The sequence below is a fragment of the Pan paniscus genome, chromosome 9 (genome assembly GCF_029289425.2).
Source record: "Pan paniscus chromosome 9, NHGRI_mPanPan1-v2.0_pri, whole genome shotgun sequence".
Classification (NCBI taxonomy): Eukaryota; Metazoa; Chordata; class Mammalia; order Primates; family Hominidae; genus Pan; species Pan paniscus.
The window spans coordinates 78,239,184-78,507,030 of record NC_073258.2 but is presented as its reverse complement, the minus strand read 5'-3'; the positions used below and the strand labels follow the sequence as shown (position 1 = coordinate 78,507,030).

Here is a 267,847-nt window from a genome sequence, read left to right as displayed (position 1 = left end):
GGATCAGCCGAGTTGGATGATCTGGGTCCTGCTGGCTGGTCCACTTGTCTTGAGTTGTCAGTTTCAGCCAACTGTGGTGGATCCAATGCACAACACCTGCAACTTTAACAATAGTGGGAGTGGGTAAGATTTCAGTATAGGGCCCATCTCATATGGGTCCTAGAGAAGTTGGAGTCCACTTTTTAACCCAAACAGAATCTCCTGGTTTAAAGGGGTGTTCTGGGTCTGTTAGACTTATAGGCATTCTTTTCTGTACCCAGCCATGGATCTCTTGCGTGGCTATTCCTAAAGCCTGCATTTATTATGTTTTGTTTTCTTTCTTTCTTTCTTTCTTTCTTTCTTTCTTTCTTTCTTTCTTTTCTTTCTTTCTTTCTTTCTTTCTTTCTTTTTGAGACAGAGTCTCGCTCTGTCACCCAGGCTGGAGTGCAGTGGTGCGATCTTGGCTCACTGCAGGCTCCGCCTCCCGGGTTCATGCCATTCTCCTGCCTCAGCCTCCTGAGTAGCTGGGACTACAGGTGCCTGCCACCACGCCTGGCTAATTTTTTTGTATTTTTAGTAGAGATGGGGTTTCACTGTGTTAGCCAGGATGGTCTCGATCTCCTGATCTCGTGATCCACCCGCCTCGGCCTCCTAAAGTGCTGGGATTACAGGCGTGAGCCACCACACCCAGCCACATTTGTTTTCTTAAAGTTAATTCCCCTAGTTCTCAGAGGTTTCCTTTAATTTGACTTAGGATTGGGGGAGGCTGACTGAATAAAATCTCATAGGTTGAATACTGAGTTTGTTTGGTGGGGGTGCACCTGACGTGGAAGAGGACTATAGGCAAAACCTGATTTCATTTCAGATGAGTCTTTTGGCAATATTTCTTCAGTAGCTGCTTGAGTGTCTGGTTCATGCATTTTACTTTTCCTGAACTTTGTGGCCAATAGGCTGTATGTAACTTCCATTTTATTTTTAACAGTTTTGTTAAATCTTGCATTATTTCAGCTACAAATGCCAACTTATTGCCCGACTCTAAAGTTAAAGGCAGTCTAAACCTGTGGATAATATCTCTTAACAGTACTTTAGTCACTTCTCATGCTTTTTCTGTTTTGATGGGGAAAGCTTCAACCCACCCTGAAAAGGTGCAAACAAACACTGGCATGTACTGATAGCCTCCAGCATGGGGCAGTTCGGTAAAGTCTATAAGTAAGTTTTCACCAGTAGTAGCTGAACTGAAACCGGGAGTAACTCCGGTCTGGGTTCGTCAGTACCCAGTTCCCCAAAAGGCTGTACAGGCTGTCTGCAAACATTTAGAACGGCTCTATAAATATGGGATCTTAATCCGATGCCAGTCCCCCGGAATACTCCACTTTTGCCAGTATGAAAGCCGCTGCTGGGACCAAGGTCTGATGAGTAGATACCGGTGCAAGATTTGCATGCCGTAAACCGGGCCATGGTGACCATCCATCCCGTGGCACCAAACCCATATACTTTAATGGTACTTATTCCAACAAGTGCCACTAGGTTTACAGTCTTAGACTTAAAGGACGCTTTCTTTTATATTCGCTTAGCACGAGTTAGCCCATATTTGCATTTCAATGGGACAAGGAAGCTATGCAACTCATCTGGACTAGGCTTCCACAAGGGTTCAAAAACTCTCCTACAATCTTTGGGGAAACACTGGCTTCAGACCTCAAGGCCTATACCCCGCCAAATGATAACTGTGCTTGTTACGGTACACGGGCGACCTTCTTTTGGCGGCCCCAACCCAAGAGGACTATTATCAGAGAACTCAGGACCTCCTCCATCTCCTGTGGAAAGCAGGTTACAAAGTATCTAAAAAGAAAGCCTAAATTTGCCATAAAGAGGTTAAATATCTAGGTTTCATAGTGAGTCACAGGGAATGCTGGCTTGGCTATGAGTGAAAGCAAGACGTTTGTGCACTACCAATCCCAACCACCCAATGTCAAATAAGAGAATTTTTAGGGGCAGCAGGATTTTGCCCCATCTGGATTCCAAATTTTTCCTTGATGGCTAAGCCGTTACATGAAGCCACAAAAGGAGGACAAAAAAAAAACCCTCCTTTGGGAGACTAATAAGAAAATGCATTCCAACAAATCAAGGAAGCTTTAACTTAGGCCCTAGCCTTAGGACTACCAGATATAACTAAGCCTTTCTATATGTTCATGAACGAAAAGGAATGGCTATAGGAGTTCTGACTCAAGTTGTAAGGTCATAACATCACCCAGTAACATACTTATCCAAGCAATTGGATTCTGTGATGCTAGGATGGCCTCCCTGTGTTAAGGCATTAGCCGCCACCACCTTGCTAAACACAAGAGGCTAGCAAATTGACTCTAAGACAGCAGTTAACCATTCGGGAGCCACACTCAGTCATAACTCTGATGGACTGACTCCCAGTTCCTGTGTACCTAATTGGGGTGACGAGCCACTCTCACCATCTCCAGTTTCCTTAGTTGGGGTGGCGAGCCATTCTCGCCACCTCCAGTTTCCTTTTCCTAACCAACTTAGTGAGCCACTCTTGCTTCCTGTGTTGATTGGGGTGAGAGTTTCATCCAAATTGACAGCCACTCTCATCGCCCCCAGTCCCTCTGGGTCGGACTATTAGGCATACCCTGGGAGGTGATCAGGCTCCCTTTCCGTCCTTACAGGATGGGTCCTGCCTTGGGCCCCAAAACCTTACCATGATTCCTGAAGTGCACTGTTTCTAGAATCATCCTGTAGCTCCTCTCAGGTTCTGTTGCGCTGCTGGGTAGGGGTGCTGGGTCACGGAGAGCTGATTTCCCCTCTGGGCTGAAGTTCTCCCGGCGGCACCTGGGGTCACAGGTCTCCCTTGGCCCAGGGCTCCAGCCCCCTATAGGCAAAGGAGACAGTAAGCCTGTCATCTCCACTCCTGGCTGGCTCGCCAAGAAATGTTGCAGGAAACTGAGGAATGGCGAGACCAATATGAGAGTACAGGAAGATATTTATTTTTAGGTACACACTGGCTGAGTGGATTTATATCCAAAAACCTGAGCATTAAACAAAGACAGAGCAGGGTTTTTATAAGTGGACTTACAAAAGTAAAACAAAAGCAGTTAATCATATAGTGCATAACTTGTGGCCTTGCATAGCTGGTGGCCTTGGAGCTGCGTCAAAAGAAAATCAAGAACTGGCTAAATACAGACATTTGTAAAACATAATCATGCTTAAGAAGCCAGAGAAAGGAGTAACAGTAAAGGAATTTGTCTTTCTCTTTTTTTTTTTCCTTCAACCTTGTTCTGGAGGGGAGGGATGTCTGCAGCCCATTCCTTTGGCCTTGGCTTCTCAAACAGCATTATCTTATAACTGTCCTTGAAGTGAGCTTGCTAGGCCGAGGAAAACTTGTTCTTTTGTTTTTAACCCTTGCCTTGCCTGTTACTTTTCTTGGAGTGAATGAATGCATATTTATTTTTAAATTTCTGCCTCAATCTCAGCACTTTGGGAGGCTAAGGTGGGTGGATCACGAAGTCAGGAGATTGAGACCAGCCTGGCCAACATGGTGAAACTCTGTCTCTACTAAAAATACATAAGTTAGCCAGGCGTGGTGGCACGCTCTTGTAGTCCCAGCTACTTGGGGGGCTGAGGCAGGAGAATTGCTTGAACCTGGGAGGTGGAGGTTGCAGTGAGCCGAGATTGTGCCACTACACTCCAGCCTGGCAACAGAGCAAGACTCCGCCTCAAAAAAAAAAGAAAAGAAAATGGTTAAAATGGAAATTGTTATGTTTATTTTACCACAGTTTTTTTTTTTTTAAAAAGAAATGAGCTATCAAGCAAAGCAAAGACATGGATAAATGTTGAATGTATATCAGTAAGTCAAAGAAGCAAGTCTGATGGCTTTTTACTATATAATTCTTTTTTTTTTTTTTTTTTTTTGAGATGGAGTCTGGCTCTGTTGCCAGGCTGGAGTGCAGTGGCGTGATCTCGGCTCACTGCAACCTCCATCTCCTGGGTTCAAGCGGTTCTCCTGCCTCAGCCTCCCGAGTAGCTGGGACTACAGGGGCCTGCCACCATGCCTGGCTAACTTTTGTATTTTTAGCAGAGACGGCGTTTCACCACGTTGGCCAGTATTGTCTTGATCTCTTGACCTCGTGATCCACCCACCTCAGCCTCCCAAAGTGCTAGGATTGCAGGTGTGAGCCACCGTGCCTGGCCATGATTCTACTTATATACATTATGAAAGGTAAAACTACAGAGATGAAAAACAAGTTGGTAGGAATTCAGTAAGGAGGATTGAATAGGTAAATCACAGGATATTTTAGGAAGGTGACATTATTTTGTGTAATACCATAATGGTAGTGACATGATACATGACACCTTGCATTTGTCAAAACCCTTAGAACCTAAAGTATGCAAATTAAAAAAAATCATTTAGGAGCTCAGATAGATGATCCCAAGATGAAATAAAGAATGTGACAAAATAATCTAACTGTATTATGAACAAAACTCAATGAAGGAAATGGGAGAAAATTGCTGACCTAAGTAACTTTAGAAATGGGTGGATCCTGTAAAACTCAATGCAAAAGGAGTACAGACTAGGGAGCAATATGGCCAAGTAGAGGCCTCCAGAAATTGTCCTCCCTGCAGGAACACCAAATCGAACAACTATTCACACAAAAAACACCTTCATTACAACCAAAAGTCAGGTGAGTAATCATAGTACCTGGTTTTAACATCACATTAAGGAAAGAGGCACTGAAGAGGGCAGGAAAAATAGTCTCAAATTGTCTACAGCACCCCTCTCTGATCGCCTAGCTGTGGCTGCATAGCACAGAGAGAGAATCTGTGCACTTGTGGGAGGGAGAGTGCAGTGATTATGGGACTTTGCATTAGAGCTCAGTGCTGCCCTGTCACAGCGGAAAGCAACACAAGGCAGAACTCAGCTGGAGGCCAAGGAGGGAGCATTTGCATCAGCCCTAGCCAGAGGCATATTACCCATCCCAGTGGTCAGAACTTGACCTCTGGCAAGCCACCACCATTTGGTAAAGGGCTCTGGGGTCCTAAATAAACTTGAAAGGCAGTCTAGGCCCTAAGGATTGCAATTGCTGGGCAAGTCCTGGTGCTGCGCTGGGCTTGGAGCCAGGGTACTCGTACTCAGGTACATGTGACATGTACATGGAGCCAGGGAGGCCAAGGCAGTGCTTGCATCATCCCTCTCCCAACCTCAGGCAGTGCAGTTCACAGCTCTGGGAGAGACTCCTCCCCTCTACCTGAGGAGAGAAGGGAGAGTAAAGAGGACTTTGTCTTGCAACTTGGATACCTGCTCAGCCACAGTAGGATAGGGCACCAGACAGAGTCCTGAGGACCCCATTCCAGGGTCTAGCCATCACATGACATTTCAAGACACACCCTGGGCCAGAAGGGAACCAACTGCCTTAAAGGGAAGGAATAATCAGCAGTGGTAACCAGGCATTATTCCTCCTGGGCCTTGGGTAAAACTCAGAGCTGTGTTACCTTTAGATGTGACCCAGCACATTCCTAGCTGTGGTGGCTACTTGAAGAAAGAAGACGGAGGAGTAAAGGGCATTTTGTCTTATAGCTTGGGTACCAGCTCAGCCACAGTGGGATAGAGCACCAAGCAGGCTCTTGGTGTCCCCAATTCCAGGTCTTGGCTCATGGATGGCATTTCTGGACCTGCCCTGGTCCAGAGGGGAGTCCTTTTCCCTGAAGGGTGAGTCCCGGGCCTCACAGCATTCACCACAAGCTGATTGAAGAGCCCTTGGACCTTGAGTGAACATTGGTGGTAGCCTGGCAGTACTTGCCACGGGCTCAGGGCAGCGGTAGCCATGAAGAGAGACTCCTGTTTGTGGAAAGGGGAGGGAAGAGGGGGAAGGACTTTGTTTTGTGGCTTGGATGCCAGCTCAGCAGCAGTAGATAAGATTTCTAAGGTTCTTGGCTCCAGACTCTGGCTCCCAGTGGCATCTTTGGACACACCCAGGGCCAGGGGGACCTTACCACCCTAAAAGGAAGGACACAAGCCTGCTGTATTTGCCACCTGCTGATTGTAGATCTCTTGGGTCTTGAGTGAACCTAAGTGGTAGTCAAGCAACGGTCACTGTGGACCTTGGGTGAAACCCAGTGCTATGTTTGTTTCAGGTCTGACCCAGGACAGTCCCAGTGGTGGTGACCACAGGGGAACTTATGTCACCCCTCTCCCAGCTCCAGGAAGTTCAGTACAGAGAGAGAGAGAGACTTCATTTGTGGGGGAAAGTAAAGGATGAGAAAAAGAGTCTCTGCCTGGTAATCCAGGGAATTCTCCTAAATCTTACCCAAGACCACTAAGGCACTACCTCTGAGTCTGCAAGAGCCACAACATTACTGGGCTTGGGGTTTCCCCTACTGCAGATACGGCTGCAGTGATAAAAAACTTAAATCACAGCATCCAAGTCCCTTCGAATGGCTGGAAATCCTTCCCAAGAAGGACAGGTACAAATGTTATGCCCAGACCGTTAGTTCCCCAAAGAAGACCACCAGAGTCCAGAGTCAAAGCCAAGCGGCAAGGATCTTCACTACAAGTTCGAACCTGGTCCCTCCATTCCACGGCATACAAGAGGGCCCTGAACAATGCGAGTGTTTGCTTTTTATAGCCTGAAAGTTACAGGGGAACAAAGGAATTCTTTTGGTTCCCGCTCTTTCAGTAAAACTTTGAACGGCTGTCTCCTTATCGGAGACTTTCCTGGTGGTGTTTGTACTGGGCTCAGGAAGTTTGAGAGATATATGGCGATATGTGGTGGGATGGGAGGATGGGATGTGTTTGTACTGGGCTTGTTTGTTTTGAGCCCGGGGCTGAGGAATGTGCCCGGCTCCTTTCATTCCCCCCCTTTCTTTTCAGGTATTTTTAGAGCCAATCTTGGGTCTTATAAGTCTGATTCTGTTTCAGCGTTTACAGGTTGGTATTGGGCTCTGAGGACCAAGAGTTGTACAGTGTCAAACCTTTCTCTAACGAACCGCAAAATTCTGTTAACAACACAAGGTCCTACGGTAAGCAGAAATAGTAGACTCAGCAGGGGTCCAAGGAAGGGGGCTAACAGAGAAAACATAGATGAGTTCCACCATTGGTCTGCAGCTGAAGCAAACTGCCGTGTTCTTACTTCTGTGCTTAACTTGCGTAACTGTTGGACCCGGTCTTCCACAAGCCCTGATTCATTTATGTAGAAACAACAGTCTTCTTTTAGAAACATACATGTACCCCCTTTTTCAGCAGTGAGTAGGTCTAAGGCCCTCCGGTTCTGCAAGGTTGCCTGTGCTAGGGACGTGAGCTGCCGCTGGAGGGAGGCAAGGGACTCAGCTGACTCCTCCATAGCAACGGCAAATTGTTGGTACAGCTTGTTACTTTCTATGAGGGTGTGACCTAGGGCTCCCCCAGCCAGTCCGGCCGCCATGAAGGATGCGGTGAGGGAGATTCCTGCAATGAGGGGGAGAAATATGGCTCGTGCAGGTCTCAGTCTAGGGTCTGGGTGAATAACAGCACTAGTCCAGTTACCGGTATACCCTAGGAACTCGCCGGCAGTAAGTAGAGTTAACCGGGGAACTAATGTGACAGGAAGACACAGTAGGTTGGTAACAGAGGGGCTTGATAGGTTTTTAGATAATGTTCCATTACACCAGAAGAATATGCCTGACGGAGCCCTTAAGGTGATATTAGGGGGCGTTGCAGTGATGCTGCAGAGGCTGGAATTAGTTCCTGAGAAACAGTAGGGAAACTTTTCTTGACTGGGGTTTAGGTATAGTGGCACGTTAGGGATAGGGGCATATGAGAGGTTTCGGTGGTTGTTAGCTTGGGCAGAGGTGGAGGATCCCCATGGCAGGGGGACAGCGGTTAGCGGTGGACACCCTAGAGTGGCACACAGAAAGCAGCCAGACAGGCTGTGAAGTCCTGTAAGGTTAGCAAGTTCTAATCCTTCTTGCAATAATTTTAACCAGGAAAAAGGACGTAAATCTTGTGTCAGGCGGTTTTCTTGTCGCTGGATATTTCCATGGACCAGGGGCCATACCTGCACTAGACCCCGCCACAGACAGAGGTGACTGCTAGGCCATGTGGAGGCAGAGGAGTAGTATACAGCCCCGTGTTGAGACGTGGTCCAGCGGGAGTTCCAGGGGTCTCTAACTATCCATGTATATGAAAGGTCTCTATCTCGTCTGTGATGGAAGGGCCGTCTGGGATCTATCTGTTCTTTTCCACCCCACCATTGGTATTTATGGATGTTACAATAGTTATAAGGGCAGCCGGCACTTTGGTGCCACCAATAGTGCTTACAATTGTATTTAGTCTGATCATACTCGAAGCATATTATTGGTGCCACTGGTTTGGCTATTGGGAAATCGGTAAAATTTAGTAAAATTGGGCTATTGCACCCTGAGGAGGGGCAATCTGCACTGGCCACTAATTTCCCGGGCTTATGAGGTTGCCCAGGGTGGGTTTGGTTTTCATAAAGCCAGAATCTCCAGACAAAGGGATTAGGAGCTGGCTTTATGTTTTCCCCAGCGGCCACTAGGGCGACTAATGTTAGAGTTAGACTACCTAACTGCATGTTTGCAGTGAGCTATGCTGCCGGCGCAGGGTGAGTTTTAAGGGGTTGTTCTTAGCTCTGTCCATAGTCCACGTGTCCGGTGCTTCAGCCGCCACCGTGATTGGCCCCAGAAGGTCGGAGGTTGGGTCCACTGGCTTGACGTGGGGGTAGTGGATCCACGACGCAATGCCTTCTACCTTCAGGGCGGTGGGTGTGGTCAGGAGTACTTGGAGTGGTCCTTTCCACCTGGGCTCTAGGGTCTCTTGTCGGTGTCACTTAACCAGGACCCAGTCTCCCGGCTGGTACGGATGGGGTGTCGGTGGGGGACTGGTCTCATATAGCTCTTTCAGCTTGGGCCAGATTTCTTGGTGAATTTTCTGTAAGGCTTGTAGGAAAAATAAGAATTCAGAGACATTTTCTGTTTCAGACTTAAGCAGATCATCTTTTAAGCTAGGAACCAGGGGTGGAGGTCTGCCATACATGATTTCGTAAGGGGTAAGGCCCAGTTTGTAAGGGGTATTACAGGCCCGGAACAGAGCATAGGGGAGAAGGACTACCCAATTAGCGCCAGTCTCTATAGTCAATTTAGTTAAGGTCTCTTTTAAGGTCTGATTCATCCTTTCTACCTGTCCTGAACTCTGGGGCCTGTAAGCGCAATGTAGTTTCCAATTTGCCCCAAGGATGGAAGCCAAATCCTGACTTACCTTAGCGACGAAAGCGGGCCCATTATCTGACCCTATCTGGACGGGGAAGCCATACCTGGGAAGGATATCTTCCAGAATTTTCTTTGCTACGACCTGAGCAGTTTCTCTTTTGGTTGGGAATGCTTCAGTCCACCCTGAAAAAGTATCTACAAAGACAAGTAAGTACCAGTACCCGTACTTTCCTGGCTTTATTTCAGTAAAATCTACTTCCCAGTAGATACCGGGCCTGGTTCCCCTGAGCCTGGTTCCTGTTGCAGCTTGAGATTGGGGGTATGCGTTGTTAAGCTGGCAGACTTTGCAACTTGTCACGATACTGCTGGCCGTCTCAGCTATATGTCTGATTTTGAGCTTGGAGCGTCTGATCAGGTCTATCATCCGCCGGGCCCCCAGGTGGGGGTGGTTCGGTGGATGTGTTCTAACACCTGTTGTCCTAATTTTTCTGGTAGGATGGTTTGGTCATTAGTATCAGTCCACCACCCATTCTGGATTTGTTTCAGGGGAAGTTTGTCAATCCACTGGAGATCTTGTTCTGAATATTCAGGGAAATATGGCAAGTCCCGGGGGCCCGGGTCAGGGAGCTGGAGTGCAAGGAGTTGGCTGGGAGCCTTCGCCACATTCCTTGCAGTTTGGTCTGCCAGAAAGTTGCCTTGAGCAGTTGGAGTAGTTAGTTTCTGATGCCCTGGGCAATGTACAATGGCTAATTTTTCTGGCCTCCATAGGGCTGTTAGCAGGGCTAGGATCTCTTGCTTGTTTTTTATCTCTTTTCCTTCAGCCGTCAGTAACCCTCGCTCCCTGTAAATGGCCCCATGTATATGCGCCGTTGCAAAAGCATATCGGCTGTCTGTATATACTGTCAGCTTTTTCCCCGCCCCTAAGGTAAGAGCTTGGGTGAGCGCTATCAGTTCGGCCTTCTGGGCCGATGTCCCTGGGGGCAGGGGTTCCGCCCAGATTACCTCAGTCTCTGAAGTTACTGCCGCTCCAGCGTACCTCTGGCCTTGATGCATGAAGCTGCTCCCATCAGTGAACCAGACGAGGTCGGCGTCAGGAAGTGGGCGGTCCTGCAGGTCTTCTCGAACTCCGTGCACCTGAGCTAGTATCTTGGTGCAGTCATGGAGTGGGGCGTCCAGGTCCGGGATGGGCAGCAGCGAGGCAGGGTTTAAGGTCGTTGGGGGCAGGAAAATTATCCTGAGAGGATTTAGTAGTAGTCCTTGGTAGTGGGTGAGCCAGGCGTTACTCATCCATCGATTAGGTGGATGTTTGAGTACACCTTCGATGGCATGTGGAGTAACGACCCGCAATTCTTGCCCCATGACAAGTTTATCAGCATCTTGCACCATCAGAGCTGTGGCCGCAATCATTCGGAGACAAGGGGGCCACCCGGCAGCCACTGGGTCTAACTTCTTTGACAGGTAGGCAACTGGCCTCTGCCAGGGGCCTAAGTTCTGAGTTATTACCGCCTTGGCGACACCCTTATTCTCATCCACATATAAGTGGAAGGGCTTGGTAACATCAGGTAGTCCCAGTGCAGGTGCGGAGAGTAGGGCAGTTTTAATCTGTTGGAAGGCCAACTCGGCTTCGTCTGTCCAATTAAATGGCTGTTGCCCCCGTGTTGCCTGATACAAGGGTTTAGCCAGTTCTGCGAACCCAGGTATCCATAGTCTGCAAAATCCCGCCGACCCCAGGAATTCTCTCACTTGTCGGGTGGATTGTGGCCTGGGGATCTGCAGAACAGTTTGTTTCCAGGCGTCTGTTAGCCAGCGCTGCCCTCCCTTAAGCAGGTACCCTAGATATGTTACCTCTGGCTTACAGATTTGAGCTTTCTTTGCCGAGGCTCGGTAGCCTAGATTCCCCAGAGCTTGTAAGAGAGCCTTGGTCCCTTGGATGCAAGCTTCTTGGGTCTCAGCAGCAATTAGGAGGTCATCAACATACTGTAGTAAAATTATTTCAGGGTGTTTACGTCGGTACTCACCCAGGTCTTCATGGAGGGCCTCATCGAACAGGGTAGGAGAGTTTTTGAATCCCTGCGGCAGCCTGGTCCATGTCAGTTGGCCACTTATGCCCCTATCAGGGTCATTCCACTTGAAGGCGAAGAGCTTTTGGCTCTGAGGGGCTAAAGGCAAACTGAAGAAAGCATCTTTCAAATCTAAAACAGTGTACCATTGATGTTTAGGGTTTAAGGTACTTAGGAGGGTATACGGGTTAGGCACAGTTGGGTGTATGTCCACAACCCTCTTGTTGATTTCTCTTAAGTCTTGTACAGGTCTGTATTCTCCACTATTAGGTTTTCGTACCGGCAACAATGGAGTATTCCAGGGTGAGTGACATGGGCGAAGGACCCCTTGGTCAAGGAGCCAGCGGATATGCGGGGCAATCCCTTTCTTGGCCTTTAGGGGCATCGGGTATTGGCGTACCCGCACGGGGTCTGTCCCAGGCTTAAGTTCAATAAATAAGGCAGGACGGTGTTTTGCTAGACCTAAGCCCCCCGTTTCCGCCCAAGCTTCTGGATATTGCTGGAGCCAGGTTGCTATGTCCTGGTCAGGGGCCGCTTTCTCCTGGTGGAGCCGGTACTCATCTTCTAGGTTTATAGTCAGGACGGACACGGGTCGATTGTGGGAGTTGGTCACGACGGGCCCCTCAGGGAGGAAATGGATCTGTGCTCCCATTTTAGTTAGCAGGTCTCTCCCCAGTAGGGGACAGGGGCTCTCAGGGATGACCAGGAAAGAATGGGTTACATTCTTGGCTCCGAGGTTTACTGTTCTTTGTGTTGTCCATGGGTATTTCTTAACTCCTGTGGCCCCTTGTACCCACGAGGACTTGGAGGATAATTTCCCATTAGTTTTAACTAAGACCGAGTGCTGTGCTCCCGTATCGACCAAGAACTGGACTGGGGACCCCTCCACTTGCAAAGTTACCCTAGGTTCGGGGAGGGGGTCCGAACCCCGTCTTCCCTAGTCTTCGTCTTGAGTGACTAGTACGGGTGTAGACCTAGGGGGTCCCTGTCCTCATTGTTTCTTTTTGGGGCAGTCTCTTACCCAGTGGCCAGCCCCCTTACAGTAGGCACATTGGTCTTTGCTCAGATTATCATGCCGGGGGGGCCGCCTAGGTTGGGTGTACTCTGGCTGTAGATGCTGTTTCTGTACCACTGCTGCCAGGACCTTGGTCATTTTTTCAGTGGCCTTAAATTGCTTTTCCTCTGGAGTATCTCTGTTATTGTAAACCCGCTGGGCTATCTGAAGGAGGTCCTGAATCCGCTTTCCCTCCAAGTCTTCTAATTTCTGGAGTTTTCTCTTAATATCTGGGGCTGCCTGATTTACGAAAGACATTACAACAGCTGCCTGACTTCCTGGAGCCTCTGGATCTATGGGGGTGTACTGTCTAAAAGCTTCCGTTAATCTTTCTAAGTAGGTAGCTGGGCTCTCTGTCTTTCCCTGCAGAATAGAATATACTTTAGCCAAATTAGTGGGCTTGCGAGCAGCTGCCCGGAGACCTGCCATTAGAGTCTGGTGATAAAGGTGTAGCCGTTCCCTACCTTCTGCCGTGTTGTAGTCCCACACCGGCCTGGTCAGAGGAAAGCTTGCGTTTATGAGGTCGGGGTTGGCAGTCGGTTGACCGTCGTCCCCCGGGACCAGCTTTCTAGCTTCTATCTGTATTCTCTCTCGCTCTTCTGTGGTGAACAAGATTCAGAGGAGCTGCTGACAATCATCCCAAGTGGGCTGGTGGGTGAACATGACACTATCCAGTAAAGCCAGTAAATCTTTGGGGTTGTCTGAAAACCGAGTGCTCTGAGTCTTCCAGTTATACAGATCACTGGTGGAGAATGGCCAGTACTGGAGCCTGGGGATTCCTGTGTCATCTGGGGGTCCTATTTCCTGAAGGGGTAAAGCCACTGTGGAGTCAGGCGGCTGAGTGGGGCTAGTCCGCGAAGTGCGCCCTCGCGTCCGCCCCGCTGGCCCTTCAAAGTTACTTTCCCTTTCAGCAGGCCCATGTGTGCCGGCCGCCTCCCATCTGCCTGCTCCCTCCCACAGCTCAGCCAGGGGGGCTGGGGCCTGGGGCCCGGAGGGGTACGGAGGGGGTTCTGTGAACAGTGGGTCCCCGCTGTCAGGTAGAACAGGATGGGGGGGGCAGTTGGTTGCTTGGATTTTAGTGGTCGAGCAACCAGTGCCTTACAGGGTTCCGAGGCTAATTGGAAAGGGGACAGCCAAGGAGGTGGGTTCTCAACAAGGTCCTGCCATATGAGGATATATGGGATTTGATCTAAGTGGCCCGCACGCCCAGGTAGGAAAATCTTGGACTTTACCCTAGTGATGACAGCAAGTCGGAAGGTCCCTTCGGGTGGCCACCCCACATCAAAGGCAGGCCATTCGGAGCGACACAGAGTAATTAGCTTTCCTTTCCTGATTTCTATACCAAGATCATGGCCCCTTGCTCTAACTTCTTTGAAATTATTCATAAGGAGAGATAGAGGAGTGCTCTGGGTATTACCCATCCTGTAATAATTTGTAGTCTCTTCTTGTAAAGGAATGTGGGTTAGAATCCCTGTAAAGGAAATCTGATCTGACTTATTAATGATATCTAATCACAGGCGCACTTTGGCAGCCCTGGTCAGAGTTAGCTGCCTGGATCACGATCGCGCTGGGGCAGCCCAGATCAGAGATAGCTGCTGCCCGCCAAACCGGGGCAGTTCAGACTGCAAGCGCACACCGGAAGCCCGGGTCAGAGTCAGCTGCCTGGATCGCGATTGTGCTGGGGCAGCCCAGATCAGAGATAGCTGCTGCCCGCCAAACCGGGGCAGTTCAGGTTGCAAGCGCGCACCGGAAGCCCGGGTCAGAGTCAGCTGCCTGGATCGCGATCGCGCTGGGGCAGCCCAGATCAGAGATAGCTGCTGCCCGCCAAACCGGGGCAGTTCAGGTTGCAAGCGTGCACCGGAAGCCCGGGTCAGAGTCAGCTGCCTGGATCGCGATCGCGCTGGGGCAGCCCAGATCAGAGATAGCTGCTGCCCGCCAAACCGGGGCAGTTCAGGTTGCAAGCGTGCACCGGAAGCCCGGGTCAGAGTCAGCTGCCTGGATCGCGATCGCGCTGGGGCAGCCCAGATCAGAGATAGCTGCTGCCCGCCAAACCGGGGCAGTTCAGATTGCAATTTAGATCAGATGAGAGCCAGGGGACGTCTCCCACCGGTCTCCGCTGGCCGTCCTATAGCGCGTCCGCCAGGACTGTGCCAGCTCCAGTTTCAGACCTCGCGAGTCACAGATTCAGATTCAGAACAGACACAGACAGACAAACAGAGACAAGCCAGCTCACCTATCAGTAGATCGATCCTAGCAGATCCGTTGACCAGGGGTCTGGTGGGCCTGGGGAATCCCGGACGAGCCCCCAGATGTTATGCCCAGACTGTTAGTTCCCCAAAGAAGACCACCAGAGTCCAGAGTCAAAGCCAAGCGGCAAGGATCTTTACTACAAGTTCGAACCTGGTCCCTCCATTCCACAGCATACAAGAGGGCCCCCCTGTACAATGCGAGTGTTTGCTTTTTATAGCCTGAAAGTTACAGGGGAACAAAGGAATTCTTTTGGTTCCCGCTCTTTCAGTAAAACTTTGAACGGCTGTCTCCTTATCGGAGCCTTTCCTGGTGGTGTTTGTACTGGGCTCAGGAAGTTTGAGAGATATATGACGATATGTGGTGGGATGGGAGGATGGGATGTGTTTGTACTGGGCTTGTTTGTTTTGAGCCCGGGGCTGAGGAATGTGCCCGGCTCCTTTCACAAACAAGCCCAGACTGTGAAGACTACAATAAATACCTAATTCTTCAATGCCCAGACACCGATGAACATCCACAAGCATCAAGACCATCCTGGAAAACATGACCTCACCGAATGAACTAAATAAAGCACCAGCCACCAGTCCCAGCTGTCTCTTAGCAAAACTGATTAAGCAGAAGAAAGAATTAGTGAGTTTCAAGACAGGCTATTTGAAAATACACAGCCAGAGGAGACAAAAAAGAATTAAGAAGAAGGAAGCATGACTGCAAGATCTAGAAAATAGCCTCAAAGGGGGAAATCTAAGAGTTATTGGCCTTATAGATCTGGGTAGAAAGTTTATATAAAGAGATAACAGATAGTTTTCCAAACCTAGAAAAGGATATCAATATTTAAGTACAAGAAGGTTGTAGAACACCAAGCAGATTTAGCCCAAATAAAAGTACCTTGAGACACTTAATAACCAAACTCCCAAAGGTCAAGGGTAAAGAAAGGACCCTAAAAGCAGCAAGGGGAAAAGAAACAAATTACATACAATGGAGCTCTAATATGCCCAGGAGCAGACTTTTCAGTGGAAATCTTAAAGGCCAGGAGAGAGTGGTGTGACAAATTTACAGTGCTGAAGGAAAAAAACTTTAATACTAAAATAGTATATCCAGTGAAAATATCCTTCAAACATAAAGGAGAAACAATGAATTCCCCAGAAAAACAAAAGCTGAGGGAGTTCATCAACACTAGACCTGTCCTACCAGAAATGCAAACGAGAGTTCTTCAATCTGAAAGAAAAGAATGCTAATAAGCAATAAGAAGTCATCTGAAGATATAAAACTCACTGGTAATAGTAAGTACACAGAAAAGCACAGAATATTATAACACTGTTATTTTGGTATGTAAACTGCTCGTATCTTCAGTAGAAAGACTAAAAGACAAACCTGTCAGTGTTACAGCTTTTTAAGAATTTGTCCAGCAGGCTTTCTTGTTTTCACTGGAAGCCTCCCTCGCAAAAAATGAACCTGTCAAAAATAAGAAGTACAACAACTTTCCAAGATACAGACAATATAATAAGATATAAATAGAAGAAGCAAAAAGGTAAAAAGCAAGCAGATGAAGTTAAAATGTAGAGTTTTTATAAGTTTTCTTATTGCATGTTTGTTCATTTGTTTATGCAACCAGTGTTAAGTTGTCATCAGCTTAAAATAATGGGTTGTAAGATATTATCTGCAAGCCGTATGGTAACCTCAAATCGAAAAACATACAACAGATACATGAAAAATAAAAAGCAAGAATTTAAAACATACCACCAGAGAAAATCACCTTCACTCCAAGGAAGACAGGAAGAAAGGAAAGAAGGAGGTGAAGACTACAAAACAACCAGAAAACAAATAAAAGGCAGTAATAAGTTCTTATCAATAATAACATTGAATATAAACGGACTAAACTTCAATCAAAAGACACAGAGTGGCTGACTGGATTAAAAAAACAAGACCCAATGATCTACTGCCTGCAAGAAATATACTTCTCCTATGAAGACACATAAACACTGAAAATAAATGGATGGAAAAAGAAAGGGCAGGAGTAGCTATATTTTTATAAGACAAAATAGATTTCAGGACAAAACCTATTTTAAAAAGACAAAGAATATTATTGTAAAATGATAAAGGGGTCAATTTAGCAAGAAGATAATAACAGTTATAAAAATATATGCACTCAACACAGGAGCACCCAGACATATAAAGCACATATTATTAGAGCTAAAGAGAGAGAGAGACCCCAAGGCAATAATAGCTGGAGCCTTCTACACCACATTTGCAACATTGGACAGATCATCCAGACAGAAAATCAAAAAAGAAACATCAGACTTCGTTTGCACTATAGACCAAATGGACCTAATAGATATTTACAGAACATTTCATCCAACAGCTACAGAATAAGCATTCTTCTCCTCAGCACTTACATCACTTTTGAGGATAGACTATATGTTAGACCACAAAATAAGACTTTAAAAATTGAAAAAAAAAGCCAGACGTGGTGGCTCACGCCTGTATTCCCAGCACTCTGGGAGGCCGAGGCGGGCAGATCACCTGAAGTTGGGAATTCGAGACCAGCCTGACCAACATGGAGAAACCCTGACTCTACTAAAAATACAAATAAAATGAGCTGGGTGTGTAGGCGCATGCCAGTAATCCCAGCTACTTGGAAGGCTGAGTCAGGATAAGCGCTTGAACCCAGGAGACGGAGGTTGTTGTGAGCCGAGATCACGCCATTGCACTCCAGCCTGGACAACAAGAGTGAAACTCCATCTCAAAAAAAAAAAAAAAAAAAAAGAAAAAGAAAAAATTGAAAAATAATTGAAAAAAAAGAAATTATATCAGGTATCTTCTCTCACTACAATGGAATACAGCCAAAAATCAATAATAAAAGGATTTTTGAAAACTATACAAACATATGGAAATTAAACAATATGCTCCTGAGTGATCATGGGTCAATGAAGAAATTAAAAAAGAATTTTTAAAATGTCTTGCAACAAATGAAAATGGAAACACAACATGCCAAAACCTATGGGATACAACAAAAGCAGTATGAAGAGGAAAGTTTATAACAATAAGCACCTACATTAAAAAAAAAATCAAACAAACAACCTAATGATGCATCTTAAAGACCTAGAAGGCCAGCTTGGTGGCTCACACCTGTGGCCCGCACTTTGGGAGGTTGAAGTGGGCAGATTGCTTGAGCCCAGGAGTTCAAGACCAGCCTGGGCAACATGGCAAAACCCCATCTATATAGAAAATACAAAAGAGAGAGAGAGGGAAAGAGAGAGAGAGAGAGAGAGAGAGCTAGAAAAGCAAGAGTAAATCAAACCCAAAATTAGAAGAAGAAAAGAAATGATAAAGATCAGAGCAGAAATAAATGCATTTGAAATGAAGAAAACAATACAAAAGATCAACAAAATGAAAAGCTGCTTTTTTTTTTTTTTTGAGACTGAGTCTTGCACTGTTGCCCAGGCTGGAGTGTAGTGGTGCGATCTCGGCTCATTGCAACCTCTGCCTCTTGGGTTCAAGCAATTCTCCTACCTCAGCCTCCCGAGTAGCTAAGATTACAGGCACCTGCCACCACGCCTGGCTAATTTTTCTTTTTTTCTTTTGTACTTTTAGTAGACACAGGGTTTCACCATATTGGTCAGGCTGGTTTTGAACTCCTGACCTCGTAATCCACCCACCTTGGCCTCCCAAAGTGCTGGGATTACAGGCATGAGCCACTGCGCCCAGCCAAAAAGTTGCATTTTTGAAATGGTAAACAAAAGTGACAAACCTTTAGCCAGACTAAGAAAAAAAGAAGTTCCAAATGAATAAAATCAGAGATGAAAAGGAAGACATTACAACTGATACCACAGAAATTCAAACTTCGTTATAGACTACTATGAACAACTGTATGCCAATAAATTGGAAAAACCTAGAAGAAATGGATAAATTCCTAGACACCTACAACTTACCAAGATCGAACCATGAAGAAATACAAATCCTGAATAGACCAGTAACAAATAATGGGATTAAAGGTGTAATAAAAGTCTCCCAGCAAAGTAATGCTCAGAGCCCAATGGCTTCACTGCTGAATTCTACCAAACATTTAAAGAAAAACTAATAACAATCCAACTTAAGTTATTCCAAAAAATAGAGGAGGCGGGAATACTTTTCCAAACTCATTCTATAAGACAAGTATTACCCTGATACCAAAACCACACAAAGACACATCAAAAAAAGAAAACTACAGGCCAGTATCTCTGGTGAACATTGATGCAAAAATCTTAACAAAATATTGGCAAACTGAATTCAACAACACGTTAATAAGATCATTTATCATGACCAAGTGGAATTCATCCCAGGGATACAAAGATGGTTCAACTTAATCAATGTAATACATCATATCAACGGAATGAGGGACAAAAATCATGTGATCATTTCAATTGCTGCCAAAAAAGCATTTGATAAAATTCAACATCCTTTCATGATAAAAATCCTCAGCAAACTGGGTATAGAAGGAACATGCCTCAACACAATAAAAGCTATATATGACAGACTCACAGCTGGTATCACACTGAATGGGGAAAAACTGAAAGCATTTTCTCTAAGTTCTGGAACAAGACAAGGAAGTCCCCTTTCACCACTGTTATTCAACATAGTACTGAGCAATCAGACTAGAGAAAGAAATAAAAAGCATCCAAATTGAAAAGAAAGAAGTCAAATTGTCCTTGTTTGCAAATGATAAGAGCTTATATTTGGAAAAACCTAAAGACTCCACCATAAAACTACTAGAACTGACAAACAAATTCAGTAAAGTTGCAGAACACAAAATCAACATACAAAAATCAGTAGCATTTCTATATTCCAACAGTGAACAATCTGAAAAAGAAATAAAGTAATCTTATTTATAATAGCTACAAATAAAATATCAAGGAATAAACTTAGCCAAATAAGTGAAATATCTCTACAATGAAAACTATGAAACACTGATACAAGAATTGAAGAGGACACCCAAAAAGTGAAAAGATATTCCCTGTTCATGAATTAGAAGAATCAATATTATTAAAATGTCTATATTACTCTAAGCACTCTACAGATTCAGTGCAATCCCTATCAAAATATAAGTGACATTCTTCACAGAAATGTAATCCTAAAATATATATGGAACTGCAAAAGACCCAGAATAGCTAAATCCATCCTGAGCAAAAAGTACAAAACTGGAGGCATCACATTACCTGACTTCAAATTATACTACAGAGCGATAGTAACCAAAACAGTATGGTGCTGGCATAAAACCAGACACATAGACCAGTGAAACAGAATAGAGAACTCATAAACAAATCCATATAACTACAGTGAACATTTTTGACAAAGATGCCAACAACATACCTTGGGGAAAGGACAGTCTCTTCAATTAATGATGGTGGGAAAACTGGATATCCATATGCAAAAGAATGAAACTGGACTCCTATCTCTCACCATATACAAAAATAAAATTGAAGTGGATTAAAGACTTAAATCTAAGACCTGAAACTATGAAACTACTAAAATAGAACATTGGGGAAACTTTCCAGGGGTATTTTGTGGGTCTGTCATATATGTCTTTTATTTGTAGCTATTGGGTAAGGATTTCTTGAGTAATAGCTCATAAACACAGGCTACCAAACAAAAATGGACAAATGGGATCACATCAAGTTAAAAAGCTTCTACACAGCAAAGGAAACAATCAACAGAGTGAAGAGGAAACCCACAGAATGAAAGAAGATATTTGCAAACTATCCATCTGACACGATATGAATAACCAGAATATATAAGGAGCTCAAACAACTCAAAGGGAAAGATATAATAATCTGATTTAAAAATGGATAAAAGATCTGAATAGACATTTCTCAAAAGAAAACATACAAATGGGAAACAGGTATTTAAAAAGGTGAAATGCAAATGAAAACTACAATGAGATATCATCTCACCCTAGTTAAAATTGATTTTATCCAAAAGATAGTCAATAACAAACACTGGCACAGATGTGGAGAAAGGGGAACCCTCATACACTGTTGATGGGAGTACATATTAGTATAACCCCTATGGAGAACAGTATAGAATTTCCTCAAAAAACTAAACATGGAGCTACCATATGATCCAAGAATCCCATTGCTAGGTATATACTCAAAGGAAATCAGTATGTTGAAGACATATCTGCACTCCCTTGTTTACTGCAGCACTATTCACAATAGCCAAGATTTGGAAGCAACCTCAATGTCCATCAACAGATGAATGGATAAAGAAAATGTAGTATATATACACAATGGAGTACTATTCACCCATAAAAGAGAATGAGATCCTGTCATTTGCAACAACATGGATGGAACTGGAGGACATTATATTAAGTGAAATAAGCCAGGCACAGAAAGACAAACTTCTCATGTTCTTACTCATTTGTGGGAGCTAAAAGTTAAAACCATTGAACTCACAGAGAGTGTAGAGTGATGGTTACCAGAGACTGAGAAGGCCAGTGGGTGAGAAATGGGGATGGGTAACATATATAAAAATATAGTTAGATACAATGAATAAGATCTAGTGTTTGATAGCACAACAGGGTGACTGCAGTCAGCAATAATTTGTTGTATATTTTAGAATAACTGAGGGAGTACAGTTGGAATGTTTGTAACACAAAGAAAGGATGAATGCTTGAGGTGATGGATACCAATTTATCCTGATGTGGTTACTACACATTGTATGCCTGTATCAAAATATCCCATACACTCCATAAATGTATACACTTACTATGTACCCATAAAAATTAAAAATTAAAAAAAATTCTCTAGCTTTATCTTACACCAGCTAACATATATAACATTAATAATTAACATCCCAGGAATAATCCAGTACTGAAGTCCCAATGCTCCACCAAGTGAACCTTGCCCTCCCATGAAAGAACACTTTAAGAAGCTACTGACTTACTCACCATTGCTCTAGTGCAGTACTACCACCCTTGGCCCTGGGCAGACAGGGCCCTGTCACCCTCCATCCCGCTGTGGAGTACCCACCTTGAAATTTTAAGTTTCTCTCTTTTGACTGGGACAGGCTGGGACTAGTAGTGTTCTCCAGGTGGGGTGCTCTAAACTCAGTTTCTCCCCTTCAAGTGCTCTCTAACCTTCTTCCTAGTGCATGGGGTCAAACAGATGTCCTGAGGAGCTGCAGAACGTGTGCCTATGGGGTGGTCTCAGAGCCCAGTGGCCAGGCCACATTTCCAAAAGGACAGCCTGTGGGGCAGATCACTCCTGCTGGCCAGCACAATATTATTTTACTGGCTCATGTGAAGTTGGACCATTAGGATGGTGCCGATGCAGATTTCGGTTGACTGTCACAAGCAGACACTGAGCTGCTATACCTTAGCACTTTGTTGATCTTCCCCCTCACATATCTTGGAATTTCTGCTCCTTCTCTACTACTGACCTTTTGGCTTGGGCTGCATGTGTGGGCCTGTCCACTGACTCTTGCCTGTGTACACTGTGACACCTCCTATCCAGAGCACTCTTGTGCAGATGGGCCACTCATCTATTCTGCCTGCTGATGAAAGGGAAGGGTTCCACTGATACTGAGGAAGATTACATTCAAGGAAATGCAATGATAACACCCTAATGAGTTCAAGAGAAGACATAGTTGGAAGGTGAGTGATGTGGTTGTGCCATAAAATCTGAAATGATAGGCTGGGCATGGTGGCTCATGCCTGTAATCCCAGAACTTTGGGAGGCCCAGGCGGGGGGATCACCTGAGGTCAGGAGTTCGAGACACGCCTGACCAACATGGAGAAACCTTGTCTCTACTAAAAATACTAAAAATTAGCCAGGTGTGGTGGTGCATGCCTGTAATCCCAGCTACTCGGGAGGTTGAGGCAGGAGAATTGCTTGAACCTGGGAGGCAGAGGTTGCAGTGAGCCGAGATCGCACCATCGCACTCCAGCCTGGGCAACAAGAGTGAAACTCTGTCTCAAAAAAAAAAAAAAAATCTGAAATGATAATTTAACATTACCAGAAAAGTAGTTATCATTTCCATTCAGACTCTGGATAAGACGTGCATTTGTGTTAGTCATCAATGAAGCATGATAACAATCTTTATAACAGAGCCACTGGAGCCACGTGCTTATGGTGGATGATTCAGTGTCATGAGTTAAAGGTTTTGAGGATCAGCAGAAGCCAAAAGGTCTATATTGCTTCAATACAAACAGGTTCCAAGCAGTCATGGCATTGTGAGTAATAACAGCATTGCTACCTTCTTCAGGAGTAGGAGCCATGAAACCAGCAAGGAATGGTGCATTTGAAAATAAAGAACATAAAAAGATAGTTCTCAAACCAGAACAGAAAGACACGGCACCTGGACACTACAAAGAATCTTCATGCGCACTGACTTGACAACAAATACCTGAATACCTCTTCTATACTCATTCTAAATCTTCATCAGTAAATCACCATAGCTCACATGAACTCATGAGTTTTGCAATACATTTTAAAACATATTGTTAATATTAACATTCCCCCCACCCGTACACACACCCACACACACTGGCCCAGGGCCTTGCACACTCCAGGGAAATAGTTTTCTGTGGAAGATGGTGGCAGCAAGTTTGCACCCCCCTCCACCCCACCACCCCTTGGGGCATTTGGCATTGTCTGTAGACAGTTTTGATTGTCACAGCAGGTGGGAGCGGGCATTGCTACTGGCATCTAGCAAGCAGAGGCCAGGGATCCTATGAAACATCCTGCAGTGCACAGGACAGCACCCAGGACAAAGAATTGATTTGGTCCCAAATGCTATTAGTGCCAAGATGAAGAAACTCTGTTAGGGCATCCCTGTTCTAGTAAACTTATTCTTAGGCTTATCTGTTCCCCTACAGCAGTGTTTTTCAAAAGGAGCCACAGACCACTGCCTCAGACTCACATGGATGTCATTTAAAATGCCTACTTGCTGGGCACAGTGGCTCACACCTGTAATCCACTTTGGGAGGCCGAGGTGGGCGGATCATGAGGTCAGGAGATCGAGACCACAGTGAAACCCCATCTCTACTGAAAATACAAAAAAAAAAAAAAAAATTAGCCAGGCGCGGTTGTGGGCGCCTACATGTAGTCCCAGCTACTCGGGAGGCTGGGGCAGGAGAATGGCATGAACCTGGGAGGCGGAGCTTGCGGTGAGCCGAGATTGCGCCACTGCACTCCAGCCTGGGCGACAGAGCGAGACTCTGTCTCAAAAAAATAAAAAAATAAAAAAAAATTTAAAAATAAAATAAATAACATGCCTACTTACAGATCCTTACTCAGATCTCTGTGGATGGGGTCCTGGAATAAGCGTCCAGTGATTCTTGAAACCGTGAGAGCTGGTGCTCTGGAAATGGCCTTGGCCACCCATCTAGATTCCTTTACCCGGGTGTTTGTTCATTCTCTCAACGAATATGAATTGGGTGCCTAGTCTGTGCCAGGCACTGTGCAAGGCACTAGGGACAGATGAAGTCTCTGTCTTCAGGTGCTTAAGTTGGGGCAGGGAGCCAGAAAATAATAAACATATAATATGAGATGAGTGGTAGAGGTGCTGCAAATTAAAACTACACAGGTCAAAGTGGATAGAAAGGGACTGGGGATGGATTTGTGTGTTTGTGCTACTTTGTGAGAGTATCTAGGGGAGCCTTTCAGGCAGAGGAACAGCAAAAGGGAGGAGGCCAGTGGGCAGAGCAGGGTGAAGGAGAGGCATGGTGTTGGGAACTGAGGCCAGAGAGGGAGCTGCGTATCAGGTCACCCAGGGTCGGCCGGGTGGAAAGTCCAGGGGTAAGAGATAAGCAGAATTGGAGGATACAGACTCTGATAGGATCTTGGAATGCTGTGAGTAATGGGGAAACTGCTGGGGGTGGTGGGGGGAACTCAGTGATATGGGTTTTGCATTGCAACACCCACAACAGCACAAATGTTTAAGTGGAGGAACGTCTGGCCACATTTGTCAAATGCCTACAATTTGCCAGGAATTTACACACGTGTTCTAATTTGAACTTGCAACAATATTATGAGATGTGTTACTGTCCCTGTTTTATAGAAGGAAATTTCAGACCCAGAAAAATTAACCTGACAAAGGTTATATACGACAAGTTATTAGAAGGAGGGCCGGGCGCGGTGGCTCATGCCTGTAATCCCAGTACTTTGGGAGGCCGAGGTGGGTGGATCACAAGGTCAGGAGTTCGAGACCAGCCTGACCAACATAGTGAAACCCCGTCTCTACTAAAAATACAAAAATTAGCTGGACATGGTGACATATGCTTGTAATCCCAGCTACTCGGGAGGCTGAGGCAGGAGAATCGCTTGAACCCGGGAGGTGTAGGTTGCAGTGAGCTGAGATCGCGCCACTGCACTCCAGCCTGGGTGACAAAGCGAGACTCCGTGTCAAAAAAAAAAGGAGAGGGTCTTATTATTTGATCCTTAGAGGACTTTATTATTTGATCCTCAGTTCTTATTTATTTTCTTGTGTTGCTGTAATTGATTCCTTCTTAGTGTTAAATTTGAAGAAAGAAAATGATGTTACCGGTAGGAAGGCACTGGAAAGATGGCAAAACAGCAGGTGTGGATAGAGTTTCATGTGCGGGGCTGTCCTCGCTGTTGGTTACTTACACACTTGGTCTGGCCCAAAATGCCACAAGATGGCAGCATCTTAAACTCATTTGTTTGGTGGCCATTCATGCTCCACAGTCGACTTTTTCAGTATGAAGATACTGAATAAAAAATAGCGTTTTGGGAGGCCAAGACAGGAGGATTGCTTAAGCTCAGGAGTTCAAGACTAGCCTGGGCAACATGACAAAACCCCATCTCTACAAAAAATATAAAAACTGGCCAGGTGTGGTGGTGCGTGCCTGTAGTCCCAGCTACTTTGGAGGCTGTGGTTGTAGTGAGCTAAGCTCATGCCATTGCACTCTAGCCTGGGTGACAGAGCTAGACTCTGTCTAAAAAAAAGACGGTTACAGCCCGTATTTAGAAGTGGAGCCATTATAACAAGAAATATGTATCTGGAAATAGAGTGAAAGCCCCTAAGTTCACAGAAATATTTTACCCATTCACAAGCATTAGGCATTTGCCTCCATCCAAGTAAGCAAGATTTTAAAAAATCATTTTCAATGCCATGTGAGAGTTATGCAAAATAGTAGAATGCAATAATTTCAAGTTTCCATTTGGGGCAGCAGACAGACCTGTGTAAAAATTCTAGCTCTGACATTTAGCTACATGATGTTGGGCAAATGAAAATCATTTCAAACTTATTTCTTCATTTGTATAATTCCTACCCCTTAAGTTAACTGTGAATATTAAATAGCACACATAGAGCTCTAGGTGAAGTGCTTGACACCACTCAATGTGTAGTAGCCATTATATAATAATTATTTATTGTTGTTTTTCTCTAGCTTCCTAATGCCAGAATGGTAGGAAACCTTAGAGATTATCTAGCCCAATGCCTCTCCATCTTGGATGCACTTTGGAATCACTTGGGGAGCTGAAAAAGTCTGCTGCCCAGGGTCCCAGCCCGAGGCTCTGGTCTGGGGTGCAGCACAGGCATTAGAAGACAGTCTCCTCTGTCACCCCAGGCTGGAGTGCAGTAGCAAGATCATGGCTCATTGCAGCCTCGACTTCCTGGGCTCAAGCCATCCTCCCACCTCAGCCTCCCCAATAGCTGGGACTACAGCTATGCACCACCATACCCAGTTGAGTTTTGTATTTTTTGTAGAAATGGGGTTTTGCCATGTTGCCCAGGCTGTGAACTGAGCTCAAGCAATCCACATGCCTTGGCTTCCCAGAGTGCTGGGATTACAGGCGTGAGCGACCACGCCTGGCCCATTTGGATTTCTTAAAGCTCTCTCGATGATTCTACTGCCAGGCAAGGTTTCAGAGCCCCGACACCGGGCAGTGGTCGACTTGTGGTTTGGTAAGAGAATTTACCGACAACAGTATAGGTTTTGAAAAAAGGAAAGTTTATTAGAAAGGAAGAATGTTGCAAAAGGGTGCAGCAGGGTGCGTCAGTGAGAGGACTGAGAGCGCTGCCCTCCATGGGTTTTTCCTTTGGGGTATTTATGGTTGTCAAATGAGTTTTGGCATTCCAGAGATGTATAGAAATTTTACTTATAAGTTTTTTGGGGGGAAGGAAATCTGAAACCAGAACCCTGCTTTAGATAATAGGAAAGTCCTTTTGGTGCTGTCTTGGCTCACTGCAACCTCTGCCTCTTGGGTTCAAGCAATTCTTGTGCCTCAGCCTCCCAATTAGCTGGGTCTGCAGGCACCCACCACCAAGCCTGGCTAATTTTTTTTTTTTTTTTGTATTTTTTTTAGTAGAGACGGGGTTTCACCATGTTGGCCAGGCTGGTCTCAAACTCTGACCTCAGGTGATCTGCCTGCCTCAGCCTCCCAAAGTGCTGGGATTACAAGTGTGAGCCACCATGCCCCGCAGGGAAGTCTAATTACTTCTAATTTTCTCCCAGATAAGGAGTTTTGCCTCTGTATGGCCTCTTTGATGGTCACCAGGTGGTCTTTCTTCCCTTCTAAATTCCTCAGATTAGGAGTTTTAGTCTCTAGGACCTGTTCAGTGGTCACCAGGTGATTTTCACTCTCCTCATTTTCCCCCAACCAATATTTTGGTCAAATCTTTGACCCTTTAATTCCCCCGTGCTCATGTCTACCTACTGCCTGTTGGTGTTACCCGCATCTGTGTGAAGAGACCACCAAACAGGCTTTGTGTGAGCAATAAAGCTTTTTAATCACCTGAGTGCAAGTGAGCTGAATCCGAAAAAGGAGTCAGCAAAAGGGGAGAGATAGGGGTGGGGCAGTTTCACAGGATTTAGGTAGGTAGTGGAAAATTACAGTTAAAGGGGGTTGTTCTCTTGTGGGCAGGGGCAGGGGTCACAAGGTGCTTGGTGGGGAGTTCCTGAGATTCATTGCCCAGGAGAAGGATGTCACAAGATCAGTTAGGATGGGGCAGGAATAAATCACAGTGGTGGAGTGTCATCAGTTAAGGCAGGAACTGGCTATTTTCACTTCTTTTGTGGTTCTTCAGTTGCTTCAGGCCATCTGGATGTATACGTGCAGGTCACAGGAGATATGATGGCTTAGCTTGGGTTCAGAGGCCTGACATTCCTGTCTTCTTATATTAATAAGAAAAACAAAACAAAATGGTGGTGAAGTGTTGGGGCGGCGAAAATTTTGGGGGGTGATATGGAGAGATAATGGCAATGTTTCTCAGGGCTGCTTTGAGTGAGATTGGGGCAGCGTGGGAACCTAGAGTGGGAAAGATTAAACTGAAGAAAGATTTTGGGGTAAGGGGTGATATTGTGGGGTTGTTGGAGCATTTGTCATATAGAATGATTGGTGATGGCCTGGATGCAGTTTTGTATGAATTGAGAAACTAAACAGAAGACACAAGTCCAAATAAGAGAAGGAGAAAAACAGGTATTAAAGGACTAAGAACTGGGAGGACCCAGGACATCCAATTAGAGAGTACCCAAGGGGATTTAGTGTAATTATTTTCTTGGTTGGCGAGTTTTTGGGCTCTATCCTTGAGTTTTTCTTTTTTATGTTGTCATATACCAGGCCAGATTGATTTAGGTAAAAACAACACTCTTCATTTAAAAATATACAGAGTCCTCCTTTTTTAGCAGTAAGTCGAGGCCTATTCCTGTCTTCTTATATTAATAATAAGAAAAACAAAACAAAATAGTAGTGAAGTGTTGGTGTCACAAGGGGAACAGGAAGCTGTTTGCTAGCTGCTTCTTTAGGTACCTTATCAGCATAAGCATTGTCCTGAGTGATGGGATCTGATGCCCTTTGATACCCCTTGCAGTGAATGACCCCAGCTTCCTTGGAAGTAGAGCAGCTTTAAGAAGAGTTTATTTATTAAGGAGGCATTAATAATGGAGGACCCTTGTGTAGTGAGGAAACCTCTTTCTGCCCATATAACAGCATGGTGGTGAAGGATGTGGAAGGCATACCTGGAATCTGTATAGATATTGACACGTAGTCCCTTTGCAAGAATGACAGCTCAAGTTAAGGCAATGAGTTCAGCTTGTTGAGAGGTAGTGGAAGCAGGCAGGGCCATAGACTCAATGATAGATGTGGAAGACACTATAGCATAGCCTGCCTTTACTGGTGATTGGTGATTGGGCCTGGAGGAACTACCATCAATAAACCAAGTGTGGTCTAGGTGGGGGACAGGAAAGAGGGAAATATGGGGAAATGGAGAGAATGCCATGTGGATTAGAGAGATACAGTCATGGGATTCAGATGTAGTATCAGGAATAAGATGAGAGGCTGGATTGAAGTCTGGCCCAGGAACAATGGTAATTGTGGGAGATTCAACAAATAGTGAGTACAGCTGAAGGAGCCGGAGGGGCGGTATAGGCATCAAACGTGAGGAGGAAAATAGATTTTGAAAGTTATGGGAACTGTAGAGAGTAAGTGGAACATAGCTTGTGATTTTGAGGGTCTCTAAAAGTATTAGAGCAGCAGCAGCCGCCGCATGCAAACATGAGGGCCAGCCTAAAACAGTAAGGTCAAGTTGTTTGGACAAAAAGGCTACAGGGCTCAGTCCTGGTCCGTGTGTAAGAATTCTGACTGCACAGCCCTGCACTTCAGCTGTGTGTAATGAAAAAAGTTGGGATGAGTCAGGGAGAGCTAGTGTGGGAGCAGTCTCTAGAGCTGTTTTCAAGGAATGGAAAGAGGAGTGGGGAAAGGATTTAGGATCTATGGGGTCAGCTAGGTTTCCGTTTGTGAGTTTATATAATGGTTTTGTTAGGATGGCAAAACCAGGTATCCAAAGGCGAAAGTATCCAACCACGCCCAGGAAGGAAAGGAGTTGTTGCTTTGTAGAAGGGGTTGGGGTTTGAGAGATTAGCTGGACATGATCGGCAGGGAGAGCACATGTGTTTTCATGAAGAATTATGCTGAAGTAGGTAACGGGTGGAGAAGAAATTTGAGCTTTGGAGGGGGATACCCAATATCTCTTGGAGAATAAATGTTGAAGGAGCTGGAGTGTGTCTTGTTGAGAAGATTCAAAGGAGGGGCTACAAAGTAGAAGGTCATCAATATATTGAATAAGGTGAGAAGCACACAGGTGGAAATAAAGTAAATCATGAGAAAGAGCTTGGCTGAAGTAATGAGGGCTGTCCCTGAAGCCTTGCAGCAGTACAGCCCAAGTAAGTTGCTGAGACTGATGGGTGTCAGGGTTAGTCCAAGTGAAAGCGAAGAGAGGCTGGGATGAAGGGTGTAAAGGAATGGTAAAGAAAGCATCTTGGAGATCCAGAACAGAATAATGGGTTGTGGAGGGAGGTATTGAGGATAGGAGAGTATATGGGCTTGGCACTATAGGATAGATGGGAAGGATGATTTGATTAATAAGGTAAAGATCCTGAACCAACCTGTAAGACTTGTCCGGTTTTTGGACAGGTAGGATAGGGGAGTTGTAACCCTTTTAAAGCGTGCCATGGGATGGGATATTGGCATTGAGTGGGGTAAGGGTGATTAGGTTTTAATGGGATGATAAGGTATGCATGATTGGTCACCAAGGAGGGAGTAGAGGTATCCCATAATTATGGATTAAGGTAGGGAGATACAAGGGGAGGATGTAAAAGAGGCCTTGAGTTGGATAAAAGTGCAGCAATGAGATGTGGCTGTAGCCCAGGAATAGTCAGGGAAGTAGCTAATTTGGTTAAAATGACTCGGCCTAATAAGGGAACTGGGCAGGTGGGGATAACTAGAAAAGAGTGCATAAAAGAATGTTGTCCAAGTTGGCACCAGAGTGGGGGAGTTTTAGGAGGTTTAGAAGCCTGGCCGTCAATACCCACAACAGTTATGGAGGCAAGGGAAACAGGCCCTTGAAAAGAAGGTAATGTGGAGTGGGTAGCCTCCATATCGATTAAGAAAGGGATGGACTTACCCTCCACTGTAGCAGTTACCTGAAGTGTCTGTGATGGTCCAGGAGGCTTGCGAGGCGATTGGGCAGTGTCAGTCTTCAGCTGATAAGCCGAGAAGATCTGGGAAGGAGTCAGTCAGAGAGCCTTGGGCCAGAGTTCCAGGGGCTCTAGGAATGGCGGCTGGGCGAGTTGGACAGTCTGATTTCCAGTGGGGTCCTGCACAGATGGGACGTGGCTTAGGAGGAATCCCAGGCTGTGGGCATTCCTTGGCCCACTGGCCAGATTTCCAGCACTTGGGCAAGATCCTGGGGGAGAAAGTCCAGGAGGAATGCCTGACTGCTACGGTTTAGGTGTTTTGAAGTTCTTATGTGCTGGAGATGTGGCTGGGGTTTCTCTCATAGTGGAGGCAAGTAATTGCAATTCAGAAATACACTGCCGCTCGGCTGCCTCTTCTCTATTATTGTACACCTTGAAGGCAAGGTTAATTAAGTCCTGTTATGGGGTTTGAGGGCCGGAATCTAATTTTTGGAGCTTTTTCTAATGTCAGGAGTGGATTGGATAATAAAATGCATATTAAGAATAAGACGGCCTTCTGGCCCCTCTGGATCTAGGGTGGTAAAGTGTCTAAGGGTTGTTGCCAAACAGGCCATGGACTGGGCTGGGTTTTTATATTTGATGAAAAAGAGCCTAAACGCTAACTGATTTGGGAGAGGTCGGATAAAGAAAAAGGAGCATTAACCTTGACTATGCCTTCAGCTCCAGCCACCTCTGTAAGAGGAAATTGTTGGGCAGGTGGGGGAGGGCCAGTCATGGAACGAAACTGTAAGCCGGACCGGGTGTGAGGAGGGGAGGTGATAGAAGGATTATAGGGTGGAGGAGCAGAGGCTGAGGAAGAATTGGGATCTGGCTTGGCCTGGCGAGGAGCAGCCTGGGGAATGGGGAAAGGTCAGATGGGTCTGTAGAAAAGGAGGATTCAAAGGGCTCAGAGCTTGGGGTGGAGCCTGAAGGAACAGACAGGAGAGAAAGAAGAAAGATTTGGGACAAGTCACATTGGGAGCAGAGACTAGGGAGGGACCAATGTGTAAAGAATGCTTAGACGTCAGGCACCTCAGACCATTTGCCCAATTTTCGACAAAAATTATCTAGGTCTTGTAGGATAGACAAATCGAAAGTGCCATTCTCTGGCCACTTGGAACTATTTTCGAGTTTGTATTGGGGCCAAGTGGTATTACAGAAGAAAATAAGATGTTTAGGTTTTAGGTCAGGTGTTAGTTGAAGGGGTTTTAGGTTTTTAAGAACACAGGCTAAGGGAGAAGAAGGGGGAATGGAGGGCAGAAAGTTGCCCATAGTGAAGGAGGTAAATCTAAAGAGAAAGGTAGAGACACAGGGTGGAGGGCGGGGGTGAGCAGCCCTGGGCTGTAATGTGGGTGAGCAGCCAAAGAAGGCATCCCCACAGTTGACTTACCACCAAGGAAATGTGGGTAAATGACCAAGGCAGGCATCCCTGCAGTGATCAGACACCAATGGAATGTGGGTGAATGATCAAGGCAGGCATCCCTGCAGTGATCAGACACCAAGGGAAGACTGTCTTCCTAAATTTGTGACCAACGTTGGAGTTTTTGAGTTCACGGATAAAATGTGTCTCCTTTGTCTCTACTAGAGAGGAAAAAGAGCTGGAATTGGAAGCACAGGGAGACTGAAGGGTAGTGAGAGAGGCTGGAGAAGAGAGTGAAGAGACCACTTACCTGATTTGAAATTGGTGAGATGTTCCTTGGGCTGATTTCAGGACCCAAGGTCGTAGGTGGATCTCCTCAAGGAGTGAGGGCGAGGACAGGGGACCAGTCTCCTGAAGGAATCCCCCTGTCCCAGGTCTTCAGCACCAAATGTTACATGCGTCCGTGTGAAGAGACCACCAAACAGGCTTTGTGTGAGCAATAAAGCTTTTTAATCACCTGGGCATAGGTGGGCGAATCCGAAAAAGGAGTCAGCAAAGGGAGAGAGATGGGGTGGGACAGTTTTATAGGATTTGGGTAGGTAGTGGAAAATTACAGTTAAAGGGGGTTGTTCTCTTGTGGGCAGGGGTGGGGGTCACAAGAGCTTGGTGGGGAGCTCCTGAGATTCATTGCCCCGGAGAAGGAATGTCACAAGGTCAATTGGTCAGTTAGGGTGGGGCAGGAACAAATCACAGTGGTGGAATGTCATCAGTTAAGGCAGGAACTGGCTATTTTCACTTCTTTTGTGGTTCTTCAGTTGCTTCAGGCCATCTGGATATATATGTGCAGGTTGCAGGGGATATGATCACTTAGCTTGGGCTCAGGCCTGACAATTGGGGTCTCAAGAAAGGGAAAACACCACAGTGAAGAGGAGTGTGGAGTCTGGTTACTTCCTGCTGAAAGGGGGCATTGAAGGGATAGGTTGCATTTTTTCCTTTCTTGCTCTGTCATGAAGGGAATGAAGGGTCACGAAAAACTCATTCAGGACAGGGAAAACCGGATTCCATCAAGAGGCCCCATGCAAATGGAAGTTGCTGTTACAGGTTGGTATTGGGATTGCATAGCCATCTGTAGGTGGAATCTTTGCAATCTGGAAGATATAAATTTAATAAGTATGTTAAAAAAAAAGCAGGGATCAGATATTAAAAGAAGAATGACAAGGAACAAAGGTCCAAGGAATGGGAGAAGCCAAGTGATTTTTGGAAACCAATTAGTAAAAGTTTTGGTCCAGTCTTGGTTACTTTGGGAAAGTGTGTGTAGTCATTTGGCTTGTTTGAAAATTTCTTGGACATCAGTTTCCACTTCTCCAGACGCATTAATGTAGGTGCAACAGGTTTTGTTGATGACAGCAAAGACTCCTCCCTCTTCAGCTAGGAGGTAATCCAGAGCACATCTTTTACCAAAAATCAGAGGAACCAGATACCTGCTTTGGAAAGTAGGGAAGTCTAATTACATCTAATTTTCCCCAGATAAGGAGTTTTGCCTCTGGATGGCCTGTTTGATGGTCACCAGGTGCTATTTGTTCCCACTAAATTCTAAATTCTCAGGTAAGGAGCTTTTTCTCTGGGGCCTGTTCAATGGTCACCAGGTGATTTTCAGTCTCCTCATGTACTAAGTAGCCAGGGTAGAGAATTATTCTCCAGACCAATACCCTCACTGTACAGATGGGAAAGACAAGCCTGGAGAAAATGAAAGTGATTTGCCTGGTGACATGAAATCAAGAACTCAAACTGAGGTCTGCTGACTCCTAGTCATGGGTTCTCTCAGCACTCGACACTGCCTTGGCCTCACTTCATGTGCTTCCACAAAGGCTCAGCCCATACCAGGTCCACCCCGGTGTCTAATCCACAGCAATGCCAACAACAATGTGAGTGTTTATTATTGTGCTACTTTACATATATTATCTCTAATCCAAACAACATGCTTTCAAGAAAGGTGAGCATATCCCCATTGTAAGAGGAGGAAGCTGCTGCTCAGAGACTTTAAGAGAGTAGCTAAAGTCACAGCTAGTGAAGACAGTTCAGAATTTGATGCAGTCTTTTGGACTCCAAAGCCTGCGCTGTTTAGCTACACTCACCTCCATCTGTTCCTGCTCCATCTTACCTTCCCCAGGTTATTTCTTCATCAAGAGCTAGCTCTAATTCTACTCCCTCCCCAAAAGCCCTTCCACCCCAGACCACAGGGATCCCTTCATTGACTCAACTTTCATGGCAATAATCACCTGCATTAGCTGTTTGGCAAAGTCTAACTCACATTGTAATTTATTTTCTCATGTATATTACTTGCTTCCTTATCTCTGAGGCTGAGAAAGAGAAGATGCTTCCTCTGTGTTTCTGTCCTTGCCCTGTAGCTGTGTTGAGTTGTGTTGATATTGCAAGAGCATAACATTTAGTCTGTTATGAGATTCTGCCCTTAGAAATACCTAGGGAAGGGATGCCTGTAGGCCCAAGCAGAGTTGAAAATTCAAAATGAAAAAGAACAGCGTTCTCTTCGGGTTCAGATTTGTAGTAATATTTATTCTCTTTTCCATAAGTAAGCCTCTAGGTGGCAGTCGAAAGCCTAGTTGTGAGAGCGTGAGTGTCTCATAAATGAAGTCACAAAATCTCAGGCTGGAAGGAGTTTTTCTCATCTAACTACCAATTCAAAGCTAGAATTCCCTCCCTGACATAACAACAACTATGGCAATATTTCTTCCATCTCAGGGGCTGGTGATGAGAAACTCGCTTTTTTCGAAGCACTTTTTCCATGTGTGGTCAGTTTATTAGAATATCGTTCTTGATTTTATGTGAAAACTGCTTCCTTGTAGCTTCTACCTACTCCAGAAAGAAACTAAGTGCATCTGGGCCTAGGGATGTGAGAACAGCAGAATCTGAAGATCTGGAGAGCGTTTGACTGGCTCAGAGAAGCCTCCTTTTCACTTCTATTCTTCCCAAGGGCTTCTCCCCAAGAGCCTGGACTTCGTTTAGCCAAACCCACTTTCTCTGATCAAAATAACAAAGAGGCCAGGGCAGGCGGTTCATGCCTGTAATTCCAGCACTTTGGGAGGTTGAGGTGGGCTGATCATTTGAGCCCAGGGATTCAAGACCAGCCTGGGCAAAATGGTGAGACCCTGCCTCTAAAAAAAATTTAAAAATTAGTTGGACATGGTGGCACATGCCTGTAGTCCCAGCTACTCAGGTGGCTGAGGTGGGACGATGGCTTGAGCCCAGGAGGCAGAGGTTGCAGTGAGCCATGATTGTGCCACTGCACTTCAGCCTGAGCAACAGAGCAAGACCTCATCTCAAAAAAATAAAAATAAAATAACAAAGAGAGATTAATACTGCACTTCCTGGTCTCAAATGTATTCTTTAGAAATATATAGGACAAGGCCAGGTGTGGTGACTCACGCCTAGCACTTTAAGAGGCCAAAGCAGGTGGATCCCTTGAGCCCAGGAGTTTGAGACCAGCCTGGACAATGTGGCAAAACCCCATCTCTACAAAAAATACAAGAACTGGCCGGGTGCAGTGGTGCGTGCCCAGTTACTCAGGAGGCTGAGGTGGGAGGATGGCTTGAACCTGGGAGGCAGAGGTTGGAGTGAACCGCGATTGCAGCCTGGGCAACAAAGTGAGAGAAAGAAAGAGAGAGAAAGAAAGAGAAAGAAAGAGAGAGAGAGAGAGAGAGGAAGGAAGGAAGGAAGGGGAAGGGGAAGGGAAGGGAAGGAGGGAGGGAAGGAGGAAGGGAAGGGAAGGAAGGGAGAGAGAAAGAGAGGAAGGAAGGAAGGAACAAAGGAACGAAGGAAGGAAGGGAGGGAAGGAAACAAATATATACACTGACTATGTACCCACAAAAATAAAAAATTAAAAAATTAAAAGATGAAAAAATGTATATATAGAACAAACAAGTGTCTCTTCTTCTAGGGATCTAAAGACAGAGATTGAGTCATCCATCCATCCATCCATTTGTCCATCCATCAAACATATCTTTACTTGGAGCCTACTATGTTTCAGGCACTGAGTCTGCTAGTGGGCAGTCAATAAGTGATAAATCCCTAATAACCTGATGACTAACTCAGTCACAGGTAGGTCCAATTTTACATGGTACTTTTTTTTTTTCTTTTTTTGAGACAGAGTCTTGCTCTGTTGCCCAGGCTGGAGTGCAGTGTCAAGATCTCAGCTCACTGTAGCCTCCGCCTCCCGGGTTCAAGCGATTCTCCTGCCTCAGCCTCCTGAGTAGCTGGGATTACAGGTGTGCGCCATCACGCCCGGCTAATTTTTGTATTTTTAGTAGAGACAGGGTTTCACCATGTTGGTCAGGCTGGTCTCGAACTCCTGACCTCGTGATCCGCCCACCTCAGCCTCCCAAAATGCTGGGATTACAGGCATGAGCCATTGCACTCTACATGGTACATTTTTGAGAAGAGATTGGAGAGACAAGGGAACTAGCATTTACTAAAGAGTTGCCTATTAGGCAAGGTGCTAGGTGCTTGCTTTACATGCCTTGTACTGTTTAAGACTATCTAATGAGATAGGTTATCTCCATCTCCACTTTACAAAGGAGGAAGCTGAGGATTAGAGAGCTTAATAACTGGACCAAGGACCAACAGCCAGGAAGTGATGGAGCTGGAGTCTGGATACAGAGGTCCCCAACTGCAAAACCACCACACTGTGAGCCTTGCATGGGGCTCTCTAGGACAGCAGAAGGGACAACATGGTCCCCTCCTGTCCTGTGTCTGATATAAATATTGCTTTTTTTTTTTTTTTTTTTTTTTTTGAGATGGAGTCTTGCTCTGTCGCTCAGGCTGGCGGAGTGCAGGGGTGCAATCTCGGCTCGCTCAACCTCCACCTCCCAGGTTCAAGTGATTCTCCAGCCTCAGCCTCCTGAGTAGCTGGAATTATAGGTGCCCGCCACCATGCCTGGCTAATTTTGTATTTTTAGTAGAGACGGGGTTTCACCATGTTGGCCAGGCTGGTCTCAAACTGCTGACCTCAGGTGATCCCCCCACCTCGGCCTCCCAAAGTGCTGGGATTACAGGCATGAGCCACTGCGCCTGGTGACATATTGCTTTAAGTTAGGTTTTCTTTTCACACTTTCACACCCAAATCCCTCATTTTCAGCTTTTTAAAAAACTTATATTTTTAGAGTGATTTACTTGTGGTTTCTCATAAAAGTCAAATTTCCCATCAATACTTTCTGTTATAAACTTGGACACGGGACAGAGCACATGAAAATCAATATTTCATATGTAATCATGTGTAATTTGGGTATTCATTAGTTTGTTTTTAGTTTTTGTTTGTTTGTTTTGTTTTTGTTTTTGTTTTTGTTTGAGACAGAGTCTTGCTCTGTCACCCAGACTGGAATGCAGTGGGACGATCTTGGCTCACTGCAACCTCCACCTCCCGGGTTCAAGTGATTCTCATACTTAGCCTCCCAAGTAGCTAGGACTACAGGCACATGCCACCATGCCCAGCTAATTATTATTATTTTTTTTTTTCAGTAGAAACAGGGTTTTGCCATGTTGGCCAGGCTGGTCTCGAACTCCTGACCTCAAGTGATCCTCCTGCCTCAGCCTCCCAAAGTGCTGGGATTACAGGCATGAGCCACCACGCCTGGCCATAGTTTGTCTTTACTTGATTATATTTATTTTAATTGATCAGTTGCTATGTTAAGAATATCAAAGAAAATTTTCAAGAAAATAAAAAAGATTACCCCAAGTCTCATATTCTAATACAACTATTTTCATTCTAATTCATACTCATAGTACATATTTTTCTTTTGTAAATTCTATCGTAAATAAACGTAGGCTATTATTTTGATTATTTTCACTCAACATTATTTAAGGATCATTTACTCATGTTTCTATGTAGCCCTCTTTTTTTTTTTTTTTTTTTTTTTTTTTTTTTTTTTTTTTTTAGAGAGGGTCTTACTGTCACTCAGGCTGGAATACAGTGGTGTGATCATAACTCGCTGCAGCCTCGACCTCCTGGGCTCAAGCAATCCTCCCGTCTCAGCCTCCCGAGTAGCTGGGACCACAGGTATGTGCCATCACATCTGGCTAATTTTAAAATTTTTTGTAGAGGCAAGATCTCACTATGTTGCTCAGGCTGTTCTTGAACTCCTGAGCTCAAGTGATCCTCCTGCCTCCCAAAGTGCTAGGATTACAGGCTTGAACCACCATGCCCAGCCCTATGTAGCCTTTTTTTTTTTCAGACAGGGTCTTGGTTTGTGGCCCAGTCTGGAGTAGAGTAACGTGGTGTGGCCTCAGCTCACTGCAACCTCCGTGTCCTGGGCTCAAGTGATCCTCCCACCTTAGCCTCCCAAGTAGCTGGGACAACAGAACCATGCTCAGCTAATTTTTCTATTTTCTTTCTTTCTTTTCTTTTTTTTTTTTTTTTTGAGATGGAGTTTCACTCTTGTTGCCCAGGCTGGTGTGCAATGGCTCAATCTCAGCTCACCACAACCTCCGCCTCCCGGGTTCAAGTGATTCTCCTGCTTCAGCCTCCTGAGTAGCTGCCACGCCTAATTTTGTATTTTTAGTAGAGACGGAGTTTCTCCATGTTGGTCAGGCTGGTCTCGCCTGATCTCGGGTGATCCGCCCACCTTGGCCTCCCGAAGTGCTGGGATCACAGGCATGAGCCATCGCACCCAGCCTAATTTTTCTATTTTTAGTAGATACAAGGTTTATCCATGTTGCCAACGCTGGTGTCAAACTCCTGGGCCCAAGCTATCTGCCCGCCTCTATGTAGCCTTCCTAAGGATCACATTTAACAGCTGACCAATAGTCTATCAATTTACATATTTTAAGGCCTTTAGAGATGAAGTTCAAGGATTACTGGAAAAAAAAATGCTTTCTCCCTTTTTAATTCATGATTTAAGCAATCTGCTGAAGCACAGCTTTAATTCTTTTTGCAGTATCCATTCAATGTGTTACAACACCAAGAGGATAGAAAACTATTTTTCTAATAAGTAGGACAGTGTCTTTTTGGTTTTGGAGGTTTTTGTCAGAATTGGATTTGCAGTATTAGTATCTCAAGATAGGGGCCATGAGTCGAATCGGTTCTTATTTCTTCTCAAATCCTCAGTGCTCTGATCATGGCTCCTGCCTGCTGAAGCCCTCAGTTGCAGTTTCTGAAAACCTAGTTAGGCTTCAGTTAGTCAGTTATTCATCAGGGCTTTGCTTGGTGGACAAAGGTTCTTCCTGGTTTTGTTCTTTCAGTGCCTACTTTTTTTTTTTTTTTTTTTTTTTTGAGATGGAGTCTCACTCTATCGCCCAGGCTAGAGTGCAGTACAACCTCTGCCTCCCAGGTTCAAATGATTTTCCTGCCACAGCCTTCTGAGTAGCTGGGATTACAGGTGCATGTCATCACGCCCGGCTAATTTTTGTATTTTTAGTAGAGACGGGGTTTCACCATGTTGGCCAGGCTGGTCTTGAACTCCTGACCTCCAGTGATCTGCCTGCCTTGGCCTCCCAAAGTGTGGGGATTACAGGCGTGAACCACTGTGCCTGGCCAATGCCTACTATTTCTGGCAGTGAGTCAAGCAGTGGAGACCACGGTTTTGTGTTTTTTTGCTGTTGTTTTTGTCATTGCTGTTTTGTGCAATCTTAAATGTGTTTCTTCTTTCTTTTTGAGATGGAGTTTCGCTGTTGTTGCCAAGACTGGAGTTCAATGGTGCGACCTCGGCTCACTGCAACCTCCGCCTCCCAGGTTCAAGTGATTCTCCTGCCACAGCCTCCCGAGTAGCTGGGATTACAGGCATGCACCACCACGCCCGGGTAATTTTTTGTATTTTTAGTACAAAAATAGAGACCGTGCCCGGCTTAAATGTGTTTCTTTCTGCAATCTCCTCTTCTACAGCTTAAAGGCTGCCAGAGGCAGCAGGAGAGAGAAACTGGGATGTGACCAAGGTTAGAGGTTTTTTCCCCCAGTCAGTACTGTAAGGTCATGCTTATCTCTAAGGCTTGTACTTAAAAGAGTATTTCAGGCCGGGCACGGTGGCTCACGTTTGTAATCCCAGCACTTTGGGAGGCCAAGATGGGCGGATCACCTGAGGGCAGGAGCTCGAGACCAGCCTGGCCAAAATGGTGAAATCCCATCTCTACTAAAAATACAAAAATTAGCCAGGTGTTGTGGCGGGCACCTGTAATCCCAGCTACTCAGGAGGCTGAGGCACGAGAATCGCTTGAACCTGGGAGGTAGAGGTTGCAGTTAGCCGAGATTGTGCCTGGACAACAAGAGCGAGACTGCATCTCAAACAAAAAAAAAGAAAGACAGCATTTCTTGACCTGTGGTCGGGGAGCTACTATGGGCCACTCTTCTGACGGTCAGCAGAGGCCTACGAGGCCTCCTGAAGGGCTGGGCCTCTCCAGTTCTTGATCTGCAAATCCATTTTCTCTTTGTTTTAGCTAAGAGGTGGGATAGGAGAGAAGACAAAACATGGGGTATGTTCATGCAGAAGTGATTCATCAAAGTAGAAGAAATATTAAGAAATTTCCAACAAATCATAGAATGTTCTCATTCATCTTAAAATAAGCAGGATTCATCTCTGGGATGATTCATGCTGAGCACTGCAGCCAAATGGAACTGCTGTGGGCAGTAGATATTTATGGATTTAACATTCAAGGTTTCTACCATTCCTGAGTAAACGGTGGTCATGTTCATTTTTCTGAGACCTAAATCTGAATCCTGCACACTAGGACATGGACATGAAAAGGCAGGCTGGTGGGCTCTGCTCTTTAACATGTGAGGATGCAATGAGAGGTCAGCGGCCTGCAACCCAGAAGTCCCTCACCAGAACCTGACCCTGCCAACACCCTGATCTCAGACTTCCCAGCTTCCAGAACTGGGAGAAATCAATTTCTAGTGTTACTTAAAAAAAGCAAGTCACATAGTTAGTTGCTAAGTTAGCCCAGCTAATGGTCCATCCTTTACAGCACGTGTAGCTTGGTAGCTATATACTCAGCATCATGTGTGCACTTTATGAGAAAAATTTCTTGATATAGTGGTACATAGGAACATTTAGGGTTCTAAAAGTACTTGGATATATCCTTCAAAGTCTATCATTCTTCAATTCTACTCTGTTATTTCCTGCTTCCATGCCTTTGGATTTACTCTTATATCTGCCCAGCCTCCCCCCATATCCAACTATTAAAATTATGTTTAAGAAGCATGTCACCTCTCTCAATTAAGTTTTTCTTAATTATTTTTCACTAGCATAATCTCTCCCTGCTTAGGACCTCCTTAGAATTTTGTTTGTATCTTCTTTATGGCTTTTGTTTTATCCAATCTTGTATTAGGGTTCACTGGAGAAACAGAACCGACAGAATATATTTAGCTACATAAGAGGGGATTTATTATGGGAATTGACTCACGCAATTATAGAGGCTGAGAAGGCCCATGATATGCTGTCTTCGAGCTGAAGAACCAGGAGAGCAGGTGGTTAATTCAGTCTGAGTTTGAAGGCCTGAGAACCAGGGAAGCTGATGGTGTTACTCTAAGTCCAAGGCCAAAGGCTGAGAAACTGGGAGGCCACTGGTGTAAGTCCCAGAGTCCAAAGGCAGAGAATCTGGAGCTCTGATATCCTAGAGCAAGAGAGAGGGTTGGTGTCCCAGAAAGAGACAGCATATGCACCCTTCCTCTGATTTTTTGTTCTATCCAGGACCTCACCAGATGTGATGACGCTTGCTCACATTGGTGAGGGGATCTTCTTTACTCAGTCTACTGATTGGAATGCTGATCTCTGCTGGAAACACCCGCACAGACACACCCAGAAATCATGTTTTACCAGTGATCTGGGTATCTCTTAACCCAATCAAGCTGACACATAAAATTAACCATCACGGACCTTCAATGATAATAATCTGTGTGCTCTATTTTATTTCTAACTCTGAGATTATAGTCATCTTTAGGTTACCAGTGGATCTTATTCATCTGAGAAGGGTCCCTATGTCCCCAACCACCCTACTTTCACAGAGCCCACACATGACAGGGGCAAATAAATATTTGTTAAGTTGAATTGGGTTAAAGGCTGGTTCTGTTGTAGCAAAGTAAATAGACATCTTTGGATGATAGTTTTTGCCGGATGTTACTAGTACTTTTGATAGTCATCTATAAATAAAATGATATTGCTATGTTCTTTGGATAACCTGACCTAGGGAATACAGCAAATATGTGAGTCTGAGCCGGATCAATAGTTGCTCTAACACGGATGTTTAATATTCCTTTCATCTTCTAATTTGACAATTCTCTACCTTGTCCAACTCTGCCTTTCTCAAATCTAATTCCTATTCACTCTGTTATGGTACCCTCCTTTTTATTCCCTTTCTCATTACATCATATTGAAACGTCAGAAAAATAGAACACTTGCTCTTGAGAGCCTATTGGCTCAAGTAGTCTAAATGGAGAGTGAATTTAAATGTTCTTTCTTATAGCAACATTTTAACCAAAGCCTGTATCAGCTTTAGAGGCACCTTCTAAACAATTTTGGGACCTGTTTCCTTTCCCTCCCAGAAATCCACTTTTTTTCCTTTCCTTCACAGGGAAGGGAATTTCTTGAAAATATTGTCTACTCTGTCTTTCTCTGTATCTTACATCCTATTCAACTTATAGCTTATCTCGCTAACTGTGTCTTAGCCCAGGTTCTCTAGATTGCAGAGCCTGGGGTCAGGATTCAGGTGCTGATTCTCTTTCTGGGAGCTTAGAAAGGGAAAAATGAAGACAAGTCAGTGGAGGCAGGATGATGTGTTACAATGCTGGTCCCTGCTTCCAACAAGCCATGATGAGAAACGGCAGGTGACTTAGCAGGTAGTGTCCTTCAGCCATGGGAGTTCTCTGGCATGGCTGCAAGGAGCAATCACACCTTAAAATGGAAGGGAACAATGAGAAAAACGTATCTGTTTGCCTCACTTCTGTCTCCTATTTCCCATTTGTCAAGGTTTGCCCCACAAGAAGATAATTCCCTTCTACTTCTGCTGTGTAACTTCCATGGTGCATCATCTGGTCCATTGGCACCAGCTCAGGAAGCAAGATTTCATGCCTTGTGGTAGGTATGGCAAATGTTTCATTCTATCTGAAAGTGGAGGAGTAATTTTATGCAGAAGGGAGCATGTGTAGGCCATGCAGGTCTAGGACTTCAGTTCTGACTTCAGGCAACTCAGGGAAGTCAGCAGAGGTCCAGAGTAGTGGGAGGCGAGTGGTGCCTTTGGAGAGAAGGAAGCAGTTGAAGGAATGTGACAGGGAGCATGAGGTTATGCCCGATACACAACACAGGCAGAATTCACCCTCACCTTTCTACTGAAATTGCTTTTGCTGAGGTCATCAAAGAGGTCTTGGCAAATCCAGAGGACCCTTTCTAGTCCTTGTCTTACTGGACAGCTTTGCTCCATCTGACACAGCTGGCCATGTTCTACCCAAAACTCTGTCCTCCTTTTGTTTTCCTGATTCACAGAATAGGTTCTATTCCTACCTCTCTGGCAGTGTCTTCTTAAGGACGTCTTCCTTCTTCCATCTCTTAAAACTGGCTATTCTCTGTGGTTCCATTTTCAGCCTTCTTTCTTGTATCCTCACTCTCCACATTCAGCTGGCTTCTATGCGCTGATCATTGCCAAATCAGTATCTGAGGCCCAAATCTCTCTGCTCCAGGTCTATGTGTATAACTGTTTACATGTCTCTACCTGGATGTTCAACTCAGGATGTCAAATATAACAATGCTAAAATTGATTCATCCTCTATACTGCCCCCACCAACCCCCACCAAACCTGCTTTTCTTCCTGTGACCCTGTCTTGGTAAATATCACAAAACCAAGAACTGGGCAGTTCTCTTGAACTCCTGTCTTTCCTTCACATCTCACATTCAATAAGTCACTAGTTTTTTTTTTTTTTTTTTTTTTGAGATGGAGTCTTGCTCTGTTGCCCAGGCTGGAGTGAAGTGGCACAATCTTGGCTCACTGCAGCCTCCGTCTCCCAGGTTCAAGTGATTCTCCTGTCTCAGCTTCCCAAGTAGCTGGGATTACAGGTGCCCACCACCACCCCTGGCTAATGTTTTGTATTATTAGTAGAGACAGGGTTTCACCATGTTGGCCAGGTTGGTCTCAAACTCCTGACCTCAGGTGATCCACTTGTCTTGGCCTCCCAAAGTGCTGGAATTACAGGCATGAGCCACTGTGCCTGGCCAACAAATTTTTAACTTTACATTATTGTGGACTATAGGTTCAATGCTGTACAACAGATCTCTACACTTACTTATCTTGCTTGACTGAAATTTTATGCCTCAGGGTTATTAATTCTTAATTTCCCTCTCCTCCAGTCGTTGGTAACCACCATTTCACTCTTTGATTCTATGAATTGGACTAGGCAGAATTGTGCCATATTTGTCTTTCTGTACCTGGCTTGTTTCACTTAGCATAATGTCCTCATTGTTCATTCATGTTGTCACATATTGTAGAATGTCCTCCTTTTTAAAGGCTGAATAGTATTCTATTGTCTGTATGTACCATCATTTTCTTTATCTGTTCATCTGTTGATGGACATTTAGATTGTTTGTACATCTTGGCTGTTGTGAATGGTGCTGCAGTAAACATGGGAATGCTAGTATTTCTTTAAGATCCTAATTTCAATTCTTTTTAGACATCCAGAAGTGGAATTGCTCAGTCAAATGGCAGTTCTATTTTTAATTTTTTGAAGAAATTTCATTCTGTTTTCCATAGCAGCTGACCATTTTGCATTCTCACCAATGGTGTGCAAGGGTTCCCTTTTCTCCACATCTTTACCAATAATTGTTATCTTTTGTCTTTTTGATAATGGCTATCCTGGCAGGTGGGAGGTGATAGCTCATTGTGGTTTTGATTTGCATTTCCCTGATGATTAGCGATGCTGTTTAGCATTTTTTCATATGCCTATTGGCCATTTATATGTCTGCTTTGAAGAAATGTCTGTTCAGGTCAGGTTCTTGCCTGTTTTTCAATAGTGTATTAGGGTATTAGGTTTTGGTTCTTTTTTTTTAACGATTGAGTTGCAGAAGTTTCTTATATATTTTAGAGATTAATCCTTTATCAGTTTATGGTTTACAAATATTTTCTCCCATTCTTCAGGTTGCCTTTTCACTCTGTTGAGTTTTTTCCATTGCTGTGCAGAAGCTTTTTAGTTTGATGTAGTCCCATTTGCTTATTTTGTTTTTGTTGCCTTTGCTTTTGGTACTACAGATGAGGTCTCACTTTGTTGCCCAGGCTGACAATTTCTTTCTTTTGCGTGTGGATATCCAGTTTTTCCAACACCATTTTTTGAAAATTTGTTGAAAAGGCTATCTTTTCCCCATTGTGTATCCTTGGAATCCATGTCAAAGATCAATTGACTGTGTATATGTGGATTTATTTCTGGGCTCTCTATTCTGTTCCATCAGTCTATATGTCTGTCTTTGTGCCAGTACCATGCTGTTTTGATTTGTAATATATTCTAATATATTAGCTTTGTAATATATTTTGAAATCAGGAGGTGTGATAACTCCAGCTTTGTTCTTTTTTTTTTTTTTTTCTTGAGATGGAGTTTTGCTCTTGTTGCCCAGACTGGAGTGCAATGGCACGATCTTGGCTCACCGCAACCTCTACCTCCCAGATTCAAGCGATTCTCCTGCCTCAGCCTCCCAAGTAGCTGGGATTACAGGCATGCACCACCACGCGTGGCTAATTTTGTATTTTTAGTAGAGACGGGGTTTCTCCATGTTGGTCAGGCTTGTCTCGAACTCCCAACCTCAGGTGATCCGCCCGCCTTGGCCTCCCAAAGTGCTGGGATTACAGGCATGAGCCACCACGCCTGGCCTTTTAGCTTTGTTCTTTTTGCTCAAGATTGCTCTGGCTATTTCCCTATGGATTTTTCAGAATTTTTTTTTTCTATTTCTGTAGGAAATGCCATTGGGATTTTGATAGGGATTGCACTGAATGTGTAGATCACCTTGGGTAGTATAGGTATTTTAACAATACCAAGTTTTCCAATCTTTAAGCAATGGATGTCTTTCCATTTACTTATGTCTTATTTAATTTCTTTCATCAATGTTTTGAGTTTTCAGTATACAACTTTTCACCCTTTTAGTCAAGTTTAGTTCTAGGTATCTCATTCTTTTTTTTTTTTTTTTTTTTGAGATGGAGTCTTGCTCTGTCATCCAGACTGCAGTGTAGTGTTGCAATCTCAGCTCACTGCAACCTCTGACTCCTGGGTTCAAGCGATTCTCCTGCCTCAGCCTCCCAAGTAGCTGGGATTACAGGCGCCTGCCACCAGGCCCAGCTAATTTTTGTATTTTTAGTAGAGACAGGGTTTCACCATGTTAGCCAGGCTAGTCTCGAACTCCTGACCTCAGGTGATCCATCCGTCTCGGCCTCCCAAAGTGCTGGGATTACAGGCGTGAGCGACTGTGCCTGGCTGGTATCTCATTCTTTTTGATGCTATTGTAAATTAAATTATTTTCCTAATTTCCTTTCCAGATACTTCATTGTGAGCATACAAAAATGCAATTGATTTTTATATTTTGTACCCTGCAACTTCACTGAATTTATTTATTAGTTCTAACAGGTTTTTTTTTTTGTTTTGTTTTGTTTTTTGTTTTTGGATAGTGTCTTTAGGGTTTTCTGCGTATGAGATTGTGTCATCTGCAGACAGGGAAAATTTTACTTTTTCTTTCTTCTTTGGATGGCTTTTATTTCTTTTTCTTCCCTAATTGCTTTGCCTAGGACTTGCAGTACTATGTTGAACAGAAGTGGTGAGAGTAGGCATCCTTGCCTTGTTCTTCCGTTTTCACCATTAGTGCGATATTAGCTGAGGACTTTTCATTTATAGCCTTTATTATGTTGAGGTAATTTCATTCTGGTCTTAGTTTGTTGAGAGCTTTTATGATGAAAGGGTGTTAAACTTTGTTAAATGCTTTTTCTGCACCTATTCAGAGGATTATGTGATTTTTATCTTTTATTCTGTTAATGTGGTATATTAAATTTATTGATTTGCATATTTTGAACCATCCCTGCATCCTAGGGATGAATCTCACTTGGTCATGATGTATGATATTTTCAGTGTGCTATTGGATTTGGTTAGCTAGTATTTTGTTGAGTATCTGCATCTGTATTCATCAGGGATATTGGCCCGTACTTTCGTTTTCTTGTGATGTCTTTGTCTAGCTTTGGTATTGGGGTAGTGCTATATTCATAAAACGAGTTTGAAAGTGTTCCTTCTTCAATTCTTTGGAAGAGTTTGAGAAGGATTGATGTTAATTCTTCTTTAAATGTTTGGTAGAATTCCCCAAGTGAAGCCATCTGGCCTTAGGTATTTTTGTTGCTGTTGTTGGGAGACTTTTGGTTACTGACTCAATCTTCATACTAGTTATAAATCTGTTTAGACTTTCATTTAGTCTTGGTAGGTTGTATGTGTCTAGAAATTCATTCTTTTTTTCTACATTGTCCAGCTTGTTGTTGGCATATAATAGTTCATAATAGTCTCTTATGATCCTTTTTATTTCTGTGACATCTGTTTTTCTTTCATTTCTGATTGTTTTTATTTCAGTCTTCTCTCTTTTCTTTCCTAGTCTAGCTAAGATGTTGTCAATTTTGTTTTATCTTTTTAAAAAACTGCTTTATTAATTTGTTTCTATTGTTTTATTTTATTTATTTCTGCTGTAATCTTTGTTATTTTCTTCCTTCTGGTAACTTTGGGCTTAGTTTATTCTTTTTTTTTTTTTTTAGGTGGAGTCTCGCTCTGTCGCACAGGCTGGAGTGCAGTGGACAATTTCGGCTCACTGCAAGCTCCGCCTCCCGGGTTCACGCCATTCTCCTGCCTCAGCCTCCTGAGTAGCTGGGACTACAGGCGCCCGCCACCACGCCCAGCTAATTTTTTGTATTTTTAGTAGAGACAGGTTTTCACCGTGTTAGTCAGGATGGTCTCAATCTCCTGACCTCGTGATCCACCCGCCTCAGCCTCCCAAAGTGCTGGGATTACAGGCGTGAGCCACTGCGCCCGGCAATACATTCTTTTTTTAAAAAATTCCTTGGCTTGTTAAGTTAGGTTGTTTGAAATCTTTCTTTATTTTATTTTATTTTTGAGACAGGTTCTGGCTCTATCGGCCAGGCTGTAATGCAGGGACCTGATCTTGGCTCACTGCAGCCTCAGCCTCCCCGGGGTTTAAGCCATCCTCCCACATCAGACTCCTAAGTAGCTGGGACTACAAGCATGTGTCAGCACATCTGGCTAATTTTTGTATCTGTTGTAGAGATGGGGTTTCGCCAGATTGCCCAGACTGGTCTCGATCTCCTAAGTTCAAGTGATCTGCCCACCTTCCAAAGTGCTGGGATTACAGGTGTGAGCCACTGTGCCCGGCCTTTCTTCTTTTTAAATGTAGGCATTTTTCACTATGAACTTCCTGTTTAATACTGCTTTTGCTGCATCCCATAAGTTTTGACATGTTGTGTTTTCATTTTTGTCTCAAGGTATTTTTAAATTTCCTTTTTGATTTCTTTTTTGACAGAGTTCAAGAGTGTGTTGTCTAATTTTCACATATTTCTGAATTTTCCAGTTTTCCTTCCGCTATTGAAAGGGATGGAGGTTGCAGACACATAGTACTCTGCCACATAGCTAATGTCACTCCTCTCAACATACAGTTTTGATTTAAGAAAAATCATAGTTAACATTTTATATGTTAAAGAATATTGATCTCAGACCAATAACCAATATTATACTTAGCAATAAAACATTAGAAGCATTTCCACTGATGTTAGTAATTCAACTATAATTACCATTATTTAACATTATTCTGGAAGTGCTCATCAATGTAACAATGAGAAAAGGAAATGAGGGAGGTATAAATATTTGATAGGAAGAGATAAAATTATCATTTTTCCAAGATGATATGGTTGCTTGAGAAACTATTAGACTTAAGACACTTAGAAAGTTTGGCAATTATAACAGAAATATTAAAAAACTAATAGCTTTCCTATATATATCAGCAATACTCTGTTAAGATAGATAATGGAAGAAAGAACTCATATATGACAGCAATAAAAAAATCAAAGCACCTAGGAATAAACTTAATGATAAATGTACATATCTACAAAACTTTACCATGAAATCTAGAAAGAAATTTGAATACAGGGAAAGGCAGTCCACATTTCTGTATTAGAAAATTTAATATTGTAAAGGTATTAAATTTCCTCAAGCTAAACCTATAAATTTAACAAAATCCCAATAAAAATACCTGGGAACTATTTTTAGAATGTGAAAAAAAAACTATTTTAAGGCTTATTTAGAAAAATAAATGAAGAATGTCAAGCACACTTTTAGGAAGAACAGTAGTGAAAAGTTCTTTTCCTAACAGATATTAATGTGAACTAGCAAGATATAATAACTAAAACATTGCTGTTTTAGCTAAAAAAGAGACAGTTCAGAAATATATCCAAATGTGTATAAGAGTTTAGTATATAATAAATCTGCTGCCTCATGTCAGTGGAGAGAGTGTTAGGATGAACTGTCTAATCATTAAAACAAAGTTAAATCCAAACTCACATAGCACACTAAGATAAATCCAGAAGGATTAAAAATTTTAATGTAAGTACAAGAAAATACAGGTGAATATTTATAAAACCTTGGGGGTAAGGGATGACTTTGTAAACATGAAACTAAAGGCTTAAAGTATAAAGGATGATAGATCTGATTATATGAAAATGTAAAACTTCTATGTAGCAAAATTTATCATAAACTAAGTTGAAAGACAAATTACACTGGAGGAAAGTGTCCTTAACCATAGATTCTTTCTTTTTGTTTTTCTTTTCTTCTTTGACAGAGTTTCACTCTGTTGCTGAGGCTGGAGTGCAGTGAATCACCTAAACTCTGGGGCTCAAGTGATTCTCCTGCCTCATCCTCCCAAGTAGTTTGGACTACAGGCATGCGCCACCATGCCCAGCTAACTTTTTCATTTTTTTTAGAGATGGAGTCTCACTGTGTTGCCCAAGCTCATCTTAACTCCTGGGCTCAAGTAATCCTCCCACTTCAGCCTCCCAAAGTGTTGAGATTACAGGCTTGAGCCACCACATCCAGACCAAAGATTCTTCTCTTTAACATTCAAAGATTTTCTTCAAATCAATAAATGAAAATACTTCTCCACTCACACTGCTTCACTTGACTAGCCTAAAAACAAAATTAAATTAAAAAGAAAAAAAGGGGCTGGGCACAGTGGCTCATGCCTGTAATCCCAGCACTTTGGGAGGCCGAGGTGGGCCGATCACGAGGTCAGGAGATTGAGACCATCCTGGCTAATACAGTGAACCCCCGTCTCTACTAAAAATACAAAAAATTAGCTGGGTGTGGCGGCGGGCACCTGTAGTCCCAGCTATCCGGGAGGCTGAGGCAGGAGAATCGCTTGAACCTGGGAGGCAAGAGGTTGCAGTGAGCTGAGATGGCGCCACTGCACTCCAATCTGGGCTACAGAGCGAGACTCTGTCTCAAAACAAAAACAAAAACAGAAAAAAGATTGACTAGAAAAGGCATTTTATATAAGAAAAACCCAAGATGGCCAGTAAACATGAAAAATGTTCAACTTCTTTTATTTATTATTGTTTAAAATTTTTGTGGGTATATAATTGTACATGCTTATGAGGTAATGTCATATTTTGATACAAACATACAAGGCATAATGATCAAATCAGTGTAATTGGGATATCTGTCACGTCAAGCATTTATCACCTTCATGTTTAGTCAAAGAAATGCAAATTAAAACCACAAAGAAAAAAACAAGGATTAATAAATGCACTGTAAAGAAGAGTTTGGAGATTCAGGCACTGTCAAACATGGTTAGGTCTATAAATGTATACAGTCCTTATAGAGGGTGTTCTACTAGGAATGTATAGCTAAGAAATAATTAAGGATATATATATATATATATACACACACACATATACATATTCTACTAATCTTCTTAATATATATCATGATGTGCTGCCTATAATAATAAAGAAGTGGAAACCTCAGTGACCAAAAACAGGGGATATATGTAGCCATTTCAAAAGAAGTAGAAGAATGGATAGGAACAACAACAACAAAAATTTAAAGAAGGATATATTTATTTACTTGGGTTTTTTTGTTTTTTTGAGATGGAGTCTTGCTTTGTCACCCAGGCTGGAGTGCAGTGGCACAATCTCGGCTCACTGCAACCTCCACCTCCTGGGTTCTTGCAATTCTCCTGTCTCAGCCTCCTGAATAGTTGGAATTACAGGCATGTGCCACCATGCTTGGCTAAGTTTTGTATTTTTAGTAGAGATGGGGTTTCACCATGTTGGCCAGGCTGGTCTCAAGCTCCTGACCTCAAGTGATCCACCCACCTCAGCCTCCCAAAGTGCTGGGATTACAGGCGAGAGCCACTGCGCCTAGCCTATTTACTTAGTTTTTTATTGGGGGTTTTCCAGTAAGAACGTGAAAACCCAACATGGATGGAGCTGGAAGCCATTATCCTAAGCAAATTAAAGCAGGAACAGAAAATCAAATACCACGTGTTCTTACTTACAAGCGGGAGCTAAACATTGAGTCCGTATGGACACAAAGAAGGGAACAACAGACACTGGGAGGTGGAGGGAGGGAGGATGGAGAGGATCGAAAAACTACCTAAGGGATACTGTGCTTCTTACCTGGGTGACAAAATAATCTGTAAACCAAAGTCCTGTGACATGCAATTCACCTGTATAGCAAACCTGCACATGTACTTCTGAGCTTAAAATAGAAGTTAAAAACAACAACAACAACAACAAATCCTGAAAACCTCCTGGGCAAATTAAGGAAGGACATTTAAAATAACAAGGCAATCTGGAAATACAGCCAGTAGGGGGAAAAGTGTTAGTTTGACAAGCTGGCACTAGCGTTCTGATAGGGAGAGACTGTTTTGAGTTAGCAAAATAATTTAGAATCTCTGTCAGCTGGAGCAAACAAAAGGAGCAACAAATTGCCTTGCACAAAAGGAAATGGGAATTGGCAATAAGTGCTTTGGAGTTTACAGCTAGAGGAGATTAAATCTGGAAAATGAAAAGGGGAGGAAGGGAAGAGGGGGAGAGGGTGGGCAGCTGGTGGAGGCATGGCCAGTGAGAATTGTCCAATGCCAGGAATGACTGGTGGACTCTTAAAAGAACTGCGAATACTTGGTTTCAAGATGTTCTCTGAGCTTCAATATAAGCTAGCCCCTCTAGCCCCCAAATCTTTCCTCAAAGTTTGCTAAACACACAACCGTATTTAGGCCATCTTTTGGGGAGAGAAGAGGTTGAGCAAGTGTCCAACAGGGTGATGTGTTGTAGAAGAAAGGGCAAGGTGCGCAGGAAGTATAATGAGGGGTGGAGATCAAGGCAGAAAATCAGAGGTAGAGGTGATCAAAAGAAACATACCTCTGGCTCAATATGAGACCCTTCAGAGATATCGGTAGGGACTTGGGTTTCATGACATTCATAGGATAGGGGTTTGAGCAGGATTCTTTTATATCTCAAAGGTTGGGGAGACTCCAGAAGGTTGGAGGACCTTGTGAAATATATGGGGGTTGGGTGACATGCTGAGGTGAGGAGAGGGAGAAGCCTTGGAAAATTGTTTAGAAGAATACACAGCATAAAAAATTTACCCATGATGCTAAGATGATAGCAATATTTATTTTTCTTTCTGTTCATCTCTATCTTGATTCTTCTATAATAGATCCATTTTACTTGAATAAATTTTAAAAAGAAAATATACTGAGTGGATAGATCAATCCACAGGTATAGAAAGCTGTCTGGTTGTTATCAGGGGCTGAGGGGAGAGGGGAAAGTGGAGTAATTGCCTAATGGGTATAGACTTTCCTTTTAGCGTGATGCAAATGTTTTAGAACTGGATAGAGGTGGTGGTTGCACAACATTATGAATGTACTCAATGCCACTGAATTTTCACCTTAAAAAAGTTAATTTTATGTTATGTGAATTTCACCCCAATAGGAAAAAGGAGGAAAAAAATGTACTGGGGAACAAGACAAGATCAATCAGACTCTGCCACTCTTCTGCTGTAAGTCCTTCAGAGCCATCCTAACTCTTTGGCCTGGCTCCTCATGGCCTATCCCTGTCACTGCTCCAGCACAGCTACCTCTCCCTATAAACCTTGCTCTCCCAGTCATTCAAAACCATGTGCAGTGCTCTGAAAAGGCCTATTCTTTTCCGTCTTCTTGCCTTTGTATGGGTTTTTTCTTTTCTTGGAATGCCCTCCCCTTACTTTCTGCTCATCCTTCAAAACTCTGCTAAACATCTTCTCCTTTGAGATGCTGTCCCTGATTCTGTAGTCTGGGAGTGTCTCTTTCCTGCATTCCAAGAGCCTTCTGGGCATTTCTCTGTTACATGTAGGTGATTGTGAACCCCTGGAGAACAGAACCCAGGCCTTCCCCTTTGTTTACCTTCAGAACTTGGCTCAGGACAAAAGCTACAAGGAATGTGGAAAAAATAAGAATAGACATAGAATCACTGAGACTAAAATAACATCTTTTTCTAATGTAAAAGGTTACCCTGGGCATGAAGTTTAAAAGGACTCAAAGATGTTGAAGTGGCTTACTGAGGCATATATCAAGACTGGTGATATAATATCTTTCCTCTGTCCCCTCCTGCCTTCTTCCTTTTTATGAATTATTTAGAGATTGCAGCATAGATAAAAATTCCAAATAGATTAATAAAAATGTGACTCTAAGTAGCAAAATGATTCTAAATGGGCCTTATGAGGTGGCAGAATGCTGATAGTCTTAGGAAAATAAGGCTAAAAGCTCAATGATTCTTGTGAAAATACACAATAGGTCATAAAATGTATATTTTTGAGACCTACATCCCATCTCAGGATGGTGTTTAAAAATACCTGTCTTGCAGGATTAAAAATGAACTTAATCCCTAACAAAATAACAGATCTAGGCAAAAATCATCAGTGGTTGCTAAAATTATTAGGTGAATGGTTGATAAGAAACTTTGCAATAGATAGATGAGGCTGACAACTTTTGAACCTACTGTACCACCTTTGCATTATTAACAATGGGACAGCCAGACATTAATTGCCTCCTGATATGATGTAGTAGGAAGTATACAACACCAATTAAGAAATATTCTTGCCAAAATAATTGAACCTGAATTTAACAATTTTCTAACCACTGGTTTGTGAGAAATATGAAAAACCGAGAAGCATGCAAATTGACACCATAAGGATATAAAACATCAAATAAAAAAGATGGGAAATTCTCCAAGACACATGACTCAATTTCTTCAAGAAATAAATGGTATGAAGAAAAAGGGAGCTGGAAAAGTACAGATTCAAGAAGACTTGAAGACTTAAGACAGGTTGGGTGTGGTGGCTGATGCCTGTAATCCTAGCACTTTGGGAGGCCTAGGTGGGAGGATTGCTTGAGGCCAGAAATTTGAGACCAGTCTGCTCAACATAGCAAGGCTTCATCTCTACCAAAAGTTTAAAAATTAGCCAGGCATGATGGCATGTGCCTGAGGACGCCGAGGTGGGAGAATCACTTGAGCCCAGAAGTTTGAGGCTGCAGTGAGCTATGATTGTGCCACTGCATTCCAGCCTGGGCAATAGAGGAAGACCCCATCTCTTAAAAAAAAAAAAGAGACATATGTAACACATACAAACAAAAAAAAAAGTTATTTTTTGGAGATAATGTAGGAAAATTACATGGATTGGGTATTAGATAATATTAAGGAATTACTGTTAAATTTATTATGTGTGATAATGGTATTGTGGCTATGTTTTCTTAAGTTCTTATTTTTAGAGATTGAAATATTGATGATGAAATGATAAACCTTGAATTTACTTTAAAATGCTCTCCCAAAAATGTGTTTGTGGGGATAGGCTGGGTGGGGTGGCCCATGACTGTAGGATTGCTTGAGCCCAGGAGTTCGAGACCAGCCTAAGCAGCATAGTGAGATTCCGTCTCTACAAAAAATAGAAAAAATTAGCTGGGCATGGTGGCACTTGCCTGTAGTCCCAGCTACTTGGGAGGCTGAGGTGGGAGGATCACTTGAGCCTGAGAGGTTGAGGCTCCAGTGAGCTGTGATTGAGCTACTGCATGCACTCCAGCCTGGGTGACAGAGCGAGACCCTGTCTCAAAAAGAAAAAAAAAAGTATTTTTGGGGATAGATAAAACAATGATGCAGAGTATTAATAATTATTGACTCTGGGTGATAATGAACACATGGATTCATTATACTTTTCCTTTTTGTGTATAAAATTTTCCGTAAGTTTCTAAAAATAAACCTAACATTCAGTGGCAATGTAGTAATGTTAATAAGCCCATCTACTGAGCCAGGACTATATCATATGAGAGCATTGTCAGACCAATGGAAAGATCTTGGCTTTGGAATCAGAAAGGTGTGAGTTTGAACCCTAGGTCTGCTACTTACTGCCTCTATTACCTTGGACAAGTTACTTCTCTGAATCTGTTTTCTCACTCATAAATAGGGATAACATTACCTACATCAGAAGATTGGAGGGACATGTGAGGTGATCTATATAAAGTATCTATCATGTGCCTGGCACAAAATAAATGCTCTATAAATTAATGACCCAGGCCCAGTACGGTGGCACAGGCCTGTAATCCCAACACTTTGAGAGGCTGAGGTGGGCGGATTACTTGAGCTCAGGAGTTAGAGACCAGCCTGGGCAAAATGGTGAATCCCCATCACTACAAAAAATACAAAAATTAGCCCAGTGTGGTGGTGCACACCTGTCATCCCAGCTACTCAGGAGGCTGAGATGGGAGGATTCCTTGAGCCTGGGAGGCGGAGGTTGCAGTGAGCCGAGATCATGCCACTGGATGCCAGCCTGGGCAACAGAGTGAGAACCCGTCTTGAAAGAATAAAGAAAATAAAAAATAAATTAACTACCTTATACCAATCCACTTATTCTTAATTTCCTTTATTGGTTTTTACAATAGATTTAAATAATCCAGAGTGTATGAAACAGAGTGAAATTTCCCCTCACCACACTCCCCAATCTCACTCTCCAGAAAAAGGAGACTTTAGCATGTATCTTTCCAGCCCTTTTTTTTTTTTTGCGATGGAGTCTCACTCTGTCGCCTAGGCTGGACTGCAGTGGTGTGATCTTGGCTCACTGCAACTTCCACCTCCTGGGTTCAAGCAATTCTCCTGCCTCAGCCTCCTGAGTAGCTGGGATTACAGGTGCGTGCCACTACGCCCAGCTAATTTTTGTATTCTTAGTAGAGACCGGGTATCACCATGTTGGTCAGGCTGGTCTTGAACTCCTGACCTCGTGATCCGCCCACCTCGGCCTCCCAAAGTGCTGGGATTACAGGTGTGAGCCACCGCACCTGGCCTCCAGCCTTTTTCTTTATGTCTATAAATATACACAGGTATATGCAACCACATGTGGTGTTTTTTAACAAAAATGAAACCACACATATAATATTGTTCTGCATTTTACTTTTTCCACATTACAATACATATCTTTTTATGTCATTTCATATGATTCTACAGTTATAATTCAATAAACAATGTTACTCATATGCCTTTGCTCCCTGGTGTATTTCTGTGAGCTAGAATCCTAGAGCAGAGTTGTTGGATGGAAGGCTATGTGTCATGTATCTTTTGTCAATACTACAAAATGGTCCTAATGTCCCTCCACACGTTATTTGGTTATTTTCACCTCAATTAAGATCTCAACATTATCAATTTTCCATACATTTCTAAGTTGCATTACTGTCTTTCTGGGTACCACTTCTCAATCGGCCATGAAAGGGTGTCAAAGAATAAATGTGTTAGATTAGCAAAAATCAGCCTCATGGAAAATAGTCAAGCTCCATCCTGCTATTTGTCCCTGTTAGAGAATAATAGGCTGCCTGCTGTTTTCAAGGCTGGATGTAGTGGTGGATTGGATAAAATAAATGAGAGTCCTAGTTTTCTTTGCGAAGAGCTAGTGAAGATTATGTGAGGCAGGATTCTGAAAGAAAGCGGGGGAATAAAACCTCCTCTCCAAAGAGGTCCCAGCGGATGGCAACAGTGCAAAGGTAGACAAAGAAAGAAAGGGGAAGGAAGTGCCACTTTGATTCCCTGGGGAGTTCAAGATCTCACTTTTCCCTCCTGTTGTTCTAGTGACTTTTAGAAAGGACAATTCCAGAGAAAGATGGTTTCAAAAAGAAAAGAAACCCAAACTGAATCCAATTCTGCCTTACTTATGTAAGAGCACCTGTCATGTGGTGTACAATTGGTCCCAGGCAGACTCCTGAGAAAGATCACTTTGTAAACCACCCTTCTGTCGAGGGAAGGCCAACAATTGTCCTTTGTCTATGGAGCCCTCCCATCATCTCACTATGCTGGTCCAAGCTGCTGAAAGGCTTGGGCAAGAAGAAATTATTCCATTGTCTTGTAGAAATTAGGTCAGTAAGGTGATGTCATTCATGATGTAAGGCTTTCCTTGCATCCTGGCTCTTCCTGATGTGGGAAATCATGAGTTGCTCCCTGGCTGCATGTAGTTCTTTCGGTCCATAATATGGGCACATAGAAAATGGCCTGCTCCATGTAAGAGCCATTCAAGTTCTAAAATAATTAAGTTAATAAATGTCCTGATCACTCTTGGACTTAGAGATAAGTTTTAATTTCACACTTTTTTTCCTTTTTTTTTTTGAGACACGGTCTGGCTCTGTCACCCAGGCTGGAGTACAGTGGCGTGATCCGCCTCCAGGGCTCAAGTGATCCTCCAGCCTCAGCCTCCTAGTACCTGGGACTACAGGTGCACACCACCACACCCAGCAATTTTTTTTTTTTTTTTTTTTTTGATAGGGGTGGGATTTTGCCATGTTGCCCGGGCTGGTCTCAAACCCCTGGGCTAAAGTAACCTGCCCACCTCGACCTCCCAACATGTTGGGATTACAGGAGTGAGCTACATTGCCTGGCCTATTTTACACTTTTAAATCCGAGTTACTAATTCAGTAAAGTTTGAAAAACATCTCATTGTATTCAACCTTCAAAACACTTTTTGTCTTTAATTTGTTTGTAAGTCCAGGATCAAAGTCTTCTACTAATCCACAGATACAACCAGCAAATGGTTAGTTTGGATATAAGCCTTCTTGTAGACCTGTTGCTTTTTCTTTGACAGGTAATTTTAATTATTTTGACAAACATTTGTGTGTCAGGTACTGTCCCATGTGCTAAAGATAAAGCAAAACAAAACAATGAAAATTCTTGCCCTTGTGGGTTTACATTCTAGTGAGGAAGCTTCATTCATTCATTCATTCATTCTTTCAACAAGCACCCATTGATCTTCCAGTATGACTCAGGCCTTAAGCCACATACTGTGAATAAACAGGATTTTAGCTCTAATCTCAGAATTTAGTGGGAGAAATAAGATGTGTGCCCTTCTCTCCTCCAACCCTCCCCTACACAGAGAACACAGAAGAGAGCAGGCTTGCTCAGCTTGCTCAAAGAAAGTTTCTCAAAGAAGATGGCATGTAAGATGAAACTTGAAGAATGAAACTGGTGAGGGAGAAAGGCGGTCCAGGTAGGGAAGAGAGCGAGCATGGCATGCACGTGGCATGAGGCATGCTAGGAGATGGATGAATGCAGTTGAATGGATGAAACTACCCCAGTGGAGTGCACACTCCAGGGGGCATGTTCTGGGAACTGTAAGTCCCTTCCTGTGGCTGAAATTTAAAGTATGTTGGGATGGGCAGGAGATGGAGCTGGGGAAGGAGGAAAAGTCCAGACATGAGGCAGGCATGGCTATGGGCCTTTGTCCTGATGACAATTAGAACATTAATGGATCATTTTAAACAGCAATATGCCATGATCCAACGATGTTTTATTCTTTTCTTGATAAAGGTGTATTTGAAAAATTACATAAATAATATGCGTTTATTTTGGAAGACTCATTGGGGCCTTTCTGTGGGAACAATGATTTCATTCTCCTATTTTTATTACCAGTACATTGCACATCTCTCTGTGTCTCTCTATTGCTGTAAAAGAACCTTTCTCTCTGATTGGACTTGACACACAGAAGGATCTCAGTAAAGATTTGCCATTGTTGATGTCCACAGACACTGGCAAGGTGCAGCCAGATTACACAAGGCCGTGATCTGGTCCAAACATGACACTGAGAAACTGGAGCTTCACCAGATTGAAAAATTTAACACTTCCATTGCCACTTAACTGTCATTATATTTTTTAAATTCTCATTTTGAAAAACTTTTTATTATGGAAAAATGCATATATATTAATGCATATTTTAAAAGTATGAAGAGGCCGGGTGTGGTGGCTTATGCCTGTAATCCCAGCACTTTGGGAGGTCAAGGCGGGAGGATCACGAGGTCAGGAGTTTGAGACCAGCCTGGCCAACATAGTGAAACCCCGTCTCTACTAAAAATACAAAAATTAGCCAGACATGGTGGCGTGTGCCTGTAGTCCCAGCTACTCGGGAGGCTGAGGCAGGAGAATCGCTTGAATCTGGGAGGTGGAGGTTGTGGTGAGCTGAGATCGCGTCACTGCACTCCAGCCTAGGCAACAGAGTGAGGCTTTGTCTCAAAAAAAAAAAAAAAAAGTAGAAAGCATAGAATGATAAACCCTCATGTGCCCATCATCCAGCTTCAATAATTAACAACTCTTAGCCAAAAATTGTTTTATTTATATCCTTCCCTCTCCTTGACCACTGCATTATTTTGACATAAATCTGAGATATTATATATTTTAGTATGTATCTCTTAAGGATAAGAACCTTTTAAAAATTTTTTCAACTATTATTTTAGATTCAGGGGTACATGTGCCCGTTTATTCCATGGATATATTGCATGATGCTGAGGTTTGGGGTATAATTGACCCCATCACCCAGGTAGTGAGCATAGTACCCAACAAGTAGTTTTTCCACCCTTGCCCCTTTCCCTCTCTCAGCTGTCTAGTAGCCTGAAGTGTCTATTGTTCCCATCTTTATGTCCATGTGTACCCAGTGTTTCGCTCCCACTTGTAAGTGAGAACATGTGGTGTTTGACTTTCCATTCTGCATTAATTGGCTTAGGATAATGGCCTCCAGCTCCATGCGTGCTGCTGCAGAGAACATGATTTTGTAATTTTTTATGGCTGTGTCATATTCCATAGTGTATATGTACGGCATTTTCTTTATCTAATCCACCATTGATGGGCACCTAGGTTGATTCCATGTCTTTGCTATTGTGGACAGTGCTATGATGAACATATGAGTGCATGTGTTTTCTTGGTAGAATAATTAATTTTCCTTTGGATATATGTCCAGTGATAGGATTTCTGGGTCAAATGAGAGTTCTATTTTTAGTTCTTTGAGAAATCTCCAAATTGTTTTCCACAGTGGCTGAATAAATTTACATTCCCACTAACACAGTGTATAAGCATTTCCTTTTCTCTGCAGCCTCAACATCTTTTATTTTTTGACTTTTTGGTAATAGCCATTCTGACTGGTGTGAGATGGTATCTCATTGTGGTTTTGATCTGCATTTCTCCAATGATTAGTGATGTTCACAACAGGATGCAATTGGAGAAACTGGTTGTCTTACTAAGGCTTTGACTGGAAGGGTATGTGCTTGCCTTTAAGGAGTCAAGCTCAACTTGCAGAACTAAGAAAAGCTCCTTGGGAAACCTGATCTCACACCCTTGTCTACACAGTCCCCATGCAGGATTCCTAACCTGTGGTGAGTAAAGAATGTTACTTTCCAACAGGCCTAGGAACCACATGTTCTTGGGACCTCAAGAAAAGAGGAGTTTATTCAACTTGCAGGTATTTGAGGATACAAACCCATCGCTGGCCTGGCTTTAAAAGGTCTTATCTGAGATTCCTTGTGGAACAGAGTTCCATTAAAGCCAATCTAAAAGGTCTATGTAGAAATAATTATTCTTGCTGCATTTTATGCAAATAATCAGACCAAGTATAAGACTAAAGTCTATTTTGCAAACAATGCAATCCTATCATAATTTGTTTTTAATGAAAATGAGGACTAGAGAGTGAAATTATGTTTCAAATCTCATCGTCATTAGATTCTAGACTCATTAGGTGTTTTTAAGTTTTTGCCTACATTTTCGGCTAACCCTGCTTATTCCTGTGAACCATCCAGCAATCTCTGGCTGCAGCTCAGAAAGAACAAAAGGGATGGGTAATGTAGAAATCCGGATCAATATTCTAGTTCTGAGCAATTATCCTGCAAATCCTGCCAGGTGATGGGAATAAATAGGATGCCCTGGAGGTTTCCTTTTTGGGAAAGTAAGATCAAGGGAGCTAACTAAGCCAAGCCCCATGCACCCAAATCTTGGCAAGCATAACTATCACCACTAGCTATCTAGGTGTGTCACAAGACATCCTTTTCTTTCCCTTGTTGGAGGAGGACTCAATTCCACAGCTGCACCTTAACATTCGGTTTATGATAAGGAGTACATGCACCACCCGCCTCCTGACACATTTTTTTTTTTTTTTTTTTTTTTTGAGGTGGAGTTTTGGTTTTGTTGCCCAGGCTGGAGTGCAATGGCACGATCTTGGCTCACAGCAACCTCCACCTCCCGGGTTCAAGCAATTCTCCTGCCTCAGCCTCCCGAGTAGCTGGTATTACAGGCATGCGCCACCATGCCCAGCTAATTTTGTAGTTTTAGTAGAGATGGGGTTTCTCCATGTTGGTCAGGCTGGTCTCGAACTCCCGACCTCAGGTGATCTGCCTGCCTTGGCTTCCCAAAGTGCTGGGATTACAGGTGTGAGCCACTGCACCCGGCCTCACATTTTTGACCCAAACTCAATTCCAAGCTTTGGGTCAAAGCCCTAGGAAAGAAAACTGGATCTGAGGGATCCAGAGGCAGACAATAACAGAAATTAAAAGGCACAGCACAAGTGAGCATGACTACTTCCTGCCAATTAAGCCAAGCTTCCCATAAAGGTCCCATAAAGGTCATGCTAGTATCCATGGCATAAATGAGGTCTAGGGAATTCAAAGGCTACTGACAGCAGGGAAGATAGGGCATATATGGATAAAAGTGGATACTCCCACTCCCTTGGCCTTCCTGTTAACATGGGTGAAAGCCACTTCAACACCCATGGGTGGCACCCTGTCACAGTTGCCAGGACTCGGGGATATAAGGATGGAAGAGAGAAAGAGCGACACCTCACTTTCTCTCCCTTACATACCCGTGTATTTGCTAGGAAGAGAAAGAAACCAGGGATGCCTGGTGCCCTCTTTCTAGATGAGTAGCCATTCATCTTTCTGTACCCCTTTCAAATGTATCCTGAAGCCCTGGGGCTTCTTTGAAAAACTGCCTTCTTTTTCCTTTTTCCTCCTCTGTCCTCTCTTCACTTACAGGTAATTGTGTCTCCATAGTACGGGACACTCCTCTCGGATGCATCCTCCAAACTGCATTCCCAAACCTTAAACTGGTTGGCTTAGGATTGGGCTTGGGGAAGGGAACCCAGAAGCCTGACATGCTGGCAAGAGGGTAAAAGTTTGTTTTACCAGTCAGGCTTTTGGTCTCCCTTTCCCTGTGCAAACAGGTAAAAGGCCTCAGTATTTTTTAGCTTTCCTTACCCCCACCTTGTTTCGTTTTGATACGTGTTTTCTAATAACCTGGTTTGTCTCTTCTCCCTTTCAGGCCATCACACTCTAAATGGTCATGCAACTGGAGCCTTGGATGATGGCCCTTTTTGCCAGGGACCTTTAGATAGGCCTCTGAGGGAGATCTGAGAGAGTGCCCCGTCACAGGAAGCAGTTAAGAGTGGTCTTCATCCTTATCCTTATCCTTATCCTTATTGTAATGCAGTAAGATGGACTTCTTTAGAGGGGGGAATGAGACAGCCAAATGCATAGGCAGATAAAAAGGGGTTCCTGGAGAACTTCTGACCAGCCCCACAAGTCTTTATATCAGATGCTTTTGTTCAGATGAGGGAACCTGCGCAGGGCTTTGCCTGACCATGCCCACATGTGCACTGGGGGAATGGGGTGGGGCCACGGGCCGGGGGCAGGGGGGCCACAGGCAGGGGGAGGAGCCTGGCTTCCAATTCCTGTGTGGTGGCCTGGGATTCAGTCCCTGAGGTGAGAGGTCTGTTAGCAGGACTCCATCTCGCTTTGTTGAGTCTTTTTTCTTTTTCTCCCTTTTTGCCCAATGAAATCCTGCTCTATTTACCCTTCAGTGTGTCCATGTGTCTAAATTTTCCTGGCTTGTGTCTAGAACCTGGTATTAGCTGAACTAAGGAGCAAAATTCTGCAACAGTATTATCCTGCCTTCCCAGTGCAATCTACATTTCCAGGTGACCAACTAGACTTAACTGATAAGGAAAAGTTCTTTACAGACGAATCCCAGCTAAAAAATGTGGTAGGAATGATAGAATTAGGAAAAAAAAAAAAATCAGCATCTTGCAAAGATCAATAAGGGATGAAAGAATTAGATTAAAAGCTTCTGGAGAACTTTACAATAGAGAGATCCGGCTGACACCCCTGGAACCACTGATAGTGTTGACTACACTCAGAGTGGGACAGCCAGACAGTATGTACCTCTTGAGATGCCCCCTTTATGGGGAGAAAAAAGAAAAGGAACCCAAATCTAATAAGGCCTTTGGGACTAATTTTCTAGTTTACATGAAATACAGGGGATACAGACTCAAGTTTAAGTGACACTACTTATAAATAAATGGATAAATCCAGAATGTGGGATATTTTATAGAACTATTGAACTAGTTTAATCAACAAATCAATAGCATGAAAAAAAGGGTGGGGTAGAGCTGGGAGATACTGTTGTAGATTTTAAGACTCAAAAGACATAACCTTCAAATGCAATGTAAGGACCTTGTTCAGATTCTGATTCTAATGAACTAACCATAAAAAATACATGTATTTAAACATCAGGAAAGTATAAAAATTATCTAAGAATTCGATGATACCAATGAGTTGTTACTTTTGTTAGGTGTGTTGGTAGCAGTGTGGTTATGTAGAAAATATTTGTGTATGCACTATCAAGGGAGAGATAACATGAGGTCTGAGACTTGCTTCGAAATACTCAAATAGAAAAAGGAGAGGGATACATGAAGCAAATATGGCACAATTCTAATAATTGTTGAATCTAAGTGATGGGCATTTAAACAATACGATTCTAATTTTGTTTATTTTAAACTGTTTGTATTAAAAAAGTTAGTGTGGAGACAGGCAAAATAGAATCTTCTGGATGACAATTCAGCCTGGTCCATGTATATCAATGGAACAAAATAAATGGGAAAAGTTACTGCAAATCAGACTAACTTGCTCATCTTTAGCTGTCAGCTGCCACGATGCCACAAAAGCACATCTGGTGTCAGTGATGACACTTCAGACGATGAGATCCAGGGTGGAAGGAAGGGCTGCTGGTGGGTGTAATGATTTTCTCTCTCACACATCTCATTTTTGTTAACACCTGAGGTGGCACCTCAGCAAATCCAAGCAGAGTGCCGAGTGGTTTGCAATCTTCTTTTGCATAAAAAACATACTAATTACACTCTCTTTGCTGATTCACTGGGAAATAATTTTTAGCCCTGTAAGTAGATACAACTTTTGTTTTTAAGATGAAGAATTACAAAAACCAGAGATGGCAAACACAGCCAACTGTGTGACCACTCTCCTCTCTAGAACCTGGGGCAAGTAGACTTCGCTAATTGATCACAGCTTTCTTTCCCATTAGATTTGACTTCTCACCATGCTTCTCCAGGTGACCCCATATTCATAATATCTATTTGTCCTTCCTTCATAAAAAGTATTCAAATTAATTTATAGATTAAATAACTTGCTAAGCCATTTTTTTCATTTCACAGCAGAACAAACAAGAAGAAAAATACCTTGAATACCAAGGAATTTAGACTAGATTGAATTTAAGAATAACTTTATGTGGAGATTATTGAAATCTGGAATAATTACTTAGAAAGATTAAGGTGTTTTTCTTAAAAGCCCTGTTAAAAGTGGGCAGAGTTTTATTGTCTGGAATAATCTAGACAGGCCACACAGCAGGAGGTGAGTGGCAGGTGAGCGAAGCTTCATCTGTATTTATAGCCCCTCCCCATTGCTCTCATTACTGCCTGAACTCTGCCTCCTGTCAGATGGCATTAGGTTCTCTTAGGAGCGTGAACCCTATTGTGAAGTGGGCAAGCAAGGGATCTAGGTTGTGTGCTCCTTATGAGAATCTAATGCCTGATGATCTGTCACTGTCTCTCATCACCCTCAGATAGGACTGTCTAGTTGCAAGAAAACAAGGTCAGGGCTCCCACTGATTCTACGTTATGGTGAGTTGTATAATTATTTCATTACATATTACAATGTAATAATAATAGAAATAAAGCACACAATAAATATAATGCACTTGTACATTATATTTCAGGTTTCATCCTGAAACCATCCCTCCCCACATACACACACTGGTCTGTGGAAACATCGTCTTCCATGAAACTGGTCCCTGGTGCCAAAAAGGTTGGGGACTGCTGACCTAGGACCAATGGGCTTGACAACCATTCTTTGGCATATGTCAAGCCATCTGGCATTTTTGCCTGCTCAGCATCCCTTTCCCTTCATCCCTATAATAGAATGTTATTTCCTTTGGGGAAATCTGTGTGTTTGCATAGGGCTGCCCCTTCCTTTTTACACAGTGGGGCAGACCTAGCTAATCAGATTACCTCATTTCTTTGACCACAGAAGTTAATAGTAGGATGGGTGCATGACTCAAACTGGGCACATTAAAATTCTCTCCTGGCCAGAGATTTTGGAAGAGTCTCTTTTTCCACTGAGTGCTAAAGTGGCTGGCTCTGAGGCTTGGGTTGCTGGTGGCTATAATGCCCTACGTGTGGAGAGAGCCAACAAAACAGAAATGCTAGAGACAATTCCTTAAATCATTTGAGCCCTGGGTTCTAATTATGCCTGAAGGAAGATTCATCCCTGGGTTATTTAAATATGAGCAGCAATAAATTGCCTTAATTTTTCTTTAGTTAGTTCATTTATTTTTGTTTTATTTTTTGAGACAGGGTCTCACTCTGTCACCAACTCTAGACTGCGGTGACATGATCATGACTCACTGCAGCCTTGAACTCCTGAGCTCCAGCAATCCTCCCGTCTCAGCCTCCCAATTCGCCGGGACTACAGGAATGTGCTACCGCATCCAGCTTTTTTTTTTTTTTTTTTTTTTGGAGAGATGGGGTCTCACTATATTGCACAGGCTGGTCTTGAATTCCTGAGCTCAGCTGATCCCCTCACCTCAGCCTCTCAAGGGCTAAGGTTACAGGCATGAACCACCATGCCTAGACTTTGTAGTTAGTTTAAATTGGTTAGTTTAAATTAGGGAAAGTCTTGACTAGCATGGCATGTGAGATGCTTCATTTATTCAATTAACATTTATTAATCTGCTCCAGTCACTTGACCACCCTGGAGATACAGAAACAAAAGAGTCCTTATCTCACAGTTCACAGTTAAAGAGACAGTTATAATACAGTAATTATATAAACCTGACACGTTACTGCTTAATATGTTCTAAGTACTATTCTAAACATTTTACATATACTAACTTATTTAACTCTGATAACAACCCTTTGAGATAGGTTGTGTTACTTTTTCTATTTTAGAGAAGGAAAATGAAGCACAGAGAGCTTTAAAAAGTTGTCCAAGTTTACTCAGTTCAGAAGTAGAAGATCTGGTATTCAAACCCAGGTAGCCTGGCTTTTAGTCACAACATTCTATAGCTTCATTACACCTAAGGTTCAATGCTGGAGTTATACTGAAAAATAATCAATAATAATGGCTACCATACATTGAATGCACACTATGTGTCCAGTCCTAAACTAGGTGAATTTCTGCCTTAACACATTAAGTCTTTTCAAGAATTTAATGCAGCAAAGATTATTCTTTGTGTAGTTGAGGAAACTGAGGCTTAGAGAGGTTAAGTGACTTGACCAAATTGCACAGCTAAAAACAAATGGCACAGACTGAATTTGGATCCAGTCATGTCTGCCTCTAAAGCCCTTCCTCTTTCCATCATATTACCTTGGAGGGCCTTACATTCCAACTTTTCCACTAGACATGCAGCATTTCTAGGATGCTTATGATTGGCTGCCAGCAACCGAGAAATGAAGTCAACTTGGAGAATTTTCTAACATCAGAAAGTATGGCATATTTTGCTTGCAGCAGTGCTCTTGGAATTGGTGTATACCTTGCAACCTGATACTCCTGAACATATATTTGCTGTAGTTGAGGACAGAGTAAGACACTTGTTGTAAACATCCCCTTTGGGAGTAAAAAAAGGATGTTATTTATTTATTTTTATGGCAGTCATTCAAATGTTGAAGGAGGAGACACTACTTTTGTGCTGCTTCCTGCCTTCAGGCCAGACCTGCAAATAAGGCCTTTGGATAAGGAATGAGTCAGGTATCCTGGGGACAAAGTGCACATTTCATAAGAAATCTGAGAATGAGAAGGTAGTATTTTGGTGGGAAGGTTTTCTATGATCCATAGAAGGCATTGTTGTCTAATAAAACCATCCCGTAACACAGGAGAAGCTGGTAATGTTCCTCCATGTAACCAAATCATGCACGGGGTTTACTGATGCTCCACATTCCTTCAGGGAAAACATATCAGCTAAGATATACCTGTATGCTTCCTCATCCAAACATTTATTAAGTGCTTACAAATCTCTTTATCTAGATTAACTCATTAAAGCCACATAACACCGCCATGACACAAATGAGAAAAATGAGGCATAAAGGACTTGACTCAGCAGCAATTGAATTATCTACTTACCAGGAGTCAATGACGTTTGCTAACCAGTTTTTGCCAGGCACACATGGTGTAATTAAATTAAATTAAATGTACAATGGAAACCTATGAAATATGAGTGTAAAAAGAAGTTGAGCTATTATTCCTATGAAAGCTAAGTTGGATGTTTTGGAAAGACTTAATAGAGTTTCTCTAAAAAAATTATTGCTATTCAATTAGGTAATGTCATGCTCTTTTCCTCCTCTTTGCCTGTTGCTGCTAATTAGAAGGACTTTTCTCATATTTTCCTCCTTCAAATGTATCCTCCAGGATCCAGCTCAACTATGATCCTTTTTGAGAAACCTCTGATGGTCTGAGTTCTACCAGTTCTGCTACTCATTAGTGGTGAGTTGCTTAATGTCTCTGAGCCTTAGAGTCTGCACCTGTGAAATGGAGCCAATATCTACCCTGCAGGATTGTTATGAGGATTGAGATGATGCTTATTAAGTTAGCTGGTCCACAGCAGGTACTCGATAAATGGCCCTAATTTTGATGTGCTGATCCCATGTTAGGAGCTATGGAAACTGATGAACGAGACAGTCCCTGCCCAGGAAGCCTCAGACTAACACATCACTGCCTGCTTTTGGCTCCACTTGTCCCTTAGTGAGCTGAAGCAGATTTTCATAAATGTAGATGGAAACTTTTCTAGATGTTTTTAGACACCAACACCATTATGTCATCCAGGTTTTCAGTTAACATTTGATTTATTAACTAATCCTGAAGAGCGCCAGCACAGGTGACTGTCTTTATTTATTTATTTTGAGATGGAGTTTTGCTCTGTCGCCCAGGCTGGTGTGCGGTGGTGTGATCTCACTTCACTGCAGCCTCTGCCTCCCAGGTTCAAGTGATTCTCCTGCCTCAGCCTCCCAAGTAGCTGGGATTACAGGTGTCCGCCACTACACCCGACTAATTTTTTGTATTTTCAGTAGAGATGAGGTTTCGCCATGTTGGCCAGGCTGGTCTTGAACTCCTGACCTCAAGTGATCCACCCGCCTCAGCCTCCCAAAGTGTTAGGATTACAGGCGTTAGCCACCGTGCCCGACTGTGACTGTCTTATACTTAGTCACAAAATGATTTGTCCTGAAGCTTAAAGGGGCCATAGGAATAACTTCAAAAGGAATAGGTTCCCATTCATGGAAGCCACATGGAGCAGGCTCTGGAATCTCTCCAAATTATGGGTTCAAATCATGGCTCTACCATTCACTGGCTGTTTGACCTTGGGAAAGTTATATAATGACTCTATCATTCCTTATCAGTAAAATGAGGATAATAATTCTCATTTCATATAAATGGAATAAGGAGCAAATGAGATGAAGTGACAGGTGTCCAGCACAGTACTTGGCACATAATAAATACCTAATAAATGTGTTAGTCTCCTAATAGGGGACTATAAGTAGGTGGGAATATAGAGAGGACATTCTTAACCGTGAGCTAAGGAATAGCAGGCAGGCCTTCCTTCAATACTTCCTTTCCACCATCATCACAAAGACTCTGATCTGGGTAGCCTATTGCTTTGTCCGTGCACACAGTCTCCTCTTGGTCTTTCAGTAGAAATGCTTTTTTTTTTTTTTTTTTTTTGAGACAGAGTCTCACTTTGTTGCCCAGGCTGGAGTGCAGTGGCCCAATGTTGGCTTACTGCAACTTCCACCTCCCGGGCTCAAGTGATTCTCCCACCTCAGACTCCCTAGAAGCTGGGACTACAGGGATGCGCCACCATGCCAGGCTAATTTTTTGTATTTTTAGCAGAGACCGGATTTTGCCATGTTGGCCAGGCTGGTCTCGAACTACTGGCCTCAAGTTGATCCACCTGCCTCAGCCTCTTAAACTGCTGGGATTACAGGCATGAGCCACCATGCCTGGCCAGAAAGACTATTAATCAAATTCATATTCCCTTATTTACTTGCAGGATTATCTTGAGAGAGGTAATATCAACTAAAATATACCTGTATACTTCCTCATCCAAACATTTATTAAGTGCTTACAAATCTCTTTATCTAGATTAACTCATTAAAGACACATAACACCGCCATGATACAAATGAGAAAAATGAGGCATAAAGGATTTGACTCAGCAGCAACTGAATTATCTGCTTACCTGGAGTCAATGACGTCAAAGAGTCAAAGAGCCTCTGGAAATCTCATTTTCTTTTCTTTTTCTCTGAGACAGGGTCTCAGTCCATCGCCCAGGCTGGAGTGCAGTGGTGCCATCATAGCTCACTGTATGACTTCCTGGGCTCAAGCCATCCTCCCACCTCAGCTTCCCAAGTAGCGGGAACTACAGGTGTGTGCCACCACGTCCAGCTAATTATTGTATTTTTTGTAGAGACAGGGTTTCGCCATGTTGCCCAGGCCAGTCTCGAACTCCTGGGCTCAAGCGATCTACCTGCCTCAGCCTCCCAAAGTGCTGAGATTACAGGTGTGAGCCACCACGCCTGGCCTGGGAACCTTATTTTCTTTATAATATGCAGATACAAGTGAATACACCTTGGAAGGATGATGAAAGGAATAAAAATAGTGAAAAGCATCTAAGCCACTGCTGACACATAATAGGTACTCATAGGTATTCAATGCATTGTAGCTAGTAATAGCATAGTAGGAGACCTCTTCTATGAACTAGAAGTTGGTCAATTAATTGAAAAAGTTGATTATAGGAGGGAATCTTCCTTAAAAAAGGATACAATCATTCTTCCCTTCACCATGCTCTACCGGTACCACTGAGAGCATCAAACCTGTACCATTACAATCCCAAATACTAGCTCCCATCCCCACTCCTGGCCTGTACCAGTAGACATGAGTCACCTACAAAGATTAGAAATACTGCTCCAAACACAAAGTTTGGTCTGCAAATTTGCAGGTTTTCCTGCTCACAGAGACCAAACGAATGACCACATACTGGGGTAGAAGGAGAAGAGGGTGGGGGTGGCACTCACCATGGACCACAGAAGAGGAAGATGGGGAGAAATCTGAAATAGGGGGAGGGGAGGGAAACTGGAGGCAGGAGGAACCACAAAGGGGGAACTGCTTCGGTGACCAGCTGTCCTTCATGCTGCTATCTGGAGTGGACTATCAACTGCCTGCAAAATTCGGTTGCCCATGAGCATCCAATTTGAAATGAGCTCTTCTACCCTGGAGGCAGTGGCCTGCTTTCCTTCCCCATTGGACCCTTCCCATGTTAGCAGTATCGACTCTTGTAAGCCCCGGAACATAAAGTGAGGGGACCTGGCCTCCTCAAGGGGTTAAGGTGCCCTGAAGGGAAATCCTTATCCCCCTACCAAAGTGAGACTGGACATAGTTAGCTTGACCTTGCCTTTGTGTTGGGATGGTGTGGAACGCCCCCCAACCCCTTCCTTGTTATGCATATTGCAAGCTGCAAACACTAAGGATTTGGGGCGCTGTGTTTTTAAGTCAAACTGGAGACTACCCCCACTCTGAGCTGGGACATAGAGTCAATGCAAAACCCACTTGTCAAAAACAATGTTCATATTTTAATCAAATGCACACTTCTGATTTAGTTGCTCATGCAGCTTATAATTAGACCTTGTTTTAGGGGACAAAAATTTAAAGCAGCTGTGTTTCAGTGCTATTCAGATCTGTGACTGACCCAGTTTTTAAAAGTTAAAAAATGTGGCATTGCTACTTGTCACGTCTTGGCACCTGGCTTACACTCTGGTAAGATGAGTGTTGGGAAGTATTTTCTGAGCTGTGAGCATGGAAGAGGAAGGGCCTTGGAGCTGAGGGCATTGTATAGCCTGCAGGCAAAACTCCGGAGACATAGATAGCTATCTCTGAGATTTAATGCTGAAAGGAATAAAAATAATAAAAAGCATCTAAGCCAGTGCTGACACTGAAAAGAAGATGGCAGGACAGACTCCTAGACTCACCTTAACAAGACTCCAGACTCACCATAACAAATGATAGATCTTAGAGACAAATCATTGTGGAGGTGTGTATGCTGGTGTTCTTGATGTTTTTGCCACCACCATCCTCATGGCAGAAGTGAGCTATAAAGCTGAAGCCTTAATAATAAATCCTGCCCCCCTTCCCTGTGTGCAGAGCTGTCAGGTTCCTTCCTCAACCCTTGCAAGAAAGAAGATGGTTTATTCTAAAGAAACTGAGTGAATTAGGACTAGACTGTATTTCAGGATTGCCAAATACTGTATAATGGTTGGTTCCCTGTCTGCTCGTTATGAAAAAAAGCTTTCAGTAACACAACTCCCACCTACCTTCCCACACAGAAGTCATAGTCAGCTCTTCTTTGCCCACCTTCTCAAACATGTGCAAGCAAAAACATTTCAGTAAAACAAAAAGGATAAGTTAAACTAACAGAAAGAAACAATACTGGAGGAAGGGGAGATCACTCAGAGGAATAAGCCAAATAAATGAAATAAACAAATTTAAAAGAATCACCCTCCTTAGTATTCTCATAAAGATGATGCATCCACAAAATAAGAACAGGTTGCTATGAAAAGGGAAGACCTCACAGTGCAAGATAGAGGCTTTCCCAAAGTTGATAGCAATCCTAACAGTTTAGAGAACATTACGAATAATATCATATGTGAAGCACAAAGAAACTTGCAAATTATCAGTTGCAAAGAACAAACTTTGGTCAACCGTAGAGACAAAACTGAATATCTTTCCATTTTCTGAACTGAAAATGATATTACAAAATCATTGTCCTAGGAAGAGCCTATCAAAGAGTAAACAGCTGGCCAGGTGCGGTGTACACACCTGTACACACCTGTAATCTCAGCACTTTGGGAGGCCGAGGTGGGGGAATCATGAGATCAAGAGATTGAGACCATCCTGGCCAACATGGTGAAACCCCGTCTCTACTAAAAGTACAACAATTAGCTGGGCGTGATTGCACATGCCTGTAATCCCAGCTACTTGGATTCAAGAATTGCTTGAACCCGGGAGGTGGAGGTTGCAGTGAGCTGAGATGGTGCCACTGCACTCCAGCCTGGCGACAGAGTGAGACTCCTTCTCAAAAAAAAAAAAAAAAGTAAACAGCTAAAAGTTGTAGAGAAAATAAGTATGTAGAACTGTGTCATGCAGTAAATTAATAAAAATATTGTATATCTCTGGCTGTCAACTGTAAAACTTGTCACTTGTTATAATTTCCTTTCCCACTCTAAATACAAATTTACTATCAGATATAATTTTATAGTCATAATTTAATATTATTTTTCTTAAAGAAGTCCCCCAAATTGTATAAGTTTCAGGGCCCATTAAATCAGGATGTGGCCCCGGCAGTCAGCTACATTGCTTATAAATAGAATAGAGAAGGGGGCAAGCGAACAGAAGGCTAGACACTGTAAGATTTTAATTCAGATACTTTTCAAACACATGAATCTCACTCTATATTGCTTATAGCCACACACACAGATTCTAAAAGTATGAAAACATAAACTAGAAATTACAAGCCAATTTGTGAGAATAGTTGCCTTGGAGTAGGGGGTACTCTATGTTTTTTACTCTAAGAATTCTAAAGCAAAAATGAAAAACTGTTCATGTGGGGTTTTTTATGATGGACACATAGATGTTATATTATTCTCAGTGATATTCTTGCTTCTCCATTTAAATTGTACAACTGTAAAGTCATATTCACTCAGAATTTGGAAGGCATTGTTTGACAGTCTTCAGATATGCCATTTCTCAGGTTATATGCCAGTCAGATGCCATCCTTCATAGATGACCTGTGTTTTTTTCCCTCTTTATCCTGGTGATCCTTCTATTTCACAGCAACATGTCTGAGTGTGGACCTTGAGTCTCTCATGCTAGGTTTCTGTGAACTTTGAAGCCTGAGGACTCATGTCCTTCAGCTTCAGGTAATTCTTTTCTATTAATACTTGGTCAGTTTTGTCTCTGCCATTTTGTCTGTTCTCTTTTTGGATCTCCTGTTTGTCAGATGTTAAACTTGCTATTTTTGTCTTCCATTGTATGCAGTTTTTTTTTTTTTTTTTGAAACGGAGTTTTGCTCTTGTTGCCCAGGCTAGAGTGCAATGGCGCGATCTCAGCTCACTGCAACCTCTGCCTCCCAGGTTCAAGTGATTTTTTTGCCTTAGCCTCCTGAGTAGCTGGGATTACAGGCATGTGCCACCCATGCCCAGCTAATTTTGTATTTTTAGTAGAGATGGGGTTTCTCCATGTTGGTCAGGCTGGTCTTGAACTCCCAACCTCAGGTGATCCACCTGCCTCGGCCTCCCAAAGTGCTGGGATTACAGGCATGAGCCACCGCACCCGGCCACAGTTTTTTTTTTCTATTATATGGAAGGTTTATTTTACCATCTTAGAAACTTTATATTGATTTTTTGGCATTTATATTTTTAATTTCTGGACTTTTTCCTGTTTCATAACATCCTGTTTGTAGATGCTCTGTTGACTATGAGGATACTCAAGAAGAAAATGAATTAGATGGTTTGAATTATAACATTTGCTTTTTGTATCTTTTTGTGTGTATATTGTTTTATAGATGGAGTAGTTTGAACACACAGGCCAATTTACAGGCGTGAGACACCACACCCGGCCTCAACTTTCTTTAAAGAGTTAAAATGTAGCAAAGTAGTCTATCCATTATAAAATTGTTTAAGTCTTGAAATATAGGTACAAAATACATTAAGAATGCTAAAATATATTTTCAAAGACTTGGAAGAGTAACTTGAACACAAATAAAATGGTCAAAGTTTATTCAAAAAGTTGATAAAATTTTTATATACTCCTTTCAACTGAAATTTGGAAAGATGTTTTTAAAGATTCCAATAAAATAAATGAGAATTAGAACCCTGATTTGGATGTATATGCAACTTCACACACAGACTGTGGTATAAAAAAATTACGTATATATATTTGGTTTTAGTCCCTAGTTCCTAGCACAGAGCTCCTAAAACCCTAATTTCCTGAGTGATAGGAGTGTCTTTTGTTGTTCATTAGGCACCCCTTTGCACCACAACCAGAGTTTATGCTAATGAAGTGACTCAGGGTGGAGCCCCTAAATAGCTTCAGGATGGGGGCTGGTCTCCAGAAAGACCAAACATGTGATTAGAAGTTGGGAACTTGTGTTTTTTCAGAGACAAGGCCTTACTCTGTCATTTAGGCTGGAGTCATCATCATAGCTCACTGTAACCAGTGGCACAATCATAGCTCACTGTAACCTCAAATTCCTGGGCTCAAGCCATCCTCCCACCTCAGCCTCCCTAGTAGCTGGGACTACTGGCATGCACCACCACACCCAGCTAATTTTTGTATTTTTAGTAGAGATGGGGTTTTGCTATGTTGACCAGGCTGGTCTCAAACTCCTGGCCTCAAGTGATCCTCCCACCTTGGCCTCCCAATGTGCTGGGATTACAGGAGTGAGCCACTGTGCAGGTTGAAGATGGGAAATTTTAGCTTCACCCTCTGACCTCCCAGAAAGTGAAGGGGGCTGGAGACTGAATTATAAAAGCTCTTGAATAACAAGAGTTAGAAAGCTTTGAAGTTAGTGAACACATCCACGTGCTGAAAGGGTGGAGCAACCTGACTTCACAGGGAACTCCTGTATTTGGGACTCTTGTAGACCTTGTACTATGTACCTCTTCGTCTGACTGTTCATCTGTATCCTTTATAATAAAACTGTAATAGTAAGTGTAGCACTTTCCTGAATTCTGCGAGTCACTCTAGTGAATTATTGAATCTAAGAGGGTGTCATGAGAACCCCTGAATTTGTAGTTGGCTGGGCAGAAGTGTAGGTATCCTGGGCACCTCATTCACAGATGGCATCTGAAGCAAGAGCAGTCTTGTGAGACTGAGATCAGATCAGTGCTACCTCTGGGACTTAGTGTCAGGATTGAATTGACTTGCCGGACACCCAGCTGGTGTCAGAGAATTGGAGAATCATTCTGGAAAAATGACATATATTTGGTGTTAGAAGATACTGCAGATAGACTTATTTGCTACTTTTGGCAATGTGCCCTACAAATAAAATTTTTGATAAATTCAATTTTATACAATTTCCATCAAAAAAGAAAATGATTGCTGCATTATTGAGTATACTCTTGACATAAGAGAACTTCTATTTCAACTAGCTGTCAATGAATTCTAAATCCTCCCCTTATAATTTTGCACATGTGATGACTGGAAGAGTTTTCTACGGACTAACTTCAGGCTCCATTATTGTCAACCTTTGCTTCTCTTCCATTCCCCACATACTTGTCATGCTGGACACCATAGTATGCATTCATATTAAATATTGATATTCATATTAAATACTGTTGGCTCTGCACCATCATGCATAATGCTGGTTCTGTTGGTTCAATAACCATATGTGAAGGTTATTGTGAACTACATAAGTATATCTTAGTCTGTTTAGTGTTGCTATAACAGAATACTACAAACTGGACAATTTATTTCAAAAAAGAAATTTATTTAGCCCACAGTTCTGGAGGCTGGGAAGTCCAAGGGCATGGCACTGACATCTGCTTAGCATCTGGTGAGGTCCTTCTTGCTGTGTCATCATGGTGAAAGGCAGAAAGGCAAGAGTGCCAAAGTGAGCAGGCAAGAGGGGGCTAAACTCATTTTTAGAACAAGCCCACTCTCAAGATAACTAACACACTCCCATGATAATGACATTATTTATGAGGGTGAAGCCTTCATGCCCCAATCACCTCTTAACAGTCTTACCATTTAATACTGTCACAATGGCAGTTAAATTTCAACACGAGTTTTAGAGAGGACATTTAAACCACAGCAATGTCCAACTAAACCCAAACTAAAGGTATTCTCAACTCATTTTCCCCTTAGCTGTGTTCCAAAAATGTCTGTAGTCATTCCACTGCCACCCTACATGAGGAATAGTTGTAGGGGAAAGAAAAACTGGTTTTAAATGATTGTGATGAGACAATTTTACCTTTGCAAAATTTTGAAAACATACGACCATGCAACTATACTGCTACCAATCTAGGAAGGGGCCTGTTGAGTGAGAAGCTATGAAGCTTCATCTCCATGAGCTAGGGTCATGGAGCTAGAGTCTAACTCCATGAATTAGAGTCAGATTGCTCTAGTTCCAAGCCCAGCTCTAGCACTTAGGTACTTAACAACTGCAGGACCTTAGGTAAGTTACTGTGAGATGGAGGTTAATAACTACTTCACTGGGTTATTGTAAGAGTTACGTGAGATAGTACTTGTAAAGCACTTAGAATAGTGCTTCACATAGTAAGCACTTAACACTCTTCCTAGCAGAGCTTATCCAGTCTCATGGCTTTGAATACTGTCTATATGCTAATGACTCCAAAATTGGACATGTGTGTCTAGGCCTAGTCTATCTCTGAAAGATCTTTAAAGAACTAACAATAATGTCAGCCTACTTTTGATTTACTATTTTTTAAAATTAGTACTGTAATACCAAAACTAGCTGGGCGTGGTGGCATGTTCCTGTATTCCCAGCTACTCAGGAGGCTGAGGAGGGAAGATCACCTGAGCCTGGGAGCTGAGGTTGCAGTGAGCCGTAATTGTGCCACTGCACTCCAGCCTGGGCAACAGAGAAGGACCCTGTCTCAAAATAAAGTAAAATAAAATAAAATTAGTACTGCATATTACAATTTGAAAAATACATAAAAAGTAAGTAGTCTTGGAACCCTTGTGCGCTGCTGGTGGGAATGTAAAATGGTACAGCCACTATAGAAAAAAGTATGGGGGTTCCTCAAAAAATTAAAAATAAAATTGCCATATGATCCAGCAATTTCACTTCTGGGTTTCCACTGTACCTAAAATAACTGAAAGCCGGGCCTTGAACTTTTATGTTTTGGATGTGGGATAAAGAAATAACTTACGAGCCTACAAGTTTGTCCAGTTATTCAAATAGAATTCTACTCAGATTTTCCAAAAAGATAGATCTTGGCTGCTTGACAGATTGTGTTATCAAATAATATTTGTGTACCTGGTGAAATCTTGGAGAAGCCATAGGGAAGGCAAGTTCTATGATTGTGCTTGATAAGAGACCACATAGGGAAAAACAGTAATAAATATAATTTGCTTTGTTCCAGGCATATAGTTATCTCATTGAACGTTTAAAATATGTGTTTGTGGTAGTGGGTATTTGCTTCATTTAAACACAAGGAAACTGAAACTGCACAGAAAGAAGTGTCTTGCCCTCGGTCACACAGCTGGCATGTAGACAGTCATTTTTATTCCAAAGCCTGTGTCTTCAACTATATCATATTACCGCCTCCTGGTATACAGTGTGGGAATTGTTCCTAAACCTCAATAAACTTCCCCATTTTCCTTGTTCCCACTTGTTACCACATGAAATAATACAACTGTATGTATAACTGGAAGAACATGTACTTTCATACAATTTTGAATTATAAACAGTTCCTGATAAAGTTAATAACAACTCAGTAATTTATTGCATTATATTGAGAGTGTGTTGCAAGTTGTTTAAATAGCACCCTTTCACAGGCAGTCACACGTATCACCACAGAAGTATGACCATGAAAACAAAATTTAGAGAGGTAATATTTACATTGGCTTTAGCAATGGGGGTATGGCTAAGTCATAATTGAATCACAAAGTACACATGTCTTAATGTCCAGTTATTAGCAGATTATAGGACAAAAACGCTACTGGTGAAAATATGTCTCCCTACATGTTCTATAATGCTTAACAACCTAAACCAAAAAGGGAAAGGTAAGCTAACAGTTATTTAAAATTAAAGAGGAAGAATAGCAGCAATTGAAAATCATGACAAACTCAAGACAACACCAATGATTTGATGATCTGATAACAGAGAGTCTATTCCCCAAATTCAGGGCATTCCAGCTATGTTAGGCCATTTGTGCATTGCTATAAAGAAATACCTGAGACTGGGTAACTTATACAGAAGAGAGGTTTAATTGGCTTATGGTTCTGCAGGCTGTACAGGAAGCAGGGCACCAGCATCTGCTTGGCATCTGGGGAGGCCTCAGGGAGCTTTTACTCACGGTGTAAGGTGAAGCAGAAGCAGGCACTTCACACGGTGAGAGCAGAAGTAAGAGTGAGTGTGGTGGGAGGTGCCACATACTTTTAAATGACCAGATCTCACAAGAACTCATTCGCTATCACAAAGACAGCGCCAAACCATAAGGGATCCACCCGCCATGAACCAACAGCTCCCACCAGGCCCTACCTCCAGCATTGGGGATTACAATTCAACATGAGATCTGCGTGGGGACAAATATCCAAACTATATCACCAGTTATCTGTGTGAGGCCATGAACAGTAGGAGGCAAACTGGGGTTGCCACAGTTGGCCTGGGAGACAGATTTCCTTGTGGAATACTGAAAATTTAGAGTCTTTAATAAACTCTTGTAACAGCCCAGTGTTTGTTTATGAACATCACATTTTATAATGGATAATTCATTTAGTAGTTTACTAGTGAAAATGTAGATTTATAAAATTATCAATTTTGGGGTCCATTTGAGGTACATCAGCAAGACTCAGGCCCATCAGCAGATGCTGGCTCATTTTATTTTATTTTATTTTATTTATTTTTTGAGGTGGAGTCTCGCTCAGTCGCCCAGGCTGGAGTGCAGTGGCGCGATCTCGGCTCACTGCAAGCTCCGCCTCCCGGGTTCACGCCATTCTCCTGCCTCAGCCTCCCGAGTAGCTGGGACTACAGGCACCCACCACTGCACCCAGCTAATTTTTTGTATTTTTAGTAGAGACGGGGTTTCACCGTGGTCTCCATCTCCTGACCTTGTGATCCGCCCGCCTCGGCCTTCCAAAGTGTTGGGATTACAGGCTTGAACCACCGCGCCCGGCCAGATGCTGGCTCATTTTAAAGAATCCCTGGGCCGGGCGCGGTGGCTCACGCCTGTAATCCCAGCACTTTGGGAGGCCGAGGCGGGCAGATCACTAGGTCAGGAGATCGAGGCCATCCTGGCTAACACGGTGAAACCCCATCTCTACTAAAAATACAAAAAAATTAGCCGGGCGTGGTGGTGGGCGCCTGTAGTCCCAGCTACTGAGGAGACTGAGGCGGGAAAATGGCATGAACCCGGGAGGCGGAGCTTGCAGTAAGCCAAGATTTGCCGCCACTGCACTCCAGCCTGGGAGACAGAGCGAGACTCCGTCACAAAAAAAAAAAAAAAAAAAAAAAAAAAGAATCTCTATGTAGGGGGAGAGGCATATAGAGAATTAGAGTCAGAAAAGGCTGGTCTTCAGTACCCACTTATGAGACCACGAGCAAATTCTTAGCTGCTCTGAGCTTTAGAATTTGCGGCACTCAGTGGTTTGCTGGAACTGGCCAGTTGTTAAACCACTGATAGTTTAATATCAACTATGGTGGGAGGAGTTACGAAAATTGACAAACACCTCAAATTAGGGATGTCTTTCTCTCACAGGACGGGTTTACCAACATACTGCTGTCACACTCCCCTCCAATGTGCACCAAATCACGTAAAAATGGGGATAATGACTCCCCTGTAAGGATTAAATTGTTTTGGTATTGAACCAAACCTAGGTAATCAATAAACATTTTATAGGGTGGCTGCCAGGCATGATCACATGTAATTCCCAAGGCAGCCTGTGGAGGTAGGCAGTAGTATCTCCAGGATAATCATGTGTTTTGCAATGCATGAAATCGAGCTACTAAAATATGCACCATCACAAATGAATCTCATAGCTTTCAGTGAGAGAAGTCAGACACAAAGTAACACATACTGTATGAGTCCATTTATATGAAAAATTAAGAACTGATGAAAGTTCAGAAACTGAAAGAAGGTTATAGAAGCCAGAAGAATGCTTATCCCGGTGGGGAGAGGGGTGGGACTGATAAGGGGCATGAAGGAAATGTTGGAGTGCTGGAGAGATCTGGATGGTGGTTACACAAATGCATATAGATGCAAAATTCATCATTATATACTCTTGAGATTATTGCATCTTATAGTAGATACTTTTTACCTGAATAAAAAAAGTTTGGTAAAAGGTATATTGGGGAGCCAGGTGTGGTGGCTCATGCGTGTAATCCCAGTGCTTTGGGAGGCCAAGGTGAGAGGATTGCTTGAGGCCAGGAGTTCAAGACCAGCCAGGGCAATGTAGGGAGACCCCATCTCTATAAAATTATTTTTAAAAATTAAAAATAGTTTGGTGGTGTGCACCTGTGGTCCTAGCTACTCAGGAGGCTGAGTTGGGAGGATTGCTTGAGTCTGGAGGTCGAGTTAGCAGTGAACTATGATTGCACTGCTGTAACTCCAGCCTAGGAGACAGAGTGAGACCCTGTCTGAAAAAGAAAAAAAAAGTATATTGGATTTGAAATTAGAAAAAGAAGAATCTGAGAAGGCATGTTTTATAAACTGGAAAGCACTGTTCAAACCTTAGTTGCTCTTAATATGCATGTTGCTCTTAATGTGCTTAAAGAAGGCAGAGCTGCAAAGCCTCTTTTACCTTCAAAATCTGAGTGTCCCCTTGCTGGTTAGAGATGTAGACCAGAGGACCCAGTGAAGGAGAGAATCTTAAGGTGCTCTGGTTGCTGATGGCCTTTGACAGCCCCCCTGGCCCCTGGTTGCTCCCCATCTCTGGCCACTCATCAGTCTCTCTAAGTTTCACTTGCTTTTCCTCTGTTACTCTTTTAAAGGCTAGGGTCCCCAGAGCTCTGTCTTTACAACTGTCCTCACTCTACATGCTGCTGACCAGCTGTGTAGCTCCAGTTCTCGTTGTAATTTCCTAACCTCCAATTCAGAGCTTTTTTCTCTGCTAGATCCATACTCGGTCATTCAACAACTATTTATGGGGTTATCTTCTTATGCCAGGTATTGTTCTTGGCACTGGGCCAGACCAGTGAATGAACTAGATGAAGATCTTTATCTTCATGGAGCCTATATGCTTAAATCACGCTCCTTGGATGTGCTCAAAACTCAGTCTTTCTCATATTATCTCACTGTTTTTATCCCTTGCTTCTCCCCAACCCTAAGTTTGCTCCTCCCATGTACCCCCCAATCTCTATGAAATGCACTGTTATTCTCTCAGAAACCTGGGAGTTATCCCTGGCCCCACTTTAATAAATCATCCTATGTCATAGGTCCATCAGGAAGAAAATAAATAAATAAACCACCATATGTTGATTATTCTGATTCCTTAATTTCTTTCAACCACCCCGACAACCCACCATTTTTCCTGTATTGTCACCAACCCCTCCTCCATTCCCCTTCTCACCTGGCTTACTGTTCTCTGTGTCTTGTCCCTGCCTGTCATTCTCCATACAGTAGTTATTAATAGGATGATTATAAAATACAAATCGGAACTGGCTGCTTTCTGCCTAAACCTGTCCAGTGGGCCTGCCAGCTAAAAATCTAAATTCCTTACCTTGTCCTTATGTCCTCAATTGTCAGGCACAGTAGTGACAAGCAAAGTTGCTGAAACCTGGGTTTAAATCCAGGTTTGATCTGGCATGACCTTGGGCAATTTTTTGAATCCTCTCTATGCCTTACTTTCCTACCTATAACATGGGAGTAATAACAGCTCCAACCTCATGTCGTTGTGGGGTTAAATTTGTTATTTCATGCAAAGCCCTGAGAATAGTGTCTAGCCCTCCGTCTATGTGCAAGAAGAGCTGGTTTTCTCTCTTATAGGGTTGCTGTAATGTTTAAATGAGTTAAAACATGCAAGGGGCTTGGCACAGTGCCTGGCCCATTGTAAATGTCTTTAAATGTCAGTCGTTGGTTATCATTGCCTCTCTAATCTCACTTCATGCCCCTTTCCATCCAAACCTGACTGGGAGCCCTGCTGGACTGGCTGCAGTTTTCTCTCTTATACCTCCAGGCCTTGGTGTTCCTCCCTTGCCACCTTTTTCCTCCCCAGCTCCCACTAATCCCTCAAATCTCAGCTCAGGCACCAGTCCCTGGCGCCCGACCTGGCTGGGCTGATTGCTCCTCCTTAGGACCTGCTCTTACTTCTAACACAGCACTGTTCACACTTCTTGTCACTGTTTATTTAAAATGTACTGAGAAGCCCCCATCAACAGATGATGATAAACAAAATGTGACATATACATACAGTGGGATATTATTCATCCTTAAAAAAGAAAGTATTTCTGCTACACCTATGACATGGATGAAATTTGAGGATGTTACTGGAAATAAGCCGATCACAAAAGGACAAATACTGTGTGATTCCACTTACGTGAGATACCTGGGATAGGCAAATTCATAGAGGCAAAAAGTAGAATGGTGGTTATCGAGGGCAAGGGATGGGGAGAGGAATGGGGAGCTGTTGTTTAATGGATATGGAGTTTCAGTTTGGGAAGATGAGAAAAGCCAGATAAATAAATAGTAGCAATGGCCAGGCATGTTAGTTTACGCCTGTAATCTCAGCACTTAGGGAGGCCGAGTTGGGTGGATCACTTGAGGCCAGAAGTTTGAGAGCAGCCTGGCCAATATGATGAAATCTTGTCTCTACTACGAATATAAAAATTAGCTGGGCCTGATGGCAGGGACCTGTAATCCCAGCTACTCAGGAGGCTGAGGCAGGAGAATCGCTTGAACCCGGGAGGTGGCGGCTGCAGTGAGCTGAGATTGCACCACTGCGCTCCAGCCTGGGGGACAGAGCAAGACTCCATTTCAAAAAAAAAAAAAAAAAAAGAAAAAAGAAAAAATAGTAGCAATGGTTGCACAACATTGTGAAAGTACTTAATGCCACTGAATGGTACACTTAAAAATGGTTAAAATGGTAAATTTTACATGATGTATATTTTACAGAAATAAAAAATAAATTTTAAAAAGTGTACTGAGAAGCAGTTTTAGCCTTGTGGTTCTCATCCTGGCTCCAGATCGTGGCTCCACGAGGCTATCAGGCTGTGTGATCTGGTGGCAAGTATCTGACTTTTCTATACTTCAGTTTCTTCATCTGTAAAAGTAGGCAAATTTCCCTCACATAATTGTTTGAAGATTAAATGAAGTAATGTCTGTAGAATACTTGATATGGTGTCTGGATAATGGTGAGCACTCATAAGTGTTTTCAGGTGCCTAACACCTTAGGTGCTCAATGCACGTATATGCAATGAATGAATGACTGAACAGTCTTCTATTTCAAGTCCCTACCTCAGCAATCCTTAAGTATGGTATAAGAACACAAGAGATCCCCAAAACCTCTTTCAGGTGTCCATAAAGTTAAACCCACTTTCATAATAATACTAAGATATTATTTGCCTTTTTCAGTCTCATTCTCACACAAGTATATGCAGTATGAAAAGTTCATTGATATGATTTCAGATTCCACACTGCAACAACCTTTAAGAAACTCCCACTCATCAAGTTTTAATGTGGTGTCAAAGAAGAATATTCAAACTTATCAGAAAAAAGCAATTAGAATACTCCTGCCTTTTCTAGCCACACATAAGATTTTTTTCATTATACTTCAACCCAAAGAACACACTGAAGCAGATTGAATGTAGAAGCAAATATAAGAATCCAGCTGTGTTCCATTAATCTAGGTAGTAAAGAGATTACAAAAATATAAGGAATGCTACTCCTTTCACTATTTTTTTTTTTTTTTTTTGCTTTAGAAAGTGTAGTTATTTTTCATGGAAATGTGCTATTTATATTAACAAACTAATAATTTATTAAGGTTGTTTTAAAATAAATTAATAGGGGCCGGGTGCAGTGGCTCACGCCTATAATCCCAGCACTTTGAAAGGCTGAGGCGGGCGGATCACTTGAGGTCAGGAGTTTGAGACCAGCCTGGCCAACATGGTAAAACCCCTGTCTCTGTTAAAAATACAAAAATTAACTGAGCGTGGTGGTGGGTGACTGTAATCCCAGCTAGTTGGGAGGCTGAGGCAGGAGAATTTTTTTTTTTTTTTTTTTTTTTTACAGAAAACAGAACTTTATTCCAAGGGCCAGAGGTTATTTAAAATTATTTACACTCACTGGAAATCACGTGGAGGGGCCGGGCCCAGCTCAGCAGAGAGAAAGAGCCCTTCTGTGCAGCCACCGAGGGCCAGAGGCCTCCAGAGGCATGGAGCCCGGTGCCCCCGTGCAGGCCCTGGGCTGTGCTGCCAGGGGCCGGTGGACCTCACCTGGCCTGGGGGCTGAGGAGGATGCACCCCAGGCCCGGAGGAGTCTTTGTCACTGGGCCTGCGCCCATGCCAAGGCCAAGCCAAACACACCCAGGAGACTACGGGAGGGAGCCAGGAGAGCTGATTACAGGCCGGAGTCTGTGGGGTGGGTGGGGCAGGCAGGCAGGCCCCTAGCTCCACACGTCCAGGGAGTAGCGGCCCTTGGTCATCAGTTTCTTGATGTAGTCCACCGCCTGCGCGTGCTCCATGGCCCCGAGCTCAGCCACGATGTCGTAGAAGGTGTTCTGCACATCCCTGGCCATGTTCCGTGCATCCCCACAGACGTAGATGTGGGCACCGCCTTCGATCAACTTCCACAGGTGCTCTCGGTCTCGCTTTAGCAGGTGCTGGACGTAGACCTTGTGGGACTGCTCCCGGGAGAAGGCCACGTTGAGCTGGGTGAGCGCACCGTCCCTGTGGAACTGCGCCAGCTCCTCCCGGTACAGGTAGTCCTCATCCGAGCGGCGGCAGCCGTAGTACAACAGCGTCTCCCCCACCTCCTTGCCCTGCTGTCGCAGCCAGGCCCGCTCCTGGATGAAGCCTATGAAGGGTGCCACCCCGGTGCCGGGGCCCACCATGATGACAGGCGTGGTGGCCTTGAAGGGCAGGCGGAACTGGGACTTGCGCACGAACATGGGCACCAGCGCACGGCCGCCGTTCTCCCCGGCAGGCTCCTTGGCCCGCAGCCAGTTGGTGGCCACGCCCTTGTTGATGCGGCCGGCCTTGGTCTCGTACTCCACAACCACCGCACAGATGTGCACAGAGTTGGGGTGGACCTTGGAGGATGAGAGAATTTCTTGAACATGGGAGGCAGAGACTGCAATGAGTTGAGATCGCGCCACTGCACTCCAGCCTGGGCTGGAGAGAGAGGAGACTCCATCTCAAAACAAAAAAAAGATTCATAAATACTTTATTTTATTACTAATTAATTTATTTTTGAGACAAGGTCTTGCTCTGTTGCCTAGACTGGAGTTGAATGGTGTGATCATGGCTCACTGCAACCTCGACTTTCTGGGCTCAAGTGTTCCTCCAGAGTAGCTGGGACCACAGGCATGTGCCACCACACCCAGAAAATTTTTAAACTTTTTTTATGGAGGTGGAATCTCATTTTGTTGGCCAGGTTGGTCTTGAACTCCAGGGCTTAAGCAATCCTCCCATCTTGGCCTCCCAAAGTGTTGGAATTACAGGCATGAGCTACCATGCCTGACCTAATACTTTATAACTTCCAGTTTCAATTTCTAATATGGTTAGTATTGATAGAGATAACCCACATAAACAACATTCTTTGGGGTTCTCAATAATTTTTAAAAGTGTAAAAAGGTCCTGAGACCAAACAGTTTGAGAACTGCTGTCTTGCCTTGCACTTGAACCGCCACCAACCCATCCAGGGCAATTGGCCTCAGCATGTGCTTTAATGCTGCATAGGATGGGGAGGCCACCACCTCCTGGAGCAGCTGGTTTTATCTTTGCACTACTCTGCTCAGAAGTTCTGGCAGTGAGTCAAAGATCTGTCTCTCGGAGGCTCCCACTGATTGGCCTTAGACCCACTCCTTGGTTTTACACATTGCAGTTGGGAACCCTCTTCCAGGTCTGGAAGATAGTCATCGATTGCCCTTTGTGGTGGCCCCAGAGGGAATCAGCCCTTCCTTCTGGTGAGTAAAGTACAGATGCATTTTTCAGAGTCAGCCAGTGATTTGCAGGAGGCATTGCCAAGCCAGATAACTCACAGCTGCTTTCCCAGGAACCAGAAGATCATCTCCAGCCTCACACCAAATTTGAGAAATTCATGTTGTTATTGTTTTCCTCCATAAGTTAATTTTTTTCCATTATAAATCACACGTGCTTATTAAGGAAAATAAAGAAAAGTAAAAAGAAAAGTAAAAAGAAAAGAGGCTTGAAAAGAAAATTTGGTCACAATTAGCCCTGACTTTCTTGTCTTGGCATCTCTCCTTTTTGGGCTTGCCCTGAATGCCATTCTTTTCATACAGTCCTTACAAGCAGATATGTGCACCATGCCAGCTTGCGAGATCTGTGGGGTTGACAGGGCGCCCACCGCTTGGTGGAGTGGGACAGCTGCTGGCGAGTTCATAGCTCCTTGAGGGCAGCTGAGGCAGGGCACTCAGAGGGAACAGGAAGCTCCTGCGAAGAAGCCTGATGCTTCTGCCATCTGAAGACACTTCAGGGCAGGTCTCTTCCAGCTATGTGGGGTTAGAGAAGACTGACACTACTACAGCGGTGTCTGGTAAATTTCTTTCTGCATTTTTGCGGGGAGGGGTAAAATAAGAAGTTCCTCTGGGAATTCTACTTCTGAGAATCTATCCTAAGGAAATGATGAAAGATTTAGACACATTATGTGTCTATCATTATTCATAAAACTTGGAAATAAAACTAAATGTTTTAACAATAAAGGTTTAGTTTTAAAACTGTGTGATTGTATATTCTGTGCTGGTTGAAAATAATAGACATTTATGAAGTCTTTAATGACGTGGGAAAATTCCCAACATAGTATGTTAGTTGCTCTTGTATATGGCTGACATATATGTAGTTCCTGGATAAATATTTGTTGATCAAAAACTGAAAAATTAAGAAAACTTTAAAAAGAAAAAAACACATACACATGCACATACACGCACACAAAAGCAGGATACAAAACTGTATTTACAGTATCGTCTCAATTATATAAATATTTTTGTGACAAGTTGGGAATAAAAAGGTCATCTTAATCGTTGGCGCCAATATATGTCATAAGGAGAAAACTATCTTGGTGAAAACATTTAAATGCCCAGCAGGCACAGCTGTCAGCAGATTCCCAGCTCAGAGAAGGGGAAGCTGCTTTTCATGAAGCAAAGAGGAATTTGGTTTATTGCTTCTGAAAAGGAAGCGGAAGGAGGAAGGTATTGGTCAGGGTGCTCACAATTGCAAATGACAAAAATTTAACTCTATCTGGCTAGACCAAAGAAAACCCAGGTATCTAGTTAGAAACGTTTGGATTCAGGGACTGGAGCTTTCCCATCCATATTTGAGCTCTCTCTTCATGTCTTGACTCTTGTTTTTCTTTATCTTGATTCATTCTCAAGCAGGCCTTCACATGGGGTGGCAAAGACACCAGGAGCAATACTGATCTTCCTATCAGAGACCCTGGGGGCAAGAGTCCTTCACTCACCAAACATTCCCACAAGCCTGTCCCTGAGCATCAGTGTGACCAGAGAGGTGGGATGCACTGACTGGTCACTTGTATGGATCACTGGAACAGGGTGGGATCAGCCCTGCTCAAGCCATTTGAGAGAAGGAGTAAGGGTGATTCCCCAAGGGAAAGCTGTTGCTTATTACCCGAGAAGAGGGGTCGAATTCAGTGAATGCTCAGCAGGCACAGAGAAAAGATGCCACCACAGGGAGTAGAGAGAAGAGAGAAGGATGAAGAAGAGAGGAGTCACTGGAGAGACTGAGTCCGGGTGGAGTGAAGGGCCGGGGAAGCTCCCCTGTGGCAGATAGTGGTCCTTCAATTTTGAATTGTTTGCTTTGCTATGGATGTGAAACTCTTCTGTATTTCCCCTTCATCCTCCACATTGCCCGCAAATTCTACTAACCTCAAAACTGCTCTATGGGAGTGGGTTTTTTTTTTTTTTGAGACGGAGTCTCGCTCTGTCACCCAGGCTGGAGTGCAGTGGTGGGATCTTAGCTCACTGCAACCTCCGCCTCCTGGGTTCAAGCGATTCTCCTGCCTCAGCCTTCCGAGTAGCTGGGACTACAGGCGCCTGCCACCACGCCCGGCTAATTACCCGGGATTGGGTTTTTGGTGGAAATTGGAGGGACTAAGTTTTGAATGTGGATCTGCACACTGCAGAACAGAGGACCATGTGGGGAGCCAGGAGCCCAGAGGCTAGCTGGCTGTGGTAAGAGAAGGCTGTTGGGAAAGAACTGAATTTTTTTTTTGAAACAGGGTCTCACTCTGTCTCCTAGACTGGAGTGCAGTGGTGTGAACACGGCACACTGCTGCCTCAACCTCCCAAGCTCAAGCAATCCTCCTGCCTCAGCCTCCTGAATAGCTGGGACCACAGGCATGCATCATCACACCCAGCTAATTTTTTTGTGTGTGTGGAGACAAGTCTCAGTGTGTTGCCCAGGCTGATCCTGAACTCTGGGGCTCAAATGATCCTCCTGCCTCGGCTTCCCAAAGTGCTGAGATTACAGGTGTGAGCCACTGAACCCAGCCAGAACGGAAATCTTGAGGAGGGCTTTGGATTTCCACAAGACGTGGAATTGGAGGGAGGAATCCAGTCAATTATGTTTTGACTTTTTTTTCTTTTTTTGAGGTGGAGTCTCGCTCTGTTGCCCAGGCTGGGGTGCAGTGGCACAATCTCGGCTCACTGCAACCTTCGCCTCCTGGGTTCCAGCAATTCTCCTGCCTCAGCCTCCTGAGTAGCTGGGACTGCAGGCATGCACCACCATGCCTGGCTAATTTTTGTATTTTTAGTAGAGACGGGGTTTCACCATGTTAACCAGGCTGGTCTCGAACTCCTGACCTTGTGATCCGCCCACCTTGGCCTCCCAAAGTGCTGGGATTACAGGCGTGAGCCACCATGCCTGGTTTATATTTTGATCTTTAAGGGCAGGAGGGCTCTCAGTTGAATCTGAGTTATGTATATTCATCTTTGCTATACAAATTCTGTGTTTGTGAATTTTCATTTTTATGAACTGATTATAACAAAATTTTCCAAGGGAGCAAACTTCTTCCACTCACTTATGGTCAGAGCTTGCTTATCTCAGATGCGTGTGTTCAGAGGCCTTCCAGCCACTTTCAGAGCCAGGTGTAGAAGCAGAGATGGAAGTGTTCGCTGATGCTGGATGGTGGATTTATCAGGTGAGTGCTAGAGAAGGTCAAAAGGGTGAGACATTTAGCCAGGCTGTATCCATTCTGTTCTGTAGAAGCCAAAATGCCAGAAAGTCTACTGCTCTGTGTGTGTATGTGTGTGTGTGTGTGCAGTGTCAGCACAAACCAACTCAGTGCTTTGGGAGCAATATGGACCCAGGGCACACATCAACTCTAAATTAACATTCCCTGACTGTTGGGACAGACAGGCATGTAAACAACTAATTAAGACAAAAAGTGTAATAAAGGTATAACCAAAGTATCACTGGAATACTTAAGAGGCAGTACCTACTTCCTCTAAAGTTGAGAAGGGCAGAGTGGGCATGAAAGACTTCCCAGAGGTGGGATCATGGGTTGGATCTAGAAGGATGAGTAGGAACTATACAGTGAAGGATAAAAAGGAGGAAATGCATTCCAGGATGAGGGAACAGCTTGAGTGAAGGCATCTCTAAAACTGTATGAATAGTAGGAACATTTGTCTGAAAAATATATTTATTTACATGTATACATGTGGAAGAGACTATGCACCAAAATGTTAGCAATAAGCCAGGTGTGGTGGCATGCACCTGTAGTCCCAGGTATTCAGGAGGCCAAACTGCGAGGATTGCTTGAGCCCAGGAGTTCAAGACCAGACTGGGCAACATAATGAGACCCCATCTCAACACAAAGAAAAAAAATGTTAACAATAGATATTTCTGGTAGGATTATAAGTGAATTTTTGAAATTTTATTTTCCTCCCTTTAAAAATTATCCTTCTCTCTTTTTTTTTTTTTTTAGTAGTGAGTGGGTATCACTCATTAATATGAAAAGTTAAAGACCTTCTGCCAAGTTTGGTAAATTTAATAGAAGGCTTTATATTAGACTTCTATGTATAAAAAAAATTTCTTGCAGTTTGAAGAGGGAATAAAATTTGGCAGGGCGTGGTGGCTCATGCCTGTAATCCCAGCACTTTGGGAGGCCAAGGCGGGTGGATCACAAGGTCAGGAGTTCGAGACCACCCTGTCCAACATGGTGAAACCCAGTCTCCATTAAAAATACAAAAATTAGCTTGGCATGGTGGCGTGTGCCTGTAGTTCCAGCTACTTAGGAGGCTGAGGCAGGAGAAACACTTGAACATGGGAGGCGGAGGTTGCAGTGAGCTGAGATCTTGCCATTGCATTCCAGCCTAGTGACAGAGCAAGACTCTGTCTCAAAAAAAAAAAAAAAAAAAAAAAAAAAAAAAATTACAAGCAAGGGTGTTAAAAATACAATTATTTCTTTGGGCATTCATTTAACAAATATGTATCATGTATTCTTTTGAGGTTGCTCAGATGATACAGGCAGGGAAAGCCCTTCAAAGGCAGGCCATATAGATAAAAAATGAATGTAAGACAAGGCAGAGAGGCCAAGGACTGTGAGAGGTGGGCCGTGGCACCGTGTGTGTGTGTGTGTCGGAGAAAGAGCAATAATGAGCTTTTATAAAGCACTGCAATGATTCCTGTCAGCATTATCCAAAAAGACAGCAGACATCACACTGGAAGTGTGAATTCTGACCCATGAGTGGGTCATGATATCAGTTTAAATGGTCAAGACTGGAAATTTTTGTTTTGTTTTTAAATAAACTTTTCCTTTTGGAATAATTTTAGATTTACCAAAAGCATAGAACGATAGTTCAGAAAGTTTCCACATATTTTTCACCCAGCTCCCCCTAATGTTAACATATTACATAACCATGGTACATTTGTTAAAGTAAGAAATTAACATTAATATAATATTATTAACTAAACTATAGATTTTATTTGGGTTTCACCTGTTTTTCCACTAGTGTCCTTTTTCTGTTCTAGGTTTCCAGAATACCACATTACATTTAGAAGATTAGAATTTTTTAAAAAATGAAATGATATAAAATAGAATAGAAAATACTTGCACAGACTAAGGTTAAGTATTATTTTATGAGAAGTTGTTTCTACTACATATGTAGGATGTATTTCTTACTGAAGGTAGCAGTTTTTTAAAAAAGAAACAGTCTTAGAAGACACCTAAAAATTAAATATTCTTGCCATTGTGAAGATTAATATTCTAGTGAAAAACAAAAAACACTTGCATACAGCATTGTGAGCACTATATCTCAAAGTCAGAAAATGCAAAGGAACCTAAGACAGTAGAAATCAGAGGACACAGCAAGAGAGAGATCCTTTTGTTCCTTCCATAGTGATGTACTGAACAGCTTTGCCCTTTGGAATAGAACTGACTCCCTACATGCTGCTGAGTTGGATGGAATTCTTGGCTCAAGCAGCTGAACAGAATTCATCACTTGATAGAAATACACCACACACACGATCTCAGAGCCCAGCAATGCTGTCCCCATGTCCCTCTCCTAAGCCAGGCTGTGCCCCTTGTAAATGAATTAATGGCTGTGAAAGCAGTTGGTAAAAGGCAGTTGGTATGTGCACTTTGAGTGAGTCACTTTCCTTCTAAGTGAGTCGCTTTCCTTCTGGGTCTCAGTTTCCTCATCTGTAAAATGGGGCTTCCCCATATGGCTTTTGGGAGAATCAAGTGAGAAGAAGAAAGTGTTTTATAAATTGTTAGGGGCTATACAGATGTATGTAAAAATTATTATTTCAGATGTGAATTGTCATTGGTCAACCTTTTGAGGGCAATAATTATATTTTATTAATCTCCATACCTCTAGTGCCTACCACCATAGCCATCCCACAGACTCATCTCCATGGGGAGATAAGGACCTGGGCACACCTTCCCCTTCCTGGACTTGCAGATGTTCGCCCAGTTCCTGAAGGCTTCCCACACCCTGTCCTGCTCCTCTATACAGTGGGACAGATTCAGGCTAGATAAGCTCCATTGACCTCGCAGATTCAGGAGTGAGTATGGACCTTCACCAGAGCCCTGCCTAGTGAAGAGCCTCCTCAGTTCAAAGGAGGCTACTGAGACTGGTTCTGGGTTCAAATCACCCATTTCAGTTTTTTTATTTTTATTTTTATTTTTTTGGAGACATAGTCTGTTGCCCAGGCTGGAGTGCAATGGCATGATCTAGGTTCACTGCAAACTCCACCTCCCAGGTTCAAACAATTCTCCTACCTCAGCCTCCTGAGTAGCTGTGATTGTGGGCACTCACCATCATGCCAGGCTAATTTTTGTATTTTCAGTAGAGACAGGGTTTTGCCATGTTGGCCAGGCTGGTCTCAAACTTCTGACCTCAAATGATCTACCTGGCTTGACCTCCCACCGTGCTGGGATTATAGGCATGAGCCACTGAGCTCAGCCTGAGTTTTTATTTTTATTTCTTTTTCTTTTCTTTCTTTTTTCAGGGTCTTGCTCTGTTATCCAGGCTGGAGAGCAGTGGCTCACTGCAACCTCTACCTCCCAGGCTCAAACAATCCTCCCACCTCAGCCTCTTGGGTAGCTGGGACTACAAGCGTGCACCACCACGCTGGCAAATTTTTTTGTATTTTTTGTAGAGCCAGGGTTTCACTGTGTTGACCAGGCTGGTCTTGAACTCCTGGGCTCAAGTGATCTGCTTACCTCGCCTCCCAAAATGTTGGGATTGTAAGATCGAGCCACCTTGCCCAGCCTATTTTTATTTCTAGTTAAAAAATACAGTCCAGGTGTGGTGGCTCATGCCTGTAATCCAGCACTTTGGGAGGCTGAGGCGGGTGGATCATGATGTCAAGAGATCGAGACCATCCTGGCCAACAGAGTGAAACCCCGTCTGTACTAAAAATACAAAAATTAGCCAGGCATGGTGGCAGGCGCCTGTAGTCCCAGCTACTCGGGAGGCTGAGGCAGAAGAATTACTTGAACCTGGGAAGCGGAGGTTGCAGTGAGCTGAGATGGTGCCACTGCACTCCAGCCTGGCGACAGAGTGAGACTCCTTCTCAAAAAAAAAAAAAAAAAAAAAAAAAAGTATACAGTTCGGTGGTATTAAGTACATCCACATTGTTGTGCAACTACCACTACCATCCATCTTCAGAATACTTTCCACCTTGCAAAATGTAACTCTATGCTCATTAAACAATAACCTCCTTTCTCTCTCCTACAGCCCATCCCCTGGCAACCACCATTGTACTTTCTGTCTCTATGAATTTGACTGCTCTAGTTATCTCATATAAGTAGAATCATAGGGTTTGTATTTCTTGACTGTCTTACTTCACTTAGCATAATATTGCCAAGGTTCATTCATGTTGTAGCATGTGCAAGAAGTTATTTCCTTTTCAAGGCTGAATAATATTCCATTGTATGTATATACCACATTTTGTTTATTCATCCATCCTTTGATGGATACTTGGGTTGTTTCCACCTTTTGGCAATTGTGAATAATGCTGCTATAAACATAGGTATACAAATACCTCTTTGAGACCCTGGTTTCAATTCTTTTGGGTATATATCCAGAAGTGGAATGGCTGGATAATATGGTAATCCTATTTTTATTTTATTTTACTTTATTTTTTTGAGATGGAATCTTGTTCTGTTGCCCAGGCTGGAGTGCAGTTGTGCGATCTTGGCTCACTACAACCTCCACCTCCCAGGTTCAAGTGAGTCTCCTGCCTCAGCCTCTTGAGTAGCTGGGATTACAGTCATGCACCACCACACCTGGCTAATTTTTGTATTTTTAGTGGAGATGGGGTTTCACCATGTTGGCCAGGCTGGTCTCGAACTCCTGACTTCAAATGATTTGCCCATTTTGGTCTCCCAAAGTGCTGGGATTACAGGTGTGAGCCACTGCACCTGGCCTCTAATTAAAAAAAAAATTTTTTTTTTTTTTTGAGACAGAGTCTCACTCTGTCACCCAGGCTGGAGTGCAATGGCGTGGTCTTGGATCTCTGCAACCTCCCACTCCCAGGTTCAAGTGATTCTCCTGCCTCAGCCTCCCAAGTAGCTGGGACTACAGGCGCATGTCACCACACCCGGCTAATTTTTGTATTTATAGTAGAGACAGGGTTTCACTATGTTGGCCAGGTTGGTCTCGAACCACTGACCTTGTGATCTTCCCATACTGGCCTCCCAAAATGCTGGGATTACAGATGTGAGCCAACACGCCCAGCCTAATTTTTAATTTTTAAATTTTTTTGTATAGATGGGGGTCTCACTATATTGATTAGGCTGGTCTCAAACTCCTGGGCTCAAGCGATCCTCCTGCATCAGCTTCCCAAAGTGCTAGAATTACAGGTGTGAGTCATCATTTTTAAATCTGTAAAGAAAACATTTTAAATCTGGCCCTATTTTTAAATCTGTAAAGAAAACATTTTCTATAGTTTTCCATGGTGTCTGTATCATTTTCCATTCCCACCAACAGTGGACAAGGATTCCAGTTTCTCCACATCTTCACTAACGCTTGTTCTTTTCTGCCTTTTTTTTTTTAAATAGTAGCTATCCTAACAGGTGTGCTGACATCTTTGTATGTTCCTTTTAGAAACAAAAAATGGGCCAGGTGCAGTGGCATGTACCTGTAGTCCCAGCTACTTAGGAGGCTGAGGTGGGAGGATTGCTTGAGCCCAGGAGTTCGATACCAGCCTGGGCAACAAGACTCTATGTCTAAAGAAAAATGTTTAAATGGGATCATGTTATACAAATTACCTGCAGCTTGTTTTTGTTTTACATGTAGCAGCATATCAAGGACATCTTTTCACACTAGTACATAGAGATCCACACATTTCCCTTTAATGCCTGCATAGTATTCAGTTGTATGGGTGTATCATTTATTTATTTACTTATTCACCTATCAGCGGATATTCAGGTTGTTTCCAGATTTATGAGGTTACAGTGCTGCAATAAGCATTTTTGAACTTCATGTATTTGTGCTATTTTTTTTCTTTGTAGGATAGACTCCTATAAGTGGTTTTGCTGGGTCATAGGGTATGCATGTTTTAAAAAATATTATTAATTGCTGTCAAAGTACCTTCCGATAAATTTATGTCAGTTTGCACTTCCACCAATATTGTATGAGAGTGTTCATTTCCTTACAATCTCATCAGCATTGCCATTATCAATCTTTTGAGTGTTTGTTGAGTGAATATTCTTAAACACATCAAACCGAATATGACAGAAATAATGGACTGGCTTACTCAACATCCAGTCAGTTTATACTTTCTACAGTGAATTCTGTGAACTTGTTTTCTACTATACCTAATTGTGAGACATGCTCAAATCATTACCTTTTCTGAGGCTCAGCTTCCTTACTTGTGAAAAGGAGAGAGTAATACCTATCTTATAGGGGTGTTGTGGAGGTTAAATGGAATGATACATTCAAAACGACTGACGCACTCTCGGTTCAGTAAGGTTTGTGGGTGGTGAGTCCTTTTTCTCTTCCTTCTTTTCAGGATAACTCATCCTATAAGACCCAGCTCAAGACTGAGTGCAGGCCAGGCATGGTGGCTCACGTCTGTAATCCCAACAGTTTGGGAGGCAGAGGTAGGTGGATTGCCTGAGGTCTGGAGTTCAAGACCAGCCTGGCCAACATGGCGAAACCGTCTCTACTAAAACTAAAAAAAAAAAAAAAAATTAGCTGGGCATGGTGGTGCATGCCTGTGATCCCAGCTACTCGGGAGGCTGAGAATCGCTTAAACCTGGGAGGTGGAGGTTGCAGTGAGCTGAGATCACGCCACTGCAGCTGCACTCCAACCTGGGCAACACAGAGAGACCCTGTCTCAAAAAAAAAAAAAAAACAACAACAACAACAAAATGACTGAGTGCAATGGCTCACACTTGTAATCCCAGCTACTTGGGAGGCCGAGGTGGGAGGATCATTTGAGGCCAGGAGTTTAAGACCAACCTGGGCAACAGAGCGAGACACCATCTCTACACAATTTTTAAAAAATTAACCAGGCATGCTGGTATATACCTGTAGTCCCAGCTATTCAGGAGGCTGAGGCAGGAGTGTATTAGTCCATTCTCGCATTGCTATAAAGAAATACCTGAGACTGGGTAATTTATAAAGAAAAGAGGTTTAATGGGCACGCAGTTCTGCAGGCTGTACAGGAAGCATGGTGCTGAAATCTGGTTGGCTTTTGGGGAGGCTTCAGGAAACCTACAATCATGGTGGAAGGTGAAGGGGAAGCAGGAATGTCTTACATGGCCAGAGCAGGATCAAAAGCAGGGGTAGGTGCTATACACTTTTAAACAATCGGTTCTTGTGATCAGATCACTATACAGTACCAAGGGAGGATGGTTCTAAGCCATTTATGAGAACTCTGCCCCCAAGATCCAAATACCTCCCACCAGGCCCCTCCTCCAATACTGGGAATTACAATTGAACATGAGATTTGGGCAGAGACACATATTCAAACCATAACAAGGAGGATAGCTTAAGCCCAGGAGTTTGAGGTTATAGTGAGCTATGATTGTGCCACCGCAACCTGGGCAACAGAATGAGACCTTGCCTTTAAAAAAAAAAAAAAAAAGACCCACCTCAGCTCAAATGCCATCTTTTAATCTCCTAATACCCTGGGCAGAGACATAATTATTGCTCTCTTCTCTGGGTTCCTATTGCATTTAATTAATTCCTTTTATGGGTCATAACATATTGTACTGTGATTTATGCATATGTGTTTGTCTCCTCAACTGGCTTTTGAGTTTTTGTTGTTGTTGTTGTTGTTGTTTTTTGTGAGATGGAGTCTCGCTCTTGTTGCCCAGGCTGGTGTGCAGTGGCATGATCTCAGCTCACTGCAACCTCTGCCTCCCGAGTTCAGGCGATTCTCCTGCCTCAGCCTCCCGAGTAGCTGGGATTACAGGCGCCTGCCACCATGCCCAGCTAGCTTTTGAGCTCTTTGAGAGGAGGGAATGTTCGTAATCCATCTCTGTATCTGCAGAACCCCGTATAAGACTGACACAGGGTAGGGGATGAGCGAAATGTGTTGATTGACTGAATTCACCCTAGCACAGTCTCACTGGATTCTTCAGTTTCCCACTCCTTGTTGCAACACTCGACTTTTAATTTCCATGTGCTTTTTACAGCCCTTTGTTGTCAGTGTATGTGTGTCTTTATAGATGAAGTGTGTTTCTTGTAGACAACAGATGATTGGGTCTTGTTTTTGATCCATTCAGCCACTCTATGTCTTTGATTGGAGCGTTTAGTCCATTTACATTCAGTATTATTATTGATAAGTAAAGACTTACTCCTGTCTTTTTAAAATTTGTTTTCTGGTTGTTTTGTGGTCTTCTCTTTCCTCTTTCCTTCCTTCCTGTCTTTGTTTTAGTGAAGGTGATTTTCTCTGGTGGTATGTTTTAATATCTTGCTTTTTATTTTTTGTGTATCTGTTGTATTTGATTTGAGGTTATCATGAGGCTTGCATATATTTTATAACCCATTTTTTAAACTGATGACAACTTAACACTGATTGCATAAACTAACAAGCAAAGAGAAAACTAATAAAAACTCTACACTTTATTTTTTTTCTTTTCTTTTTTTTTTCTGAGGCAGAATCTCACTCTATCACTCAGGCTGGTGTGCAGTGACACGATCATGGCTCACTGCAGCCTTGACCTCCCAGGCTTAAGCAATCCTCCTACCTCAGCCTCCCAAATTGCTGGGATTACAGGTGTGTGCCACCATTTCCAGCTAATTTCTACACTTTAGCTTCATCCCCCTGCTTTTAACTTTTTGTTGTTTCTATTTATATCTTATCGTACTGTCTATGTTGTAGTTATTATTTTTGACAGATTCATCTTTTAGTCTTTCTACATGACTACAGTGTTATAATAGTCTGTGTACTTACTGTTACCAGTGAGTTTTGTACCTTCTGATGGTTTCTTATAGCCCATTAACATCCTTTTCTTTCAAATTGAAGATCTTTAGCATTTCTTACGAGACAAGTCTGGTGTTGATGAAATCCCTCAGCTTTAGTTTGTCTGGCTATTTTGAATAATGCTGCTTCATTATTTGAAGGATATTTTCACTGCATATACTATTCTAGGATAAATAGAATAGTATAGTCCTTCAGCACTGTAAATTTGTCATGCCACTGTCTCCTGGCTTGTAAGATTTCCACTGAAAAGCCTGCTGTCAGGTATATTAGAGCTCCACTGTATGTTATTTGTTTCTTTCCCCTTGCTGCTTTTCGGGTCCTTTCTTTATCCTTGACCTTTGGGAGTTGGTTATTAAATGTCTCAAGGTAGTTTTATTTGGGCTAAATCTACCTGGTGTTCTATAACCTTCTTGTACTTGAATATTGATATCTTTTTCTAGGTTTGGAAAGTTCTCTATTATTTTCCTTTTCAATGAACTTTTTACCCAGATCTCTCTCTTGACCTCCTTTTTATGGCCAAAAAGTCTTAGGTTTAACCTTTTGAGGCTGTTTTCTAGATTTTTTAGTCATACTTCCTTTTTTAAAAAATTCTTTTTTCTTTTGTCTCCTTTGACTATTTTCAAATAGCCTGTCTTCAAGCTCACGAATTCTTTCTTCTGCTTGATCAATTCTGTTTTAAGAGACTCCCGCATTCTTCAGTATATTAATTGTATTTTTCAACTCCAGAATTTCTGCTTGACACTTTTAAGTTATTTCAATCTCTTTGCTAAATTTATTGGATAGGATTCTGAATTCCTTCTCTGTATTATCTTGAATTTTGCTGAGTTTCCTCAAAACAGCTATTTTGAATTCTTCTTCTGAAAGGTCACATATCTCTATTACTCTGGGATTGGTCACTGGTGCCTGATTTAGTTCATTTGGTGATCTCATGTTTTCATAGATGGTCTTGATGCTTGTGGATGTCCATTGGTGTCTGGGCATTGAAGAATTAAGCATTTATTGTGGTCTTCACAGTTTGGGCTTGTTTGCACCTGTACTGGAAAGGCTTTCCAGGTATTTGAAGGGACTCAGGTGTTGTGATCCAAGTTTTTTTTTAAATCACTGCAGCCATATTTGCCTTAGGGGCAACCCCAAGCCCAGTAACACTATGGCTCTTACAGACTCATAGAGGTAGTGCCTTGGTGGTCTTCGATAAGATGCAGAAGGATTATCCAGATTACCAAGTAGAGACTCTTGCTCCCTTCCTTTACTTTCTCCCAAACACATAAAGTCTCTCTCTGTATGCTGAGCCACCTGGAGCTGGAAGAGGAGTGATACAAGCACCTCTGTGACTACTACCATTGGGACTGCACTGAGGCAGACCTAAAGCCAGTACATAACTGGGTCTTGCCCAAGAGCCACAGTAACTACTGCCTGGTACTTCCTATGTTCACTCAAGGCCCTAGGGCTCTACAATAGAAGCCAGCCAGGCTTGTGTCCTTCTCTTCAGGGCAGTGAGTTCCCCTGACTCCAGGTGGGTTCAGAGATGCCATCCAGGAGCCAGGCCTAGAGTCAGAAACCTTAGGGATCTACCTGGTGCTCTATTCTACTGTGACTGAGCTGGTACCCAAGACACAAGATAAAGTTCTTCATACTCTTCCCTCCCTTTCCACAAGCAGAAGAATCTCTCCCCGTGGCCACCATGCCCCAGGCCCACAGCGAGTACTGCCTGGCTACCACCAATGTTCACTCAAGACCCAAGGCTCTTCAGTCAACTTGTGGTGAATGCTGCTGGGCCTGGGACTCTCCCTTTAGGGCCCTGGTCCCAGGGAAGGTCCAGATATGCCATCCACAAGCCAAGGCCTGGAATCAGGAACCCCAAGAGCCTGCTTGGTGCTCTACCCTACTGTGGCTGAGCTGGTACCTAACTGCAAGACAAAGTCCTCTCTACTCTTTTCTCAAGCAGAAGGAGTCCCTCCCTGTGGCTACCATAGCTGGGAATGTGCTGGGTTTACACCTGAAGCCAGCACATCTCTGAATCTCTCACCCAGGGCCCATGGTGAGTACCACCTGGCTATCCCTGCTGTTTATTCAGGACTCAAGGACTCTATAGTCAGCAGATGATGACGAATTCTGCCATTAGTGGGTTATTTTCCTCAAGGCAGCATGTTCCCTTCTGGCCCAGAGTGTGTATAGAAATGTCATCCAGGAGCTAGGGCCTCGAATGGGGTCCTCAGGATTCTACCTGTTGCCCTATCCTACTGTGGCTGAGCAAGTATCTAAGTTGCAAGACAAAGTCCTCTTTACTTTTCCCTCTCCTCTCCTCAGGTGGAAGGAAGGAGTCTCTCCTGGAGCCATGAGCTGTGCTGCCTGGTGCTGTGGGAGAGGTGGTGCAAGCATTTCCTTGGTTACCCTGGCCAGTGCCTCACTAGGTCACATAACCCCTAAGTCCACTGGCTCTGATCCTGGAACAGCACCCGGACTTGCCGAGGAATTGCAGTCCTTGTGGCTTAGACTGCCTCTCAAGTTCACTTAGAACCCCAGAGCATTTTAGCCCACAATGATGAGGCTTGCTGGAACTCAGGTCTCAGCTACTGGGATAGACAATTCCCCACCCAGATAGGGCTGGTCTAAATGCTCTTCCATGCTTCCATGGGTTCTGGCTGAGTTTTGGATGGTGTTGCTTCCCACTGTGACAGGGTGGCAGTGAGTTCCAATGCAAAATGTGCCACAACCACTGTGCTTTCCCTCCCCCAAACAAATAGATTCTCTCTCCATGCCATGTGGCCACTGCCAGGGGTTGGAAGAGGGGTGGTGTCTGCAATTCGAGATTGTTTTTCCTACCCTTTTATGTGCTCTTTAAGTAATATGAAGTTAAAACCAGGTACTATGATTACTCAACTGATTTTTGGTTGTTATGAAGGTGATTTTTTTGTGTGGATAGTTGTTCAATTTGGTGTTCCTGTGGGGAGGACAATTAGTAGAGGCTTTTATTCAGCCATCTTGCCCCACCTCCTCCTCTGCAATTGTCAACTTTTTTTTTTTGAGATGAGGTCTTGCTATGTTGCCCAGGCTGGTCTTGAACTCCTAGGCTGCTCAAAGAATCTTCCCATCTCAGCCTCCCAAAGTGCTGGGATTACAGGCATGAGCCACCATGGCCGGCCTGCAATAGTCAACTTTTAATACCCCCACTGATATCTTAGACTAGGATCACTTGGCTGCAAGGAACAGGAACCTTTTTAAACCAGCTCAAGAAAAAGGGGTGTGTATCAGTCAAGCTTCAAGTACAGAAAACAGAAATCACTCTAGCTATGGTAAATGGAAGAGGATTTAAAAAGAAATGAGATGTTTATGAAGTTATTGCAAAGTTAGGAGGAGTGAGCTGTAGGCTAGACCTCCAGGAATAATCCCCAGAATAATACTGCAAAACTGGCTGGCCACTGGAGCTGCCATCTCTTTTACCGTAAGAGAGGTGGAGAATCAAAAAACCATCGACGGAACTACCGATGTTCGAGAATACACTATTATAGTTGCAACCGAAGAATCAGAATGCTGCTGCTGCTCTAGATAACTCCTTTTTAAAATTTTAATTTTACATTAAGAAGTTTAGGCCAGGCATGGTGGCTCACGCCTGTAATCCCAGCACTTTGGGAGACCAAGGTGGGTGGGTCACCTGAGGTCAGGAGTTCAAGATCAGCCTGACCAACATGGTGAAACCCCATCTCTACTAAAAATACAAAATTCACCAGGTGAGGTGGCAGACGCCTGTAATCTCAGCTACTCAGGAGGCTGAGGCAGGAGAATTGCTTGAACCCAGGAGGCAGAGGTTGCAGTGAGCTGAGATTGCGCCATTGCACTCCAGCCTGGGCAACAAGTGTGAAACTTTGTCTCAAAAAAAAAAAAATTTTTTTTTATTTTAAAATTTTTGTGGGTATATAGTAGGTATATACATTTATGAGGTATATGGAATATTTTGATACAGACAAACCATGTGTGATAATCACACCAGTGTAAATGAGGTATCCATCACCTTAAGCATTCATCCTTTATGTTACAAATAATCCAATTATACTCTTTTAGTTATTTAAAATGTACAATTAAATTATTATTGGCTATAGTCACCCTGTTGTGGTATCAAATACTACAGCTTATTCATTTCAACTATTTTTTTGTACTCTCTAACCACTATTCCCCTCACCCCCACCTCTACCCCGCTACTCTTTCCGGCTTTTGGTAACTGATATGGTTTTGCTGTGTAACATCCAAATCTCATCTTGAATTCCCAAGTGATGTGGGAGGGACCCAGTGGGAGATAATTGAATTATGGGGGCAGGTCTTTCCCATGCTGTTCTTGTGATAGGGAATAAGTCTCACAAGATCTGACAGTATTATAACGGGGAGTTTTCCTGCACAAGCTCTCTCTTTTTTTGCCTGCTGCCATCCACGTAAGATGTGACTTGTTCCTCCTTGCCTTCTGCCGTGATTGTGAGGCCTCCCTAGCCATGTGGAACTATAAATCCAGTAAACCTTTCTTTTGTAAATTACCCAGTCTCAGGTATGTCTTTATCAGCAGCGTGAAAACAGACTAATACAGTAACCATCATTCTATTTTCTAGCTCCATGAGTCCAATTGTTTTAATGTTTAGCTCCCACAAACAAGTGAGAGCATGTGAAGTTAGACAACTCCTCTTGACACCCACAAAGTTAGTGACTGGTCACTGAGGCACTGCTGCAGGAAAACCCAGTCTCCATAACTTTTCTTCCTGGCAGCAATAGGCAAAGCAGCAGGAAGACAATCTCTGCCCAACTTCTGCTTTCCCAACCACCCATGAGTGCTTCTAATTGGTGGAACCTAATTTGGATATAAAATCTTAATTCTAAGAAAGTCTAAAAAAATGTTATTTCTATCTTTCCAGTCTCTGTAGTAGAGGGTACACTAAAACGAGCTTGGAATACAGGTTGAGCACTAATATACCACATCCACCCCAGGGGGTATATTGCTTAATGAACAATCTAACCACCAGGACCAAAAGTTCAGTCAAGCCTCCTGGGGACTGACATGGAGCAGCTGATTGTTGAAGCCACTCTGGTTTTCTCTTGTGGGCCCACCTTGTCTCTGATCTCTACTTATCTCTGTTCATCTTCTCAGCTTTCCTTTTTTTTTTTTTTTATGGATAACTTTTTTTTTTTTTGGCTTACTCATGGTTTTTCTCTATACTAATGTTATAGGACTTATGGTTTTCTCTATACTAACGCTTACTAAATAAAGCCTTCAGTTTGCTATGGCACCCTACACTCCCATTCTACATTGCCTTTCTAATAAAGCACTTGGTACCATATGGCTGGCTCTATTTTTCATTTCCTAATTCCAAATTCCAGAGAAAGAGAGAATCTGATTGATCTAACCTGAATCAGATGCTCATCCCTGGTCCATTCAGCCAGAAGGATGGGACTTTGTGTAACGTAAAGCTCTGCCATTCTATAGGTATTGTCAAACTAAGTTCTTTAGAAAGAAATATGAAAATGGAGGCAAAAATAGACATGTCTACTTTACTAAATTTTCATCTCCACGAATTGCTGTAACCCCTTCAGTTCCATTCTTAGGATGTTATAGTTAGTTCTCATTACTCACACATTAGCACCTTCCATATGGCTAGCCATGCAATAGCATTTTTAAGCTTTATTGAGGTATAATTTACATACCAGAAAATTTGCCCAATTTAAGTGCACAGTGATTTTTAATAAATCTATGCAGTTGTGTGAAGATCACTGCAATGCAATTTTAGAATATTTCCAATACCCCACAAAGTTTCCTTGTACCTGTTTGTAGTCAATCACCGCTCTTACCCCCAAACAACAACTGATCTGTGCTCTGTCTTTATAGATTTTCCTTTTTAAAGAAATTTCATGTAAATGGAATCATTCAATATGTAGCAAAGTAGAGTTTTGATAAATGTCTGTTGATAGACTGGTATGCTAAATTTTTAAAGAGCCCTATAATCCTCCTCACTTTCCTCATCCCATTTCCCAGCGTGTCTATTCCTTTTCAGTGACTTGGTCTGAGTTTTATTTCTGTCCATGGATTACGAACATGCCGTTATCTGATGAGGTTGTTTCAACCAGCTGGTTATACTCTTTCCTACTTTCTCCACTCTTTTAGGCCACAGAGACTATTCTTTTTTTTTTTTTTTTTTTTGAGATGGAGTTTCATTCTTGTCACCAAGGCTGGAGTGCAATGGCACAATCTTGGCTCACTGCAACCTCCGCCTCTTAGGTTCAAGCGATTCTCCTGCCTCAGCCTCCTGAGTAGCTGGGATTACAGGTGCCCACCACCATGCCCAGCTAATTTTTGTATTTTTAGTAGAGACAAGGTTTCACCCTATTGGCCAGTCTGGTCTTGAACTCCTGACCTCAGGTGATCCACCTGCCTTGGCCTCCCAAAGTGCTGGGATTACAGGTGATTACCTATCATTCAAGAGTGAGGGAAAAGCTGGGTGTGGTGGCTCATGCCTGTAATCTTAGCACTTTGGGAGTCTGAAGTCGGGAGGATCGCTTGTGCCTAGGAGTTCAAGACCAGCTGGGCAACAGAGGGAGATCCTGCCTTTACAAAAAGAAACACTCAAAAATTAGCTGAGCAGGGTGGCGAGTGCCTGTCATCCCAGCTACTCAGCAGGCTGAAGGCTGAGGTGGGAGGATTGCTTGAGCTCAGGAGGTCGAGGCTGCAGTGAGACGAGATCATGCCACTGCACTCCAGCCTGGGTGACAGAGTAAGACCCTGTCTCAAAAAAAAAAAAAAAAAGAAAAGAAAAAAAGAGTGAGGGAAAAATAAAATCATTTTTAGACATGTACAAAAACTAATTAAAAGGAATTCAAGAGGAATGATCAGTGAGTGTTAAAGTATATTGAAGGTTTCATCTTACTTTGGAGGAGGATGGAGACACTGATAATTTATGAAAGTTTATAGCTAAATTTATATATATCTTTTTTAAGGATAATCATTAAAAGAATAGAAAGACAATTTTTATCTTCTAAGGCATCAGTGGGGCAGAGGGAAGCCAATAAAACGTTATCAATCCAACAGAATACAGAAAAGAACAATAAAGAAGCAAAACAGGCCGGGCGTAGTGGTTCACGCCAGTAATCCCAGCACTTTGGGAAGCTGAGGCTGGCGGATTACCTGAGGTCAGGAGTTCGAGACCAGCCTGACCAATATGATGAAACCCCATCTCTACTAAAAATACAAAAATTAACTGGGCGTGGTGGGGTGTGCCTGTAATCCCAGCTACTCAGGAGGCTGAGACAGGAGAATTGCTTGAACCCGGGAGGCGGAGCTTGCAGTGAGCCAAGATCGTGCCACTACACTCCAGCCTGGGCAACAGAGCGAGACTCCATCTCAAAAAAAAGAAGCAAAATGGTAAAAAGAAAACATTCAAGATAATAGAAATGAAAATAGCAATAATCACTATTAACAAGGAATAGATATGTATTTAGTACCTAATAAGTACAGCACTGTTCCAAGCTCTAGAGATATAGTAGTGAGTAAAACAAACTCCCCACACTCAAGAAGCTTACATTTTCCTGGAGAGACATGTTCTAATACAGGAAGACACAATATAGTGAAACAGATTAAACTCACCTATACAAATCCAAAAACTATCATTGCATAAAAATAGAATCTAGCAATTGTGCTACTCAGAAAAGATGTAATTTTTTTTTCTTTTTTTTTTTTTGAGATGCAGTCTCCCTCTGTCACCAGGCTGGAGTGCAGTGGCACAATCTCGGCTCACTGCAACCTCTGCCTCCCGGGTTCAAGCAATTCTCCTGCCTCAGCCTCCTGAGTACCTGGGACTACAGGCACATGCTACCACACCTGGCTAATTTTTGTATTTTTAGTAGAGATGGGGTTTCACCTTGTTGGCCAGGATGGTCTCGACCTATTGACCTCGTGATCCGCCCGCCTCGGCCTCCCAAAGTGCTGGGATTACAGGCATGAGCCACCGTGCCTGGCCTAAAGATACAATGTTAAAAGACACAAATCACCCAAATCACAAGCCTAACAACAGAGAATCACCACATAAATCAAAAAGGGAAAAATTGACAAATGCACAGTTATATATATTTGGAGATTTTTAATCACATTTTTACATTAAGTTGATGGATCATTAACTCAAGTTGGAACATTAAGTTAATAGACACTGGAACGATGTAGTTAATATACTTGATATAATAGAAAAAGAATAGACACTGGAATGATGTAGTTAATATAATTGATATAATAGAAATAGAATGCTGCATCCAACAAATAGAGAATATGCATTCTTTTAAAATATGCACTAGAACACGTACAAGGGCAAAAGAAAGTCTCAAGAAAGTTTAAAAAGATGTTATGCAAAGCATGTCTCCTGACCACAATGAAATTAAATTAGAAATAATATATTTATTAAGCATGTATTATACACCAGGTAATTTTCTAGAAGCTGGGCACACAGCAACAAACAAATGAGATGAAGTCCTACTGTCATGAAGCTTGCATTCTGAGGGCAAGAGGACAGATGATAAACAAATTTCAAAAAATATTTAGGCTGGGTGTGGTGGCTCACGCCTGTAATCCCAGCACTTTGGGAGGCTGAGGCAGGTGGATCACTTGAGGTCAGGAGCTCAAGACCACTCTGGCCAACATGGTGAAACCCCACCTCTACTAAAAGTGCAAAAATTAGTTGGGCATGGTGGCACACACCTGTAATCCCAGCTATTCGGGAGGCTGCGGCAGCAGAACCACTTGAACCTGGGAGGTGGAGGTTGCAGTGAGTTGAGATTGCACCACTGCACTCCAGCCTGGGCAACAGAGCAAGACTCTGTCTCAAAAAAAAAAAAAAAAAAAAACCATGGTGGTTACTCAGACAATAGAATTATCTTTACAATAAAGGACTTCCAAAATGACAGATGAGAAAGTGTATATTAAACACCTTTAATAAATATTCTGTAAAATAATAAAATACAGAAAATTTAGATGGACACTTGTATCTCCTAATTTATGTATCTTGGTCAGCTTCTCCACAAGCTTACCTAATTGTTTATATACTTTATACTTATTAAAGTATACTTTTTTTTAAAAAAAAGAAAAGCCTCTCTGATGAAGTAACATTTGAGCAGAAACCTGAAAGGAGTGAGGGAGCAAGATATGCAGCTATGTAGGGGAAGAAAATTCCATGCAGAGTGAATAGCAAGATCAAAAGCCCTGAGTTGGGAGGGTGCTTGCCATGTTCAAGAAACAGCAGTGAAAAGATAGTTAAAACAAAACAAAACAAAGCATACATATGGAAACTTACAAAACACACTGAACTATTAAGGAACAGCTTTTGGCTGTAAGAGTCCTGAGAAACAACAGCTTTAAAAAACTTACTTCTCTTTCTCCTGATAGAAATTCTGGAGGCAGGTGGTTCCTGGCATTAGGTTGATGACTCAAAGTACTTAGTTCAAGATCTTTGTGATTTTGGGCCCAGCACTGTGGCTGATGCCTGTAATCCCAGCAGTTTGGGAGGCTGAGGTGGGTGGATCATTTGAGGTAAGGAGTTTGAGACCAGCCTGGCCAACATGGTGAAACCTCATCTCCACTAAAAATACAAAAATTAGCCGGGTGTGGTGGTGGGCGCCTGTAATCCCAGCTAATTGGGAGGCTGAGGCATGAGAATCGCTTGAGCCTAGGAGACGGAGTTTGCAGTGAGCCGATATCGTACCACTGCACTCCAGCCTGGGTGACAGAGTGAGACTCTGTCACCAAAAAAAAAAAAAAAAGTTTATTTTTCTTGGCCTTTTCTTCATGGTTTCTGAATAGCTGCTCCAGCTCCAGCCTTCGTGTGTACACTCAAGGCAGCAGGAAAGAGGAAGAATTAGGAAATATAAAATGTCTCCAGAGCTCTTCCTTTCCTCTTCTTCTCCCCCTTCTCTCCTTTGGCCCCCTATAAGTTTTCTATGTCTCAGCAACAAATTACCACAAACTTAGTGGCTTACAACAACACATATTCATTATCTGACAGTTTCTGTGGGTCAGGAGTCTGGAAATGGCTTAGATGGGTCTTTTGCTCAGGGTTTCATAGGCTGCAATCATGACATCGGAGGGCTGCATTCTCATCAGCAGTTTCCAAGCTCCCTCAGGTTGTTGGCAAAATTCATTTCCTTGAAGCCATAGAACTCGTGACGGTATGCTTCTTAAAGGCCAGAAAGAGAGCAAAAGTAGGTCTGAGTTTGGGAACAGTGGCATCTATTACAATGAGTGCTAATGCTTAGATCTTAACTTTTTTTTTTTTTTTTTTTTTTTTGAGATGGAGTCTTGCTCGGCCGCCTAGGCTGGAGTGCAGTGGCGCGGTCTCGGCTCACTGCAAGCTGTGCCTCTTGGGTTCATGCCATTCTCCTGCCTCAGCCTCCCAAGCAGCTGGGACTATAGGCGCCTGCCACCACGCCCAGCTAATTTTTTTTGTTGTTGTTGTATTTTTAGCGGAGACGGGGTTTCACCATGTTAGCCAGGATGGTCTCGATCTCCTGACCTCATGATCCGCCCACCTCGGCCTCCCAAAGTGTTGGGATTACAGGCATGAGCCACTGCGCCTGGCCTAGATCTTAACATTTAAATGTTGACTCTCACTCTGTCACCAGGCTGAAGTGCAGTGGCCTGATCTCAGTTCACTGCAACCTCTGCCTCCCGGGCTCAAGCAATTCTCCTGCCTCAGCCTCCCGAGCAGCTGGGACTACAGGCACATGCCACCACGCCCGGCTAATTTTTTTTTTTGTATTTTAGTAGAGATTGGGGTTTCGCCATGTTGCCCAGGCTGGTCTTGAACTCCTGAGCTCAGGCAATCCACCCACCTTGGCCTCCCAAAGTGCTAGGATTACAGGCTTGGGCCACCGTGCTAGGCCAGATCTTCACATTTAAATACTATTCTTCATTGAAAAGAATCAGAGCTCTTTGGAGTAATGGCTCATTTGAGGGCTGGGTCAAAGAAAGTGTAAGAAGAGCTTAGAACATCTTGGACCAAAAAGCAAGGAAGAGCTCAAAGAACGATGATGAGGACGTGTCAAAAGGATCCTGAATGGTACAACCATTTTGGGAAACAGTTTGGCAATTTCTTATAAAGTGAAATACAACAAGTCCTTGAATAATGTTATTTTGTTACAATGTTAATGAGAAAAAAAAAATAACTTCTTGGCCTGGGTCACCAGTGTAGTTTGGACTCTGTTTTCTCTGTGTACTCTAGCTTCCTCCCACATCCCAAAGATGTGCACATGAAGTTAACTGGCATGTTTCAATTGTCCTAGTCTGAGTGAGTGTTGGTGTGCATGTGAGTGCACCCTGGAATAGCTTACGTAGCATCCTATACATGGTTGGTTCCTGCCTTGCACCTTAAGCTGCTGGGATAGGCTCTGGCTACTCTCAACCCTGAACTGGAAAAATTGGGTAAATAATGATCTTACTTGTTTATTTTTGAGACACGGTTTCACGCTGTTTCCTGGGCTGGAGTGCAGTGGCATGATCACGGCTCACTGCAGCCTCGACCTCCTAGGCTTAAGTGATCTTCTGCCTTGGTCTCCCAAAATGCTGGGATTACAGGCATGAATCACTGTGCCCAGCCTCTTGTTTTTTGTTTTGTTTTTGAAACAAGGTCTCACTCTGTCGCCCAGACTGAAGTGCAAAGGTGTGCAGTCATGGCTCACTGTGGCCTTGACCTCCGGGGCTTAAGTGATCCTCCCACCTTAGCCTCCTGGGTAGCTGGGACTATGGGACTACAGGGGTGTGCTGACATGCCTGGCTAATTTTTTGTATTTGGGTTTTTTTTTTTTTTTTGTAGAAATGGTGTTTTGTCATGTTATCTTGCCTGGTCTCAAACTCCTGGGCTCAAGCGATCTGCCCACCTTGGCCTCCCAAAGTGCTGGGATTACAGGCATGAGCCAAGGCACCTGGTTTGGCCTCTTTTTATTAATCTTTCTTAAATGTATGTATAGGTCATATTGATTTCAATGTTTGATATTAGAGGTGTTTTGGTCTTTATTTAGAAGTTTGATGATGTCTTGTGACCAGAAATATGCCACAGGAACTCAACTCTTATTTATATCAATTAGCCAGCCTATGGTAAAATTGGTTTTGTTATACATTGTTTTGCCTAAAGTTGCAGAACCCATTGATGGCGTTAAGTGAGGACTTACTGTATACACTTATCCTACTTATTTATTCCACTTCTAGCCCATCTCTGATTTCAGCTGCAGCTTTGGTGGACAGTTTCACTTCTCATCCTGCTAGCAATTCCTAGCATAGAGCAGTCACCTTTGATTAGAGATTGTATTAGTTTCTTATGGATGCTGTAACAAATTATCAAACACAAAGTGGGCTTAAAACAATACACTTTTTTTTTTTTAATTTTATTTTTTGAGATGGAGTTTCACTCTTGTCTCCAGGCTTAAGTGCAATGGCGCAATCTTGGCTCACAGCATCTTTACCTCCTGGATTCAACCGATTCTCCTGCCTCAGCTCCCGAGTAGCTGGGATTACAAGCATGTGCCACCACGCCCAGCTAATTTTGTATTTTTAGTAGAGATGGGGTTTCACCATGTTGGCCAGGCTGCTCTTGAACTCCTGACCTCAGGTGATACACCCGCCTCGGCCTCCCAAAGTGCTGGGATTACAGATGTGAGCCACTGTGCCTGGCCAACAATACACATTTATTATTTCACAGTTCTGTAGTTCAGAAGTCCTGAATGGATGTCAGTGGGCTAAAATTAAGGTATCATCAGGATACCGTCTCTTCCTTTCCAGAGGCTCCAAGGGAGGATCCATTTTCTTGCCTTTTCCATTTTCCGGAGTCTGCTCCCAAAAGCTGGAGAGTCCCTTTCCCCAAATCCTCAATTTACTCACATCTGCAGAGTCCTTTTGTCATGGAAGGTAACATATTCATAGTTCCCAGGGATTGGAATGTGAACATTCCATTGGATGAGCCATTATTCTGTCTAGTGCAGAGATCACGAAAAGACAATCCAGATTAGAGTCAATTTACTGGGTTAGGATCCTGGGTTAAGTTACTTAACCCCTCTGTGCCTCAGTTCCCTCATCAATAAGATGGGTGAGGATAACAACAGTATCTACCGTAAAGGGTAGAGGTTTAAAGACAGTGTTTGTAAAGTGCTCAGAACAGTACCTGGCACATAGAAAGAACAATAGGAACATTTATTAAATACATTTTTTTTTGAGATGGAGTTTTGCTCTTGTCACCCAGGCTGGAGTGTGGTGGTGCAATCACAGCTTCCTACAACCACCGCCTCCTGGGTTTAAGCAATTCTCCTGCCTCAGCCTCCTGAGTAGCTGGGATTACAGGTGCCTGCCACTACGCCCGGCTAATTTTTGTATTTTAGTAGAGATGGGGTTTCGCCATATTGGCCAGGCTGGTCTCAACCTTCTGACCTCAGGTGATCTGGCTGCCTTGGCCTCCCAAGTGCTGGGATTACAGGCGTGAGCCACCGCGCCTGGCTTTATTAAATATATTTTAACAACATATTGATACTTAGGTATATGTCAAGCACTGTTTTAGGTGCTGAGGATATGGAAAGGAATATGACTTGCTGTCAAGGAACTCAAGAAATTAGATACACAAATGCAGTTACTTCCATAAAAGGCATAGAAATACTATAGAATTACAGTTTTGTTAAGGCTTAGGGAAACTTTAGAAATATTAGTCAAATGAATATGAATATGAATATGAATGACATTTGAGCTCAGCTTTGTACAATGAATAGGTGTTGGCCAGTCAGATAAGTAGGGAAGAGCTCGAAGACATGAAGAAATGTGTATTCAAATAACGTTAATATTTCAGTGTGCTTGGAGCAAAAAATAAATGATGTGAGACAAAGCTAGAAAGGCTAGTGTAAGCAGTCAGGTAATAAAGTGCCAAGTTCAGGAGTTTGAACTTTATCCTGAAAGCAATAAAATCCTTTCGGTGTTTAAACGGGAGGACATCATCAGATTTGTGCTTTTATAAGGCTACTCAGGTAACTAGTGAGAAAAATAGATTGAATTTGAAGAGACTAAAGGTTGCTCCAGTTGTTCAGGTGGTGGTAGTAGAAGACGACACAGGCAAGGACTTGAAAAATATTTAGGAGAAGCTAGAAGACTTGGTGTCCAACTTGATATGGATGTTGAGAGAGGAAGAACGGGGATCTATTAGTATGTCTAGGTTCCTGGCTTAGGGGATTGTTGAATGGGTGGCCCATTCATTGAGAACGGAAAGGAACGTAAGAAGCAATTTGGGGGGGGGGAAATAATAATAATAGCTAACATTCTAAAGGCCTTGTTACTATTACCATGGTAAAACTGAGGCTTAGGAAGACGTAGTTAAGGTACTACTTATTATTACAGAAAAATTACGGCTTAGAAATGTCAAGGTCCTATCACTAATATTTGAATAGCTAGGATTTCAAGCAAGGCAACCTGATTCCGGACTCTTAGCCTTTCTAATGCTGTCTCAGTTTCGCACATGTTGAATCTGAGGTACGAAGAGTATGCAGGTAATGCTGCTCGGGAGGTATTGGGAAATACACAATCTGAGCTCAGGAGAAAGAAAGCTTTGGGTCGAAAGTACCCTCCACGGTAGGGGAAAAAACGTGAAAGGAAGCCCATTCTTTTCGTATGTCAGTTCACAGTAGTTGAAACATCTCCGTTATAATTTCTTTGTCTTTCTCCCACCCCTGCCCCCTCTCCCACAGAAAGAAAACATAATACATGTCTGGCTGTGAGATCACACGACATCGGATAGTTTTCAAATTCAGCCCTTGACAACGAGCTCATAGATGCGGTGGTGCTTTGTTAACCTGAAAAGGACCCTCAGCGCCGGAAGTTAGCCGTCTTTCTCCATCCTGACTACTACAGTAGTCCTCCCAGAAATCGTCCCAAAATTGTCTGATAGAAAGGCTGCACGGAAACAACCCGCCACGGACAGCGGACCGAGAACAGTGACGCGACGCGATGACGTCACGCAGCAAGCGGGTGATTCCCCAGCCTCTGGCGTCACGCGCCGATGACGTAATCCCAGGCGTTCGCCCTTATGCGGGCCAGGGTTTGGCCTCGCTCCCACGTGTCGGTCAGGCCCTCCCCGCCCCCTCCCACCTGAGGGAGGCGGGGCGGGCACGGCTCCACCGGAGCCGCCGCCGCCGCGCCGGGGAGGGGGAGGGGGGAGGGGGAGGGGGAGAAGGGGAAAGGGCAGAGGGGAGGAGGAGGCGGGAGGAGGAGGAGTAGGGGAGCCAGTGAACTAGGCGGTCAGGCCTGCCGGGCGGCGTACAATAGCGCGGCTGTGGGCGGGGGAGGCGGCCCTCCCGCGGCTGCAGCCGGAGCCGAAGGTGGTGGCTGCATAGTAGACGCCCCCTCACGGCTTCCCCCACACGCTCCCGCCCCCTCGCTCGCCCATCGCGCTTCCCTCACAGGCTCTGCAGTCCTCCCCCACAGACGCCTTCCCCCTTGGACTCTCATTCCCTTTTCCACGGAGCCCCGCGCTCTCGTGAGCCCCCTCGAAGAACCTGGTCTCCGCATCCAGTTACCACCTCCTGCCTCAGAGGCCATCTGAGCCCTTCGCACCTCGCCCCTCAGTCCCCCCTTCCCCCCCCCGCCCGCGTCGCCTCGCTCCCTCCCGCCCCCCCATCATCCCTTCCCTCGCAGTTCCCCTGTCCTGAGGGGATCCCCGCCACGGGCAGCGCGGCGGTGGCGGCAGGAGGGAGAAAGTGAAGCGGTAGCTCGCGCACACTCGCGCCCTCACTCCCGGCTAGGCGGCACCCACCGCCGGGAGGAGGAGGAGGAGCCGAGAGGAGCTGAGCGAGCGCGGAAGGTGAGAGCGGGCCTACCGCCCAGTACCCCTCGCGTCCCGGGCTGCCAGGGCTGGGGCGCGGGGTTGGGGACGGGTGGAGTGGGGGTCTGGGCCCATTTATTTCGCGTTGCGGGGCCGGGCGCCTGGGCGGGAGGAGGCGCCAGGTAAGGTGAGGCGGGCGTCGCCCCGCGAGGCCCGCTCCCGTCGGGCCAACAAAGGCCCCCTGTGCGCGTACCGGCGGGGTCGCGGGTCTCAGACGCCGGGCGATTCGAGAGACCTGGGAGAGGGAAGGGGCGGGGCGGGGCCAGGCCAGGCTGGAGCCGGGAGGCCACACGAGTACCGGTCCGGGACCGAGTCCGTCCCGAACTTCGCAGTCCTGCGGCGCTCACCCTGTCCCGCTACGAGGAGGCGCAGCAAAGCGGCGCCCAGTTCCTTCTGCATGGAATAAATGACCCCTTCCAGGCTTGGACAGTCACCTTTAGGGTTCTACTCCCTGAAAAATAAGGGCTGGTAGGACTTGACTTACGCAGCCCCTCCCCCACCCCGGAATATTCTGTAACTTGGGAAGTGAAAAACAACCGGGGAGGGAGATTTATAGTTATTTTATGTTCATTATTACGTTTGAAAAGACATGATTGTTGTAGCCTTCGCTATCCTATTTCAGCAGTACACATTACTGGGAGTGTTTTGGAAGAATACTTGAGAAGTAGTGGGTGTTGGCGTTGTGAGCAACGTCCTTGGTTTTTAAACCCCTTGGATAATTGTTCTACTGTTACAAAAACTGTGAACAGTGAAGGGAAGGGTTAGTTCCGTGGTTACTAATAAAAATTCAGATTCATTAGTCTTGACTTTAAGAATTGTTCCTGAGAACAATCTTTAATTTTGCCTCCTACATTTTTGGGTTCTCTTTCAACTCTGTCAGGAGAAAGTAGGAATTATCAGTACAGATACCTCATCTCTCTTACCTTGTGGCTTCATCTACTTCTTGTGTGACCTTGAGCTGGTCACTTCCAGCCTTAAAAGCTCCAGAAGTTTGGTTTTATGCCCCAAAACGGGCAAGTAGCAAGCACCGGACTCAGCTTTCAAGAGTCCACTGAAGAATTCCCACACTGTGAAGTCTTTGCTGGCCTCCATCCTGTCTCTCCTCTCACAGACAGAGCTGATTTCTTCCCATTGGCCAGGTGGGATTTCTACCACAGCACTTACAACATTTTGGTTCCTAATTGGAAAATTCTAAGTCAGGTGCGTATAAAAACTCCCCACCTCAACTAGAAACTATGCCTTTCAAAAAGGGTTTTGGGAACATTGACCCTGAAAACTTCCCATACTTTCCCTGAAGCTTATCCATACTCTTTAACTACATGAGCTCATGGGTCTACCTTGGTAAATTTGCTTATTCAGTCAATTCGTTTATCCAACATTACTGGAGTTCGGAGAGCTACTATGTTTCAGGCCTCTTGCTAAGGCTATGGGGATTCAGTCTATTAAGATATTCCCTGTCTTCAAAGAGCTCAAAGTCTAATGGGTGAGGTAGACAAGTAAACAATGAAGGTCTGCCCTAATCTCTGGGGGACTCCAGTTGTACAGGTAGTAGTGTGCAATAATTGAGGCTGCTGGACCTGTTTTACAAGTCTTCTCTTGGCCAAAGTGAGTCCTGCAGGGAAGGTGACCTGCCTCATCCATAACAGGGCATTTGGTAAAAAGCTTGTTCAGTTCAATTCAATATACGTTTACTAAGCACATGTTTTGAGTCCCTGTGCTAGGTTTGAAGGAAGCAGTGCCTCAAAGGAAGGTACTGTGCATCCAGAAAGATTTCTGTAAAACAAAACCTTACCACATCAGCGCCCCCTACCCCTGACTCTTCATATTCTGAAGATAAATTTCAGAGTAACATGGAATAAAAAACTCTCAGGGATCAGACCACTGCCTGCCTTTGCAGTCTCACTTTCTGTGGCTCCCCTGCCACTCTCATCTTCACTCTTGCATGTTCTGTTTTCTTCCTGGAATGCCCTTCCACCCCTTACCTGCCTGTGGAGATGTCCTTGTTGGGCCTCTGGGATGCAGTCCCTTAGTCTCTCCTTTTCCTGCATAGAATGAGTTGCTCTTCCATCCTCTGGCTCATGTACATACCACTTTTATGGCCTTCTGTAGCGCTCTGTTGCAATTACTTGAGTTTGTGCCTGTCTTTTTTTGGTAGCCTGTGAATTTCTTTTCTTTAATAAGCCCTTTAAATGATTCTGATGCTTGCTAAAGTTTGAGAACCACTGGGTTAAAAGATCTGCTCTTAGTAAAAACCAGCACCCTGCCAGCTCCTGCTGTCCCGTTTTTCTTCCGTAGCACTTAACTGCGTGACATCCCATCCCATCCCATCCCATCCCTCTCTTGCCAATAGAATGAAAGCTTCCTGAGACTGGGAAGTTTTGTCAGTTTGGTCATTGCTTTAATCCTAGTGCCTAGAATAGTGACTGCATATAGCAGGCACTCAAGTATTTGTTGAACGAATAATGTAAGATGATTTAATTCTATGTATTGCCAGCTGCGACATTGGGGTTTTACTCAAGAACCGTTCTCAGAATGAATAGGAATCATGGTCCAATGTGCAAATCCAAGGGGATCCTAACATTTTTGGGGGATTCATTTTAGGTTGAGCTTTTCCCTTTATGTGTCTCCAACCAAAGCCTGCAAGAATTTTTAGCCTAGTCTTTTGTTCGTTTGTTTGTTTTAACCACCACCTGAAAACTGCTGTTGCAATATTCCAAGCCAGGATTGTTTCTTTGGAATTTGCAAGTTGGTTTTGCAAGTCTAAGCACTCTTAACTTTTGAGTCTTTTAACTTAAAACTGTCTCTTCCTGGTCTCCTGTGGTTTTTGTCTTTCTCTAGTGATACTTAAAGCTATATAGGGCCTGTTTGACTCCACACAAAGGTTTCTCTTCTTTGTCAAGCTCTTAAAATGCTTTGTTTCTTTCACTTTCTTATTAGCCCTAAGATACCATGCCCAGTTTTATCCTTTCCTAGCTTCCTTCTGGGAGAGTGGCTTCAATTATTCATCCGTTTACTATAAAATTATGAGTCCTTCTCCACCATGTGCCAGACCCTGTGCTGGGCAAGATGTTCAGCTATATACAAGAGTGCAGCCCAAGTCTTTAAGGAGCTAGAGATAATATGACATGATAAGTGCTGAACTGAAGAGATGAAATAGAGGGATGAAAAAAGGTGGTATATGATCATAAAGGGGGGGAGAAAGCTGCCTATTTGTTTCCCTCAGTTTAGGAATAATTTGTCAAACAAGCATCATTTTGACAGGCAGACTTTTAAAAAATTTTAAGAGGTCATGGGCTTTGTTGGGGAAAGCTAAAACAAAAATCAAGGTGGAATCAGCAGTTGCCAATTTGAGACATTAATTCTGTTGTTGCTGGTTTTAATGAATTTTCTGATCCCTCTCCATGTTATTTTTCTAAATAATAACCAGAAAGTGGGAGAAAAATATTTCTTTTTGGCATAGTAAAGAGACAAGTTTAAGGTTATCAAAAGAATACATCTCACTACAGTTTATTGTTTATTTTTGAAAAGCTATAAACAATATGCATCTAAAAACAAGAGGCTTTTGACTGTTTATGATAAAGAAATGATAAATGTTTGGAGTGATGAATATGCTAATTATCCTGATTTGATTATTACAAATTATATACATATCAAAATATCATAAATATGTACAATTATTACATATCAACTAAAAATAAAAGGAAAAATGCATTGATTCAAAATTAATAGTCAGTATATTCAAACTTGAAAATAAAAAATTTAAAAACATTCTCCCACACCAGTATTTGCTCCTTCTGGGTCATTTTCTATGCCCATTATTAAAAAAAAAAAAAAGTCTCTTCACAGATGTTGTTTTAATTTCTAAGGGGTAATGTTGTAATTTGTAGTGGGTGAAGATGAAACCCTGGAAAAGTTAGGAGACCTTCTTTAGTGTCTATGTTACTGCATGACCTTGTAGAAGTAATTTTTATCTATGTGTTTTGTCCCAACTGTAAAATGGGGATAGTAATAGTTGCTATGACTAGTTTACAGGATCATGAAGCAATTAAAATAATGACTATAAAGGAATCTTTGAAAAGTATAATTTGCTTGTTAGTTGTTAGGTGGTGGTAAGCTTACTAAAAATGGCTTACGTTATTGAATACCTGTTCTGTACCAGGCCCTATATGAGATGTTTAACATGTTCTTTTTAACCCTCAGAATAACCTTATGAGATGATTGCTGGTATCTCTGTATCATAGGTGAGGAAACCTGAGAGTCATACTAGTAAAGGGAGCTTATTTAAGGTTTTGCTGCAAGTAAGTGGCAGACCAACAATTCTAGTCCATGTGCACCTGACTCCAGCAGCTATGTGCTATTTTCAGTACACAGGCTGCTTTTAATGTTTCTGCACAGAGGATATAGGAATGTTTTGCAAGTAAATATATTGCAGTGAGAGTTAAAGTTTCCATTTGGTATGTTTTTTTTGTGTGTGTATTAGAAGGCTTGGTGAAGACAGATTTACATTCGTTTACATTTATCATTCATACAGGAAAAATAACATCTTTCCTGGATGTTATTTTGTTCAATCTTCGTAACAGCCCTATGAGATAGGTATTCCCATTTTACGAGTTAGGAGGCTGAGGATCATATTAATAGAAGTCTTGGCTTGCTCAGAGGCACATCATTAATGAATGCCTGAATATTGATTTTAAACCACATTTTAAAATTCTAAGTGCTACTTTACTTTGCCACTATAACATATTGCCTTTTAAACTCTATCAAACTAAATTTTGGGGCACTAGACACATTCTTTTAAATTGGTTCCTAATCTCTTTAGCTTCTTCTCCCTAAGAAAACCCTGACTGAAGTCCACAGTTTGAACTAGAAAGGATAATTGCTGATAAAACCCTGTGTCAGATGGTCATGATGTTGCAGACTTAGAAGATAATACCTCTTTACTGAAGCTGCCAGATCAGGCTTTATCCAGTATTTGGAATCACTTGTGCCTGAATATTTCCCTGTGCCATCGTAAATTTATTAACTTAATGTGCTACATTTTTCTACCCTTTTTGTAAGCCTTTTCTTTCATGAATATCTTCCTCTTCTCTCCCATTCTTTTAGTTTTTGAGATGGGGAAAGTCATGTATGTGCTAGGCTTCTCCGGATTATCCCTTCTTGAGGAATAGTGTAGTAGTAAGTCTAGAAAGAACCAGAGGTTCATTCATCCCTCATGAGTTTTGGTGGTATTGATTGACTGTAGAACTCATATAATTCTTAAGTCCATTATGTCTTGGCTTTTGTTCCTGGAGTCAGGGTTAGGTAATTTGCATGCAGGATTGGGAAATCCATTCTTGTTTATGGGCTGCTTTCTTTTATTACTTTTCTACTTCCAGCCTTCTCCAATATCCCTTTCCCTTTCAGACTGTTAAGTACTAACTGAGGCTGGCAAGAGCATTTTCTAATTTATAGAATCTGCCTTTTGAATCTTTTGGGATGGCAAATGACAATGACAGTATATGCTTGGCTTCCACCCTCATCTGCCTGCCTATATCTTTAAGGTCCAGCTTTCCTTATTTCCTCCTGGATTCCCACAAAGCTAAGATTGATGTCTTCCTCACTGGTGGAACCCTTGATTTGTGTATTACTGCACTTACCAAGGGAGGGTATAAGGAAGAGCACAAAATTTGAAGTTAGACAAAGAGCTACTTGGACACTTATTTAAATCTCTATTTGTTCATTTGAAAGAAATAATACCTAACTTACAGAATTCTTGTGAAGATTAATAATATATGTAAAAGTGAATTGTAAGATACTGAGCTATATAGATGTCAGGTAGAGTAGTTTGTAATTTTATGACTATGATTGTGTGTAGCAGTGGTTTTAATTTTGGCTATGCACTTGAATTACTTGTGAAGATGTAAAGAGTTGCCTTGGCACCTCTATTTTGAAAGGTTTATAGGTGATTCTGATATGCAAAGTTGAGAAGCACTGCCTTATATTAACAATGTTTTGCATAAATGTCTTATGTAAGTATTATATGAAAAGTAATATTTTATTGCCATTTAAAGTTCATTCATTTGCTAAATACATATTATGCATCAGGCATTGTCATAGGTTCTGAATAAACAGATGAATCATAGCCTCTACCCTTGGGTTTATAGTTTCTGGGAGAAACAGACATGTGCATAGACAATTACACTACATTGAGACAAAAAATGACAAAAATATGGAGATAAGTGCAAGTGCCATGTGAACACAGAGGAAGGGCATCTGCTGCACTTGAAATGGGGGTGGCCCGGCAAGCATTCTTAAAGGAGGTGACATCTAAGATGGGTTCTGAAAAATGATCAGGGGTTAACGAAGCACAGTCAGGGAGGGGTGAGAAGAAAGGGGAGATGATGGACCCTCTTGAAAGAGAGAGCAATATGTGAGCAGAAGATTTGAGAGCCTGTTTGGGGAGCCCTGTGTAGTTTAGTATGCTTAGAAGATAGGGTGTAAAGTGGGGAGGCGTGAGAGCAGAGAGGAGGCAGGGCCCAGATGATGAAGGGCCTTTTGTATAATGTACAAAATACTTTTACTGATATTATCTGACTTTATTCTTTGGACAATCCCCTGGGTTAGCTAGGACAGGTGTTGTTTTATATTCATTTGATAGAAGAAAACACAAAGAGGTTAATTGACTTGCTGAGGCTATACAGCACAGCTAAGATCTGAAGCCAGGTTCTTATGATTGTTTAGTTCATCATGCTTTTTCTATTACACCATAGCCGTCTTAGACTTTTGCGGTGTGGTAGGGAATCAGGTAAGCTCTGTGGATATATGCACAACAATTTGGAAGCTGTAATGTGCTAGACTGATGTTGGCTAACTCATTTTACAGATGAGGAAATTTAGGAGCAGAGACATCAAGCTGTCATTTGAAGACTTTTTTTTTTTTTTTTGAGATGGAGTCTTGCTCTGTCGCCCAGGCTGGAGTGCAGTGATGCGATGTCGGCTCACCGCAAGCTCCGCCTCCCGGGTTCACGCCATTCCCCTGCCTCAGCCTCCCAAGTAGCTGGGACCACAGGTGCGTGCCACCATGCCCGGCTAATTTTTTGTATTTTTAGTAGAGACAGGGTTTCACCGTGTTAGCCAGGATGGTCTCAATCTCCTGACCTCATGATCTGCCCGCTTCTGCCTCCTAAAGTGCTGGGATTACAGGCGTGAGCCACCTCGCCCGGCCTTGAAGACATTTTTAAAAATTATTACTGTGTAACCACAGCAAGTCACTTAACCGTCCTGAGACTCAGTTTTCCTTAGCTGTCATATAAATGTGTTGAATTTGATGCCAACTTCTTTGCTTGAATATTTTGACAGTGATTCTTAACCTTCTCACCTACTCCCTGCCCTCACCCTTTCTCTGTGATACACCGGGATGTAGTCCATCAGTAACAGTATTTCACTATGGAAATAGTTCCCAATGGGCTACAGAAACAAAATGTAAATTTCCAGTTTTGGGGATGGGTAAAGAGGGACTTGGTATAGTTGGAGGGGCTCTTGGTTCTCCAATTACCTGTTAGAGAGTTACTATTAATATTTTATTTATTTATTTATTTTTGAGACAGGGTCTTGCTCTGTCATCCAGGTTGGAGTACAGTAGCTCCATCATAGCTCACTGCAGCGCTGCCCTCCCGGGCTCAAGCAATCGTCTCACTTTAGTCTCCGAGTAGCTGGGACCACAGGGGCATGCTACTAAGCCCAGCTAATTTTTGTATTTTTTGTAGAGACAGGGTTTTGCCGTGTTGCCCAGGCTGGGCTCAAGTGAACTGCCCGCCTCAGCCTCCCAACGTGCTGGAATTACAGGCATGAGCCACTTTGCCCGGCCCAAGAATTACTATTTTATAACATTCCCTCCCACTTATTTTCTCATATGGAATTATCTCACCAGTCCAGAGTCTGAGATTTTTTTGATATCCAGGATAGATTTTGCTTAATTTAATAAATTACATATGTAATTTGTAAAGTAACTTAAAAAAAAATAAAGAACTAGGTGAGCAAAATGAGAAAGCCCATTGTGATAGACTTGAAAAGTCCAAGTTTCCTGGACTTTCTAGAGATTATATATAGGATTATATATATAATTTTTGTGCTTTACTGTTTTCAAAACCCTTTTATATAGAGTCTCATTTAACTTAATTCTGTTCTTAAGCCATCATATTTTTATAAATGAACAAAAGTTAAGTGGCATGATTATGTAGCTGGGAAGTTACAAACTGGAATCTTTAATTCATATTTTCTGTCTCCAAATCTGGTCACCTGTTCCTGATCATTTGGGTGCTGCCCTGACCAGTGGCACTTTTTAAAAAATTGTACGTTCCTAGGAGAATGGTAAAATATATTTATAGTTCCCTCTAACTCTTTCAAAAAATCATTTTTTTACTATCCATTGCTACTTGTCGGATAATTGACTTAGTTGACTATGTGGTAAAGGTTCCAGGACAGTTAGGAATGGCTGCTGAGTATATTCTTCTCACACACACACACACACACACACACACACACACACACACACACTTTCATGTATGTACCAATCCAATACAGCTGGTCCCTTACTTACAGTGGTTCAACTTAATGATTTTTCGACTTTATGATGGTGTAAAAGCAATATGCATTCAGTAGAAACCATACTTGGAATACCCATCCAATCACTTTCAGTGCAGTATTGAATAAATTACATGAGATATTCATCACTTTATTAAAAAATAGACTCTGTGTTAGATGATTTTGCATAACTGTAGGCGAACGTAAGTGTTCTGAGTATGTTTAAGGTTGGGTAGGCTGAGCTATGATGTTTGGTATGTTAGGTGTATTAAATGCATTTTTGACTTAAAGTATTTCAGTGTAAGTTGGGTTTATCAGGTCGTAACCTAATCATAAGTCAAGGAGCATCTGTACAGCTCTATAGTGCTTCTATTTATTCCTTAATTAGACTACACATATTTATTGATTTCTTCCTGTGTGCCAAGCATTGTACTTAGTACTAAGGATACACTCATAAATAATACAGACATGGTCCTTGTCCTTGCTCTTACAAAGATTACATTCCAGAGGGTAATACAGAGAAAAGTAAGTAGATATACAAGTGGACAGTTGCAGATTTTGATAAGTCCTACAAAAGAGATAAAGGACTAATGTAGAGAATTTTGGAGTGATAAGGAAAAGACCTCATTGAGGAAATGATGCTTTTAAACTGAGATGTACATGATAAATAGATTTTAGTCATGCAGAACACTGAGGGGGAAAAAGCATGTCAGGCAGAGGGAACATTTTAAATGCACAAAGGCCCTGAGAATAGGTAAAAGTTTAGAGATGTACTGCTCAATATGGTAGCTACTTAGCCAGTGTGGCTGTTGAGCACACTGACTGATTCACATAGAGATGCACTGTAAGTGTAAATAAAATACATACCAGAGTTTGAAGACAATACTGAAAAAATAATGTAAAATAACTCATTAACTTTTTATATTGGTTATATGTTGAATTGTTAATATTTTGAATATATTGGGTTAAAATGTATTTTAAAATTAATTTCACCTCTTTACAAACTTCAAAATATAGCTACTAGAAAATTTGAGATTACATATGTGGCTTTTCTTTAAGGCTAACCATATCTTTCAGTTGGATAATGCTGGTTTACCTCAACATAGAGGAACTAAAAAAATTATGGCTGTTGTATAGGAAGCAAGAGTAAATGGTATGAGATGAAGTTGGAGTGGGAGGAAGAGACCTTTCAAAACGCTACCCTGTGTAATATCCTAGTTAATCCGAAGGGACTGAGAGGGGATTATCAAGTCTGATTTTATAGATGGAGACAGTAATTGCCAAAGTCTCTCTTCTCTCTAGAGTGCTAGAATGAGGAGATGAACAAGCACTTTTAGCATAGTATCTTGGGAGTAGAATGCTCTATTTCATTGTCAGCTAAAACAAGTAAATAAATATTGATGAAGAATAAATTGATTAATACAAGTTTCCAAGTGGTCTTGAGACTGCCTCTGGCTATCTGTGGTAGGTGGACCCTCTCAAAGACTGAATTTTTCATAAAAATTTTCCTGTAGGCTGACTCTTCTTTAAACTGTTTCATTTTATACTATATTTCTTTAATTTTATGTATGTTAAAAAATTTTTTTAAATAAAACATTGGCAGGGGAGTATGTGCAGTGAACACCCATATACCCATTATTTAGATTCTGTGGTATTTTGCTGTGTTTTCTTTATCGCATGTCTATGTATCCCTTGATCCATTCATTAACCTGTCTTATTTTGAAGCATTTCAAAATAAGTTGCAGGTATCAGTACACCCGTAAACACTTTAGCATTCATATCATTATTTGCTTACATGAAACTATACTCTTACTTGATACTCTGTGGCATTATTTGATGAATATCTGTCTACCCTACTAGACCCTAAGTTCCAGAGAATAATTTCTCTTTAAGGCTTGGCACCTTCAAGAGAATGAGTTTTAACATAGTACCCTTTTTCCTAAAAGCCCCCCCACCCCACCCCCACCCACCTTTTTTTTTTTTTTCTCACTGTTGTATCCCCCAGTGCCTAACCTATAGTAGGCACTTTGATTGAGTGAGTGAAAGTGGAGCCAGCATTCAAACTGTGGTCCACGTGACTTCTTTTTTTTTTTTTTGAGACACATGACTTTTTTTTTATTTGAGATGGAGGGTCGCTCTGTTGCCCAGGCTGGAGTGCAGTGGCACGATCTCGGCTCACTGCAACCTCTTCCTTCCGGATTCAAGCAATTCTCCTGCCTCAGCCTCCCAAGTAGCTGGGATTATAGGTGCAAGGCACCATGCCTGGCTAATTTTTGTGTTTTTAGTAGAGATAGGGTTTCACCATGTTGGCCAGGCTGGTCTCGGACACCTGACCTCAAGTGATCTGCCAGCCTTGGGCTCCCAAAGTGCTGGGATTACGTATGTGAGACACTGTGCCTGGCCCACATGACTTCTTTACTAATAACTGTTATTTGATTTTCTCAAGTTCAAAGAACATAAAAAAAAAAAAATCCTTTCAATGTCTGGTATTAGGAGAAGAGAGGAGAGAAGAAACCTTACTGTGCTAAATGTGTAGCTGCCCAGTGCAAATGCCTCTGACCTGAGTAAAAGTTGAAAGTATGTCCTGATGCTATCTAAGGATGCGGAACATTTTTTTTTTTTTTTTGAGACGGAGTCTCACTCTGTTCCCCAGGCTGGAGTGCAGTGGAACAATCTCGGCTCACTGCAAGCTCCGCCTCCCGGGTTCACGCCATTCTCCTGCCTCAGCCTCCCCAGTAGCTGGGACTACAGGTGCCCGCCACCACGCCTGGCTAATTTTTTTTTTTGTATTTTTAGTAGAGAAGGGGTTTCACCGTGTTAGCCAGGATGGTCTCGATCTCCTGACCTTGTGATCCACCCGCTTCGGCCTCCCAAAGTGCTGGGATTACAGGCGTGAGCCACAGCGCCCGGCGATAAGATGTGGAAAATTCTTAAAGCTGATCAGCAGCTACTTTGCTACTCTGGATCTTTCTTCATTTCCTTTAAGCTGAGGAATTGCATGTTACTGAAAAATGGCATTGGACTGAGACCCTTGAAGGCCTATTTGTCTTCTAGTGGGTCAGCTCTTTTTAGTATTATCGAAGGCAGTGTTTCAAAATTCGCAGTTTTCTTTTGGATTAGTATGGGTTTCTTTAAAGTGCCACACAATTCTAATAAAGCTTAACATGAATAATGTGACTAACTTTGTTCCATTAAAAATAACAGGGCTTTGTTTCACAAACTTTTGAATCAATTTAAAATTTAGTTATGATGCCATCCTGACAACCCTTTTCTGTTTCCTTTTTTGGTGTATGTAAACATACGTAAACATACATGTAGTTGTAATCATAATGTAGACCTAAGTTTGTTGTTTGCCCTTTTTTCTTGACTTATACACATTCCCGCATGTTACTCTTTAGTCTTCATTGTAAAATTTAAGATGATGTTCCATAATTTACCCGAAACTATTGTGTCAGTCAATGTTCTACTGGAGAAACAGAACCAGTAGAATAATTCTTTCTTAGAGAAACTTCAGTTTTGCTCTTAAAGCCTTTCAACTGATTAGATGAAGTCCATCCAGATTATGGAGGATAATATTCTTTACTTAACGTCAGCTGATTGTAGATGTTAACCACATCTGCAAAATACCTTCCCAGCAACTTCTACATTAATGTTTAATTGAATAACTGGGGACTATAGCCTAGCCAAGTTGACACATAAAACTATCAGGTGTAGGTTTTTAGGTTTTTCTTTTCCTATTATAAATTATACTGTAATTTTACCCAATAGCACTGCATATAGCTTTCTCCTTTCAAAGATTACTTCTTTAGAATAAATTTCTATAGGTGGGATTACTGGATCAAGGGGTAGAAGACCTAATGGGCTCTTGACAGGATTTGACATTTGCAAACTGAAAAAACCACTACAGCCTTTCTTTTGATGATTTCTTCAGGAATTGGCCTATTCAACTGACTCATTTACCTTTTCCACAAGCCTAGTTTTCTGCCTGTGTTTTCTATCTCTGGAAATAATTGCATGCTTTTCCTCAGGATTGTCTTCAGTTTTACTCTTATTCTCCTTCTGCCACTTTTTTTCTGCCCTTTACCTCTCTGCCCCCACCCTCCAGACTTTGCCTCATATATCACAGATGAAATAGAAGCTTCATATTCCTACTTAGAATTTACTTGGATTTGTACCCATTCCTTCCTTTGCCCCTTCTTTTACAATGAAAGAAGTCATTCTGTTCTCTTGCCTCATCTCTTCTTCGCTTGCTCCTCCACATGTTTTTAGATTGTTTCCCATGGTCCCATTTTAGAAACCTCGCTTTATGGCATCTTTAAATTTTGCCTTCTACTGAGTTATCCTAAGCATCATTCAAACATTCTACTTAAAGGAAAATAATTTTCCTTTTCTTCACCAAAAAAAAAAAGTGCTCCTGGGATCCCATGTCAGCTTCTAGATAAACCCTATCTCTGCTTTCCTTCAAAGCTAGTCTTTTTAAAATAGCTATTTACAACTTCTACTTCGAGTACCTTACCTCCTATTTATTCTGCAGCCTGCTCCCCTCCTGTCTCCACAACCTCATCATAACTGCTCTTGCTAAGGCCATCAGTGATGTTCATGGTGCCAAACTTACTTTAAAAAAAAAAAAAAAAGCAAACAAAAAACCTTATAGCCACAGATGTACCCAATAATCCTGTACCTCAATGGCTGGCTGGCTGGCTGACTCCCTCCCTCCCTTCCTCCCTTCCTTCTTTTTTTTCTTTCCTTCTTTCTTTTTCTCTCTCCCTTTTTCCTTTTCATCCCTTTTTTTTTTTTTTTTCTATTCTACAGAGTTTGAGAAAGTCTGTCTCTCCTCAGGGCCTTCACACCTGTTCTTTACCCCTGGTTTGCTGTTCGCAATTCTGGCTTCTCCTTCTCATTCAGTAAACAAATACTCATTGTCTACTGTAAACCAGGACCTTTCTAATCTAAAGAAGAGCCCCACGCCGGGCGCGGTGGCTCACGCCTGTAATCCCAGCACTTTGGGAGGCCTAGGCAGGTGGATCACGAGGTCAGGAGATCGAGACCATCCTGGCTAACACGGTGAAACCCCGTCTCTACTAAAAACACAAAAAATTAGCCAGGCGCGGTGGCGGGCGCCTGTGGTCCCAGCTACTCGGAGAGGGGGCTCAGGCAGGAGAATGGCGTGAACCCGGGAGGCGGAGCTTGCAGTGAGCCGAGATCGCACCACTGCAGTCCGGCCTGGGTGAAAGAGCGAGACTCCGTCTCAAAAAAAAAAAAAAAAAAAGAAGAGCCCCTCTGTTTTCCTCTTACAGCACTTTGTTATTTTCTGCAATGGCATTTATAATGGTTTGTGATTCTGTATTTATTTGACTCTTGGTTATGTCTAGACTTTCAACTCCATAGAGTCAAAGGTCATGTCTTTTGGTCACCATTGTACCTCATCACTTAGTACAATGCTTGGAACACAGTGAGGCTTGTAAATATTTGCAGAATGAATAAGCTCATGCTATCAGTCCAATGGATTATCAAGCCTTGTTAGTTTTATCTCTGTAGTTTTTTTACCAGTTTATTTTTATTTCTCTATCCTTTCTGCTCTGATTTAGACTAATCATCTCTTCCCTTGACTTTTAGTAACCTATTAACTAGTGTGGCAACCAGTCTTTGTGCCCTCTTATTTATTCATTATTCTGCCTGGAGTAATTTTTCTGATCCTGTCACTGTTCTTCCCAAAAGCCATCAGTGTGTCTCCATTGTTTATAGGATAATATGTAAATTAGTTATTCAGGGAACTTAATAATTTGACCTCACCTACCTCTTCAGCATCATCTCTTCTAACCCTACTCTATCTCTCTAAATAGACAGTTTCAGTTTCATTCCATTTCATATCATATTACCCTGTTCCCTCAGCCTGGAATTCTGTTTTCCTCTATGCTTTTAAAACTCTTTATTCCTCAAGATGCAACTTGGATGCCAGTTCTTCCATGTAGGCTTCCCCAGTTTTCATCCTCCCATTCATGATTTTAAGTTCCTAGAGGGTAGTACTTTGTTTTGTTCTTTGCTGTATCTTCAGTATCTTGATCAGTGCCTGGCATGTAGTAGGCTCTTAATAAATATTTGTTGAAAGACTGAATAAAATAATTTACTTTTGCACTCCCTCGACATATATTCATCAAACTTTCTTGAATTTTCATAGTACTCTCTCCGTCCTTTGCACTATAATTAGTATTGAAGTTCATTTGTTATCTATAGGGACTTATAAAATTAGCCCCCACTCAAACATTCCTCCCTGCTCACCAGTAAGGTCTGTACATTCACCCCTCTTTGTCAGGAAGTGCTTTTCTAATGGTAGGATTATCAACATTGAACAATGTAATGCAAGTGGATTCTAAAATGAATGTTGAAAAAATTTAGGAAGTTGAAATAAGGCAATATTGGATAATGGCCTGAATCACACACACAAAAATCACTGACAAATGAGGATTAGGTAAATTTAGACCAATTTAAAATTGAAGGGAGAATTAATGTGGGTAATGACATAACAGGACATTTGGAGGACAATGATTTGAGTAACAAAGGATTAAAAGAGACCCTTGGGAAAAATTGATGAAGCTCTTGAATATTTTTATAAAATTGATCCTCTTATCGATATGTTTTGAAAGCCAAACGTGAAGTGACAGATGTTCTTTGTTCTAAGAATTAACTTTGTGGGCAATATAACAAGTTTTATTAAATTAGGAATTATAAACATTTTAAAATGTTTGTCTTGATAAATTAAAGGCCCCATCAACATTTTAAAAAAATTTACTAAGAAATTTTGGTCCCTTGTCAGTTAACTTTAAGTGGTATTTTTGGATAGTAGTTATCCTCACATAACAAGAATCCCCTCTATATATGCTTATTCCTCCATTAGATTTAGTTCCCTGAGATTGGGATTGTGTTTTTTAAATTATATTCCTATGATGGCTACCTCAGAGTCTGGTACATCAGAGATGCCTAATAAATGCATAGAGATAAGAAGTGAATAATAATTGAAGGGACTTGGTAAGGGTCCTTGAAAGGTCCTGTCTGGTACAGAGCTTATACAGCAGGTGTATGGTAACATTTGACTGTCATGCTTTGTTAAGACCAAAAGGAAAACCTCTCTTATTCTTCCTTTTCCCAGCTCCTGCCTAGTGTGTATTTTAATATTCAGAATCTGTTCTCTGCCTCAGTAGCTGTTATTCTCATTGTAATTCTTCCTGGAGATTGAGATGGAAATGAGAAAGGCTTTGGGCTGCCGACTGGGTGTCCACATTCATGAGAACTTAGAAATGAAGAGGGACCAAATGCCATGCCTGACCTAGACAGCTTCAGGTCAGCCAATCGTTGCTTTCCTGCCTCTCCCTTTGTTCTCTGTGCCTCTAGCCTCCTATCTGCTGGAGGTTTGTGCTACAGCTGTTTATGCCAATTAATGTAATGCTAATGCGCCCCTTAATGAACCCATGGAAGCACACGGTCCCAGCCAGTGAATAAGAACTGCAGAGCCGCAGCCTTCAAAGCACCTTTTTACTAACAATTGGACCAGGCACCTGAATATCTTTTCACATTGTTTTTGAAACCATGGAAACAGAAGTTGAACACGACCTTAGTTTTGGAAGTCTAACAGCTCACTTTATAGAATAAGGAAAAATAATGACAGAGATGATGAAGTTCATGCCCAATTAATAATTCCAAACCTCACATTTCAACAAGGCTGTAACATGTAAATATAATTTTCTCTTCTCTGTGTATTGTGTAGCTGTTAAAAATCTCTGCTACTGACCTAACATTGAATCCTGTGGCCCTGCCATTTCCTGACTGTGATCTGGCCAGAGTAGTTTTAGTTAACCTCTGTGGTTTTGGTTTCCTTATACTTGAAATGGTACTAATAATAGTACCTGCTTTGGCTGGGTGCGGCAGTTCATGCCTGTAATCCCAGCACTTTGGGAGGCCGAGGCGGGCGGATCACAAGGTCAGGAGATTGAGACCATTCTGGCTAACACGGAGAAACCCTGTCTCTACTAAAAATACAAAAAATTAGCCGGGCGTGGTGGTGCACGCCTGTAGTCCCAGGTACTCGAGAGGCTGAGGCAGAAAAATGGCATGAACCCGGGAGGTGGAGCTTGCAGTGAGCTGAGATTACGCCACTGCACCCCAGTCTGGGTGGCAGTGCGAGACTCCGTCTCAAAAAAAAAAAAAATAATAATAATAATAATAATTGTACCTGCATCCTATGTTTGTTATTAGGATTACATGAGGTAGTAGTTGTAAAGCACTTAGCAAATTTTGGCACATAAGAAGTCCTTAACAAATGTCGGCTATCATTATCATTACAGGATAGAGAAGCTAAAATGATTTTAAATGACTTCTGCTTTAATTTATAGCCCTGCCCTCAAAACCTTTGTTCCTAATTCTTCAATTAGAATATAAGCCTTGTGAAAACAAAGACGTTCTCTGCTTGCTTCTCTGTTGTCCTCAGCACCTAGACCAATTTTTAGCACATAGTAGATACCTAATAAATATTTGGTGAATTAATGAATTCTAGGGACATTTTCTCTAAATAACATCTAGGTTTAGATACTTGAATCTTTTTTTTTCCTTTACTGTTGTTTATATGAATTTGCACTTAAAAAATAGTTTTTATGTTGTGTCTTTGATCTTTTTGGGTATCCTTGTTTCCTTCTACGTTGTAAGGCTCCAAGAGTGGGAGAGTGTGATGTCTACTATGGGAATCTCCCTATAGCTTCTAGTATGGTATTTTTTTTAAAATACAGTTATTAGTGCTTAGTAATTACTGACAACTGACTATAAAATTCACTTGTATTCAACATTAATTTTTTGAGCAAAAACTAGTATGTGCAGTGGTATCATTTCCAACTCTTTAAGAAGTTGTGAATTTGTAGGTGCAGGTGCAGTCTTTGGTGGCAAGAGACACCTTATTACTATTGTAAATGTTGATCTTTGCACTTGAAATAGCCCTCTCTTTCCTCTCTGTCCCTTTCTACCAGATGACATACCCCTCATTCTTCAGAGCTCAGTCTCCTGTCAAGTCTTTCTTCCTTTATGTAAGTCTTTCTTCCTCTTTTTGTAAATCTCTTCATGGAGGTAGTGGATAACTTTTGCAAATGGGGTTATTTTGAGGGAGGACATTCCACACTGATAGAAGAGCTGATGCAAAGACATGGTAGGAAAGGGCCAGGTGTCATGGGAATATGATAGTAAATATTATATGCTATCTTATTTGTCATGGCTCTTATTAATAGGGGCAAACAGGAGAGTCCATTCTAGCAAGTTTAAGCAAAAAAGATTTATTAAAGGATATCAGAGAGATTTAGGAATCTTTGGGAGAGTTAAAGAAATGGACCCAGGCTGGGCTTCCAGGAACAAACTCCCCAAACTACATTAAATAACTGAGTCCCCAAGGATGCTGCTCTTTGCCAGAATCAGGAACCTGTTGCTACAGTTGCTAGATAGAGAACTATGCTGCCTCTGCTGCAGTTTGTTCCAGCAAAAGGGATGTCCTGTGCCAGTCTGTCCCATCATCCAATTTAGTTCTAATCAGTATCTAGTCTGAGAGCATCTGAATGGTGGAACCTAAATCACATTTAGAAGGAAATCTGAGAAGTAATTTTTTTTTTTTTTCAACTTCTGTAGTGCCTACTAAGCTAGAAAGGAGTTGGAATAGGTGTTGAGCAAAGCAGTGTATACATTGTGCCCTAGAGAGTATTCAGGTGGCTGTACCCTCTTCTAGTACCAAATTGTGTATCATTTGGAATTCGGTAAACAGAAATTCTGACTCAAATTTGGCTTAAATCATGTTGACGTTTTTATCATGCTTGTGTTACCTTTATCCACAAGCTGGCTTCCATCATGGTAGTAAATTGGCTGACAAGACCAGCTGGGGAGATAAGCTTCTTTATTCACCAGTGGATGAGAGAGACAGAGAGAGAGAGAGAAAGGGAGAGAGACTGACTGATTTTATTTCAGAAAATGGACAAAAATTTCTTCTCCTCAGTGAAATTGAACCAGTAGAGATCACCTGCCCATCCCTGAACTACAAGAATTTCTAGGGACATGCCAGGTGCTGATTGAGTAAACTTAAATCTGATTCAAGAACTAATCACTGGCAAGGAGAATGGAATTACCATGTTTGGTTTGGATGTACAATCAGGGCCTACTCTTGGAGCTAGGAATGGGGTCAGCTTTCTCTGAGAACAGTGCTTCTCAAAGTGTTGTGTTCTGGGAACTTGCTAAAAATGCAAATTCTGGAGCCACATCTCAGACTTACGAATCAAAAACTCTGGGTGTGGGGCCCAGGAATCTGTGTTTTAACAAGCCCGCCAGATGATTTTGATTTCATGCTAAAATTTGAGAACTGCCTTAGAAACTGTTTGATGAGGGATGAATACCTGATTAAAAAAAAAAGTCTGAGCTCTGTTAGGAAGGGAGAAGAAGGGAATGGATGCTGGGTAGGCAGCCAACAGCATCCATTTCAAAACTGGAAAGACAGATAGGGACCAGTTCATGAGGAATCTTGAATGTCTAGCTCACAAGGTGGTGGTGGTTGTGAGATATAAAACCGGATAATGTGTGTCTGAGGGACTTGTACAATGAAGGAGATAGGTTATAATAGGGACAGAGTATATTGAACTTGGAGCCAGAGTTTGGATTCTCATCCTGGTCTTTTTACCTCATTGAGCTTCGGGCTCCCCTTCCGTAAAATAGGGAATATAACCACTGGGGTGTTGAGACAATTAAATGGACAAATATATGTGGAAGTGCCTAGTACGTAATTTAGCATATTAATAGGTAAAGAGCTACAGAATATGAATGATGATACTTGGCTAAGGTAGTATGAATTTTATTTATTTGTTTATTTATTTTTCAAGACAAGGTCTCGCTCTGTCACCTAGGCTGGAGTACCGTGGCCTGATCATAGTTCACTGCAGCTTCAACCTCCTACCTCAGCCTGCCAAGTAGCTGGGGCTACAGGCACGTGCCACCATACCCAGTTAATTTTTTTGTATTTTTTTGTAGAGATGGGGTTTCGCCATATTGCCAGACTGGTCTTGAAGTCCTGAGTTCAAGCAATCCTCCTGCCTCAGCCTCCCAAAGTGCTAAGATTACAGGTGTGAGCCACCGCACCCAGCCTGGTGTTGGATCTTTGATCATATTCAGATCAGCTCTGGTTTAACTGCATGAACATGGGTTCTGCCTCTGCAGTCTTACCCTGGGGCATTATATGAATTATTTACTTTGGCTGTTACAGGGATAGTGCAGTTCCTTTTGCTCTTATAACTAATATGTATTCAGCTTGCTGTGACCATACATATTTTATGTTCTTCCCTGGCACTATAATTCATTCCTTTTTATTTTCTCCTGTGAGGTAATTAAAATTTGTAATACCATGCCCTTTTCCCCCTTGTTTTTTTTTTTTAATATATCTCACATTTTCTAAATATAGAATACTTACAAGTTCATGTTAAGTTTCAGTGGGAAAGGTGTTTAGAATCGGTTTGGACTCTCTCCTTTGCTTTATATATAAAGAAACTAGGACAGACAGGGAAATAATTTTTCCAAAAAAAATTTTTTTTTTCCTGAGACTGAGTTTTGCTCTTTTCGCCCAGGCTGGAGTGCAATGGCGCGATCTCGGCTCACTGAAACCTCTGCTGCCTGGGTTCAAGCGATTCTTCTGCCTCAGCCTCCTGAGTAGCTGGGACTATAGGCGTGCGCCATACACCTGGCTAATTTTTGTATTTTTAGTAGAGACGGGGTTTTGCCATATTGGCCAGGCTGATCTTGAACTCTTGACCTCAGGCGATCTGCTTGCCTCGGCCTCCTGAAGTGCTGGGATTACAGGCGTGAGCCACCGCACCTGGCCTCCAAAATCTTATATATCCCACTTCTTCCTTCTTCCTATTTCTTGGCATGGATGAATTTACATCTGGGGCTTTCATTTTTTTGTTCTGTAATACTAGTAAAAAGTCATTTGTAGATTGTTTAGATCTGATGGGATTTAGTTAAAGTCATAAGCCTGATTTGCTGTGAGGCAGGGCTGATGTGCCAACCTAGGAAGAGAGAAAGCTAGTGAATAGAAGTGTTAGGAATCCAGCAGAGGAAAAAGGGCCCTACCATGAACACACTCTTTACTCCTACTTGGCTTGTTATTAGATGTGCCAACACTGTTATTAGGTGGCTTATGGCTTTTTCTTTCTTTATATCTAGGGTGTTTGAGGAAGGTAAATATGAATTTGAATGGGTAATTTCTACTCTTTGGTGCTGAGCATTTTCCACCTTCGTCTATACTGTAAATAACCAGTCTTTTTTTTTCTTTTAGAAAGTTACTGCTTGAGTGGCAAGGAAATTAGAGAAACTGCTTCTCATAGACTAGTTGGGTTGCTGGCTGAAGGGGACCCTAGGAGATGTCTAATTCAACACCCTTATTTTATGAATGAGAAACTGAAGCCAAGAGAAGAAAAGCAGCTCATTCAATATTATATAATATAAGTTAGTTACAGAGTCAAGACCACATCTCAGCACTTCTGACTCCCTATTAAGTATATTTTTACTACACCTCTCTGCAAGGCAAGTGTAAGAGAAATTGTGGGGTAGTGTAAAGAGTGCAGATTTGAGGGCATGAGATCTGGGTACAAACTGTGGCTCTGCTACTTACTGACCTGTTTCTCAGAAAGTAATATCACTTCCTTAAGCACCAGTTTCCTATTTATAAAATGAAATTATGTTGATACTCTGCCTCACAGCGTTATCATTAGAATGAAATGTGAGATGCAGGGGAAAAAATGAAATGAAGACTTTAAAGTGGACGTGGCCAATTTACTTATGAATTTTAGCTCCATCACTTATTAACTGTGTGATTTTGGGCAAGTCACTTAATTTCTGTGAACGTAGTTTTTTCTTTGTAAAATTGAGACAATAATAGCTCTCTTACAGGGTTGTTTTGAGGACATTAATATATATAAATGTAGGGGAAAAGAAATATTTTTCCCATTGCTGTGTTCATGGCTGAGGCTCCTGTAGCAAAAGACATTAACGAGAGAAAAGCAAGCAAATATATTTAATACAAGTTTAAATGACATAGGAGCCTTCATAAGGAAATGAGGATGCAAAGAAACAGGCAAACTTGTGTATTTTTATGTTTAGGTTTGATGGAAGAAGTGGGTAGTCTTGGAGAAATATGATTGGACAAAGGCGGTATGATGTAATGGTAATAGGATCAGGGTTGGAGGGAACTTAGCAAGGCTGGTTTGTTCAGATTTTTCTGTATGTCCCTGTGTCTTCAGAGAAAAATGAGCCTTTCCTCTGGGAATAAGGAGGGTACCTCTTGAATGAGGATCTGATTACCTGCTTCAGGGGAGAAGGGTGAGGGGAAGCTGAGAGAATACTTTCTTGCGTCTGCTGTTTTCTCATATGCTAAGATGTCATATTTTGGGGTAGCATGTCTTGAACCCCATTATAAAGCATCAAAGTGGTGGCTGGAACATAATAGGTAGTCAGTAAATGTTTGAGATATTCTCAGAAGACTTAGTTCTGTCTTCTCAAATGGTTTCCCTAAAGTCTTAAAATAAATACATCAGAACTTCTTGTTCTGTGGTTTTAAAGTGTTTTGTGGAGTTTGATTCCAGAGGCTATAGGTGGTGTAAGGTATGAGCTTTGCTGTTAGTCAGATTTCCATTCTAAACTCCTGTGGCACATAGGCAAGCTCTTCTGCCCAGAGAAGGGCCTCTAGAGATGGCAGGTTTTGTGGTAAATGGATTGAAAAAGAGGAGGAGGAAACTTGGTAACTGGGAAACTTGGGTCACTTCTGCAGGCAGTTGCAGCCCACTGAATAGCAGTATGTCAGGACCTTAGTGGTGAAACCATTTTTCATTGTGATCTCTGTCTCTGTTATTCTAAGTGTCTCAAAAACTGGAACCATGTCTAAGTCCTCTGCTGCTTCAACACCTGACCCACAGTAGATATGCCAATATATTTTTTTGAAATAATATCTATCTAAAGTGGAGAACTTCTGTGGCCCATAGAGTTCCATAAATCCCTAATGGCTCCTAATTCTTCACCCCAGCTTCACCTTGCAGAGATATTTGTATTTAACAAGGATTTTCTAGTCTTTAAGGATTTGCAGGATTTCAGGTCTTGGGTTTTTTAGGCCTTGCTCTGCTGCCTACTTCCCTTTGCAAATATGGTCAGGCCAGACAGCTATTTCCTTCATCCCTAGTCATTGTGTGGGACCTGCCAGGTTCTTTCGGGTTTTTAATGCTGGGGTGGTATTTGTGGCTTTAATGCACAAGAGTTGGGGAGCATGAAACCCACATGATCAGGTAAACATCATTCTCTCAGTGGGTCCAGGGTTATGAGAAAACATAATGCTGGGATGTTCTTTCTTCCCAACTCTACCCCTAGAATTGATACTTTTATGTAAGCCATTAATTCAGTAAATACCTTCTGAGCATATATACTGTGGATCAGACATTCTGCTGGGTGCTTTAAATAATTATCTTTCCAGATACTCACAAGTTAATACTTTGAGTTAGACTGAGGGTATTGCCTTCAATTTCGCAGAAAAGGAGTCTGAAGTTTAGATGAAAGGAAATGACTTGCCTTAGCTAGTAAAGGGCAGACCCAGGATTTGAAACCAAGTCTTCATGACTAAAAGATAATCATTGATTGTCATGCTTGTCTATGCTTTCAGAATGGGAAGCTCCTTGAAGATGCATGTCTGATTGAATTTTTGCTCCCTGTTCTCAGCACAGGGGCTAAAACAGAATTTTTAAAAAATTGAATATGTAATACATTGGAAAGTCCTAGATAGAATAGGGGAATTGGGGTGAGGGTATTGAGAAACTGTTTCCTAGTCCACATTATTTCCCTGGAGAAGCTCCAGTCCTTAGGGTGATTTTTTTTTTTTTTTTTTTTTACCTATAGGATTGAAAAGGAAAGCATTATTCATTCCAGCAACCCATAAGGAAAACTAACACAAACATTGTAATGCTTTAAAGATCTTCGTGTCTCATTGGGAAAATAACACCTCCTTCACTGTGTTATTTTGAGGAAAAGTGAGATGATAAAAGAGTCTGCCTGAACTCTAACGTTTTATGTTAAGTTGTTTTCATGCCTGGCTTTACCTGCCCTATCCCCTTTCTGGGCTTCAGTTTCTCTATGTGTACAGTGAGATGTTGAACTGAATGGTCTTGCTGCTCTTCCTTCCTTCATTAACATGAGAACGGATAGTTGATGCCTCTGATGTTCATATTGTTCCCATTGCCCTTTTCTCTTTAAGCGCACTGCCTAGTTTCCTTTAAAGTCGTTGCCTTCTTTAGTTTTCTTTTTAAGCTGTTTCTGTGTGGGCTAGTGTTCCCTTTTGAGGTTGAATTGAATTGTGTAAGGCCTCAGGAAGTGGTGGAAGCACCTTCCTCAAACCTGGTTGCACCAAAGGCCCATCAAGTCAAGTCTTGTCCCCAAAGAGGAAGAGAAAGCCTGGGGTTCTTAGCCCAGGCTAAGATTGAAGGAGTTTCTCTTTCGAGCTTTCTGGGTTAATTTCAAAACGTACAGGAGGGACATTTTCTTTTAAATTTCAAACACTCACTCTGTATATCATTAATATTCCTTAGCCATTTTTGTATAATATCATTCTTTAATTTCTATCCACCTTCTTAAATCTGTCCCTTGGGTCAGACAAAATGAGTTCAACCTTTCCTCCACATGACAATTCTTTATAATCACAGTAGTGATTTTATTACTGTTCTTCTCCAGCTAAATAGTTTCAAGAGTTTCTCAAATGACTACCTCTTTTTGCCTATTATACCACTTTGCTTTCCACAAAAAACTTCCCATGGGTAGTCCCTTCCTCATGCTAATCTTATTTCTGGTTCTGTATAACCTATCACTTCTTTGTAAGTTTTCACACTATTGCTGAAATAAGCCAAACATTCTTTCTCATGTTCCCTTAACTTGGGTCTCATAGCTTTTTGTTTGTTTAACATGTTTTCCTTTGCTTGCTGTCCTTACACTCAACAACCTTCAAGACCAAGTTCAAATATCTGTCTCTGATGCCTTCTCTGACATTGTCCTCCTGTGCCAGGCAGAATTAGTATTTCTTCCTTCAGTGTTTATGTGTTACTCTGTTGTAATGGCTATGACATCATTTCTTATATTTGTACTGTGTTATATTTTGTGTTGTACGGTATTGTAATTAATGTAATTTGTATATTCTACCTCTCCTTAAACACTTCTTCAAAACAACCCTTCCAAGGTTAGAAATACGTAGCAAATACCAGGTGGTCAATAAAAGAGGAAAGTACCACGCATTGAGTACCTTACTGCTGTGCAAGTTGCCTAATAAATATTCCCAATCCTCACAACAGGTCTCTGACATATTTTTCCATTTTTTCCCATGTGAGTCTCCCATTTTACATATGAGGTAATTGAGGCCCAGAGAGATTAAATGATTAATTTCTGATCTCACAGCTGGTAACTCAGACAGAATTGGGATTCAAACCCAAGTTTGCTGATTCCAAAGCTTGAGTTGTATTTGGAACTATTCTTCTGACTCCTAATTCAGTATTCTTTCTGTGCACATCAAAAACACACAAATTGAGTATGTAGATGTGTTTAATGCAGTGATGGACTAGAGTTCAAATGGGAGTGTGGTGGAATGGGGAGCAAATAGCTGTGGTACTCTCATAATTGTGTATTAAGAAATAGCCCTAGAGTTATTAATGCCTTAATTGCAACTGTAGGCAATTCTGTAATTTGGCATTTTAAAATGAATCTATTTTGGCTGGGCATGGTGGCTCACGCCTGTAATCCCAGCACTTTGGGAGGCTGAGGTGGGCGGATCACCTGAGATCAGGAGTTCGAGACCAGTCCGGCCAACATGATGAAACCCCCGTCTCTACTAAAAATACAAAAATTAGCTGGGCGTGGTGGTGGGCGCCTGTAATCCCAGCTACTTGGGAGGCTGAGGCAGGAGAATCGCTTGAACCCGGGAGGTGGAGGTTGCAGTGAGCTGAGATCGTGCCACTGCACTCCAGCCTGAGCGTGAGACTTCCCCTGAAAAAAAAAAAAAAAAAGAATCTGTTTCATCTTGTTAGCAGATATAACAACACCTACCTTTGGACATGTTCTGTTCTAAAAAGGGATGAAAAGCTGCTTCTCTCACACTACCACGGGCAAGATAGATGAGCTCAGCTTTGACTTGAAACAGTGTTAGTGCTTATGAAATCTTTCGCCTCCAAGTTTTGTCCTAACCTACCTTTCAGAGCTATAGAATCAGACAATGGGAATAATGGGATTCTTATCCCAACTATTTGAACAGGTTCTCACCAGGGAGAGCCCAAACACAAAGGACCTTTTTGGAGTTGGTAAAGAAGGCCAAAATGTAGACCCTGGGAAACACCTCTGCCTCCTTGTTTTGTGGCATGGGCTGCTGATTCATCCTATATTCTTTTAAGTTGGCTAATAGCGGATGTGTTATAGAAAGGTAACAAAAATAGGATCTAGCTCTTCTTATCTCTGTGTGGTTTTGGGTAAATGATTTATACTTCCTATGTCTTTATGTGTTTTAATCCAGTGATTCTTTCCAGGTGAAGGGATCCTGTTGTACAGGGACCACACATCTTTGCTGCTCAGGGACTATGCAAGGCTCTAAATTACAGCTTCTTTTGCTCTCCTTTTTTGTTTTTTGTTTTTCTTTTTGTCACAGCTCCCCTATTCACTATTATTCTAAACAGTTTTTGAAATCTCTTACCGTCTGATGTCCCCTCACCCATTCTCTTTATTGTTGAGGTTCATACCTCTTTTATAGCTTTACCATCATTTTAGAGTGATTTTGGGAGGGAACATAAGTAAATGTGTTTGCAATCTGCCAATTTTAACTAGAAACAAACTTCAAAGGAAGTTAAACAAATAGAAAACTGAAGTTGCATTTATATCTAGAGTTATAAAAACTTTACCATGAAAGTACATGAGAGGATAGACCTTTCAATGAGATGTTCTGGATTCAAATCTTAGCTCCATCATCTATTAACTATATGACCTTGGGTCTGAACTTTCTTTTTTTTTTTTTTTTTTTGAGACGGGGTCTCGCTCTTTCACTCAGGTTGGAGTGTAGTGGCGTGATCTTGGCTCACTGCAACCTCTGTCTCCTGGGTTCAAGTGTTTCTCATGGCTCAGCCTCCTGAGTAGCTGGGATTACAAGCCTGCACCAGCATGCCTGGCTAATTTTTGTATTTTTAGTAGATTCAGGGTTTCGCCTTGTTGGCCAGGCTGGTCTCGAACTCCTGGCCTCAGGTGATCCACCCACCTCGGCCTCCCAAAGTGCTGGGATTACAGGTGTGAGCCACCGTGCCCAGCCTGGGTCTGAGCTTCTTAATAAAGGATAGGCCAGCACAGCCTAGCATAGAGACAGTGAGTCAAACATTTTAATATCATGAACAACAAATATTATATTTATTATCTGCTACATGCTAGTGCTAGACCCTAGAGATACAAAGATGACTAAGATTCACTTCCTTTCTTGGAGAAGCTTGCAGACTAGTGGCAAAGAAAGAGAAAATAATACTTTAGGAACTGTTGATTGAGCATGTACTATGAACTGTGATAAGTACTGGAGATATAAAGATGAATGAGACAGTTTCAACCCTGAATGTGCTTATTGTATAGTGGGGGTGGGGTGATGAGAAGGAGCCCTGTAAATCAATAACTAATACAACAGACAAGGGAGAATAGGACATTTACGATCAAGAAGGGAGAAGTGGTATCTGTAAGTTGAAGAAGATACCGCTTCAGGATTGCACTACATGATCTTTAAGCTCTCTCTTGGCCCCAAACAGTCCATGATTCTATATGTGATAGATATTATGTATATAAAAAGCTCATGAAGAGAAATGTAGATTTTTAAATAGCTCACTCCGGTGTGAAACAGAATTATGGAAGTAGGAAAAGTGATTTTCTGGTTATCACATTCTAAAACAACAGTGGTTGTTGAACATTTTCCAGAAAGTGATCAAGAGAGCAAATGTTTCCTGAATACCTTGCCTGAGGTCAGTTTTTCCCTAAGAATGGTAGATGATACCAAAGAAGTATAAAATAGTGTTTCTGCCCTTAAAAAACTTTGATTTCATTAAGAATGTAGGATATATACACTAAAAATAAATTGAACAGTGCCACCAAATAAACTGGGTACAAACTTTAGTAGTTTAGAGAAAGGTGGCTGTATTAGTTTCCTAGTGCTCCTGTACCACAGATTGGGTGACTTAGAAAAACAGAAATTTGTGGTCTCTCAGTTCTAGAGGCCAGAAGGTTGAAATCAAGGTTTTTGCAGGTCCACCTCTGGAGGTGCCTGGCCTCTATCCTAGTTTCTGTTACCCTCTGGCCTTTCTTGGCTTATGGATGGCTTCTTTTCCCTTTGTCCTTTCACCTAATCTTACCTCTGTGTGTGATTGTCTCTTGTGTCCAAATTTCCCCTTTTTATAAGGACACCAATTATATTGGATTAGGGTCCACCCTAATGACCTCATTTTAACTTGATTACATCTGTAACTACTCTAATTCCAAATAAGGTCAATCCTAAGGTATTGGTGGTTAGGATTTTAACTTTTTTTTTTTTTTTTTTTTTTTTGAGACACAATTCAACCCATAACAGTAGGCTGGATGGTCAAGAAAAGAACTTGGTCAGGTAGGATTTGGATTAGCAGAGAGAAGTAGAGATATTGTGGGATAAGTCCTTGCAGTATTCAGACCTCCATCAGAGGACACTTGAGGTGAATTCATGTTGGTGGAACCAAGGAGTTTTGAGATCCCCCAAACAGGGACATTTGGAGGAAAAAGACAACTTCAGTTTTTTTACTTAGTTGTTTTTGTGTATATTATACTATTGTGGGCAGCTTTTCTTTTTCTAGAAGCAATTTTGTTGCTGTATGCCACATTTCTAGTCATGACCATTAAGATGTTGATTGCATGGTATATAACAATTTATTCTTAGGCAACAGAAATTAAATTATTTTAACTTACATGGCCATTCACAATAATAGAAGATGTTTTGCTTCGTAATTGTGATGAGTTTACAAAGAGTTAGATGGCTTCTTTCAGAGAATTTCACATTAGAAAACGAGGGTGACAAATGACTATAAATCATGCTGCTATAAAGACACATGCACACGTATGTTTATTGCGGCATTATTCACAATAGCAAAGACTTGGAACCAACCCAAATGTCCAACAATGATAGACTGGATTAAGAAAATGTGGCACATATACACCATGGAATACTATGCAGCCATAAAAAATGATGAGTTCATATCCTTTGTAGGGACATGGATGAAATTGGAAACCATCATTCTCAGTAAACTATCGCAAGAACAAAAAACCAAACACCGCATATTCTCACTCATAGGTGGGAATTGAACAATGAGATCACATGGACACAGGAAGGGGAATATCATACTCTGGAGACTGTGGTGGGGAGGGGGGAGGGGGGAGGGATAGCATTGGGAGATATACCTAATGCTAGATGACGAGTTAGTGGGTGCAGCGCACCAGCATGGCACATGTATACATATGTAACTAACCTGCACAATGTGCACATGTACCCTAAAACTTAAAGTATAATAAAAAATAAAAAAATAAATAAATTAAAAAAAAAGAAAAAAAAAGAAAACGAGGGTGAATCAGGACATTTCTCAATCTGTGGCTCTGGGGGTTAGGCCAATAGTTTTTGAGCATGACCACACCCGGGAAGCTTAAAAATATAAGCTTCCTGATGATACCCACGTCCCACCCTGGACCAAATAAGTTAAATTTGGGGGATGGTGGTTGGTATGGGACCCAGGCGTCGGGTTTTTTTTTTTTTTTTTTTAGAGCTCTCCAGGTTTACATACCTGGTTGCAGCTCACTGGGTTAGGAGAATAAGAAGGAAACTGGATTCTTGTCCTTGCTGTGACCTTTTGGCCATTCCCTAAAACTTTCCAGTTTCAAGTACATCTCTTCTGAGAATAAGGAAATCTAGGTATATTATGTCTGAGAATAAAGAAATCTAGGTATATTGTGTCTGGCAAGTTCCATCTGTTTAATAACCATAGGTAAGTCACTGGAATTCTTTTTGAGTCTCAGTTTGCTCATTTATAGAAGAGAGATAATTGAAACTGCTCTCCAGTGTTGCTGTGACAATAAAATATTTGCAGATATTTCAAAATGCTATGTAGACTCCAGAATACTATATACTGTAAATGTGAGGGGTGTTTTATTTTCATTGACAGACAACTTGCTGAAGATATCACAGCTGCTTGGTGCCCTAGACAGGTTCAGAATTCTCACCTTCTGAATCTTTTAATTTTCTCATTAATTTGAACTGTGATTTTGCTTCCTTTTTCTTTTATTAAGTTGTACCTGAATGCCTTCTGTTTTGGATACTTCCAGATCCCTTGGTGTCATTAAAAGCTTACTGAATTAATGGAAAAAACATGGTCTTTAGAGTTGCATGAATTTGAGGTTCAATCCTGGCTCCATTAATAACCAAATCATTTTAACCTCTTAAGTTTCAGTTTTCCTATATGTAAAATGGAGTATTACATGGGAAATAATGTAAATGTACTTAGCATTTTGCTTGATACCTAGTAAGCACTGGTGATTATGGCTTCTTGTTATTATGAGGGGCAGTAATAGAGGGGGATACTTAACATTACAGTTGGATAAGGGTTGTAGTAGAGGCCTTTCCATTTGACTTCACTGAGCAGAGCCATCTCCTTGTGGTGGCTGTTGGGAATGGGCTTGCTGGGGAGTCTTCCACAGTCTATTATAACAATCTTACTTTGTATAATTTTTTTTTTTTTTTTTTTTTTAAGAGACGGAGTCTCACTCTGTTGCCAGGCTGCAGTGATCACGGCTCACTGCAACCTCTGCCTCCTGGGTTCAAGTGATTCTCCTGCCTCAGCATCCTGAGACGACAGGCGTGCGCTACCACACCCGGCTAATTTTTGTATTTTTAGTAGAGATGGGGTTTTACCATGTTGGCCATGATGGTCTTGATCTCCTGACCTTGTGATCCACCCACCTCGGCCTCCCAAAGTGCTGGGATTACAGGCATGAGCCACCAGGCCCAGCCTACTTTGTATAATTCTATACTGTTTTAGATACTTTTAGAAACTATTCTCATTTAATCCTCACAATAATCTGCAAGGAAGGTGATATCTCTGTATCTTCAATAAGGAAACCATGGCTAAGAGAGAGGAAATGAATTGCACAAGGTCACCTTGTGAATAAGCAGCAGAGACTGTTGTTAAGGAGAAGCCCCAAGCCTTGAGGCTTTGGGTTTCATTTCGGCTGGACTTTTGGTTTCATAATCGGGGCTTTCTGATGTTAACCCAGGAAACCTTAGTTTGATGGTTGTATTAGTTATCTATTGTTGTGTAGACAAGTTACCTGCAAAACTAGCAGTTTTAAAAAAATAAACATTTATTATTTCACACAGTTTCTGAGGGTCAGGAATCTTAGAGTGGCTGGGCTGGGTGGTTCTGCTTCACTGTCTGTAATGGGGTTACAGCCAAACTGTTGCCCAGGACTGCAGTCATCTGGAGGCTCAAGCAGGGCTGGAATGAACTCCTTCCAAGTTCACTCATGCCGTTCATTGTTGGCCAGCCTCAGTTTCTTCCTGGCTGTTGGCTAAAAGCTTCAGTTCTTTGCCATGTGTGCCTGTCCATAGGGCAGGGCAGTTCACAGCATATCAGCTGGCTTCCTCAAAGAAGAGATCCAAGAGAGAGGAGAGTAATCAAAACAGAAGCTGCTGTGTCTAATGTAATCAAACTTCAGAAGTGACATACCATCACTTCTGTTGTATTCTTTCAGTCACATAGACCAACCCTATGGGAGAGGACTCTATAAGGATGCAAATACCAGGAGACAGGGAACATAGGGTACTATCTTAGAGGCTGGCTACCTCCAAGTAGTGGTTTTCACAGTGGTAGAAAAATTTTGAGACCAGGCTATACATATCATGTATTAAGGAATTAACTTTAATAAACAGGTTAAGATTCTATTCCATGTTCCAGGCATGGTGGATATGAGGAGAATTCCCATATGTCTTTAAGGGATAGTTTCTGAGGGTGAAGGGAGCAGGGATTCCTTCAGAAGCCTTCTGGGTCTCATTTTTCTACTATTAATTTTTCTAAGTTGGTAACACAACCATGCCTGTTTTACCAGCAACCAGACACTTTTGTGAGGGTCGGGAACACAAGAAGATTTCTTTGCTATTGGGTGTTACCTGGTGATTTTGTCCTTGCAGGTCTGAGTATTTTGACTCTTACTTGTGGAGAAAATTAGCTGATGAAACTGTGCATCTCCAATACTTAATGCTTTTAAAAACTCACATTCATTTTTACATGATCATCTCAAAGGAGTAGTGATGAGATGGGAAATCAGCTAACCTTGAAGTCAGTACATCTGGGTTTGAGTTCTTGCTTTGCCACTAACTGACCATGTGATCCTAAGTCATGTTCTCTCTCTGGACTGCAGTTTCCTTAAGTATAACAAGGAAGTGTTAAACTAGAATTTCAGGGCTTTGAAGTGGAGCCTCACAAGCTACCTGGGTAAGGTTGGGAGGTGAGAAGAGGCTGAGGAAATAGAACTTATCCACCTCCATTTCAGCCAGAGCAGCTCTACTTTTCATCTGTTGAAATATTGGCATTACTGTAAGATTTGATTGAAAAAGAGGTAGAGAGACTTTACAAAAAAGCTTGGAAACCACTGGATTGAGTGATTGAATTCTCAAAGGACTTCTCAGTGAAAAGAAATGGGTTGGCTTTTCTGATGCCGTTGAGCAAGGACTAGCCCAAGGGGTATGGGATTACCCTCCTTTTTACAGGTAGGATGGCAGAGAAATGGACCTAGATGTCTCTAAGAAACTTAGGCCTTTTCCTCACCTTCTTTCCTTTAGATTTTTTTTTTTTTTAAGACAGTATTGGGAGAGATGGGCATTAAATACCAATGGCTGCATCTCCTGTCTCTAAGCTGATTGAAGCTTCTTCAGGAACAGGATCCAGGTCTGCAGGGCTAAAGGCCTTCCCTTGAAAGGCAGAGTATGGTACAGGCCTCTTGGGAGAGGAGGGGGTCAAGTGAGTTAGCAGCAGGTGAGAAGGACTGGTCTTCTAAGTTGGTCTCTGCCTCCTTTGGATTATTTAGCTGTAAACATACTTTCCCTGGCCTATATGGATCCCCAAGCCCATCTATCTTTTGGAGAACAAACTAATGGAGGAGGTAGAGGTGGGAGGAGCAGGTAGAGGTGGGAGGAGCAGGTAGAGGTGGGAGGAGCAGGTAGAGGTGGGAGGAGCAGGTAGAGGTGGGAGGAGCAGGTAGAGGTGGGAGGAGCAGGTAGAGGTGGGAGGAATTCAGATGAATCTTGCTTCCAGCAGCTTAGAAGGTCTCTTGTTTTTTGGTGGCTTCAATGCATATTGTTATTTCCCTTGCTGTATATAGCAGGTCTTTACTAGCTGATTGAAGCTTATCTCTAATCATCTTTTCCCTACTGTCTGTTTTCTTTCTTTCCAAGTAAATATTCTATTTTGGAATAGAAGCCTGGAAATTAATGGTTTAGTAGAAAGATTCTAAGAGTTCTATTTAGAATCAGTAGAGGTGAGTCAAGTTCCAGGTTTTCTATTTACCTGTGTGACTATGGGCAAGTTTTTTAACCTTTCTCAGTTTGTTTCCTCATTTATAAATTAGGATTGCTGTGAAGATTAAAGGATATAGGCATGTTAAGTATGGTACTTACCCTTATAGTAAGTGCCCTTATAGTAGGTGCTAAGTATTTATTATTATTTTTGTTCTTTATTTTTTATTTTTAGAGATGGGGGTCTCACTATTTTGCCTAGGCTGGTCTCAAAACTCCTGGCCTCACACTATTCTCCTGCCTCCGCCTCCTCAGTAGCTAGGATTATAGATGCGAGGCCCTGCACCTGGCTATTTTTGTTCTCGTATGTTTGAAAGTTTAGGATAGATGCTAATTAAATTCTAAAAAATACCATTTTATAGCAGAGTAACAAAATCAGTACTGAAGAAATTTTTCAAATGATCTTGTCTGATATATTCATTTTATACTTGGAATTTGGTACATTTTACACTTGGAACTGTTCAGGCTCAGAGTGAAGCAGTGAATGGTCCAACGTTACCCAGTGGAGGCACCGGGGATTAAGTTTATAATACCTGATTCTCCGATGACAGGTGTATCTTAGACTAGTCTGGGTGACTAGGGCTGGATTAAATATCCATACTAGGTTTCTAACTTTATGCTTTGAGGGCCATTGATTTGTGTGATCTGAGAAGCCAGTGGCTACCTTGAGCTTAGGTACTGCTGAGTAGAGCCATCTTATACCTTCCCACTCTCCTGAGAAATTTTCCCTGATACAGACCCAGGCACCTGATGGTTCTTGACAATTTAAATTTCCTTGACAATTTAGTCCTCTTTCCCTCTCCATATGTTAAACCCAGAAAAGAGAAGGCAAGTACAGTATAGCCATGATGTCTCTGGAAGTGAATGACCCATTGTACTGAGGTAGAGACATAGAAGGAGGGCAGGAGAAAGGATAGGACCAGAAAAGTCCTTGGGTATTTTTTTTTCTCTAGAAGTCTGCTAAGGGTTATTCTTTCTGTAATTGTCTGAAAAGAGAATTGTAGAATATTAGGGACTGAAATTTCCCTTTAGGGGCATCTAACACAGCCTTTAACCCATGTTTGAACTCTCTCTTCAAAGTTCCTGCCAGGTAGTTTTCCAGTATCTGCGTACTTCCATGTTGGCGAGCCCTGTACTTCTGGAAGCAGGCATTTTCTTGGTTAGATATTTTGGCTTTCATTTTTTATTTTATGTATATATATAATTTTGGCTTTTAAAACTAGAAGTAGAAGCGGTTATTTTCTTGGTTAGATATTTTGGCTTTTTGGTTTTAAAAGCCAAAGCCCTAACTTTTAAAAGATAGAAGAGATAGCATGCTCCTCTATAGGGCTTCTAGTTTTAAAACTAGAGTAGAAGCACTCATTTTCTTGGTTAGATATTTTGGCTTTTTCTTTTAAAAACTAAACTAAAGTTTAGTTTGGCTTAAAAGCCAAAGTCCTAACATTTAAAAGATAGAGGAGATAGCATGCTCTTCATGGCTTCGAATCACTGGCCTCTCACATGAGGAAACAGGCTTAGGCAAATGAAATGATGTATATCGGACCATTGGGTGTGACTCTTCCACTCTGCCTCCAGCTAAGAGAATCAGGCAAGACAGAGACCCAGGAGCTCAGTTCTAGAGCCTCAAATTCATCCTCATGTCTTTGTGGGTGAGTGGTTTTTATTAAAATAATTTATTTTTTCATAGGCTTGCAGAATGTACTAGTACTAGAAAGAAATTTACTGATCATATAGTCTATTTTAACCACCATTTTATAGATTAATAACTGAGTTCCAAAGAGGTAAAGCCATCTGCCCAATGTCATACACAGAGGTTCTGTGACAGAACTGACGTTAGGACTGTGGTTTCCTGGTAGCAAGACCTAGATGTCTTTCCATAAACAGCTCTTTTAGAGAAGCTGTTACCAAGCTCTAAAACTATATATTTTTAAGTGCCATGTGACCTGTGTACCTTGAGATTTCTATTGGGAGCAACAGCATTAGTTAAAATTACACAGATTTCAGTCTAAAAATATCAAGTTGTTCTTCAGCCTAACACGAGAAGGTAAAGGGCTCCATCCACAAACATTTATAGAGCACCTAAAGAAGCTCATTGTCTGTTTTGGAGGCAAGCCTTTGATACAGTTTGGATATGTGTCCTGGGCCCAAATCTCATGTTTAATTGTAATCCCTAATGTTGGAGGTGGGGCTTGGTGGGAGGTGGTTGGATCATGGGAATGGATTTCTCATGAATGGTTTAGCACTATCCCCTTGGTGCTGTTCTCATGATAGTGAGTGAATTCTCATGAGATCTGGTTGTTTAAAAGTGTGTGGCACCTCTTGCACCCCTCTCTCTTGCTCCTGCTCTGGCTATGTGACGTGCCTGTTTCCCTCTTTACCTTCTGCCATGATTGTAAGTGTCCTGGGGCTTCCCCAGAAGGACAGGTCCTTGGAAAGGTATTTTAAATGGGGAGGGTGGGGACAGAGGCCAGTGCTGTGTTTGACCTCTGATGATGCTGGAAAAGAAATAGATGTTGTTTTCAAACTGGGTAGTCCAAGGAGAAGAGGGAGAAGGAAAGGAAATGCTTGTGAGGTACCTGAGACATATTGTTGAGTTAGCTCTTGGAAGCAGCACAAGTCTGGGAATCAGGAGACCTGAGTTCCAGTGCTGGCTTTCCTATTGAATATCTATTCTTTTGTAGATTACTTGCTCATTCTAAGTCTTGGAGATATCTAAAACATTTATACCTATCTAATAAAGTCTAGAAGGGAGATCCATATACTCTTAAAGAGTTCAGAGGAGTTCATGAGAGAACTTTTGTTTGATTTGTTTAGTCTATATTTGAATTTCTCAATCTTGGTACTGTGTATATTTTGGACTGCCTAAGTCTTTGGGGAGTATGGGGCTGTCCTGTGCATCATAGGATGTTTAGTTGCATCCCTGTCCTCTGCCTGCTAGATGCCGGTAGTGGCTATCTCTTCCCCAAGACATGACAATAAAAAACATCTCTAGACATTGCCAAATGTCGCCTGGAAGGCAAAATCAACTTTTGTTGAGAACCAGTGGTCTGTATTCATGTGAATTGTGGGGACAGCTAAAAGATAAAATTAATAATATTATTATAATCTTATTTAGCACTCACTGTGTACCAGACACTGTTCTAAGCCTTTATTTAATCCTCATAATAATCGTATAAGTTAGGTACTCTTACTATCACTGTTTCACAGATGAGGAAATTGAAGGAAAGTAAGGTTAAGTGAATTAATAGCAGTTAATGTTTTTCTAAGTATGTGTCAGGGACTGTGCTAAGTACCTGACCTATATGTTATCTCATTTAATACTTACAATCACTCTGTGAAGTGAGTTCTGATGTTATCATTGTTTTACAGATGGGAACAGATAGGCATAGATCTGTTGTGTGCCTAACCTGCTACTGAATGTTGAGGGCACACTAGAGTAAATGATTTACCTCTTTATCTTAATGATTTAGTGTTGTTATCCCAATTCATTGTTTTAGTTTCCAGACGACTTTTTCCTATTTTATCCTCAGAACAATACTGTGAAATAGGTAGTATCATCCCCATTTTATAGATAAAGAAACAGACTCAGAGAAAGAGGCTTGTGTAAAATCTCATAGTAACTGATGCAACTGACTGGCATCTGTCACGCATTTTAGTTTATTTGTGGTTGACCATGATGCTTCCAGCTATACTAAGAAGCAGGCAGTCAGGTGACATACTGTACAGCAAAGAAATACTGAGTCCCTGTTTGAGATGGAGGGAGAGCTGAGAGAAGCTTCTTCTGATATGTAATTTGGAGTTTGCTGGTGAAGTTTTCTTCTGCATATGTGCTTTCCCACGCATATCTTACTTCCTGATTGGCACTGGCTGTGTATCACAAGTTGTAATTATGTTATAATTAGATTGTTTATTTCTTTAACATCTGACTTCTGCAGTGTTCTATCCTATAAGTTACATAAATGTAGGACTCTGTTTTGTTCACAGTATTCCAGCACAGTGTCTTGCATGCAGTAGTCACTTTATGAAAATTCTGAATCAGTAGGCACATGAGAGGTAATTAAGAGAGAGAGATAAATTGACTTAGTCAAGATTATATAGCAGTTTGGTAGCACTTCTGGGACTAGATCTGATTTTTTCTATCCTTAAGCCCAGAATTCTTTGTACAACATAGTGCTGCTTGCCACATGCCTATCATGATTAGAGCTATATGATTTTTCTCTGTGGTCTTAGGCAAATCTGTTGGTTTTCTTTTCTGTAAACAAAAGTATTAAACAGCTGTTCTTTTCTCCTTCCCATCTTTGGTTGCCCACCAGTGATATCCTGGTGTGGTCTCCAACCATAGAGTAAGTGTCTACTGAGAAACAGGGAAACCTTACTCTCCCTGCCAACCTGGAACTGGGAATCATGTTATTTCTCCTGAACACCTTCCTATTTCAGTGGTGATGTGGCGGTCATGGTCTACCGATTGAAACAGAAAGCAGAGTTTGGATTATAGAGGAAGAAGGCAGTTGGAGTAGCTACTTTAACCCTTCTTTATTCAGAACTGCACTCTGAGTGCCTATGTACACATACTCTAGCGCCGTCTTACTCTTCATTATAAACATTGGGGTCTGCTCATTTTCCCTTTAGTTTGTTGGAAAAACACACAAATCTACTTAAATTAGTTGAGGAAAATGTCCTCTTCCATTTTCAGTTATTTTGTTCAGTAATACTAGTGATAAGGGATGTCTATTAAGAGAAAATATGTGGGCCGGGCGCAGTGGCTTACGCCTATAATCCCAGCACTTTGGGAGGCCGAGGCAGGCGGATCACGAGGTCAGGAGATTGAGACCATCCTGGCTAACATGGTGAAACTCCGTCTCTACTAAAAATACAAAAAAAAAAAAAAAAAAAAAGCCAGGCGCAGTGGCGGGCGCCTGTAGTCCCAGCTACTTGGGAGGCTGAGGCAAGAGAATGGCGTGAACCCGGGAGGCGGAGCTTGCAGTGAGCCGAGATCACGCCACTGCACTCCAGCCTGGGGGACAGAGTGAGACTCCGTCTCAAAAAAAAAAAAAAAAAAGAGAAAATATGTGTCTCTGGAAATTAGCTATATGCAAGGCACTTCCATGTCTGTTTTCTTACATAATCTTCCAGCCACCTTGCGAAGGCAGGGATTACTATTTTTATCCTAACTTTACAGAGAAGCTAAGGTTCAGTGTGAAGTCATGATCATATAGATAGTGATAGACCAGGATTTGACCTCAACTTGACTGACCCTTTAAGTCCAGTGGGTATTCTTGCCATTCTACCATAGTTGTGTATGTGTGTATGGGTATGTTTAGCAGCTTTATTGAGATAATTCACATACCATGAAATTCACCTACTTAGAGTATATACAATTCAGTGTTTTTTTTCTTGTTTCCAGTGGGGTTTTAATTTCAATTTTTTTTTTTTTTTTTGTATATTCACAGGGTTGTACAAGTACTACAATCTAGTTTTAGAATATTTTGTCTTGGCTGGGCATAGTGGCTCATGCCTGTAATTCCAGCACTTCGGGAAGCTGAATCAGGAAGATCCTTTGAGCCTAGGAGTTTGGGAACTAGACTGGGCAACATAGGGAAACCCTGTCTCTACAAAAAAAAAATTTAAAAATTATCTGGGCCAGGCCTGGTGGCTTATGTCTGTAATCCCACCACTTTGAGAGGCCGAGGTAGGCAGATCTCTTGAGCTCAGGAGTTGGAGACCAGCCTGGGCAACATGGCAAAATCCTGTCTCTACAAAAAATACAAAAATTAGCCAGGCTTGGTGGTGCATGCCTGTAGTCCCAGCTACTCGGGAGGCTGAGGTGGGAGGATCAGTGGAGCCCAGGAGGCAGAGGTTGCGTGAGCAGACATCATGCTACTGCACTCCAGCCTGGTAATAGAGTGAGAACCTGTCTCAATAAATAAGTAAATAAATAAAATTAGCTGGGCATAGTGGTGTCTCCCTGTGGTTTCAGCTACTTGGGAGGCTGAGGTGGGAAGATCGCTTGAGCCCAGGAGGTTGAGGTTACAGGTGGGCCATGATAGTTCCACTGCTCTCCAGCCTGGGGGTGACATAGCAATACCCCATCCCCTCTCCAAAAAAAAAAGAAAAAGAATATTTTGTCCTCCTAAAAGAAACATGGATGTTGTAATGTGTGTTTTTCATTTTATTGCTAAATAATATTTGGCAGTATTTTTTTGCTGAAAAATATTCTATTGTATGGAATTCTGTTTATCTATGTAATTGTATTTACTGCTGAATTCTGTTGTATGGATATACCACATTTTATTTATTCCTTTATCAGTTCATGGATATTTGGGTTGTTTCCATTTTTTGGCTGCGACTAATGCTACTATGAACATTTATGTACATTTTTTGTGTAGATATATATTTTCATTTACCTTTAAGTATATATTTAGGAGTAGAATTGCAGGGTCATGTGCTAACTCTATGTTTAACTTTTTGAGGAACTACCTGACTGTTTTCTAAAGGGGCTGTACCATTTTACATTTCCACCAGCAGTGTATGAGAGTTCTAATTTCTCCACATCCTTGTAAATACTTGTTACTGTCTTTTTATTTTAGGTATCTTAGTGGGTGTGAAATGGTATCTGTCTCATATGGTTTTGATTTGAATTTCCTTAAAGACTAATGATTTTGAGTATCTTTTCATGTGTTTATTGGCCACTTGGATATCTTCCTGGGACAAATGTCTATTTAGAGCCTTTGTCCATTTTTAAATTGGTTTGTCTTTTTACTGTTTATTTATTTTTTGAGATGCAGTCTTGCTCTGTCGCCCACGCTGGAGTGCAGTGGTGCGATCTTGACTCACTGCAACCTCTGTCTCCCGGGTTCAAGCGATTCTCCTGCCTCAGCCTCTCCAGTAGCTGGGACTGCAGGAGCGTGCCACCACGCTCAGCTAATTTTTTGTATTTTTAGTAGAGACAGGGTTTCACCGTGTTAGCCAGGATGGTCTCGATCTCCTGACCTCATGATCCGCCTGCCTCGGCCTCCCAAAGTGCTGGGATTACAGGCATGAGCCACCGCGCCCGGCCTCTTTTTTACTATTATTATAAGAGTTCTTTATATATCCTGGATACAAGTCTCCTATCAAATATATGTTTTGCAAATATTTTCTCCAATTTTGTGGATTGTCTTTTTACTTTCTTGATGACATTATTTATAGCACAAAAGTTTTTATTTTTGATGTAGTCCAGTTTATTTAGTTCTTCTTTTGTTGTTTGCTTTTGGTGTTATGTCTAAGAAACCATTCAGGGTCATGAATATTTACACCTATGTTTTCCTCTGAGAGTTTTATACTTTTAGCTCTTACAGTTAAAGCTGTGATCCATTTTGAGTTAGTTTTTACATGTGGTATGAGGTGATAGAGATCAATTTTCATTCTTTTGCATGTTTATATCCAGTTGTTTCAGCACCCTTTGTTGAAAAGACTATTCTTTCTTCGTTGCATTGTCTTGGCACTCTTGTTGAAAAATAATTGACCACAAACATAAGCATTAATTTCTTGACTCTCAGTTCCATTTAATTGATCTGTATCTCTATTCTTATGCCAGTACCATACTGTCTTGATTACTCTAGGTTTATAATCAAGTTTTGAAATTGGGAAGTATTAGTCTTCTTTGTTTTTCTTTTTCAAGGTTGTACAAGTTTTACACTTCTGTTTTTCTTTTTGATGCTATTCTAAATGTTTTTTTTTTTTAATTTCAGTTTTTGGATTGTTCATTGCTGTGTATAGAAATACAGTTGATTTTTGTATCCTGAAACCTTGTCGAACTTTTTAATTCCAACAGATTTTTTTTTTGGTGTTGATTCCTTAGAATTTTCTATATACAAGATTATGTCATCTGTGAATATAGATAGTTTTACTCTTTTTTTGAGACAGGGTCTCATTCCGCCACCTAGGCAGGAGTGCAGTGGTGCAATTGTAGTTCACTGCAACCTTGATTTCTTGGGTTTAAGCATTCCTCCAGCCTCAGCCTCCTGATTAGCTGAGACTACAGGTGCATGCCACCACAACCAGCTAAACTGCTTTTTTTCTAATCTAGGTGCTTGTATTTCTTTTTCTTTTCTTTATTTCTTTTTTTTTTTCCACCTAATGGCTCTGACCAGAACCTTCAGTGCAATGTTAAATAGAAGTGGCAAAAATGGACATCTTTGTCTTGTTTCTGATTTTAGGGAGAAAGCATTCAGTTTAGTATGATATTAACTGTGGGTTTTTCATAGATGCCTTTTATCAGATTAAGGAAGTTGCCTTCTATTCCTCATTTCTTGAGTATTTTTTTTTGTAAGAGGGTATCAGATTTTGTCAAATGCTTTTTCTGTGTCAACAGAGATAATTCTATGGCTTTTTCCCTTTATTGTGTTATTATGGGGTATTAATGAATTGATTTTTTGGATATTAAAACAACCTTGCATATCTGGAATCATTATGTCATACTACAATTACTTGTTGAGCACCAACTGTTTAAGCTTGTGGGAGGACACAGATGAGTAAGATGGGGCTATTCACTTTAATTGAGGAGACAAAAAAAACCACATAGGCTTAAACTTTAGAGTACAAGAGTGGGATAAAGACAGTACCTTGTGTTGATGTGTGATAAACAGTTACCAAATGAACTTTAGAGTGACCTTATTTTAAGGCCATTCAGCAGTTATAGGATTGGCATATTGTTACTTTTTGTGACTTCAGGTATATCCTTTCTCTTCTCCAGATATCAGCTTCACCATCTATACGTGGGTAAGTTAGACTTGCTATTTAAGACCGCTTCTAGTTATGACATGTTGTGAAATTACTTGGCTTTTGTGGGGCTTCCTTCACTTAGGTCCTTATGAAGAGTGCCATTTTGATAGCTCCAAGTAGCTAGAAAGATGAGTCTTCCTGTTCTGGTTCAGAGTGGGGGAAAGATGCTTTACTTCTTTCTTCGTTGGCCTTAACTGCACTCTCATCTCAGAGAGATGATTGCCTTCCGTATCAGTCCACATTCTGGTGAAAGGGGTAACTCTTAAGAAAGACCATTTCCCTTAGCATCACATAAGTCCTACGAGAGGAAAAGACCACTGAAGAGGGTATTAGGAGTACATGTTTTTCAGGACTCAGCTATATATTTAACTCATTGTTAAACATTGGGTAGGTCAGTTCATTCTGTTCATACTTCGGTTCCTTAGAGAATAACACTTCTATTGCATAATCTCTCAGGGTTGATATGAGACATAAATTATATCCTAGATGCATACAAAGCTTTATATATTGGTTATTTGCAAAAGGTAGAGTTGCATAATGTAGCAGAAATGCAAATTATCTTGTAAATGTTGTAAAATAATGCAGATAATGTAGTAAATACTAGCAAAATTTTGCAAATAATGTAGCAAAAATGCACTAAATACATCAGTGGTCCCCAACATTTTTGGCATTAGGGACTGGTTTCAGGGAAGACAATTTTTCCATGGACTGAGCTTGTGGGGGTGGGGGTGGTTCAGAATGATGCAAATGCATTACATTTATCATTAGATTCTCATAAGGAACACACAACCTAGATCCTTCTCATGTGTAGTTCACAGTAGAGTTTGTGCTCCTATCAGAATCTAATGCTGCCACTGATGTGACAGGAGGTGGAGCTCAGCTTTGCTCCCTTGTCCGCTTCTGTGAGGCCCAGTTCCTAACAGGCCATGGTACTGGTCTTCGGAGTTGGGGACCCCTGAAATTAGTTACTATATTTTAGGCTCCTACTGTGTTTCTGGCACTTTTGATATGTGCTTTAAAGATTCTTTTCCTAACGCTTCATAACAATTATTTGTCCCCATTTAACAGAGGAGGAAATTCCAGTTCAAACAGATTAAATAATCATCCCAAGGGGGAAGAGTCAGCAATCACAACTGGATCTAACTCTAGAGTCCATATTCTTTCTATTATATTTTTCTGCCCTTTGGTAGAGATGTTTTCTTCTATTCCACTTGTTTTGAAAAGGTCTTGATAGTGTGGGTCACATTGGTCCATTTTAAGAAAGGATAAAATTTGCTTTTGTTGACAGCTACAGCTTGTCCCCACTGTCTAAACAGTACTAGACTTTGGAGGAGACAGTAGGTCTGAGACTAATTTAGTCACTGGTTATTCGGACACTCATAGGACTGGGCCAAAATGGGAACAAGGACTCTTCGAATAGCAAGGTCATTATCTCAGTGTTGAAGGAACATTTGAAGTTATTCAACTTTGTTCTCATCAAATGGGGGAGTCTGAAATATGTTTTTCCTCACCAAAAACCTGATGTCCTGTAAACCTCAGCCTGACTCACTTGAAGACTTGTTATCTTCTTTTTTTTTTCTATAACCCCCAATATTTAATCACTATGAGACACCTTCTAATTCTTAGAAGAGTATTTTCTTTGGCACCACACAAGCCCTATATAGCAGGAAGGAAATATGAGGTTCAGAAAGAGTCTAGTCTCAGTCTTACCTTTAACTTCACTGTGTGACCCTGGAAAAATATCTTTCTTCTCTAATCCCACTGCTACTGCTGTATTCTAGATCTTCATCATCTGTTTTGTTTTTATTAAAATAATTTAAAAAACGATATCAAACTTAGTTTTTCTGGGTCATTTGAGAATGAGTTGCTGACATGACCCTCCATCAACCCCACATTATTTCCTACATAATAAGATGGTTGTGTAAGTACAATGCAACCATCAAAATCAGGAAATAAACACTGTTACATTACTATTATCTAATCCTCATACCCGTTCAAGCTTTGCCAATTGTCCGACTGTCTTTTACAGCAAAAGAATATAGTTCAGAATTACATGTTACATTTAGAAGCTACATCTTTTTAGTGTCCTCGGTCTTTCCTTAATTTTGATAACCTTGACACTTCTAAAGATTACAGGCCAATTATTTTGTAGAATATCAGATAAAGCAGGTGTTTTATAGAATGTCATCACCAGTCTTACGTTATGCTTCTTTGGTAGTAAATATTACAGAACTGGTGCTGTATTCGTTTCATTGCATCCTTTTAGATGGTAGTGGTTTTGGTTTGTCCCATGACTATTGATGTTCATTTCAGCATCTTGCTTAAGGTGGTGTCTACCAGCCTTCTTCACTGTGAAGTTACTCTTTTCTCTTTTATAATTAATAAGTATTTTGTAGGCAGTACTATGTAAATATCCTTTTCGTTGCCAGACTTTCAGTGTATTTAGTTATTTATATCAGTATGGACTCATTTTATTTAATGGGTAATAATCTATTGCTAGCATCATTTGTTTTGGTGCTCAAATTCTCTTTGGTTTGGCCAGTAGGAGCCAAATCAGAAGTTGGCTTCTGTCAACTTTTGATATGTCCCTATCATTCTTTGACTACTTCCTTGCTTTCTAGCCCAATAAGATGTTCTAGGTTCATCCTGTACTTTCTCTATACCAGCCAAGGAATCCTGATGTGTGTGTGTGTGTTTTTTTTTTTTTTTTTAGTGTTAAATGTCATTTAGAATCCAAAATCTGGTTCCTAGATAATGCTCATTGTTACTGGACCATTGCTGCTCCCAGGCCTTCTCATAGACATAATGAGGAAATGAGGTTCTGACACCCCCATCACAGGCTCTCCCTACTGTGTGGATGCCCTCCTTATCTTGCTTGGGCTTCGGTACCCTATAGCAGGGTGCTCTTCCATGACAACTCTTTCTTAACTGTGGTTGGCTTCTGACACACTACACCAGGGCACCCCTCTCTCCTGATACGGATGCCTTCCTTGCTATACTTAGACTATGATATTCCACACCAGTCCACCTCCCTGCCCCAAATGTGGATGCTCTTTTCACCCTGCTTGGGCTCTGATTCTCCTCACTAGACTACTTGTCTCTTCCTCCCCCTCCTGATGGACTCACCCTGCTTAGGTCTGACCACAGTGTTGGGCTGCCCTCATCATCTCTTAACTAGACTTTTTTTTTTTTTTTTTGAGATGGAGTCTTGTTCTGTCGCCCAGGCTGGAGTGCAGTGGTGCAATCTCGGCTCACTGCAACCTCCGCCTCCTAGGTTCATGCCATTCTCCTGCCTCAGCCTCCAGAGTAGCTGGGGCTACAGGCGTCTGCCATCATGCCCAGCTAATTTTTTTTTTCTTTTTGTATTTTTAGTAGCAACGGGGTTTCACCGTGCTAGCCAGGATGGTCTCGATCTCCCGACCTTGTGATCTGCCCGCCTCGGTCTCCCAAAGTGCTGGGATTACAGGTGTGAGCCACTGCGCCTGGCCTTAACTAGACTATTATAACACAAAGCCTCCTAACTGATCTCCTTGCTTTCAATCTTCTTATACCTTTCACATTTCTGCAAGAGTGATCATTCTAAAATATAAGTCAAATCATGCCACTGCTCTGCTTAAAAACATTGTAATAGTTCCCTTTTGCTTAGAGAATAAATTTCAAGTTCCTTGGGCTGTCATTCAAGGATCTCTAGTATCTGACCCAAAGGTACCTTTCGTCCTCATTTCTTATTAGTTCCTTGGTATACTGTGCACTCCAACTATCACCACTGGCTACTCCTTAGACATACCCCAGTACATTTACTCCTCTGGCTTTTTGCCTTTATCCTCTCCTCTGTCTGGCTTAGCCAACTCTCTTCACTGTCTGATAAAATCCTTCAGAGTCCTAGTTCAGATGTCTGCTATGGATGTCAGAGCCTGAATACAGTGAGGAAGATAACAATAAGAGGAAGGAATTACCTGGTGAAACCTCTCTGACCTCTATAGTCATAAACAGTCCCCTTTTTTTCTACTTCTGATGGAGTATTTACTTCATTCTCTCTCTTTTCACAATCAGCTGTTTACATATCTGTTGCCTCTGATTCATTGGCTGCTCCTTGAATGCACTCAACACAGGGCATTGCATCTAGTAGACACTCAGGGAATGCTGATGGAACTTGTCAAGGGAATGAATTTTGGGTGGTGAAGTTACCACAGCAGTGAATCTGTTGCTTTCATTTGAAGTCCATTCACAGGTCCCACTGAGGTCTGAGAGGCTCTGACTACAAGAAAGAGTTTGGAGTCTGGCATCCTTGGGTCTAGATATCTGCCCTGTGCCAGAGCTCTTTCTGAGAAAATGATATATTCACACTATTCTCCTCTTTAGTAAATTCCAAATATGTCTTTAAAAAAAAATCTACACTGTCATCCTAAATAAAATAATTCCTAGCTACAGGAATATAGGTATTTAAAGCTGCAAATAATAGCAGTGACATCATCCTACTAAAAAAGCCTGCCCCAAATTGTCTGAAGGCCAGCATTGTGATATGTGTCTCCTGACAGCCTATCCCTGCAGAGACCCTCAGTCTGTCTCTGCAGAGACACTTAGGCTGAAGTGTCAGCAAAGGAGGGTTTTAGACTTTCTCAGTGACTTTACCAGTCTGCACTTTTTGGAGCTGTGTGGGAAGCATCACAGGCTAGGTTCCTTGTAGCATGTGGGGGTTTCTAGAGAGGAAGAGAAAGATAGGAGTCTGTATTTCTTTAGATCCCACTACCAACCCCATTTGCTCCAGCCATAGCAGCATCTTGAACTTTTCTTGTTCTGATCATTCATTCTTCCAGGGCTTTGTCCAGGTTTTCTTTTCTACCCTGAGATTGAACTGTCTGATTTCAAAGCCTAGGCTCTTTTGTGTTTCGTAATCATAGCACCGAATGTTTTTTTTTTTTTTTTAAAGATTGCTCATTTTTGCTTTTCCTGTCAGGTTTTCAGTCTCATTAAAATAATTTCTAAATTGAGATCAGAATATTTTCTAATATACAGATTCAATTTTTGCCTCCACAGGGGTTGAATCAAGGTATACTTACCTACAAGACTAACTCTTATTTTGATTTGGCCTGAGACACAGTAGAATGTTCCCAATTTAAGATTAGCACTATTCCATCTGCCTGGTGCTAATTGAAACTGAAGAGGAAGGAAAGCTTTTATTCTATAATTGTTTGGAGAGCAGCATGGAAAACTCCTTAGAATGTGATGAACTTGATATTTACTAGGTTTATAAGTTTTGGCAAGTGTTAAAGCTCTCTGTGCCCCGATTTTCTTACCTGTAAAATGAGGGTAATAAAGCCAATTTTTAAAGGGCTGTTATTAGGTTAAATGATATGATTCTTGTAGGGTTGACTCTGGTTTTGACTTTGTCACCAACAGTGGGAGGTGGGAGTCATCAACCTAAGCATTGTCCCTGGCTTAGTATATGCCATAATTTCACACTAAAGCTACGTTTACTTCCATTACCTTATATAACCTTCATATTGTGATCAGAGAAAAAAAGATGGTGGTGGTGTTCCCATTTGTCAAATAAGGAAATTGATACTCAGAGAAGTTGAGTGGCTTGTCTGAAAACAGAGACCTCTGACTCCTAGTCTGAGACTCCTTTTGTTCTTAACAAGTCTTAGGAGAGGGCCGTGTGGTGTAAAAAAAAAAAAAAAAAAAAGCCTTCAATTGAAAAGTCAAGAATGGGCTTGGTGCAGTGGCTCAAGCTTGTAGTCCCAGCACTTTGGGAGGCTGAGGTGGGAAGATTCCTTGAACCCAGGAGTATTTTTTCTTTTTCAGAAACAGGGTCTTGCTCTGTCACCCAGGCTATGTGATCATAGCCCACTGTAGCCTTGAACTTGTGGGCTCAAGCGATCCCCCTGCCTTAGCCTCCCAAGTAGCTAGGATTATACGCAGAAGCCACTGCACTAAGAATATCTTGATTTTATAGTTTTAGCTAGGATAATTTGGGAAAGTCAACTCAGTTTCTACTTTATTTAAACAGAAATATGAATTATTCTTTTTAACTCACTTTGGCAAATAATTGTCGAGCATTTACTATGCCTTACACGGTGCTAGGCCTGTCCCTTCGGTCAAGCTGTTTATATTTCACTAAGGATAAGAGATACAGATAATTAGTTTAAGTGAAAAGAGTTATAACAAATGTGTATGTGGCAGAAGATAATGGTGGCTGTGGTGGGAGTGGTCCAGGAGGGTGCCACAGAGATAGCCATGGGGCTGGGCATTGCTTCTGAGGAGAAATCTCAAAGGAGGGTATGTAAGAATTAATTGGATAATGGATATGAATGTGCTTTATTAGTTGCCACATAAATGCAGCTTTTTACAACTGTCAATTCTTACAGAAGGTGCCTCTTTTCTAGAAACCTTGGCTGACCGAGTAGAACACCATAGTTGGAGTCCAAACTTAATTAAAGTGAGAAGAAAGATTTTAGTAGATTGGGATTTTATATTAAAAAAAAAAAAAGCAAAAGCCCGTGTCTGAAGTTTTTGGAATCCAGGAGTCCTTAAAATGGGGTGTGTATGCCTATTAAAATTGTCTTCTACTTTGATGACACAGTGGACCTCAGCCACTTTTGAGTTTATAAAGGACTTATTTATTATCACTTAAAAAAAAGCCACTTGTGCTCCTGCAGCATTTTAGATATTTAAAACAGCCTTGCAAGCAAGTATGTATCCTGGGGAATAAAATGAATCAGGACAAGACAAAGAGAAATTGGGCGGCTGAGCCAAAGATACGTAATGTTTTTATTTTTTATATTTGTTTGGGTTCAGTAGATGTAATTATTGAGAGTTTTGTATGTGCTAGGCTTTGTATGAAGTACTGAGGGAACAGAGATGAATAAAGCATTTCGTAAACAAGGGGACATATAGTCTGGCTGGAGATATAAGACATCTGTGGTAAGTGATAAGCATTTTTATGAGGTACTCTAAGATCTTAAAGGTGGAGGACCTACTCAAGCCGTTGGGTAAGGACTGCATCAGAGGTGGCAAGTTAGAGGAGAGGACACCTGAAGATTAAAAGTTTTGGAGGAAACAGAAGGGAATAATGGGAGATAAGTGTGTTCTATGCAGTGGTAATAGCTTGAAGAAAGGCACCAGGATTTAAATAGTACCTGGTACTTAAAGCACCTACAAATAAGAGAAACATTCCTCAGAATTTAATGCTGGAGTGTAGTAACTGATAAGACTTTGTATATTGTCCCCTTTTTGAAGAGATAGAACATTTTTAGTTAGTGTTAGTTATAAGATTTTATAGTGGAACATTTGTTTTTACTGTACAGTATTTTGTGTTCCCCATTTTATGAGTCTCATTAGGGGCAAATATGCAGTTCCCTAAAGGAGATAATTTAGATACTTGCTTCCCAAGCTTCCTTGCTTCTGGGGCATAGGCAGTGACCTAGGTTTCACCAATCCGATATGCCCAGACCACACTTGGATTTAGCACTTAAAGACTTGAGAGAGGAGGTAACGGGAAACTAACTTTCTTTTTCTGATGGCAGAGGCAGCAGCATCCCCTGCAAGGTTGGGTTCCTGGCACTGAAGTGGCATTGTTGTTTGTGATTGCTGCACAGAGGTTGAATTCTTGATCCAGAAGTGACAGTGGTACCCATTCTAGCATGTAATGATGAGAAGTAGCTGCAGTGGTTTCCTCATTGGACTAGTTCTGCAGTGTAACTTTGTGCTTTATTCTGGAAGTTTAGCCTTAAGCCTATTTTTCCAACCTTCACCAAATTTTGTGAGCCACCCAATATTCTTTCAGTACATTGATTTTCACTAGACTCAGATTTTAAATTGATTTTCACCAGACTCAGAGTCTGGTGCTTACATCTAAGAATCCTTTGAGTCAGAGGTCATCAGACTACAGCCTGTGGGGCAAATCTGGCCCCATTGCCTGTTTTTGTAAATAAAGTTTTGTTGAAACATAGCTACACACATTCATTTACATATTGTCAGTGGCTGCTTTTGTGCTACAAAGGCAGAGTTGAGTTATTGAGACAGAGGTGATAGGGCCTGCAAAGCCTAAAATATTTACTATTTGGCCTTTTGCAGAATTTTCCAACCCCTACTTTAACTAATAATGGTTGTCCCTTAACAACACTGAAATGTTTCCTTCGTGAGACAGTGAGTATTAGTTTGAGTTTCACCCTTTTTTCTTAAATTTTAGTTTTGGCTTCCAGGATGCTCAGAGCAAAATTTGGTCATGAATTGCAAAGCATGGAGTGTTGGTACTATGTTTTAATTGTCTCCTACTTTATTACCTGTATTCCACTGATGATTACTATTGTCCTAAGGGATGTGTGTGTGTGTGTGTGTGTGTGTGTGTATATATATATATATATATTTGAAAGCAACTTGAAAGCCATTTTTGAAGTAGACAGGTTATATTCTTATTCTGTTTTTTTTTTTTTTTTTTTTTAAAGAACTTGGAAAGAGTGATTGCCTGCCTTATTGGGAATATATCAAATTGTGAAGAATATTCTCAGTCTTCCTTTCATATCTATCTAGTATTGTCTTAATTTGCTCAGATCTTTTTCATTCTTCTGCTAATAAGAGGAATTTATTTATGGTTAGAGACCAGTGGCTAATAAGGAATCAATGTTTCAGACTAGTAAGAAGCATCTTTTTCTTGATTCTCTAGTATGCTTCTTGTTTGTATCAATTAGAAATATTTTCAGCTGTAAGTAGTAGAAAACAGTGATTTAAAATATAGGAATTAATTTTCTGGAGGGAGGGCATTGGTTGCTTGTATAGGGTGGGATACAATGCCATTTAGAACCCAGGCTCTTTCTGTTTTTCTACTCTGCCAGCCTTTTCCACTCTGCCACTCTGCCAGCCACAGAGTGTGTGCTTTTCACTCTTGTACTTATGACCTCAAGGTTACTAGGCTACTGCAGCTCCAGAAAGAATGTTTGAGAAAAGAAGAAAGGGGCGGAAAGGCAGAATTAGCACTCTGCCTGTGTTCTATTTTATAATTAAAGCAACCATTTCCCCAGAATCCTTAGAAACTTACTGACTAGAACTTTGTCACATGCACATGCCCAACTTTAAAGGAGGCTGGAAAAATGAGTGTTTAATTGTCTCATTACTTTCCTGGATAAAATTAGGGTTGGCAAAATTGGCAAGGATGAAGGGATGAATGGATATTGATTAGGGATTTGAAAGTCATTTGATTTTAGTGACTTTTTTTTCTTTTTTGAGACGGAGTCTCGCTCTGTTGCCCAGGCTGGAGTCCAATGGCGCGATCTCGGCTTACTGCAACCTCCGCCTCCTGGGTTCAAGTGATTTCTCCCTGCCTCAGCCTCCCAAGATTACAGGTGCCTGCCACCATGCCCGGCTAAGTTTTGTATTTTTAGTAGCGATGGGATTACACCATGTTAGCCGGGCTGGTCTCAAACTCTTGACCCCGGGTGATCCACCCGCTTCAGCCTCCCCAGAGTGCTGGGATTATAGGTGTGAGCCACTGTGCCCTGCCTTTAGTGACTTTTTAATATGGTTTTAAAAAATGTATTTGTACTCTGTATGATTTTATAAAAATGTGTGCTGGTGCCTGTGTTTTATTGGAGCTACCTCATTTTGGGCTGGAGATATAGTAGCAAATGAGGAGATATATACTACCTTTCCAGTCTAGAGGTAAAAATAAATACTATCAAATACTTTCAGTAAATTGGATAAGTGTTTGGGACTTCTCTAAGGGCCATATTTAGGAGTCATTAAATCTGTTTGAGGGATTATAGGAAGCCTTCATAGAAGTGGTGACATTTAAGCTGGGTCCTAAAGGATAAGCAAAGGGAGGAAAACTTATGGGATTATGCAGTAACTTGTTGCTGTATCTTCCCTGCTGAGGGGTTGATTGGCAATGTTAATACCTCAGAGATTGTCCATTTCATTATTAGATACCTCTGATTATTATAATGTTCTTATAGAATTCTCCATTTCTTCCTCCCTTCCCCTGTCTCTCTTTTTGGTTGGGAGGGCAAAAGGTGATTTGTATGACATGATGAGAGGAGAACTCTTGGACAATTACTTTAGGCCACTCTAAGACTGCATCCACATTCCTTTCTTAGCCTTCAGGATTCTCTGTAGCTTTTTTTCTGACTGGTCTTTCTAGCTCCATTTATTCATTCATTCCTTCATTCAGCCATTACTTATCTGTCACCCACTGTTTGCAAGGAATAGTTCTGAGGTCTGGAGATAAAGACAAAGTCTTTGCCTTTGTGGAGCATATGTTCCATTGGAGGGAGCCAGCCAATAGGCAAATAAATGTCAGTTGATGATAAGTGCCAGGATACAAATAAAGCAGGATAGGGTGGAATAAAGGGTGCTGATATAGAGTAGAGGGGGATTTTTAAATCGTTTTATAAAGAATGGTTAGGGAAGAATTATCTGATAAAGTGATATTTCAGCAGAGACTTGAAGGAAGACAGGGAATAAGCCATATGGATATCTGAGGGGAAATGTGTTTTCAGGCATAGTCACCATAGGGTATGAAGGCCTGGAGGAGAGAGTGTATATAGCCTGTCGGAGAAAGCCTTGGTGCCTGGAGCAGAGTGAGTGAAGTGGGGAAAAGTCGGAGATAAGGTCAGTGAAGTAGCAGGGTGAGATGAGGGGAGGAGGTAGAGGAAGGTAAGATCATATAAGGCCTTGTATGTCTTTCCAAGGACTTTGGCTTTTACATGGAGATTGGGGAAGCCACAGGAAGATTTTAAGCAGAAGAGAGTGATGTGATCTGAGACATGTTTTAAATAGATCACCCTGGGAGGCAAGAATGGATCAGTTAAAAAGGATGTTGTAATATTCTAGGTCAGAGTTTCCCAACAGTGGCGCTATTGACATTTTGGGCAGGATAATTCTTTGTTATGAGGGGCTATACTATGCATTCTAGGATGTTTAATAGTATCCCTGGCTCCCACTTACTAAATGCCAGTAGCACTTACCCAGTTGTTTTAATCCAAAATTTCCCTTGACATTGCCAAATATCCCCTGGGGAGCAGAGCAAATCTGTCCTCCCCTCCCTAACTCCTCTTCACCCCACTATTGAGATCCACTGTTGTACACAAAAGTTGCTGATGGTTTGGACCAAGGTGATAACAGTAAAGGTGATGAGAAGTGGTTGGACCGTAGATCTGTTTTGAAGGTATAGTTGATAGAATTTGCTGATGGATGCTTGTGGGGGCTGATAGACAAAAAGTGGAGTAAAAAATGAATCAGATTTTTGGCTTAGCAACTGAAAGAGTAGAATTGCCATTTATTGAGGGATGGGGGAGGAAACACCTGAAGGAGGAACAGAGTTTTGACCTGTTAAGTCTGACAGTCAGTGGCACAGCTTTGTCTCCTATTGTCTTTAAAAATGCTTTTCTTTTTGAGGGTAAGAACTAGGTCATGTCATCTTTGCATCCATAGTGACGAACATTGTGTCTGGCATGTAGAATATGTTCAATAAGTGGTGAATGAATGATGAGATTATTTACTATTTCCAAGAAGGACCAAGTTATTTACTATTTCCTAAACCGTTCATACTTTTTTCTCCTTTGGGCCTTTGTTTTTGTGATTCACTCAAGGGAAATCTCAGTAGCTCTATGAAAAGTTTACTCCTTCTTCAATACCAACCCAAATACTGCCTCTTCCATGAACCTTTTCCTAGTTCTGCAGGTGTAATTAATGTCTCCCTTCTCTGCACTTCTTTGCCTTTTTTGAAATTCAAGTATACTTTGACTTATGACTGGTTGCTTTGACTTATGACTGGTTGCTTTGACTTATGACTGACTGCCACTAAATAGATTTATTAATATCTTTTTTCATTTCCATCTTTCTTTTGCTTGTTTCTTTACTTATAGTGTTTTTGTAAGCTACTATTATTATTTATTTTATACTCCACCTCATATCTAGATCTAAGATGCTCTAGATCATCATTACTGAAAGTATACTCCACAGAAAGTGACCTTAACAGGCAATTGGCCTCACCATGTAATTACTACAAGAAAAAATTTCATCTCAGATGTTGTTTTAAATCCAACATCATCATTGTTGACTGATTTCCTTGTACATTTAACTGGTTGTGTCAGGAGATTTATAATTTTCACTTAGTACACATATTGTTTTAAAAGTTACTTGTGGTTGCAAAAGAACCCAGTAAAAATAATCATTTTCAAATCCTTTAGGCACTTCAATCACACTAGTCATCAGTTATAAGCTATTAGATTGAAAGCTGTAGTCTCCAAACAAAACCAAATTTTTGAATGATTATTGATCATTTGCTTTTATAATAGAGTTAGCAGGAGTTGCAAACTCATATGCCTACAGAGGAGAGATAAGTGACTTAAAAAGGCCTGGTTAGGCTTAAGATGACTACAGAGACAAAACATTGCTGGCCAAGGTCCATGACTTATAAGAATAATTTGTTAATTATTTACTTTGAAAACCAGAGGACTATTTAAATGAAAGGAGTTATTGCACTTAAAACATGTTAACTGCTAACTTGTATAACTTCAGCACATCATTTGAGATCTCCAGGATTTAATTTCTTTGAATGTACAGAATCATCTCTAAAGTTGCTTTTACCTCATTTGATTCTGTTAGTAATAAATAAAACTGCTGGCATCTTACCGGTATGCCTCAATTTCATAAGTATTGTGTTTCATCAGCGGGAACTAAACTTAGCCAAGTTTCCTATAGCAGCACCCACCATTGAAAGAGAGACAGTGTATTAGCCAGCCAGTTAACTTTTGGTAACCAAACCAGCGTTTGGTTTTTCAGAACTGAAATCTAAAATAGAAGATGTCTGAATTTGATCCTTCCTGCTGAAGATATTAGTGGTTCTGCCTAATACTGTACATAGATGTTTTGTTGTTTCGTCTACCTGGTCCTATTTATTTGGTTCAGTCATTTTTCTAGTGCAGCACTTTTTAGTTTTGTATTTGCCAACTTCCCCTATTAGTGGTGATTTCCTGGAGATGTAGGCCATTTCTAGGTCATCTTTAATCCTCAAAACCTGGAACAGGCAAGAGCACATGACAGATGTTTGAAAAATGTTTAAAGAGATGGCATACTTATTAGCTTTGTAGGTGACAAAAACTGAAAGAGAAAACTAATATTTAGATGAGTAAGCTTGGAATGATGGGCTGAAGCCAACAAGATGAAATTTAAGAGGAAGACAATGAAGTTCTGCATTTTAAGTCTCAAAAGAAATGGCAACATATGGGCAGACTGGAGGAGACTTAGCATGATGCTATTCTTATGAAAATGGTGGTTTTGGCTGCTGAAGCTCAATGTCAGCCAAAGGCATTGCAGTGGATAAAAATCTAATGTAACTTCAGACTGAATTATTGGAAGTATTAAGTACAGTTAAAGGAGGTGATAGTTCCACTATGTTTTGCAAGGGACAGACTGCACTTAGAGTATCATGTTTCCCTCAGGGTACCAGGCAGTAAGAGGATCATTGCAAACAGGACTCTATTTAGTGGAGGGTACGCTAGATCATCATTACTGAAAGTGTAGTCTGAACTGTTCCCAGCCCACAATGAGATAAGCATAGAAATTGAAAGTACTTAGAAATCTTTATAGCAATTTGTCAGAGTAATTTTATGTCTAATGAATCTAATAAAAAGGAAGATGAACTTTATCTTGTATGTCTTTGTTTCTTTCTATTTTTTTGCTTGATACTTTTTTATTTTAATAGATTTTATTTTTTAGAGCAGTTTTAGGTTTATAGAAGAATTGTGTAGAAAATGCAGAATCCGGCTGGGCGCAGTGGCTCACGCCTGTAATCCCAGCACTTTGGGAGGCCGAGGCAGGTAGATCCCCTGAGGTCAGGAGTTCAAGACCAGCCTGGCCAACATGGTGAAACCCCATCTCTACTAAAAATACAAAAAATTAGCCAGGTGTGGTGGCGTGCACCTGTAATCCCAGCTGAGGCACGAGGATTGCTTGAACCAGGGAGGTGGAGGTTGCAGTGAGCCAGGATCACGCCATTGCACTCCAGCCTGGGCAACAGGAGTGAAACTCTGTCTCAAAAAAAAAAAAAAGAAAAGAAAAAAGAAAACGCAGAATCCCTCTCTCCCCATTTCCTCTATTATCACCATCTCATTAATGTACAATTGATGAATTAATATTGATACATTATTATTGACTAAAGTACATAGTTTACATTAGGGTTTACTGTTTGGGTTGTATAGTTCTGTAGGTTTTGACAAATGCATAGTGTGTGTATCCACGATTATAGTATCATACAGTATAGTTTTACACCCTAAAAATGCCCCGTGCTTCACCTATTCATTCCTTAACCACTAACCCCAACCTTTCAAATACCTGGCCGCCACTTATCTTTTTACTATTTCTATAGTTTAGCCTTTTTCCAAATATCATGTAGTTGGAATCAGCCTTTTCAGACTGGCTTCTTTTACTTAGAAATCTACATTTTAGGTTCTTCCATGTCTTTTTGTGGGTTGATAGTTCATTTCTTTTTTTACTGAATAATACTATATTGTATGACATACCACAGTTTATTCATTCAGTCTTGAAGGATATCTCAGTCGCTTCCAGTTTTTAGCAATTCTGAATAAAACTGCAATAAACATTCATGAGCAGGTTTTTGTGTGAACATAGTTTTCAACTCATTTGAGTAAATACCTAGGAATACTATAATCACATAATGATGATTCAGTCAGTGATGAGCCACATATATGATATAGCCATCATCACATATTAATGCAACACATTACTCAAGTTTGTGGAGATGCTGGTGTAAACAAACCTGCTGTGCTGCCAGTCATATAAAAGTATAGAACACATATGTATTTTTTTTTTTTTTTTTGAGACAGAGTCTTGCTCTCTTGCCCAGGCTGGAGTGCAGTGGCGCAATCTCTGCTCACTGCAAGCTCCGCCTCCTGGTTTCACACCATTCTCCTGCGTCAGCCTCCCGAATAGCTGGGACTATAGGCGCCCGCCACCACGCCCGGCTAATTTTTTGTATTTTTAGTAGAGACGGGGTTTCACTGTGTTAGCCAGGATGGTCTTGATCTCCTGACCTCGTGATCCGCCCACCTTGGCCTCCCAAAGTGCTGGGATTACAGGCGTCAGCCACAGCACCTGGCCAATTATATGTGTTATATAATGCTTGATAATGATGATAAATGACTCTGTTACTGGTTTATATATTTATTATTCTTTTTGTTGTTATTTTAGAGTGTACTCCTACTTATAAAAAAAAGTTAACTGTAAAACAGCCTCAGGCAGGTCCTTTTGGAGGTCTTCCAGAAGAAGTCATTGTTATTATAAGAGATGTCAGCTCCATGCATGTTATTGCCCCTAAAGACCTTCCAGTGGGACAAGATGTAGAGGTGAAAGACACTAATATTGACAGTGGGACAAGATGTAGAGGTGGAAGACACTAATGTTGACAGTCCTGACCTTGTGTAGGCCTAGACTAAAGTGTGTGTTTATGTGTTAGTTTTTAACAAAAAGATTAAAAGGTAAAAAAATAAGAATAGACAGGCATGGTGGCTCACACCTGTAATGCTAGCAGTTTGGGAGGCCAAGACAAGTGAATAGCTTGAGCTTAGGAGCTGGAGACCAGCCTGGACAACATGGTGAAACTCCGTCTCTACTGAAAATACAAAAATTAGCTGGGCATGGTGGCACACGCCTGTAATTCCAGCTACTCGGGAGGCTGAGGCACAAGAATTGCTTGAACCCAGAAAGTGGAGGTTGCAGTGAGCTGAGATCATGCCACTGCACTCCTGCCTGGGTGACGGAGTGAGACTCTGTCTCTAATAATAATAATAATAATAATAATAATAATAATAATAATACAAAGAATACAAAAAAGCATATAGAATAAAGCTATAAAGAAAATATTGTATAGCTGTACAACGTGCTTGTGTCTTAAGCCAAGTGTTAATGCAATAGAGTCAAAATGTTTTTAAAAAATTAAAAAGTTTATAAAGTAAAAACTTACAGGAAGTTAAAGTTAATTTATTGCTGAAGAAGAAAAATTTAAGTTTAGTGCAGCGTAAACATACACTGTTTATAAAGTCTACAGTAGTGTACAATACTATCCTAGGCCTTTCCATTCACTTACCTCTCACTCACTGACTCACCCAGAGAAACTTCCAGTCCTGCAAGTTCCATTCATGGTAAATGCCCTTTACATATGTACTGTTTTTTTTTTTAATCTTTTACGGCGTATTTTTACTGTACTTTTTCTATGTTTATATATGTTTAGATACACAAATACTATTGTGTTACAGTTGCCTAGTATTCAGTACAGTGACATGCTATACAAGTTTGTAGTCTCGAAGCAGTAGGCTATACCATATAGGCTAGGTGTGTAGTAGACTGTACCATCTAGGTTTGTATGTGTACACTCTGTGATGTTTGCATTACAATGAAATCACCTAATGACACCTTTCTCAGAATGTATGCCTGTCATTAAGTGACACATAACTGTATTTAGCTTTGTAAGAAATTCCTAAACTGTCTTCCAAAGTGGTTGTATCATTTTGCATTCTCACCAGCAATGAACGAGAGAGTTCCCGTTGCTGCATATCCCTGTCACCATTTGGTGTTGTCAGTGTTTTGGATTTTAGTTATTCTAATAGATGTGTAGTGATATCTCATTGTTTTAATTTGCAGTTCTCTAATGATAAAAGATGCTGAGCATCTTTTCATATGCTTATTTGTCATGCATATATCTTCCTTGGTGAAGTGTCTGTTCAGATCTTTTGCACAGTTGTTTTTTTTTAAATTGGGTCACTTCTTATTGAGTTTTAAGAGTTCTATGTAAATTTTGATACAAGCCTTTTATTAGATGTGTTTTCTCCCAGTCTGTGGTTTGTTTCTTTGTTCTCTTAACACTGTATTTTGCAGAAATTTTAAATTTTAATCCAGTCTAACATGTCAGTTCTTTCTTTCATGGATCTTGCTTTTGGGGCTGTATCTAAAAAGTCATTGCCAAACCCAAGGTCATCTAGATTTTCCCCTACATTATATTTTAGACATTTTATAGTTTTGCATTTTGCAAATACAATGGTTTGTGATCCATTTTGAGTTAATTTTTGTGAAAAGCATAAAGCCTGTGTCTAGGTTGATTTTTTTGGATGTGGATGTCCAGTTCTAGCACAATTTATTGAAAAGACTGTCCTTTCTTCATTGAATTTCCTTTTCTCTTTTACAGTCAGTTAACCACATTTGTGTGGGTCTATTTTGGGCTATTTACTTCAATTCCACTGATCTATTTATGTTTTCATTAATATCACATTGTCATTATCACTGTAGCTTTATAGCAAGTCAGTCTTCCAATAGATATCAATATAGTTGTATCTATAAAAATATATTGCCTAGGCCACATGCCAGACCAACCAAGTCAGAATCTCTGCTGGGACTCTAGTATATTTACACATATTTAAAGCTTTCCAAGTTATTGTGGTGGACAGGGAGAATTAAAAGCCACCATACTAAACCATAAAATCATCACCTCCTTGAAGATGTGGTTCTGTTCACTGATGTGTCTATCCCCAGTGGCTTGCATAAGATGCTTAAATAGTTGTTGAATGAACAAACAACTAAAAGAACTGGGAGTATTTATCTTGGAGGAAGAGAAAAAGTGGAGGGGCATAATAAATTAGCCTACATACATACATAGTTGCAAGCCTTTAATGTGACTTGCCCTGGAGGACGTTGCTCCTGGAGCAGAATTAGAAATTTACAGAGAGCCACCTGGCTGAATGTGAGGAAACACTGCCTCATAGTGCTGGTGGAAAGTGAGCTCCTCATTCCTGCATGTATTTCAGAAAAGCCTGGAATACCATCTATAAGAGGATGCTGCATGGAGTAGGAAGTCGAGTAAGATAAGTTGCTATGATTATTGATTATTAGTTTGAAAAGCTGTGTCTAAAGCAGAGGACTACTTCTGGCTCTCATTCACCCTGTGTAAATTGGGATGAAGGACATGGTGTGGGGTTAAAAAAAAGTCTTAAAATGACTTTGAAGCTGAATCCTCAGACTACAGCAATTCTCCGGGTGTCTATTATTGACCAATTCTTTCTTTCTTTCTTTCTTTTTTCCTTTTTCTTTTTTTGAGATGGAGTTTCGCTCTTGTTGCCCAGGCTGGAGTCCAGTGGTGCGATCTCAGCTCACTGCAACTTCCGCCTCCTGGGTTCAAGGGATTCTCCTGCCTCAGCCTCCCGAGTAGCTGGGATTACAGGTGCCTGCCACCATCCAGCTAATTTTTTGTGTTTTTAGTAGAGACGGGGTTTCACCATGTTGGCCAGGCTGGCCTTGAACTCCTGAGCATTTACCAGATGTGTGGTCTTGGACAAGTCACTGACTTCTTTCACCATCGTATTCTGTTTTCCACCAAGTTCTGCTGCTGCTTCTTCCAAGCTGTGTCTTTAGAAAATAGGCTTGCTTCTTTTTACATTATCTTACAATATGTTAGTCTAAATCATTACTATTTTCTGTTGCCTGAACCTCTGAGAGAATTTATTAACTTATTTCCACTCCTACCCCCTTTCTCCACTGAACAGCCAGTGATCTTTTAAAAAATGTAAGTTAGAGTTTGTCATTCTGCTTTCAAACCTTTCAAAGCCTTCCCACTGCTAAAACTTGGAACAAAAGCCTAACTCCTAATTATGACCCGAAAGAGACACCGCATAATCTGACTTCTGTCATGTCTCTTAAGAGCAGGGTTTGGGAGGGGGAAGAGTGAGGTAATAGTACCTCCTAGGGAGCATTTGCAAATGTGTGAAGGTGTGTTTTATTGTTTCAGTAATTGGGAGGCACTACTAGAGGCACTACTAGTCCGGGCCGTGTTGGTAAATGTTCTATAATGTGTTGTTCAGCTCAGGTTCCATCACAATGCCTGATGCACAATAGTTGGTTAAAAAATACTTATTGTATGAGCCCTGGACATTTTCCCTGGACCTCCGTTTTGACGTATGTGAATTGGTATAGTGCCTACTTCATAAGGTTGTTTGAGAGAGACATAACATTTATAAAGTACCTAGTACATAATAGTTCTTAATAAATGGTAGCAGTGGCCAGGTGTGGTGGCTCACGCCTGTAATCCACAGTTTGGGAGGCCAAGGGAAGAGGATTGCTTGAGAACAGGATTTGAGACCAGCCTGGGCAACATGGCAGACCTCATCTGTACAAAAAATATAAAAATAACTGGGTGTGGTGGCAGGTACCTGTAGTCCCAGCTACTTGGGAGGCTGAGGTGGGAGGATTACTTGAGCCCGGGAAGGTCAAGGCTGCAGTGAGTCAAGATCCAACCACTGCACTCCAGCCTGGGCACACAGCAAGACTCTTGTCTCAAAATAATAATAATAATAATGTAGCAGCTGCTGAGCTTTGTTTGCTTAGAAGCAGCTATAGGGGCCCACCTAGCATTCTTCCTGGAGCATTAGAATTAGAACTTGGCACGTTTGGGGAGGGGGGAGGTGTATCTCTTTCTCTGAGGCCTAATCTGAATCGTAGGTCTGACCTGAGGAATCTTAGAAGGGACTCCTTTATACTCATCTGTAGAAACTAAGGCACAGAGGAGCTCTGGTTGTCTTTCTTGACTCTGGAGCTCACACAGGACTCTGACAAGCCCTGGAAAACCTGGCCCTGGAGAGAAATTACCTCCTGCTGGAGACTGGGTGGGGAGAATAGCTGAGAGGGTGGGAAGATAGCTGTCTCCCCGCCCTCAGCTCTGCTTTGCAGAAAAGGAGAAGCGCGCGGCTTCCTCCCGCCTCCTTCCCTCCTTTCTTCCCCCGCCCCTTCTGTTTCGCCAACCCCGACGCGGCGCCTTCGCTGCCGCCCTGCGAGAGCGCGAGCGTGCTGCACCTCGGGAGCTGGCGGCTGAGCTGCCAGGAGCCCAGCCCAGCTGAATCGAGCGGAGCCGGTGGAGCAGGGGCCTTGTGGGTACCCGACTGGGCAGGGAGAGGTGCGGCTCTGCGACGGAAACAATCGCCAGAGATGCCGGGGCTAGCCTTCCCCACCAGGTAATGCCGGCCCTGCCTGGGGCTCCCCTAGCTGGGCCGGGTTCTGGGGGATCTCCGCCGGCTTTCGGAGAGTGGTGACACGGGGTCCAGTAGATTTTGAGGGGTGTCTTACTTTCCTCTTACCTTAAGGGACCCTAAATGAGAGAAAGGGCTGAGGGTGGAACCTTTAGATGAGCCCACCCAGGGCTAGGCCTGCACTGGAATCAGAGCTCTGCCCAGGGAAGGGTGTGAAGGGGAAGCTGCGCCTTTGGGGAACTGCTCAGCCTCAGAAGCTCTGCTCCTTTGCAGGCGCCCTTCTGCTTGGTGGCCAAGGTGGTGCTTTCCTCTGCCTTGGCTTAGTCGCTGGCCTGCTGGGACTGTGGGGGCTTTTCTGTGTTAAGAGGTTGAGTGAACTGGGAGGGAGGAGACCTGGGGGGACTGGTCCTATTCAGACATCCTCTGTGGCTTGAGTTGACATATCTGTGCAGTGAAGGACTTGACATTGTTTGTTACTCTGGCTTTTCCAGACCGTCAAACCATCTTTTGGAAAGGTGAGCTGGTTTAAAGTGCTAAAACGGGCTGCAGAGATGTCCCCCTCAACACTGTAGAAGAGAGGAGAACTTGGGAAGTAGACCTTGGTATCCTGTCTTCCAGCCAGCCTTTTGAATGGCATCTTGCTGGTTCTTCAGGGACAAAGCAGAGACTGAGAATGCTGATGCTTATTTTAGTGTGATGCGTAGGTGTGTTAGGTGTAGGGAGGTAGGGTTGGGAAGTAGAAGGTCAAGGTATGTTAATGATTCTAAACTGGCCAGTTTTTCTGTCCTTAGGTATAAAGTTGCGTTAAACTAGACTCTCTTCTCTGGAGCCCCTTCCTTATTCTGCTAAGTTAATGACAGACCTGGCTGTGGTAATATCTTAATCACTATAATTCTTTCCTTCTTTATTACCTGGCACCAAGAAGCTCATGTCAGGCCCGATAATAACCTACTTTGATTATTTTGGACCTCTTTCCTCCCCCTAGTTTTTTCATGACTCTACGTCTTCCTCTCCTCACTTTTCTTTCTATTTCCTCCTCCTGATCATTTTTCCTGCCCCCTGCCTACCTTTTCTCCTGCCGTCCCCTTCACCCTTCCTCCTCCCCTCATGCTTCCCCTTTTGTATTTCTCCCCCTGTGTAGCCAGTCTTTCCTTCCCTCTCTTGGATCCTCCCCCTCTTGATTAGGCTTTCTTCTCTTTTCTAAAATTTTTGGTTAAGCTTTCTTATTATTAGTAGGTTACTGGTTTTTAGAGACCTTTTCCTGTGTTTATGAGGTCCAAACATTGTTTTCTACCTAACTCACTTGCATCTAGCTTTTACCTCCAAATTCTATCTTCCCCAGGACCATTCTCTCTCTTTACTGCCTCTGTGCCTTGCCTTGGGCCTGCCAACAAGCACTCCCTCTTCCTGCATTTGTTTCCCATCTTTGCTGGTGGTGGTGGGGCAGCAAGCAGGTAGGCAGTAGGGAATAAGCAAGATGGGAAGTGGGGGGCCTGAGTGGGAGGAGAGCAAGAATGTCAAGTAGTGCTGGGCAGAGGCTCAAGTTCCCTTTAGTGAGATGAGCGACTGGGAGGACCAGAAACTCTGGCAGCTGTGAGATAGTGCTGATCTGGAGGAAAGGAGGTAGCCCAGGAAAGAAGAGGGAGGATAGCAGGGATGGGTTGGAGGGACAGGAGGAGGAGGAGGCCTGGAGGAGAAGACAGTGCTCTTTTGAAGAAGAGGGTGGCCTGGACAAGATAGTGGTTATTTGTGTGTAGAAAGAGAAAGATTGTAGTCTGGGAAAGGGGACTATATAGGTTAATTATCTTCCCCTTTGATGACTGGCTTTTTGAACTGATTTCTACTCAGCAAATTTTTTTTTAGTTAAAAATTTTGAAAGAATTTACCATGTTTATCATGTTTAAGTGTACAGTTCAGTTTCAATAAGTACATTTATATCTTTTTTTCCCCCTTCATCCTCCTCACTCCCTTTCCTGGCCTTTGGTAACCACCAGTCTACTCTGTATCATCATGAGATCTACTTTTTTTACCTCCTACATATGAGTGAGAACATGTGATATTTGTCTTCCTGTACCTGGCTTTTTTTTTACCTGAAAAAATGGTATCCAGTGTCATCCATGTTGCTGCAAATGACAGGATTTTATTCTTTTTTATGGCTGAATAATATTCCGTTGTGTGTATATATACATATGTACACATATATATATTGTGTATATACACATTTTCATTTTGGCTATTATGAATAGTGCTACAGGATTCATGGGAGTGTGATGTCTTTCATATATTGATTTGCTTTCTTTTAGATATATACTCAATAGTGGAATTGCTGAATCATGATAGTTCTATGTTTAGTTTCTGAGGAACCTCCATGCTATTCTCCATAGTGGCTCTACTAATTTACATTTTCACCAACAGCATATGAGGGTTCCTCTTTCTCCCCATCCTTGCCAGCATCTGTTATTGCCTGTCTTTTTCTTTTTCTTTTCTTGAGACAGGGTCTTGCTCTGTTGCCCAGGCTGGAGTGCAATGGTACGATCATGGCCTACTGCAGCTTCAACCTCCCAGGCTCAAGCAGTCTCCTACCTCAACCTCTGAAGTAGTTGGGACTGCAGGCACATGTCAGCATGCCTGGCTAATAAAAAAAAATTTTTTTTTTAGAAATGTGGTCTCCTTATGTTGCCCAGAGTGGTTGTGAACTCCTGGGCTCAAGTGATCTGCCTGCCTTGCCCTCCCAAAGTGTTGGGATTACAGGCATGAGCCATCGTGCCCAGCCTTTGCCTGTCTTTTTGATACAAGCCATTTTAACTGGAGTGAGATGATATCACATTATGGTTTTGATTTGCATTTCTCTGATGTTAGTGATGTTGAGCATTTTTTTCATGTACCTGTTGGTTATTTGTATCTCTTGTTATGAAAAATGTCCGTTCAGATCTTTGCCAGTTTTTAAATTGGATTACTTGTTTTTTTTGCTATTAAGTTGTTTGAGCGCCTTATATATTCTCGTTATTAATCCTTTGTCAGATGGATAGCTTACAAATACTTTCTCCCATTTTGTGGGTTGTCTCCACTTTGTTAATCAACAGAATTTTTGTGAGCACTGTCCTTAAAGTGGGGGAGTTAGAGGGAAAGCAGAGATGAGAACGACAAGATTACTGTTTTATTGGCACTCACTGTCAGAATGTGGAGAGTGTGTGTGTGTGTGTGTGTGTGTGTGTGTGTGTGTGTGTGTGTGTATTTCTCCATAGTGGCTCTACTAATTTACATTTTTGCCAACAACATGAGGGTTCCTCTTTCTCCCCATCCTTGCCAGCATCTATTATTGCCTGTCTTTTTCTTTTTCTTTTCTTGAGACAGGATCTTGCTGTTTTGCCCAGGCTAGAGTGCAATGGTACGTACGATCGTGTGTATGTGTGTGTATGTATATATGTGTGTACATGTGTGTATATATGTATGTATATACATATATACACATGTGTGTATGTGTGTATATATGTATGTACAATATTCACATAGCTTTGAATATTGCATCCATCCATTATCAAATATTTCTGAACCATCTACTCTATGCTAATTATGGTACTAGGTTGGTGGCGATACAAAAATTGAAACTGGCCTCAGTTGCTGCCCTCAAATGCAGATCAAGGAATGTGGACGCTCATGTGGTAAGTATTGTAGAAGGAAGCACAAGGGGCTGTGATAATGCGGAAGAGGGCACTTTTGATTTAGCAAGACAGTGGCAGAGCTAGGACCTAAACTTAAGTCTTCTCTGAAGGTGATATCTATTCTCTTATACCCTGTTATCTCCTGAGTTTGTGTATACATACAGTGTACAAAGAGTTTTCCTATATCCTCTTTTCTGCCTACTTTTGGGGCTAGACTCTAGGTACTGCTGACATGAAAAAAAGAACAATCCCATGTGGCAGGTCACTGTGCCATAGCCAAACAAACACTCATTACCTTGGAAGGGAAACAGACTTCGTCCCTGTTAACTTCTGGCTCGAGGCCACTTGGGTGACTATATGCTGAGCTCCCTCTCTGAGTCATTTGATCTCTTCCTTCCTTTCCTCCCTGTTCCATTTTCTTAAATTCAATTTCTGGCGGGTTGCAGAGTTCAGAGACCAGATGCAGCTAGGCTAGGCATTTTTGCTTCCACTGGCCTCTATAGAATAGGGATTTAACACCTCATAGGGTTGGTGAGGATCAGATGAAATAATGAATGCGTGAAAATGCTTTGTAAAGTGCTATATAGATATCATTGTGGTTGTTCCCGAGTGCATTTTCAAGCCGTGAAAAATTGCTCAGATGCTATAGCCTGAAAGCCTAGGGTTGCCACTGACAGGCAAGAATAGGCACTCAGTATAGACACCAAGATTTACTAGACCCTTTCTCTGCCCTCGAAAAACTCACAGACTAATAGGAGAGGATTGAACCTCAATCCTCCATGACTAAAGGAAAAGGAGGGGGGTAGATAGAGCTTTAGGACTGGTAATTTAGTTCCATGGTCAAACAAAAACCACGAAGTATGTGCTTTATTTAAGGTTGAATAGATAGTAGGTGGCAATTATAAAAGATACTTTTAGTGACTTCTTATGATGTAACACAAAGAGGGGAAGGGGGACTTAAAAGTAGATTGACTTCAGTTCAAATCCTGGTTCTACCACTTACTGTTACCTGGTTTTTAATCTTTTTAAGCTTCATATATAAAAATGGAAGATATTCATACCTACTTTGAAGGGTTATTATAAAGCTTAAAAATAATCATATAAAAAAAGAAATAATAATAATTATATAGTAGGCACTTAATAGCTATACTTATTCTGCAAGTCCCCTGACTCCTAGGCTATTAAGGGCCCCTCTTCTGGATTCATGCAGCACCTATGTCTTTCCTCTCACCAATCAATAGTGCCAGTTACCATATTGTATTGTTATTGTGGTTAATGTATCTGCCTTTCCCATTAGTCTGTGAGATTTTTGAGGGCAGGGACAGGGTCTAGTAAATCTTGGTGTTGATACTGGGTGTCTACTCTTTTTTTTCCTTAGAAATCGTGTCTCTCTCTCTGTTGCCCAGCCTGGAGTGTAGTGGAGCAATCTCAGCTCACTCACTGCAGTCTTGACCTTTTGGCTCAAGCAGTCCTCCCACCTCAGCCTCTTGAGTAGCTGGGACTACCGGTGCATGCCACCACACCTGGCTAGCTTTTGTATTTTTTGTAGAGACAGGGTTTCACCACATTGCCCAGGCAGATCTCAAACTCCTGAGCTCTAGTGATCCACCCACCTCAGCCTCCCCAAAGTGCTGGGATTACAGGCATGAGCCACCGCACCTGGCTTTGAGTGCTTACTCTTGCCAAGTCCTATTTAGTTGCTGAGTATACTTTGGTAAGCACAGCAGACTTACAAAAGCATATCGTTGCTCCTTTACAAAGCTTATCACTTATTGAGGGAGATATATAATAAGTAAACAAATATAATTACAACTCATGATGATGCTGTGAAAACCAAGAGTTCCGTTTGGTCTTGTTAGATTTGAGGTACTGATGAGAAACGCAGGTGGAGTTGTCTAATAGATGGTTTTTAGGCTGAAGAGAGCTGTTTGGTCTAGAGATCAAAACTTGGGCATCATCAACGTATTAATAATATGTAAAGCCATGAGAATGGAGGAAATAATCTTGGGAAAAGTGTAGTGTATTAGTAAGGAAGGTTCCGAGCAAGGAAGGTCCCAAGCCTTGGATGTGTGGATGATAGCTGGAGAAGGAGGATTCTGCAAACGAGGTAGGAGTAGACAGAAAGATGGAAGGAAAGCCAAGTGAGTGTACTTCCCCAGAAGACAAGAAAGTAGAGTATTTGAAAGAGAAGAGAGGTCAATTGCGTTTAATGCTGCCAAGATACTGAGCAACGTGAGGACAGAAAAATAAGCATTTGATTTGGCAAGATGGGGATAATTGATAATCTTGACAAGACTGCTTTTGATGAAATGGTAGATTGTTAGTTGGCAGACAGAAGGGGAGGAAGTGGAGATAGTTTAAGTAGACAGTTGTTCTGAGAAGTTTTGCTATGAAGGGGAGCAGAGAAATAAGTGGTATTTGGAAGAGGATGTGGGTGTCAAGGGAAGGGTGTGTGTGTGTGTGTGTGTGTGTGTGTGTGTGTGTGTGTCTCTGTCTGTCTGTCTTTGAATAGGAGATGCCAAAACTTGTTTACGTTCACCCAGTATTTCTCAGATCAGTCCAGAAATTTAGATACCATCTTAATTTTTCTTTTTTTTAAATCACATGCTGTATCTAATCTTTAAATCATTTGACTCTACCTTCAAAATGTATCTGCCTTTGAATTACTTCTCTCCCCCTATTGCCAATCATCTAAGCCACCATTAGTTTTCACCTGGATTATTGCAATAACTCCCTAATGGTCTCTCCACTTCTGCATTGTTCCCCTGCAGCCTGTTCTCCTCTGCTGCTAGAGTGGTCTGTTTAAAAACATAAATCAGATCAGTGCTCAAAACCCTTCAGTGTCTTTCCACACTTGCTGAAAAGCCAAATTTATTGTGGCCTATAAAGTTCCACACTGTCTGACCTCTGGTTACATCTCTGATCCCAGTCGCTTACCATATTTCTCTTTGTTTACTCAACTTTAGTCTTGCCAATCTTTTTGCTGTCCTACATGCCCAGTGTATTCTCATCTAAGACATTTGTACTTATTACTCCTTCGCTTAAAATGCTTTTCCAGATATTACTATGATTTGCTGTCTCATTTAATTGAGGTCTTAAGTAACTGTTTCTCAGAGAAGCCTGTCTTGATCATCTTCTTTTATGTACCATGCCCCATGCATGCGCCTCCCCCTCATATTCACACATACACGTGGACTTGATATTGTGTATTTATTTGTGTATTTCTCTGTCTGCATCTCTTACTAGACCATAAACTCTATGAGCACAAGGCCTTTCTCTTATTCAACTAGATTAGTATTGGTACTTTGTAGATGCTCAATAAATGTTTGTTGAATGACTGAATATATCTAACAGAGAGGGAAAGGTTGACATAGCTGAAAGAGCAGATTATTCCAGGGATAATGAAGAACGAATGAAGGAATACAGGGATAAGAGAGAATTGGCTTCGGATGAGAGGAAGAACACCTCCTTCATTGTAACTGGAAGGAAGAAGGAGAAAATGGATGCAGATACAGGGAGGCACATAGATTTGAGGGTAGGAAGATGTAGTTCTTCTGCCAAGATTTCTGTTTTCTCATTGAAAGTAAGCTCATTGGCCGGGTGCAGTGGCTCACATCTGTAATCCCAGCACTTTGGGAGGCCGAGGTGGGTGGATCACCTGAGGTCAGGAGTTCGAGATCAGCCTGGCCAACATGGTGAAACCCTGTCTGTACTAAAAATAAAAAATTAGCCTGGTGTGGTGGCCTGTGTCTGTAGTTCTAGCTACTCAGGAGGCTGAGGCAGGAGAATCACTTGAACCCCCGAGGTGGAGGTTGCAGTGAGCCGAGATTGCGCCACTGCACTCCAGCCTGGGCGACAGGGTGAGATTCCATCTCAGAAAAAAAAAAAAAAAGAAAAAGTAAGCTCATTAGCTAAAGGAAAGGGCTAGTGGAAAATCCAGTTGAATTCCCATTTGAGGTAGGGTAATCATATGTAGGAAAGTGTCTTAGCCTATTTTGTGTTACTATGATAGAATACGACAGACTAGGTAATTTCTAAAGAAAATAAACATATTTCTTAAAGTTCTAGAGCTGGGAAGTCCAAGGTACCTGCATCTGGTGAGGGCCTTCTTGCTGTGTTATTCCGTGGTAGAAGGTGGAAGGGCAAGAGAGCAAGAGTAACAAGGGAAGTGGGGGTGAACTCATCCTTTTGATCAGGAACCCACTCTCTTGATAACTAATTTACTCCTATGATAATGACATTAATCCATTCATGAGGCCAGAGCCCTCATGACCCAATCACCTTTTAAAGATCTCACCTCTCAACACTTGCAGTGAGGATTAAGTTTCCAATACTTGAACTTTGGGGGCACATTCAAACCAAAGCAGAAGGTAATCATAACTTTCAAGTGAAAGCAGTTAACTGGGTTTTGTAATGTTCTCTAGGACATTTGGCTGCTTAAGTATAATGACAGTTGGGAGAAAGTTGAGTTCAACTATCCTAAAGCTAGGATTTTGCCAGTTAAATTTTGGAAAAGGACGGAAGGGCAAGGGGTTGATGGTTTTTGATGTTTGAGTAATTTTGATGGATCACGATTAGATAAAGAGAGGAAAAAAAGGCAGGGGACTGCTGGATAGTTTATTGGAGCTCAAATTGAAGTCTAGGAATTGTAGTGGAAATTCTTGAGCAAGGTTGTCTCTGGAGTATATATGATTCATTCTATATATTGGAATTGTTGCACATTTTGGTGATAAGGTCCTGGGTGTAATCATGAGAGTATTGGCTAACTTGGACTGGAGGTCAGAAAATGGAGTGGCCAGGGTGTTGACATGATCATCATTGCGGCTGTTGAAGTCACCTAGAATGATGACTAGAGGGGTTCAGAAGAAGATTGAACCTGGAACTAAAGCCTTTCAGTGGGAGTGACCAGAAAGTGAATAGTAGTCTGCAAAGATGTGCGATAGCAGCCAGTGGAAGCTACTCAAAGGAAAATATAGGCTTTTACAAGAGGAAGAGAAAGACATGGTTTGGAAATGGCACTGAAAATTAAGGACTACACTGATAGGTAGGGTGTAAGAGGGAAAACAGCTTCCAATTGAGAGGGCTTGTAGAGAAGCCTCTTCTTCAGGGCATAGCCAGATTTCTTTTAAGGTAAAGGAGCAAGAGTGTAGCCAGTGGCAAATGAGAAGTTCCAGAGGGAACAGTGGAAGGGTTCCAGAGTCACCATAGGGGGAGGGAATTTGGTCAGGTTAGAGGGTTCACAGAAAAGTTTGGAGATGAGAGTTTGAGTGATCATGGATGACTGAAGTAAATGAAAACTGTAGGACTGATTGATTGATTTAGTCCTAATTACCTTTTAGAGGTGGGAGGACTGTCCCATTTTCATGCTATGGTTTTTGACACTTTGAGATAAACTTTTCCATTGAGGCAGCATGTGGCAATGTGGGAAATCAGGACATGTTCAGGCAGAGATTGGCTGGAAGGTCAACCAACTAGGAGACAGTACGATAGATTTCATTGTTTCCTGGGAGGTTGAACGAAGTGGCCCCTTTATGGTTCCTTCCAGCTCTCCGATTGTAAGGGCCTCAACTTTATGAGGCCTTACAGGCCTCAACCTGTAAGGCAGGTCATCCAATGGGAGGTTTGGAGGTTTGAAGGTTAAATTTCAATTTTTGCCTGAATTATTGGGAATAACTCAACTGGGGTTGCAGATTAGGAATTTCCCAAGATGGTAGGCAGAGGATTATAAGACCTGTAAATATTGGTTTCTGGAAGTAACTCTAGTGACTGTCTGCAAGGTGGTAGGAGTGAGGAAGTTGCGTAGGTGTGGATGGGGGTGGGGAGGATTAGAAGTACAGAGCCAGCCTAAGAGAACTTCAGTCTCTCACTCTAAATTTCTCTGCCGTTTCCACTTCACTTTGCTGCCTCTCATTCTTCTCTAATTGTAGGAAGCCTCCCAGATACAGTCACTTGTTCATTCTGTCTCAAATTACGTAATTAGTGTAGAAAGAGAGTTTTCAAGAGAATAATCAGAAGCTAGTAATGTTTTTATCACTCTTTCATTTAGTGATCTTAGGTAAATTGCATAACCCTATAGGTTCTAGGTTCCCATAAAATAAAGGTGTTTATTTTATAAAAATAAAACTGGCTGATTCTTCAGGATCCTTTCAGGTCCTGTGTTTTTTCTGCTAACCCAGGCTGCCTTAGTCAGTGAACCTTGGCTAATTACCAGGTGTGTACCAGCTCAGCCTAGGGATATAGAGATTAAACAAACTTCAGTTTTTTCCCTTGAGTTATTCATGGCCTGGTGAGGACAAGAAGCATGGATTATGGTTGATATAATGAAGTTTGGAAATTGTTGCATAGAAGTACACATAGAATGCTGTTACATTTCGGGAGCAGAAGTAGTGGGATCTGTTAAATTTGGGGGAAGTTAGAGGTGAGGGGCTTCTGTGAAGGTTTCATAGGGGAAGTGAGTCAGGTTGGGCCTTGAAGAATGAGTAGGAGTTTGCTTGGCAGACAAGTTGGGGCATTTTAGGCAGAGAAAACAGCATAGGCAAAGGCAGGAGCATGAAAGCATAGTGAGCTGGAATGACATGTTTAGGGAATAGTAGAGATGAAACTAAAAAGATAGGTGGGGGAAGGAACAAATATTTGTTGAACATTTATTTTGTGCCAGGCAGCATGCTAGGTGCTTTTATATATGCTTGTTAATTCTCGTGATAACTTTATAAAGTAGGTAGTCTTGTTTGCGTTTTACCTAAGAGGAAACTGAAGATCAGAAAGTAAAGTAGCTTTCCTAACCACCCAGAAACATTAAACAGTTTTCCTCACTGTTGCTCTAGCAGGTGTTGCTAAACCAGAGCAAGTGGCCAGGCTGCATAGTGGGAGTATCTTTGACATGTTAGAAGGACATCCCTCAGCAAATTCAAGACTGCAGCATTCCAGTCCCCTGCCAAAGAAAACCTCCTGGCACCATATAATTAAAGATCAGATTCTCATAACCAGGCGTCAAGGGCATACAGTACTCCCCAGTTCTGGATGGAGTGTTGGTCATGCCAGTTGCAGCTGCTGTGAGCTGTTTGGACTAAAAAGTGTGATTAGTATATGGAACAGGTTTTATTTCTTCTTCTCGAGTTAATATTAGAGGTTATCTAGTCCTTTCCTTTGCCTCTAGAGTCAGCAGTGTAGTGTGGTGTAGTGGTTCTATCACCACACAGGCCTAATTTCAGGTTCCTGCCTCTGCTGCCCACTAGCTGTATGACCCTGGGTGACTGGCAGCATCTTTGAAGCTTTGCTTCTTCTTCTGACTTGTTTACTGTTCTGTCTTCAGCACTTCATGCATAGCTTGTCAAACAGTAGCTGACGAGTTAATATTTGCACTGATGAATGAGAAAAATGATACCAAATAGATTTCCAAGTTTTCAGTAAACTCCAAAGTGTGATCTAATATTAGTGATTATTAAAACAGCCCCAAATAATGCTTAAATCCTAGTTGTAAAAATGGTTAATCCTGAAGGTTTTCTGTGGAAACTGTTTCTAGAATTTTAGCAACTCTCTTAGGCAGTGTGGAAGACTCTTAAACTCCAGGTCTCATTGTGTGACTTGGACTAAGCACCAGAATTCGTTTATCTTCTGTGATGCTTAATCCCGTTGTATGAACTCAAGGCATCACTGGAGTCCTCAGTGCAGATGGGTAGCAGATGGTCTCCTCCTCCAGGCAATACCTCTTTTCTCATTGTCATCTCTCCACAACCTTGTTTTTTAATTAAAAGCCCCATCTTTTATTTTTAACATGGGGCATTTATTGCACAATTCTAGAGCTGCTTAGAATGGACCATTTTTCTGTCTAGTGCTCTACGTGGTGCAGAACATAAAAGACCTGCTGTGATCTGCACTGTCCCACTTTTTCAGTCTCCCATTTCAGTCCTTTATGTTGCATTCTGCCACACTGTACTCTCACATTTATGTTATTCTGTGGTCTGGATACATTTGCCATCATCTTTCTCCATGAAAATCATTCACTCATTTTTTGTCTCTTTTCTTTGGGCCAAGCACTATATACTAATGCCTGGACCTACTCCAGACCAATTAAATCAGCAACTCTAGGGGTAGAGTTCAAGCATTAATGTTTTCCTCCTCAACATTTTATTAGGTAAAATTTCAAAAATCAGAAGAATCTTACAGTGAGTACCTGTGTACCCACCACCTAGATTCTCCTACCATTAACATTTTCATATACTAACTTTATCATATCCATTATATATTGACAAGTATATTATGTTATATCCCTGTTAATTAATCTTATTTCTTAAAAATGCATTTGAAAATAAATTACAGATATTAATATACTTCTCCCTGAGTACTTCAGCACTGGTGTAAAACTTCAGCACCAGTGAGCTTTAAGAAAAAAGCTCACAGGGGATTCTAATAGCCTAGAGTTAAAGACCACTAGTCTGACCTATTTGTTCTTTAAGCTGCTACTCTTAATACCACCTCTTTTCTGAAACTTCACTGATCACTCAAATTCAATTTAACATTTCTTTCATGTGTGTTTGGACATTTTACTGTTTGTACTGTTCTACAGCACTATTCACAATTGGCCTGGCATTGTGGTTTTCTAGGTTCTGCCTTCTGCTAACTAGATGGTGATAGCCTCTAGGGTCAGGTCATATTTTATTCATGATCTGTCTATCTACCTATCTATCTGTCTTCCTTCATCTATTTGTTCTTGGTTTCTAGCATACATAGCACCTTATATATTTTTATATGTAAGCTGAACTGCACTTGAACTGCACTTGAATGAAGAGCCTGCAACTGCAGCAAAAGGTGTACATACCTTTCATATGTGTTTGCTTACATATTCTGTGTTTATATTTTTTTGATTGGAGGAATAAGAATTCATTTATCTTTTCTGGCACTTAGCTCATGGTAGACTTTTAGTAAAAGTCAAGTCCAGCCTAAATGTGCTAATAACATTTTTATATTTGCCATTGGCTAGATTTGACTGAACTAATCATAAATCAGAAGTAGTGGAACACAAAGGGGCTAGAATTACCTCAAGAACAGTATAGTTGGAAAATCCTTTGGCAGAGAGTTTAAAGATGAGGTCTGATTAAACAAACAAACAAACAAAAAACTAAAGATAGACCTATCGTATGATCCAGCAATCCCACGGCTGGGTATCTACCCACAAGAAAGGAAATTGGTATATTGAAGAGATATCTGCACTCCTGTTTGTTGCAGCACTGTTCAAGATAGCTGAGATTTGGAGGCAATCACAGTGTCTATTTACAGATGAAAGGATAAAGAAAATGTGGTGTATATAATGGAGTACTATTCAGCCACAAAAAAGAATGAGATCCTGTCATTTGCAACAACATGGATGGAACATGTACAATGGAGTACTATTCAGCCACCAAAAAGAATGAGATCCTGTCATTTGCAACAACGTGGATGGAACTGGAGGTCATTATGTTAAGTGAAATAAGCCAGGCACAGAAAGATAAACATCACATGTTCTCACTTATTTGTGGGATCTAAAAATCAAAACAATTGAACTAATGGACATAGATAATAGAAGGATGGTTACCAGTGGCTGGAAAGGGTAGTGGAGGGCTAGTGGAAAGGGAGGGATGGTTAATGGATACAAAAAAATAGAAAGAATAAATAAGACCTATTATTTGATAGCACAGCAGGGTGACTGTAATCAATAATAACAATTGCATATTTAAAAATAACTAAAAGACTATAATTGGATTGTCTGTAACACAAAGGATAAATGCTTGAGGGGATGGATACCCCATTCTCCATGATATGATTATTTTGCATTGCATGCCTGTGTCCAAAATATCTCATGTACTCCATAAATATATACAACTACTATGTGCCCACAAAAACTAAAAATTAAAGATGAGGTTTGAGTTTTGCTGGGAAGGATAAGTAAAATTTCTATCAGTTTAAAGAGGGTTCTATCCCTACTCTACCTATAAATTGCTGTGTGATCTTAGGTAATTTCCTCTTGCACTCTGGACTTCAGTATTCCTACCTGTAACATTAGGCAGTCAGGTTGGATGACTTCCAAAGAAGCCTTTGGCTTTGATGTTATGTGCATCTTAAAATAGTTGATTAACTTGGTTTTGTTTTATACCGGTGACTGTGGAATCCAGGGTAATAAGAGTAGAAAGAGGTAGTTGTTGGTGAGCACATTCCTTCTCTGAATCCCTGTCTACTTTGATTCAGTATGTAAAGTACCTTACACACAGTGGCTACTTGAAAAGTGTTTTCTTTCCTGTCTTTCTACTGTAGCACTGTATCTTTATGCCTTGTATAGCATGCTTCAAAAGAGGCACAAATCACTTCCCCTCCTTGGTTGCCTCTTGACCAGTATTAAGTCTAGAGACTGCATAGCGAGAAACATGAAATTACAGGTCATAGGTGATGGGACTTCTACAGGGGCGATGGCTTATAAATTGCAGAGCCAGGACTTAAACCTGGGTCTCCTGACTTTAATTCCAGTAATCTTTTAAAATATTGCCCTACCTTTTGAAACCTCACAGTGATCCTGCATTTATTATAGAGTCATTCAGTTGATTCATAATTAATGCTTCAATATAATTAGTTGCTCATAAATTATTAGGTTCCCTGAGCCTCTGGGGCATTGGTAAAATGTGATCGCTCTGTCTTTCTCTCTGTCTGTTGTATTCATTTGTTGTCCAGGATGGATAAAATGGTGCTATCTGAGCTGTTATAATGTTGGCCTCATGCCTAGCTTTATATTGCAGCACGTCTGAGGCATTGGTTTTTCATCCTTCCAAACTTTTGGTCTACAGAGACTATTAGAAGATTAAGGTGTGTATACTCACTTTATTCAAAAGTTGAGCATGTTTGTTGTTTTGGACCTGTTTTCCTGTAAACAAAGTTTAAAATGGTACAGGTTTTAAAATGTGCTAATTATTATGATGAGTGTAGATATACAAAATGACCATTGGAGGATCAATGAGGGTAAAAAGAGGAAAGACTTGTGGAGAACCTATAAGAAAGGGCTTGTTGGAGGGCTGCAGGGAAGCTGGAAAGTAGTATAGAAACCTTAAGTTAAGTAAGTTCAGAAGGAAGTGATTAAAAAAGCACAAAATTGTGTTCTGTGAGTATAGTTGAAGGTCCTGGAAATGTTTGGCATTGAGAAAATAGATTTGGGAGGTCTCAAAAGAGTATTTCAGGTATCTAAAGTTCTGTCTGGGGAAGAGATAGTGGTCTTTTCTGAATAGCTCTAAGATTCAAGATTTAGTACTAACAGATGGAAGTTTTTTCTTTGTTTATTCATTCGTTTGTTTATTCAACAAATCTTTATTGATTACCTGTTCTGTGCCAGGCATGGTGTTGCAGATCGAGAAATACATAGGACATGAACTTTGTTCTTGAGGTGTTTATAGTCTATGTCTAGCAGGGGAGAGGGGTGAAAGGGAAAGCAAATGTGTAAACATTATTGCAATGCAGTGTAAGAGCTTATTATAAGTGATAACTCATTAAATGAGATGGCTGAAGATAGAAGAGACAGTCTTTGGAGATTTTAGATTTCCTGTCATTGCAACTTTTCAAGCATAGACTGGATGACCTAGGCTGGAATGTAGTAAAAGAATTGAAATATTAGATTCCAATGCATATTTTAGGTTTTAAGTAATAATGGAATCTCTTTGAAAGTGAAGATCTATCACAGAATTCTCCAAACATAGTAAAAGGACTGAGAAATGGAGAAAAGCCTGTATCAGGAAGGTTGGTGAAAGCTTTCTTGGCATAATCGTGGGCTGTGGGCCTGAAATGGAGTTACATTCAATGAAGCTGTTGGTTGAAGGACCTGGGAGGCAGGGGAGGACTTGACTAGGGTATCAGATGGCTGCAGGGAGTGTAATTTTGGAACTGGCAGCCTGGAGTGGGAAGGTACACTTGAGAACTGAGACAGTAAAAGTTCTCTTGGGGGAGCTGAGGGACTTGAGTTACAGTTGGGAGGGAAAACAAAGGTAAATCTGGGAAGAGAAACTGGAAGAAATGGATAAAAAGCACATCAGAGTTAATCTGCATTAACAAGATTGTCCTTGCTTGCTTGATTTCTTTTGTTCAAAAAGAGAAGGAGCAGTTGGTTTGCCAAAGGTGGGTCAGGATGAGTTATGCAAAGAAGTGGGGTTAGGGTTTGGCCTTGATGGATGAGTAAGATTTTTATCAGTCAGAGAAGGGAGAAATCATTGACAGGAAACACATTGGGGTGTGTGTTTGTGTGTGTGTCTGTGTGTGTGTATAAGTAAATAAGAATACAAGTACAGTGGAACAGATTTCTGAGGTTTGAATTAGTTTGAATTAGGCTGTGTCTAGGTGTAGTGGCTTAGTTGATAAGGCAGGTTGATGTCAGATAGTGAAGGACCTTGAATTTTATCTGTACTAAACTTCCTAAAGGCAAGATATATATCTTTATGCAAAGTTTGATTAATTAAAATATTTGAGTTCACTATGAGCTAGATACTATATAAAGCATTGTTGGATTGCAAAGATGACAAAATTGGGCCCAACATTTGAGGAACATTCTGGCTCCCAGGGAAGACATACCTATAAACAATTATAATAGCAATAATAAAAGGGATAACCTGGAAAGTTACCCATTGCTTTGGGAATATGGAGGAGGGGGCACCGAACTTCTTGAAGTGATGAGGACACATTTCCAAATGGGTTCATGGAAGAAATAACAATTGAATTAAGCCTTGAAGGATGAGTGAATTCATAGTTGAAGCATAGGGAAATTGGTATTCTAGGCAGAAGGATCAGCATGCACAAAAGCATAGAAGTGTAAAAGCTATGGGATATTTGAAGAAGTTGGAGAAGTTGGGTGTGGATAGAGTGTAAGGGAAATTAGAGTGGTAGTGGTGGGAAATGAGGCTAATTGGTGCATTTGGTCAAATAACAGAGGGCCTCTAAAAGCAAGCTAAAAACATCAGCTTTTATCCTGAGATGTCAATGAAGGGTATTTTGTTTTGTTTTGTTTTGTTTTTGAGACAGAGTCTTGCTCTGTCTCCAGGCTGGAATGCAGTGGCATGATCTCAGCTCACTGCAACCTCTGCCTCCCGGGTTCAAGCAATTCTCCTCCCTCAGCCTCCTGAGTAGCTGGGACTACAGGCGCGCGCCACCATGCCCAGCTAATTTTTTGCATTTTAGTAGAGATGGGGTTTCACCGTATTGGCCAGGATGGTCTCAATCTCTTGACCTCGTGATCTGCCCACCTTGGTCTCCCAAAGTGCTGGGATTACAGGTGTGAGCCACTGCTCCCAGCCAGTGAAGGGTTTTAAAAGTAGAAGAGTAGTGTGTTCTAAGGTTACTGACAGCTCCTGGATAAAGGATTGAGGAAAAAACTGGATGTGGGGGGATCAGTTCTTTATTAGAAATTGTTAAAAAAAAAAAACTCTTATAGATTTTATTCATAGTATTTTAAGTAATTGATGCCTAAAGCGGTAGTATTCAAATCTGACTGGCATTGGGATCACTAATTTTCAAAATACAGAATTAGGTCTTAACTCAGCCGTTCTAAATCAAAATTTATGGAGGCCAAGCCAGGATATCTATATTTCTAAAAGCTCTTGGTAATTATTGTGCTGGTTTTTTGAACCCATTATTCTCTAAAGCACTGTTGTGTTTAACTCCAAAGAGCTTATATTTTAAATAGTCATGGTTAAATGTATAATTTCTACTGCAGCATGGAAGACTAATGAGAAATATTTTTAACTCTGGATACATTCATATGTATCCATTGTCAAGGACGTTTATTTAAGATAATAACATTTTCATTAAAACTATTGATAACATGTGATAGGAAATCCCCCCCATCTTTATTTATTTATTTAGAGACCGAGTCTCCCTCTGTCACCCAGGCTGGAGTACAGTGGTGCGATCTTGGCTCACTGCAGCCTTTGCCTCCCATGTTCAGGTGATTCTCCTGCCTCAGCCTCCCTAGTAGCTGGGATTACAGGCACCCACCACCACGCCTGGCTAATTTTTGTATTTTTAGTGGAGAGGGGGTTTCAACATGTTGGCCAGGCTGGTCTCAAACTCCTGACCTCAAGTGATCCGCCTGCCTTGGCCTCCCAAAGTGCTGGGATTACAGCCATGAGCCACCGCGCTTGTCCTATCCCCTATCTTTTAGATTTTATTCTACTGTTTCTCAGAAGTAGTGGAGATTTTGCCAGTAAATCTGCACCATATAGGACAGGATGGTTACTGCATTGATCATTTTATATTTAGAAGAAGAAAGCCAAGCACAGTGGCTCTCGCCTGTAATTCCAGCTGCTTGGGAGACTGAGGTGGGAGGATTGATTGAGACCTGGAGTTTGAGACCAGCCTGGGCAACATAGGGAGACTCTTGTCTCCAAAAAAAATTTTTTTAATTAGGTGGGCATGGTGGCGCATGCCTGTAGTCCCAGCTACTCTGGAGGCTGAGTGGGGAGGATCTCTTGAGCCCTGGAGTTTGAGGCTGCAGTGAGCTATGATTGTACCACTGCACTCCAGCCTGGGGTAACAAAGCAAGAATCCCATCTCTCTCTCTCTTTTTTTTTTTTTAAAGAACAAGGTAGAATTTCAGAGGAGGGAAACACTGGAGAGATTATATAGTCTCAGGGGTTAGCAAACTTTTGCTGTAAAGGGCAAGATAGTAAATAATGTAAGTTTGTGGACATACAATCTCTGTTGCAACTACTGAACTCTGCCAGCATCAGGTAAAAAAAAAAAGCCATAGACAATTTATAAATGAATGAGTGTGGCTGTGTTCCAATAAAACTATCTACAAAAACAGCAGCTTTGCTGACCCCTGATACAGTCCATTCCCAAGAGGGAAAGTGTAACTTGTCTAAGGTTATAAAATTAGAGGTTGGCAGAGAACTCACTATGTGGAATGCTGTTAGCAGTTTTATTTAATCTTCACATAGATGAATAAATGAAACCTAAGAGGTTAAAGAATTTCTCTAAAGTTAGTAAGTGGTACTGGGATTCACACTTAGTTTTTGCTAGGCCAAATTTCTGCTTTCAACTACATCATAATGGTTTTCCGTGCTTTGCAATGTCTCAGAATGGGAATGCAAAGAAAAGCAAGATATTGTGATTTTTCATTAGTGCTTGGCATATAGTAGGCATTTACATCAGTGAGTGTTAGCAATATCATGGTGTGCAGTGGAAGGACTTGAGCTAGACCCTGAAGGAAGGGCTGTATAATTTTGATTCTTTGCAATTTTTTAACATGTATTTCCTTTTGGTCAAAAATAATAAAAGAGTTATATTGTTCTTATTTCTGATTCTAGTAGCTGCTGCTGGTGGTGACAATGTCAAATAACGGCCTAGACATTCAAGACAAACCCCCAGCCCCTCCGATGAGAAATACCAGCACTATGATTGGAGCCGGCAGCAAAGATGCTGGAACCCTAAACCATGGTTCTAAACCTCTGCCTCCAAACCCAGAGGAGAAGAAAAAGAAGGACCGATTTTACCGATCCATCTTACCTGGAGATAAAAGTATAGTATTTGATTTTCTTCTCATCATTTGTATACTTTAAAAAAATTATTTTGGGTAACCTGGATAAAAGATCTGTTGTCTTTGACTTAATTTTCCTTTAATGTTTTCTTTCTGGTTAAATATTTCCCTTTCTCCCTACAGTGGCTGAAGCAAAATGGAAAATAGACCTATTTTTATACTCTATTAACTATATCTGAGCAAAACTGTAAGAGAATAATTATGCTCTTGCCAGATTTGGGACAATCTGAAGTGATTTATTTATTTTTAAATTCTTAAACTGTTTATGAAGCCACAAAATGTAAGAAAAATTGAAATGTCTTTATTTGGAATTTTTTTCCCCCCGAGTTAGTTTCAATTGGAAATGTTTTCTTTCCAAAATCTTGATTGCCTTTTCTTTATTCCAGCTTCCTGGTCCCACTTTCAGGTTTGGGGACTACGTATCAGTAAGAATGGCAAGTAACAGCTGAGAAAAGGATGCAGAGATAACTAGCATTCAGCATGAGTTTACTATGAATAAATTATCCTGGGCAGCCTCATTTCCTTTTTATTGATAAAACTTCTGTTAATAGAAGAGTAATCATATGATGAATAGTGGTGATTTTAACACTGATTTTAACACTGTTGATTTAACAGTGTATATGAAAAAGTCACCAAGATCCTCGTAGACAAGGTTGTAAAATAAAGGTTTTGGTGTCCACAACAAAAGATGACTTTTGTTTGGTACCAAAAATGTTGATTTAAGTGGCTGTTGCTCTGAAGTAAAGTTCTCCTTATATTTGTGGGCCCTGTTCTTATGGCATGCTAAAGATACTGGCTTTCTGTGTGTAAGTAGTTACCATGAGCTTCTGGTTTAGATGGAGCTGGGTCACCACTTACCAGCTTTCTGATCTTAGGCATGTCAGTTAACTGCTTTGACCTTTATTTAGTTTCCTATTTTAAAAGTGAGATATCATTTCACAGGGTTGTTGTGAAGACTACATACAAAGTTCCTAATAGAGTACCTTCCACACAGAAGGTATTTGAATGTTAGTTCTCTGTCTCTTTACTCCTTTGTCTCTGTCTCTTTACTCCTTTGTTGATGAATAGAAACTGGGAGGCATAGCTGGTAGACTACATGGTAAAATCAGAACTGAGATTCTGAAACAGTAGGGCAGATACAACAAGCACAATGGTGGATTGCGGAAAATGTCTCATGTTGTAGAAAAATATAATTGCCTAACTACGGATCAGGGGAGATGGTAGATGGTAGTGTCATTAGCCCAGTAGGGAACATAGAAAGAAGGAACAAATTAGGAGTGTTGGTGATTGGAGAGCAGGGAAGATGATTATTTCGGACACATTGCATTTGTAGTGTCTTTATATAGATATGTCTTATAAGCAGATCTCATGTATTGTAAATGTCGTACAAGTGAAATGAGAAATAATAAGGACTTTTAATGAGTACATTGGGCTTATATCGTTATGTGTATGAATCCTTCTACTTCACCTTCCCTTCCCTTTGGGTTTGATGGCTTTGGGTAGAAAAGAAGGCCAGGCACAGGGGCTCATGCCTGTAATCCCAACACTTTGGGAGGCCGAGGTGGGAGGATTGCTTGAGCTCAGGAGTTTGAGACTAGCCCGGGCAAAATAGGAAGACCTTGTCTCTACTAAAAAAAAAAAAAAAAAAAAAAAAGGAGTCGGGCATGGTGGCGTGTGCCTGTAGTAACAGCTGCTTGGGAGGCTGAGGCAGGAGGATTGCTTGAGCCTGGGAATTTGAAGCTGCAGTGAGCTGTGATCATGCCACTGCACTCCAGCCTGGGTGACAGAGTGAGATCCTGTCTTAAAAAAATAAAATAGGCCGGGTGTGGTGGCTCATGCCTGTAATCCCAGCACTTTGGGAGGCTGAGGCGGGTGGATCACCTGAAGTCAGAAGTTCAAGATCAGCCTGGCCAACATGGTGAAACCCCATCTCTACTAAAATACAAAAAATCAGCTGGGCATGGTGGCAGGCGCCTGTAATCCCAGCTACTCAGGAGGCTGAGGCTGGGAGTATCACTTGAACCCGGGAGGCGGAGGTTGCAGTGAGCCAAGGTTGCGCCATTGCACTCCAGCCTAGGCAACAAGAGCTAAACTCCATCTCAAAAAAAATAAATAAATAAAATAAAAGATATGGGTAAGGTGCTTAACCTTGATTTCCTGACTAATTCATTCATATAGTAGCTGCCAACTTCCTTGGTACAAGGGCTATGATCTGAGACAGTGTTAAATGCCCTGCAGTCTTCTTCCACATATGTAGCCACTTTGTTTATCCCTCAATTTAGATGTGTATTTATTTTTAATATTGTATCTTATCAACCAGTGTTCTTGATCTCTATAAATAGGCTTTCAGCCCAAGTGTCTACATGTAGTGAAAGAGGACTTTTTAAATTAAAAAGTTTAAATTGTTCTTGCTGACTCAAACTAGAAAGGTAATAAGATTCTCATCCAGTAGGCATCATCAAAACTAAAAACATTTATGTTTCAAAGGGCATCATCCGGAAAGCAAAAAGGTAACACACAGAAAGGAGAAAAATTTCCCAAATTACATATTTTATAATGGACGTGTATCTAAAATATGTGAAGAAGAACTATTGCAAGTCAACAACCGAAAGACAAGTAATTTTAAAATGGGCAAAATATCTAAATAGACATATCTCCAAAGAACATATACAAATGGCCAAGAAGCACATGAAAGGATGCTCAAATCATTAGCCATCAGGGAAATGCAAATCAAAACCACAATGAGATACCACTTCACACTCACTAGGATGGCTATAATAAAAAAGATAATAACAAGTGTTAGTGAGGATGTGGAGAAATTGCAACCCTCATAATTGCTGGTGGGAATGTAAAATGGTGCAGCCTCTGTGGAAAACAGTCTGGCAGTTCCTCAAAAGATTAAACATAGAGTTACCAGCAGTACATGAATGTGTATAGCAGCATTCATAATAGCCAAAAAGCAGAAACAACCCAAATACCCCATCAGCTGATGAATAGATAAATAATAAAATGTGGAATATCCATACAATGAAATATTTGGTAACAAAGACATGAAGTTCTGATCCGTGCCATGACATGGATGACCCTTGAAAATGCTGTGTTAAGTGAAAGAAGCCAGTTACAAAGGATCACATATAGTATGATTCTATTTGTAGGAAATGTCCAGCATTGGTAAATTCATAGATAGAAAGTAGATTAGCGGTTGCCTAGGGCTGCAGAGAGGGAGAGGCAATTAAAACTAGGAGATGATTACTAAGAGGGGTGGGGTTTCTTTTTGTAGTGATGAAATGTTCTAAAATTGATTTTGGTGATACCTGTCCAGCTCTCTGAATATATTAAAAGCCATTGAATTTTACACTTTATGGGTGAATTGTTTGGTAAGTGAATTATATCTCAATAAAGCTGATTTTTAAAAAAGAAGATTCCAGTCTGAAACAGCAGATGGAAGCAGAGCCTTCAGACATCATTGGAACCTGAAGGGACAATCTTATGTGCTAAATGAGAAAGTGGGGGTCTAGATATTGGGATTATAGTATTGGTTCTTCCATAAATTGGCTGTCTGATTTGGGTCAATTATTTCTCTGTAGACGTCAGTGCCTTCATCTAGAAAAGGAGAGAGAGCAGTAGGCATGTGCAGTTTCTTTTAGCTTTAGAATCCTATAACTGGCCAGGCACGGTGGCTCATGCCTGTAATCCCAGCACTTTGGGAGGCCAAGGCGGGTGGATCACGAGGTCAGGAGATGGAGACCATCCTGGCTAACACGGTGAAACCCCGTCTCTACTAAAAATACAAAAAATTAGCCGGGCGTGGTGGCGGGTGCCTGTAGTCCCAGCTGCTGGGGAGGCTGAGGCAGGAGAATGGCGTGAACCCAGGAGGCAGAGCTTGCAGTGAGCCAAGATTGCACCACTGCACTTCAGCCTGGGCGACAGAGCGAGACTCCGTCTCAAAAAACAAAATAAAATAAAATAGAATCCTATAATTACATAAATGTGATATTGCAAAGGCGTGGTTAGATCAGGCTTGTCTATATAGGTGAAAAGAAACTAGGCCATTGTAAAGTACTTTATTCAATGATACAGCTGTAGAAAATCCTAGGCTAAATCTAAGTAACCTTAGGCTAAATCTGATCTGAAAATACATCTCATAGCCTCAAGATCAAAACTGCATCTCTGTAGGCTGAAAACATAGAGGTAGAAAACATACAGAGTTATAAGAAGTTCTTGCAAAATGATCTAACTATCTTTCATCCTTTGGTTACAGATTTTCTATATTTGCCCTGGGCACATAGGTTTCATCCCTTTGCTTTAAGACCCTTGATGGCTATAACTAATGCATACATCAAAATGAAAGAAGTCTGAGGTGTTTTTCTTTTGTTTGGAGCCTTTGATCAACCAGTAAGCTACTCAAGTTAGTCCTATAAGGATACACAGCAGTGTTGGTAGTCTTTGAAGTGGTATATGCCCTTCATGTAGTATTTGAGCATTTATACCAGCTGCATAGAGTTATGTCTGGAACTGGACTTATAACACAGATTGAGTCCAGCCACTGACATTTGTTAACTCTGATTTATTTTTTAAATTTCATTCCAATATCCTCACTTCCCATTCATCCTATATCATTAGTAGGCTTTTGTCATTTGACATAGTAGATATAAAAGCATTTTCTAAACTAAAATGCAATACAAATAGGAGGTTTGTTTTTTAAAAATGGAAACCTCATTTATTGTTTTATTTGATACCTACAACAACTCATTTTTAGTTGGGGAGGCTAAGGCTTAGAGAAAAGTAAGTTGCTCAAGGTCTCACAAGTGGAAAGTGGGAGAGCTGAGTATGGAACTAAGTCTTCCTAAATTATCTGTTCCATTGTAACATAACTATCTCTCTTAGTTGTTCTCAACCCTGATTACATGTTGGACTCACTTATGGTGCTTTTAAAAAATACAGGGCGGGGTGCAAGTGGCTCACGCCTGTGACCCCAGAAGTTTGGGAGGCCGAGGCGGGCGGATCACTTGAGGTCAGGAGTTCTAGACCAGCCTGGCCAACATGGCAAAACCCTGTCTCTACTAAAAATACAGAAATTAGAAATTGTGGTGGCAGGCACCTGTAATCCCAACTACTCAGGAGGCTGAGGCAGGAGAATCGCTTGAATCTGGGCGGCAGAGGTTGCAGTGAGCCAAGATCATGCTACTGCACTCCAGCCTGGGTAACAGAGTGGAACTCCATTACAAAAAAAAAAAAAAAGGCTGGGCGTGGTGGCTCACACCTTTAACCCCAGCACTTTGGGAGGCCAAGGCGGGTGGATCACTTGAGGCCAGGAGTTCGAGACTAGCCTGGCCAACATGGTGAAACCCTGTGTCTACTAAAAATACAAAAATTAGCTGGACGTGGTAGTGGGCACCTGTAATTCCAGCTACGCAGAAGGCTGAGGCAGGAGAATTGCTTGAACCCAGGAGGCAGAGGTTGCAGTGAGCTGAGATCACACCACTGTACTCCAGCATGGGTGACAGAGCAAAATTCTGTCTCAAAAATAATTAATTAATTAATTAATACTGATACCTGCATTCCATCCAGACCTTTGGAGTCAGAATTTCTAGAGGAGTTGTCTTGGGTCTCTAGAGAGATTTTTGGGAGATGAGAAAGAAGAATGATCTGTAGGCTGTAGTAATGGTTGAGATTTGAGCTGCCAGTGGGTAGAATGTCTTTGGGCATTACCTAATGCTGACCTCTCTAGCATGGCCTCAGTATGTGCCTGGGGGATGCATAAATGATTGGAAAGAGAAGCTGTAATTGAGGGCCTGTAATAGGTGATGCTGAGTTGCAGAATTCCATGTGGGAAAGCCTGGTTCCTGTGGTTAGGATCTGGAGCCTTTGGTTTATTCTAAGAAGTCTTTCAGCATTTAGTTTGAAATCTTTTTCTGGCTGCATTTTCACAAGCAAAGTGGAATTCTCTGAGCTTGGGAAGAGTTTAGCAAAGTTAATTTTAACATTGGACTATGTCAGTGTTTATCTCTCCAAGTTTGGAACGTTTTACTGCCTTGAGCTCAGATTAGCTCAGTGGAGCCAATGAGAGGTGCTGCTTAAAAATAATTTTTTTAAAAAAGGCCAGTGATTTGTGCTGAAACTTTGATGGCTATACCAAGACATGGGATTTTGCAGTGTCAGCCTCATTTCCCATGCTATCAGAAAGCCAAGTGGTCTAGGTCAAGGATAGGGTTAAAGTTGGGATGGGTGAGGTTGGAAGCTTCTTTTCCCGCTTTATTTTCTCAATCCCAAGATCTCTAGATACATGAAATCAAGATGATTCTTTCCTCTTTCTCACCTCAACCACAGTTTCTCTGTCTTAATGAATGGGCTGAGAAACCTAACAGTTTTTTATATTAATGACAACTCATGTTTGTAAAGTTCTTTAGTTTACAAAGCACATATATTTCCTGTAACTTAAAGAATTCTTTTTTTTTTTGAGACAGTCACGCTCTGTTGTCCAGGCTAGAGTGCAGTGGCGCGATCTCAGCTCACTGCAACCTCCACCTCCTGGGTTCAAGCAATTCTCCCTGCCTCAGCCTCCCGAGTAGCTGGGATTATAGGCACCTGCCACCACGCCTGGCTAATTTTTGTATTTTTTAGTAGAGGCGGGGTTTCACCATGTTGGCCAGGCTGGTCTTGAACTCCTGACCTCAGGTGATTCGCCCGCCATGGCTGCCCAAACTGCTGGGATTACAGGCATGGGCCACTGCGCCCAGCCAAGAATTCTTAACATCCTTGTAGGAATCCTTATTTAGATATAAGTCTTCTGTCAGTTATATATGTTACAAATATCTTCTGTGCTCTTAGCTTTTATTAGATTAAGTAAATTCCCCTGTAATCTTAGACAGATGCTTGGCATGATGTGAGATAGAATTTTAATATGGTCAAATTTATTAATTATTTCCTTTCTAATGCTTTGTGGTTCTATTTTTGAAATCTTTACCTACTCAGAGACATGAAGGTTTTTCTATTGAGTTTTCTGTATTCACGTACATGAGCACATGATCTGTAAATTGTAATAATTCTTTTTCTTTCTTTGTAATCCTTCTCCTTTTACTTCTTTTTCTTGCCTAATTGCACTGGTTAATACCTTCAGTACTATGATGAATAGAAGTGGTGAGGAGGAATACCCTTCTCCTGTTTTTAATCTCAGGAAAAGCTTTCAGCATTTTAGAATTGAGTATAATGTTTGCTCCAGAGTTTTTGGTAATTACCTTTTATTAGATTAAGTAAATTCCCTTGTAATCCTAGTTTGCTAAGAGTTTCTAATCATGATTGATATCACATTTCAGCAAATGCTTTTTTCTGCATTAATTGAATTGATTATATATATTTTCTTCTTTATTTTCTTAATATAGTAAATTACATTCACTTTTTAAAAAAAAAATTGAGATATAATTCACATGCCATACAAGTCACCATCTTAAAATGTACAATTCCGTGGTTTTTAGTATATTCATAAGATTGTACAACCATTACAACTAATTCCAATACATTTTCATCACTCCAGAAAGAAACCTCATACTCATTGCAGTCATTCCTCATTTCTCCCTTCTCCCCTGGCAACCACTAATCTACTCTGTGTCTATGGATTTGCCTATTCTGGACATTTCATATAAATGGAATTACACAGTATATTGCCCTTTGTGACTGGCTTCTTTCACTTAGCATAATGTTTTCAAGGTTCATCCATGTTGTAGCATGGATCAGGACTTCATTTCTCTTCATGGCTGAATAATAGTATATGGATGTACTGCATTTTATCTATTCGTCACTTGAGGGACATTTGGGTTGCCTTCACTTTTTGACTGTTATGAATAAGCTAATGTGAACATTCACATACAAGTTTTTGTGTAGACATAAGTTTTCATCAGATTCCTGCAGACATACTTCTAGTCATCATAAAAAATTTGCAACTGCAGCAGTAGTCCCAGGGATACTATATCCCTGGGATATGGGACCATCAGGATCCTAGGTTTGCTTTATTTTCTCCATTGTGTCTTCCCTCAGTCTGAAGCTCTTAGTGCCTTCCTGCCTGCAGTCATGTGCTTTGTGAATCTGGTAAGAGTTTATGAAATTTGGTTGACTTGCTGAGCAGGTGGAAAGATGGAAGAAAGATCACACTGCTTACTTCTCTTGGCCTCTGCTTATTCTGTTTCTTTTGGAAATGCCCTTTCCCATCTCGGTCTGGCTAACCCCTATTCATCCTTTATGACTTCTTTCAGGTATTATCTTCTCCAGAAGAGTGGTTTATTACTTACCTTCTTCTGTAAACAGAGCATGCACCATTGTCCTATTTTGCAGATTGAAGACTTGAAACTCAGACTTTCCCTGGGTCACCCAGTGAGTTACTGGCAAAAATAATACTGACTCCTTCCTCTGAGATTCTTTCCACTAACAGAAATTTCTTTTAATTCCCTGACCTCAGCTGTTTAGCTCCTGGGTTTGTGGTGATGAGCCAGTGAGACAGTGACTGGCAGAGCTTGGTGAAGGGCTGTACACAGGTGAAGGGGATGATTGTTACTTCCAAGAAGGGATTAATTGGGTTCCAGGTGGCTCTGGGACTGTATGACTTCTCCATTTCTCTCCTGTATTCCTGCCTCTTGAATCCTGTTTTCTGCTGGTGATCCCCAACTGGTGAATACTCAGTCTAAATATTACACAGTACCAGGCCGGGCGTGGTGGCTCATGCCTGTAATACCAGCACTTTGGGAGGCCAAGGTGGGTGGATCACCCGAGTTCAGGAGTTCGAGACCAGCCTGGCAACATGGTGAAACCCTGTCTCTACTGCAAATACAACAAGTAACTGGGTATGGTGGCGGGTGCCTGTAATCTCAGCTACTTGGGAGGCTGAGGCAGGGAGAATTGCTTGAACCGGGGAGGTGGAGGTTGCAGTGAGCTGAGATCACGCCATTGTACTCCAACCTGGGCAACAAGAGTGAGACTCTGTCTCAAAAAAAAAAAAAAAAAAAAAAAAAAAAAAAAAAAAAAAATTACACAGTACCCAAGCTAAATCCTGCCACCTAGATTTCCCCGTTCCTTTTACTTCTCTCCTCTCCCACTTCAACCAAGTCATTGCTATTCTTGTACTCCGCGTCTAATCTATGTTAAACTGTTATTTCAGTTAGTAGTTGATACCAGTCAAATCTCAGTAGGGATCAGGGGTATAATAAAGAGTGAAAGACTTGATCAGGTAGACTACAGTCCTGTGCTCTGTGTATCAGGACAAGTCAACTTACATCCCTGGGCCTCTTTCCTCAGGGAATGGGATCATGGTCTCTAGAGTCACTCCCTAATATTTTCTTTCTTTATTTTTTTGAGACACAGTCTCACTCTGTCACCCAGGCTGGAGTGCAGTGGTACAATTTCAGTTCACTTCAACCTCTGCCTCCTGGTTCAAGCTATTCTCATGCTTCAGCCTCCTGAGTAGCTGGGATTACACGCATGTGTCTCCACGCCCAGCTAATTTTTGTATTTTAGTAGAGATGGAGTTTCACCATGTTGGCCAGGCTGGTCTTGAACTCCTGACCTCAAGTGATCCGCCTGCTTCAGCCTCCCAAAGTGCTGGGATTACAGACGTGAGCCACCGTGCCTGGCCATTCCCTAATATTTTCTAGAGTGTTCTTCAACTAAGTAAGCCATGTGCTGTATTGAAATTCAGAAGTACAGGGATTGTAATTGGAAGTGGTAATTTTGGTCCTCAAGAAGCTTACATTTTGGATTTTTAAACTAGCAAGGAATTATATAAGATAGGAAATGACTAGATGCTTGGTGGTGTAGCAGACTCAGTGTCTTGGGAATTAACAGGAAGAAGAAAGGTCAGGAAATCCTTCCTGGAAAAAGTGGGACCTGAGCCAGTCTTTAAAAGATTGCTGAGATAGGGAGAAGGAGAAGAGAGCATTCCAAACAAGGAGAAGAAAAAGCAAGCAAAAAGTTGGAGGTGGGAATGTGTGAGGTATATTCAAAGGTTGCAGGGTAAAGAGTGCTCAGTAGAAGCAGAGCTGACTTTAGCATTACCCTGTGTGTTCATGTATTAAATGATTTCATTTCTCTGGAACTCTTTTCTGTAAACCACTCATGCTTTGAGCTAACTTTCTTTTTGGGTCTCCTTTACCAAAGTTTCTTATGCATTTGACAGTTCATGCCTGTGATGTATTATATAGTATATCAATTATATGTAATAGAAATAATGTATAAACATGCATAGATATAGAAAATAAAAATTGAAATAAAACACAAATATAATTGTACTTCCCTAAGTGACTAGATCAGAGGGAATTTAGAAACAGAAAGTAGTTCCAAAGCCCTGCCACATGTTCCAGTGCATTCTGGCTATGAGAAAGACAGATGGACTTACGTCATAAAGGACTGCTTGACTTGGGGCCCTGGTATACCCCTTAGCCTTCTCTTTCTCAAAGCAGCTGCTTCTGAGAGGGAAATTGCCAAGTGCATAAATAGCTTAAACCCTAGCACTTGGCGTGTAGGCAAATGGTTCTCATTAAGATACTGAAGAATGAACGTTTGGAATCAGACCTGGGTTCAAATCCCAGCTCTCAGTAGCTGTATGAGTAAATTACTCAGTTTCCTCATCTGTAAAATGACAGTAGTAGTATTTATCTCATAGGATTGTAAGAATGACGGTAGTAATATCTATCTTGTAGGATTGTAAGAATGAAGAAAAATACTATATTGACATCATGGTTTGTATACATGGCAAGTTCTTAATGTCATTTCTTCTTATTACACTGAAGTATGTTTTCTTGATTCAACTTGAAATTTTTTAGGGGAGGTAAAATAGAATGTGAAGAGCCTTGGCTTTGATGCCAGACTTTTTGGATTTTAATTACTTAATGATTGTAGGCAAGTCTGTTCCCAAATTTTCTAATCTACAAGTAAAACTTACCTCAGGATTGTGGTGATTGTATTAGATGATATGTATGAAATACCTATTTAAAACTGTGGGATGCAATCTCAGGAAGGAATCTTAACTGCAGAGCTTTGAGAAAGCATAGCTTCTTGTTTTCATAGATTCACAGAATGTAGGTGCTTGAGGGACCCTTAAGATCATCTAGCTCATCCTCTCCCTTGTTTAGATGAGAAAGCAGAGATCCTGGTCTCTCTTTCTCTCTCTCTACACACACACACACACACACACACACACACACACACTCTCTGTGGTGAGGTAGAGGTGAAACTGGCTTGAACTCTAGACCTTTTTGTTTTTTCCTTCTCATTTTGCTACCTTTTATCAGGGTTTTGCTGGGTCTGTGGAGGTGTTAGAACTTCAGAATTTCTTTTGGTTAGTGTGTTGAGCTCCCAGACAGCAGGGTTTTAAAATAAGGTTCACAGGTGCTGGGTAACAAGTGTTGTGAAAGTCAGGCCAGAGCTGCTGAAATGAACATTTATTCCTGCCCTGGAGAGAATTTTTGTGTCTTAGGCAGATTCTTTAAACTCCTTGCCCAGTTGAGTTAAATGTCTGGTCATTTTTTCCTTTCTTCACTTACTGTCTGAGCACCTACTTTGTCCAGGTGTGTGCTAGCCTTTGGGAAGCTGTGATTAATTTGACATGGCCTCTGCACTTAGAATTCAGTCTGGTATGGAAGATAAACACTTATAATAGTCAATTACTATTACATATATTGGGTGCTGTGGGAACAGAGAGGGTAAAGAACCACCCAGCCTAGAGATCAAGGAGGGCTTCACAAAAAAGATGACTTACTCTATATCAACTGGCTAGTTACTGGTAAAACCAGAACTGTTAACTCTGACAGACGATCTTTTTGCCTCTCCCTTTATTTTATTGTTTTTTGTTTTTTTGAGACAGGGCCTCACTCTGTCACCCAGGCTGGAATGCAGTGGCATGATCTCAGCTCACTGCAACCTCTACATCCTGGGCTCAAATGATCCTCTTGCCTCAGCTTCACAAGTAGCTGGCATTACAGGCATGCACCACCATGTCTAGCTAATTTTTGTATTTTTGCAGAGACAGGGTTTTGCCATGTTGCCTAGGCTGGTCTTGAACTCCTGGACTCAAGCAATCTGCCTGCCTTGGCCTCCCAAAGTGCTGGGATTACAGGCATGAACCACCATGCCCGGCCACCTCCCTTACTTTAGTTCAACAAGAAATTAAGTCTTTAAACATGCATTGAGTATCTGCTCCAATCCAGGTCCGTAACTGAGCTCTTCTACATATGTGAAATATTAATAGATAGACTTTGCCCTCTCAAGGAGACTACAGTCAATAAAGAGCTAAAATAAGCCTAAAAACAATAATGTTTCTGTTTTTTATTTCCTTTTCCCTGTTTCTCTTGCAGCAAATAAAAAGAAAGAGAAAGAGCGGCCAGAGATTTCTCTCCCTTCAGATTTTGAACACACAATTCATGTCGGTTTTGATGCTGTCACAGGGGAGTTTACGGTAAGTCCTGGGTCACAGAAAGGTCTTTAGTCTTTTAGAGTTCTGGCTGTGCACTGTTAGATTCAACCCTTTCTCATCTTCCTGATGCTTCTATCTTTGCCTGAGACCCTGATTACAATTTTCTCACGTTCATGAGTGGGACACTTTCATCGCCAAAATTGTATCCAGAGAAGCCTTTCCATCTCCGTTCCTTAAATAATAAACCTCTGTTAAATGGTGGGCTTGGTAGCAGGCTCTGTGTGGGGCACTGATCATGCAGGAACAACATCCTATCCTACCATCCTGGAGGTATAGCCTGGTGAAGGAGCAGACATCTTAAGAAATGACTAATTCAATGAGAAAGATATTATAAAAGAGGCTTGTGTAAACTCTGAGAGTATAGAGAGAAAGGAATGACTAATAAATGCATCTTTTGCTGCTAGCAAGTGTCAAAGTTAGCTCTGATGTTCTTTCAGGCTCCCCTGTGACTGTGCCTTCCTGTTAGTCTTGCATGTCTCTCTTACAGGGAATGCCAGAGCAGTGGGCCCGCTTGCTTCAGACATCAAATATCACTAAGTCGGAGCAGAAGAAAAACCCGCAGGCTGTTCTGGATGTGTTGGAGTTTTACAACTCGAAGAAGACATCCAACAGCCAGAAATACATGAGCTTTACAGGTATGAGAACTGCGTCCAGGGCAGTCTCAGCAAGAGATGGTTTTAATCTGGGTGGGAAAGCTCACATGCCTATTGGTCTGGGATGAGAGAAGAAAGTAGTGGAAAGAGTGGAAGTGGCACTTTAACGTGGAATTTTGGAATTTGACAGCCAAGATGATGGACTTTGCATCAAACTTGAGTCTTCACTCTGTCACTGCACACGTTTTTTTTAAAAATAGCATGGTATTATATAGAGAGAACACAGGTTTTGTGCTAGAAGGTCTAGATTCTGACCCTTACTAGGTTCTACCTGTCACTTCATTTCTTTGCATCTCAAAATGGGAATTCCTATCTCAAGAGGCTGTAGTGAGAAATGGTTGGGCGCAGTGCCTCACGCCTGTAATCCCAACACTTTGGGAGGCCAAGGCAAGAGGATCGCTTGAGGTCAGGAGTTCGAGACCAGTCTGGGCAACATGGCAAAATCCTGTCTCTACAAAAAATACAAAAATTAGCCGGGTGTGGTGGTGCATCCCTGTGGTCCCAGCTACTTGGGAAGCTGAGGAGAAGGGATCACTTGAGCCTGGGAGGTGGAGTTGCAGTGAGCAAGGATCACACCACTACACTCCAGCCTGGGCAACAGAGTGAGACCCTGTCTCAAAAAAAAGAGGTTATAGTGAGAAATAAGTGAGCTGATTGATGTGAGAGTTCTTTATAAGTTGTAAAACATCACCATAGAAATGTAGCTATCATTGTCATCATTATTGTTAATATTATTATTAGTTATTTAATAACATTAATGTATGTCTTCCTCAGGGAACTAATTTTTATTAGTTAAATGAAAAACAGGCCAATAAAGAATAAGTTTCTTTAGATGTACCCTCGGTAGAAGGGACTATATTTTTCGGAGTGTTTTTAATAGCAGAATTGGGATTAGAACCCAGGTCTCCTAATTCCTGTAACGTCACCTTTTGAATTTACTACTTGCCCCTAATAATGTTATTTGGAGGCTCTCCTTCCACAGCGGACCAACTTTCCATTGTTTTGCAGGTGTGAGAACCAAAGAAGGCCTTTCTAATATGCTAAATTAATAGTGGGCTAATCTTTTAATTTCTAGGCTCTTTACTCATGTTGCCTCCTTCAAATGGCAGTATTGTTGGGAAGGTGAGAACCAGGATGAACTAGTGAATTTTGAAGGATGCTTTCCCCAGCCAGTATCTGGCTTGTTTCAAGGGCACAGATGGTGGAGATGACAGGCTGCAGCTTCACTCATGCTGCTATGGTGGTGCCCAGGAGAGGGCCATGCATGTGCCCAGCAGTATTTCCTTCCTCTCGTCTGGCCCCGCTGAGTCTGTCTCACTTACTCCATTCAGGGACTGAGTCATTTCAAGGAGGAATTGGGCTGGAGGGCTACTGAGTGGGAAAGTTTTCTAGTCAGGAAATTAGAGTTTTTGTTTAAGGAACTTGTCATGGAAACATCAGGTTAGAGGCTGTCTTTGAAAACCTCAGTGGCCAAGTCTTTGCAAGGATCTTTCCTGCATGTATGTATGTAAATATGTGCTAGTGGCATGTAAATGTGTATGTAAACAGAGACATAGCCCTGTGGGTTTGCATATATTTGGAATTAAAGCCTACTTAAGTATTCATGAACAAAGATAAAGTCCACTCAGGTATTCATGAACGAACATATGTATAAATATACACATTCAGGTAATTATGTGTATGTTCATTCATGCATGCACATATGAATAATATTGAGTGTATATGTATGGATACGTGTGTACATCTACTTTTGTATGTACAAATTTGTGCACATATATATATGTATGCAAGAATTTTAATTTTCTATAAGTTGAAGACTAGGGTCAACTCTAGGCAAAATTGCATATTTGGTATAGGTTTTTTTAAGTGTCATATCTCTCCTTTCCCTATTTACCATCCTCTTATACTATTAGTTATGATAATACTACCTCATTTGTATATGCTCACATGTGAATTACCTCATGTGATTCTTTTGCTGGAGTCCTGTGGTGTGATCTTGGCTCACTGCAGCCTGTGCCTCCTGGGCTCAGGTGATTCTCCTGCCTCAGCCTCCTGAGTAACTGGGACTGCAGGCATGCACCACCACCCCCAGCTAATTTTTGTGTTTTAATAGAGACAGTTCACCATGTTGGCCAGGCTGGTCTGGAACTCCTGACCTCAAGTGACCTGCTCACCTTGGCTTCCCACAGTTCTGGGATTACTGGTGTGAGCCACTGAGCCTGGCTCCCTCATGTGATTCTTATGATGGCCTTAGATTGGCAGGGCAAGGACTATTATGCTCATTTTATATACTCAAAGAAATTAATTAGGCTCAGAGAAGTTAAATGACATACCCCAAGTGACTCAGCTGATACATGATGGAAATGTATTTTAAGTTGGGCCTTTAACTCCTTTGCTGCCTATAACCGAAGCACAATCTTCCATGCTAATTTTTTTGTCAAGTATTTCTATTTTTTCAACACTTAATTTTTTTTTTTTTTTTTTTGAGATGGAGTCTCACTCTGTCACCCAGGCTGGAGTGCAGCAGCGTGATCTCGGCTCACTGCAACATCCGCCTCCTGGGTTCACGCAATTCTGCCTCAGCCTCCCAGGTAGCTGGGACTACAGGTGCACGCCACTATGCCTGGCTAATTTTTGTATTTGTGGTAGAGATGGGGTTTCACCATATTGGCCAGGCTGGTCTCGACCTATTGACCTCGTGATCCACCCACCTTGGCCTCCCAAAGTGTTGGGATTACAGGCGTGAGCCATGTGCCTGGCAACACTTAATTTTTTATACCTGTTAGTAGCTAATGTAATAGGGAAAAAGTAGACTAGATTGACAACTCAACTGGGTCTTAACCCTATTTTGCCACTGACTTACGTGACCTTGAACCAATCTTTTTCCTTTTCTGCACCTCATTTTACTCATCTGTAAAATGAAAGTGCTGGAAGCACTTTCTGTTCCGTCATTCTGTGCTTTGGAATTTGATTTTGATATATAGAAGTTCATCACCTTTAAAGGGAGTGTTTACTTATTTTTATATGACATAACAAGTATGCCTATTACCAAAATACCCAATCTTCAAAAATACTAGCAGTATGTAAAGTTGGGGGTAGTGCAGTGAAGGCATAGTGTTGTACTCTGCCAAAGTTGATAGTCTATAGTCTTTTGGACAAGAAAAAACAAACGAATTATGTTTAAAGTATATCCTGAATTTATTTCTCCAGAATACTGCTAGCTATTCTGGATTTGTTATAAGAACAAGTTGTCAGAGCTTGCCTTATTTCCTGCTTTGTGGGTTCATGATTTGCTGTAGGGTTAAAGAAGCTGTATCTAGCACTTTTTTACATGATGGAATTGGAATTGTACATTCTCTGGGCTTGGTTCTTGGTGAGGAATATATTGGATTTGGTAGAATATTTCCCCTCCTTAATTCTATTAGTGGTGAATTGGCAGTCAGTTTTTCTTGGACCCATGGGAATTAAAGAACAAAACTGAAGACATTACCTGGTCTATAAACTTACTTTCTTCCTAAGATCTCCATTGGGTCTCTCTTTCAAATTTTATGAAGTCTAAGATACCACTGATTGTAAGATGTACAATTATTTACATACCAATCAAAGAAAATAAAGCTGCCAATTAAACCATAACATGCTTTAGAAAGTAGGACACACCTCTGTTTCAGAGACGTTAATGTGAAAAAATGTACATCTCAGAATCAGTGAAACATGGTAATTGCTTCATTGAGGGAGCTTGATTCTATTCTTGGAAAACAAGACCCTACCTTTAATTAGACTTGACAGGATTAATACCTCTCTTTTCCTCAACCTTAGTCCTTTTGTCCTTGTGGGCAGTAGATATGGATATAGAAGGATCCTTTATGAAAGCTGAAACTGGAGACTGGCCATGTTTTGGCATGGATGACTCAGGATGGTGCTATGGATTCTTTCCTTTTCTTTTAGAATGCAGATTTTCTTGGCCATTTAAGCCTGACAGTGATATAGCTGATGATGTGGATACAGTTCTAGCGTAGCATTTAGAATGAGACCAGAATTCAAATCTAATTCCTCTCTTTAACCTGTGTGTACCCTGGGCAAATAACAGTCATGTGCCACAACAACAGACCGCATATGCAATGGTGGTCTGATAATTAATATTATAAGGGAGTTGAAAAATTCTTATCATCTAGTGATTCCTGAAGTTTAAAATAAATTTAGCATAGCCTAAGTGTACACTGGTAATGTCCTACTTAGGCCTTCACATTTACTCATCACTCACTCACTGACTCACCCAGAGCAACTTCCAGTCCTGCAGGCTCTATTTATGGTAAGTGCTCATATAGGTGTATCCTTTTATTTACCTTGTAAACGATATTTTTTATTGTACCTTTTCTATGTTTAGATATACAAATACTTACCGTTGTGTTACAGTTGCCTGCAGTAACGTGCTGTACAGGTTTGTAGCCTAGAAAGCAATAGGCTATACAATATAGCCCAGGTATGTAGCAGGCTATACTGTCTAGGTTTGTGTAAGTACACTCTATGATGTTCACATAATGACCAAATTACCTGATGACACATTTCACAGAACATACCCCATTGCTAAGCCACACCCAACTGTACTTAACATCTCTGAACTTGTTTCCAGATCAATAAAAGTAGATATAATAATAGTACTCAGAGCCATAATGAGGATTAAAGAAGGTGATATGTATAATGCATTTAGCATGATATCTAGCCTGTAGTACCAGTCATATTATTACTATTCTCTGAATCTGGCACGTGCTTGACCGGATAGACTTCTTTTGCTGTCCAGAAAGAATTAACTGTAACTGTTATTGACTAAGTCCCTTGTTTTTCTTCCTGTGCAGATAAGTCAGCTGAGGATTACAATTCTTCTAATGCCTTGGTAAGTCTTTATTTACTCTATTTTGATGTGGGCAGATGTGGAGGTAAGGATCAAGACAGTGTGGTAGAGGCAGAGCCTGAGCTGGGAGGCACTCATATTAGTCATTCCTGCACCCTTGGCCTCAGAATTCCTATCTATCCAATAAAGAAATTAGATATAATAAATAGGGGGTATCCCTTTCAGCTTTAATGTCCTAGAAATTCTTTCTTTGTGATAATTTTTTTATTTTTAATTTTTATGGATTCATAATAGTCGTAAAATGTTCTAGAAATTCTAATTTTGGAACCAGAAGGTATGGCTTTAGACTCAGTTTTAATTTGTAGCTTTGAACCTTGGGAAAGTCAGTTTGCCTCTTTGAGCTTCAATTTCTTCATCAATAAAATGAGGATGATACACTGTGCCCTCACCTGGACATGTCTTCAGATACCTACACTTAGAAGAAAATTTCCTCTTTGGTCTATGGAGTCTGCAAAACCAAGATTAGTACTAATTGTTGAAGGGAGCAGATTTTATTCATTTAAAGTCATTCATTCTGTCCTCTGAAGTTGTAATGAATGCTTTGACACTCAACTGGATGTTATAGAAATCATGAAGAATTGGCTGGAGAGTAAACTAGATGATCTCTCTGTCTCTCTTAACTTACAAATTCTATTTCCCAGGGCACTTACAAGGATAAAATGTGATGTTGATGTATTTGAAAGGGTCCTATAAATAGTAAAATGTGATGCATATAAGAGAATACTGCCTTTTTTTTTTTTTTTTAAAAGAGACGAGGTTTTGCTCTGTTGCCCAGGCGGGAGTGCAATGGTGTGATCATAGCTCATTGTAAACTCAAACTCCTGGGCTCAAATGATGCTCCTGCCCCAGCCCTCTGAATAGCTGGGACTACAGGTATAAGCCATCACACTCAGCTTATTGAGTGTGATGTCAAATTGTCAGACAGACAATTTTTAAAAAGTTTTGGTAGAGATGTGGTTCTCATTATGTGTTCTCAAACTCCTGGCTTCAAGTGATCCTCCTGCCTCGACCTCCCAAAGTGTTAGGATTACAGGTGTGAGCCACCACACCTGGTTGCTATTTATTTTTTACATCTGATGTTGTCTCTTGTACATAGGTGGTTATGCCATATTGATTTACTAAACATTTGCAAAAGCCCTAGTTTATACTATGCCAAGTCCGGTGTGAATAAGTGACATTACAGAGATGGTCAGACATGTCCCAGTACCTAAGAACCTCCCAGTCTTGAGGTTGAAGACCTCAAGCAGCCAGTTCTTCATGATTCCTGTTTGTGCTTGAAGGCACAGACAGACAATTATAGTGCAGCATGCTAACCTTCATGAAGCCAGGGGCTGTCTCTGACTTGTTAATTGTTATATCCTTGGCATCTGGCAAGTCTTGGCATTTGGTAAACATTTACTGAATGAAAGGTTGGATGTGTCAGAGAAAGCTTCCTGATAGTAAAGTCTGAGCTGAATGAGTTAGTTATCTAGAGCAGGGATTAAGGGGAAATGCGGGTATTCCACACAGAAAGAGAATAGCATGTATGTGGGCAAGGAAGTTCATGAGGCATACTTGCACAGGGAACTGCGAAGTGGTTATGACTAGAATGTGAATAGTGAAGGAAGTAGAGGTGGGTGATGAGGAGGATTGGTAAGCAGGACAGATCATGTAGGAGTTTGACTTATCTTAAAGGTGATGAGACGCTTAAAGAACTTAAGCAGAAGAGTGGTTAAGTTCTAACACAATACCGAGTCACCATCAAAATACTTTGAACCATGCTTCCACCAGTGGGGACTGGTTTATTCGGAGTCATTTTTACACATATTGATTATAAAAAACAATATTCACACGTTCAGTGCCTTGCAACCTGTTGGATCCTTTCTTACTGACTCTCTGAATCCTCACAGGAGCTTACTGAGGTAAGTTATTATCCTTGTAGATGATAAAACTGAAATGGAAAAGAGTTAATGGCAATAGGCATCTGATTCCCAGCCTATACTGCTTTCCCCTGATTTGTGCTGCCTTTCATCAAATAGAAGAGATGTGATTAAAAGATGGGAAAGAATTTGCAAATATAGGATCTTTGAATAGTAAATTATTAAAGAAGAGGCTTTAAGCCGAATTGTGCTTTGTGGCTCAAATGTCTTTATGCTTTTGTAGGAAGAGTGATAGCTATCAATATTGAGTGCCTACGATGCACGGTGTTAAAAACTTTATGTAAGCATGATTAGCCTCACAATTACTTATGTACAAAGTATTGTCATCTCCATTTCATAGGCAGAAAAACAGAGTTTCCTGAAGACTTATAATTAGAACCACATTACAACTGAGGTCTTGTGAATCTCAGTTTAGGGTTCTTTTCACTGTGGCAAGGAACAAAAAAAGATGTCATTGAGGTCTTATAAAGGAGACTGCAGTAAAGCTGTAGCTATGTTGTTTGTTATTGAGGAGGAAGAGCCCTGGGGTTCATGCCATATGGCAGGGAGGATAACACCTGCTTGGTAAAAACTTGTACTGGTTTAGTATCTACAATTAAAACCACTAAGGCTGTCAAGGACATTGTTCTCCCCCAGTTCAGAACATTTGTCCAGCACTAGCTCAGTGCTCTATATATCCTTACTAGTTTTACATGGAGGATATGTTTTGTATTATGGTAGCATGTCATTATTTTCCATGTTGGTTTCAAACAGATGATTCCACTTGTGAAATAATCAAATATAATTGCTGCCTAAGAAATTAAGACTCAGAAAGATTAAGTGACTCACTCCCTACGTTTGAATGAGTTAGTAGTAGAAACCAGCACAAAATTCTGCTCTCCTGAGCATTCATGTATTCACTCATACCCTAAATATTGACTTAGTATCTTCTTTATGCCAAAATACAGGTGACACAAAAATGAACGTGCACTGTCTTAATCCTTGAGAAAAAAAATTAATGACAGACTGGGGAGATAAGGGCTGCAAGAGAGGCATGAATAATGTACAATAGGGTTATATTTGATGGAGTGATTTATTCTGCTCTGAAGTACAAGGAAGTTTGCAGAGTTCTTGGGCCTTAAAGCTTTGTTCGTTTAACAAACATAATCTTAAAGTCCCTTTTAGCTCTAAATTCTGTTATCTGTGGTTCACTGGTCTGAGATCTGACTCTAAGATTCCATGGCATTTTAATGCCTGATTCTCATTTATAAAATGAATAGTTACCACATGATAAGTTCTTTGGGTGCTGAGAAGTCAAGGACTAGTAAGATCTTTGCTCTTGGTCTCACAATTTTTGTGATGAATCAGAACATGTAAACAAGGATTTATAATATAGTGTTAAGTAAGCATCAGGTAATGATACCAGGCAGAGAAAAAGGCAGTGCTTTCCTGTCTGATGGACAGCATGAACAAAAGTTGGGTTAAGGATCCAGTATGTTAGGCCAGAGAGCTTGGACTTTGTGCTGGAGCTGAGGGACTATTTTAAGTAGAAGATTGATGTAGTTGGATATGTGATGTCTAAACTAACATCTTAGATTTCTTTGGAAATTGGATCACGATAGTAAACTGAATTCATGTGCCCATCTCTCTTGCTATCTCAAATTTCTTAATTTCAGAAAAGATTTCTTAAAAACCAAATTAAAAGCAATGCTCTGAAACAAAAGCATGACGTAAATCAACTGTTGTGAGGAATTCATGGAAGATAGAAAGCAGAAAAGGTCAGATTGATCAGAGCAGAAGAAGCCACAGCTTAAAGTATGTGTAAGAGAAGATGCCTAGGAAAATGAAAGTAGCTCCAGAGAAAATGGGCTGAAAGAATATATACAAGAAGCAGGAAAGAGTCATGGGTCATCTTCAAGGGTAAATTAATTTAATTCTACCTTTGAAACAGTAGGGGCAGCCTCCTCCTTACAGTGAACAAAAGGCAGCAGGTGCATTTGATTCTAAGCTAAAATCAGCTAATTTTCTGAAGAAAGTAAACTGCCTACTTGAGGAAAGCTCTTGCTGTGGGTGTAGGGGCCTGAGAGAGAAACAGAGAGGAACCTGAGTTAACTGCAAAATTCTACCGCAGATATAAAGAAAAGGAAACAGGAGAAGTAGCTCTGCAGTGAAGGAAAATACATTAAAGTTTTCCATCCCAAGAGTAAATTTCTCATACTTTTGATACCTGGGAGGAGGGGAATCTCTACTTTTCCATGCCTACATACCCTAAAGTAACACTTGCCAATAACCATCTATCCGTAACTCACAAACAGATCATATCAGACCTCCCATTCAGAGTAGGACAGTGGAAAAACAAGACTTACATAAGTTTCAGAAAAACTAATGCTAATTACATACACTAATCTATCCTTCACTTATAAATATGAATGAATAGCTAAGGATCTGCAGACATTTGAGAGAAACACAACATTAAAGAGAGGAACCAAGATAAGGAAGGAAAATTAGCCCCAGAGGAAATAGATAATTCAGGAAATACTAGATTTTTAAAAAATCTAGTATTTTCAGAGAGGATCTGTAGATGTTTCATCTACAAAAACACCCTGCTATTAGAGCAATCAGAGGAGGAAAGAGTGTTCTTAGTATTAAAAACATAAGACATAAATTTATGGCTGGGTGCGGTGCTCACACCTGTAATTCCAGCACTTTGGGAGGCTGAGGCGGGTGGATCACCTGAGGTCAGGAGTTCCAGACCAGCCTGGCCAACATGGTGAAACCCCATCTCTACTAAAAATATAAAAATTAGCTAGGTGTGGGGGTATATGCCTGTAATCCCAGCTACTCGGGAGGCTGAGGCAGGATAATCACTTGAACCTGGGAGGCAGAGGTTGCAGTGAGCTGAGATTATGCCACTGCCCTCCAACCTGGGTGACGAAGCGAGACTCCATCTCAAAAAAAAAAAAAAAAAAAAAAAAAAGAAATGTATAAGGTTTAAACAACAAATGCATATAAGTGAATAGGGAATTAATGATATAAAATATAAAAGATAGAAAATTTGAGAATAAATGACAATAGAGGGTTGGTCAGGGGGATTCAAGCATAAGCAGAGAACAGAGGCAGTAGAGTAAAAAAATAAAGAAAAAATAGAAGAAAAAATTCCCAGCTGAAGAAAGGCATGAGTCTTCAGATGAAGGGCCTGTTAATGACCAAGTCAGATAATTGAAAAGAGATCCAAGAATAAAGAGAAAAATCTTAAAAGCCTCCAAAGAGAATATAGTTCATGTCCAAAGGAACATTAGCATCAGACATCTCATTAGAAATAGTGGAAAAAACAGCAGTATCTTCAGAGGGATGAGGCAAATTGTTTAGAACCAAGAATTTTGTACCTAATCAAACTAACATTTAACTATAAGGTGTCAATATAAAGGTATGTTTGGACATGTGAAGATCAAGGTTTACCACCCACAGATCACTTCTGAAAGGCTAAATACCAAATAGTAACATCAATTACCTCTGGGGTTAATGGTGATTAAGAATACTCACTTAAAAGTATTTTTACCGGCCAGGCGCGGTGGCTCACGCCTGTAATACAAAAAAATTAGCTGGGCTTGGTGTTGTGTGCCTGTAATCCCAGCTACTCAGGAGGCCGAGGCAAAAGAATCACTTGAACCAGGGAGGCAGACGTTGCAGTGAGCCGAGATCATGCCACTGCACTCCAGCCTGGGCCGCAGAGTGGGACTGTATCTCAAAAAAATAAATAAATAAAAAATATTTTTATCCAGGTATTTGATTAAAAAGTCAAGTAGGACTTGTAATAAGTAGCTCTCATTCTGGGATCTTCCTTCACCATTGTCTTGGCAATCCCTTTGCATTTTTGTGTTGGTATTCCTATTTTTTCTATGCCACGCCTACATTATTTTTTGTTTACTTTTGAATTTGGTGCAGCATATCCTCTAGTAGCTTTAAGAAAGTAAATGGAAAGTAAACATTTAATAATACCTTTCAGGTCTCAAAATGGGGCGTTCTCTATGCTACCCTCACGTTTAATTAATACTTCAGCTGCTTATAGAATTGCAGGTTACACATATTTTTTCATCAGAATTTGGAAAACATTACACTTTTGTCATCTAGCTTTCGGTACCGCTGAGTCCAACGCCATTTTATTTATCCTTCTCTGTATGTGACCAATCTTTTTTTCTACTCAGAAAGCTTGTAGGGTCGTCTTTGTCACCATTGCTTAGAAATTTCACAATTATATTCCTATTTACATCTATTTATACTGCAGGGAGCTTTGTGAACTCTTTCAGCCTGGAAACTCTGCCCTCAGTTCTAGGAAATTGCTTGAATTATTTTGTTGATGATTTCTTCCCCTTGCTTCTTTTGTTGTCTCTTCATGGAACCTCCATCATTTAGATCTTGGACCTTTTTGTTTGTTTGTTTGTTTTGAGACGGAGTCTCGCTCTGTCACCAGGCTGGAGTGCAGTGGCGTGATCTCAGCTCACTGCAACCTCCGCCTCCCGGTTCAAGCAATTCCTCTGCCTCAGCTTCCCGAGTAGCTGGGACTGCAGGCACGCACCACCATGCCAGGCTAATTTTTTTTTGTATATTAGTAGAGACGGGGTTTCACCATGTTGGCCAGGATGATTTCGATCTCCTGAGGTTGTGATCTGCCCGCCTCGGCCTCCCAAAGTGCTGGGATTACAGGCGTGAGCCACCACGCCCAGCCCTAGATCTTGGACCTCTTAAACTAATTCTCCATTTTTTAAAGGATTTTCTCTCTTTTCCTTGCGTTGGTTTTTATTCTGAAGAATTAGGAGACTCCCTCAACTTCATCTTTCAGTCAATTTAATTTTTCATTTCTATTCTCATGTTTAATTTTCAATCAGTTTTTTATTTTAAGAAAATATATAGCATTCTTGTTTCCAGAATTGATATATTTTCTTATCTCTAAGGAAGGTAATGATAGGCTTTCTTTGGATGTTTTTTCCTTCCTGTTTAGTCTGTTTTTTCCAGGTGGCCCTTTGCCTCATTTGTTTTGGTTTCACACTTTTATGTTAGAGGTTTTCCTTGCGTATTCAGAGGTCTGCTCATATTTATGATTGGGGTAGTAAAAAGCTCACTAGAATTTTAAGCTCATTGGTGGTGGACAATTCAATACTTTTAATAAATTTATAGAGTTGTGCCGCCATCACCTGAAAAAGTTCCCTAGTGCCCTTTTACCATTCATTCAAACTCCCATGCTCAGCCCTAGGAAACCACTGATCTGTTTTTGGTCTTTATACATTTGTCTTTCTAGACATTTTATATAAATAAACTCATACAACATGTAGTCTTTTATCTTTTGCTTCTTTTACTTAGCTTTGAACTTTATGTTGTAACATGTATCAGTATGGTGTATTTCATTTCTTGTTATGTCCAAATCATATTCCCTTGTATGGATACACTACATTTTATTTATCTTTTCATCAGTTGATGTGTACTTGGGTTGTTCCCACTTTTTGGTCATTATGAATAATGCAGTTATGAACATTCACATACAAGGTTTTGTGTGGTCTCATTTCTTCAGAGTATATACCAAGGAATGGAACTGCTGGGGCATGTGGTTAACTTTATGTTTAACCTTTTGAGGAACTGCCAGACTTTTTTCCACAGTGCTGGCACCATTTTATATTCCCACCAGCAATTAATGAGGGTTCCAGTTTCTGCCTATCTTTGCCTGTCCCTGTTGTTGTCTGTCTTTTTATTGTAGTCATTTTAGTGGGTGTGAAGTGGTATCTCATTGTGATTTTATTGGATTTCCTAATGGATAATGATGTTGAGCATCTTTTCATGTGCTTATTGGCCATTTATATACAATCTACTTCACATTAACAGTAACTGAAATCCAGTAAAATATGTAAACTTTGCCCCAGTATATCTTCATTCCCTGCCCCTTCTTTATTCTATTACTGCCATTCTTTCATATACATGAATGTGTATGAATCTGTATGTGTATATGTGTGTGTGCACGTGTACGTACTGTATATGTTGGAAGCCTAACAATTGCTTTATACAATTATGTTTTTTAAAGAAGTCAATGGAAGAAATAACAAAAAGTATTTTTTTAGAGTCTTCCATGTTAATCTACATATTTACCGTTTCCTCTGCTCTCCATTATTACTTGTGGATTTGAGTTACTATTTGGTATTACTTCCTTTCAGTCTGATGGGCTTCTTTGAGTATTTCTTGTAAATCAGGTCTGATAGCAATAAATTCTCTTTCTCTTTGTTAATCTGGAATGTCTTTATTTCGTCTTCATTTTGAAGGATAGTTTTGTTGGGTATAGATTTCTTGACTGGCAATTTTTAAAAATTTCAGCTGTTTGAATATGTCATCCCACTGCCTTTTGACCTCCATTTTTTCTGATCAGAAGTTTTTGTTTTGATTTTTAAAATACTCTGATCAGCAGTCAGCTGTTAATTATACTGACTGGCCTTGTACATGATGTCAGTTTTCTCTGGTTGCTTTAAATATTTTCATGTTGACTTTAGCTTTTGGCAGTCTGACTGTGCGTTTAGGTGTTATTTTTTTTTCTTTTTCTTTTTCTGAGACGGAGTCTCGCTCTGTCGCCCAGGCTGGAGTACAGTGGTGCGATCTTGGTTCACTGCAACCTCTGCCTCCTGAGTTCAGGCGATTCTCTTGCCTCAGCCTCCCGAGTAGCTGGGATTTCAGGTGCATGCCACCACAGCCAGCTAATTTTTGTATTTTTGGTAGAGATGGGGTTTCACCATATTGGCCAGGCTGGTCCCAAACTCCTGACCTCAAGTGATCCGCCTGCCTCAGCCTCCCAAAGTGCTGGGATTACAGGCATGAGCCACCGCTCCCAGCCAGGTGTGAATCTTTTTGTGTTTTCCTACTTTGGGATTTATTGAGGTTCTTGGATCTGTAGATTAATATTTTTATCAAATTTAGGAAGTTTTATCCTTATTTCTTTAAATATTTTTTCTGTGTCTTTTTTTTTCTTCCTCAGAGACTCTCATTATATGTATGCTGGTGTGCTTTATGTTGTTCCACAGCTCTTTGATGCTCTGTTTTTTTCTTTAATTTTTTTTTACCTCAGTTCTTTATATCAGATAACTGCTATGGGTCCATTTTCTTTTTTCTTTTTCTTTTTCTTTTTTTTTTTTTGAGACAGAGTCTTGCTCTGTCACCCAGGCTGGAGTGCAGTGGCACAATCTCAGCTCACTGCAACCTCTGCCTCCTGAGTTCAAGCGATTCTCCTGCCTCAGCCTCTTGAGTAACTGGGACAACAGGCACGTGCCACCGCACCCAGCTAATTTTATTTTTATATTTTTAGTAGAGATGGGGTTTCACCATATTGGCCAGGCTGGTCTCAAACTCCTGACTTCGTGATCCACCCACCTTGGCCTCCCAAAGTGCTAGGATTACAGGTGTGAGCCACCGCTCCCCACCTCCATTTTCAAATTCATTGATTCTTCTGCCATATAGAATCCCTTGTTTAGCTCTCTGGTGAGTTTTTCATTTGTTATTTTATTCTTCAACTGTAGTATTTCCATTTGGTTCATTTGAAGTAATGTCTACTGAGAATTTCACTCGTTGTTAGGCTTTCTTAAAACTCTTTAAACATGGTTTCTTTTAGTTTTTTGAATGTATTTATATCTGAGTTGAAATCTTTATTCTCTAAAGCCAACATTTGGGGACATTCAGAGTTTCTGTTGATTGCTTTTTTCCCCCTAGGTCGTGCTTTCCTGTTTCTTTCCATGTCTTATAATTTCTTGTTGAAAATTCAATATTTAGATAATATTCTGTACCAATTCTGGATACTGATAGCCCCCTCCCCCAAAAAAGTTGCTAGCTTTTTTATTTGTTGGTTTTGTATTATCTTACTAGGGATAAATCTGTGAAATAGTCTCTGTCTGTGGTCATTGATGTCATTGCTCAGTGTTTGTTGTTTTTTTGTTTGTTTTTGTGGTGGTTTTGTTGTTGTTGTTTTGTTTTGTTGCAGCCTGGCTTTCCAGAGATTGCTTCTATGTTTGCTTAGCTGAATCTTTAGCCAATGATTTGACACAGATGGTGCTCAAAAACTTCAACTCTGTAAGGCTTCTTTCCTCTGTTGATGGACCTATGTGTAGGTAGGGGAGTACATTTACTGTTTAGGCCTTTTTCAAGTCTGTTCCAGCTTTTACTTTATGTTGGGCTCTTTTGAATCTTTTATGTGTATGCACATAGCCAGGCATGTGTGACTAGCGTGAGGCTTTTCTAGCGTCTGCTGTGCCTGTGAACAGCCTTAGCCAGAAATTAGTTTGCCCTACTCAGGACTGTAGCTTCAGGCTAATAGAGCTGAATAGTTGACCCTCTGCCGCTACCACCTTTGGAAGTCACTTCCAATGACAGTGCCACTGGGCCTAGGCATTGCCCATATCTCCAGCACAAAGTGAATGTTCTTGGACTATGCAGTTATACCCTGGTCTGCCCTGATGGAACCCCCACACTTCTGGAGTTGGGGCTCGGATGGATGGGAACATCCCTTGCCCAGAATGCCAGAGATTCTATTTTTAACCCAAAGTTCAGGAGTTTATCAGTCATAAGCACTTCTCAATATTTTATTGACCTTTGTTGGATTTCCAGGGAACTGAAATGGTTTTTGTCAATTTTGTCCAGATTTATAGTTGCTTGTTGGGGAGAGGATTTGCCAGTCTTCTCTCTCTGCCATACCTGGCAGTCTGCTTATAATATTTTAAAAAAGATAAAGGACAGATTATTCTGGGCTGTAATAAAAGATGCATTAGAGAAGGCAAGACTGGGGGCCCAAAAAGCAATGAGGAAGACTTGTAAAGGATTGGTAAAGGTAAGAGAATATGGTGCCTAAGTGAAAGCAGTGGTTATGAGGCTAAGGAACAGAGGGTTTAATGGAAAGAACTTTTTGAATCCTGATACGGTTTATTTTCCTTTTTATCATACTGCTTCTCATGGAGGGAGTGGGGAAAGGATTTTATGTTTAGTCAGGTATCAATCCTTGGTCTCCCTATCCCAAGGAAAAGTATCAAGTTGATCTTGTAGGGTGAGCATAGTCTTCCTACTGGGACAGAATGCTTAGTGAGCACACCCTGGCTACCATCTCATCTCCTCTCTGGGTTGGGTTGTCACATTTCAGTGGCCATTTTCAATCTGTTTGCATTATATCATTCCGAGCTGCCCAGAGCCTTGAGTTTTGATTCCAGTACCTAGTCATTTTCTTCTTCACTATTTTCCTTGACCTTAAAACTTCTATTTGATCAGGCAGCAGCCACCCAAAATTTCCTTAGGATATAGTCTTATCCTTGACTGTCTTAGCTGAACCTTGGAGCCTTCCCAAGGTGGTTTTTAACTGGCCTGTTAAAAACCTGGCCTGTTGAGAGCTGGTTTTGATCATGTTGAAGATATAATAAAGCAAACAAGCTTTTATAGGATATGAAAAAAACCATCAGACCCACTAATTTTTACTGTAGAATGTAGGCTAATGGTTTAAGTCAGTTAATAGTACGGTTCTTCGCCATTTTGGCATCTTCCTTCACAATCCTGTTCCCATTATCTCCACTTTTTCAATTACTGAGTGCCCCACCATTTAGATATTTCATTCCAGTTTATACTACTATTGGATAAGACATATTCATTTAGCAATCCTATACTGAGCACTTTCTAATCATCTGGCCAACATCATTATCATAGCTAATATTTGAGTATTTCAAAAATGAATTTTACATAGCTTTATCTCATTTAACCTCACACTAACACTACAGTAAGTACTAATACAGGCTGTATTTCATAACTGAGGAAAGTGAGAGAATTAATATCTTACGCAGAACTCATAGTTTGTAAGTGATAAAGGCGTGATTTGATCCTAAGCTAGTTGATTCCAAAATGTTGGTTTTTAAGCATTATTCTATCCTGCCTGATAAAACAGACAGTTCAACATAAAACCTTAATTGGAGAGAATTATAAAGTAGCCAGTGATATTGTGTTAGTACTTCTAATGAAGAAGAAAAAGAAAAAAGAAAATCAAACTAAAAATTGGTATCAGTGGAAAAGTACATAAAGTATATTCCAACAGAGGACGTTTGAGATCTGTCACTAGAAGAACAATTGAGGAAGTTGCAAGAAGAACGAACTTACAAAGTAGTTACAAAGAAGTTTCCAGTGTATTTATTCCTTATTGTCATCTGGTTATATGCTAAGAATATACACCTTTAAGCAAATGCCCAAATTGCAAGGATATAATCCAGGGTACTATTCATACATTTCCGTAATAAAGAAAACCCAAACCGGTGGATGAATTTATATAGAAACACCTTTAAAATATTGTTGAACAATTGATGCTATCTGAAGTTAGTAACCTTAAATTAGTAACATTAGTAATCTTAAATTAGTAACATTTGTGTTCTACAGTGTTTTGGTTCTAGTATCTTGTTTTCAAAAAAGTAGACAGTATCACAGATTATATTTAATATTCTTGCCTATTTGCAGTAGAAAACTTGCCTGTGATGAATATTTTTGTATTTAAGGCAGTGGAGATGGTATATTAGAATATATGTATGAACATATGATGAATAAAAGTGCTATTCATACAACATTTCAGGAAGTAATAAATTTGGTACTCTTTCTAAAAGCTTTGAGTACTCTATCAGACTATACTTTAAAAGAACTGAGAACCAAGAACCCTTGAGTTTGTTAGAGTTACAGGTGCAAATTTTCTTTGGTGCTTTTCACTATTTTGTTATAAAATAGGAATTTGTATTTTATTGCCATTGATTAAAAAAACCTTTTCTCTAATTTGTGAGAAACATCTTAATAAATCACTTTAAAAAGAAAAAAAATGTATAGATTACATCACTGTTCTACTCACAGTCCTCCAGTGGTTTCTTATTCTAGGTCTAAACTCCAGAGTTTTTATTACCGCCTCTCTGACTTTACATAATCTGATTCCCAGCTAACTTTCTGACCTTGTTTCTTTCCTTACTTCCCCTTACTAACTTTGTTACACCCACATAGGTAGAATTCCTAAGGGTTGTGGGAACATACCAAGCATGTTTCTGTCTCAGAGTCTTTAACTTCTTCCATCTGCTAGGAATATCCTTTTCTCAGAGAGCCCCGTGGCTTGCTCCCTTAATTCATTCAGGTCACTGTTATATGACATCTTATTAGAGAGGCTTGCCTGTGCCTATCGTATCTAAAATAGTATCTCCCCACCTTGTCAACCAATCTCTGCTCCTATATGGAGCAGACACTTTGGTGATTGTTTTTTACTCTATTCTCTTCTAGAATGTAAGTCATAGAACCAGGGACTTTATCTGTTTTATTCTTTATGTAGCCCCAGAGCCTAGAATGGAGCCTGGCACACAGTGAATGGATGGATGGATGGATGGCTAGATGGGTAGATGGATGATGAATTGGAATGTCTGGCTTTTGTTTGAAACAGAGATTTGTGGTTATTAGACATAATGATAATTTAATTGATTCCTTACATCTCTCTAGCTCTTTACCATTTTCAGTGATTTTATGCTCACTTTGCCTCATTTAATCCATTCAGTGGCCTTCTGAGGTAGGCAGAGAGCTGTAGTCATTACCCCTGTTTTATAAATTAAAAATGTGAGACTTAACTTAGACCCTTGCCCAAGGACACAGGGCTAAGAAGTAAAAATCTGGGTAATAACCTAGACCTTTCTCTCTCTGACAGATGTTAATATCACTGCCCAAAGCTATCACCTATGGAAAACAGAATCTTTTACTGAGGAAGGTGTTGAAATCCCCTTCTCTACAGTTTTATAAAGCAAACAAACCTAGTGTTTACAGTATACATCAGGGGAGCTCCAGGGCTACCTGATGATGAAGAGCCTTGCCGAGTCAACTGTATTCCCACATTAGGTTTTTAGTTAAATTTTGTTGAGTGGAATAGGGGGGAGAAAATAAATTAGAGCAGAAAAATATCGAAATACATATTTTGACAGGGAAAGGACCTCTATTGAGTTTTGGAACTTAAAGCGATTTAAGGTCATCTTTCAGATTATAACACTCCTCTTCCTTCACATTCCTCAGGTGATTAAACTTCAAACCAAGAGGACAGATTTATTGCCTATGGTCACCACAACTGCTTATATATGCCCGGCACTGTCAGTTTTTAACTTATGCTTTGTGCTGGAGGCCCTGTTAAAATCTATGCCAGTTTTTCTTACTTTAGTATGTCAAATGTGGTAAAAGACAGTCTCCCACAGTCAGTACCTCTAGTATATTATTCCTTAGTTCTTCCATTTATCCCGTTATTCTGACTCTTGACCTTCCTCTTAGGAGGCTCCAGGTGTCAGGCAGGAGGGGCTCTCATCCTCTGTCTATCTCCTATACCAGATGGTCACTACTTTAGGACATGGACCATCTTTTTCATCTTTGTACATTTATGTCAACAGTACCTATCACAGTCTTACTGAGCACAAAGTAGGTGCTCTGAAAATACCTGAAACTATTGAATTCTATCAGTATATATTAAAAGATCCCCATTGCCTCTCCAGTTCTTTGCTGATCAAATGATAGAATCATTTGATAGCTATCAAAAATCTCATATTTTGGAGGCATTTTGTCTCTTAATTCTGTGTAATAAACAGTAATGGTATGCTATTTTTGCCTGGACCTGCCCTAAAACTTGCCACTCTTGGCCCAGCTCTCTTATAGTTTGCATGGGGAAATCAGGTTGTCACAGATTGTAAGCAGATCTAATTAGTGGTAAGTTCCATTCCAGGGTAGGGCAGAAGCTTAGGGAAATAGATAGTATCCAGTCTGGGGAGAAATTCATTGTTCTCTTTAGATAACATGATCCTGATGCTGATGTTCTTTATCTTCAGGTTGAGGTGAGGACCCCTGGTAATGTAATGGGTTCAGGAGATTTTTGCAAAGAGAGGAAAAGGACAGGGCAAAAGCCTGTTTAGACTGCCATTTACCATATCAGGAGAGAGTAAGAAATTATAGTGATGAATTTTGAAAAATTAGAAACTTTTGATCCCTTCCCTACATTTCGTACTTTATTTCCTATTCAGTGTGGAGAGCAAAATTCATAGAATAAGAAGGTACTGTGAGCTTGTCTTCAGGGGTTGGGTTGGGGGAGAGGCAGGTAGAAAAGCTGTAAGCTAGCTTCCCATTCACAGCTAGGCTTTGAGTGGGAGAAGGAAGCCCCAAGGGACTGAGTGGATAGTGATGGCTAAAAGAAGAGGGAGAAACAGATTGAGCTTCTGAGACTAGCTACACAAAGGTGAGAGCTTGGAGGCTAATGTGTATTTCAGAAGGGATATCAGGATGGGGTTTCTCGTGGGAGGTTTGGTGATCCTGATAGTTAAGTTCCATGGCAGCTGGACCAGATGCATTTTGCTTTTCTTCTTTGCACAGAATGTGAAGGCTGTGTCTGAGACTCCTGCAGTGCCACCAGTTTCAGAAGATGAGGATGATGATGATGATGATGCTACCCCACCACCAGTGATTGCTCCACGCCCAGAGCACACAAAATCTGTGAGTCTTTGGGGACCTGGCCAGTTTTGTGATTTATTAGAGTAAGTGGGGAGAGGGAGGAGTTGGTGCTGATACCTAGAAGTTTAATATTCTGGTAGGCGTCCTTAGATTTTGGAGCTGGTGAAATCACTGAACTACCTTGACTAAAGGTACTTTCTGTATGATTAAAGACAAAAAATCATGTATTTATTTATCATTGGTTTGCAGATAGTCCCAAAGTGTCCTAGGTAATTGATGTTTATACCAGTCCAGTCTCGGTTCTCCACAGATAGGACAGGAAGATATATAGGATTGATGCTACTTAGTGCAGGACTAACATAAATTATTCCAGTCTCCAGGGAAGCAACAAATTGTCTTGCCACAGATCTTTTCTTCTCTGTTAAATGTGCAGTGTTCAGCCTCTTAGAGCATTATTGATAATATTGAAAGACCCAAGAGAATATATAAATACATTAGTGCTATTAATATGCTGGGCATCAGGAGTGCATTTTGATGCCGGATGTTGGCAGTGATTTCTATTTAACTTCCTTTGAGGTTCCTGCATCTCTGAGAATAGCCATGGTCCCTCTAACCTTGCTTTGAAACATCTAGTCCCTGTGCCTTTTACTTAATTTGGCATCACTGAGCACTGACCTACCATCAGATGATACTCTACTAGTGTTTCTTTGTTTAGGTCTTTTACTAAGATGAGAGCTCCATAATGAAGGAACCATCTAGCACTTCTGTGATCATGAAAGGAAAAAAAAGTGCTACCTCTGGAATACAGCATTCAGGGAGGTGTTCAAACAGAAATTGGTTGAATGACTATTGGAGATGCTGTGGAGGAAATTCAAAGGAATTATATGACCTATTAGGATGAGAACTTACAAACAGAATCTGTGGAATCATCTTCTCTGTAGGTCACAAAGTTACCTCAAGGGAAAATGCGCTTCAAAATTGGAGAGTCGTTAACACTGATATGGTTTTTTTTGGTTTGTAGACATGTTCATTTAAAACATTTTTTTCCCCACTAAACCATGAACACCTCAAAAAGTAGAGGAAATCCATATGTATGTATTTCTAGTGCTTAACATAGTTCTTGGCACCTGCAGAGGTGGGTAAATATCAGAGGACAGTAAATATTGAATTAATTAATTAATTAATTGATCTTCATAGCATTTCTTTCTAAAAAGGTATTGTTAATTCCTAATTTATAGAAGAAGCAGCTGAGATTTGGAGAGGTGAATTGATCTGCCCAGTCTCTTAGTAAACAAAAGAGCCAGGATTTGAAAGCAGGTAATTAACCCCAACTCCAGGTTGTTTTCCACCATAGCACAGTGGTATTTTTGTGTGTACAAACCTGTGCTAGGAGCCAGAGAAGGAGACTATTAAAGAAGGAAAAGGCAAGGTTTCTGTCTTCAAAGAGATATATCAGGACAGGCAAAAGAGGACAAGGCATGGAAGTATAGGTTTAGGTGCCTGGGATATAGTTTGTCTACAGGTACAAGAATAGAAAATTGAGAAATCATTATGCTAGAGTAGTAATCAGGAAGGAAGCCATCGCCTCTGATCTCAGCGTCTTGGCTTATTGCTGTTCCCACTACTGGAATGTTCTCTCCCATTTCCACCTATTAAAAGCCTGTCCAGTCAAAAGGTAGCATGGTCAAGCAGTCCAAGGTGCAGGATGTAGTTGGCTTTAGTCTCTGTGGAGCCATGGGTTTGAGTCCCACTGTTGCCAATGGCTTTGCATCATCGCAGATAAATGATCATCATAGATAAATGATCCTCTATCTTTGTAGAAACCTATCCGTCCTTCAGGATCCAGTTGCAGGATCCTGTTTGTTTATTTATTCCATCAAATATTTACCTGAATGCTTGCTTTTTTTTAGTAAGTGGTTAGATGGAGGAACTCATGGATGAATGACCCACATTCCCTGTCCTTATACAGTTTATGGACTATGCAAAAGATAATTGTGATATTTTTATGATAAAATCTGTTAAATACCTTGAAGCATCTCCTGGGGAAAGGAAGTATAATTTATGATCACTTCTGAACCTCAGTAGTATATAGCTTGCTTATTTCTTTATAACATGTATCACTTTCTGCCTTGTAGTTATGATTTTCTCACCTCCTTTATAAGAATGAGAGGTTGGGGCAGCATTTTGTACAGGGTGAGGCAACAAATAGATTCTCAGTAAATGTTTGTTATGTAAATGAATGAATAGGACATTTAATATTTTTAAAAGGTAAAATTTGAGTGCTTAATGTCTGCTGGGGATGAGTCTGATTACCTCACATATTAATCAGTTTACTCCTACAGCAACCCCAAAAGATAGTTATCATTATTATCACCATTTTATAGATGAGGAAACTGAAACACAGAGAAGTTAAGTAACCTGCCCAAAGTCATGCAGAAGGTAAGAATAATAAGAGTTGGGATTTAAGTTCAGGCAGTCAGGTTCCAGAGTCCATGTTCTAAATCATCACACTCTACTACCTCCTGATGAAGAACAAAAGTAGTTCCTTCCCTGCAAGGGTTCAGGATGTAAGGAGGGAGTAACTCAATAGAAGTTGGTGTTGTACTAGTAATGCCAAGTGCTATTTGCATTACTACAGGATGTCTTTTAACTTGGGGAAGCATAAAATATTACAAATGAAGGGGATTCTTATCTAATAGAATTGTCTTCAACTAACTTCTTTTGTTACAGAATATTTCTTTTAGCTTGGGGAATACAGGATATTTCTTTTAGCTTGGGGAAGCATAAAATATTACAGATGAAGGGGATTCTTATCTAATAGAATTGTCTTTAACTAATTTCTTTTGATAGTTGTCTAGCCTCTACTGAATATCTTTAGTGCTGACACTCTCACTTCTTTTGTTTACAGTGAGAGTAAGGAAGGCCATTTTACCCAGAATGGGTGGGCCTGGGCACAGAGGAGGAGTAATATAGATTTTGACATAAGAGAAAGGATGAGTTTATTGGGGTTTGCTCTGTGGATGTTCTAACCTCACATCTAGGAGAGGTTCCCCTATGCTAACAAAGGCTGGTCTTGCCAAAATTTTGCACTAATAATGCAGGTATACACACGGTCTGTGATTGAACCACTTCCTGTCACTCCAACTCGGGACGTGGCTACATCTCCCATTTCACCTACTGAAAATAACACCACTCCACCAGATGCTTTGACCCGGAATACTGAGAAGCAGAAGAAGAAGCCTAAAATGTCTGATGAGGAGATCTTGGAGAAATTACGTAAGGAATTTGTAGCTTTCTGAACCTTTCTTCGTTTTATGACTGGTCAAGCACAGAGATTTGCTGGTCGTAGGCTTGGTCCATGCAGCTGGCTGGCCATGCTTGGTACCTTAGGCACAGACTGCTTCTCCTCACCCTGTCCCTGAACCTCCCTTCCCTGTCTCACAGCCCTGGTTGGATACTATGTTAGGATGGAGATGTGGTGAGAGTGTGGATAGCTCACTTTGAGGGCAGGGCACCCCTCACCCCTAGGCATGTATTATAGCGAAGACAAATAGTTTTTCTCTAATGAATAGCCTAGAATGCCATGTTGAGAAAGACTGAGGACCTAGTGGAAAAGGGCGCTGTGATCGATTATTGATGTTTTGCCATTGACCTAGGAGAAGACACATCTGCCATCTTGGTTGTAGGAAAAGAGGGAAGGGAAGTTAACATTTTATGAACCTATAGTATGTATCAAATGACAAGCAAAATATTTTCTTGATTTTTTTAAAATTTAATTCTCTTATTAATCCTGTGAAGAAAAGCATTATGTTCCTAATTTTTGCAATTAAGATATCTGAGGCTCAGGGAGGCTAAATATCCTGCCCAAAATCACGCAGCTAAAAAGTGACATGGCTGAGGTTAACACAGTTTTTGTTCCTGTAAGTAGAGCATACTGCCTCTTGCTGTCAAGTGGAAACTTCCATTTTACTTTCTTTAGCTGCCAGAAATGGGGGTATGTTAGGGTAGCTTATTTCTGTGTTTCAGTAAACTGCAGAAGAATTCATGTTAGAAGGAAGAACTAGGTTGATCTGTGGGCTTGGAAGAATCATTTGACAAGGGCTTTAATTTATTCACTGTATCTACTTACTTCCAAAAAGGATTTGATGTGACCGATTTGGCGACGTCTGCAAACTGGCATTGCTTTGTGGTTCTCTAGTTCTTCCTGATTAATTCCTATATGACTTTAAAACAAATTTTCACTGTTTTAAAAATTGCCCTTTTCTGGATCCCTCATAAAATGACAAAGTAAGAAAAGCCACTTACCTAGTCATCTGTTTACTCCTGTATGTAGTCTTGTTCTCTAAACCAGAGTTTTTTGTTTTGTTTTGTTTTAACAATAACACTTAGAATTATGACTTAGAATTAAGACTTGGCCTGGGAGTTAGGACACTTGAGTTGAAGCTTCTGCTCAGCCACTGACTTGTGTCTTAGGCAATTTTCTACTGTTCTCTAAACCTCATTTTTCTCATTTTTAAAATAGGGATGTTAATACTTGTCTCATTTGCAAATCAAATGAGGTAATATATGTGAAAAGTACCAATTCCTAGTAATTGGGTATTAATGGAGAGCACATTGGACTGGGAGACTAAAAATGAAACTCCTAATCTTAGCTCTGACACCAATTTGCTGTGTGACCTTGGGGAAGTATCTTCTTCCCTTCTGTGGGCCTCAATTTCTCCATCTCTAAAATACAAGTTATAAAACCCAGTGGAAAACCTCTATGTCGTTACACTTGAAATATTCTTTGTTGTAAACCTCTTCTCTACTTTATCTCTCTGGCTTTTACTTAAAGTGGAAATCAGTCCATATATCACCTTTCTGAAGTTTTTCCAGTCTTTTTTTTGTGTGTGTGTGCGCCTCTTTCTGTACCCCTTTGGCTTTTATCACAGCAATTATTATATTTTCATGGAACTTTATGCTTACTTATCTGTCTCCTCCATGAAATTGACCTTCTTGAGAGCAGGGACTGCCTTGACTGTGTCATATCTCTTCATTCCTAATACAACATATGGCTTGGTGCATATTAAATGAGTAAATATTTACTGAATGGATTAATTAAAAAATGAATGACTTTTAGGAGTTTAGAAATGGAATAGCTTACTATGAATCAAAGCAGTCAAGGTGATGAAACTTTTGGTTGAGACTTATGGGGGAAAAGCTGAGGGCCTGTTTAGCATGCTTTTTGGCTATTGGAGGTAGTTCTTTAACCCTTGCCAGCTACAGGGGTTGGGGAAATGTGGAACCTTTTTTGTATCTTGATTTGGGAAAAAATGATTCATGGTCTCTGTTTCTTTCAAAGGAAGCATAGTGAGTGTGGGCGATCCTAAGAAGAAATATACACGGTTTGAGAAGATTGGACAAGGGTTAGTAGGGGCATTTTCTTTCCCTGGAGAAATGACTTTAAAGTGTGTGTGCCGGCATATATGATTTTGCTTTTGTTTTGCCTCTCATAAACCTTGTTCTTCTTTCTCCACTTTACCCCTCACCCATCTGGAGTTGTTATGTGAGACTGACTTCAGATTTGGCAGAATTATGCTTAATGTGAGAGAGATGCCATTAGCTGACCATGTTGCTAAAAATACCCCTGCAGTGACAGTGAGAGAACGGTTTTTTTTCTTAGCACAAAACCAACTTCCCAAATTACAACTCTGCTTTTCTGGATGAACCCTGTTTGTCCTAGTGCTGAGATCCACCAGCACTAATATAAAATGGAAGACCCAAAACTATAAACCCTTCTACTACTGTGATAGGACCTGTTTTTCTAGGTAGATGCCAGAATTTATCCTTCTAGCATTCATCCTTCTCTGTATCTTATATGCTGCCCTCAGTGTAATGAATTCAGCAAGTCTTAACTGAGTTCCTATTGTGTGCAAGGCACTATGAATTCAGAGACAATCTCTGCTTTCAAGGACCTCAAGTCAACAGAAAAAGATAGGCAAACAATTGTATAGTCATATGTTGCCTAACAAAGGGGATATGTTCTGAGAAGTGCATCCTTAGGCAGTTTTGTCATGTGAGCATCATAGAGTGAACACAAAACTAAATAGTATAGCCTACTACACACCTAGGCTATATGGTATAGCGTCTTGCTCCTAGGCTACAAGCCTGTACAGCATGTTACTGTACTGAATACTGTAGGCAATTATAACACAATGGTGGTTGTATATCTAAACATAGAAAAGATACGGTAAAAATACAGCATAAAAGGTTTAAAAAAAAGGTATATTTATGTAGGGCACTTACCATGGATGGAGCTTGTAGGACTGGAAGTTGCTCTAGGTGAGTCAGTGAGTGGTGAGTGAATGTCGAGGCCTAGGACATTACTGTGTACGCTACTGTAGACTTTATAAACCCTGTACACTTAGACTGTACATTTATTAAAAAACAAAGTAATTGTGCTATGACGTTACAACTCCTACAGTGTTACTGGGTGATAGGAATTTTTCAGCTCCATCATAATCTTATGGGACCACCATCATATGCGGTCCATTGTTGACTGAAACGTCGTTATGTGACACATGACTGTCTTGTGTTTTTAAAGTGTTTGGCTGTTATTTAGAGTGAAAGAAGCTAGATATGAAAAAGCAGATACTGTCTCATTTGATTTATATGAAATTCAAGAACAGGCAAAAGTAATATATGATAATAGAAGTCAGAATAGTGGTTATTTCTGGGAGGAGGATGCAGAGTGGGAATAGGCATGAAGGAATCTTCGGGGGTAATGACTGTAGTGTCTTTTGAAAGTGGCCATTATTTTGAGTGAAAAAAGCCAGATATAAAAGAGCAGATACTATGTCATTCTATTTATATGAAATTCAAGAACAAGCAAAACTAATGTATGATAATAGAAGTCAGAACAGTGTAGTTATTTCTGGGAGGAGGATGTTGAGTAGGAATAGTCATGAGGGAATCTTTGGGGGTGATCTTGGTAGTGAACACATGGGTGTGTACATATATAAAAATCAAGTTGTACACTTAAGATTTGTGCAAATTAAGTTATACCTCTCTATAAAAAAAAAAAAAGAGATTTCTAAAGACCCACCAAAAGAGATAAAATTAAAAAGAAACTGAAAAAGAAAAATGTCTGGCTCTCAGTGTTAGTGGAATGAAAGCATTGTTGCTAACGATGTCATTGAAATTTTCTTTTTTTTTAAAAATTATACACCCAAGAATTTCTGAAAATAAAAGATTGCATAATATAGGGAGGTTCTGTTTATACAGCATTCTACAGTTCACATCTGTTATTTGCATTTATTGTTTAATCCTCAGAACAACTCTGGGCTTGAGTGGATCTTATTTTTTTCTAGTTCCAGTGTTTTTCAAAATAGACATACTTTTGTGAGTTTGAACTGGTGTAAGGTATTTAACACCTTGAGAAAAAAATTATTTTGCTTACCTCAGAGTAATGTGGGATGGTATTTCCTTTAGGTAGTGAAATTGAGATATTAAGAATGTAGCAGAAATGTACATGGACAAGCATAGGCAAGTCAGGTTTCTTCTCTGGACTGGAGTTTCTTCCTGTAAATTTAAGGAAGACAGATTGTGAATTGAGGACCTTTTACCTCCAGAACTTTTGTGACTTTTTTTTTTTTTTTAGTTACTGATATATGAGACCTATAAATAGGCAACATCTGCATAATGTTCTTTCCTTGCTTACTTGACAGGTCTGTTAGTGCTAAGGGAAGAATGAAATATTAATTAAGCACCTATGCTGATGTTTCCACATTGCATAATTTTTAAAATACAACTGCCACACCAATATGATGAATTGGTAATATTGTAATTTTTGCTTGCTTTTATTTCTCCTTTAAGACCTGAAGATTATTATTCTTTTGGACTTGGAATTCATATGTCTAATTATATGTCTATTCAAGTTAGAAATAGGTATTAAGCAGTGGGCCTGAGTAGCTTTCTACAACTTTGTAATCATGGAGACAGTCCCCTGAGGCTTGGGCATGTTTGTCCTTTAAGAATAGTACATCTAGTAGGATCAGGAAGGGATGGGGATAGGAAGACAGATACCAGCTTTATAACAGAAGATAGCTAAGGGCAGGATAATCAGGCAGTGAAGAAATAACTGCCTGTACAAGTCATCCAATCCTTATTTTATAGCCAGTATGTTATAGTCACAGTTTCCAGGCATGTAGCTAGGGTCCCAACTAAAGAGTGATGATTAGGGAGCTGGTGACCATAGTTTCTAGCTGCAAGGCATGCTTACACATGACTTTTCCCCCTGGATTGACCTGGAATTATAATCTCAGGGCTTGCCTAGGAAGCAGTCTTGTAATAGAGCAGAATTTTAATTTTCTTCAAATTGCATCATATGTACCTAATATATGGCATGTACAGGTACAAATATGTGTTACAAATTACTTACCTACAAATACACAGGGTTTATGGTCTTAAGCATAAAATGAGGGTTTTAGTTATTTTGAATGGATTTAGTTATTTTGAATGAATTATTACTTTCCTAGCATTATTTCTGCATTTCTTCCCCCCTTCTCTGTCTGTATATATGAATGTGTATATACTTAACATACATATGTGTACACACATGTGTCAAGTGGGGTCATTCTTACCTTGGGGGTGGGGCAGAGGTACCCTCAGATCTTCTGGGAGCATGTATGTTTGAAAGAGTATATTTAATATCATTTTATGTTTGAAAAATGAAAACTAAAAACCACTTTTATAATACAAACTACAGAAAACAAAATTCACATATCCTATTGATGGAATAAATGATTGAAAACCATTATTTTATTTTAAAGGATCCAAGTGTATCCTGTAATATCAGAGTGGGAAGGGTACTTTGAGATTAGATTATTCAGTGTGGTTCTTCAAGTTTTTATAGTTTTTTACTATTTATAGTTTTTTAAAGTAAATTTTCACTAAAGATAGCATACATAAGTGTACAACTCAATGAATTTTCAAAAAGTGAACACGCCTATGTAACCAGTACCCAGATTAAGAAAAAGAACATTACCGACACCCTGGAAGTCCATATTCCTTTTTGATAAATAAATAAGATATGCTGGCCCACCCCCAAACACATTCTGAAATTCTCCGCAGGGCCCCTTTCTCCCCACCTGTCACCCCCCCAGTTGAAAATCATAGATCTAATCTTATCCCTTTTATAGATGAAGAGTTTGAAGCCACAAGAAATTAGAGCCACGTGCCAAGGGTGATGGAGGAGAGGAGAGAAGCAAGCAGGAACAGGAAATTAATATATATTGAGCATCTGTTATATGATATGCAGTTGGCTAAGTACTTTACATGAACTAATCAATTTAAATTATCTTGTATTCTCTTATGTCCACTTTACAAATGAGGAAAGTGAAGCTCAAAGAAGTTAAATAACTTTCTTAAGATCCTACCTAGTAGGTACTAGGTAGAAGTACCAGGTTGGAATTCAGGTCTCCTGGCCACTAGAGCCTACATTCTCTGTACTACCTCTTATAGCTTCTTAAATGTGAGAATGGATGCTGCAGGGAGAGGATTATTTTTACTGCTCTTGTTTTTGACACTCACAGATTGTGTGTAGAACTGCATTTGACAAATATCACTTTATTGAACACTGTGTTTTTTTCCCTCTTTCTCCGCCACCTTACTGTTCAGTGCTTCAGGCACCGTGTACACAGCAATGGATGTGGCCACAGGACAGGAGGTAAGTATCCACCACCCACTGTTGCTCCTTTAGTTCTGTTTCTTTTTATTTGGGATTAATTTGTAGCCCTTGTTAGGTCAACAGGAACAGTTCTAGGTTTTTTTTTGGGGGATGGGGTCTCGCTCTGTCATCCAGGCTGGAGTGCAGTGGCGTGATCTCTGCTCACTGCAGCCTCCGCCTCCTAGGTTCAAGCAGTTCTCCAGCCTCAGCCTCCTGAGTAGCTGGGATTATAGGAACCTGCCACCATGCCTGGCTAATTTTTGTATTTTTTAGTAGAGGTGAGGTTTCACCATGTTGGCCAGGCTGCTCTCGAACTCCTGACCTCAGGTGATCTTCCTGCCTCGGCCTCCCAAAGGGCTAGGATTACAGGCGTGAGCCAGTGTGCCCAGCTGGAACATATCTAGTTTCTTACTGTAGCATACAAAAGCCAAATAGCAGGATAACATTATGAAACTTAAGGTTTGGACTAAGGTGAAATAGTTAGATGGAGGGAAGTGAATGGATTTGAGAGATAACTTAGCAGGTAGGTTCGACAGGATTAGATGATTGAATGTGAACATTACTTACAAGTGGGTGATATTATTCAAGGAGAAAGGAAAAAGAAATTGGATACTGCCTGATTGCCAAGTGGATAGTTGCTTACACAACTTTGGGGCTTGGGGGAGAAATCTGATCTATAGGAGATTTAAACCAAGTCTCTTGACTCCTAATCTACTGGTGCTACCTTTACTTTCCACTGAACAGTGAAATCCTCATTTATTTGGAGGCAGCTTTTTGTCCCTCTCATTTCATTAAGCCATGAGAACTATAGCTAAAGCCTGCTGACCCAAGGTCTTATATTCAGTAGAAGAAAGATATGAAGGGAATATAGAGTACTTGAGGTTTCCTTGCATTTTAATATTTGGTTGCAGAGTAGGAGTGTCAGCCAATGAACTGTGGATGGCAGCTGCCCCAGAGAAGTTCTTACTTCAAAGAGTACCAGTACACAATAATTGAGAGAGGCACCTCCTCTTCCAATGAAAATAGAGTTGGGCTTCTGTGAGGGAGGCTGCTAGAAACGTGCTTCTATATTTTTGGTGGTTGAAACCACGTGGAACCCTGGAGAAGTCATGGTTAATAGGGGTAGCACATATCTCACTAGGCTCTTGTGAGTTTTTACAAGTGTTAAAGCCAAATATTAAGGCTCCACCTAGGGTAAGCCAAGTTTTAAAAATCATTATTATGGTTAAGGATTTATTCATTATTCTTTGATGTGAGAATCCAAAGACCTAGATGCTTATAAGCCTTTAGCTACTTATATAACCTTGGGCAAGTCATTTGACCTCTCTGAGCCTGAATTTTATATATTTATAAAATGTGCATAATAAAATGTCCACGAAAGTGTTGAAAGAATTCAGTAAAGCAATACATGTGAAAATGCATTATAAACTTTATGAACTACATATTCATATTTATTCATTTTTACTCATATACATATGTATGTATTCCACAAAGCATTTGCTTTATGCCACACCTTATGCTAAGAATTCTGTGAAAGTTCACAGACATTAAAATCATATGTAAATGTAAGAGACCATAATTTCCTTTGTGTACATATAAAAGCCTTGTAATATTGACACGAATCTGCCTTAAAGTAAAAATAATGGTGAGGAAGGAAGGATAATATTATCATGGCATTTTAATGATGGTGAATATGATGCAGAGATTAAAATAAAGAAGGCTATACCAATCCTGAAAAGAACTCTATGAGGTAGGTAATATTATTTCTTCTTTACTGCTGAGGAATTTGAGGCTCAGGGTGTATAAATAACTTTTTTTTTGCAAAGTTGTACTGTCAGCAATTACCAGGGACTGGATTAGAATCTTTGACTCCTAATCCTGTGTGTTTTGGGCCGCAAGAGCACAACAGAGCTGAGGTTAGATACTAGAGTCCCTTCTGGCCTCTCAGGCCTCACAGTCCTTGATGGGAGGCAGGTAGGTGATGATGGTGGTTCCTGGAAGCCCTGGAGGCTGGCTGTGTGAGAAGCTGGCCAGAGGAAAGAGAAATTTAAATTCATTGTATGCCTGTCTTGTGGTTACAAAACTATGAATGGAAGGGAGTCCATCAGGGTGGCTAATGCAGTGTGGTCAGGAAGGCTTCATTTCCTGCCCCAGGGAGAATAAATCTTTATTGGAGTCCACGGGATGCTCTCAGTCTTTGTGAGTTCTTGCTTATTGCGGGTTATCCAGCTGAGAAGGGCAGACCTAGTGTCTCACATATAGGAAGAATGTTAGTGCTGGGAAGTCTTCCAGTTAACATATCCAACAATTATTTTTCAAGTGTGTTTTTAGAGAGAATGTGTACAATAGAAAGAACAGACTGGAAGAGGCTTTGGAGTCACATGGACCTGTAGGCATTGATTATGACCTTAGAATTTTCTTATGAGTCTTAGCCTCAATTTTCTTACCTGAAAATGCAGATCATGATTCTTGCTTTGTAGGGTTGTGTGTGGTTAGGTTTTACTGTGATAATATAAGTACGGCATCTAGCACAGAGCCTGGCACACAGTTGGTATTTGATAAACAGTAGCGGTGGGAGAGTGGTTGCTGTGCCAAGTACTTATTAAATGCTGTTATTACTGTGATTACCATTTTTGTTATTGTCTAAATTTATTGCTTAAATTCTTTACTTATATGTGAGTAATGCATTGGCCATTGTCTCACTTGGTATTCAAAACAATCCTGAAAAGAGGGGAATCAAGGTTGAGATTATCTTCAATGTATTGATGAAGAGACTGAGGCTCAGAGAGCTTGTGATTGGTCAAGGTCAGTAAGTGACAGTCAGATCCTGAGCTTAAGTCCTCAGAGTTCAAGTCCAGTTCTTTTTCTGTTACAGGAATGCTATCTCCTAGCCTATATAGGTGGGGCTTAGGTGAAGGACACTTAGCCTAGCCCATAGTTAGTAGCTATTGAAAAGGACTCCTGGCCAGGCGCGGTTGCTCATGCCTGTAATCCCAGCACTTTGGGAGGCTGAGGCAGGCAGATTACGAGATCAGGAGTTCGAGACCAGCCTGGCCAACGTGGTGAAACCCTGTTTCTACTAAAAATACCAAAATTAGCTGGGCGTGATGGCAGATGCCTGTAATCCCAGCTACACGGGAGGCTGAGGCAGGAGAATCACTTGAACCCTGGGGGCAGAGGTTGCAGTGAGCAGAGATTGCCATTGCATTCCAGCCTGGGCAACAGAGCAAGACTCTGTATTAAAAGAAAAAGTAAAAAGAAAAGGACTCCCATGTCCTTCCCTAGCCTCCACGTTAGCCTCTTTCTGCCTCTCCTCCCCTGCTGCTGCCAGCAGTGACCACTGTGTGGTTCGTAAGCAGTGTCCCATCCTCCAAGATGGCATGAGTAACTCAAAAGACATTCTTCTGGCTCCAGTCCTTAATGTGCGTTATAAGGGCTAACTATACTTAATATCTTTAGATCAACATGTTGCTTTTCAAACGTTAGGAAAAACTAATGCTCAGCTGTTATAGACAGCTGCAGCCAGACCAGAAGCCTGACCTAACAGGAAACCCCACTCCAAAGCAATTTTTCCTTACTTGAGGTAGGGAATGGAGGTGGTCAGATTTTTTTACAGAATTACTTCTATTCTAAATGATTAACCTGGTCTCTGCAAGAGACTGTCCATTCTTGACTTGATTAGAGTCAGGCATTTGTCACATAAAAGTTTGAATCATTCCTTCTTTATACTTCTTGCTGCTTCTAGAAAGACAACTTAGTTCTGTTAGATGTTCGTGTTCTTGTCCACTAAGCAGGAAAAAGGAAAAATATCTCTAGAGAATGAACGCTTAGAAAATAATTTAAAGTATACTTCTATGGGATAGAGGAGCCCATTGCCATTTTTTTGTTTGTTTTTATTTAAAAACAAAGTACTTTCCAACCTACTGACTTCTCTCTTGCCGTCTTCCTTTCTACAGACATTTGTTGAGCACCAACTCTATGTGTGTAAAGGCCTGTGTTTGGCATTGAGGGTTCTGGGCTTTCAATCAAGCCCTCAAACCTCTCAATACACACAAACATACACACTAATCATTATACATGATAGCAAGTTGTAAGTTCCATAAGAGAGGGATAAATATGATCTTATAGGGCTTTAAAGAAGGGAAAAGGCATATTGGGTTTGGAGAATGAAGTTTCCTTTGGCCTGATACAAAAAGAGTAAGTAGCTTTTGAATGTATGGAAATGATACAGGCTGTTCCAGATGAAGAGAAGATTCTGAACAAAGGAAGGGGGACTAGATACCAGGGAGAACATGGAGTGTTCTCCATGAACACTCTCCTCTGTGAAGGAATAGAGTTGGAAGTAAGGAAGTAGGGGCCAGATCATGAGAACTTTGAATGTTGTACTGAGAAGCATTTCTAGGCAACCAGGAGCCATTTAAGTTTTTGAACAAGGTTATCAAATGTGTACTGTGGGGGAAAATTAATCTGGCTACACGCACAGGATAACTTGGCATCCCTTTTGAGGGTTCTAATCCTGATTTTGCTATTGAATAGCTATGTATGCAAGTCACATCCTCTCTGAAACACAGTTGCCCCGTCTGTTGAATCATTAGTAATATTTAGCACACAAGGTGTCTTTGAAGATTAAATGAAATAACAAATTTGAGAACACCTTATAATAGTACCTTACACACAGAAGGAATTGATACCAAGTACCTTAGAAACTAACGTATACCGTATATTCATGTTGTCTGGAAATTTGTTTTTATTTCTGTAGATAGAGCTCTCATCCTCCTTTTCTCTTCTTTCTTAACCTGATCAACTCTGATTTATCTTTCTACGCCAGGTTCAGAAAGTCACTTCCCCCTTTATGAAGCCTCTATACCTAGCCAGATTGAAAGCATTCTTGGCTTTTGCTGTATTTTATGTTTCGCTAGCATTTTGTATGAGCCTCTGTTATAGCATCTCTTTTCTGTTGTGACTTTTTAAAAGTATTTTTCTACACCAAAGTTTGATTCTGAAACTTTGATGTGTATCACAGTGACCTGGAGGACTTTTTACATCACAGAGCTTCTGATTTAGCAGATTTGGGATGGGACCCGAGGTTTTTATTTCCAACAAGCTCCCAGATGATGATGATGCTGGCTTGAGACCTCACTTTGAAGACCACTGGTCTACACAGACAAATTGTGAATTACTCGAGGGCTAAGACTGTATCTTACTCATCTTTGTTTCCTGAGTACTTAAGGTCTGGTACTTAGCAGGTGCTCAATAAATGGGAATGACTGTGGTTGCACATTGAATATACTCTTGATTTCAGGTGGCCATTAAGCAGATGAATCTTCAGCAGCAGCCCAAGAAAGAGCTGATTATTAATGAGATCCTGGTCATGAGGGAAAACAAGAACCCAAACATTGTGAACTACTTGGACAGGTATGGAGTGGTGGGTCCCATCAGAGGGAAAGGGCCTTTGGGACTGATTGGTGGCGAAGCTGTTAGAGAAGAGGGCAGTGCCAGCCCTCAGAACTGCCTCCATTTATGAGTCTTCTGTGATGCTGGGCTCTCTGTATGTGACCCTGTGTAATGCTGGACACCTTTATTGCCGGGAAATCCTTCTGTGTTAGGCTGAACTCTACCACCTTGTAGCTTCTAACAGTTGATCCTCTTACTGTTTGTTTTGCCTAAGGGAAACCTACCAGCCCATCTGCCTGAGTCAAACATCTAGGTCCTTAACTCATTTTACATCCCAAATCTTTCCTTATTCTGCTCATCCTCCTGAATAACTTGTTGTTTGTTTATGTTCTCTTAAAATGCAGTGTGCAGAACTAGATGTTTCATTTGAGATCTGACCACTATGGAGAGAGTGGGACTCTTTCTAAACTCAACACAGCTTAATGATTTCATTCTTGTTTTATCTTTTAGGTTGTCTGCTTTGACTCCCAGTAAGTTTGCAGTCAACTAAAATTTCTGGTTTTTTTTTTTTTTTTACGTAAGCTTGCATTAAACTGGAAATGTAGAACTTTTTCACTATCTTCATTAAGTCCCATTTTTATTATTTTAGCCCCTCATTCCAGCTCATCAAAATTTTTTTGCAAAATAGTAATAGTGGTTGTATATAATATTTGTATTGTGCTTTACTTTGTACCAAGCACTTTCATGAACAGTATCTCATTGTGAGGTAGGGTTTTTTAATCCATATTTTACAGACAAGGAAACTGAGGTTTATAGACGTTAATAACTTGTCCAAGAGTAGTAAGCCATAAAACAGCAAAGCAGTGTTTTGAATTTGAATATTCCTAGCACCAATATCTAGCACCTTTCTATTATATCATGTTCTTTTCTCCGATACCTGAAAAAAAAAAAAAGTTAAGCTTCTTGCCCAGGGTTCAGAGACATCATAGGTGGAGGCGAAATTGGACTAAATCTTGGACTCTAATTTCTTTACCTCTTATATTGCATGACCAGCTACCTCTTCCTGTTACTGGTAGATTTCATAAGGGCGCCTTCTTGTTCTGCATCTAAAACACTAGTAAGCTTCAGTTTCCTTAAAGAAGAAAAGAGTTGAACTTTGACATTCCCAACACTATAAAGAATAAAGCCTTCTTCTTTGAGATGGCTGTGTCTCCTTAATGTGGGTCCTGACTGGCTCTGAAGAATCCTCTGAAAGTTAGTACCTTATCATCTCTTTCAGAACTTATTATACAGAGAATATAGCTCATGCAAACTACTGAAGGCGACAGGGGTATTAGATTTTGGTTCAGGATATGGAAAAATGAAAGCTGTCAGTAAGGGTATGGCCTGTCTCACAAAATGGTGAGTTCCCCATCAGTGGATGCATCTACATGATAAAACGATGTTATTGAAGGAATTTGTGTTCTGGGAGTAGGATTAAGAGACTTATGGATTTGTTTATTAATCATATCTTTACTAGTATTCCCAGAGACTTTTACTCTGGAAATTAGAAGTAAATAATGCTATCTTTGCCCTCAAATAGTTCCTGGTCTGGTATAGGAAAAAAAAATACCTCTGTAAGGTCATGGAAGAGGATATTAACCTGAGCATTCAGTGAAGGTGTTGCAAATGAGGGTCTGTGGTTTTTGTGAGATGTCCCAGAGGGGAACTCCATCACATATGGATGAACTCATGGGCAGAACCCTCATGATGTAATCACCTTCCAAAGGCCCCACCTCCTAATAACATTAGTGATTAGATTTTGAACATATAAATTTTGAGGGACACAAACATTCAGACCATAGCAGTTCAAATCCCCATAGTCTTCTCTCTCAAAAGAGATTGTTGAAGAAACACTTAGTCTGTCATGTTTATTAGTCAGGACATTAAAAAATTATAAATCAGAACACAGAGTTTTATGGAAAGAGCTGTCAATTAGTAGTCAAAAAAATAGGATTCAAATCTTACCCTTGCTTGAGTGCATTTGTTAAAATCTTCCAACAGTCTCCACATCTGTCCAGCAGTATTCCCAATATCAGGATGAAGATAAGATGATACCACACAGTTCAAGCCAATGCAAGAAATGTTTTTTTCCAATCCAGCTTCTTTGTCCAAGACTGGCAGAAGACTTTAGGGCTCTAGGCTCACCTTGTTTTTATTTGTCCGATTCTATAGTAAGGAAACATTGACCAGATAGGCTAAGTGACCTTTTTATTTATCGTGTAATAGGGTTGAGTGATCCAACTCCTGAGTGAAACTATCACTTCTAACTCATGTCAGCCCATAATCTCTCTGGGGATATCTTACTAAATGGTAGTCTTGGCTTATCAGAAGGCTTTGGCTCCATAAGCCCTTGCTAAATTCATTCCATTCTTGAACCACAGACACTCAAAGTAGAGGTCAATTGTCAGCATAATGACTATGTATACAACACTTTGCAGCTTTTAAGGGGCTCTTATAAACATTATTTTGTTTAATATTTATAGTTATCTTTTATTTTATTCATTGATTTATTTAGTAAATATTGGCATCTGCTATGCTGGACTCTGAGGATAGAGTCTTGAACAAGACCCAAAACTTGGTCTCATAGATCTCAGATCTGGTAGGACTCTCTGGGAGGTTTAGTAGCTCTCTCTTCTTTGGGTAACATGGACTCTAAATCCTATCTTTGTCAAATGTTTGGATGCTTCTAGAGGTGTGGGAATCATGTCAGTCTTTCTAATTTTAGGATGTCTTCCTTTGTGTTGTGATGAAATATAATTTTATTATATCACTTCAAGCTAGAGATCTTAGTTCTGCCCTTTGGGGCTTCACAGAACATGTATACTTGGTTTTCTCCAGGAGCATCCTTGAGAGATTCAAAGTTAGTGATTCTGTTCCCCAGATTCTGCTTTTCCCCAAAGTAAAGAACCTTTTACTTTACTTTGTGCTAAGACGTAGTTTCACTCTGTGTATATGCTTAGCCTTTGAAACCCAGTGCTATGGCTCAGTGTACTCTGATTGTTCCCTCTCACCCTTTATCTGTATTCCTGCAGTTACCTCGTGGGAGATGAGCTGTGGGTTGTTATGGAATACTTGGCTGGAGGCTCCTTGACAGATGTGGTGACAGAAACTTGCATGGATGAAGGCCAAATTGCAGCTGTGTGCCGTGAGGTAAGGCCAAGGGCCAAGCAGTCTTGGGTAGAAAGCTGCCTCCATATTCCTGTCTCCTGAAGTTCCCTGTACAGTGAGATCTCAGCCTGGGCTCTGTGGAATTGGTAGAAATTAGTGCTGACACTGCTATCATTCCTGTATTGTACCTGTGTTTGTCATTTCTATCACCATGATTTTTTTTTTAACGATAACTTTATTCTACCCATTGTAGAAAAATTATAAAGTACTAGAAAGTATATATTGTAAAAAGTCACTCATAATTCCAGTCTTAAAGATAACCACTTGCCTAAGCACGTTATAATATATTCCTTTATCTCTTTTATCTGGGCATATATTTCAATCATTTTTATTCTGCTTTCTTGCTTTATTTATGTGCTATAAGGAAAATAAAACAGAGTAAGAAGGTAGTGATGGAGGAAGTACTATTTTAGACAAGATAGTCAGGGAAGGTTTTGCTATAGATTTGAGTAAACATCTGAATGATATATAAAAGCAAGCCAGCAAAAATCTAGGGTAAAATACTTCCAGGAAAATAAAAAAAGAAAACAAAGCTCAAATACATACTCCCTTTCTCCTCATTGCTATTAAATGTCTAGAATCGATAATATGCTGATGTAGGAGGGAAAAAAGCCCTCCAGAAGGCCTGGACAGTGTCCTCAGGGAATAACTACATTTCATTTCCATTAGAGCAAGAAGATGAAGGGAATATTCAGAGACATTGAGGATATTGGGTGTTTTGCTGATGACAGACTGGACTTTCTGATGGCCCAATAATGCAAAAGTAATTGCGGTTTTTGCCATTACTTAAAAAAAAAAAAATACCAAAAACCACAATTGCTTTTGCACCAACCTAGTAGAAAAGTTAGGAAATTAGGGGAAGCATAGAAGATGAGATGAGGTTCAGAATTTTGTGGAGATGAGTATAATAGTATGATGGGGGTTTGATGGTGCAAGAGCTGAAGGCATACTGCTGAAATTATGTAGTTATATATTTAATCAGTGTTAAGAAAAATAAAATGTGAAATCAATACTGCCCTAGAAAATAATGGTCCCCTTTGCAAACAACTTTGGGATCTAGAATGTTCACAAGTAATTGGAATTAATTAATGGAATTAATACCAGGCTGGGATTCTTAGGGGTTCTGACTTTTTTTTTGTTCCACTACTAATGCAGTATTTTGTAACCTTCTTTTCATTATCTCCTTCTTAAGGAGGCTTTTTCCTAATCGTACTCCCTGCCATGAAATTGTAATATCACAGATATATAGCTAAGCTGTTTGGGTCATAAACCATTGTAATACCTAAGATTTTTTTTCACCCCACCCCCTTACCCTCAGGAACCAAGTTTCACTAGTGGAGAATACATGCATATGTATACTTTGGGAAATCATTTTGCCTCATTATTAATCTGTAAAATGGAAATTGCAACATTCACACTATATATACCTTAGGGGTGCTATATGGATCAAAAAGCACTTGGAAAAAAATGTTAATGTTATATAATAGATGGTATTACTATTCTTCAGTTCTAATAGAGATCATCTTCTCCTTTTAAAAAATCTTTATTGAGATATAATTCACCCATTTAGAGTATATAATTCACTAGTTTTTAGTATATTCATAGAGTTGTACAACCACCATCATAATGAATTTTAGATCCTTTTTATCACCCCAAAGAGGAAATTAATATCCATTAACAGTCACTCCCCATGTCCCCTGCCCTGACTCTCCCAGCCCTATGTAACCACTAATCTATTTTCTACCTCTGTAGTTTCCCTGTACTGGGCATTTTATATAAATGGAATCATGTAATATTTGCTCTTTTGTAATTGGCTTCTTTTACTTAGCTAGCATTATGTTTCAAAGATTCATCCGTTTTGTAGCATGTATCAGTACCTCATTCCTTTTTATTGCCAAGTAATAGAATGGACATTTGGGTTGTTTCTGTTTTCGGCTGTTATAAAAAATAAAAAATTACTCTATGAACACTTATATACCAGTTTTTGTGTGGAGGTATGTTCTCATTCTCTTGGATATATAACTACAGGTGGATTGCTGGTCATATGGCAACTCTATACTCAACTTTTGAGGAACTGCCAAACTGTTTCCATAGTAGCTGTACTGTTTTACGTTCCTGCCAGCGATGTATGAGGGTTCCAGTTTCTCAAGATAATTCTTTTTCATCATAATTTCTGACATCCTGAGACCTGTTTCTCCACCCTTCTAAGAAGAGCAGCTCTTACATTTTCAGGGAAAATCCAATTCTGGATATTGTTTTATTCTTACTTTAGCCATTGGTATATTCTTAGAAAGTAAAGTATTAGGTTAGGACCATTTAAATAGTATTTTCCTGTTGACTTATATCTTTAGTGTTTTTTAATTGGTAGAAGTTTCTAAAAAATTAGTTTTGGGTCAATGAAATCAAATTATTGATTTAGTAGAAAAGCTGAGATGATCTCATCTGATTCCCACATTTTATAGATGGAAGTCCAGAATTATATAGTCAATGGGGTAGCAGCAGAACCAGGCATTTTAATTGTACCATTGTGTCTCTTTATTACTCATTCTGCCTGCTAAGTATAGGTGTTTTCCAAGATTCTTCTCTTTCTCCTTTACCCTTTGCCGGGTTCAACCATTTTTATAACTTAAACAAAAATCATCTCTTCCCAAATGACTTGTAAATATTTACCACTGTATGGAACCTAAGATTCATAAATTAAGTTGCCTACCGGACATTTGTCTTCAGATGTCAAATTCAGCATATCCAAAATAGTACAAAATATCTCCTCACCAAAATAAGATTATCCTGCTAACTTACTGCTTCTAGTATCACTTCCATATGTCTGCTTCCTCAAATATGACCCTTATTTGTTGTTTTCCTCCGGTCTGTCATTATAAGATCCTTTCCATTTTTCTTCAGTAATTTCTCTTGGGCCTTAGGTCCTTTACCAAGGATCTAATTTTAAAAAAAAATTACATTGGAGGAACTCCTTTACTTAAAAAAACTATTTTAAGGTGAAAGGCAGCATGGAGTGTTAAAAGAATGTTTAGCTAGGAGATGGAAGACTTGTTTCTAGATCTGGCGATTGATTTGGGGCAAGTCCTTTTACTCACTGGGGCCTTACTTCCTTTATTTTAAAGTGAAGAGGTTGTATTAGTTGATTTTCTATTAAGTCTTCTGTATTATATGTATGTCCTTTCTTTCTCCCCCTGCCCACACCACTTCAATAGTGTCTGCAGGCTCTGGAGTTCTTGCATTCGAACCAGGTCATTCACAGAGACATCAAGAGTGACAATATTCTGTTGGGAATGGATGGCTCTGTCAAGCTAAGTAAGTAGGAGCCTTAGGAATGATAATACTTCTCTGCCTGTGGGGCCCTGTCTCCTGTGAGATGGTCATCATATAATAGTAACTACGACACTCACCAAAGGGTCTTTATGATTTCATGGGATATGAGGGCTGTTTTATATTTTCTGTATTAATCATAGGATATCATTTCATTATTTTTTCATTCATTTATACATTTAACAACAACCACAAAAAACTTTGCTGAATGGTTACTCTGTGCTAGGTCCTGTGATGGGCACTGAGAGTACATTTTCCCTACCTTCTCAATCTAGTATGGAAAACGTGTAATAGATAATTAGAAAAAAGAGTTTTGTATAATTTCTTTCATTCAGTTATTCAGCAAACTTTTATTGAATGTCTAGTACATGCTGGTCCTTCTAGGGATATGAGGACAAGTAAGAAGACATAATCCGTACTCTCAAAGGCTTCCTAATTTAAATAAATTTATAATTGCAATATAATGTAAAAACCATGGCAGGTAGAGCATTTTGTTCAAAGGTGTAAAGACCAGTAGACCAGACAAACAGGCTGTGTCATGGGTGGATGGGCAGTTTATGGAAGGACTGCTAGCAGCCCTGGGTCTGGGGCATAAAAACAGGGCCATGCCTAGTCATAGGTGATTGGGGTTTAAATCAAGGACTCGTGCCCAAGGAATAAGACAAGGACCTAGTCGCCAGATTTGGGATTATGGGAATGGTTTTTCAAGAACAAAGCAGAATTGGGATGAGCAATCAAGACCAAAATGGGCAGCTTGGACTTTAACACTAAGTCCCCTGGTTTGAGGAGAAGTAGGAGGCCAGAGATGGTGTTTCTTATATTCCTTCTATTTCTCTTCAGGGTTCAATAGGAAATAGGCTAGGAGCTAGACATGAAGGTGGTAGTCAAGTGACTTTGGAGAGACAAAGGATAGCAGAGCTGGAAGCCAGGCGGATCTTGTCACCTATGTGTAGGTACACAGTCAACACTTACTGAAGTGAGTGTATATCCTAAATGTATGTTCTTTCTCTTATTTTTCTTTTCTAGCTGACTTTGGATTCTGTGCACAGATAACCCCAGAGCAGAGCAAACGGAGCACCATGGTAGGAACCCCATACTGGATGGCACCAGAGGTTGTGACACGAAAGGCCTATGGGCCCAAGGTTGACATCTGGTCCCTGGGCATCATGGCCATCGAAATGATTGAAGGGGAGCCTCCATACCTCAATGAAAACCCTCTGAGAGTGAGTGTTACCAGTTCTATTTCAAGTTATTTGGGCTGTTGTGTCTAGTCCCAGGAAATAAGAATCCAGGGTGTTCTCTGTGGTTTTCAACCTGGAGATCCCTTTTCTGGATACAACCAGTCACTGTTGAACTTAAAGTATAAATGGTCAAAGAAAAGGAATATTAGAAGTCACTCATTCATTTATTCAACAATTATTTGAGTCCCTGTCAAGTGCAAGAAACTATTCTAATGAAAATAAAATAAATTAATATGTAGTAACAGATGGTAAATGCTGTGAGAAAAAGCAAAGTAAGGGAGTTAACAGAGTAATGGAGGAACAGGTGTGCTATTTTAGAGTAGAGAGGGAAGTTCTCTCTTATAAGTTATTTTATTCTGCAGAGTTGGGAAGTCATTAGAGGGTTTTGAGCTGAGGAGTAATGTGATCTGATTTATGTTTTAAACAGATCATTTTGGCCGCTTTTATGGAAAATAGACTGCGAGAGACTTGTAATAGTTCAGAGTGGTGGTGTCTTGGTAGGAGTGGAAGTGAGAAGTGGTCAGATTCAGGAAATTAAAGGACTAGCTGACAAGATGAACTGAATATTAGAGAAAGAGGAATCAGCAATGACTACAAGATTTCTGGTCTGAATTGCTGAAAAAATTCAGTTGCCATCTGTTGAAATGGTGAAGAGCATACTTAAGTTGGGTAATAAAGAGTTGGCTTTGAATGTGCTGATTTGAAGTGTTAATTGGACATTTAAGTGGAGCTGGAGTAGAGTTTGGCTTAAGAGTCTGGAGTTCAAGGGTGAGAAGTCAGGACTATAAACATAAATTTATTAGTAGATAATATATAGTTGGTATATATAGTAGGTAGATGAGATCACTCACCTAGGGAATGAGTACAGTTAAAGAAAAGAGATTTGAGTACTGAGCTCTAGGTTATTCCACTGTTTACAGGTTGGAAGAACTAGCAAAGTAGACCAAGGAGTGGCCTTTCTAGTGTGAGAGAACAGGGAAGTGTCTTGGAGGTGAAGTGTCCTGGAGATGAAGAGAACAGTGTGCTTCCCGAAGGAGGAGGAGGGTAGATTATGTGTCAAATGTGATCGATAGGTTAAGATGAGACTGAGAAATGAACATTGGATTTGCCAATGTAGAGGTTCTTAATGACCTTAACAATCAGTTATCAGTAGAGAGATGGGGATGAAAGTCTAATTAAATTCATGAAAGTGGAAGAAGAGGACATTGAGATGGCATGTATAAACAGGTTTTTTTTTCTCTTAAAGGAATTTTGCTGGGAAGGGTAACAAAAATGGAGCACTATCTTAAAATGGAGTCAAGGGAGGGTTTTTCTAAAAGATGATGTCTGTGTGCTAATGGGAATGATTTAGTGGAGAGGAGGAAAATGGTCATGTACAAGAAGGAAGTGACAACCATAGAAGTGATATCCTTAAGTCGATGAGAGGGGTTCGATCAAGTACTGAAGTAAAGGACATTAGATTAGCATGGAGAATTTATCCCTTGTAACAGAGCATCTCAACACAGGTGCAAATAGGTTGGTAATCTTGGTGTGGGCAAATGTGAAATTTATTCTGATTGCTTTTATTTTCTCATTTATTCCCACCTCCCATCCAGTGCAGGAATTCCCTGTGCACTGTTGCTGGTAGGTGGTCATCTACATGCTCATGTCATCCTTGAATATCTCTGATTATTGGAAATTGCTTCAGTGCACCAAACTGAAACTACCTTCTGTAGTTTCTATCCTTTGGTCCCAGCTTTGCCTCTGACTCCACATACAACATACTCTTCCCTCCCTTAGAACGGCCTTGCAGATATTTGAAGATGATAATTGCTGGGATATGTTGGAAATAAGACAGAATGATCCTAGACATAGACATATTTTTATTTTTATTTTATTTTTTTTTTTGAGATGGAGTCTCACTCTGTCACCCAGGCTGGAGTGCAATGGTGTGATCTCAGCTCACCGCAACCTCCACCTCCCAGGTTCAAGCGATTCTCCTGCCTCAGCCTCCTGAGTAGCTGGGATTACAGGCACCTGCCACCATGCCCAGCTAAGTTTTGTATTTTTAGTAGAGACCACATTTCGCCATATTGGTCAGGCTGTTCTCGATGGTCTCGAACTCCTGACCTCAGGTGATCCACCCACCTCAGCCTCCCAAAGTGCTGGGATTACAGGAGTGATCCACCACGCCCGGCCCTAGACATATCTTTTTATGTTTCCGGACCTTATCTGTGAAGTGAAGATGATAAGTCTTGCCCTATTACCCAGAGTTAATTGTGGCCATTAAATTAGACAGTGCTTATGTAAGTACTCTTTGAATTAAGTGCTGAGTGCTTGTAAAGATTTAGTCTTACTGTTTTTCTTTACCTTTCCCAGGAGACGCTTCATTTAGGGGACTAGGGTGGCAACAGTTTTCACTTATATTCCTCTCCTGCTAGAAGAGATCAGTTCTTGGATGACTGAGGTGAAGGCACCAGGAATAATTTCTGCCAGCAGCTGGGCAGATGTTTAACTCAACAGGCTAAATGGATAATAAACCCTTCAGATGTATAAGCAAGAATAATAATAAAGCCAGGCACAGTGACTCACGCCTGTAATTCCAGCACTTTGGGAGGTTGAGGCAGGCGGATCACTTGAGTCTAGGAGTTTGAGACCAGCCAGGCCAACATGGTAAAACCCCGTCTCTACTAAAAATACGAAAAGCAGTCGGGTGTAGTGGCTGGTGCCTGTAATCCCAGCTACTTGGGAGGCTGAGTCAGGAGAATTGCTTGAACCTGGGAGGTGGAGGTTGCAGTGAGCCAAGATCGTGCCACTGCACTCCAGCCTGGGTGACAGAGCAAGACTCCATCTCAAAAAAAAAAAAAAAAAAAAAAAAGAAGAAGAATAAACCCTTAGGTCTGTAACATATTTCATAAGTTTACAAAGTACTTTCAAATACACTATCTTATTTTATTTTTACAGACATGTGAGATGGGCATTATCATCATCCCTACTTTACAGACAGGGAAGTTGTACATAGTCCCATGGCCTTTAAATGTTCAACCTGATCCTTAGGTCATACTCTTTCCAGTATATATACACAGCTGCTACTTTGCATCCTAGAGCATAAAGCAGCTGACCATATTTCTAGAACTTGTATATGGGGAACAAAAGAGAGCCTCAGTTGGAGCTCAAGGTGATTCACCATTTTTATTGCCAGGCCTTGTACCTCATTGCCACCAATGGGACCCCAGAACTTCAGAACCCAGAGAAGCTGTCAGCTATCTTCCGGGACTTTCTGAACCGCTGTCTCGAGATGGATGTGGAGAAGAGAGGTTCAGCTAAAGAGCTGCTACAGGTAACTGTCCTTATGCAGGGAAGCACCTAATTCAGGGAATCACTAAACCAGGCCTTTTTTACTTCATGTTTGTAAGGTACTGGATATTATAGAACTAGGCTTCTCTTCTACCACTTCCTACACTCACTCTGTTCCTACTGCCCTTTTATCCCTGGGCCTTTGCTCATTTATTTTCTTAGCCTTTCTCAGCCTGTTAAAACTCTACACGTTCTCCTAGGCTCAGTTTACAATCTATTTTCTGAGCACCTATTGAGCTTTGCTTGTAGCTTTTTTGCTTGCTTCCTTCCTTCCTTTCCTTTCTTCTTCCTTTCCCTTTCCTTCCCTTCCTTTCCCTTCCCTTCCCTTCCCTTCCCCTCCCCCCCTCCCCCTCCCCCTCCCTTCCCCTCCCTCCCCTTCCCCTCCCTCCCCTCTCCCTCCCTCCCCTCCCCCTCCCCTCCCCCCTCCCCTCCCCCTCCCCCTCCCCTCCCCCTCCTCTCCCCCTCCCCTCCCCTTCCCTTCCCTTCCCTTTCCCCCTCCTCTTCCCTCTCCCCCTTCCTCTCGCGCCCCACAGGGTCTCACTCTGTCGCCCAGGCAGGAGTGTGCAATGGTGTGATTTTGTCTCACTGCAGTCTTCCTCTCCTGGGTTCACTCAAGTGATCTTCCCACCTCAGCCTCCCAGGTAGCTCAGACTACAGGTGCACGCCACCATACCTGGCTAGTTTTTTAAAAACTTTTTTGTAGAGACGGGGTTTTGCTATGTTGGCCATGCATGGTCTCAAATTCCTGGGTTCAAGCGATCTGCCCACTTCGCTTTCCCAAAGTGCTGGGACTACAGGCATGGGCCACCATGACCAGCCTGCTTGTATCTTTCATTAGCACTTCCTTTGTTCTGTTTGAATTAGTCTGGCAGAGTTTGTTTGAGTCTTGTTGAGAAACGGGTCTCTGACACCCAAATCTTACACAACTTATATTTTGCTGGGATTAGCTCAAAGGATACATTTTTAGCAAAGGAACATAAGTTTATTTTATTTTATTTATGTTTTATTTTTCTTTCTTTTTTTTAATTCTTTTTTTTTACATTTTATTATTATTATACTTTAAGTTTTAGGGTACATGTGCACAACGTGCAGGTTTGTTACATATGTATACATGTACCATGTTGGTGTGCTGTACCCATTAACTCATCATTTAGCATTAGGTATATCTCCTAATGCTATCCCTCCACCCTCCCCCCACCCCACAACAGTCCCGGGTGTGTGATGTTCCCCTTCCTGTGTCCATGTGTTCTCATTGTTCATTTCCTACCTATGAGTGAGAACATGCAGTGTTTGGTTTTTTGTCCTTGCAATAGTTTGCTGAGAATGATGGTTTCCAGTTTCATCCATGTCCCTGCAAAGGACATGAACTCATCATTTTTTATGGCTGCATAGTACTCCATGGTGTATATGTGCCACATTTTCTTAATCCAGTCTATCGTTGTTGGACATTTAGGTTGGTTCCAAGTCTTTGCTGTTGTGAATAGTGCCACTATAAACATACGTGTGCATGTGTCTTTACAGCAGCATGATTTATAATCTTTTGGGTATATACCCAGTAATGGGATGGCTGGGTCAAATGGTATTTCTAGTTCTAGATCCCTGAGGAATTGCCACACTGACTTCCACAATGGTTGAACTAGTTTACAGTCCCACCAACAGTGTAAAAGTGTTCCTATTTCTCCACATCCTCTCCAGCATGTGTTGTTTCCTGACTTTTTAATGATTGCTATTCTAACTGGTGTGAGATGGTATCTCATTGTGGTTTTGATTTGCATTTCCCTGATGGCCAGTGATGATGAGCATTTTTTATGTGTTTTTTGGCTACGTAAATGTCTTCTTTTGAGAAGTGTCTGTTCATATCCTTCACCCACTTTTTGATGGGGTTGTTTGTTTTTTTCTTGTTAATTTGTTTGAGTTCGTTGTAGATTCTGGATATTAGCCCTTTGTCAGATGAGTAGGTTGCAAAAGTTTTCTCCCATTCTGTAGGTTGCCTGTTCACTCTGATGGTGGTTTCTTTTGCTGTGCAGAAGCTCTTGAGTTTAATTAGATCCCATTTGTCAATTTTGGCTTTTGTTGCCATTGCTTTTGGTGTTTTAGACATGAAGTCCTTGCCCATGCCTATGTCCTGAATGGTATTGCCTAGGTTTTCTTCTAGGGTTTTTATCGTTTTAGGTCTAACATTTAAGTCTCTAATCCATCTTGAATTAATTTTTGTATAAGGTATAAGGAAGGGATCCAGTTTCAGCTTTCTACATATGGCTAGCCAGTTTTCCCAGCACCATTTATTAAATAGGGAATCCTTTCCCCATTGCTTGTTTTTGTCACGTTTGTCAAAGATCAGATAGTTGTAGATATGCGGCGTTATTTCTGAGGGCTCTGTTCGGCTCCATTGGTCTATATCTCTGTTTTGGTACCAGTACCATGCTGTTTTGGTTACTGTAGCCTTGTAGTATAGTTTGAAGTCAGGTAGTGTGATGCCTCCAGCTTTGTTCTTTGGGCTTAGGATTGACTCGGCGATGCGGGCTCTTTTTTGGTTCCATATGAACTTTAAAGTAGTTTTTTCGAATTCTGTGAAGAAAGTCATTGGTAGCTTGATGGGGATGGCATTGAATCTATAAATTACCTTGGGCAGTATGGCCATTTTCACGATATCGATTCCTCCTACCCACGAGCATGGAATGTTCTTCCATTTGTTTGTATCCTCTTTTATTTCATTGAGCAGTGGTTTGTAGTTCTCCTTGAAGAGGTCCTTCACATCCCTTGTAAGTTGGATTCCTAGGTATTTTATTCTCTTTGAAGCAATTGTGAATGGGAGTTCACTCATGATTTGGCTCTCTGTTTGTCTGTCATTGGTGTATAAGAATGCTTGTGATTTTTGTACATTGATTTTGTATCCTGAGACTTTGCTGAAGTTGCTTATCAGCTTGAGGAGATTTTGGGCTGAGACGATGGGTTTTTCTAAATATACAATCATGTCATCTGCAAACAGGGACAATTTGACTTCCTTTTTTCCTAATTGAATACCCTTTATTTCCTTCTCCTGCCTGATTGCCCTGGCCAGAACTTCCAACACTATGTTGAATAGGAGTGGTGAGAGAGGGCATCCCTGTCTTGTGCCAGTTTTCAAAGGGAATGCTTCCAGTTTTTGCCCATTCAGTATGATATTGGCTGTGGGTTTGTCATAGATAGCTCTTATTATTTTGAGTTACGTCCCATCAATACCTAATTTATTGAGAGTGTTTAGCATGAAGGGTTGTTGAATTTTGTCAAAGGCCTTTTCTGCATCTATTGAGATAATCGTGGTTTTTGTCTTTAGTTCTGTTTATACATTGGATTACATTTATTGATTTGCGTATGTTCAACCGGCTTTGCATCCCAGGGATGAAGCCCACTTGATCATGGTGGATAAGCTTTTTGATGTGCTGCTGGATTCGATTTGCCAGTATTTTACTGAGGATTTTTGCATTGATGTTCATCAAGGATATTGGCTAAAATTCTCTTTTTTTGTTGTGTCTCTGCCAGGCTTTGGTATCAGGATGATGCTGGCCTCATAAAATGAGTTAGGGAGGATTCCCTCTTTTTCTGTTGATTGGAATAGTTTCAGAAGGAATGCTACCAGCTCCTCCTTGTACCTCTGGTAGAATTCGGCTGTGAATCCGTCTGGTCCTGGACTTTTTTTGGTTGGTAAGCTATTGATTATTGCCTCAATTTCAGATCCTCTTATTGGTCTATTCAGAGATTCAGCTTCTTCCTGGTTTAGTCTTGGGAGGATGTATGTGTCGAGGAATTTATCCATTTCTTCTAGATTTTCTAGTTGATTTGCATAGAGGTGTTTATAGTATTCTCTGATGGTAGTTTGTATTTCTGTGGGCTTGGTGGTGATATCCCCTTTATCATTTTTGATTGTGTCTATTTGATTCTTCTCTCTTTTCTTCTTTATTAGTCTTGCTAGTGGTCTATCAATTTTGTTGATCCTTTCAAAAAACCAGCTCCTGGATTCATTAATTTTTTGAAGGGTTTTTTGTGTCTCTATTTCCTTCAGTTCTGCTCTGATCTTAGTTATTTCTTGCCTTCTGCTAGCTTTTGAATGTGTGTGCTCTTGCTTTTCTAGTTCTTTTAATTGTGATGTTAGGGTGTCAATTTTAGATCTTTCCTGCTTTCTCTTGTGGGCATTTAGTGCTATACATTTCCCTCTACACACTGCTTTGAATGTGTCCCAGAGATTCTGGTATGTTGTCTTTGTTCTCGTTGGTTTCAAAGAACATCTTTATTTCTGCCTTCATTTCATTATTTACCCAGTAGTCATTCGGGAGCAGGTTGTTCAGTTTCCATGTAGTTGAGCGGTTTTGAGTGAGTTTCTTAATCCTGAGTTCTAGTTTGATTGCACTGTGGTCTGAGAGACAGTTTGTTATAATTTCTGTTCTTTTACATTTGCTGAGGAGTGCTTTACTTCCAACTATGTGGTCAATTTTGGAGTAGGTGTGGTGTGGTGCTGAAAAGAATGTATATTCTGTTGATTTGGGGTGGAGAGTTCTGTAGATGTCTATTAGGTCCTCTTGTTGCAGAGCTGAGTTCAATTCCTGGGTATCCTTGTTAACTTTCTGTCTTGTTGATCTGTCTAATGTTGACAGTGGGGTGTTAAAGTCTCCCATTATTATTGTGTTGGAGTCTAAGTCTCTTTGTAGGTCACTAAGGACTTGCTTTATGAATCTGGGTGCTCCTGTATTGGGTGCATATATATTTAGGATAGTTAGCTCTTGTTGTTGAATTGATCCCTTTACCATTATGTAATGGCCTTCTTTGTCTCTTTTGATCTTTGTTGGTTTAAAGTCTGTTTTATCAGAGACTAGGATTGCAATCCCTGCCTTCTTTTGGTTTCCATTTGCTTGGTAGATCTTCCTCCATCCCTTTATTTTGAGCCTATGTGTGTCTCTGCACGTGAGATGGGTTTCCTGAATACAGCACACTGGTGATTCTTGACTCTTTATCCAATTTGCCAGTCTGTGTCTTTTAATTGGAGCATTTAGCCCATTTACGTTTAAAGTTAATATTGTTATGTGTGAATTTGATCCTGATGTTAGCTGGTTATTTTGCTCGTTAGTTGATGTAGTTTCTTCCTAGCCTTGATGGTCTTTACAATTTGGCATGTTTTTGCAGTGGCTGGTACTGGTTGTTCCTTTCCATGTTTAGTGCTTCCTTCAGGAGCTCTTGTAAGACAGGCCTGGTGGTGACAAAATCTCTCAGCATTTGCTTGTCTGTAAAGGATTTTATTTCTCCTTCACTTATGAAGCTTAGTTTGGCTGGATAGGAAATTCTGGGTTGAAAATTCTTTTCTTTAAGAATGTTGAATATTGGTCCCCACTCTTCTGGCTTGTAGAGTTTCTGCTGAGAGATCAGCTTTTAGTCTGATGGGCTTCCCTTTGTGGGTAACCCGACCTTTCTCTCTGGCTGCCCTTAACATTTTTTCCTTCATTTCAACTTTGGTGAATCTGACAATTATGTGTCTTGGAGTTGCTCTTCTCGAGGAGTATCTTTGTGGCATTCTCTGTATTTCCTGAATGTGAATGTTGGCCTGCCTTGCTAGATTGGGGAAGTTCTCCTGGATAATATACTGCAGAGTGTTTTCCAACTTGGTTCCATTCTCCCCGTCACTTTCAGGTACAACAATCAGACGTAGATTTGGTCTTTTCACATAGTCCCATATTTCTTGGAGGCTTTGTTCGTTTCTTTTTATTCTTTTTTCTCTAAACTTCTCTTCTCGCTTCATTTCATTCATTTCGTGTTCCATCACTGATACCCTTTCTTCCAGTTGATCGCATTGGCTCCTGAGGCTTCTGCATTCGTCACGTAGCTCTCGTGCCTTGGTTTTCAGCTCCATCAGGTCCTTTAAGGACTTGTCTGCATTGATTATTCTTGTTATCCATTCATCTTATTTTTTTTCAAAGCTTTTAACTTCTTTGCCATTGATCCAAATTTCCTCCTGTAGCTCGGAGTAGTCTGATCATCTGAAGCCTTCTTTCAACTCGTCAGAGTCATTCTCCATCCAGCTTTGTTCCGTTGCTGGTGAGGAGCTGCGTTCCTTTGGAGGAGGAGAGGCGCTCTGATTTTTAGAGTTTCCAGTTTTTCTGCTCTGTTTTTTCGAGACAGGATCTCTCTCTGTTGCCCAGGCTGGAGTGCAGGGCGCAATCATGGCTCACTGTAGCCTCAACCTCCCCAGGTTCTGCTGATCTTCCCACTTCAGCCTCCAGAGTAGCTGGGACTATAGGCATGCACCACCATACCTGCCTAATTTTTCTATTTTTTGTAAAGACAGGGTTTTGCCATGTTGCTCAGGTTGGGCTCAAACGATCTGCCCACCACAGTCTCCCAAAGTGCTGGAATTACAGGCATGGCATCAGCCACCATGCCCATCCATGGAACATAAGTTTAGAAGATAATTAGTGAGTGTGGCTTTTGGAGTCTTTACACTTTATTCATTGGAAATCCTCAGATAATGGCAATGATACTCTACTTATTGAGAGTGAGATTTTGCCAGTTTGTGGGGAAACCCGGAGTCAGGGGTTTACTAGGCCTTTTATACTCCTGCCTGCCTAATCCTGATAATTTTATATGGTTGCAAAAATTGCCTTTAGCAGGCCGCATCATTTGTATTTAACATATATGTTTCAAGTACAATTTCTTATAACTAGTGTTCTTTTATTGTATTGCCCACTAGTGATCTAATAGTAAGTATCACATGCAACTTTATGAAGGCATGCACTGTCATTTGCTTTCGTATTATGAAGCCCAGAAGTGACAGAGCAGGGCAGGGCAGGGCAGGACCTAGCATACTGCCCTGTGTTAATTATGAATCTCTTTCCTATTGGATTATAACCTCTATTTTGTTAATCCCTGAGTCTCATGTTTTACCTAGGACCTGACTCAGGATAGGTACTCAAAATATATTTATTGAATTGAATGAAATTACTGGAAGAACCCACATTGGAATATCACCCTCTGGAACATACTTAGCATGTCTTTGTAATTGAGGTTACTGATTATGGCGTACTGGCCTATTAGATATGAGATCTGGGTTCTGCCAAGTATAACCCATTAGTCTCTAGTATCTGTTGGAACTAAAAGTCTCTTAGTACAATGTAGGACCCCTTTTGCTGTTCATGAGAGTTGTATTCTGGAAACTGTGGGCACTGGGAAATGTGTAAATACTATATGCTAAGCCTGCGATTAGTAAAGATACCATTCTTAATTAAATACCAAATTATAGTTCTTGAAAGGCTAGTGACCTCTAAAGTTTTCTTCCTGATATAGTAATATAACTAGTAATAAATGTGTTATATTGAATCTTTACCATATTTTAGGCACTAAACACTTTATATATTTAGGCACTAAGCACTTTATATATTGTCCTTCACAACAAGTCTGTGAGTCATAGGTTCTATTATTCTCATTTTTACAGGTGAGAAAACTGAGGTTTCAAGTGTTTAGTAACTTTTCCATGATAGCTGGTAAGTAGCAGATCCAGGATTTCAGCCTGTTTGGCTCTCAAGTGTGTATGCTCTTGGCCACTGCTCTTAATAGGCTCAAAGAGTATCACAACTGGAAGCCCTTAGGGCTCATCTAGTCTGTTTTGTTTATTAGACAGAGAAGGAAACTGAGGCCTCCCAATTCGATGTTGGATCATGCTGCTCTCAACTTAGGGGAATTGCAGAAACATGTGATCTGAGAAAGCTGGCTTTTTAACTTGTTGGTGTACATTGTAAATATTGAAAACCATGACTTTGAGAATCACAAATCATAAAAACTTCACATCTGTTTCTCCTGTGAGAACACACTTATAGACAGAAATACATAGAATGATATATATTGGAATTCATATCTTCATGATTTAGCTAGGATCTTTTATTCCTTTCATAGTAATAGTACGTTCTTATTCTCAGTAGCTCTTTATACTATCTCTGTCCCAACAGAAGTTGCAGCAATTCTCAGCAAAGAATATTAGTATATATGTTTCTCTCTCTTTCTCTTTCTCTCTCTCTCTGTCTCTCTCTCTCTCTGTGTGTGTGTGTGTGTGTGTGTGTGTGTGTATACATATATACAATATGACTAATCAAGGGAATTGTAAGTATGGCAGAAGAATCAGATATGCTCATGTGAGTTGAGTAGTTATGCTTAGAGGTCAAATCTGGTTTTCAATTTCCTGGTAGCCAGGGCAGAAAAGGAAATGTGATAGCTCCTATATTTTTTATCAATAGAAGAACATCCTACAGCTTTAAGACACAAAGCTTTTTTACTACTAAATGTTTAAAAAGAAAAAAAAGCACCATTTTTAAGAGGCTCTGAGAATTACATAAGGAATTGTTAGACCAGGCACGGTGGCTCATGCCTGTTATCCCAGCACTTTGGGAGGCTGAGGCCAGTGGATCAGTTGAGGTCAGGAGTTTGAGACCAGCCTGGACAGTATGGCAAAACCCCGTCTCTACTAAAAATACAAAAATTAGCCAGGTGTGGTGGCGGGCGCCTGTAGTCCCAGCTATTCGGGAGGTTGAGGCAGGAGAATTGCTTGAACCCAGGAGGCGGAGGTTGCAGTGAGCCGAGACTGCACCACTGCACTCCAGCCTGGGCAACAGAGTGAGACTCCGTCTCAAAAAAAAAAAAAAAAAAAAAAAAAGGAATTGCTTTCTGTAACAGTTTTACTGAAAATTTAGATGCAATTTTCATATAATGTTTTCTCCTAAATAGTCATTAAATGTTGAAGGTATGGCCCAAAGTACAGCCCAGTGAAAGTGATTTGGGAAAGGACCAAGCTACTGAACTTTTTACTGAATGATTAGCATTATTGGATTTGAGGATAGAACAATAAATTCCTAGATCAATGCTCCTAAAATGCAGTATTGCGATATACTACTGGGTCATGATCTATTAATACCTTCCCCAGAGGTAATTATTATTCTGATTATCACCATGGTTAGGCTTACCTCGGAAGAAATGAAATAATACAATATGAACTTGCTTGTCTGGCTTCTTTCCCTTAATGTGTCTGTGAGATTCAACCCATTTGTCAGTGTACCAATTACTTATTGTATTGCTGTGTAATTTTCTGTATAGTATTATATGAATATAACACTATTCATTTTTCCATTCTCTTGGACATTTGGGTTCTTTCTGGTTATTGGCTATTATAAGCAAATCTTTTATGAACATTTCTGTGTATATCTTTTGGTGGCTATACAAACTAATTTCTCTTGGGAATATACCTAGGATTGGAATTACTAGAGTATAGGTAGATGTATGTTTATCTGTAAGTAGATGCTGCCAGTTTTCCAAAGTGGTCTGTTTTAAGATGTCCTTCAATTTGGGGATGATCAGAAGCTTTCCACACAGCACCCTTTACAAACAAAGATGCCTTTATGTCTTGTAATGGTTACTGGGGAAGAATGTTAAATAGTCATGTGTCTTTTGCTATTTTTCTCCTTTCTAGCATCAATTCCTGAAGATTGCCAAGCCCCTCTCCAGCCTCACTCCACTGATTGCTGCAGCTAAGGAGGCAACAAAGAACAATCACTAAAACCACACTCACCCCAGCCTCATTGTGCCAAGCCTTCTGTGAGATAAATGCACATTTCAGAAATTCCAACTCCTGATGCCCTCTTCTCCTTGCCTTGCTTCTCCCGTTTCCTGATCTAGCACTCCTCAAGACTTTGATCCTTGGAAACCGTGTGTCCAGCATTGAAGAGAACTGCAACTGAATGACTAATCAGATGATGGCCATTTCTAAATAAGGAATTTCCTCCCAATTCATGGATATGAGGGTGGTTTATGATTAAGGGTTTATATAAATAAATGTTTCTAGTCTTCCATGTGTCAAAATCCTCACCTCCTTCATAACCATCTCCCACAATTAATTCTTGACTATATAAATTTATGGTTTGATAATATTATCAATTTGTAATCAATTGAGATTTCTTTAGTGCTTGCTTTTCTGTGACTGAACTGCCCAGACACCTCATTGTACTTGAAAACTGGAACAGCTTGGGAATGCCATGGGGTTTGATAATCTGCCAGGGACATGAAGAGGCTCAGCTTCCTGGACCATGACTTTGGCGCAGCTGATCCTGACATGGGAGAACCACATTTTTCTTTGTGTGTGCTTCTAGCAGCTGTTTGGGAGGACCTTGACCCAATAGTGTTCCCATGCTGTTTCTTGTGAAATGCTCTCGGCTATGTAGCAGCTTTTGATTCCCTGCATACCCTAGGCTGCTGCCCCTATCCTGTCCCTTGTTTATAACATTGAGAGGTTTTCTAGGGCACATACTGAGTGAGAGCAGTGTTGAGAAGTCGGGGAAAATGGTGACTACTTTTAGAGCAAGGCTGGGCATCAGCACCTGTCCAGCTCTACTTGTGTGATGTTTCAGGAACTCAGCCCCTTTTTCTGCCTAGGATAAGGAGCTGAAAGATTAACTTGGATCTTCTAATGGTCCAAATCTTTTGGTCACAATAAAGAGTCTCCAAATTAGAGACTGTATGTTAGTTCTGGATGGATTTGGTGGCCTGACATGATACCCTGCCAGCTGTGAGGGGACCCCGTTTTTAAGATGCATGGCCAAGCTCTCTGCAAATGGAAATGCTTACACTGGGTGTTGGGGATGTTTGCTACCTCCTGCTATTTTTGTGGTTTTGGTTCTCCCACTATGGTAGGACCCCCGGCCAGCATTGTGGCTTGTCATGTCAGCCCCATTGACTACCTTCTCATGCTCTGAGGTACTACTGCCTCTGCAGCACAAATTTCTATTTCTGTCAATAAAAGGAGATGAAAATATTCTATTGGAGTATGCCTTTCTTTTTTCTCTTCGTTTTTTCTTTCCTTTTCTAATTTTTTATATGAAATAATGAGTAGTTTCTTCCTGAACCATTTGAGAGTGGTAAGTTGCAGATAGAATGCCCCTTTACCACTATATACCTGAATGTGTATTCTTTCTTTTTAACACTTTTATTTTAAATATAAATTAAGAGAAATGGGCCAAAACCATTTGTATTGTTTAAAGAATAATTATAAACACACTTGTATCCACCAAATCAAGAAATGGAACACTGACAGTAAGAACCTTCTCTATCTTGTCCTTCCTTTCTCATTATAGCCCCCACCTAAGAGGTAACCACCATCTTGACTTTTATTTAAATAACTTTCTTGCTTTTCTGTATACTTTCATCACATTCAGGTGTGTTCCAATACAAGTAGATTTTAGTTCGGCCAGTTTTTGAACTTTAAATAAACATATCATAATAGATATATTCTTTTGTGCCTGTTATTGTTTCCACTCAAGATTATGTTTTTAAAATATATGTACCTAGTTTGTGTGTAGCTCTAGTTCATTTATTATTCTGGCTGTAAGCACTTGAGAGGAAAGTTAACTTGTACAAGATGAATTCCCTGAGGACTGGCCTCCCAAAGGATTTGGTTTTCTGCAGAACTCTATCATAATGGACTACAGCCAACTGCTCAAGGCAGTCATACCTGGTAGAATTCTCAGGTGGCGAATTAGGCCATGAGTCTATCACATCCTACAGCTACAACCATAAGGCTTGAGCCCCAGCTGTGATCACACCAGAGAAAATGCTTCTCAAAGATGGCACAACAGAGCTAGAGGCCAGTGTTCTGTCATGTGGTTTTACTATTGGATCCCAGCACCTAATACTACTAGAGAAGATGTAGTGCTTCTTAGGTGTGCAAAATATAATCCCCATGGCTCAATGCCTGTAGTCCTTCTCTGGAGTGTGATATCTGGGCCCTACTACATTTCTTTGCCCCAGAAGGTGATGGGCATTAGAGTTTCCACACTCTGGATAATGTTCCTATAACCACACGTTTCCACCAATAAAGCAGGCTCCAAAAGGTCTGGAGTGGATACTGCCTCATCAGCTGCACGCTTCATAATGGCAGCAGTAACTGCGTATTATGGAAACCAACCAAGGAATTAGAGAACCAAGATTCACCTTGGGTGAGAAAATGCCCTCTTGGCACAGGAGCTGGCCAGCCATATTCAAAGACTGGGATTGTGGGTCACTGACTGGTTGCAGGAACAAAACCTGCCAAGCCAAGGAATTTAAGAGTTATATTTCTGAGAATGGAGATCTAGGGGTGGGGGATGTCACCCAGGATGGTATTCCAAGATTGTTTTTAAGAACCTTAGAGTCACCTATGAGGAGACTTCCACTGCAGCAAGGCTGGACTACTAGCTCTGATTAAGTTCCTGAGAATCTTAGATTCACTGTGAACCAGAGACTTGAGGTAGAACTTAAGTGATGATCTCTTCAGGGACAGAATTCTGTGGTTACTAATGACCTTGGAGGAAGCTGTGTCCCAGGAGGGGTTTGTTGAGAGTAAGGCTGAATCAGTACTGGATGAATTTTAAACTAAAATGTGGAATATGTCCCCCGATGACATGCCCCTTGTGTAAAGAATGGCATATGACCTTACCTGAGCAGAGCCAATCAAATGGGACCCTTCCCTGATGTTCCTCCCTTGGCTGTGAGTGAGGAGCAGCTTGAGATGTCAGTGTTACTAAGGTGTTGCTCTTTCCTAAAAAGCAAAGATTAGGAAGGCCTAAAGAGGTGGTCTATGTGAGATACAAAAAAGATATCTAGTACAGTAGGCCCCACTTATCCGCTGCTTCACTTTCCGCGGTTTTAGTAACCCACAGAACAATAAGATATTTTGAGAGAGACCACATTCACATGTTTTATTATAATGTATTGTTTTAACTGTTCTATTTTATTACTGTTGTTAATCTCTTACTGTGCCTAATATGTTAACCTTTATT

At 41.2% G+C, this 267,847-nt stretch overlaps 2 protein-coding genes and 1 non-coding gene across 12 annotated transcripts; 2 read left to right on the top strand and 1 right to left on the bottom strand.

Annotated features, from left to right (window-relative positions):
• The first annotated feature begins 15,922 nt into the window (after positions 1-15,922).
• On the top strand, positions 15,923-15,983 carry LOC112441252 (U7 small nuclear RNA). Its single transcript, XR_003029192.1, has one exon. It is a non-coding gene; the product is annotated as a U7 small nuclear RNA (small nuclear RNA).
• A 68,067-nt stretch (positions 15,984-84,050) lies between these two features.
• On the bottom strand, positions 84,051-113,873 carry LOC100981351 (NADPH--cytochrome P450 reductase-like). Its single transcript, XM_034934166.3, has 2 exons — positions 113,626-113,873; positions 84,051-85,588 (listed from the first exon to the last, which is right to left on the bottom strand). Exons 1-2 carry the CDS (start codon positions 113,871-113,873, stop codon positions 84,853-84,855), a joined length of 984 nt encoding a protein of 327 aa, XP_034790057.1. The 3' UTR covers positions 84,051-84,852.
• Positions 113,874-114,025: 152 nt separating this feature from the next.
• PAK1 (p21 (RAC1) activated kinase 1) lies at positions 114,026-265,848 on the top strand. 10 transcript variants are annotated; one of them, XM_034933426.3, is made up of 16 exons: positions 114,026-114,165; positions 190,639-190,705; positions 195,184-195,394; positions 207,752-207,852; positions 208,358-208,505; positions 213,377-213,414; positions 228,738-228,857; positions 231,917-232,091; positions 234,157-234,220; positions 238,473-238,521; positions 243,824-243,936; positions 246,990-247,107; positions 250,338-250,437; positions 251,479-251,675; positions 254,875-255,012; positions 264,508-265,848. In XM_034933426.3, exons 3-16 carry the CDS (start codon positions 195,205-195,207, stop codon positions 264,592-264,594), a joined length of 1,638 nt encoding a protein of 545 aa, XP_034789317.1. In that variant the 5' UTR covers positions 114,026-114,165; positions 190,639-190,705; positions 195,184-195,204; the 3' UTR covers positions 264,595-265,848. The 10 variants fall into 10 exon arrangements, with proteins under 10 accessions (XP_034789317.1, XP_008958491.1, XP_008958495.1 ...); XM_057299208.2 differs by having other exon boundaries at positions 114,039-114,165; positions 190,574-190,705; XM_057299209.2 differs by lacking the exon at positions 114,026-114,165 and adding an exon at positions 175,974-176,198 and having other exon boundaries at positions 195,187-195,394.
• The last annotated feature ends 1,999 nt before the right edge of the window (positions 265,849-267,847 follow it).

What these genes read in the sequence shown, in the direction of transcription:
- LOC100981351 (XM_034934166.3), bottom strand. Translation starts at nt 113,873, where the DNA reads ATGCGGAGACCAGGTTCTTCGAGGGGGCTCACGAGAGCGCGGGGCTCC. An exon ending in CCGCCCACAGCCGCGCTATT is followed by an intron (nt 85,589 to 113,625) that starts GTACGCCGCCCG and finishes TGGAGTCTCCTC; the next exon opens with TCTCTCCAGCCCAGGCTGGA.
- PAK1 (XM_063608676.1), top strand. Translation starts at nt 176,173, where the DNA reads ATGCCGGGGCTAGCCTTCCCCACCAG. An exon ending in CTGTCACAGGGGAGTTTACG is followed by an intron (nt 207,853 to 208,357) that starts GTAAGTCCTGGG and finishes TCTCTCTTACAG; the next exon opens with GGAATGCCAGAGCAGTGGGC. An exon ending in TTGCAGCTGTGTGCCGTGAG is followed by an intron (nt 247,108 to 250,337) that starts GTAAGGCCAAGG and finishes CCACTTCAATAG; the next exon opens with TGTCTGCAGGCTCTGGAGTT.